The 236962-nt window shown below is 43.0% G+C and overlaps 1 protein-coding gene across 1 annotated transcript; it reads left to right on the plus strand.

Annotated features, from left to right (window-relative positions):
• Nucleotides 1-27037: 27037 nt before the first annotated feature.
• Nucleotides 27038-221391, plus strand: LOC124612778 (protein 60A-like). Its single transcript, XM_047141173.1, has 6 exons — nt 27038-27505; nt 161809-161980; nt 187209-187360; nt 208032-208217; nt 220703-220779; nt 220867-221391. Exons 1-6 carry the CDS (start codon nt 27136-27138, stop codon nt 221122-221124), a joined length of 1215 nt encoding a protein of 404 aa, XP_046997129.1. The 5' UTR covers nt 27038-27135; the 3' UTR covers nt 221125-221391.
• Nucleotides 221392-236962: the final 15571 nt, after the last annotated feature.

Raw genomic sequence — 236962 nt, forward strand, 5'->3', positions numbered from 1 at the left:
TCTCATTCTAGGGTAAGATAAGTTTATTAGAACGTAAACATTCGACAATAAAACTATAGTCATCGAAGTTGACGTTAGTATACACTTCACGCCCTATACACAAGGTGTAAACACTCACACAATACTAACTTGCACTCGTTGTTCGTATTAAGTTTAGAAAGAATCGACTTATCAGATCGCTATTCAAATATGAACTGTCCGATTTTTACGCGTGGTGCTGCTCCCATACACTCATGCTCATAAATTAAGGATAACTGCAGAATGTGGTGCCACAAAACGTGGCACTACACAAAACTGGCGCTAATAGCACACGACACAGATCTGTAAGTCCACGGTATTGGTGATAAGTTGAGAAAACCATCCCGAAACACATGTGCTACAAAACGCCACTGTTTCCTGCGCGTGTACCCTGACATCAATTTGGGATATGATCACCATGCACATGTACACAGACCGCACAACGGGTTGGCATACTCTGGATCAGGTGGTCGAGCCGCTGCTGCGGTATAGCCTCCCATTATTGCACCATTGCTTGTCGGAGCTCCTGAAGTGTCCTAGGAGTTTGAAGACGTGCAGCGATACGTCGACCGGGAGCATCTCAGACGTGCTCGATGGGGTTTAGGTATGGAGAACAGCCAGGCGACTCCATTCGCCTGATATCTTTTGTTTCAAGGTACTCCTCCACGCCGGCCGGAGTGGCCGAGCGGTTCTAGGCGCTACAGTCTGGAACCGCACGACCGCTACGGTCGCAGGTTCGAATCCTGCCTCGGGCATGGGTGTGTGTGATGTCCTTTGGTTAGGTTTAAGTAGTTTTAAGTTCTAGGGGACTGATGACCTGAGAAGTTAAGTCCCATAGTGCCCAGAGCCATTTGAACCATTTTACTCCTCCACGATGGAAGCTCGGTGGGGCCGTGCATTATCATCCATCAGGAGGAAGGTGGGACCCACTGCACCCCTGAAAAGGCGGACATACTGGTGCAAAATGACGTCCCAATACACCTGACCCTGTTACAGCTCCTCTGTCAAAGACATGCAGGGGTGTACGTGCACCAATCCAAATCCCACCCCACAACTTCAAACCATGATCTCCATACAGGTCCCTTTCAAGGACATTAAGGGGTTGGTATCTGGTTCCTGGTTCACGCCAGATGAAAACCCGGTGAGAATCACTGTTGAGACTATATCTGGACTCGTCTGTGAGCATAACCAGGGACCACTGTTCCAAAGACCATGTACTGTGTCCTTGACGTCAGGCTTTAGGGGCTCTCCTGTGACCAGGGGTCGGTGGAATGCACCTTGCAGGTCTCCGGGCGAATAAACGATGTCTGTTCAGTCGTCTGTAGACTGTGTGTCTGGAGACAACTGTTCCAGTGACTTCAGTAAGGTCCCGAGCAAGGCTACCTGGAGTACTCCGTAGCCGTCTGCGGGCACTAATGGTGAGATATTGGTCTTCTTGTGATGTTGTGCACTGTGGACATCCCGTACTGTTGCGCCCGGACACGTTTCCTGTCTGCTGGAATCGTTGCCATAATCTTGAGATCACACTTTGTAGCACACGGAGGGCCCGTGCTACGACCTGCTGTGTTTGGCCAGCCTCCAGTCGCCCTAGTATTCTACCCCTCACAACGTCATCAATATGTGTTCTTTGAGCCATTTTCAACACACAGTCACCATTAGCACGACTGAAAACGTCTGTACACTTACTCGCTGCAGCGTACCCTGACATGCACCAACACACCTCTGCGTATGTGGACTGCTGCCAGCGCCACCGTGCGACGATAGCAGCTCAGATGCACAGCATGGTCGTACCCGAGGTGATTTAAACCCACAAACCGCCCACCAGAGTGTTGTTTCATCATGTATCAGCATTATCCTTAATTTATAAGCATGAGTGTAGTTACAGCCCCATATTACCGGAGAAGCCTGGTATTTTTCATGTTTCATCGTCGATTCAGGATACACAACTTGCAACGCCGTCTCTGAGACCTTGTCAACATAAATTTATTGGCATAAATAAAACTAACTGATGTTGCACTTACTTGTTGCGCTAACAGATGCTGTTAGTTAGGTATTTGAGCCAAGCTCGTAACAGTATTTTGCAAAATCGGTACAAAATTGATGTTTGTCGGGATATCGGGACAAGAAGGTCCACAACAGTGACGGACCCGATGTATTGGGACGGACGACAACTGTAGACGTAATGCTTGTGTTCTTTACACCTTGTTTGACAACATTTACAGTTCCATAAGAACTACTGGGTTGGGTTGTGTGTGGGAAGAGACCAAACTGCGAGGTCATCGGTCTCATCGGATCAGGGAAGGACGGGGAAGTAAGTCGGCCGTGCCCTCTCAGAGGAACCATCCCGTCATTTGCCTGGAGCGATTTAGGGAAATCACGGAAAACCTAAATCAGGATGGCCGGACTCAGGGTTGAACCGTCGTCCTCCCGAATGCGAGTCCAGTGTGCTAACTTCTGCGCCGCCTCGCTCGGTAAGAACTATTGAACAAATATGTAAACATAGGATTGCCAGTGTCACGATTAATCGGGGATGGTCCCGGTTTGGAATTTGAGGTCCTGGTGTCCCCCCTACATCTTACGGGGAGTTCAAATGTCCCGATTTATCGCCTTTTTTAGACTTCATAGTGTTTGCAATGGCACACTGGTAGTACCTCTTCTACTCGGCGCACAGCACGCCCTATTCCGTACAAACGAGTTGTCACGTGTATGATAAAGATTATACGCATACCATAATTTCAGGTCCTATGTTATGTATGATCCTAAGTGAAGGATTATACAGGAAAATATGATAATTTTGGGGTTTTTGCTTAGTGAGCGAGAAACCGTTGCGAAACAAATCAACTCTACAAACACTATCAGGTTACTATCAAGCTATTATGGAGCACGTGCGCGCCAACGGACTACTAGCACATTAAGATTATTTATTTGAGTGTAAGAACGATTTACAATACACGCGCCTCGCAGGGACATTGTTGTGGCGTAAGATTCATTTTAACGTGATGTGTCCCTTACACTTCGGCTTAATATTTAAATATCTAACTACAATGTATTTTGGTTAGGTGCTTCCTGTAGTGCGTGATATTTCATTGCGCCTGGTTATACCGGCAGCTGTGCTATGAGCTGTTCAGCATCCATTCTCAGCTCTTCGTGCTCCAGTTCGGTATGTAGCATGCTTTGTCAAACAACATATGTATAACATTAATATTTTCTGTTAATTTGTGTAATTTATGAAGCGGATGTAGTGTCAAGAAGCGTCGAAGAGATGTGCGGTATTTCTACGCCAAAGAAAAAGAAGATGGAAAGAGATGAGTTGCCAAAAAGTGACAAACATCAGCACAGGCGTCAAAACTGTCGCACTGCATAGTAGGAGGTTCCGGCATTTCGTTCATGGGTGCCAAGGGACCCTAATAACTGATATAAGGCAAAATGCAAACACAGTGCTGATTCTAAACTAGCTACTCTTATTGTATTAAAGAATCAAATGCAGTCAAAAAATGGTTCAAATGGCTCTGAGCACTATGGGACTTAACATCTGAGGTCATCAGTCCCCGAGAACATAGAACTACTTAAACTTAACTAACCTAAGGACATCACACACATCCATGCCCGAGGCAGGATTCGAACTTGCTACCGTAGCAATCGCGCGGTTCCGGACTGAAGCGCCTAGAACCGTTCGGCCAGCGCGGTCGGCATGCAATCAAAAAAGCATACTAATAAAATGAGTGGTATCGTGCCCAACTTCTGCGAAGATTTTCTATGAAGGCACGACAACATCCGACATACTGCGGAAGCCGAGGTTAAAATTGCCGCATTCCTAGTAGCTCACGATATTCCTTTTAATAGAACTGACCATTTGACAGCTATGTTAAAAAGTGCTCTTCCTGATTCTCAGGTACCGCTAGCACGATATGCTGTTATGAAAAGGAACAAAAACATGGCTATTATAAGAAATGCTATTGCAACTCATAAAAATGATCTTATTTTCCAGCTTCAAAAAGTAAAATTCTCCACTCTTACAGACGATACTACCAATATTGCTTCAGTCCTTTCCGCATGGATTGTTGGGTGGTGTTCTGATGGAATGGAAGTCTAATTTTAGCATACTCTTCTGTTTGACTGAAATATTAAAACTGTCTGCAATTGGGAAAATTGGAGAAAACATGTATGAGAAACTCAAGCCTTAGTAAACATAATGTTTCACTATAAAACGTCATTGGTTTTGGCTGAGATGGGGCAAGTGCTATGGTGGGGAAGCACAATTAAGTATCCACTCGACTAAAAGAGTTTCTTCCTGGAATCGTATTAGCAAAATACATTTGTCTTTCAGTTCACTTGCGTGCTAATGATGGTATGATGACTGTAAGGCACTTCCTAGTCTTTGTGAGGAATTTATAAGAAATGTATATAATTACTATATTATTACTTAAGACCAAGCTGCAGGTGACAATGTCATTTAGCTCAGTTTCAAAAATATATGCAACTTAAAGTACACAAAATACTTCACCCAGCGCAGATTCATTGGCTTTTACTTCCTTCTGTTATCGAACGAATATTCGAATAGTGGGAGGCATTAATTTTATTTTTTATTGATCGATGGGCAATAGAAAAGATTAGTAAATCCAAAGAAATCCTAAACATGCTCCTTGATCCATTTATTAAACTGTATTTCCGAATTTCTAAAGTGGATTTTCCCCAAATTTAATACAATGAATGCTTACTTCCAATCTTCAAAAGTTGTGACTGTAAATTGAAAGAAACAAGTGGAAAATTTTTAAAGGCTTTTGTTAACCTACTTGAAACATGGTTGTGTTCACAAAAAGTCTCTGCATACTATTAGTGCGGAACCTGAGAGCCTGCAGATTAAACCAGTTTTTCGTGTATTAACAACATGTACTCTAAAAAGCCAAAGAAACTGGTACACCTGCCTAATACCGTGCAGGGCCCCCGCGGGCACGAAGAGGTACCACAACACGACGTGGCATGGACTCGACTAATCTCTGAAGTACTGCTGGAGGGAACTGACACCATGAATCCTGCAGGGCTGTTCATAAATCCGTAACAGTGCGAAGGGGTGGAGATCTCTTCTGAACAGCACGTTGCAAGGTATCTCAGATATGCGCAATAATCCAGAATGAGGTTTTCACTCTGCAGCGGAGTGTGCGCTGATATGAAACTTCCTGGCAGATAAAAACTGTGTGCCGGACCGAGACTCGAACTCGGGACCTTTACCTTTCGCGGGCAAGTGCTCTACCAACTGAGCTACCCAAGCACGACTCACGCCCCGTCCTCACAGCTTTACTTCTGCCAGTATCTCGTCTCCTACCTTCCAAACTTTACAGAAGCTGTCCTGAGAACCCTGCAGAACTAGCTCAGTTGGTAGAACACTTGCCCGCGAAAGGCAAAGGTCCCGAGTTCGAGTCTCAGTCCGACACACAGTTTTAATCTGCCAGCAAGTTTCATGCGCAATAGTGTTCATGTCTGGGGAGTTTGGGGGCCAACGGAAGTGTTAAAACTCAGAAGACTGTTCCTGGGGCCACTCTGAAGCAATTCTGGACGTGTGGGGTGTCGCATTGTCCTGCTGGAATTGCCCAAGTCGTCGGAATGCACAATGGACATAAATGGATGCAGGTGAGCAGACGGGATGCTTACATACGTGTCACCTGTCAGAGTCGTATCTAGACGCATCATGGGTCCCACATAAAACTTCACATGCCGTATACCATTACAGAGCTCCACCAGCTTGAACAGTCCCCTGCTGACATGCATGCTCCATGGGTTCACGAGGTTGTCCCCATACCCTAGACATCCATCCGCTCGATACAATCTGATACGAGACTCGTCGGACGACGCAACATGTTTCCAGTCATCAACAGTCCAATGTCTGTGTTGATGGGCCCTGGCGAGGCGTAAAGCTTTGTGTCGTGCAGTCATCAAGGGCACACGAGTGGGTCATCGGCTCCGAAAGCCCATATCGATGATGTTTCGTTGAGTGGTTTGCACACTGACACTTGTTGGTGGCCCAGCACTGAAATCTGCAGCAATTTGCGGAAGGGCTGCATTTCTGTCACGCTCAACGATTTTCTTCAGTCGTCGTGGTCCTGTTCTTGCAGGATGTTTTTCCGACCAGCGCAATGTCGGAGATTTGATGTTTTACCGGATTCCAGATATTCATGGTTGTTGTTGTTGTTGTTGTTGTCTTCAGTCCTGAGACTGGTTTTATGCAGCTCTCCATGCTAATCTATCCTGTGCAAGCTTCTTCATCTCCCCGTACTTACTGCAACCTACATCCTTCTTAATCTGCTTAGTGTATTCATCTCTTGGTCTCCCTCTACGATTTTTACCCTCCACGCTGCCCTCCAATGCTAAATTTGTGATCCCTTGATGCCTCAGAACATGTCCTACCAACTGGTCCCTTCTTCTTGTCAAGTTGTGCCACCAACTCCTCTTCTCCCTAATTCTGTTCAATACCTCCTCATTAGTTATGTGATCTACCCATCTAATCTTCAGCATTCTTCTGTAGCACCACATTTCGAAAGCTTCTATTCTCTTCTTGTCCAAACTATTTATCGCCAATGTTCCACTTCCATACGAATACTTTCAGAAACGACTTCCTGACTCTTAAATCTATACTCCATGTTAACAAATTTCTCTTCTTCAGAAACGCTTTCCTTGCCATTGCCAGTCTACATTTTATATCCTCTCTACTTCGACCATCATCAGTTATTTTGCTCCCCAAATAGCAAAACTCCTTTACTACTTTAAGTGTCTCATTTCCTAATCTAATTCCCTCAGCATCACCCGACTTAATTCGACTACATTCCACTATCCTCGTTTTGCTTTTGTTGATGTTCATCTTATACCCTCCTTTCAAGACACTGTCCATTCCGTTCAACAGCTCTTCCAAGTCCTTTGCTGTCTCTGACAGAATTACAATGTCATCGGCGAACCTCAAAGTTTTTATTTCTTCTCCGTGGACTTTAATACCTACTCCGAATATTTCTTTTGTTTCTTTTACTGCTTGCTCAATATACAGATTCAATAACATCGTGGACAGGCTACAACCCTGTCTCACTCCCTTCCCAACCACTGCTTCCCTTTCATGCCCCTCTACTCTTATAACTGCCATCTGGTTTCTGTACAAATTGTAAATAGTCTTTCGCTCCCTGTATTTTATCCCTGCCACCTTTGGAATTAGAAAGAGATTATTCCAGTCAACAATCTCAAAAGCTTTCTCTAAGTCTACAAATGCTAGAAATCTATTTTCTAAGATAAGTCGTAGAGTCAGTATTGCCTCACGTGTTCCAACATTTCTACGGAACCCAAACTGATCTTCCCCGAGGTCGGCTTCTACCAGTTTTTCCATTCGTCTGGAAAGAATTCGCGTTAGTATTTTGCAGCTGTGACTTATTTAAACTGATAGTTCGGTAATTTTCACATCTGTCAACACCTGCTTTCTTTGGGATTGGAATTATTATATTCTTCTTGAAGTCTGAGGGTATTTCGCCTGTCTCATACATCGTGCTCACCAGATGGTAGAGTTTTGTCAGAACTGGCTCTCCCAAGGCCGTCAGTAGTTCTAATGGAATATATTCCACTCCTGGAGCCTTCTTTCGACTCAGGTCTTTCAGTGCTCTCTCAAACTCTCCACGCAGTATCGTATCTCCCATTTCATCTTCATCTACATCCTCTTCCATTTCCATAATATTGTCCTCAAGTACATTGCCTCTGTATAGACCCTTTATATACTGCTCCCACCTTTCTGCTTTCCCTTCTTTGCTGAGAACTGGGTTTCCATCTGAGCTCTTGATATTCATACAAGTGGTTCTCTTTTCTCCAAAGGTCTCTTTAATTTTCCTGTAGGCAGTATCTATCTTACCCCTAGTGAGATAAGCCTCTACATCCTTACATTTGTCCTCTAGCCGTCCCTGCCTAGCCATTTTGCACTTCCTGTCGATCTCATTTATGAGACGTTTGTATTCCTTTTTGCCTGGTTCATTTACTGCATTTTTATATTTTCTCCTTTCATCAATTAAATTCAATATTTTTTCTGTTACCCAAGGCTTTCTACTAGCCCTCGTACTTTTACCTACTTGATCCTCTGCTGCCTTCACTATTTCATCCGTCAGAGCTACCCATTCTTCTTCTACTGTATTTCTTTCCCCCATTCCTGTCAATTGTTCCCTAATGCTCTCCCTGAAACTCTGTACAACCTCTGGTTCTTTCAGTTTATCTAGGTCCCACTTCCTTAAATTCCCACCTATTTGCGCTTTCCTCAGTTTTAATCTACAGTTCATAACCAATAGATTGTGGTCAGAGTCCACATCTGCCCCTGGAAATGTCTTACAATTTAAAATCTGATCCCTAAATCTCTGTCTTACCATTATATAAACTATCTGATACCTTCTAGTATCTCCAGGATTCTTCCATGTGTACAACCTTCTTTTATGATTCTTGAACCAAGTGTTAGCTATGATTAAGTTATGCTCTGTGCAAAATTCTACAAGGCGGCTTCCTCTTTAATTTCTTAGCCCCAATCCATATTCACCTACTACGTTTCCTTCTCTCCCTTTTCCTACTACCGAATTCCAGTCATCCACGACTATTAAATTTTCGTCTCCCTTCACTATCTGAATACTTTCTTTTATTTCATCATACATTTCTTCAGTTTCTTCGTCATCTGCAGTGCTAGTTGGCATATAAACCTGTACTACAGTAGTAGCATGGGCTTCGTGTCTATCTTGGCCACAATAATGCGTTCACTATGCTGTTGGTAGTAGCTTACCCGCACTCCTATTTTTTTTATTCATTATTAAACCTACTCCTGCATCACCACCATTTGATTTTGCATTTATAACCCTGTATTCACCTGACCAAAAGTCTTGTTCCTCCTGCCACCGAACTTCACTAATTCCCACTATATCTAACGTCAACCTATCCATTTCCCTTTTTAAATTTTCTAACCTACCTGCCCGATTAATGGATCTGACATTCCACGCTCCGATCCGTAGAACGCCAGTTTTCTTTCTCTTGATAACGACGTCCTCTTGAGTAGTCCCCGCCCGGAGATCCGGATGGGGGACTATTTTACCTCCGGAATATTTTACCCAAGAGGACGCCATCATCATTTAACCATACAGTAAAGTTGCATGCCCTCGGGAAAAATTAAGGCTGTAGTTTCCCCTTGCTTTCAGCCGTTTGCAGTACCAGCACAGCAAGGCCGTTTTGGTTAGTGTTGCAAGGCCAGATCAGTCAGTCATCCAGGCTGTTGCCCCTGCAACTACTGAAAAGGCTGCTGCCCCTCTTCAGGAATCACACGTTTGTCTGGCCTCTCAACAGATACCCCTCCGTTGTGGTTGCTCCTACGGTACGGCCATCTGTATTGCTGAGGGACCCAAGCCTACCCACCAACGGCAAGGTCCATGGCCATGCGTACACTCGTGAAATGGTCGTAAGTGAAAATCCGCACTTCATAGCTACCTCTGAGACGCCGTGTCCCATCGCTGGTGCGCCGATTATAACACAACGTTGAAACTTGCTTAAATCTTGATCACCTGCGATTGTAGCTGCCGTAACCGATCTAACAACTGGGCCAGACACCTGTTGTCTTATATTGGCGTTGCTGACCACAGCGCCATATTATCTGTTTACATATATCTGTATTTAAATACGCATGCGTATACTAGTTTCTTTGGTGATTCAGTGCATTTATGTGTAGAAATTCTGGAAACAATGAAGTCGAAGGATGTTTTGGCCATGCGTTATGTTATAAGGGCATTTAGGGAGAAGTGCCCCAGCTTCTTCATTCGTGGATGTAAAGGAATTCTGATGCGGTTTAAATTTAATGAACATTTACCTGTATTATCTCCAAAAAGAGCCTTGTCTCGTACAGAGAGAGAGAAGTTACACCTACTTTAACAACACTGGCAAAACTTGTATCACGGATTAAACACACTGAAATGCAGAAAGTGTATGATGAATGGCGCTGTCTGCCCTTGGATGTGCTTCCATCAGATGTTTCTTCGGAATCTGAAACTGATTTAAGTTTTCATAATATTATGCGGCGTATGACCTTTTAGAATAATTTTAGTTTGAATCAGTACACGAAGGGAGAAGCGTTATGTCATCCTTTAAATGCCCATAAATACAGGCCTTATTAGAGGACAATGTATATCCAGGTTCCGATTTCGAGTCTCGGTCCGGGACACAGTTTTAATCAGTCAGGAAGTTTCGACAATGTATATTTTTTCAGATTGGACAAATCTCATCCGACGTCAGTGTACAATTGTACTACGCTTTAGCTGACTTCGCCCTAGCACTACTATCACTTCCGTATTCCACAACAGTATACGAGCGAGTATTGAGGTAAGATAAAAATCAGTATTGTCAGATGCTCGCAAGCTGTTCGGTTGTTACTGTTACCATCCTTATCGGCAACTAGTGAGATTATTTAATGGCAAGGAAGAGTGAAAGGTGAGACAGCCCAATTTAAAAATTTTCTGTGTCATTTTTTTAAATTAATTTTTATTGAGATTTCGTTTTCAGCAAGATATTCAGATTGAAAAGCAGATTGAGAAACTGACTGTCTACATCAACAATGAATGGAACTCTCCTGACATCACAGTGCTTCAAATGGTCCGACGGCTGCTGCACTGCATTTCAGCCGATCAAGGCTACGAAAGAATGACCACAGCTCATCTTTACTCTCCTCCGGCCGTTGTGGTCGAGCAGTTCTAGGTGCTTCAGTCTGGAACCGCGCGACCGCTACGGTCCTTAGGTTAAGTTTAAGTAGTTCTAAGTTCTAGAGGACTGATGACCTCACATGTTAAGTCCCTTAGTACTGAGAGCCATTTGATCCACGTTTCATCTTTACCCATCGAGGGATGTAGATGAAGTTGATAAGTTTTCAACTATATCAGACGATTATATTGATCTCAGTGCCCCTGAACAGACTAATCCAGACAAGTGCAAACAGTTCTAGTAGTGACATTGTTTATTTTTTTTATTTTGTTAAATAATTTTAATGCTTTTTGGTAACTATGCAACATAGGTCAACTGCTACTATCCACGTAGGTCGAGATGGTAGTAGTGGGCAGAGATTTAAAAATAAAAATACATGATTTTTCAGTGGTAACAAGACATTTTTGTAGTTGGTTGTATCATCCACTCGCTATGATTCCCTAACAACACTGCCTCACAACCATGTTCTCACAACACTCAGTCGGCAATTGAAGGCGCAGCGGTTCCGACTTTTATTACAAGGGGCATTCTAATGAAACACGGTCGCTAGTGTAAAGCAACGGTAACGATTTCATTAACTCAAAAATGTAGCTATACGCAGTACACATACTCAAAACAGTCGCCAAAACTGTTGGCTCATTTATCCGTTTGCGACACTAGCCGGTCGATTTCGTCCTTGGAGAAGCTAGTAGGCTGCTGTCGGAGCGCATGTCTCCACTGCTTGCTCTGACGCTTGGTTTCCGGTTCAAAATGGTGACATCATGATTCATCACCTGTGACAATACGCGACACAAAGCCGTATTCCTCCTCATCATAACGTTGCAGATCACTCAAAGACAGCGCCATTCGATTATTTGCTGTTCGGCGGTCAGTTTTTGGGGAACCCACTGCGCACAGATTTTACGAAATTTGATGCATTATGGTGTGGGCGGTGCCCACGCTAATACCCAGTAACCGATGGATCTCGTCCACGGTGATTCTGCGGTTGTCCAAGACTAAAGCATTCACTTCCGCAACCATTTCGGGTGTGATGACAGGATGAGCCTGCCCAGGACGAACATCGTCTTCCATTGACTCGCGCCCCTCAAGGAATCATTTGCGCCCTTCCACAACACTTGAACGACTCAGACTGTACTCACTGTACACAACCTTCATCCGTCGATACATCTCACGGCCTTCAACTTCCTCCGCCGCAAAAGAAATGTTCAAATGTGCGTGAAATCTTATGGGACTTAACTGCTAAGGTCATCAGTCCCTAAGCTTACACACTACTTAACCTAAATTATCCTAAGGACAAACACACACACCCATGCCCGAGGGAGGACTCGAACCTCCGCCGGCACCTGCCACACAGTCTATATCTGCAGCGCCCTAGACCGCTCGGCTAATCCAGCCCCTCCGCCGCCAAACATCCAATCACTCCTCCTTACTCGCCTGCATATTCGGTACTGGACGATAACTTGTGTGACCACCTTCTCTTCGGCGTGAAACCACTGGCGTTATACAACATCAAACGGTGTACACGCGTCAGTCTCTCTTCAAATAGATGGCGCCACCATACCCGGAGGTACGTGGTGCCACTTTACGTATAAGACAAAGGTAGACGCACTGACCAAGTTTCATTTGAATGAACCTCATATATTCAGCTGATTAGAAGGTGTTTGACGACAAGATTTGAAAATATTTATGTAGATATCGTATATTTCTACAACTTCTGTCTAGAGCTTGCTATCGATGTAAGCAAGTTTTACTAAAGTAAGTAATTACAGTGCGACAACTTAAGCCACCCTCCGGTCAGGTAGTGTCAGTAGAAGTCCACAGATATTGTTCCTTTTCTTGTTGCTCTCAAAACTTGCGGTCTAACAGTCTCACGTGGAGTAAATACGCTAATGATGTTTAAAAGTCGGCCGCGGTGGCCGCGCGGTTCTAGGCGCTTCGGTCCGGAATCGCACGACTGCTACGGTCGCAGGTTCAAATCTTGCTTCGGGCACAGATGTGTGTCATGTCCTTAGGTTAGTTAGGTTTAAGTACTTCTAAGTTCTAGGGGACTGATGACCTCAGATGTTGAGTCCCATAGTGCTCAGAGCCATTTGAACCAATTTGATGTTAAATATGTAATTGGTGTTCTACTTATTCTACATCTACCTGCATATTTTGCAAATCACATTTAAGTGCCTGGAAGAGGGTTCATCGAACCACCTTCGCAATTCTCTGTTATTCCAATCTCGTGTAGCGCGCGGAAAGAACGAACACCTATATCTTTCCGTACGAGCTCTGATTTCCTTTATTTTATCGTGGTGATCGTTTCTCCCTATGTAGGTCGGTGTGAAAAAATATTTTCGCATTCGGAGGAGAAAGTTGGTGATTGGAATTTCGTGAGAAGATTCCGTCGCAACGAAAAACGCCTTTCTTTTAGTGATGTCCAGCCCAAATCCTGTATCATTTCAGTGACACTCTCTCCCATATTTCGCGGTAGTACAAACGTGCTGCCCTTCTTTGAACTTTTTCGATGTACTCCGTCAATCCTATCTGGTAAGGACTCCACACCGCGCAGCCATATTCTATAAGAGGACGCACAAGCGCAGTGAAGGTAGTCTCCTTAGTAGATCTGTTACATTTTCTAAGTGTCCTGCCAATAAAATGCAGTCTTTGTTAACCTTCCCCACAACAATTTCTGTGTGTTCCCTCCAATTTAAGTTGTTCGTAATTGTAATTCCTAGGTATTTAGTTGAATTTACGGCCTTTAGATTTGACTGATTTATGGTGTAGCTGAAGTTTAATGGATTCCTTTTAGCACTCATGTGGATGACCCCACACTTATCGTTATTTAGGTTCAACTGCCAATTTTCCCATCATTCAGATATCTTTTCTAAGCCGTTTTGCAATTTGTTTTGATCTTATGATGAGTTTATTAGTCAATAAACGACAGCGTCATCTCAGATTGTCTCCAAAATTGTTTATATAGATAAGGAAAATCAAAAGGCCTATAACACTACCTTGGGGAACACCAGAAATCACTTCTGTTTTACTCGATGACTTTCCGTCAGTTACTATGAACTGTGGCCTCTCTGACAGGAAATCACAAACCCAGTCACATAACTGAGAATATATTCCATAAGCATGCAATTTCACTACAAGCCGTTTGTGTGATACAGTGTCCAAAGCCTTCCGGAAATAAAGAAAAACGGAATCGATCTGAAATCTCTTGTCAATAGAACTCAGCACTTCAAGCGAATAAAGAGTTAGTTGTGTTTCACAAGAACGATGTTTTCTAAACCCATGTTGACTGTGCGTCAATCGACCGTTTTCTTGTAGGTAATTCATAATGTTCGAACACACTATATGTTCCAAAATCCTACCGCATATCGACGTTAACGATATGGGCCTGTAATTACGTGGATTACTCCTACTACCTTTCTTGAATATTGGTGTGACCTGTGCAACTTTCCACTCTTTGAGTACGGATCTTTCGTCGAGCGAACGGTTGTATATGATTGTTAAGTATGGAGCTAATGCATCAGCATACTCTGAAAGGAACCTAACTGGTATACAGTCTGGACCAGAAGACTTGCTTTTATTAAGTGACAGAAGTTGCTTCACTACTCCGAGGATATTTGCTTCTAAGTTACTCATGTTGGCATCTGTTCTTGATTCGAATTCTGGAATATTTACTTCACCTTATTTTGTGAAGGCATTTCGGAAGGCTGTGTCGCTGCCACTTGAATTTACTTTATTTAATATTTATTATTACCAATAATACCATATCTGAATGTGTGCGTCCTTACAGTGTGCAATCGCGAAACCTTGTTAATTGCGTGTGACATTTGTAGCGTAGCGGATGCTCGGGCAGAGATCACATCGCCAGCAATGCAGGAGATACTGTCAACCTGATCACCCCTGCACTGCCCCTCCCCCTTCACTCCCTTCTAAAGCGAACTTTTTAAAAAGTTGTCGTGCTATATGTGAAGTACAGTTCTTTATTAGATTAATCAGGAAGTTTCTAAGTACTGTTTTTATAGTCTTTTAGTCCTCTCCAAAATGTCAAAGAGAAAGTGCAAATTTTCCAACAAATATAGCGAGAAATATCCCTTTATTAAAAAAATCAGAACAGGATATGAAGCCTTCTGCAAACTCTGTAATACATATTTAAGTATTGGTCATGGAGATATTGCACATATAAATGACTATGTTAGAAAAGAGAAACATAAATCCAACGTATCATCCTCAAGCACACATAAAACTCTCAGAAATTATTTTGTAACGCACCATAGTTTGGAAGGAGAAAAAATTACTGCAGCTGAATTGCGTTTTGCTTATCATGTATTCTAAACACATCACTCTTTTGTTTCTGCAGGCTGCCTTAACAAGTTAATAAAACGCATATTAAGTAACTCAAAAACTGCCACTCACTACGTCTCAGATAGAACGAAAACAACATGTTTGATTAAGCAAGTTCTTGCACCTCTTTCAGTTTATCTCATTCGTAATTAAGTTCAAAGATGCTCGTTTTATAGCATTATCACCGAAGAAAGTAAACATAAAAGTCAATTTTTGATTCAGTATTTTACCAAGACAACAAATATTGAAACTGGGAAGTTTAAGAGAGATGTCAGATACGGTGATTAGTAATGCAAGTTATTTAGATTTTATTTAGTGCAAATATGTCTGATTAATTTTTGCATTAGCAACTGACTTGGTAAGTCTTCGTTATTGGGATTGGCTTATATTTAGTTTGCCCCCACCCAAAACCCCTTAATTCCTGTGCTTGTCCCTTTGGTTTGATTTTCTTTCTCCAATTAAATATTTTTTATGTTGTGATCGTTTTATACTCAAAAGCCCCATTTTCTACCCACTACAAACCGTTCTAAAAATGAAGTGTTTTCGAAAGAAGCAAATGTAATTACGTGAACAGTTAAATACAACACGTTAGCTTTGGAGAGCAAAAAAATAGCTTCGTGTCTTCCTACACTGTGTGTGTATAAATACCTGTGATTGTGTCTACCTGCATTAATGTATGACGTCAAGGTCGGCCGTATTTTAAGAGTTGACCACCATGTTGATAAAGTCACGAGTCAAATTCCAGGTTTGGTATCGCAATCTTTGGTACCCATATGTGCCCCGTATTTTTATTTGGAAATCTGGTCAGCCTACCATACGCGTGTTACAGACATCTTAACAACTGGATACTGGGAACTGAAGTTGGCTTAAAGACGTCTGTGGTAACGTGCTGACCTGTAAAAAAGCGTCTGTTCTGGTTCGCGGTTCCAGTCTCGCTGACAGTAAAGTTTTTGCTTTTTGCGGATGATGCTGTAGTATATCGAGAGGTTGTAACAATGGAAAATTGTACTGAAATGCTGGAGGATCTGCAACGAATTGACGCATGGTGCAGGGAATGGCAATTGAATCTCAATGTAGACAAGAGCAATGTGCTGCGAATACATAGAAAGAAGGATCCTTTGTCATTTAGCTACAATATAGCAGGTCAGCAACTGGAAGCAGTAAATTCCATAAATTATGTGGGAGTAGGCAGTAGGAGTGATTTAAAATGGAATGACCATATACATTTAATCGTCGGTAAAGTAGATGCCAGAGCCAGACTGAGATACATTGGAAGAATCCTAAGGAAATGCAGTCCGAAAACAAAGGAAGTAAGTTACAGTACACTTGTTCGCCCACTGCTTGAATACTGCTCACCGGTGTGGTATCCGTACCAGATAGGGTTGATAGAAGATATAGAGAAGATCCAACGGAGAGCAGCGCGATTCGTTACAGGATGCGTTACGGAGATGATAGATAAACTCCAGTGGAAGACTCTGCAAGAGAGATGCTCAGTAGCTCGGTATGGGCTATTGTTGAAGTTTCGAGAACATACCTTCACCGAGGAGTCAAGCAGTATATTGCTCCCTCCTACGTATATCTCGCGAAGAGACCATGAGGATAGAATCAGAGAGATTAGAGCCCACACAGAGGCATACCGACAATATTTCTTTCCACCAACAAAACAAGACTGGAATACCTGGAAGGGAGAACCGATAGAGTTACTCAAGGTACCCTCCGCCACACACCGTCAAATGGCTTGCGGAGTATGGATGTAGATGTATATGTAGATTGAACGGCGCTCGGGAAAAACGAACACTTTAATTTTTCTGTGCGAGCCCTGATTTCTCTTATTTTATCGCGATGATCATTTCTCCCTACGAAGGTGGGTGCCATCAGAATGTTTTCGTAATCGGTGGAGAAAACTGGTGATTGACATTTCATGAGAAGATCCCGTCGCAAAGAAAAACGCCTTTGTTTTAATGATTGCCACTCCAATTCACGTATCATGTCTGTGCCACTATCTCCCCTGTTTCGCGACAATACAAAACGAGCTGTCCTTCTTTGAATTTTTTCGATGTCATCAGTCAGTCCCCACCTGATGCGGATCCCACACCGAACAGCAATCATTGCGCAGATTCCATTTTATTTGTGTTTTTTCGGTAACAAGATAAAAAGAGACAGCTAATAATGTTTTTATGTTTCTGTTACACTTATTTATATTGTCGATTCTCTGTTCTAATTAATACGTTACAATGGCGCTGCAGACGATGCCAAAGTGTCACGAACAAAGAACGCATGTACAACTACGAAACTGTTACAGTAACTGCGGTAAGCGATTTGCACCACTGTTTGTCCATCATTATTTTCATCTTTCCTTTATTTACACTTCTACTTTTTATAGCGAAGTAAAATATCAATAACATTTTTTCTCCATCTCATCAGAAAAGTTGAACTATACATGACGTTCAAACAAATAAAAAATACAAAATCAGTGCTCGAATTCTGGAGTAAGAAAAGAAGTGACTGCCAACAATTTTTTTAGGTTTTGTATTGCACTGTTTCATATTGTCGAATTTGTTCTAATTAATTAATTGCAGTGACACTGTATAGGAGACCCGTTACATTTCTGGCTTGACAGACATCATATTCAGCTACAAGAAGCTCTTGTTACAGCGGTTGAGAAGGCAGCAGTGGCAAGATGTACGAGTAATGCGGTGTGAGGTACCGGTTGTTTATTCGGTACGTGTATCGTGAGGAAGACCGCCTAAATTGTGCTCCTTCTCCGCGATTGACTGCTGCGTTCGGAAGTTGCGGTCCAAAATGATAAACTTCTGTTATTAATACTACAGAAATTAAACAGTGATTTTAATTACATTTCATATAGCCTCTGTAGGAGGCTGTGGTTCCATTATTTCAAAAGTGCTAATTACCATCAGAATGATAAATGAGAGTAATAAATAATTAATAAAGGCAAGCGCAGCACTTCAGAGATCTTCGGATCGCGTCTGACTTGGATGGCGAGCGAGGTGGTTTGGCTGTAAGATCAGAGCTGGTTCTTCAGTCTCGGAGGAGAGACATGTTGTCTGCAGCTGTCGGTATCAGTTAAAACCTAGTTAGCAATTTCTAATTTGTAAATATAAAAGCTCAATCGCCAATCTCGGAGGGCAAACACGTTGTCTGCCGCTGTAGGTATCGATTATTAAGAACTTAAACGGTAGTCTCTGGTTTTTTGGACTTGTAATTGAGAACTAGTTTGATAATAATTACGCAAACAGGCAGTTCATTACTTTGCTCATTTTCTGTGAAAGTGTCAAGAATGGAAGTTGTTTGTGATTCGTAAAGTTGATTATAATTCTGAAGTTTTTCGTATTCTGCTAGCAAAAAAAGCCGGTGGCATCCTGTTTAAACAAACCAATTCAAAATTGAATCATTTTTACGATAGCAGTTCCTCGCTAACAGTTTATAACAAGCTCAAGATAACAGACTCACGACATAAGTGCTGTTTACTGCGAAGGGACAGCAGCTGTACAACACTGTGAACACAGTTCAGAAATTATGCATTTCTTCCAGGGTGGTGGAAGCAGCTAGGTGCCTTCCGTGTACTGCAACCTTAATACTAATGAGATAGTGACACGTATCTGTGGTAACACAGAGGACGTATGAAGGAGGAAATTTTCTAGGGATGAGATTAATCATATTTAAATCCCTATCGCTATCTCTCTCTCTCGCTCTGTCTCTCTCCCTTTCCCTCTCTCTCTTTCATTTGCCGTAGATTGTCTCATGCAAAAATAGTTCGATACATACGTGGGTTGGAGAACCTCCATGGAATGGAGAAAATGAATTAAACTCTCGTGTATAAATTCTACATCTACATCTACATTGATACTCCGCAAGCCACCCAACGGTGTGTGGCGGAGGGCACTTTACGTGCCACTGTCATTACCTCCCTTTCCTGTTCCAGTCGCGTATGGTTCGCGGGAAGAACGACTGTCTGAAAGCCTCCGTGCGCGCTCTAATCTCTCTAATTTTACATTCGTGATCTCCTCGGGAAGTATAAGTAGGGGGAAGCAATATATTCGATACCTCATCCAGAAACGCACCCTCTCGAAACCTGGCGAGCAAGCTACACCGCGATGCAGAGCGCCTCTCTTGCAGAGTCTGCCACTTGAGTTTATTAAACATCTCCGTAACGCTATCACGGTTACCAAATAACCCAGTGACGAAACGCGCCGCTCTTCTTTGGATCTTCTCTATCTCCTCCGTCAACCCGACCTGGTACGGATCCCACACTGATGAGCAATACTCAAGTATAGGTCGAACGAGTGTTTTGTAAGCCACCTCCTTTGTTGATGGACTACATTTTCTAAGCACTCTCCCAATGAATCTCAACCTGGTACCCGCCTTACCAACAATTAATTTTATATGATCATTCCACTTCAAATCGTTCCGTACGCATACTCCCAGATATTTTGCAGAAGTAACTGCTACCAGTGTTTGTTCCGCTATCATATAATCATACAATAAAGGATCCTTCTTTCTATGTATTCGCAATACATTACATTTGTCTATGTTAAGGGTCAGTTGCCACTCCCTGCACCAAGTGCCTATCCGCTGCAGATCTTCCTGTATTTCGCTACAATTTTCTAATGCAGCAACTTCTCTGTATACTACAGCATCATCCGCGAAAAGCCGCATGGAACTTCCGACACTATCTACTAAGTCATTTATATATATTGTGAAAAGCAATGGTCCCATAACACTCCCCTGTGGCACGCCAGAGGTTACTTTAACGTCTGTAGACGTCTCTCCATTGATAACAACAGGCTGTGTTCTATTTGCTAAAAACTCTTCAATCCAGCCACACAGCTGGTCTGATATTCCGTAGGCTCTTACTTTGTTTATCAGGCGACAGTGCGGAACTGTATCGAACGCCTTCCGGAAGTCAAGAAAAATAGCATCTACCTGGGAGCCTGTATCTAATATTTTCTGGGTCTCATGAACAAATAAGGCGAGTTGGGTCTCACACGATCGCTGTTTCCGGAATCCATGTTGATTCCTACATAGTAGATTCTGGGTTTCCAGAAATGACATGATACGCGAGCAAAAAACATGTTCTAAAATTCTACAAGAGATCGACGTAAGAGATATAGGTCTATAGTTTTGCGCATCTGCTCGACGACCCTTCTTGAAGACTGGGACTATCTGTGCTCTTTTCCAATCATTTGGAACCCTCCGTTCCTCTAGAGACTTGCGGTACACGGCTGTTAGAAGGGGGGCAAGTTCTTTCGCGTACTCTGTGTATAATCGAATTGGTATCACGTCAGGTCCAGTGGACTTTCCTCTATTGAGTGATTCCAGTTGCTTTTCTATTCCTTGGACACTTATTTCGATGTCAGCCATTTTTTCGTTTGTGCGAGGATTTAGAGAAGGAACTGCAGTGCGGTCTTCCTCTGTGAAACAGCTTTGGAAAAAGGTGTTTAGTATTTCAGCTTTACGCGTGTCATCCTCTGTTTCAATGCCATCATCATCCCGTAGTGTCTGGATATGCTGTTTCGAGCCACTTACTGATTTAACGTAAGACCAGAACTTCCTAGGATTTTCTGTCAAGTCGGTACATAGAATTTTACTTTCGAATTCAATGAACGCTTCACGCATAGCCCTCCTTACGCTAACTTTGACATCGTTTAGCTTCAGTTTGTCTGAGAGGTTTTGGCTGCGTTTAAACTTGGAGTGGAGCTCTCTTTGCTTTCGCAGTAGTTTCCTAACTTTGTTGTTGTACCACGGTGGGTTTTTCCCGTCCCTCACAGTTTTACTCGGCACGTACCTGTCTAAAACGCATTTTACGATTGCCTTGAACTTTTTCCATAAACACTCAACATTGTCAGTGTCGGAACAAAATTTTTCATTTTGATCTGTTAGGTAGTCTGAAATCTGCCTCCTATTACTCTTGCTAAACAGATAAACCTTCCTCCCTTTTTTTATATTCCTATTAACTTCCATATTCAGGGATGCTGCAACGGCCTTATGATCACTGATTCCCTGTTCTGTACATACAGATTCGAAAAGTTCGGGTCTGTTTGTTATCAGTAGGTCCAAGATGTTATCTCCACGAGTCGGTTCTCTGTTTAATTGCTCGAGGTAATTTTCGGATAGTGCACTCAGTTTAATGTCACTCGATGCTCTGTCCCTACCACCCGTCCTAAACATCTGAGTGTCCCAGTCTATATCTGGTAAATTGAAATCTCCACCTAAGACTATAACATGCTGAGAAAATTTATGTGAAATGTATTCCAAATTTTCTCTCAGTTGTTCTGCCACTAATGCTGCTGAGTCGGGAGGTCGGTAAAAGGAGCCAATTATTAACCTAGTTCGGTTGTTTAGTGTAACCTCCACCCATAATAATTCACAGGAACTATCCACTTCTACTTCACTACAGGATAAACTACTACTAACAGCGATGAACACTCCACCACCGGTTGCATGCAATCTATCCTTTCTAAACACCGTGTGTACCTTTGTAAAAATTTCGGCAGAATTTATCTCTGGCTTAAGCCAGCTTTCTGTACCTATAACGATTTCAGCTTCGGTGCTTTCTATCAGCGCTTGAAGTTCCGGTACTTTACCAACGCAGCTTCGACAGTTGACAATTACAATACCGATTGCTGCTTGGTCCCCGCATGTCCTGACTTTGCCCCGCACCCGTTGAGGCTGTTGCCCTTTCTGTACTTGCCCAAGGCCATCTAACCTAAAAAACCGCCCAGCCCACGCCACACAACCCCTGCTACCCGTGTAGCCGCTTGTTGCGTGTAGTGGACTCCTGACCTATCCAGCGGAACCCGAAACCCCACCACCCTATGGCGCAAGTCGAGGAATCTGCAGCCCACACGGTCGCAGAACCGTCTCAGCCTCTGATTCAGACCCTCCACTCGGCTCTGTACCAAAGGTCCGCAGTCAGTCCTGTCGACGATGCTGCAGATGGTGAGCTCTGCTTTCATCCCGCTAGCGAGACTGGCAGTCTTCACCAAATCAGATAGCCGCCGGAAGCCAGAGAGGATTTCCTCCGATCCATAGCGACACACATCATTGGTGCCGACATGAGCGACCACCTGCAGATGGGTGCACCCTGTACCCTTCATGGCATCCGGAAGGACCCTTTCCACATCTGGAATGACTCCCCCCGGTATGCACACGGAGTGCACATTGGTTTTCTTCCCCTCTCTTGCTGCCATTTCCCTAAGGGGCCCCATTACGCGCCTGACGTTGGAGCTCCCAACTACCAGTAAGCCCACCCTCTGCGACTGCCCGGATCTTGCAGACTGAGGGGCAACCTCTGGAACAGGACAAGCAGCCATGTCAGGCCGAAGATCAGTATCAGCCTGAGACAGAGCCTGAAACCGGTTCGTCAGACAAACTGGAGAGGCTTTCCGTTCAGCCCTCCGGAATGTCTTTCGCCCCCTGCCACACCTTGAAACGACCTCCCACTCTACCACAGGTGAGGGATCAGCCTCAATGCGGGCAGTATCCCGGGCAACCACAGTCGTAGTCCGATCAGGGGATGCGTGGGACGAGCTGGCCGTCCCCGACAAACCCCCATCCCGACCCCCACAGTGATGCCCATTGGCAACAGCCTCAAGCTGTGTGACCGAAGCCAACACTGCCTGAAGCTGGGAGCGAAGGGATGCCAACTCAGCCTGCATCCCAACACAGCAGTTGCAGTTCCTATCCATGCTAAAAACTGTTTTGCTAAGAACGTCTGAACTAATCTACAGAGAGCGCAAACAAATCGACAAAATTTAAACGGTTATTAAAATACAAGATTGCCTAGTAAATGCAGTAATGCTGCTACTTGCGCACTGCTGACACTGCTCGGCGGCGGAAGGAGACTAAGCGAAATTACACTATTCAGGTACTAAAACACGATGCTACAACTCTCAAATACTATAATACGCTCGAAATTTATGAATTAAACAATGCAAGTACCAAAAACACGCAAAGAAATTAAGAATTAAACTATGTAACAAATGATTGAGCTAGGAGTATACGACTTGCTGCTGCAGCTGCTTATCCAACGGCGGCAGGGAGCACACTAACTGCGACCAACCGACACTGGCCGTTCAAAACAAAACAGTAGACAAACGACTACGCGAATTTACACTATTCAGGTACTAAAATGCGATGCTACAATTCTCAAATACTATAATACGCCCGAAATTTATGAATTACACAATGCAAGTACCAAAAACACGCAAAGAAATTAAGAATTAAACTATGTAACAAATGAGTGAGCTAGGAGTATACGACTTGCTGCTGCAGCTGCTTATCCAACGGCGGCAGGGAGCACACTGACTGCGACCAACCGACACTGGCCGTTCAAAACAAAACAGTAGACAAACGACTACGCGAATTTACACTATTCAGGTACTAAAACGCGATGCTACAACTCTCAAATACTATAATACGCTCGAAATTTATGAATTAAACAATGCAAGTACCAAAAACACGCAAAGAAATTAAGAATTAAACTATGTAACAAATGAGTGAGCTAGGAGTATACGACTTGCTGCTGCAGCTGCTTATCCAACGGCGGCAGGGAGCACACTGTGTATGAAGGTAGCACCAATATGTATATACTGACTGGCGGTTTACTCACACTCGCAAATTTATCTAGCCCTTATCTCGTAAACACATGACCATAAAATCACATAAATTATCTCTATAATACAAGACTTTATAATACCGTGGCTCGATACTTTTCAACATACAAAGTGCCTCATATCAATATGACATTTACAATTATACATTGGTTGTACATACCTATCTAAAGTTACTGGTCCTCCTTTCACATATTTCTCTTTACATCCGTAGCATCGACAGTGCTTCAGCACAAATGTCACTAAACTAAAACTCAAACATGCAGAAATGTATACAAAACAAGGCGAATACGTGTAATATTTAAGTTTCGCTGTTACCGCAAATTGCAGCGTCGTCCAAAATCACGTGACTAGCACTGTTTGATGCTGAGAACATGCTCAGTAGACTATGATCACACTCTATGGTCTAGACGTATTGCTGATGCGACTCTAACGCCCCAAGCGGCGAGAAAGCAGACGTAAAATTGAAGTTTGTTTTTATTCATTTTTCTAGTTAATTAGCGAAATAATTATTAAATTTTTGCGTTCCAAGCTTTATTAAATTGTCAAAAGGCGATTGATCATGAAACATATATAAAAACAACTGAATCTACTAGATTCAATGACATAAGCTACAACTGAATGCTGAAGAAATACTTTCCAACATGTGTATTACTGCAGCGCTCTCAACTGAAAAGAAGAGAATATAAACACATATTTCAGACATGAGACGAATGTATTTCTTTTGTTACCTGTTATTATTATGACAGGCATTTTCCTTGACACAGAACTTTATAAGGGGGCTAAATTGTCGCAGACTCTTACACTTCACTCTACTTTGTTTTATTTTTGTAACTGTAGTTACTTTTGTTTCAAAAGCGAATGTCCTGAAGAAAAAAATGGCTCTGAGCACTATGGGACTTAACATCTCAGGTCATCAGTCCCCTAGAACTTAGAACTACTTAAACCTAACTAACCCAAGGACATCACACACATCCATGCCCGAGGTAGGATTCGAACCTGCGACCGTAGCGGTCGCGCGGTTCCAGACTGAAGCGCCTAGAACCACTCGGCCACAACGGCCGGCTGTTCTGAAGATTCTTGCCGGTTTTACTCAAATGCAGCAACGATTGTGGAAATGGTTTCTTCTGTGTTGGGAAACGGTTTTATTGCTTTTGTTCTTTTATTATCACGTCCGTGTGTTTTTTTCTTCAGCTACAGTTGTGGTAGCTTATCTGCTACGTTAAATAATGTAGTCATTGCATTCCATACACGCTACCTATGTCGCACATTCACTGATTTTACTGGAAGTGTAGCGAAGAAAACTTCACGTTTTTGAATAGGTATACAACGCCTTTCTGCAAATAAAATGGGTCTTTTGCTGTTTACTAGCAATTTTTTTGTTCTTGAAGGATACGAAATTCTGTAGCAAATATCCTTAGGTTACAAGAGATGCGTAAATAAACAGTCGTTTAATGTAGGAGTCCAGTCTCCTACGTTAGTTAGGAAACCTAAAAAAAGGAAAATGTGGTGCCTTTTTCTTGTTGCACCAGTTTATTGCTCTACAAACGCTCCCGTTCGCAAAAACCACTCTACAGACCAATATAAACAATAACAATTCGCTTTCACTTTCACAAGATCTCGACGAACTCAACAGTGAAACTTACTGGCCGCTTGGCGCCCTGCAGTGACGGTGGATAACGAAAAAGAGACGCAGTGTTGCGACCACAGTCTAACATAACAGTCGCGACACTTCGCCTCAGTTTTGTAACCTACCGCGCCAGCAGCGCCCCAAGCGGCCAGTAACTTAAACTGTGAGTTCGGCGCGATCGTGAAAGCGAATAGTGATTGTTTATTTTGATTTCTACGATGATTTTTTACAAGTGGGAGTGTTTGTAGCAACAACAGGGAGAAGACACCACAGCTGTCTTTTATTAGCTTTCCTAAGGATCCTGAGAGGTATATACCATCATGTTACTAAACTGTATCGTCAGGATTCACTTGCAAATTACATGTGTATTAATGATTAATGTTTCGTTTTAGGAGCAGAAAATGGCTAGTTAATAGCAGATGAGAAGACCTTATGAAAATAGACCCAGTTTACCTGTATAATATTAGGTTTTGTTCGCTGCATTTAGAATAGAACCAGTTCATGAGCGCAGACAATAATAAGCTTGTGTGGAATGCAGTACCCACACTGTTTGACACCCCAAATAAACCACCTCTACTGAATATGAAGAGGAAACTGCCACAGAGATTCGACAATCCATCCAAAGCTGTAAAACAGTCCTATGACACAGAAGCAGCCAGTTCAGCTCTCCATGTATCAGTGCCAGATCCGTGTGAATCGTCAACACAGACCTGCTTTGAGGATGGCTGGTTCAAATGGCTCTGAGCAGTGTGCAACTTAACTTCTGAGGTCATCAGTCGCCTCTTTGAGGATGAAGTGGTTAGATTAAGTGCAGTTATTCGTGTCTTACAAAATCGTAATGTTTAGTATGTATTTAATTAACTTCTGTTGCTAGTCACATAATTTTCCTTGCTTCCTTCGTGTGATGACATTATTTTGTTAGCACTTTGTTCGCTGACAGATTGTTTGAAAATTATTCAAATATTTGGTTTTGTGTGGAAGGTAATGTAATCAACTCATTATAATGTTTTCGACATATTTCACCCAGTATTTAGCAGTTGCTTGTACCACTTAGAATAATATAAAGATGAAGGTCGTACTTGTGGCAATAGGCGACAATGACAAACACAGTAGGCCTACAGAACGATAAATGAGCTGTCGATCGCTTTTGCATCTAGAGGTACATGTCTGTGCTTCTTATGTGTGAATCTCTGTGTTTCTAAACTTTTGATATCAACGAGGTAAGCTGCAATTCTATCCAACGTCACAAGTGTTTCTTCACATATGTGTTGTAGCTTGCCACTCGATCCATACTTGCACTTATTTTAGAATCATTTTTAGAAACATATATGCCTTCTGATACTACACAAACCCTTGGAGGCAAGAAAATAACTCAAATATTTCGTAAATTACGTAGGAAATGGATGCAAAACAAACATTATGCTTACGACATGTCCGATGTTCACCTTACTCGCCGTTTGGAGCGCTAGTGTCGCTCCATCTGTCAAACGGTAACAACTTTTACAGCAGTGAGTGTCGCGACCGCTATGTTAGACTGTGGTTGTGACTGTGGTACCGGTTGTTGCCATAGGCATAGGGTGTACGGAACAGCAGTGGCTCGAGCGGACCGCGCCGGCAGGTTGGCAACCCTGCGGCGGCCCGTCTGGCGCGGCGACAGCCTCCCCGCAGTCTGCAGGCGAGACGCGAGCATGACCGGTCAGTGCGTCAGCGTCCGCCAGAGAGGAAAGAGGAGTCGCGGTGCGCCGTGCTGTGCTAGTGAAGTGTCGTGCTGCTGCTGTGATGCGGTCTCGCTGCGCGCTGCTGCTGCTGGCCGCGCTGGCGGCGGCGTGCTGGCCCGGGGGCGGCGGTTCACTGTCCGGCCTGTACGCGGACAACGGCCTGGACCAGACGGTGATCCAGCGCGCCACGTCGCGCGCCGAGAAGCGGCAGGTGGAGCGCGAGATCCTCAGCCTGCTGGGGCTGCCGCGCCGGCCGCGCGCAGCGGCGCCGCAGCTGCTGCACAGCGCCGCGCCCCGCTTCATGCTCGACGTCTACCAGTCGCTGCTCGAGCCGCGCGCCACCAGGAGCTCCCGCTCAGAGTTCCGACTCAGCGGGCAGGAGCTCAGCGCCATCGACACCAGCGACGCCATCATGAGCTTCATCAGCCAGAGTGAGTTCCCTCCTATCTCGCTGTCCTACTGTAGTCCGATCGAAAGTAATTGACATTTGAGAGTTTGCGGGCTGGACTGCTGCGGCTAACAGCACACCAGTGGGAGCATGGCACTGTCTACTCCCACTGCGTTGCCTCCTCTTGTTCACAAACCATTGCGACTGCTACTTCTGAAATATGAAACATTCATGGACAAAAAAATTTCCTCTATTTCATAGCAAAAGTAATGCGAAGCCCTAATTAAAATCAAGAAAACCATTTTGACACACTTAGACACACTATGGAACTGTGTACCATATGTGAATTTCAGATTCTTTGCGTGATTTTTGTGGTAGATAAAAACTTTAAAGCGAATTTCTCTCCCTGTGAGTCCAGGATGCTGTGATGGCTGTCTGAAGACAGTACTTGTTGTGACAACATCGCAGTTTTCGACCTCAGAGTCAGATGCTAACTAATTTAAATCACACTGTAGCATTGAGACACTACTGTATCATAGACCCGGAGTCAGCTGAACGTACACCCCCCCCCCCCCTGCAATTCGCCCTGTGAAACTATCTTTCTGCACTTTTTTCTAAGCATTTTTAGTAAATTTTATAATCTTATACATATAAAAAAGGATGTATGTGTATGTAATTCGTGGTAAACCACTGGATTACCTACGATATGTTGCACTGTCTGGAAAAAAGTACTGTAGGAGAAACACCTATGTCACTTTGGAGTGGGTGTGAGGATGAAGAGGGGGTGACTAGGATGTGGACAGGGAGATGGGGAGGAGGATGTGGACAAAGAGAGATGGAGGAGATGGACAAGCGAGGGAGGAGAGGAAGAGTTGAAGATAGAGAGGAGGGCAGATGGAGAAAGAGGGGAGGAGGTGTGGAAAGAGAGAAGTTAGGAGGAGGTGGATGGAGAGAGGGTGAGGAGAAGGAGGGTGCAAGGGAGCAAGAGCAGTTGGGCACATGGGGAGATGGTATGAAATGGGCAGAGAGGAGGATGGGAGGAGATGGAAAGAGAGAAGCAGGAGAGGAACAGTTGGACAGAATGAGTGCAGGGAGGTAGAGACAGGAGAAAGAGTGCAGGGAGGAAGGTATGGTTAGAGGGAGAGGAGAGATAGAGAAAGAGGAGAAGGAGGAGGTTGAAAGAGAGGAGGGGACGTAGAGGTGGACAGAGACAGGATGGAGTGGCGATGGACAGAGAGAGAGTGAGTGAAGAGGAGAAAGGCAGAGAGGGGGTAGGAGGAGTTTGTCATATAGTGAGGGAAGGGGAGGGGGGTAGGACGAGGTCGACTGAGAGAGGATGGAATCAGAATGGACGGAAGTGAGTGAAGAGGAGAGGTGGCAGGAGTTGGATAGATAAAGGGGGGGGGGGGGGAGATGGAGGGCAGCTGGAGAGGCGAAGGAGGAGAAGAATAAGGAAGGATATTTGCAGTATGTGACATATGCATAAGTGGGTGTAGCTGCAAGTGAAAACCTGTTTTTTATATATAAAAGTGATGCACGAACCTGCAATGGTAAATCAAACCCACTAATTGATGGCACATGTAACTTGCTAGGGCTACTCCACTCGTCGTGGTTCGCTCGGATATGTGCATACGAATGACGCATCCCTATGGGCTCCATTGGCAGACTTCTAACCGCCTGTTCAGTGAGATTTGATACAAGAACTACTTCGTTTACACGGTTAGCACAGCAATTATCAAAGACACGTAAGAATTTCAATGCATTAGCATGTGCCAAAGTGTAATTCAGGCTAGATCAACAAGAAAGGAGCTAATACATAAGCAAGTACTCACTTCCAGTGAAATCACATTCTTGACTAATGCAGCCGATGACAAAGGGCAGCACATATTTGTTTACACGAAGGTTCAACAGAGTTCTGAATATATCAACAGAAAACTAGCACAACGACTAAAGCTCCCAAATGTTAATCACTCAGAGAAAGCTTATTCTTGAATTCTTTTTTATGTACATAAATTACTTATCTCCTCAAACTTTTTTGATTGCTTCCTCTACCGTCGCTTCCCTCTCCAATCGTCAGCCATCAGAAATCTGCAAAGATCAGAAGCTTGGAACAAATAGCATACGAAGCAGCAGCAGGAACTCCGTTGATAAACATGAGCGAGCGATTTAGGTGGCAGCAGTGCGAACCAACCGCACTGTTGTCACATAAATCAAGTAGCGACAGACGTCATTTCGATAGGTGGTCGTTACTGTTTGATGCTACTGGGACAAAAGAGACTGTGACAATAGCCTTCGTGTACAGTTGCACCCCGAGGAAAGGCTTCTTCTCGTAACAGGAGATAGTCACAGACACAATTTCGCACGTCAGATTAAACAGCTTCACCTAGCAGATGATACAGCGTTCAGTGGGTGTGCATACTCGTTTTTTTTTTTTTTTTTTTTTTTTTTTTATTCGTGTCAGAGGCACCATGGATACAGGAATATAAGAAAATGAATAGCACACAGAAAAAAAATTAATTACAGGCATATGAAAATATATATAAATATATATACAAATATGTGTGCACAGAAACAAAATGTTATAGGCATTTGGCCCATAAGCGGGCTACGTCGACAGCATTTGGGGTTGCCAACATCAGATCTTCTAAAGTGCAGTGTGAAGGACATTCAGGGCAGTTATACATGTGCTGGGTCGTCTGCACCTCTCCACAGTCGCAGAGATTAGATGTAGAATATCCCCACTTCAGAAGGTTATCTCTTGACCGTGCAGTGTTGGTGCGTAGCCTGTTTAGTGATCTCTAGACCACCCAGTGCTCATTGTAACCTGGTGCCAATTCTTCCTTTGGTTCCATCCAGTGCCCTTCTCCCGACCGCTTCCATCTCTCCACCCTAGATCCAGGTTGGTCGCTAAAATCTTCGGTTGCTCTGAGAAAACTGCGTCTAGATTTCAAGCGTTTGGTGGCTGGCTGAGTTTTGTGGAGGAGGTGGCTCTCTGCCATCTCAGCCCTCGCTCTTTCACTATAGGCTGCCGCTTCTCTTCGCACTGCAGGAGGTGCAATCCCAGCAAGATGGTAGAGCTTGTCTGTTGGCGTCGGTTTCAGACATCCAGTGACGAGCCTGCAGGTCTCGTTCAGAGCAATGTCGACCTGTTTAGTGTGGGTAGAGTTGTACCAGACACTGCTTGCATATTCGTCTGCTGGGAAGCAAACTGCTAGTGCTGTGGTCCTCACTACCTCCGGCTTTGCGCCCCAGGAGGAGTTCGTTATTTTCCGAAGAATATTATTTCTGCCGCTCACCTTCATTTTGGTGTTAATACAGCGCTGTTTATACGTCAGAGCCCTGTCTAGGGTTACTCCTACGTATCTGGGGTTAACGCAGTGTTCGAGGAGTGTGTCCTTCCAGAAGACACGCAGCTTACGGGATGCCTGCTTGTTACGGAGATGGAAGGGGCAAACTTGTGTTTTGCTAGGGTTCGGCTTGAGTTGATTGTTGGCGTAGTACTGACAGAGCATGTCTAGCGCATCCGTGAACTTTGTGTCAACATGCTCAAAGGAGTCACCCTGTACGGCCATAGCACGGTCATCGGCGTAGATATAGTTTTACGTACCAGCTGGCAGTGGTTGATCGTTGGTGTATATGTTAAAAAGTAAGGGTGCCAGTACGCTGCCCTGAGGGAGACCATTTTTCTGGGCCCACCACCTGCTATGCATCCCTTGGAATTCCACCGAGAACCTACGGTTCTCTAACAGACTTCTAACTGTGGATGTGAATTTAAAGTCCCTGGTAATGGCATACAGCTTCTTCATTAGCAGACGTAAGTTGACGGTATCATATGCGGCTGTCAAGTCTATAAAGGTGACACCGGTTATTTTCCGGTTCTCATAGCCGTCTTCAATCAGCTGCGTGAGGTTAATTACCTGAGATGTAGTGCTTTTCCCTGGGCGGAAACCTGCTTGTTGGGGGATTAGGTAGGGTTCTGTGGCACTGGAGAGGCGATCCTGGAGTATTTTTTCAAAGATTTTAAAGATATGGCAGAGAAGTGATACGGGTCGGAAATTTCTGGGGTCATCAGCATTTTTGCCTGGTTTTAAAATGGCAATAACTTTAGCCTTCCTCCAGATTGTGGGAATCTGACATGTTTCCATGCAATTGTGCGTACTCGTAAACAAACTATATTGTTAGTATCAAACACTGGAAAGCGTATGTCGGGTGTACAGGGTATGTTATCAGTATCACAGAACGACATTTACATGGAAACAATACAATACGTACAACAATGTCAGTGTGTAAGCTGGCAGTATTGAACGGTAATGTCAGTAGCTATCGGAAAGAGATGAATTTCGTCCGCCTTCCGGCCTCTATCGAAACTGTTACTTCCGTCAGTCACCACGTCACCTTGAGGGCTTACGCACACATCAGTTTATCGGCCGACCGACCAGAGATACATCTACAGAAATGTGGTCACGTAGAAGTATGCTACGACATTCTGTTTAGAAGTTAAAAACTTCCATTACGCGTGTAGTTGTAAGTACAGTTCTTACTCAAGGTGGGCAAAGCGAAACTAAACCTAACCTAACCTAACCTAACAACGCTTAACATGTAGTCACAGCCATATTGTCACACTTCACATGCGATTCATCAGATTTTATGGCAACTGCGAGCGATCAGCAATCGATCGGTGTGATATGTAATTTATCCCGAATATCTACATGTACATGTACATCTATGTCTATGCTCTGCAAACCACCATGAGGTGCATGGCAGAGGATATGTCACATTGTACCAATTAATAGGGTTTCTTCCTGTTCCATTCACATATGTAGTGCGGGAGGAATGCTCGTTTGAATGCCTCTATGCATGCAGTAATTATTCTAATCGTGTCCTTACGATCCCCATGTGAGTGACGGATGGGGGTTGCAGTATATTCCTAGAGCTATCATTGAAAGCCCCGTTCTTGAAACTTTGTTAATAGACGTCCTGGGGATAGTTTACATCTGTCTTCAGGAGTCTACCAATCCACTTGCTTCAGTATTTCTGTGACGCTCTCCCATGGATTAAACAAACCCGTGTCCCTTCGTGCTGCCCCTCTCTGTATACGTTAAATATCCCCTGTTAGTCCTGTCTGGTATGGGTCCCCCACACTCGAGCAATATTCTACAACCGATCGTACGAGTGATTTGTTAGCAATCTCTTTCGTAGACTGATTGCTCTTCTCCAGTATTCTACCATTAAACCACAGTCTACCATTTGCTTTACCCACGACTGAACCTATGTGATCATTCCACTTCATATCTCTGCAAAGTGTTACACCCAGGCATTTGTATGAGTTAGCCGGTTCCAGCAGTGACTCATTGGTATTATAGTCATAGGATACTACATTTTGTGAAGTGCAAAATTTTTAGTTTCTCAACATTTGAAGCAAGCTGCCAATCTCTGCACCACGTGGAATCTTATGAAGGTCTGAATATTTGTGCAGCTTCTCTCAGATAGTATACTTCATTATAGAGAACTGTATAATCTGCAAAAAGTCTGATTTTACTATTAATAGTGTCAGTAAGGTCATTAATATACAACACGAAGTGCGATCTGTGACGTTCAGAATATAGCTGACGATCTGCGACTCGTTCGTGTAGTTTATTAAGGATGGTTGTATAGTTCTGTTTGCTTGGTTCAGTAGCTGCATTTTTATATTTTCTCCTTTCGAAATTAAAATCAATACGGTTTCACGTGTGTTATCCACGGATTTCTGCCGAGCCTTATCTTTTTGCCTATTTGATCCGTTGGTGTCCTCATTATTTCATTTCTCGAAGGTACCCATTCCTCTTCTGTGTCATTTCTTTTATCCGTTTCCGTTAATCGTTGCCTAATGCTCCCCATGAAACTCTCTCAACCTCTGATTACTTCAATTTATCCAAGTTCTATCACTGAAATTTCGTAGCTTTCTGCAGCTTCTTGAGTTTTAATGTGCAGTACATTTTGCTATGAGTTTCTAGCGTTGCGGCTTCTCTACATACAAGAGCATCATTCGCTGACAATTTTATGGGTCTTCCGACGTTAAGCATGAAGTCATTTATACATACGCATACATGCTGACTCATCCGTCCCTACCGCTGCAGTTTCATGCAACCCGCAACATTATATCAGGCCTTTAAAAAAACCACGTGCGAGATTTCCATATTCTCTGGCTTGCTATGGGCGAACTAGTAGTCACAAAGAAAAAAATTTCGAGACCTTTTTGTAGGAAATTTAATGTTATTAAATTTTGTACTGGGATGCATTTTGCTGTAGACCACGGTTTCAGAGTTACTTAAGTAAAATGTACAAAAATTACCTTCAAGCGAAACTGCACCCTGACACACATTCCTCATCCCTGATACTCGATTCATTTTTTATCTCTATTGGTTGGGCTATTACGCCAGCAGCATAGTCGGCCATTTCGTTAACATTACTAATTTTGACGAGCCCTTGAGGGTAATGAAAGAAAAACGACTTTTGTAAACGTTACGCTAAAACTAAGTGCGTGGACAGTTCGATCCAAAATTAACCTTTACACAAGCACAGCAGTTTCGTAGTCAGAAGGCCTGTCGAATACATCGATGTGATTATTGATTTTATGCTGTTAAAATTCATAAAATTGTGAAGTAAAATTTTCACAAACGTCAGTTTTACAATTTGTAGGTGTGCGACCAAGCCGGCGGCGTAATAAGCCACTCAGTGAAGATTAAAAAGGTCGAATGTGTGAAATGATTCGATCAGTAGAAAATTTTTCTACAGTGCTAGGAGGGAGCAAATCAACACCATATTAGAAGTCCTGACTTATAAGGGCTGAGTGTCGGATTGTGGTGCGTTTGACGGTTACTTTTGTACATTTTTCTTGAATAACTCGAAAACTAGCGCTTCTAGGAAAACTTACCCAGTACAAAATTTAGTTGCATCAAATTTCTTACAAAAAGGTCCTGTTCATTTTTTCCTATAGGACTAATAGTTTGCGTGTAACGAGAGAGAGAATATGAAAATTCCGTTTTGGACACCAGATATTACATTGCGAGTTGCCTAAAACTACATCGTTAGGGGCAGCTGACTCACCCTGTGAACAGTAGTGGCCCTATAATTCTCCCTTGCCATGACCCGAAGTTACTGTTACGTCTGGAGATTTCTGTCGTTTAATAACCACATGCCTTGCTGATCTTTATTACAAATGCCTTTAATTTGAGTCCCCACTAATTCCGTAGATTCCCCATATCCGCAACAAGATATACTTATCTTGCAGTCTGTAGTCTAGAGTAGCAGTTCAACAGCATCATATATATGATTGAGGTGATATTTTAACTATGTAAATGACAAACAGATTTTCGAATATACTCGGTTTATTATTATTCCGTACGTAAACCATGCCTTGGGATCGAGGCACAAAAATATCTTGCTGCCTCAGTGAGTCACTGTTGTCTTCCTCACCCAAGATGCAATACTATCTTCTACATCTACAAGGATACTCTGCAAATCACATTTAAGTGCCTGGCAGAGGGTTCATCGAACCACCTTCACAATTCTCTGTTATTCCAATCTCGTATAGCACGCGGAAAGAATGAACACCTATATCTTTCCGCATGAGCTGTGATTTCCCTTATTTTATAGTGGTGATCGTTTCTCCCTATGTAGGTCAGTGTCAACAAAATATTTTCGCATTCAGAGGAGGAAGTTGGTGATTGGAATTTCGTGAGAAGATTCCGTCGCAACGAAAAACGTCTTTGGTTCAATGATGTCCAGCCCAAATCCTGTATCATTTCAGTGGCACTCTCTCCCATATTTCGCGATGATACAGACCGTGCTGCCCTTCTTTGAACTTTTTCGATCTACTCCGTCAATCCTATTTGGTAAGGATCCCACACCGCGCAGCAGTATTCTAAAAGAGGACACACAAGTGTGGTGTAGGGCAGTCTCCTTAGTAGATCTGTTACATTTTCGAAGTGACCCGCCAATATAAGGCAGTCTTTTGGTTAGCCTTTTCCACAACATTTTGGCCGGCCAGTGTGGCCGAGTGGATCTAGGCGCTTCAGTCCGGAACCGCGTTGCTGCTACGGTCGCAGGTTCGAATCCTGCCTCGGACACGGATGTGTGTGACGTCCTTAGGTTGGTTAGGTTTAAGTAGTTCTAAGTATAGGGGACTGATGACCTGAGATGTTAAGTCCTATAGTGCTTAGAGCCATTTAAACCATTTGAAGAACGTTTTGAATGTGTTCCTTTCAATTTAAGTTGTTCGTAATATTGTAATTCCTAGGTATTTACTTGAATTTACGGCCTTTAGATTTGTTTGATTTATCGTGTAGCCGAAGTTTAATGGATTCCTTTTAGCACTCATGTGGATGACCTCACACTTATCGTTATTTATGGTCAACTGCCAATTTTCGTATAATTCAGATATCATTTCTAAATTGTTTTGCAATTTGTTTTGATCTTCTGATGACTTTATTAGTCGATAAGCGACCGCGTCATCTGCAAACAACCTAAGACGGCTGCTCAGATTGTATTCCAAGTTGTTTATATACATAAGGAACAGCAAAGGGCCTATAACACTACGCCAGAAATCACTTCTGTTTTACTCGATGACTTTCCATCAGTTACTACGAACTGTGACCTCTTTGACAGAAAATCACGAATCCAGTCACATAACTGAGAAGATATTCCATACGCACGCAGTTTCACTACAAACCGCTTGTGTGGTACAGTGTCAAAAACCTTCCGGAAACATATGCAGTCTTGGAAATAAATGCAGATCGGTCGTCTGCTAACGCGTCTGCCAAGGCCGTGACCGCAACAACCGCCCACCCAAGTCCTCCTGCCAAGAAGTGCTTCCTTAAGCGGAGGCCTTTGCTTTTATTCTAGTTCCCATGGGGTCAGACAAGCATTGCTTCAGAATTATGATTCAAATTAACTATTGTGTAAATTTACGTTATGTTGACGGCTAATTAGACAAAACTGAGTATCAGAGGTGGGCATAAAATGATAACTGGATCCTACTATCGCGCACCAGACTCATCTCCTGATGTAACCGAAAGCTTTAGAGGAAACCCCAGTTCACTTGTATGTAAGTTCCTCAATCGTACTGTAATCATCGGTGGAGATTTCAATCATCCAACAATCAATTGGGAAAATTACAGTCTTGTTAGTGGAGGACGTGATAAGTTGTCATGTGAAACATTACTAAATGCCTTCTCTGAAAACTACCTAGAACACATAGTTTGGAACTCCATTCATGATGGAAGTATGTTAGATCTAGTAGCAATGAATAGACCAGACCTCTTTGAGGATGTCCACGTCGAAACTGGTATCAGTGACCATGACGCGGCTGAGGCAACAATGATTACCAAAGTAAGAGGACACTAAAAGAAGCAGATATGTATGTTCAGTTATAAAAGTAGATAAAAATATCAGGAGTGTCATATCCCAATGAGGAACTTGAAACCTTCAGCACAGAGCAGGAACACGTAGGGGAACAATGGCTCGAGTTTAAAAGAATAATTGACTGTGCGCTGGATATATATGTACGCAGTAGAACAGTTCTTAATTGGAGGGATCGTCCTTGGTACACAATCACCGTAAAGAAACTTCTAAAGAAACAGAGATTACTACATAATCGGTATAAAACAAAGCGTAAGACTATAGATAGAGAGAGATACTGAATGAACACGTTTGGTGTTCAAGAGAGCAATGCGTGATGCCTTCAATGACTACCGTAGCAAAATATTGTCAAATGGTCTTTCACAAAACCCAAAGAAATTCTGGTCCCTGGTGAATGAGACAGGAACTGAAATTGAGGGTGGCAAAGCAAAATCTGAAATGCTTAGCTCCGTTTTCTAATGTTCCTTTACAAAGGAAAAACCAGAATAATTGCCCCACTTCAGTCCTCGTACCATTGAAAAGATGAGTGGGATAACTGTTAGTGCCACTGGTGTTGAGAAACAGCAGAAATTGCTACAATAGAATTAATCCGCAAGATTCGATGGAATACATGTCATATTCTGTACTGAATTCACTGCTGTGTTAGCGCCTCTTCTATTTGTAATCTATCGTACGTGCCTGGAGCAAAAAATAGTGACCACTTTCTGCAAAGATACAACCCGTAGAAGGATAGTGGAAATGATCCTCAAACTCAAACTCATAGAAGGATAGTAAAAATGATCCTCAAAACTACCGTCCAATATCGTAGCCATCGATTTGCTGTATAATGCTAGAATATTTTTTTAGCTCAGACATAAAGAGGTGTCTCGAAAAGAATGACCTGCTACATACCAGTCAGTAAGGATTCCGAAAAAACTGATTATGTGAAACACAACTCGCATTTTTGTCTCATGACATACCAATGACTGTATAATACATTTAGGTAGATGTAGTGTTTTGTGATTTCCGAAAAGCATTTGACTCAGTACCACATCTACACTTATTGTCAAAAGTGCGATCATAATGGGGTATCAAGTGAAATTTGTGATTGGACTGAGAACTTTTTGGTAGGGAGTACACAGCATGTTATCTTGGAGAGTGGTCGTCAGATGTAGAAGTAACTTTGGGTGTGCCCCAGGGAAGTGTGTTGGGACCCATACTGTTCATGTTGTGTATTAATGACTGATTTTGCAGCCAAAATTAGAAGTAATCTCAGACCTTTTGCAGGTGATGCAGTTATCTTTAATGAAGTACTGTCTGAAAGAAGCTGCATAAATATTCAGATCTTGATAAGATTTCAAAGTGATGCAAAGATTGGCAACTTGCTTCAAATGTTCAGAAATGTAAAACTGTGCACTTCACAAAACGAAAAAAACACAGTATCCTATGACTATGACATAAATAAGCAATGAGTGCAATCGGCTAACTCGTACGAATACTTTGTAGGGATATGAAGTGTAATAATGATCACATAGGTTCAGTTGGGGGTAAAGCTCGTGGTAGACTTCGGTTTATTGGTAGGATACTGGGGAGGTGTAATCAGTCTACAAAGGAGACTGTTTACAAGTCACTCGTGCGACCAGTTCTAGAAAATAGCTCAAGTGTGTGGGACCTGTACCTGATCGGATTAACCGTGGATATTGAACGTATACAGAGAAGGGCAGCACGAATGGTCACAGGTTTGTTTGATCCATGGGAAAGTATCACCGAGATACTGAAGAAACTGAACTGACAGAGTCTTGAAGAGAGACGTAAACTATTCTGAGGAAGTCTACTAACAAAGTTTCAAGAACCAGCTTTAAATGATAACTCTAGGAATATAGTACAAAAGTCTGTGTATCGTTCACATAGGAATCTCGAGGATCAGATTAGAATAATTACAGCATGTACAGAAGCATTCACACATTCATTCTTGCCGTGCTCCATTCGTGAATGGAATAAGAAGAAATCCTAATAACTGGTACAATGGGACGAACTCTCCGCCATGCACTTCACAGTGGTCTGCAGAGAATAGATGTCCATGTAGGTGTAGATGAAAGTAGGTCATTGCGTCCAAGTGACATTGGGTGTCCCTCACAAATTGTTGGTTGTGGTCGCATGTAAATTGTGTGTGCAATATAATGACTGAACCAGGTTGGAAGGACTTTAAAAACACTAAAACAAAAATCATTAGAAATACGTTGCTGTTGTTTTGGTTTTCAGTCCGAAGACTTGTTTGGTTCAGCTCTCCGTGCTACTTTATCCCATGAGAGCCTCTTCATCCCCAAATAACGACTACAACTTGCATCTTTCTGAATCTGCTTATTGTATTTATCTCTTGGTCTCCCTCTAATATTTTTTCCCTGTACATTGCCCTCCAATACTACTACATTGGTGACCCCTCGATGTCTCATAATGTGTCCTATCAACCGATCCCATCTTTTGGTCACATTGTGACACAAATTTCTCTTCAGTACCTCCTCATTAGTTACGTAATTGACCCATCTAATCCTCAGCATTTTCTGTAGCACCATATTTCGAATGCTGCTATTCTCTTTTTGTGTACACTCTTTATCGCCCATGTTTCACTTCCATGCAGCGTTACACTCCAGACGAATACCTTCAGAAAAGACTTCCTTAAGTCTATAGCCGATGTTAACAAATTTCTCTTCTTCACAGATGCTTTTCTTGCCATTGCCTGTCTACATCTTATATCCTCTCTATTTCGGCCGTCTCAGTTATTTTGCTGCCCAAACAGCAAAACTCGTCTACTACTTTAAGTGTCTCGTTTCCTAATATAATTCCCTTAGCATCACCTGATTTAATTTGACTACATTCTGTTATACTTGTTTTGCTTTTGTTGATGTTCGTCTTATATCCTCCATTCAAGACACTGTGCAAGTTCTTTGCTGTCTCTGAGGGAATAACAATACCGTCGGCAAACCCTAAAGTTTTTTATTTCCCCTCCCTGGACTTAAATTCCAACTCCAAATTTTTATTTTGTTTCCGTTATTGCTTGCTGAATGTACAGAGTGAATGACATCCAAATGACATTGGGTGTCGCTCATAAATAGCTGGTTGTGGTCGCTTGTAAGTTGTGTATATAATTATTGATTGAACCATATTGGAAGGACTATTATCACACTAAAACAAAAGTTATTAGAAAAAATGTTGTTGTTGCGGTCTGTAGTCCAAAGACTGGTTCAATGCAGCTTTCCATGCTGCTCTATTCTGTGCGAGCCTCATCATCTCCGAATAACTACTGTGACCTATGTCCTTCTGAATCTGCTTACTTTGTTCAATCCGTGTCTCACTCCATTCTCAGTCACTGCTTCGTCTTCATACTTCTCGACCCTTATAACTGCCGTCTTGCTTCTGTAAGTTGTAAACAGCCTGTAACTCCCTGTATTTTAACTCTGCTACATTCAGAATTTCAAAGAGATCTGCCGTCAACGTTGTCAAAAGCATTCTGTAAGGCTACAAATACTATTAACACAGGTATGTCTTTCCTTAACCTGTCATCTGAGATAAGTCGTAGGGTCAGTACTGTCTCGCGTGTTCCTACATATCTCCGGAATGCAAACAGATCTTCCCTGAGGTCGGTTTCTACCAATTTTTCCACTCTCCTATAAAGAATTCGCGTCAGTATTTTGCGATTGTGATTTATTTAACTAATAGTTTCATAATATTCACACCTGTCAGCACCTGCTTTCTTTGGAATTGGAATTATTATATTATATTTCAAATCCGGGGGTATTTCGACTGTTTCTTACATCTTGCTGACCTGATGGAAGAGTTTTGTCATGGCTGGCTCTCCAAAAATTATCAATAGTTCTAACGGAATGTCGTCTATTCCTGGGGCTTTGTTTCGACTTAAGTTTTTCAGTGCTCTGTCAAATTTTGCGTTCGCTATGCTGCTCATAGTGGCTTACCCGTATACCTATTTTCTTATTCATTATTAAACTCACACCTGCATTATCCCGATTTGACTTTTATAACCCGGTCCAGAAGTCCTGTTCCTCCTGACCGCACTTCATTAATTCCCACTATATCTAACTTTAAGCTATCCATTTCCTTTTTAGATGTTCTAACCTACCTGCCCGGCATTTAAGGCATCGGACATTCGACGCTCCGATCTGTAGAAGGCCAATTTTGTTTCTCCCGATGACAACATCTTCCTGAGTAATCCCCGCCCGGAGATCCGAATGGAAGATTATTTTACCCTCGAAATATTTTGCCCGAGAGGACACCGTCATCCTGTAGCCCTACAGCAGATCTGCATGTCCTCAACAAAAACTACGGCTCTAGTTTCCCCTTACTTTCAACCGTTTGCAGTACCAGCACAGCAAAGCCGTTTTGGTTGATGTTACAAGGCCATATCAGTCAATCATCCAGACAGTTTCCCGTGCAACTAATGAAAAGACTGCTGCCCCTCTTCAGGAACCAGACGTTTGTCTGGCCTGTCAACAGATAGATACCCCTGCGTTGCGGTTGCACCTACGGTACGGCTGTGTGTATCGCTGAGGCACGCAATCCCCACCATCGACGGCATGGTGCATGGGGGAGGGGGGGGGGAGGAGGGGAATGAGAAAAATACAAAATAAAAATGAAACAATGCTATCATGTAAATAAAATTATTCCGTTTGATTAGGGTATAACAAAACTGGAATTGGATTTAATATACACTCCTGGAAATGGAAAAAAGAACACATTGACACCGGTGTGTCAGACCCACCACACTTGCTCTGGACACTGCGAGAGGGCTGTACAAGCAATGATCACACGCACGGCACAGCGGACACACCAGGAACCGCGGTGTTGGCCGTCGAATGGCGCTAGCTGCGCAGCATTTGTGCACCGCCGCCGTCAGTGTCAGCCAGTTTGCCGTGGCATACGGAGCTCCATCGCAGTCTTTTAACACTGGTAGCATGCCGCGACAGCGTGGACGTGAACCGTATGTGCAGTTGACGGACTTTGAGCGAGGGCGTATAGTGGGCATGCGGAAGGCCGGGTGGACGTACCGCCGAATTGCTCAACACGTGGGGCGTGAGGTCTCCACAGTACATCGATGTTGTCGCCAGTGGTCGGCGGAAGGTGCACGTGCCCGTCGACCTGGGACCGGACCGCAGTGACGCACGGATGCACGCCAAGACCGTAGGATCCTACGCAGTGCCGTAGGGGACCGCACCGCCACTTCCCAGCAAATTAGGGACACTGTTGCTCCTGGGGTATCGGCGAGGACCATTCGCAACTGTCTCCATGAAGCTGGGCTACGGTCCCGCACACCGTTAGGCCGTCTTCCGCTCACGCCCCAACATCGTGCAGCCCGCCTCCAGTGGTGTCGCGACAGGCGTGAATGGAGGGACGAATGGAGACGTGTCGTCTTCAGCGATGAGAGTCGCTTCTGCCTTGGTGCCAATGATGGTCGTATGCGTGTTAGGCGCCGTGCAGGTGAGCGCCACAATCAGGACTGCATACGACCGAGGCACACAGGGCCAACACCCGGCATCATGGTGTGGGGAGCGATCTCCTACACTGGCCGTACACCACTGGTGATCGTCGAGGGGACACTGAATAGTGCACGGTACATCCAAACCGTCATCGAACCCATCGTTCTACCATTCCTAGACCGGCAAGGGAACTTGCTGTTCCAACAGGACAATGCACGTCCGCATGTATCCCGTGCCACCCAACGTGCTCTAGAAGGTGTAAGTCAACTACCCTGGCCAGCAAGATCTCCGGATCTGTCCCCCATTGAGCATGTTTGGGACTGGATGAAGCGTCGTCTCACGCGGTCTGCACGTCCAGCACGAACGCTGGTCCAACTGAGGCGTCAGGTGGAAATGGCATGGCAAGCCGTTCCACAGGACTACATCCAGCATCTCTACGATCGTCTCCATGGGAGAATAGCAGCCTGCATTGCTGCGAAAGGTGGATATACACTGTACTAGTGCCGACATTGTGCATGCTCTGTTGCCTGTGTCTATGTGCCTGTGGTTCTGTCAGTGTGATCATGTGATGTATCTGACCCCAGGAATGTGTCAATAAAGTTTCCCCTTCCTGGGACAATGAATTCACGGTGTTCTTATTTCAATTTCCAGGAGTGTAGTCAAAGTACTACCAGTTATTGACACGTCTTTATCGATAGTCTAATAATAAATAGTAATCAGAACATCTTCTTTTAAGTGAAATGAGTTGTCAGAATAGAAATATTTTTGCTTCCAGCTTTTATTGGAGTACGTCAGTACTGATTCAAAAGCTATTTCTAAACAAATGCCAAAAATAAGATCAGCAGTTTTGTCGCGTCAGGCTTTGCAGGATTCGTTGATGGTAGCTGTATGCTCACTGCGAATAAGAGGTGGTTCTGAGTTACAATACTTGTTAGTAAAGCTATGGATAATTTCTAAAACAGAACTAAATACTAAATTACAAATGACTTAAGTTGGATCGATCATATGGATAACGTTGTGGGTAAAGTAAACCAAAGACTACGATTTGTTGACAGAACAATGAGAAAATGCGACAAGTCTACTGAAGTAAGGGTAGCTCGTTTTGTACTACCGCGAAATAAGGAGAGAGCGCCACGGATAAGAGACGTGAACTGGATGGCAATCATTAAAACAAAGGCATTTTTCGTTGTGACAGGATCTTCTAATTAAATTTCTATCACCAGCTTCTCAGAATGTGAAAATGTTTTGTTGTTACCCACCTACATTGAGAGGAATGATCGTCATAATAAAATAAGAGAAATCAGGGCTCGCACAAAAAGATTTAAATTTTCGTTTTTCCCGCGCACTGTTAGAGAGTAGGACGCTAAGGAAACAGCTTGAATGTGGTTCGATGTGCCGTGTGCTAGGCACTTAACTGTGAACTGCAGAGTAATCATGTAGATGTAGATGAAACTTTAACTACACACAGAAAGCTGGTAAATTAAGTGTAGGCAAAAAGATCGATATGGAAAGGGACAGAAATTTCAAGCAGTTCTGTGTATTGGCCAAAAGCGTCTGTTATATTACCGAAGAACCAGTTTTTTAGCACGCAGAATTTAGAGTATGACCATCAAGGCAGTTATCTTCTGACCCAATCCGTCGCTATCGGATTTATGTAAAGACAGGCCGGTTGAGCAGAATTATATCACAGTGTTCTGTTCGTTAGGGATTTTTGAACCCAATTGCAAAGCTGGTCTGATTTCCGTTCTGCTTTATTCATTGACGACAGTGCGGAATTGTATCGAATGCCTTCTGGAAGTCAAGGAGCACGGCATCAGCCTGGGTGTCGCTGTCTACTCTATTGTCTTACGGGTATCGTGGACGAATGGACTGATCTGGGTTGAACACTTGAGACAAAGAGAGATCGGATTAACGGTCTGTAGATGTGGAGTACGATGAAGGGGTGCGATCACAATGTTCTGCCAGTTAGCAGGCTGTTTAAAGAAGGCAGTAAACTTTTATGTAGTTTGTGTGCATTTTTCTGTTTGGTTCTTCGAGAAAAGTATGCGAGATTTTTTGAAGTATCCGTAGCGCAAGTTCCACGTTGATCCGATGGTTCCGAGTCGAAGTCCGTTGCACTCACCGTCTTACCAGCGACGAAATATTGTGCAGGGGAGCCACAGATGTTCGACCGTACGTGTGTCGCCTTATTCGCTGCTGGATTGCGTGTTTGTTGTGGACAAGGGCCCGCCGTTTTCGGTTTCAGTCTCTTACGAGGATTGTTCTCTACGAGTTCGTGCTCAGTTTTCCGCAGCTGTGGTTGTACTTTCTCGCCCTGTATACACCCTGTTGTCTTGCCTCACTCGTCGACTTCCGGAGGCATTTGGTGCAGCTGCATTCTACTTCCTAGTGAAAGAAATACGTACGAAATAACGTATTAGCTTTTACCCCGTATTCAGGACTTCCTAGGTCTTCTTCTTAAGTTGCCAATCCTAAGATTGATTTGCAGCAGCTCTCCATTCAGTGCGATTGTCGGCCAGCCTCTTCAATTCCGTGAAACTTCCGCATCCTAGGTCCTGCATTATCTGGCTTATGTACTTTCTTCTAGGTCCGCCTCTTGCCCTTTTGCCCTCCACAAGGCCTTCCGTTATAGTGTGGAGAAGACTTTCATGTCTCAGAATGTGTCCCATCCATATATCTCTCCTCTTCTTGACCGTCTTCCAAAGAACTGGAACTTCCTCCGCTCTCTGCAGGACTTCTTCATTTGTCACCCTGGCCGTCCATGGAATTTTTAACATCCTTCGCAGACACCACATTTCAAATCCTTCAATCCTTCTTCTTTCGTCCTCTCCAAGTGTCCAGGTTTCGCTGCCGTAGAGAAGCACACTCCCAACAAAGGTCTTTATTAACCGCTTCCTTAACGACAGACTTATCATATTTGATGTGAGGAGTCCTTTCCTTTTATAGAATGCAATCTTTGCCTGATTTATTCTACTTATTACATCTTTCCTACTACGACCATGTGATGTTATTCTGCTTCCCAAGTAGACAAAGTCTTGTATTTCTTTCAGCTTCCCTCCATTCAGCCTTATATTCGTAATTGCTTGATTATTTTGTTTGCTTGCAACTAAGATTTTTGTTTTTGACTTACTAATTTTCATGTTGTACCGTGTAGCGAGAGTGTTTTCCATTTCCTCCAACACTACTTGTAATTCTTCCTCATTTTCCGCTAGGACAGCAATGTCATCCGCAAAACGCAGCATATCAACTATTTTTCCCTGGATCCTGATTCCATTAGCTTGTCCTAACTTTTCTCTGACCTCGTCCATTGCTTTCTGTATGTACATATTAAAGAGGACAGGGGAGAGTGCTCATCCCTGTCTCACACCCTGTTTAATCTTTGCTTGTTGTTGGTGTTCCCCACATCTCACTATTGCCACCTCTTCTTTGTATATGTTCCATATCGTTCTCCTGTCCTTGTACTTAGCTCCAGTTTCCCTCAATATCTGGAATAGTTTTTTCCATTCAACCTTATCAAAGGCTTTTTCGAGGTCAATAAATGCTATGTAGGTGTCCTTTCCTTTTTCCATTCTTTTTTCTATTATGAGCCTTAGGGCCATAATGGCTTCTCGCGTACCTCTCCCTCTTCTAAAGCCAAACTGGTCTTCTGTGAGCATGCATTCCACGTTCCCTTCAATTCTTCCTAGGTAAAGGAAGGAAACACATCGTTGATAGCGCGGTGAAATCATTAGACGTAAAACGAACATCGGGAGTAACCGAAAGGAATCACTGTTGACCATATGTACTGTATGTAACGTGTTGCGCATAAACAGGCAGAAGGATCCGTTACTGTTCGATTACAATATTGACGATTAATCACTGGATATAAAATGTGTATGATTAATTGCCCTTAGCGACCTAAGTGCACGATCACATAAAACTAGAAACAGGAAAGTCAGACGCCAGTCTGAGGTTCGTTGGAAGAATCATGAAGAAACGTAATTCACCCGCGAAAGAGCGTCCGCAGCTCGTGGTCAAGTGGCTAGCTTTGCTGCCTCTGGATCACGGGGTTCCGGGCTCGATTCCCGGCCGGGTTGTGGATTTTCTCTGCCCGGGGACTGGGTGTTTGTGTTGTCCTCATCATTTCATCATCATCATTCGTGACAGTGGACAGACTGCACTGTGTGAAAATTGGACTGTCAAAAAATTGGGACTTTGTACGGGCGCTGATGACCGTGCAGTTGAGTGCCCCACAAACCAAACGTCATCACCCGCGAAAGAAGTCCGACTGATACCTGATTGTCAGTCTGGAACCTTCCCAGGTTGGATTAATGGCAGAAATAGAGAAAACACAGAGAAGAGCGAGACGTTTCGTCACGAGTTCGTTTAGTAAGCGCGAGAGCATTACAGAGATGCTCATCCAACTGCAGTGGCAGACGCTACAAGAGAGGTGTTGAGCATCGTGGAAAGGCTTACTGTGAAAATTCCTGTAGTGTAAGTTATAAGAAGAGTCATCTAACGTATTCCTTCCTATCACATACGTTTCGTGACATTACCACGACGGGACAATCAGAGAAATTACAGTTCAGAAAGTATCATGTTACTGATTCAAAGGTAACGGGTTCTGTCCCTGGTCAGTCACACGATTTTTTTGTCACCAAGTTTACCTCTGACAACGTTCGTTATTGTGTAAAAACCGAGTAGCACTGTTGTTCATAGTCCACATTAGATTGCAAGTTCCCCGTAACTGGCTAGTACGAAATACAGAGGAAGGCACCGTCATAGCACCTCCAGTAGGACCATACCTACTGAGGCACTATACTGAGGACAACCGTACCTGTGCGGAGGCTTACCAACACCTGTTGTTTCGGAGCACCACTCTGGAATGGTACAGGAGAGCAGGAAAAACACTTGTGACAAAAGTTGCCCCCACCACGCACCGTAAGGTGCCTTCCCGATTGTAGATGTAGAATTACGATCTTTTAAGTCTTTTTCGAATTTACAGCCTCTTGTTGTGATGTTTAAAGTTTTCCCGGCGTACTGATTGTTCCATAAAAACACGGGAGAACTGCCGGATATCAGTAGCTTCCTGCCACGATATTTCGGCGCAGAGTCTTCTGGCCATCTTCAGGTGAATGCCACTGTTGCAGTACTGGCGAGTAAGCTTCTACGTTGATTGGCTAATTAATGGTGTCTCCTTTGTGTGGTTGTTGCTTTTGTGGTCCTCAGTCCGAAGACTACTTTAATGCAACTCTCAGTGCTACTACAGCCTCTGCAAGCCCCTTCATCTCCGAATAACTCATACAATCTATATCCATCTGAACCTGCTTAAAGTTTTCATCTCTTGTTCTTCCTCTACAATTTTCATATCCCATACTTCCCTCCAGTACTAAATTGATGATTCCTTGACATTTCATAATGGGTCCTCTCAGCCTTTCTCTTCTTTTAGTCAGTCTGTGCCACAAATTTCTTTTCCCCCCAATTCGATTAACTCCTCATTAGTTACGCAATCTTTTCATCTAATCTTCACCGTTGTTCTGTAGCACCACACATTAAATACTTATTTTCTCTTTCTTGTCTCAACTGCTATCGTCATTTTTCACTTCCTTACAAGGCTACGCTACAGACAAATACCTTCAGAAAAGACTTCCTAACTGTTAAATTTCTATTAAATGTTATCGAACTCCTCTTTTTCATAAATGCTTACCTTGATAAAGCCAGCGTGCTGTTTGTATCCGCCGGCCAGTGTGGCCGAGCGTTTCTAGGCGCTTCAGTCTGGAACCGCGCGACCGCTACGGTCGCAGGTTCGAATCCTGCCTCGGGCATGGATGTGTGTGATGTCCTTAGGTTAGTTAGGAGTAAGTAGTTCTAAGTTCTAGGGGACTGATGACCTCAGATGTTAAGTCCCATAGTGCTCAGAGCCATTTTGTTTGTATCCTCTCTAATTCAGCCATCATTAATTATTCTGCAGCCCAAGTTACAAAACTCATCTACTACTTTTAGTATTTCGTTTCCTAATCAAACTTCCTCAGCATCAACTCATTTAAATCGACTAAATGTCAGTCCACATGCTTTGCTTTCGTTGATGTTTCTCTTGTATCCTCCTTCCAAGACACTATTTCGTCGCCGGCCCGTGTTGCCGAGCGGTTCTAGGCGCTTCAGTCCGGAACCGCGCTGCTGCTGCAGTCGCAAGTTTCAATCCTGTCTCGGGCATGGATGTGTGTGATGTCCTTAGGTTAATTAGGTTTAAGTAGTTTTAAGTCGAGGGATTGATGACCTAGATGTTAAGTTCCATAGTGTGTAGAGCCATTTGAAACTGTTTCGTCAAATGTCAAAGTTTCAATTTCTTCTCCCTGGACTTTTAATTCCTTCTCCAAATTTTTCTTTACTTTCTTTTGCTGTTTGTTCAATGCTCAATTGTATAACGTCGGGATAGCTTACTAATTTGTCTTACTCTCTTCTCAATTGCAGCTTCCCTTTCATCCACTTCGACCTTTATAACTACAGTCGCGCCTGTGTACAAGTTGTAAATAACCTTTCGCTTTCCGTGTTAAATCCCTGCTATTTTTCAAAGAGTGAAGCCCAGTCCACATTGTCGAAAGCTTTCTCTAAATCTGTAATGCTATAAACGTAGCTGATTTTCTTTAACTATCCTCTAAGAAAAGTCGTACGATCAGCGTTCACACTACACTTCTCTGGAACCGAAACTGATCTTCACCAGGATGAGCTTCTACCAGTTTTTTCAATTTTTCTGTAAATAATTTACGTCAATATTTTCCAACCATGACTTATTAAATCGATAGTTCTGTTGTATTCACACCTGTCTTCACCTGCTTTCTAATTGTTACCCTGTTCTTGAAGTTTGAGGATTTCTCGTTTGTCTTGTACATCTTGGACACCAGGCTGAATATGCGTTTCAAATCCGTAAAGTAGAAAATCATATATTCACATCGTGTATGTTTACTTGGTATTCGGCCGTCTTCACTGTCTGTGAGAAGCACAAACTCCCATTCTTCCTATTAACAACGAACCCAAGATGGGACGGTAATTTTCTTTTTTGCCGTGTTAGAAGTTTGAAATTGTTTCTACAGAAACTTGATCAATCAGATGCAATTTCCTCGAAACTTGCGGCGTCGCTATTACGATGTTTTTGCGTAAAAATGCTCATTTACGAGTAAAGTGTTATTGAAATCAGTGACGTTCTAATCTACCGGCGTCAGGTTCAGCAACATTTTTGTATTGGATCGTACCGACAGACTAAATGTGTCTGCAAGACATTTAACGCATCGCTGGGTGAAAGCAGTGTACTCTTTTGTCACAGGCAAGTTTAAACGCGAAATCCATTAACTATGGTACTTTTTGCTTCACAGAGATGTAACCCAACACGAAGTATGCTATGTCTCAGTCTTTGTGACTGGTAGCGGTAATTTTTTTTTTAACCTTTACATATCTCTTGAGGCAGTCATGGTCGAAAAATAGTCAACATGGCTTCAAATTCTTTTATACCAACAAGCCAAGATGTTCGAGTACTTCAGGCACATAAAAACATTAAAGTTGTTTTTATAATGCCATTTAGCCTGAAGATGAGGTTTAACTCTCGAAACATGTCGCTAAATAAATAAACAATACAATAGTTGACAAAATTTGTGACTGGTAGCGGTAATTTTTTAAAAAAACTTTACATATTTCTTGAGACAGTCACGGTCGAAAAATAGTCAAAATGGCTTCAAACTCTTTGATAGTGGCTGACGCTGGAAGTTCGAAAGTTGACAGTTAACAGGTCCCGTAGCATGTCCAGGAATTCCCCGCTATTCCCGTGGGTCCGCTTGGCTTTGTTCTCTCCGTCACCCCAGCCCTTATACAATAGATGGTCTCCCGATCCCTATACCTGCGTAACTGCCTGTCGCTGTTTCCTCGCTTACCGCTATCTTGTTGGCCTCCCCTTTTAGCGGTGCAGGTGCCTCTGAAAGCGTCCACTTAGTCCATCACCACATCGCATTTACCTGCCGCCACCGGCTGTAAGTTGTGACTCGTCTAACCGTACTGCGTAGCACGCACCGGTTTTTCCACTCAACACATCTAATGAAACTGATTTACTGCAAATAAAATAAAAGTGAGGTGATTTTACAAGATTTCCAACTGCGAGTGCGTTTTGCAAGCCACTGTACAGTACATAATGGATGCCTTTTTGTACATGTATTAGTGACTTCCTGCCTAATCCGTTCGCGCACGAAGCAAAGCAAAAACACAGTTTAGCCAATGACGTGCAGTTCCCAGTTGGCTACAAAGGGTATACCTGACAGAAGTTCGGAGATTCTTCAGGGATATTTTCACTGTATTTTCGTGAAAGCACCCGTAGTTGCAGAGTAATTGCATTTTATAAAATTTGTTACCCTTCATTTGTTTTTTTAATCTGTATTGCACTGGATGTAAACTCTAAGACAAAAATCAAAAAGAAAAAAGGAGCAAACCATGCACCACAGGAGAATTATCCAAATAGGACAGAAATCGGTATCTGTTATATACATGTACATGTACAGCCAAACAAATGATTACAGTTTTGTACGACTTGGCATTGATTGCCACAATTGTTGGACGTCCTCCTGGGGAATATCGTGCCACATTCTGTCCAGTTCAGGATGTCAAATTAAACGTCTTCCAGCTGTTTAGTTTCCAACCTTATTTTTTTTGGCTACCAGTTTCAGCGTTTTACTACGCCATCTTCAGGCCCCTGACTGACGTGTAGGAAGATTCTTCCTCAGCTGTGGTCAAAACAGGGACCAGCAATACTGGTGTCAGTACATTTTTGCTACATCGATCACTTCAACCATCTGCCGACACGTCGGTCAGGGGTCTGAAGATGGCTTCGTAGAACGCTGAAACTGGTTGCCAAATAAAATAAGGTTGGAAACTAGACGGCTGGAAGGCGTTTAGTTTAACATCCTGTATCAAACAGTCGAGTCCCGTAACCAGCACTAAAGAGATGGACAGACAGAGACTTCTGTCCAATTGGCAAGTTAGATCGACAAAACCCCGAAGTGGTTGGGAGGCCACTACCCGTAATGCTCCAAACGTACTTCAATGCGAGATGCTTTTAATAATTTCCACAACGAAATTCTGTCTCGAAATCTGACAGAAAACCCAAAGAGATTCTGGTCATACATAAAGCACACCAGTGGCAAGACGTAATCAATACCTTCACTGCGCTATAACAACGGTGAAGTCACGGATGACAGTGCCACTAAAGCAGAGTTATTAAACACGGTTTTCCGAAACTCCTTCACCAAAGAAGATGAAGTAAATATTCCTGAATTCCAATTAAGAACAACTGCCAAGATGAGAAACATAGAAGCAGATATCCTCGGTGTAACGAAGCAGCTTAAGTAACTTAATAAAGGCAAGGCCTCCGGTCCAGATTGTGTACTAGTCAGGTTCCTCTCAGGTTAAGCTGATAAAATAGCTCCATATTTAGCAATTATATACAACTACTCGCTGAAAGAAAGATCCGCACCTAAAGACTGGAAAATTGCTCAAGTCACACCAATACCCAAAAAGGGAAGTAGGAGTAATCCGCTGAATTACAGGCCTATGTCACTAACGTCGATTTGCAGTAGGGTTTTGGAATATATACTGTATTCGAACATCATGAAGTACCTCGAAGAAAACGATTTATTGACACATAGTCAGCACGGTTTCAGAAAATATCGTTCTTGTGAAACACTACTAGCTCTTTATACTCATAAAGTAATAAGTGCTATCGACGGGGGATATCAAATTGATCCCATATTTTTAGATTTCCAGAAGGTTTTCGACACCGTTCCTCACAAGCGTCTTCTAACCAAACTGCGTGCCTACGGAGTATCGCCTCACTTGTGCGACTGGATTCGTGATTTCCTGTCAGAAAGGTCACAGTTCATAGTAATAGATGGAAAGTCATCGAGTAAAACAGAATAATAACCGGCGTTCCCAAAGGAAGTGTTATAGGCCCTCTATTGTTTCTGATTTATATTAACGACATAGGAGACAATCTGAGAAGCCGTCTTAGATTGTTTGCAGTAGATGCTGTCATTTACCATCTTGTAAAGTCATCAGATGATCAAAACGACTTGCAAAATGATTTAGGTAAGATATATGTATGGTGCGAAAAGTGGCAATTGACCCTGAATAAGGAAAAGTGTGAAGTTATTCACATGAGTACTAAAAGAAATCAGGTAACTTTCGATTACGCGATAAGTCACACAAATCTGAAGGCTGTAAATTCAACTAAATACTTAGGGATTACAATTACAAATAACCGAAATTGGAACGATCACATAGATAATATTGTGGGTAGAGCAAACCAAAGACTGCGATTCATTGGCAGAACACTTAGAAGGTGCAACAGGTCTACTAAAGAGACTGCTTTCACTACGCTTGTCCGCCCTATTCTGGAGTAGTGCTGTGCGGTGTGGGATCCGCATCAGGTGGGACTGATGGATGACATCGAAAAAGTACAAAGAAGGGCAGCTTGTTTCGTATTATCGCGAAATAGGGTAGAGTGTGTCACAGACATGATACGTGAATTGGAGTGGCAATCATTAAAACAAAGGCGTTTTTGGTTGCGACGGAATCTTCTCCTGAAATTTCAATCACCAGTTTTCTCCTCCGGTTGCGAAAACATTCTGTTGGCACCCACCTACATAGGGAGAACTGATCATCACGATAAAATAATAGAAATCAGGGCTCGCACAGAAAAATTTAAGTGCTCGTTTTCCCGCATGCCGTTCGAGAGTGGAATGTTAGAGAGACAACTAGAAGGTGGCTCATTGAACCCTCTGCCAGGCTCTTAATTGTGAATAGCAGAGTAATCACGTAGATGTAGATGTACTCAAGTGGAGAGAGATCTGGCTACCTAGCTGGCCAAGTTAGGGTTTGGCAAGCATGAAGACAATCAGTAGAAACAATCGCCGTATGCGTACGGGATCTTGCTGAAATGTAAGCACGGGATGGCTTGCCACGAAGGGCAATAAAACGAAGCGGAGAATGTCTACGACCTACTGCTGTGCTATAAGGGTGCCACGGATGACAACAAAAGGGGTCCTGCCACGAAGGTACCCCATACCATCACTCTTGGTTGTCGAGCCTTTTTGGCAGGCGACATTCAGGTTGGTATCCCACCACAGCCTGGGGGGTGTTCAGACACGTCTTTAGCCTGGAGCCTTATTGACTGGAGTAGAATTCCCTTCATTGATGAGTCTCGCTTCGAAATGCGCCCCTATGAGCAGTGAAAACGTGTCTGGAGACCCCCTGGACAGGGGTGGGATACGAAGCTCACTGTCGCCCTCCACACGGCCTGACAATCAAGAGTGATGGTCAGGGGTGCCTTTTCTTTTCATAGCAGCACCCCTGTGGTTCTTATTCGCGGCACCTTTACAGCACAGCAGAACGTCGGCGATATTCTACGCCCCATTTTGTTGCCCTTCATGGCAAACCATCCTGGGCTTACGTTTCGGAAAAATAATGCCCGTCTGCATACAGCGTGAATTTCTACTGCTTCGCGCTTGTCAAACCCTGCCTTGGCCAGAAACGTCGTCGATCTCTCCCCAGTTGAGAAGTTCTGAAGCATTTTGGGCAGGACCCTCCAACCACTCGGGGATTTTGACAGTCTAGCGCGCCATTTGCACAGAACTTGGCTCTATATCCCTGAGGAGGGTATCCGACAATTCTGTGAATCAGTGCCAAGCCAACTAAGTGCCTGCATAGGGCTTTCTTGAATAAATCATCCTAGTTTTCTGAATGTTTTTACTTAGAGCGTATTTGCACAAGAATGTGTTTGCACAAGAATGTGAATGTCAATAGTTTATTTAGCGTATGGCTTACAGAATTACAGTTACAAGTATGTACGTCATACTGATACACGATGCTCCTGAAAGTCGTCAGGGGCATTTTCTTTGGTGTTTCTGCAGATGTTTGCCATTTAGTTTTACAAAAGTGTAGCTGCAAGCACATACAAATAGCACACGCCACGTCTTTCGAGCGACGCTCAGTGTCGATACAACATATCGATTTGTTTGTAGTTACAAACACAATTATTTTTGAACCGGGATTTTACGCGCCTGTTCGATGGAGGGATGCCATATTAGTACAGTGCGATACTCGTTCTATCGACAAGCATTAAATGGGGTCGTAAAACACGAAGAATAACCGGTACTCTTAACAGCGCCAGCATCGCCTTTGTCCGTGCTAACTGCTACTGTTATGCAGCAGCGCTTCTCAGCCACTGCTGGAGTACTGATTATTCTTCGTTTTTTATCGTCCCTGTTAATACGTATTGCACAGCCAAAGACTCCAGCTGCTTCAGCGACGTCTTTCCAGGTATCTACGAATTTTCGTTTTGGGCAGTCGTGCAAAATGTGGTCCAGTGCTTCTTGCGATGTTCTACAGTCGTTCGCCAGTTATGTAGTACTGCTTTGGGCATGACGTTGTCTGTTCTGACACTGTTGAGGAAGCTCCAGATATTTCTTGGTTGGATGGTTGGATCTATTTTACGTATCTTCTCATGATCGTGGAAGGCTCATGATCGTGGAAGGACGTCCGCTGAATTCTCCAATCCTCTCTTAGATTGTAGCTTTTTGGGGCGAGTTGGCCAGTGTTTATCTAGATGGGTTCTCTAGATTTTAGGAGAGTGTGCAGAAAATTGTTCAATGTTTCATGTTCTCTGGCTCTTTGTCGCTATGTTCAGTGCGTCGTTTAATTGCATATCTATTTTGTTGACATGTCATTAGTATGCGTTTTGTGTTTTGTTTGCACCGCTGACAGTACTTACCGTTGACAAAATTAATGCCCACTTTTATCCTTCACCTCAGAGCTCACATTCAGTACTGCTTGCTTCTGTCTCAGGTTTGTGTTTTCAGCTGCGTTAGTTGTACATTAACTGTAATGTAGGAAAAGGTTTGCTAACGAAGAGAGTCGCACCTCGTGTATGGGTTCAGTGACAGCAGTGGAAAAGCGGCATAACGACGCTATGGCCTGTTTTTCCCTCAGCGATGGCAACCACATCGCATTACTTCTGCATTCGTGTGACAGTTGTTAGATGATTCACTGTTTTGTGTTGTATGTCCTGTTGATTGTGTGTTACAGGCTCTTCCATTGTTCTGAAGGAGTTTTCACAGAAACGAAGGTAACTGGGGTAGAAAACCGCTTAAATCATATTTACACTATTTCTCTGTAACGGGTCCCCGAAAACGCCGGGTCCCATGTTTATAATACACTCACCAAACATCCGTGAGCAGTCACCAACATTTCGTCGGTGGATTTAGGATTCACCCTGTTCGTGTGACTGCATTAAAGTTTCCCTGCAGTGATGCGCAAAGTTCGCTGCATAATTACCACCCTGTAGTCGTTGAATGTAAAGTGCTCACCATCACTACAAATTCTCGGATTGTACGAGCGCAAAATTTGCGGAAATAAGACGCTCTTAGGTATATCCTGATCGATGGCGATATTTCTTGAGCCAGTCTGTGTCTGTGGGTGGCAGTCCTTCGTTTCTGGTGCTGTTGTTAGCAAGTCTACTCTCAGAAACGTGTTGATGATGTCCGGCGTCTGAACAAAAAAACTAGGAATTCCGTCGTGGGAAAGATAGACATTGTTGCTTATGTACGGGGAAAAATACAAGCAAGCGAGTGAAGCACGACAAAAGGAAATCTACACACTTTATTTTAGATGGTTTACGATACTATTACAGAATGGAGAACCCAACGGATCCTAGTTTCCTAACCATGAGCACAGGAGGAGAACAAATGCCACCTTTGAGCTTCTTTCTTATAACTACTTTATTTAAAGAAACGTTTTTGTTCGTGTAACTCGGCAGTGGTTTGGCCTTGAATTCTAACGCTGTTGGTATGTGTGGTGTAGTACACTCCATGCAATTTGTTTACGTGATTTAACAAAATGTAAATATTTAATATAGATTAATATTATTATACATTATTAATATACCATGACAATAAAAAATAAAATTTTATTTATTAATTATTAGTCTCATACCGGTAGTGCTTGAGGTAATCGTTTCATCTACTGTCGTCAGACACTTTCGGCCATTCTCTAAGGAGATTCACATTTTGTTTTTGATTCACTTGGCCCTTAATAAGTTCTAGAGACAACTTCTTCTAAAAACCTTCGACGTATATGTTTGGTTTTGGGATTAAAATCAAATTATTTGTACATTAATTCCTGCCACATTCATTCCCGCCACTGCCTGCTGTCAAATTATTTGTACATTAATTCCTGCCACATTCATTCCCGCCACTGCCTGCTGTTTATCGACACATCTTAGGAGGCAGAAACTTCAGCTACAACATCAGTAACACAGTTTGTGGAAAAGTTTTGTCCTCATGAAATCCGAAAATGGTGGAGTGATCTCTTCGACCTCGTGTGTTTACCAATGATGGTGGAATCACTCTCCTATTTCTCCACATTGTAGCACCCATTTTTGCAAGTTTATTTTCCTGTAGAATTTGGAGACAAAGCTGCAACTGCTGTAATATCCCTACCAGAATCCGAAAGAGGGCGTATAATTAATTTAACAAAGTCATATGTTTTATTGCTAACTCTGAAAGGGTTATCTGGCTCCTGACGTACATAGATTTCTAAATTCACGGTGTAATAGGTCCTGACGTCAACTAAGGCAAAGATCTTCAGATGTTATTTTGCCAGCTTTGTGGGCTCCTACAATCTGAAGATGCAGTTCCAACGAAGCACTTCTAATTTTGCGTCTAATGTAACGTATCCACCGACTGAGAAGTTACAGTGAGTCATTAATTGATCAGGAACATCTATAATCTAGCAATAAAACATATGACTTTACTAAATTAATTATACAACCTATTTCGGATTCTGGTAGCGATATTACAGCAGTTGCCAATTTTTCCACTTCCCTCCTGGCTGCTCGAATATCCTCGTGAAAACGAGGATATCACAAGTGTAATTGGAGTCTTTGGAGGGCTATAGTAGCCCGAATTTTTTTATCTCAGTTTCATCAGATGCCCAATGGCATTCAAAATTCAATTTACTTGACTTGTAGGTTCCTGCCAAATACAGGAGCCCATTACTATCATTTCGTGCTCCGTTGAAGACTTTAATATGTTTTCTTGTGAACTTTGTATGTATGCGCTTATTTGGAAACAGAACAGTTTGTTCAATACAAATGTAAAAAGATAGAAACACTCTAATGGTGAAGCACATTGTTGGGTCTCAGCAATGACGCCTGAGGGTCGGTAATAATATTGTGTGACCTTGTTGTAACATTGTTGTAGTTGTGGTCTTCAGTTGTGAGACTGGTTTGATGCAGCTCTCCATGCTACTTTATCCTGTGCAAGCTTCTTCATCTCCCAGTACGTACTGCAACCTACATCCTTCTGAATCTGCTTAGTGTATTCATCCCTTGGTCTCCATCTACGATTTTTACCCTCCACTCTGCCCTCCAATACTAAATTGGTGATCCCTTGATGCCTGAGAGCATGTCCTACCAACCGATCCCTTCTTCTAGTCAAGTTGTGCCACACATTAGGACGAGGAAATTCTTTTCTTCATTTAGTAGAACCATCTTTTCCCATGTAATAACTATAATTGACCTCATCTTCATCGTTTTCATCTTCTCCTGCCCTGACAGTCCGTCGTGGTCACTGACGGTAACAGTATTCTCTTGCTCTCCATCGTCGGAATCAAGTAAATCATCAATCAGTGCACGTACTTTATACCCTTCTGGCCCATAACTATCCATCTATGCAATATTTGCTATTAATTATACACTCAATTATCATATCTTACGCTCACCCCTCACTCCACTTCCGGGTTAATTGATGGTTAATGACTTGAACTGTATATGCCTTTTTTAATTTCTCAGTCCAATTACTCTTGGGGGAACCAAGTTATTTCTCCAGCTAATCAGCGACGTAACTTGCATGGGCATTGGCAGATTTTCCTGTTTGCCACAGCCGCTGGCCCCCCACAGTGATTTTCAAAAGCCCGCGGCCGCTCGCGTACCACGTGGCTCCGCTGGCTGTGACCTACCACATCCCACCAGTGCTCCAGGCGTATGTCCCATGTAAACATTCTCAAGTCGCTTGGAGAAGCTGCTTCTGCAAGTTCTTTCAAGTGGGAACAACCCCAATAAGTCGACTTCCGCAGGTTTCGCCAACTTGCAGGAATAGCTTCTGCAAGTTAGTGGAAACATTGCCTTGCATCTTGCTGGGAGGACTTGACAGAGTTGGTAGTTGCTGGAAGTTTTTTTCAGACTTGCAGAAATTTTGTGTGTTCAATACTAATACGAAGATTTCAGTGTCGGAAAGGAGAATGGCGCAAAGACAGATGGGCCGAAACAAATGTACCATTGAGCCGCGTAAGATAGATAATAGACCGCTGCGACCTGTGACTGTGTAACAACGGAGATAAAAAATCGAATTTCTCATTTAATATATTTCGGACCATTTAATACGATTTGAAAAACAAACAAATTAATTTCGGACTATTGCACCATATTTGGAAAAAAACCAGACAAGAAAAATTTGTGGGGTCACAGCAGATAAACCAGCTGGTCTCGAAATAGTGCTCGTCCGCACCTCATGGTCTAGCGGTTAGCGTTCCTGCTTATGGATCATGGGGTCCCGGGTTCGATTCCCGGCCGGGTTGGGGATTTTATCTGTCTGGGAACGGGGTGTTTGTGTTGTCCCCATTATTTCATCATCATCATCATTCGTGTCAGTGGTTAGATTGACTGTGAAGAAAAGATTGGACAGTGTAAAAATTGGGACTTTCTACGGGCACTGATGTACGCGCAGTTGAGCGCCTCACAAGCCAATCACCATCATCGAAACAGTGCTTCCTCCCCCTAGCACTTCTTGTAAGGTACTTCTGAGGCAGCTGTTCGTAAGTGAGACATACAAAGCGCGCTGCGGACTGTAACTTGTACTAATGACATACACCATCAGATAAAAATTTGTACACCATTTTAGAGGTTCCCATTTCTCTCAGGATTTATTGTTGCAACAGTGCATATGGAGTACATGAAATGATTATGGTTACGGATCAATAACACAAGCGGTTCTGAGGTACCAGGTATTGACCCGTGCTGAAACATCCGTAATATGAGGGGTATTTGGAAAATAAGATTCCCCTGTTGACTGTGGTCAGAGTTGTGTGTGAAAGGAAAAAAAAGAGAATGTGACATTAAAGATAAGACATATCTTTATTTTCCTTCATAATTTCCAAGTACATTTACACATTTGTCATACCGCTTTATAGGCTTCAAAAAGGCTTCCAGGACAAAATCAGGGCGTTGCATACGGAAGAAGCGTTGAATGGCTTGTTTGACGTTAGCATTGCTGCCGAAGCGCCTTCCGCCGAGGGTCTTCTTCAAAGCAGGAAAAAGTTGGAAGTCACTTGGTTCAAGATCCGGACTGTAAGGCGGATGGTGCAGGCGCTCCCAACCAAGAGTTGCAATATGGTTTTGCGTTGCTGTCGCCGTGTGTAGTCTCTCATTGTCAACCAACAGCAAAACGCCAGATCTGGGAAGACCAGGCCGCTTTTTCCGAATCACCTCTTTCAATTTCGACAGAGTGGCACAGTACTGCACAGCACTGATGGTTGCAACCAGCAGCAAAACTCCTTTTGCGTCCCAGAAAACGGCGAGTAGCACTTTACCTGCAGACGGAGTGCTTTTGAACTTCTTCCGGACAGGTGATGACGGGTGTTTCCACTCCATGGATGCAGCCTTCGATTCGGGCGTGTAATGGTGGACCCATGTTTCATCCCCCGTCACAATCCGAAACAGAATATCATTTCCAGATTCATGGTAATGCACGAGCTGTTCCACGCTGAACGCCATGCGTTGCTCCATGTGTGTTGGGGTCAGTTAGCAGGGCACCCATCGTGCTGACACCTTCCTGTATCGAAGAATGTCGTGGATGATCTTGTGAGCTCGGTCATATCCGATTCCAAGTTCTGCCGCTACTCCATCGATGGTGATATGCGGGTTCACTTTAATCACGTCATCCACCTTTCTGACATTTGCATCTGTAGTGGCCGTGCGCGTCCGTCCAGGTCTCGGTATATCCTGCACTTTCTGACGTCCATCACTGAATTGCTGGCACCATCTCCGCACCATTTGCCTCGACATACACCTCAACAAGGCGGTTATAAATATCTGTGCCTGATACTCCACGTGCCCATTCATAGCGGATAACAGCTCTCACTACCGCCTGTGACCACGACTCCAAAACGCACCTTCTCTCCGTAGCTCCGGAAAAAGACCGAGCGGCTGGCCTCTGCTTTGCGCAGGCACTGCGACAGCGCCATCTGCTTGATCGCGGTAGTCCTCTACCCAATGGTGCTTGCACGTGCGTGTTCACCTGCCGCGTCGTCTTTCGCCCATACCACACAGCTCTGCCCACAGTCAACAAGGGGAAACTTATTTTCCAACTCCCCCTCGTAATACGTGGTGTAGCCTCCACGGGCGGTAATGCAGACGCTGACACTGGCATCCAGTCGACTGTACAGATGATGAATACTGTCCTGGGATGTGTTATGCCACGACTGCTAGGCCTTTTCACATAGTTCTGTAAGAGTTGTTAGCTGACGAGTCGCACGAGTCACTTCTCATTCCAACATATCCAAGCGCTCGACTGAAAGCAAGTCCGGAGATCGTGCTGGCCAGGGAAGCTGCTGCACGTTTTGCAGAGCATGTTGAGTTTCACAGGCAGTGTGTGGGCGAGCACTATTCTGTTGGAACAACACAACAACTGGCCGTTGTGACCGAGTGGTTCTAGGTGCTTCAGTCCGGAACCGCGCTGCTGCTATGGTCGCAGGTTCGAATCCTGCCTCGGGCATAGATGTGTGTGATGTCCTTACGTTAGTTAGGTTTAAGTAGTTCTAGGTCTATGACCTCAGATGATAAGTCCCATAGTGCTCAGAGCCATTTGAACCATTTTTTCGCCAACACAACACCTACTTATAGCAAGAACAGAAAAAGAACGGGTCTAACTACATTCTGCACCTATCGAGCTCTGGTTAGTGTCCCCACCAGAAACACCAAAGGTAAACAAGAGCTGTAGCTTTTCGCACCCCTGACCATAAGGACAGGGGTGGGGCAGTTGTCTTGGACAAATACACAGCGCTCATCAGGTGTACGTCGTACGCATCACTTGCATACGCATAGAATCTGCTTACATCGCTGAAGACCGCGGGCGCGACATTCCAGCTCCCAGGCGATTCTCTGACCACATCAGTCGAGCCGTTCATGTCGATGTGTGAGTGTTAGACGGGCTACAGATGTGCGTGCCCATGGTCCCACAGCTGGTAACCGGTTCGCAAGAGTCTGGGCTCACAAGCCTTCTTACCTGTGCTGTGGCGCTTGTACGATCTGCCACTGCTGCCCGTTCAATACGACGATCCTGGCGGGCGTCTGTGCTGTGTGGACGTCCAGACGATGGTCGTTTTACCACTGACATCAACATCATTGCATAAATGACGCAGTACCTCCAACTTGCATGGCATTTCTCCGAAAGGACCACCTAACACTCGGAAGGCCACAATTTCATCCCCTTCAAACTCGCTCAGTTGGCTGTAGCAAGCACAAGTGCTTCTTTGTGGGATGGTTGCCATCATGCACACATCTGCACCACATTGAACTTCCTGGCTGTAAGCATTCCCTATTAAAGGGTAGAAACAAATGACGCTCGGGTAGCTGTACCATTACGTTATCTGTTGGCAGACAACGTTGAAACCATTATCAGCACATCTACTTTCCCCCAGGTGGCATATGCCGTCATCCGATCAAAATCGACGTCGGTTTTCCAGGTGTACAAATTCTTTGCCACACTTACCCCTTGCCTACAGTCGGTGCATATACGAGGGTGAGTCAAATGAAAACCTTAAATTTGTAATAACAGATCGAAATTTCGCGCCGTTATCCTGTAAGTTGGTAAGCGTGCTACAAACGGCGTGCAGAATGGCCTGTAGCTAGCAACACAGTGCAGAAGCACACATACCGTCGCAGTATCAGTATAAAGATGGCCGCTTCACTTGCGACTTGCACCAGGGAAGAACAGCGTTCTGTTATTCGGTTTTTGCGTAATGAAGGTGCGAAACCTATTGAAATTCATCGACGAATGAAGGTTCAGTACGGTGAACCATGTTTGTCACAGCAGCAAGTCTACGAATGGAGTAGCAAGTTCGCAAATGGGGTGACTTTAGTGGAAGATGCTCCTCGTCCAGGTCAGGCACAACGAGTTGTGACTCCACAGAACATTGCAGCAGTTGAAGCCATAGTGAAGGAAAACCTCCGGGCGACACTGAATGACATTGCAGCATGTTTACAGATTAGCCATGGGTCGGCACGCCACATTATGCATGATGTGCTCCAGTTTCACAAAGTGTCTGCAAGATGGATGCCACAGGAGCTGACTCCTGAAATGAGAGAACGACGTGTTGATGCCTGTGAAGAACTTCTTCGGCGCTTTGAAGGAGAAGGTGATGGCTTCCTTGCAAGAATCGTTACTGGGGACGAAACCTGGGTTCACTTCCACCAACCGGAAACGAAGAGAGGGAGCAAGGAATGGCGCCATTCCTCATCACCAAAACCAAAGAAGTTTCGAACAGAACCATCAGCAGGGAAGGTTATGCTGACTATCTTTTGGGACGAAAAAGGCGTCATTTTGAAGCATTACATGCCTATATGGACCACTGTCTCCAGTACATCACACACAGATCAAAAATACCATCTGCGGCCTGCAATCAAATCAAAGCGACGTGGATTGCTGTCAACAGGTGTCCTTTTGCAACATGACAATGCAAGGCCCCACACTGCCCGTACAACAGTTGCAACAATCACAGGCCTGCATTTTCAGTGTCTTCCTCATCCATTATATTCACCAGACCTTGCTCCAAGTGATTTGCATATGTTTGGGCTGCTCAAAGACGCAATGGAAAGAAAGAAGTTACCTTCTGATGAAGAGGTATGCATGAGTGGTTGCGCGGAGTACCAAAAGAATTTTTTTCTAAAGGAATTTATGTACTTTGTAAGCGCTGGAGGACTTGCATTGAGTGTGGGGGGGATTATGTTGAAAAGTGATACAGCTTTGTACCACTTGTGCACAATAAAAATATTTAAAAAAATATTTAAGGTTTTCATTTGACTCACCCTCGTATAACCGCATCGTTGTCGTGTAGGGTTGCAGATACGCTGCAGCATCGTCCTCAAACGGAAACTTTTTGAGCACCTCTTATATTTGTACAAAGATCAAGTGGATCTCTTCAAAAAATTTGCGGAGTACATATCTGAGGAAAAGTGTGTAATATAATGAAGGGAAGCATCGACATGCCCTCCCGCAAGTTCTGTGTTAATCTATGTGGATGGTTCTTTCCAAGTATAAGGCGGCGATTCTCTACAACCTGTTGCGACCTATTGCGAATAATGTGCTTTCTGTCTGTGATGATACAGGCTTTATCCGGGAAAACACGTTCACTGAAAAGTGCGGGTCGACCACGAGGACTAAAAAAAAGGTCGAGTAGGAAAATAATTCTTGTAACCGCAAATTTCGGTTCAGTGGAGTCCCGTGAACAACATACTAAAAACCATGACCATTGGGGGTGAATGTGGGGGTGAGGGGGCGTTTCAAGGTCACTTTTGTACGTGTTTCTTTGATAACTCGTAAACCTTGATCCTTAGCGAAAATGTATCACAGTACAAAATTAAACTACATTAAGTTTCCCACAGTAAAGGTCCTATTCATTTTTCTGTAGTACTAAAAATTTGTGCGTAGAGAGCGAGAGAATGCGAAAATCTCTCTCGAGGCGCATGCACTGTTGCGTTGTTGATTTTTGTAGGCCAATTTGAGGTAGTTTCCCTACTTGATGAAGCGCAAGTGACCGGTATAACATCGTCTCGACATCCTCAACGCCTTTGTATTGCGGTGTAAACAATAGTTTTTTCCCTGTACAGTACAGGTTTTCGTGGGCAGTGTTTATGTGCTTGTAAGTTTTTGGCCGGCCGGATTGGCAGAAAGCGGTTCTAGGCGCTACAGTCTGGAACCGCGCGACCGCCATGGTCGCAGGTTCGAATCCTGCCTCGGGTATGGATGTGTGTGATGTCCTTACGTTAGTTAGGTTTAAGTAGTTCTAAGTTCTAGAGGACTGATGACCTCAGATGTTAAGTCCCATAGTGCTCATATGATTTTTTGTAAGTTTTTGTAATAGGGGCTATAGGCCGTGTCAACTACCCTTGTCTCGGCACATTTGTGTCATCTTCTTGTAAGCTATCTCTAGTCACTGGTGTCTCCCTATGGCCTCTGAGGTACTGTATTTGTATACAACTGCTCACAAGATTAAAAAAATATGACTAATTCTATTAACAGAAAGTATAGTGCAGCTGAGACTGTGATATGATAAAATTATTTGAAAAATCTTACCGGCTGACACACGAAGAAAGACGACATACATCTCGGGAAACACTGCTTTGAACCATCTTTCACAGGTGCCTGTACAAAGTAAGATTGTCCATCAGCCCCATACGAATGTGTCCCATACAGGTTGTGCGAATTAAATCATTTCTTGTTTATTAACTGTGCTTTTCGTAACAATTTTTGTTCAATAATAATAATAATACAACAACGGTGGCGTGTTCTCTGTTTCTAACCACCACAGTGTAAACTGTCGAGACGTAACTCTAGAGGAAGCACTTCTTTGGGTACTGTACTTACCGACAGTTCCTGAAATTGCCGAAGCGACTGGCGGAAGTTAGCTTGCGAAAGTTTTTGTCCCGATGTAAGCACCTCGGCAAGTGTTTGCAGAAGTTACTTCCTAGTAGTAGCACACATTAAGTTTCGGGATTTGAGTTGTATGTTTCGAATAGAATAGACAGGAAAGTACCTATAGGCTCCGTTATTTGATAAGCAGAGGAGCGGGAGGTACGTAGATTACAGCAGTCAAGATAGGGAAAAATTAGAGACGAGTTGACAGCCTTCGAGAGGGAGGCAGTTGCATTTAGTATAAGAAAGGGCACGGAGAATTCTGCTTGTGCATTACGCAATACACTGATGTGATCTGGGGGCAAAGTCTTTGTTAGGAGTCAGCTGCGCTGCCCAAGGCCCACAATTTGCATGGCCGCGTCGCCAAGCGCTCTCTCTCTCTCACACACACACCTCATCTGCTTTTCCTTTTTTTTTTATCAGCTCAGGAATGCCGTCTGCTTCGCCACGGCCACCTGTGTGTGTGGTCGGTCGGTCGGCCCCCAAGGCGGGGTCGCTGTAACACAAGGCTAGCTGCAGAAGCGGGGGCGGATTCCGAAAGGAGCCCTCAAAATAATAAAAAAAGAAGCCGACAGGGAAAAAGGGTGTTCTGCTTCTGGTTGTTAGCAGAGACGATGACGGCCCGGTTACAGACTCGGCGAAAAGAACTGCACAGACGCTGCCTGTAGCAGTCAGCAGTCCACGCTTATGGCTAATATCTCTGGGCTGCCATTTGCCCGTACATACACAGATTTCTTTTGATGTTCCCTGACGCGCAACACAAAATGAAGTCAGCAGCATCCGGAGGCTGGCAACAAATTATGTACGAGGTGTGATCAAAAAGTAACGGGAACTATTTAATTTCACGGATTTTGTACATCCCATTTTCAGATTTTTTATCATGTTGGTACACATGTTTGCATTCTCAGCTGTTTTGAACATTTTGTTTATTATTCACAGTCGGAAAGGTTACACGTGTTTTCGAGTGCTCTGACAATTTTTGCTTCTAAAACGATGGATCAAAGGATTTGCATTAAATTTTGCTTGAAAAGTGGAATTAGGTGCGGCGCCGCATTCTAAATGGTGACTGTGGCTTTTGGCGAATCTACTATCAGTAAGACAATGCTTTACGGGTGGTACAAACGTTTCGAAGAGGGTCGAAAAGACGCTGAAAACGACGACAGCCCTGGACGCCTTAGCACATCAGTTACTGACGACATTGTGGAAGAAGTAAAGAAAATGGTTCTGGAAAATCGCCGAATCATCAACAGAGAGTTTGCTGATGATGTCAGCATATCCTTTGGTTCATGCCAAACAATTTTTTCGGTCGTTTTGTGGATGAAACTTGTAGCAGCAAAGTTTGTTACGAAGTTCTTGTATTTCGACCAAAAAAGGCGACGTGTAGACGATCTAGATTATATCAGGTGACGATACATGGATCTACGGATATAACGTCGAAACCAAGGTCCAGTCGTTCCAGTGACTGAGGAGCCAAGACCGATCTCATCGCTTTTTTCGATTATAATGGGATAATGCATCATGAGTTCCCGCACTGTGATCGTACGGTCAATAAGGAATACTGCACTACCGGGAAGTTAACGGGCCGTTTGCGTGAAGCAGTCCGAAGAATATGACCAGAATTGTGGCAAGACCACTCGTGGAAATTGCATCACGGCACTGTACTCGCCCACACTTCAATGCTTCTTCTTGCTTATTTGAAAAAAAAAAATCGACGAAACCATTATGTCGCCTCAGCTACCACATTCGCTAGACATGGTCCCCTGCGACTTCTTTCTATTCCCGAGGCTAAAGAGAACCATGGAAGGACGTCGTTTTGCCACGTTAATGAGATAAAAACAGCAGAATCGCCGAAAGAGTTAAAGACCACCGTAAAGTGAGTTCCAGAAGTGCTTCCAAGATCGGAAAAAGCGCTGACACAAATCTGTGATATCTGAGGATTACGTTGAAGGGTACAAAGTTGATTTTGAGGAATAAATAAATATTCGTTAAGAAAAACAAAAATTCCCGTTACATTTGATCACACTTCGTACGCACGTTCTCAGCACTGTTAGACCTACCTTCTTATTAGCGTTTTTTAATCCGCTAGCAGACAAATCAGGTATTGGCCAGGTAATAATTCCGCTAATTTTCATTAGAAACGAAAACAAAAAGTGAACTGTGTTTGTAGTGTAATGTTGTAGTTGTTGTTGTTGTTGTTGTTGTGGTCTTCAGTCCTGAGACCTGTTTGATGCAGCTCTCCATGCTACTCTATCCTGTGCAAGCTTCTTCATCTCCCAGTACCTACTGCAACCTACATCCTTCTTAATCTGCTTAGTCTATTCATCTCTTAGTCTCCTTCTACGATTTTTACCCTCCACACTGCCCTCCAATACTAAATTGGTGATCCCTTGATGCCTGAGAACATGTCCTACCAACCGACCCCTTCTTCTAGTCAAGTTGTGCCACAAATTTTTCTTCTCCCCAATTCTATTCAATACCTCCTCATTAGTTATATGATCTACCCATCTAATCTTCAGCATTCTTCTGTAGCACCAAATTTCGAAAGCTTCTATTCTCTTCTTGTCCAAACTATTTATCGTCCATGTTTCACTTCCATACATTGTCACACTCCATACAAATACTTTCAGAAACGACTTCCAGCCTCTTAAATCTATACTCCATGTTAACAAATTTCTCTTCTTCAGAAACGCTTTCCTTGTCATTGCCAGTCTACATTTTATATCCTCTCTACTTCGACCACATCAGTTATTTTGTACCCCAAATAGCAAAACTCCTTTACTACTCTGAGTGTCTCATTTCATAATCTAATTCCCTCAGGAGCACCCGACTTAATTCGACTACATTCCATTATCTTCGTTTTGCTTTTGTTGATGTTCATCTTATACCCTCCTTTCAAGACGCTGTCCATTCCGTTCAACTGCTCTTCCAAGTCCTTTGCTGTCTCTGACAAAATTACAATGTCATCGGCGAACCTCAAAGTTTTTATTTCTTCTACATGGATTTTAATACCTACTCCGAATTTTTCTTTTGTTTCTGTGGTGTCGCCGCCAGACACCACACTTGCTAGGTGGTAGTTTTAAATCGGCCGCGGTCTATTAGTACATGTCGGACCCGCGTGTCGCCACTGTCAGTGATTGCAGACCGAGCGCCACCACAAGCAGGTCTCGAGATACGGACTAGCACTCGCCCCAGTTGTACGGACGACTTTGCTAGCGACTACACTGACGAAGCCTTTCTCTCATTTGCCGAGAGATAGTTAGAATAGCCTTCAGCTAAATCCATGGCTACGACCTAGCAAGGTGCCATTAGCATTATATTGCATTTATCTAGAGAGAGTCTCACTTGTATCATCAAGAACGCTGTATACAAATAATGGATTAAAGTTAAGTATTCCAGCAGCTACGTACTTTTCTTTATAGCAATCATTACGTATCCTGTTTCAGACCTAACGCCCGCCTGCGTGAGTTAGCGCGTGCATCTTGGCCGCCTCTTTCAATTAGTGTGCGTAGTGTTGGCAAGTCTGCCGACACTACAGTTTCCTTTACTGCTTGCTCAACATACAGATTGAATAACATTGGGGAGAGGCTACAACCCCGTCTCACTCCCTTCCCAACCACTACTTCCCTTTAATGCCCCTCGACTCTTCTAACTGCCATCTGGTTCCTGTAAACATTGTAAATAGCCTTTCGCTCCCTGTATTTTATGCCTGCCACCCTCAGAGTTTGAAAGAGAGTATTCCAGTCAAAATTATCAAAAACTTTCTCTAAGTCTACAAATGCTAGAAACGTAGGTGTGCCTTTTCTTAATCTAGCTTCTAAGATAAGTCGTAGGGTCAATATTGCCTCACGTGTTCCAATATTTCTACGGAATCCAAACTGATCTTCCCCGAGGTCGTCTTCTACCAGTTTTTCCATTCGTCTGTAAAGAATTCGCGTTAGTATTTTGCATCCGTGACTTATTAAACTGACTGATCGGTAATTTTCACATCTGACAGTACCTGCTTTCTCTGAGTTTTGAATTATTATATTCTTCTTGAAGTCTGAGGGTATTTCGCCTGTCTCATATATCTTGCTCACCAGATGGTAGAGTTGTGTCAGGACTGCCTCTCCCAAAGCAGTCAGTAGTTATCATGGAATGTTGGCTACTCTTGGGACCTTGTTTCGACTCAGGTCTTTCAGTGCTCTATCAAACTCATCACGCAGTATCGTATCTCCCATTTCATCTTCATCTACCTCGTCCTCCATTTCCATAATATTGTCTTCAAGTACATCGCCCTTGTATAGACGCTCTATATGCTGCTTCCACCTTTCTGCTTTCCCTTCTTTCCTTAGAAGTGGGTTTCCATCTGAGCTCTTGATATTCATACAAGTGGTTCTCTTTTCTCCAAAGGTCTCTTTAATTTTCCTGTAGGCAGTATCTATCTTATCCCTAGTGAGATAAGCCTCTACATCCTTACATTTGTCGTCTAGGCATCCCTGCTTAGCCATTTTGTACTTTCTGTCTATCTAATTTTTGAGATGTTTGTATTTCTTTTTGCCTGCTTCATTTACTGCATTTTTATATTTTCTCCTTTCATCAGTTAAATTCAATATTTCTTCTGTTACCCAAGGATTTCTACTAGCCGTCGTCTTTTTACTTACTTGATCCTCTGCTGCCTTCACTATTTCGTCCCTCAAAGCTACCCATTCTTCTTCCACTGTTTTTCTTTCCCCCATTCCTGTCAATCGTTTCCTAATGCTCTCCCTGAAATTCTCTACAACCTCTGGTTCTGCCAGTTTATCCAGGTCCCATCTCCTTAAATTTTTGCAGTTTCTTCAGTTTTAATCTACAGTTTATAACCAATAGATTGTGGTCAGAGTCCACATCTGCCACTCGAAATGTCTTACAATTTAAAACCTGGTTCCTAAATCTCTGTCTTACCATTATATAATCTATCTGATACCTTCTAGTATCTCCAGGCTTCTTCCATGTATACAACCTTCTTTCATGATTCTTGAACCAAGTGTTAGCTATGATTAAGTTATGCTCTGTGCAAAAATTCTACCAGGCGGCTTCCTCTTTCATTTCTTAGCTCCATTCCATATTCACCTACTATGTTTCCTTCTCTCCCTTTTCCTACTATCGAATTCCAGTCACCCATGACTATTAAATTTTCGTCTCCTTTCACTACCTGAATGATTTCTTTTTTCTCATCATACATTCCATCAGTTTCTTCGTCATCTGCAGAGCTAGTTGGCATATAAACTTGTACTACTGTAGTAGATGCGGGCTTCGTGCCTATCTTGGCCACAATAATGCGTTCGCTATGCTGTTTGTAGTAGCTTACCCGCACTCCTATTTTTTATTCATTATGAAACCTACTCCTGCGTTACCCCTATTTGATTTTGTAATTATAGCCTTGTATTCACCTGACCAAAAGTCTTGTTCCTCCTGCTACCGAACTTCACTATATCTAACTTTAACCTATCCATTTCCCTTTTTAAATTTTCTAACCTATCTGCCCGATTAAGGGATCTGACATTCCACGCTCTGATCCGTAGAACGCCAGTTTTCTTTCTCCTTGTAGTCTAATATCGAAAACAAATTTATTTCCATGTATTCGTGAAAACATCTTCGAACTTATGAAACAGTCGTACAAAGAAATATGCATAACGAACATACGTGTAAGTACAGTACCCCGGACAATTTCTCCACGCATGGCGCAGTTGCTTCGCGTGCCTACAACGTAAGTTTGTAAACTACTCTACGCCACCGCCTCCTTATAGCTCTATATAGATGGCTGTTGTTTTCGCCTACAGCCGTTTGCACTTCTCAATTGAAAGCTGTCAAAAGCGCCGCCAGGTGTCAGGGATTTTCTTACGTTGACTCGACTGCAGTAGTGTCTTAGTAGTAAAGAATAAATTTACGAGGGTTGAATGAAAAGTAATGCCTCCACCTTCGTTAATTGGGTTTGGATGGGAATATTTTAATAAATCAAACGCAGAAATAAACCTTAGAATGTGATCTTTAATTACCAATATTCACTTTTCCACATAATCACCCACCAATTGGATCATTTCTGCCAACGATGAACAAATTTTCTGAAGCCGTCACGGCAGAAGTCAACACTCTGTTTCCGCAACCACAGTCTCACAGTTTTCTCAGTGTCTTGATAAGAAGCATAATGATGTCCCAGCATATCGTCTTTCATTATCGGGAACAGATGGAAGTCAGACGGTGCTAAATCTGGACTCTATGGAGGATGCCGTACTGTGGTGAGATTTAGTGTCTGAAGTTCCGCTGTGGTGGGACGTGAAGTGTGTGGTTTGGCATTGTCGTGCTACAGGAAAACATTTCCCTTTTTATTTCCGACCCTTGTTAGCTGTCGTTTCAGAGTTCGCAGCGTTGTGATGTAAAGCTCTGAATTTATTGTTCTGCCACGATCAAGGAAATCAACATGGATAACACCATCTGCATTCCAGAACACTGTGGCCATGATTTTTCCAGCTGAGGGCTGCGTCTCGAATTTCCTTTTCTGGGGCGAGTCTTTGTGTCGATATTCAGTAGACTGATGTTTCGTCTCCGAGTCGTAATGGTGACCCACGTTACGTCTCCTTTCACAGTTGAATCGAGTAAGGGCGTCGCTTTCATTCTCTTAACGCGAGAGGAGTTCCTGGCAGATTTCAAGTCTGTGTGATGTCATTTCAGGAGTCAGCATCCGGGGTACCCATCGTCCACAGGTCTTCCGACAGCCAAGCAAAGCAATAATGTGACCCACGCGTTCTCGTGAAATGCCGATTGCGCTTGCAGTTTCTCTATGAATGATACGACGACCGTCCTGAATCAGTCTGTCAACATTTTGCTTGTGATACTCGGTGGTTGCTGTCACAAGACGTCCAGCTGGTTGTCTGTCACGCAGGTCAGATGTTCTCGCCTCAACATCTTTAAACTTACTCGCCCAACAGTACTCACATCAACACAATCATCATAGACTGCTTTCATTCTTTGATGAATCTCCTTTGGGGTGATACCTTCTGCTGTCAAGAATTCAATGACTGCACTTAGATCGCATTGACGGACCGTCTGCGTAGGGTTCCATACTTTACACTGTAACAACACGACCGTTGAATACTAAGGCTTCCCGCCAGCTGGAGCTGTAGAGAAGAGGCTACGGAGCAAGCCAGTACCTGCCGCATACCAATACGCAGAGTTACGAAGGTATTTCAGTCAAACCTCGTATTAAAACTTTATGGACGATGCGGCTATTTTTCACGCATCTCAGTCTTTATGGCGTCGTATCTCTTGAACTTTGTGTCGTACAATGATATATATGTGGATACTGTCTGCAAAATGTGTTGCGAATAGAGTTAGTAGCAAACAAATAATCAACTTAAACCTCACACGCAATGCAGCAGTTTTTCACGCATCTCAATTTTACGACTTCATATCCCCTTAAAAAAAGTGAAGGGAAATTCAAGAATACAGAAATACAAGTCGCTGATGAATGAAATAAATACGATGTGCAGGGAAGCTATGACGAAGTGGCTGCATGAAAAATGTGAAGAAATCGAAAAAGAAATGATTGTCGGAAGGACTGACTCAGCATATAGGAAAGCCAAACCAACCTTCCGTGACATTAAAAGCAGGGGTGTTAGCATAACGAGTGTAACGGGAATTCCACTGTCAAATTCAGAGGAGAGGGCGGATAGTTGGAAAGAGTACATTGAAGGCCTCTATGAGTTGGAAGATTTGTCTGATGTGATAGAAAAAGAAACAGGAGTAGATTTAGAAGAGATAGGGGATCCGGTATTAGAATCAGAATTTAAGAGAGCTTTGGAGGACTTAAGATCAAATTAGGCTAGAGGGGTAAATAACATTCCATCAGAATTCTAAAATCATTGGGGGAAGTGGTAACAAGACGACTATTCTCATTGGTGTGTAGAATATATGAATTTGGTGACATACCATCTGACTCTCGGAAAAATATGATCTTGACAATTCAGAAGACTGCAAGAGCTTACAAGTGGGCGCACAATCAGCTTAACAGTTCATGTACCCAAGTTGCTAACAAGGATAATATATAGAAGAATGGAGAAAAACTGAGGATGTGCTAAATGACGATCAGTTTGGCTTTAGAAAAGGTAAAGGTATTCAAGAGGCAATTCTGACGTTGTGGTTGATAATGGAAGCAAGACTTTAAAAAAACATGAAGAAACGTTCATTGGATTCGTCGACCTGGAAACAGCTTTCGACGCTGTAAAATGGTGCAAGATGTTCGGAATTCTGAAAAAAATAGGAGTAAGCTATACGGAGAGACGGGTAAACTAATAGTATAACACATGCAAGAGCCAAGAGAGAATAATAAGAATGGACGACGAAGAACGAAGCGCTCGGATTAAAAAGAGTGTAAGACAAGGATGTAGTCTTTCGCTCTCACTGTTCAATCTGTAGATCGAAGAAGCGATGATGTAAATAAAAGAAAAGTTCAGGAGCGGAATTAACATTCAGGATGAAAGCATATCAATGATACGATTCGCTGATGACATTGCTATCGTGAGTGAAAGTGAAGAAGAATTACATGATTTGCTGAATGGAATGAACAGCCTAATGAGTACAGAATATCGACTGAGAGTACATCGAAGAAAGACTAAAGTAATGAGAAGTACCAAAAATGAGAACAGCGAGAAACGTAGCATCAGGATTGATGGTCACGGAGTTGATGAAGTTAAGGAATACTGTTATGTAGGCATCAAAATAACGAAAGACGGGCGGAGCAAGGAGGAAATGAAAAGCAGACTAGCACTGGCAAAAAAGGCATTCCTGGCCAAGAGAAGTCTACTAGTATCAAACATAGGCCTTAATTTGAGGAAGAAATTTCTGAAAATGTGCGTTTGGAGCTCAGCATTGTATGGTAGTGGAACATGGACTGTGGGAAAGTCGGAACAGGAGAGAATCGAAGCATTTGAGATGTTGTGCTACAGGCGAATGTAGAAAATTAGGTGGACTGATAAGGTACGGAATGAGGAGGTTCTGTACAGAATCGGAGAGGAAAGGAATATGTGGAAAACACTGACAAGGCGAAGGCACAGGATGATAGGACATCTGTTAAGACATGACGGAGTGACTTTCATGGTACAAGAGGGAGCTGTAGAGTGCAAAAACTGTAGAGGAAGACAGAGATTGGAATATATCCAGTAAATAATTGAGGACCTAGGTTGCGAATGTTACTCTGAGATGAAGCGGTTGGCACAGGAGAGGAATCCGTGGCGGGCCGCATCAAACCAGACTGATGACCACCCTCCCCCCCCCCCCCCCTCCCAAAAAAAAAATCTCCTTAACTAAGTGTGGTAGCGTGATATAATTTTGTAGCTGCATGTAGCGGCATATGCGAATAGTGTCTGGGCAGTTTTCACTCATTTCATTGTTTGTGACGTCGTATCTACTGAAATGTGGTTGGTAGGTGGTTCTTATCCACTCAGCGACTGTTGCCTGATTGTAAAGGACATGAGTACCAATTTTGGTCGAAATCGGCCCATTGGCATAGGAGAAGACGTGGAACATACACAAATACGTAAATACATCCATTTTTATAATATTTATGGTCTTTACTGATGTATTTACTATTTTGCTTTGGGTCATCAGTTTTCTAACTGGTTTGATACAACCCACAAAAATTTCCCCCTTGAGCCAATACCTTCGTCTCAGAGTAGCATATTCAAGAAACGTCCACAAATATTTTTTGTACGAAGAGACTTCACATTCCGAAATTGTTTCACCGTGGAAGATTGTAACATGGTCCGTCCTTTCAACTGTCGTACGAACGTCGAAATGGCAGATATTGAAATAACTGATTGCGGAATAGGAAAAAAAATCTACAATCAGTTATTAGTGTAAAGGCCTCAGGACCAGATGAGATATTCGTATGATATTCTAGAAGGATTGTGCGAAAGAACTTGCTCCGCTTCTAGCGGTAATTTATCGTAGGTCGCTTGAGCAACAAAGGGCACCTAGCGACTGGAAGGGCTCAAAAATGGCTCTGAGCACTATGGGACTCAACTGCTGAGGTCATTAGTCCCCTAGAACTTAGAACTAGTTAAACCTAACTAACCTAAGGACATCACAAACATCCATGCCCGAGGCAGGATTCGAACCTGCGACCGTAGCGGTCTTGCGGTTCCAGACTGCAGCGCCTTTAACCGCACGGCCACTTCGGCCGGCCAACTGGAAGGGCCGTAGAAAAGATGCACACAATTATAGACCTGTACCGTTGACTTCAATCGTTGTACAATTGTGGAACATGTTTTATTGTCAAGAATTATGACGTTCCTGGAGGAGGTTGGTTGGTTGATAAGCGGGGAAGGGACCAAACGGCGAAGGTCATTGGTCGCATTGGATTAGGGAACGACAGGGAAGGAAGTCGGCCGTGCCCTTTCAAAGGAACCATTTGCCTGAAGCAAATCACCTGAAGGGTAATCACGGAAAACCTAAATCTGGATGGCCGGACGCGGGTTTGAACCTTCTTGGAGAAGGAAAATCTCCTCTATAAAAATCAATATTGATTCCGCAAACAGAGATCCTGCGAAACTTACTTCGCTCTGTTCCTCCATGAGATTATGACATCTCCCTTACATTATGAATGCATATGATTTATTTACCGGTGCGTTAATATAATTACTTATATATTTGCACCTGGCGTGGAAGTAAGTATGGGCGATACATAACAATGTATTTTTGTTGTAGTTATCTTGTAAGTTGCCAGAGTCGGGTAGCTGCTGATTCCTTCTAATTAAAACTCCATGTCATACAATTTGCGAAGGTTTATTTGTTGATGATAACATTTTTCCAAAGTCATTGCAGAATACATCAAACTTCACATACAGTCTCTTTGACAATCCAACAGCTGACAGGCTGATTTGCTGACCGAAAAGACTTGACTACAAAGTGAACCCCTAGGCGAACTGACGTTGCATTGCCGCGTTTGCTTATATACATTCCAAACAATGAGTGTTCATTACTTCAATTATTACACCATCGTGAAATTAATAGTTACAATTAAAAGTTACAAATATACAAAAGGTTGACAATCAGATTACTTACAGCATAAAATATTAGTTCATTACAGATGAGTTTTAGGTTAGAAATTGTACAATTTAAGATTGAAAATTAAATATGACTTATTTACAATAATGCGTTTCACTAATTTAATAAATACAAATCAATTATCGATCGGAAAATATTGCTAACATTTACGCAATATATACACAAGTTGTTTAACCTCTTTAATGGCTCATAACTTTGAAATATGCATGCAAACGTAAGTAATGGAGTTAATTACATGTGCTAACAATGATCAATTAATTATTTTAGTAATGGTATTAATTCTGGCTTACAAATTTGAGTTTGAAATTACATATCACTTGAAATTACGTGAATTTAAATTTGGTTCTTGCTTTTTGATCGATTTACAATAACGTTTTCCAAACTGAACTTTCGAGATCTAATTGCAGTTAATTAACGAAAGTAATAACAAAGCTAACATTTATAACTACTTCTAATCAAATGCATTACATACTGATTATTATAGTTCTGAGTAAATGTTGATGGGTCATAGTGATTATTATGTTACATATTTACATATTATTTAATAAATTATTCGTAAATTTTGTTTAAATATCATTCATAGTATTATATAGTACAATTACATAACAGGAAAAGGTGTCATTGTGGCATGATTTTTATTCTTTGTTTAACAGAAAGTACCGATACCCGGCTACAAATTCCGGGTATCGAATATTATAGTAATGCCGGGGGGGGGGGGGGTGGTATGTTACAAGATCCAGAGCGCTGTAGACTTTGGCGCTCAGGTGTTTGATTTCAGGACACCGTCCTGCACTGCCATTTAGTAAAAAAAAAAAAAAGATCTTATCGAGTATCGGGGCAGATTTGCGACCTGATTCGAGACTTCCTTACAGACAGAATACGTCGCTCTTAACGGAACTGAATCAACAGATGTAAATGTACCCCAGGGAAGCGTGATAGGATCGTTACTATTTACAATATTACAAATGATGTAGTAGAAAGCGTCGGAAGCACTCTTACGGCCGTTTGCAGATGACGCGGTTGTCTATAGCAAAGTGGCAACGCCGGAAGATAGTAACGATTTGCAGGATGACCTCCAGAGAACTGATGAATGGTGCAGACTCTGGCAGTTGACCCTGAACGTAAGTAAATGTATCATATAACGTAAGTAAATGTAGCATATTGTGCGTACATAGGAAAAGAAATCCACTACTTTACAGCTACACTGTTGATGACAAAGTGCTGGAGATAGTGTCTGGCGTAAAATATCTAGGATTAACTATCCAGAGCGACCTTAAGTGGAATGACTACATAAAACAAATAGTGGGAAAAGCACATGCCAAACTTAGATTCACAGGAAGGCTCTTAAGAAAATGTAACTTATCGACGAAGGAAGTGGCTTATTAAGGCACCTGTTCGACCGATTCTTAAGTATTGTTCATCTGTCTGTGATCCTTACCAGGTAGGACTGATAGAAGAGCTAGAGGAGATCCAACGAAGAGCGGCGCATTTCGGCACGGGATCTTTTAGTCGGCACGGGAGCGTTAAAGGAGATGCTCAACAAACTCCCTTGGCAGACGTCACAAGAGAGGCTTGTGCATCACGGAGGGATTTAACATTGAAATTTCGAGAGAGCACTTTCCGGGAAGAGTCGGACAACATATTACTTCCCGCACATAAGTCTCACGTAATCATCATGAGGCGAAAATTCGAGAAATTAGAGCCAATCTAGAGGATTGTAGAGACAATAAAGAGGGTTGGCGACAATCATTGTTCCACGCGCTATTCGCGAGTGGAACAGGGTGGGAGGGCTCAGTTAGTGATAAAAAAGTACCCTCCACCACACACTATTAGGTGGCGTCACGTAAATGTAGATTATGACAGTCCAAATAAGTTCTGTTCAATGCTGTACTACACTTCAGAGTGATACAGACGCGCAACACTATGTTTCAAATAGTCTCCAAGTCTCTGCAAACAACGGTCGGAATGTTATACGAATCGTTCAATTCCTCGACATTGGAAATGTGATCCTTCGTCACGGACCCATTTGAGAACCGCCGTGTGAACATCCTCATAGGTGGAAAATCTCTCTCTTTCCAGCCGTTCTCTCAGCTTGTCGAAAAGACAGAATTCGCATGTTCCAAGATCTGGACTCATAGAGGATGCTTCCAAATGACACGTCAAAAATGTTGAAGCAAAGCTGTTGTTGGGCGCGCTATATGAGGTGTTGCATTGTCGTGCTTAATTTTCAAAAATGGTTCAAATGGCTCTGAGCACTATGGGACTTAACATCTGAGGTCATCAGTCCCGTAGAACTTAGAACTACTTAAACATAACTAACCTAAGGAGATCACACACATCCATGCCCGAGGCAGGATTCGAACCTGCCACCGTAGAGGTCGCGCGGTTCCAGACTGAAGCACCTAGAATCGCTCGGTCATACCGGCCGGCGGCTTGCTTTGTGTTGTGAACAATTTCGTCTTCATTACAGTGATCACTGTTGTGGATCCACGCACGAACAATGCTTCGACGTCATCTTCTAGGTTAAAGGTACTACAGCAAGCGAAGTGAGAAGTATACAGTGGTGAAATTTGATCAAAGCTAGGCCCACGCTCTACCTTTAATCAAGGATATTTGACAAAAGCTTCCCTCGTTCACTGTCATGTGTTTGACTAAAGTGCTTTGATCAGAGATACTTGTGGAAGATCTTTTACAGTGTAATACTCACGGGGGTGAAACTCATATATAGGAACGCCCAGTAACACGACCTTGTTTTGCTGCCAGGCCACTGAGAGCGCTGCAAGTTTATGAGTCTATAGTCTCGATTCCTTATTGGTTGATAAAAAGTCTTCCATATTGGTTTTGGTTTCGTTCAGCACATGAGGACAGAAGCTAGCTTAATAGCAGTGTGTACCTAATCACGACTTCGTGCGAGTGTGTTGCACTCTTTGCTTTGCGTTGTATGTTGCTCGTAACCTGCCTGATTTTTGTTTTCTTCCTTGATATTGTGTAGAGACAACACGATTAAACCAGTTTCTGTGGCATGCCGTAGCACTGATCTGTAAGTTACAATGTGTGCTAAGACGCTGTTATTTCCACTTCATCTACATCTACATACTGTACATTCTCCCCAAGCCACCGTACGGTGCGTGGCGGACGGTACCCTATACCCTACTTGCTTTTCCTTTCCTGTTCCACTCGCAAATAGAGCGAAGGAAGAACGACTGTATGCCTCCGTATGAGTCCTAATCTCTCGTATCTTATCTTCGTGGTCCATACGCGCAATGTATGTTGGTGACAGTAGAATCGCTCAGCGGTCAGCTTCAAATGCCGGTACTCTCAATGTTCTCAATAGTGTTTCTCGAAAAGAACGTGGACTTCCCTCCAGGGATTCCGATTTGACTTCCCGAAGCATCTCCGTAACACTTATGTGTTGTTCGAACATACCGGTAACAAATCTAGCAGCCCGCCTCTGAATTGCTTCGATGTCTTCCTTCAAGTCGACCTGGTACGGATCCCAAACACTCGAGCAGTACTCAAGAATAGGTCGTACCATAGTCCTATATGCGGTCTCCTTTACAGGTGAACCACTCTTTCCTAAATTTCTCCGAAGAAACCGAAGTCGACCATTCGCCTTCCCTGCCATATTTCTCACATGCTCGTTGCATCTCATATCGCTTTGCAACGTTATTCCTACATATTTAAACGACATCACTGTGTCATCGAGGACGCTAGTAATACTGTGCCGAACAGTACAGGTTTGTTCTTCCTACTCATCCTCATTAACTTACATTTTTCCACATTGGGCTATCTGCCATTCATCACACCAACTGGAAAGTCATCTGGTATCTTCCTGCAGTCACTCAATTTCGATGCCTTGCCGTACACCACGGCATAATCAGCAAACAACCGGAGATTGTTGCCCACCCTGCCCGCCAAAACATTTATGTTTATAGAGAACAAAGCGATCTTATCATACTTGCCTAGGGCACTCCTCATGATTCTCTTGTCTCTGATGAACACTCGCCGTCGAGGACAACATACTGCGTTCTATTATTTAAGAAATCTTTGAGCCACTCACATATTTGTGAACTTATTTCATATGCTGATACCTTCGTTAACGGCCTGCAATGGGGCACAGTGTCAAATGCTTTCTGTAAATCTAGAAATATGGAATCTGGCTGTTGCCCTTCATCCTTAGTTCTCAGTATACCATCTGACAAAAGGGCAAGCTGAGTTTCGCACGAGCGATGCTTTCTAAAACCGTGCTAATTCCTGCACATAAGTTTCTCAGTCTCAAGAAAACTTAATATTCGAACTGAGAATATGGTCAAGCATTCTGCAGCAAACAGAAGTTAGAGATATTGGTCTGTAATTTTGCTGGAGTCACCTGCGGGTTTTTCCAGTCGCTTGGGACTTTGCGCTGGGCGACAGATTCACGATACATGCAAGTTAGGTAAGAGGCCAATGCCATAGAGACGTAAAATCGAACTGGGAATCCATCCGGCCCTGGCGATTGTTTCCTTTCACTTCTTTCAGTTGGTTCTCTACGCCAGGTATGCTTATTACTATGTCGTCCATACAGGAATCTGTCCGATGGTCAAATGACGGTATTTTTGTACTATTTTTTTGTGTGAACGATTTCTTGAACGAGAAATTTAAAACTTCAGTTTTCGTTTTGCTATCTTCAACTGCCACACCAGACTGGCCAACAATGGAGTGAATGGAAGCCTTAGACCCGCTTAGCGATTTTACATACGACCAGATCCGTTACTAAGGTGTTACGGTGGTATTTGTAGTTGTTGTATGCTTCACGCACTGATCTTTTAACAGAGGCACAAATCTCTACTTACCTTCGCTTGTCGTCATTTATGCGTTCCCTTTTGAACCGAAAGTGCAATAGCCTCTGCTTCCTCACATCCTCCGAATTTCGTTATTAAACCATGCTGGGTCTTTTCCATCCTTTATCCACTTACTAGGCACATAACTCTCCAGACCATGATTTGCAATCTGCTTAAACTTTGCCCATAATTCCTCTACATCCATCTAAGTGATGCCAATTCATTGTCTAAATTAGATGTTAATAACTGCTTATCTGCTCTATCCAGCAGAAACATCTTCCTAGCCTTCTTGACTGATTTATTAACTGTCTTAATCATAGTTGCTATAATTACATCATGATGGCCACACGATCGAAATTGCAACATCGGGTTTTACAGATAAACACTTTTACACTCTAAGGGCGACCACGGTATCATTTACAAATTTTTACATGACCGAACCGCATGTACGAGAAGTTAAGGTTTCTCGAATATATTACTCTGCAAGGCCACAAAAACGTTTCGGTTTCCCGGCACGCACTTTATTACTATACTACGAGGCCCATTCGTAACGTATAAATTAAAATTTTGTCATCTACGTCGCGTAATTCGAATTTAAAATATGGATTTTTCACTTAATATTTTCTCGTATTCGTCGTTCACTGCCAGGCCACTAGAAGCGCTGCTGTCGATCTGTTTCCGTGTCGTAACACGGGTTTCGTATCTTATATTTTGGTGTTCTGCAGTAATACGATCGTTACGGCTGATACAACCTTGAGACAAATCATTTTTAAGAAATCCTCTTACATGTAGTTGCCAATGAAGTGACGCTCTGCCCTCCTGAAAAATGAAATTTGCTGCATGACCTCGCAGTTGTGGAAGAAGCCAGGTCTCCGACATACCCATATACGATTCCTGTAACATCCTCTTCCACAGAAATAAACAGGCCCCATATGCTCCCTACGTAATGGTGCAAAACACATGAAGCTTTGGAGAGTCTCTCTTGTGCTCAACTATGCTATACGGATGCTGTGTTCTCCATATTCTTACGTTGTGGTGGTTCACTAATCCAAAGTGGAATACTAGGAGACAGTTCACACAACTCTACTCATCGCCGTTCTTCGCCATTATAAAGGACTTATAGTAACTTAACCCTTTGTGATTTGAAACACTTACATTGAGGAATAGCTAACTGTCGTGTGGCAAGGCTAGTAGAATTTTGCAACTACGTGCAAAAAACTGTTGAATGCGCTCTGTGTACTGGACGAGCACACGCGGGGCGACATGTGGATTTCCCCTTTCATAAACAACCAGCGTCTTGAAACTGCTGTCACCATCGTTGAATGCTTCGAGAGGTAGAAAGAGCAGTGTTGCTTTTTGGACAAAAATATCGGCATACAGCTCTAACTGAAGTGCACCTGTTGAAACGGAAAACGCAAAATACCATTTGTTGTTGTTTTATAGTCACCGGGACTCGACGCACATTGGGTAATGAAAGAGCGAGTGAGTGAGCTGCGCCAGGGAGACATCTACCGGCATATCTTCATTCACGAAGAAGACATCGGCTTGCGAAATCGGATGAATCTTTTTGAAAAAAATTCTGTATTGCAGTCTCTTCGTTCGCCTACAATTTTTGAGCTCTGTTGCTCCCTCTAGTAACATCGCAGTTGCTCCTCAACACATTTCATATCATCATGTCCCCCCTTCCCTTGTAATTCATTTACTTATTTACCCGCATACCTTATTTTTATCAGGCCATTTAATTTTCGACCACCTTCTGTAGCACCACATTTCAAACGCTTTAGTTCTCGCGTACATTCTCAGAAATTTCTTTCTCAAATTAAGACATACATTCAACACTAGTACACTTATTTTGGCGTGGCACGCTCTCTTCGTCTCTGCTACTCTTGCTTCTTATATCGTCTCTCCTGTATCCCTCATGGATTAACTTGCTTCCAAAGTAAGAGAACTCATTCACTACTGCGTCTGCTACAACTCATTCTCTGCATCTACTACATGTCCACAATACTGGTGTTGTTTTGTCACTACTCTTTCTTTCTGTCGCTCCTCAATTCTTTTCTGCCCTTTTCTTCTGCCACTCCTCAATTCTTTCGGCTTTCCTTAGTTTACTTGCAATCAGTATTACCTGTTCACAAGGGGGCCACAAGACAGTCGGATTTTTAAGTTTTGATATTTATGTCATCGTAAGTTCAAAATTCAAATATCACTCACCCGAAGCAGTTTGATGCCAGTTCTCAAAAATTCTTCAGAAAATCGACTTCGAAAATTTTCATGTGTCTTTCCTACCTAAAATAGGATCTAATTTTTGACAACCGGTGTGGGTATCAGGTAAGTTGCTTCTACGCCACGTAGGGGTCACTGGTTCAATTCCCAATTGATATCAAATAAAGTGCGTGTTGTACAAGCATTCCCGTGAAGCACAAAGCACATAAAAATGGAAAAAATCAGTGCACTTGAGACTGATACTCGCAGGATCAGTGGTTCGAGTCTTGTTTCGGTCATTATTTTTTTCGATTCAACCGCAATACCTACGACATTTAAATATAAAATTCATCATATATATGCGAATTAACACATATCTAATTCATGAAATGTGTTCGCAGTTGCGAATAGGAACAACCGTTGGTTGTGTAAGCGAACGACGATAGTGAAAATTTGTGTCGGGCAGGGATTCGAAAACGGATTTACCACTTTACGCCATCTGTCGCCTTAATCGATTCGGCTATCCGTGCACGACTCATGGTCACATCCAAAGTTTAATATGTCGTCGTTCCAGCCTCACAACCTGTACTCGTACACATAGCCTTTGTAATTCCCCTACAGGAGAGACATTTTAATTAGAAATCGTTGCTTAATATCGGTGGGTAAATACGATATTGCCGTTGCAGTTCAGAAGTAGGACGCAGTATTCGTTCTGGCATGTAAGCAAGTTTGAAGGAACATTGTATCGTTCTTCTTAACAACACAGGCATTCCAATACTGTACATATCTAATTGTTATTACTATGAAACACGCACGTCGTCTTATTTCCAATTACATATCCCACACAAAAATACAGGTATCATTGTAAATATATATTCTTTATTATATATCTTTTATAAAAATTGTTAACATATTATTTTAATTAAAAAAAATAACTAATTAAATTTGTTATCATTTTGTGTATTGTACACTTCATCGAAATATTCATGCAACATGCATCTTTTTTCTAAAGACTTACCATGGAGGAACCGAACCTGGGCTGCACAAGTGGAAAGCAAGTATTCCACAACACAGCCCACGGGCCACCGAAAAAAGACAATGCTTGTGGAAAACTAGAGTTGCGTGGAACTGATTGATCCAAATATATACTCTGAAGCGCCAAAGAAACTGGTATAGGCATGCGTATTCAAATACATAAGTATGTAAACAGGCAGAATACGGCGCTGCGGTCGTCAACGTCTATATAAGACAAGTGTCAGGCGCAATTGTTGGCTCGGTTACTACAGTTACAGTGGCAGATTATCGAGATTTAAGTGAGTTTGAACGTGGTGTTACAGTCGGCGCACGAGGGATGGTACACATCTCGAGGTAGCGATGAAGTTGGGATTTTCCCGTTCGACCATTTCACGAGTGTACGGTGAATATCAGGAATCCGGTAAAACATCAAATCTCCGACATCGCTGCGGCCGGAAGAGATCCTGCAAGAACGGGACCAACGACGACTGAAGAGAATCGTTCAGAGTGACACAAGTGCAACCCTTCCGCAAATTGGTGCAGATTTCAATGCTGGGCCATCAACAAGTGTCAGCGTGGGAACCATTCAACGAAACATCATCGATATGGGCTTTCGGAGCCGAAGGCCCACTCGCGTACCCTTGATTACTGCACGACACAAAGCTTTACGCCTCGCCTGAGCCCGTCGATACCGACTTTGGACTGTTGATTACTGGAAACATGTTGCCTGGTTTGACGAATCTCGTTTCAAATTGTATCGAGCGGATGGACGTGTGCGGTTATGGAGACGACCTCATGAATCTATGGAGCCTGCAAGTCAGCAGGAGACTGTTCAAGCAGATGAAGGCTGTGTAATGGCGTGGGTCGTGTGCAGTTGGAGTGATATGGGACCCCTGATACATCTAGATACGCCTCTGACAGGTGACACGTATGTAAGCATACTGTCTGATCATCTGGATCCATTCATGTCCATTGTGCATTCCGGCAATTCCAGGCGGACAATGCGACACCTCACTATAACTGCTACAGAGTGGTTCCAGGAACAATCTACTGAGTTTAAACACTTCTGCTGATAACCAAATTCCCCAGATATGAACATTATTGAGCATATCTTGGATGCCTTACAACGTGCTGTTCAGAAGAGGTCTCCACCGCCTCGTACTTACGGACACCCCTGCAGGATTCATGGTGTCAGTTCCCTCCAGCACTACTTCAGACATTAGTCGAGTCCATGCCACGTCGTGTTGCGGCACTTCTGCGTGCTCGCGGGGCCCTACACGATATATTAGGCAGGTCTACCAGTTTCTTTGGCTCTTCAGGTGTGTATATACAGGGTGGTAGTATAGGGTGGTAGTATAGGCGAACTGCAATAAAAATGCCATATAATAAGTGTCCAATTTTTACTGGGTACAGAGATACAGCTGGGTTCAATGCGTTTTCGTTCCGCGTGTGACGTTTAAATTGTGAAGTTGTGCTTTAAAATGGTTCAAATGGCTCTAAGCACTATGGGACTTAACAAATGAGGTCATCAGTCCCCGAGACTTAGAACTACTTAAACCTGACTAACCTAAGGTCGTCACACACATCCATGCCCGAGGCAGGATTCGAACCTGCGACTGTAGCAGCAGCGCGATTCCGGACTGAAGCGCCTAGAACAGCTCGGCCACAGCGGCCGGCGAAGCTGTGCTTTGTTTTATAATGAAGTTTTCATTGCAATTTGTCGGCCAAGTCTGCTGTACTGTAGCGTGTGAACATACCGCACGTATTTACACATGCTGAGTATGCCGAGATGGTATTTGCGTATGGGCTTTGTAATGGAAACGCTGCTGCTGCTTGTTTAGAATACGGTATACGATTTCCTAACCGCAGACTACCAGTTTCAAGAGTGTTTACTCGTGTGTTCAATACGCTGCGTGACACTGGTACAGTGCCCAGAATTAAATTCACATCTAAACGTGCATGAAGTAGAAGACGTTATTCAGTCGGTCTTTCAACAAACAGACGTAGAAATTCTGCTCGTATAGGTGTTCCCTTGCCGCGGAGTCCGGCAGTTATGTGTGTGGTCCTGGACACTGGTGTTCCTTTTGTGCGTCACAGAGCAGGGCTGTCGCTACCTGCGGCAGCCAGACTGCTCCTTCCAGAGTGTATCTACTGCTCGCAAGGTATGTGTGAAAGAAGCAAGTTTTGTTTCACACCAGTGCTGTTTCCTAAATTCGTACCGATTCTGTAAGAAAAATATCTTTTCTACACAGAACGTCAGAACGTTGGAGCTGTAATCTACCACCCCACTTTGCTGGCAAAATAATGCTGATGAGAACGGCTTCTACCATCGGTAGCCGGCCGGGGTGGCCAAGCAGTTCTAGGCGCTACAGTCTGGAACCGCACGACCGCTACGGTCGCAGGTTCGAATCCTGCCTCGGGCATGGATGTGTGTGATGTCCTTAGGTTAGTTAGGTTTAAGTAGTTCTAAGTTTTAGGGCACTGATGACCTCAGCAGTTAAGTCCCATAGTGCTCAGAGCCATTTGAACCAACCATTTCTACCATCGGTACCTGGTAACCAGGTACATTCTGTCTTCCTACACATTCTAAAGGTTTTCAACACTGCAACAGGGTGTTGACTAATAACGATCATGCGGAGTGTCTCCACAAATTTGCGATTGACTTGATGACTTGTTTGACTAATAGAACGCAGTGCTTTATACTCGACGGCAGATGTTCAGCAGAAATGAAAATATCATCCAGTGTGCCCCATGGAAGCGGAAAAGGTTCTCAAATGTTCTCAGTAATACATCAAGAATTCAGGAAACGGGGCAGAAAGCAATATCGGATTGTTTAAAGGCGATGCTGTTTTGTACGGGAGTGTGTTACTGGAATACCATAAGGAAACTCAGTGAAACTTGTGCAAAATTTCAGTTTGGTACAGTGAATTGCCAGTGACTGTTTTCGCTTCACTATTTGTGCCTTTCATTTGTAGTTGATAGAGGTTTCGAAGCCCTGAAAGTCTACAAGTTGGATTATCGAGATAAGGGTCCTCTTAAGAGGACTCCGCCACTATAGACCTGTGGGCAGCTCCTGGCCACAAGTAGCGGGGCTAGCCTTATCTTTTCCCCACCTCGCTATCGGGGTTACGGAACGCACATTCCTCTGTCGAAGGAAATGTGGAATTCTTCGCAAAAATCTTTTAGCCAGGTAAGAGATCTCTAGGCAAGTGTGGCTTCCCCAAGGGTGTGTCAATGCACACTACGATGCTTCGGAGTAGCATTCGTTTTAAACTTTTACAATACAACCATCGGATCGGGTCATGCTGTCATATTAGGGAGAGCACGCATTCTCGCGCTGCATCTATGTGCAGAGTCTTTCATTCGTCAATTCCAGTCATGTCATGGAGTGGGAAAAGTCTTCTGGCTCCGGCAGCCTGCGTCTAAGCGATTGGTTGAAGTTTGATGAGATAGAAAGGAGTAGGAGATTGGGTAACGCCGATTGCATTTTTTATTCGTCGGTACTCGGAACTCCACAACCATGAGGCGACGACTGCCATCCCTGGCAGCATCACAGCCGAGTTTCAGGCGGCTCTTGGAGAACATACTTCTTTTGAGGCTGTTGTAAACACTTTGTGTTAGTCCCCACGCCTTAGATGAGATGACTAATGAGACACACCGAGCGAGGTGGCGCAGTGGTTAGCACACTGGACTCGCATTCGGGAGGACGACGGTTCAATCCCGTCTCCGGCCATCCTGATTTAGGTTTTCCGTGATTTCCCTAAATCGCTTCAGGCAAATGCCGGGATGGTTCCTTTGAAAGGGCACGGCCGATTTCCTTCCCCATCCTTCCCTAACCCGAGCTTGCGCTCCGTCTCTAATGACCTCGTTGTCGACGGGACGTTAAACACTAATCTCCTCCTCCTCCTAATGAGACAAGCCTTGTTGCCGTTGGAAGTTTGTTTGTACATAAGCACTAGGTACGAGAGGAGGACTGAAATCACATCTTCCAGCCGCTGTCGCCGCCAGCCTGCTTACTTACGCACTGGCGAATTGGTAAGGAGGAACATCGTCGCGGCCGCCGAAGCAGTTTAGAAGCGACTCTTTCTCTTCAGGAGCTAAATATCCATTGTTAAAGTCGCGTATCCAAGTTGCTCTCAGTGCCCATGTGGGAAATTCTGTGGCGTTCGCTCCTATCTTTCCGTGTACTTTCTACATCTAATTAACATCCTCAGTCTCTGTTCGTGACGTAAATTACTAACGTAACTGTGCATAAATTTAAAATATACACCTGGATAAACTGAAAGAACCAGAGGTTGTACAGAGTTTCAGGGAGAGCATAAGGGAACGATTGACAGGAATGGGGGAAATAAATACAGTAGAAGAAGAATGGGTAGCTTTGAGGGATGAAATAGTGAAGGCAGCAGAGGATCAAATAGGTAAAAAGACGAGGGCTGGTAGAAAGCATTGGGTAACAGAAGAAATATTGAGTTTAATTGATGAAAGGAGAAAATATAAAAATGCAGTAAATGAAGCAGGCAAAAAGGAATACAAACGTCTCAAAATGAGATCGACAGGAAATGCAAAATGTCTAAGCAGGGATGGCTAGAGGACAAATGTAAGGATGTAGAGGCTTATCTCACTAGGGGTAAGATACATACTGGCTACAGAAAAATTAAAGAGACCTTTGGAGAAAGGAGAACCACTTGCATGAATATCAAGAGCTTTAATGGAAACCCAGTTCTAAGCAGAGAAGGGAAATCAGAAAGGTGGAAGGAGTATATAGAGGGTCTATACAAGGGCGATGTACTTGAGGACAATATTATGGAAATGGAAGAGGATGTAGATGAAGATGAAATGGGAGATATGATACAGCGTGAAGAGTTTGACAGAGCACTGAAGGACCTGAGTCGAAACAAGGCCCCCGGAGTAGACAACATTCCATTAGAACTACTGACAGCCTTGGAAGAGCCAGTCCTGACAAAACTCTACCATCTGGTGAGCAAGATTTATGAGACAGGCGAAATACCCTCAGACTACAAGAAGAATATAATAATTCCAATCCCAAAGAAAGAAAGTGTTGACAGATGTGAAAATTACCGAACTATCAGTTTAATAAGTCACAGCTGCAAAATACTAACGCGAATTCTTTACAGACGAATGGAAAAACTAATAGAAGCCGACCTCGGGGAAGATCAGTTTGGATTCCGTAGAAACATTGGAACACGTGAGGCAATACTAACCCAACGACTTATCTTAGAAGACAGATTAAGGAAAGGCAAACCTACATTTCTAGCATTTGTAGACTTAGAGAATGCTTTTGACAATGTTGACTGGAATACACTCTTTCAAATTCTGAAGGTGGCAGGGGTAAAATACAGGGAGCGAAAGGCTATTTACAATTTGTACAGACACCAGATGGCAGTTATAAGAGTTGAGGGACATGAAAGGGAAGCAGTGGTTGGGAATGGAGTGAGACAGCGTTGTAGCCTCTCCCCGATGTTATTCAATCTGTATATTGAGCAAGCAATAAAGGAAACAAAAGAAAAATTCGGAGTAGGTATTAAAATCCATGGAGAAGAAATAAAAACTTTGAGGTTCGCCAGTGACATTGTAATTCTGTGAGACAGCAAAGGACTTGGAAGAGCAAAAGTGAGTTTGAACGTGGTGTTATAGTCGTACACGAGCGATGGGACACAGCATTCCGAAGTACCAATGGAGTGGAGATTTTCCCGTACGACCGTTTCACGAGTGTACCGTGAATATCAGGAATCCGGTAAAACATTAAATCTCCGACGTCGCTGGGCCGGAAAGAGATCCCGTGCAACGACGGGACCAACGACGACTGAAAATCGTTCAACGTGGCAGAAGTGCAACCCTTCCGCGAAGTGTAATGTACTTTTTCTTGACCAGCCAATATTCTCCATCGCGTCGAGGTATGTGAAAGTGTGGCGACTCATCACAATATGTTATGCACTCAATGTTTGTTGATTATGTCGGTTCTTTGCACTAATTTCAGTCAGACTCTTCCGTTAATGCGTTTAGATTCAATTTATTACTGTCACCTACCTCTGTTGTTAGCGGTTGTCGCCAAAGATACTTTTAACAGTTACTAGGCGGCCGATCCGCGTTTCAAAATGTAGTGATATCTTTGATTTACGTAGCACGTGTACACGGAATTAATTCCTTCAAAAGACACAGGGTTCATTTAACAAAGCACGATGTTTTGTTGTTGAAAATTTAATATTAATGTGGAATAAATTATTATTATCATTATTGTCCAGCGATAATCTAATACATTGTTCACTTCTCGTGATACTCTGTTCGAAATCGTTGGACACTGTAGTTTTTCTTTAACTCGGTTTTTATTGACACAGTTTCTTTGATATGATTCTCTACTACGAATGGTCACACTTTAGCCCGATAATAAATGTCCAAACTAGGTATATAATCGAATCTCAAGTTGCGACGCGGTTTTTGAAAAGAAGCTTCGGCAACAACTGAAGTTCTTAACTTGGAGTTAATGATATCGGTCTTTTATCGATTGGGATATTAGCTGGATGTTAGCGTTATCTCAGTTCTGTCAGTTCACGTACTTTTGACAATAAATTAAACGAACAGAAATTTACTTTTAATGAGCCTGGCTTCCACTGACGTTAACCATTTCACGCAGTGGCGCATGAACTTACGAGACGCGAATACTCAGGACTCAAATGCTAAAAGCTCGAAGACTAAAATCTCGAACACAAAGACTCCGAGATACTAAAAGTCCCAGGCGCTAAAGACGTTAACAGTACGTGCATTGGGCCTATATAGTTGTTATGAAACAGAAGGGACGTTCGTTAGAAACTCTTTGAATAAAGCCCCTTGCTTCTTTGCATATAGTACTCTATCCCATTGGGCGTTATTATTCTTTTATTTAATTTTCTCTACTTTAAAACGGGAATTCGTGATTGTATATGAAACATAGGAATTGTTCATGGCAAGTTCGAATAAAATTTAGTTACAAAAAGACGAAATGTGTAAGGAGGGGATACAATAGAACGCACACAAACTGAGAAGAGGGCGCCGTCGCTCGTCCTTGTTGTAACTGTGACATCACACATCAGCCGGCCGGTGTGGACGTGCGGTTCTAAGCGCGTCAGTTTGGAACCGCGTGACCGCTACGGTCGCAGGTTCGAATCCTGCCTCGGGCATGGATGTGTGTGATTTCCTTCGGTTAGTTAGGTTTAAGTAGTTCTAAATTCTAGGGGACTGATGACCTCAGTAGTTAAGTCCCATAGTGCTCAGAGCCATTTTTGAACGTCACACATCATTTTCGTGCGACTACAGTAGCGGTTGCGAAAATGTGTTACGTTCGCAACTTGCAGAGTTGACTGCGGTGCTCTACGGCCGCGCCTCATGCGCGCTTTTGAAGAGGACGGCCTCCGTCACGCAGAAGAGAGTTTGACGACGAGTACTCGAAACATTGCCATGGCCTCTTGGAGACCACATAAAAGCTAGCTCATTATCTTCGCTGTGCGCGTACCTTGAAGCGGGAGATTTGAAAGTGACGCGGTCGTCATAATTATTTTACGAGGGACGTTTGAAAAGTCCGAGAGATGGCACCACCTGCGCCTATCGAGGTCATGTTTAGTTAGTAGCATCTCTGGAAAGAACGCACACCAAGTTTCAGCCATATTGGTCTATTTCTGTGTGTTTGGCATTCGTGTGAATCAAGGAAGTCGAGTGGTTGTCAAAAAATGGACGAAAAAGAATTTCGTGTGGTGATTAAACTTTACTTTATGAAAGGCAAAACGCCTCAGGAGACAAAAGAGAAGCATGATAAACATTACGGTGACTCTGCACCTTCGATTAGAACAGTTTATAAGTGGTTTCAAAATTTTCGGAGCGGCCATATGGGCACAAGAGATGCTGAACGTTCTGGACGCCCTGCGGTGGTTACGACTCCAGAAATCATCGATAGAATCCATGATATGGTGATGGATGACAGAAGAGATAAGGTGCGTGAGATTGCTAGTGCTGTGGGCATCTCGAATGAACCGGTACATAATATTTTGCATAAACATTTGGACATGAGAAAGCTATCTGCAAGATGGGTTCCGCGATTGCTCACGCTTGACCAAAAACGGAATCGTGTGAAGTGTTGCAAGGGTGGTTTGCAGCTGTTCTGGAAGAATCCGCAGGACTGTAAGCGTCGTTTCGTCACTGTGGATGAAACATGGATACATTACTATACCCATGAGACCAAAAAACAATCTATACAATGGGTTATCAAGGGAGAATCTGCACCAAAAAAGGCGAAGACCATTCCTTCAGCCGGAAAGTTATGGCGTCTGTCTTTTGGGATTCGCAAGGGATAATCCTCATCGGCTATATGGAAAAGGGTAAAACTATTACAAGTGAATATTATTCATCGTTATTGGACTGTTTGAAAACCGAGCTGCAAGAAAAACGCCGGCGATTGGACCGCAAAAAAATCCTTTTCCATCACGACAATGCACCAGCACACACCTCAGCAATTGTGGTCGCAAAATTGATGGAAATAGGATTCCAGGTCGTTTCACATCGCCTCTGTTCTCCAGACTTGGCTCCCTCGAACTACTATTTGTTCCCCAATTTGAACAAATGGCTGGCAGGACAAAAATGTTATTCAGACGAGGAGGTGATCGCAGCAACTATTTTGCAGACTTGGACAATTCCTATTATTCGCAAGGGATCAACAAATTAGAACAGCGTTGGACGAAGTGTATAAGTCTAAAAGGAGACAATGTCGAAAAATAAGAAAGGTTTACCCCAAACACATAAGTAATTTTTATTCTTGCACGAACTTTTCTAACGCCCCTCGTACATCCAAACGGTGCATTTCTGGACGAGGGTTGCGTACCAAAGCATTATATAGCAAATCCCCCCCCCCCCAGCAAACCCTAAAAGCATGTAACTAACAGGAATCCTGAAACACCGTGCATGTCTCGGCAAAGAGAAGCAGATTACACTGAGATGCCAAAAGTTATGGGATACCTCCTAATACCGTGTCGTATCTCGGCGTAGTGCTCGATTGGCATGGACTCAACAAGACGTTAGAAATTACCTGCAGAAAATATTGAGCCACAGTGCCTCTAGAGAGGTCCATAATTGCCGGTGCAGGATTTTGTGCACGAACTGACCTCGCGGTTATTTCCCATAAATGTACGATGGGATTCAGGTCGGGCGATCTGGGTAGCCAAACCATTCTCCCGAATTGTCCAGGATGTTCTTCAAAGCAGTCGTGAACACTTGTGGCCTGCTGACACGTCGCACTGTCATCCATAAAAATTCCATCGTTGTTTGGGAAATGTCTATGAATGCTCTCCAAGTAGCTGGACATAATGGTTTACAGTCAAGGGTCAGTCCATCCCATGTAAACACAGCCCACACCATTGTGGAACCACCACCAGCTTGTACATTGCCTTGTTGACAACTTGGCTGTATGGCTGGGGGGGAGGGGGGGGGGTTTCAAATGGTTCAAATGGCTCTGTGCACTATGGGACTTAATTTCTGAGGTCATCAGTCCCCTAGAACTTAGAACTGCTTAAGCCTAACTAACTTAAGGACATCACACACATCCATTCCCCAGGCAGGATTCGAACCTGCGACCGTAGCGGTCGCGCGGTTCCAGACTGTAGCGCCTAGAACCGCCCACAGTCTAATCCTATCATCAGCTCTCATCAAGTAAAATCCGGACCAGTCTGACCAGGCCATTGTTTTCCAGTAGTGTAGGGTCCGACCAATATGGTCCCGAGCCCAGAAGAGGCGCTGCAGGCGATGCCGTGCTGTAAGCAAAGGCACTCGCTTCGGTCGTCCGCTGCCATAGCCCATTTACACCACCTTTGGCCGCAATGTCCTAACGGATACGTACGTCGTACGTTACACGTTGATTTCGGTGGTGAATTCAAACATTTTGCTTGTCTGTCAGTCCTGACTACGCAGACGCCACTGGTAAGAGGTGATGCTCTGAAATTTGATATTCTCGGCACACTCTTGACACCGTCGATCTCATAATACTGAATTCCCTCACGATTTCCGAAATGGAATGTCCCATGCGTCTAGCTCCAACTACAATACCGCGTTGAAAGTCTGTTAATTCCCTTTGTCCGACCATAATCACGTCGGGCACTTTTTCATATGAATCAGCTGAGTGCGAATGAGAGCTCCGCCAATCCACTGCCCGATAATAACTTGTATGAGTGCATATACCAGGTGTACCGGTATGAAATGAGCGTTTTTTTGTGAAAATGAAACACTAATTTTGAATTGAAAAGTAAAAACATTTTATTCAAAGTACTGACCATTGCTTTCTATACATTTTGACCACCTTTCTGGCAATTTGTGGACACCACGCCAATAGAAATGTTCGTCTTTTGAAGCAAACCAATCAGACACCCAATTTTCGACTTCTTCGTAGGAACCAATTTTCGACTTCTTCGTAGGAATCGAATTGTTCCTCAGCCATTGCGTGTCCCAGTGATGAAAACAAATGGTAGTCGGAAGGAGTCAAGTCTGGTGAATACGGCGGGTGGGGTAGCAGCTCCCAGCCAAGTGTTTTGATTGTATCCTGAACCTGTTTTGCTTTGTGTGCAAGTGCATTGTCGTGTAAAAACATTACTTTGCCATGTCTTCTGGCCCATTCTGGTCTTTTTTCGATCAATGCATAGTTCAAATTGATCATTTGTTGGTTCAAATGGTTCAAATGGCTCTGAGCACTATGGGACTCAACTGCTGAGGTCATTAGTCCCCTAGAACTTAGAACTAGTTAAACCTAACTAACCTAAGGACATCACAAACATCCATGCCCGAGGCAGGATTCGAACCTGCGACCGTAGCGGTCTTGCGGTTCCAGACTGCAGCGCCTTTAACCGCACGGCCACTTCGGCCGGCGATCATTTGTTGTCTGTAGCGATTAGTATTCACAGTTTCACCGGGTTTTAGAAGCTCATGATACACCACACCTTTCTGATCACAGCAAACACAGAGCATTGTCTTCTTGCCGAATCGATCTGGTTTTGCAGTCGATTTTGATGGTCGTCCCGGATTAACCCATGATTTTTCCCGTTTAGGATTCTTAAAATAAATCAATTTTTCATCACCAATAACAATTCGATGCAAAACTGATTTTCTTTCATGTCTTTGAAGCAAAATTTGACAAACGGTTTTTCGGTTTTCCATCTGTCTTTCATTCAATTCATTTGGTACCCATTTTCCACACTTTTGGATCTTTCCCATAGCTTTCAAACGGTCTGAAATTGTTTGTGGTGCAACATTTTGCATTGCTGCCATTTGCTTCGGACTCAAAGTATCATCTTCATCGAATATTGCTTGCAATTCGGTGTCTTCGAACTTTTTTGGTGGTTTTCCACGTTCTTCATTTCTTACATCAAAATCATTATTTCTGGACCATTGAAACCATTTTTTGTATGTTGCTTCTGATAGAGCATGATCGCCATATGCCTCGTCAAGCATTCGATGCAACTCTGCAGCACTTTTTTTGAAATGAAAACAATAAATTAATGCTTTCCGCAAATCATCACTTTCTGGTACAAAATTCGACATTGTTAACACGATGAAAACATATGATGTTGTTTGTTCCATGACTTGATGTATACTAAATATCTTTGACAGATGCCATACAAACCTAACAAAAAAAAAAGTTAAGGCTCGTTCACAACAAATGTTCGCTATCGACACATTTGTATCTTAACGCTCATTTCATACCGGTACACCTGGTAACTATTGCATGACGTTTGTCACCTCATTGTATGCGTTAGTGTATTAACTTAGATTCCAGGTCTCCCCACAGTGTCTCACAGAGTGAAGCCATTTGACACTGCCGGTGGTGGTGCTATTCCAGGGGAGCAAGCTGTGTACCGGCATCGGCCTCACCTTCCCCCTCTGCTTCATTCCCTTCAGCGCCCACACAGTAATCGCGTCCAGTACCCATTCACGCAGTGTCCATACTCACAGCGAGAAGGCCCTCACTTGGTATTTCCAGATTGTTCCTCTGCACAACTTCCAGATTAGAAGAAATACTGAGGTAGGCATCTCGTATGTTGTCTCCCGCACAATGTTGTTAAAAACCTCTCATGGCGCAGCTGCAAGCATCCACCCTTAATGCGAGTAGCTATCAACGTTGATCATTCGCAGGCAGATGACGACGACAATAAACGAAGCGTGTGTAGCAAGTGTGGCCCCCGCTGCCCTGGCTGGAGCGGACTCCTCTGAAGTAAGCGAGATACGGCGAGGCGAGCCGACGCAGGGGTCGGAGAGTTTATCTGCAGCCGCGCACATCTGGTTGATTTGCGCCCGGCACTGCTCTCTCTGCCTGCCACGACGCCGTCTCTGGGCTGCGCTCAGCCGGCCGGCCGGCTCGTGTCTGTCTTAAGTAGCAGCGGAGTGTGCGCCGCCGTCAGCCAGCTCACGAAAGAGCTGAATAATGAGGGCAAGGCTAAACTCTTCTGTTTGGCAGATGATGTCCATATACACTGAAGCGCCAAAGAAACTGATATATGTAGGTGTATTCAAATACAGAGATATGTAAAAAGGCAGAATGCGGCGCTGCGGTCGGCAACGCCTATATAAGAAGTGTCTGGCGCAGTTGTTAGATCGGTTACTGCTGCTACACTGGTACGATATCAAGATTTAAGTGAATTTGACCGTGGTGCTAAATCGGCCCACAAGCGGTGGGACACAGCATCTCCGAGGTAGCGATGAAGTGGGGACTTTCCTGTACGACCATTTCACGATTGTACTGTGAATATCAGGAGTCCGGTAAAACATCAAACTCCGACGTCGGTGGACCGGAAAGAGATATTGCAAGGACAGGACCAACGACGACTGAAGAGAATCGTTCATCGTGACAGAAGTACAACCCTTCCGCAAATTGCTGCAGATTTCAATGCCGAGACATCAGCAAGTGTCAGCGTGTGAACCTTTCAACGAAATATCATCGATATGGGCTTTCGCAGCCGAAGGCCCGGTCGTGTGCCCTTGATGACTGCACGACACAAAAGCTTTACGGCTCACCTGGGCCCCTCAACACCGACATTGAACTGTTAATGACTGGAAGCATCTTACCTGGTCGGACGAACCTCGTTTCAAATTGTATTGAGTGCATGGACGTGTACTAGTATGAAGACAACCTCATGAATCCATGGACCCTGCATGTCAGCAGGGGACTGTTAAAGCTGGTGGAGGTTCTGCAATGGTGTGGGGTGCGTGCAGTTTGAGTGATGTGGGATCATGATACGTCTAGATGCGACTCTGACATGCGACACTTACGTAAGCATCCTGTCTGATCACCTGCATGCGTTCGTGTCCATTGTGCATTCCGACAGACTTAGGCAATTCCAGCAGGACAATGCGACACCCCACAAGTCGAGAATTGCTACGGAGTGGCACCAGGAACGCTCTTATAAGTTTAAGCACTTCCGCTGGTCACCAAACTCCCCAGACATGAACAAAGCTAAGCATATCTGGGATGCCTTGCAACGTGCTGTTCAGAAGAGCTCTCCAACGCCTCCTACTCTTACGGATTTATGGACAGACCTGCAGGATTCATGGTGTCAGTTCCCTCCATCACTACTTCAGACATTAGTCGAGTCCATGCCACGTCGTGTTGCGGCACTTCTGCGTGCTCGCGGGGTCCTACACGATATTAGGCAGGTGTTGGAAGCTTTCCATAACTCGGCGTAACGTATTCCCTGGGATATTGCCGACGGTAGTTCTGATGAGATCCGTCAACTCAGGAATGGTGGCACGTGTTCGGAACACTTCTTGCTTCAAGTAGCCCCAAAAGAAAAAGTCTGCACATGAAAGGTCAGGTGAGCGAGGCGGCCAGGAAATGTCACCAAAACGGGAAATTATGCTATCGGGAAATGTCTGTCGCAAGAAATCCATGCAAATTCTGGTCACCATTCCTGAGTTGAAGGATACCATCAGAACTGCCATCGGCAATGTCCCAGGGAATACGTTACACCAAGCTGTGGGAAGCTTCCATAGCCGCCTACATGAATATGTTGTGCAGAGGCGGCATCATTTGAAAGGAGTCATATCCAAAAAGTAATCCACGCAATGGACAATGACTTACACATTAGTAAATGGCATACCTTTAACTATTAATTGACATAAGAGGTAATAAATAAATTACAGCTACTGCTTGATGGCGTGTTTTTAATATCCTACTATGAACGCTGCCGCACCCTGTATAATAAGGATCAGCTGGCTGGTACATAAGGGAAGTGACCAAGGGGCGGAAGTATGTTTGATTGACAGTTTCTTAAATGGTATTTGACCATACTACAATCTTCTGCGAACACATTTACATAAAATACACACTAAGAGTAGTAAGTGTAATTAAGGTACTAAACAGGTCAAGTAATAGCGAAGAGCATTTAAAAGCAAGTGTTAAGCTGAAGAGAATAATTATAGCTGTTGTAAGATATACGTCACAAACACTTCAGAAATTCTACAAAGTTATGATTCATTGTCTATGTATTGTTATCAGTGTATATCTTCATACAGGTGTCATCAACGTGCGCTGTGTGTATAAACTGCTGTTGTTGAAATATTTTGTCAGAATTTCAGTGATGGCAAATACTTCTCATCCCAATAAACTAATGCTGTACATAGGGAGAGGTGCATGTCATTCATTAAGTCCTTCGTTGGCTCTTCTTGCTGAATTACGAGCAGGGCGCTAGCAAAATGGAGATGATTGACAACGCTAGCTGTTTCATTAGCACCTCACCAGCTGTTTCGTTACCACAACCACCCATTATCTTTCCAAAGAAGTTTCGTGTAGTACACAATGATGTTATAAGATTCCTTAATGGGTTATTTTATATTTGAAGATGTCCCTGGAAGTGCAGCTTACTTCGCAACTACACGTACCCCTGCGTTGTGTCTGATCCCCGCAGTGTACTTTCGCTCACGTCATTTCAATCCGTTTCTCTTTCCTGTTACGTTATATGTACTGCTTTGTTGTGTTTATGGTAAAATTATTCGCAAATATTCTCCAGTTTCGACGTTGACATTGTCTTAAATGGAGACAGAGTCTGCGGTTGGCTACCAGTATTTTATTTGGAATTGTGTATCACAATGCTTCAAGCGTAGGAACTTATTAAGTAGCAAAAATTTAGATCTCAGGTAAGGTAACCATAACTCCTCTGACAAGAGTGGGATTTTCATACCTTTTCCTGCTCAAGACCCGGGTTCCCGGGTTCGATTCCCGGCGGGGTCAGGGATTTTCTCTGCCTCGTGATGACTGGGTGTTGTGTGATGTCCTTAGGTTAGTTAGCTTTAAGTAGTTCTAAGTTCTAGGGGACTGATGACCATAGATGTTAAGTCCCATAGTGCTCAGAGCCATTTGAACCAACCTGCTCAAGAACTGGGTCACTTTTTGATCCCTCATTAAATGTCGCTTTTAATTTTAACATTTCCTCTCCCTTTGGAATTGTAGCCTTTACTGAAATGAGTAATGGTAATCTGGTGTATGTGTGTATATAAGCAGTGGAAAAACTGTAAAAAGAACATTTCAGGATTTCAGAAATTTACTTATTAAGAAATGTAACATTCATAATACAGAATGTGCGGTAACAGACATCACAGAGAAAAAGTTTTGAATGAGCACTAGGAGTTTACGTTCATGTGAACTCCATACAGCAGTCATATTTCTTTAAAGATGAAATTTCATTGAGCAGCTCAGGTTTGCCTAATACGTGTGAATAGAAATGGTTCAAATGGCTCTGAACAGTACGAGACTTTCATCTGAGATCATCTGTCCCCTAGAACTTAGAATTACTTAAACCTAACTAACCTAAGGACATCACACACATCCATGCCCGAGGCAGGATTCGAACCTGCGACCGTAGCAGTCGCACGGTTCCGGACTGCGTGCCTAGAACCGCGAGACCACCGCGGCCCGCACTGGCGGCTACCCGAAATTTTTTTTGTGGCGGTGAATCTGTGTGCTTCCATTGAGCTGACTGGCGCTTTGTTTCTGGATTGAAAACTGGCATCCACGTCTCACCCATTGTCACAACCGACGAAAAGAAAGTCCCATTCATGCTGTCATTGCGCGTCAACATTGCTTGGCAACATGCCACACGGGCAGCCATGTGGTCGTCCGTCAGCATTCGTGGCACCCACTTGGATGACACTTTTCGCGTTTTCAGGTCGTCATGCAGGATTGTGTGCACAGAACCCACAGAAATGCCAACTCTGGAGGCGATCTGTTCAACAGTCATTCGGCGATCCCCCAAAACAATTCTCTCCACTTTCTCGATCATGTCGTCAGACCGGCTTGTGCGAGCCTGAGGTTGTTTCGGTTTGTTGTCACACGATGTTCTGCGTTCATTAAACTGTCGCACCCACGAACGCACTTTCGACACATCCATAACTCCATCACCACATGTCTCCTTCAACTGTCGATGAATTTCAATTGGTTTCACACCACGCAAACTCAGAAAACGAATGATTGCACACTGTTCAAGTAAGGAAAACGTCGCTATTTTAAGTATTTAAAACAGTTCTCATTCTCGCCGCTGGCGGTAAAATTCCATCTACCGTACGGTGCTGCTATCTCTGGGACGTATTGACAATGAACGCGGCCTCATTTTAAAACAATGCGCATGTTTCTATCTCTTTCCAGTCCAGAGAAAAAAAATCGGAGGCCTTAGAACTTGAATGCACCTCGTAGATGTCGGATTGGTTACGGTCAGTTATTGCGCTTAGTTCACGCTGCCGACCTAAGACGAAAATGAATCGCAGAGTGCAGAGGAAATACTGGGTAGCCAGCAGACAGTTCGTCGTAAGTACTAACACAGTTATCTTGCTTATGTAGCTACATTTTAATAACGCAATGCGATAGTAACCCTTGCCCCGGCCTACCTCCTCCCCCCCCCCCCCCCCTCATTTTCATACACCCCAAGTTCGTCTTTCGGGGAGGGGGGGGGGACAATTTGAAAACCCGTGGCCTAATGTGTACGCACTCTAACGACAAAGGCGGACCACTGTTACGGAAAATTCTGCGTGGATAATTGCGTCCTACATGTCTTCAATGCTGTCAAAAGTAAATATAGGTAATCATTTGCATGTACCAGCGTGACATAAAACGAACACTTTAGTCCATGATTCTGAATAATCATAACCTAATTTCGTACTAGCTGCACAAGGTAACAACGAGTGCTTAATAAATACGAACCTAGACCTCCCAGAAGTTTCAATATGAGTAATTAGCAGCGTTACAAAAATATCAACTTTCGCATTCAAAGACGAAAACACCGTAAACAAGCCTGAGAGACCGAATATGTACCCTTGTGGCGCTGGTGCAGACTTATACGTTGTGCGTATCGTGCAATAGGCATAACGGAAAAGTTGGCAGTTCCAGACTTGTACGCTTGGGGCACTGGTATAGACTAGAGTACGGTAGGTGTGTCTTGTATTATCGACCGAGAGCACAGCTGGCCCCCCCATGAACCATGGACCTTGCCGTTGGTAGGGAGGCTTGCATGCCTCAGCGATACAGATGGCCGTACCGTAGGTGCAACCACAAAGGAGGGGTATCTGTTGAGAGGCCAGACAAACATGTGGTTCCTGAAGAGGGGCAGCAGCCTTTTCGGTAGTTGCAGGGGCAACAGTCTGGATGATTGACTGATCTGGCCTTGTAACATTAACCAAAACGGCCTTGCTGTGCTGGTACTGCGAACGGCTGAAAGCAAGGGGAAACTAAAGCCGTAATTTTTCCCAAGGACATGCAGCTTTACTGTATGATTAAATGATGATGGCGTCCTCTTGGGTAAAATATTCCGGAGGTAAAATAGTCCCCCATTCGGATCTCTGGGCGGGGACTACTCAAGAGGACGTCGTTATCAGGAGAAAGAAAACTGGCGTTCTACGGATCGGAGCGTGGAATGTCAGATCCCTTAATCGGGCAGGTAGGTTAGAAAATTTAAAAAGGGAAATAGATAGGTTAAAGTTAGATATAGTGGGAATTGGTGAAGTTCGGTGGCAGGAGGAACAAGACTTTTGGTCAGGTGATTACAGGGTTATAAATACAAAATCAAATAGGGCTAATGCAGGAGTAGGTTTAATAATGAATAAAAAAATAGGTGTACGGGTAAGCTACTACAAACAGCATAGTGAACGCATTATTGTAGCCAAGATAGACACGAAGCCCATGCCTACTACAGTAGTACAAGTTTATATGCCAACTAGCTCAGCAGATGATGAAGAAATTGATGAAATGTATGATGAGATAAAAGAAATTATTCAGGTAGTGAAGGGAGATGAAAATTTAATAGTCATGGGTGACTGGAATTCGAGAGTAGGAAAAGGGAGAGAAGGAAACATAGGGGGTGAATATGGATTGGGGGACAGAAATGAAAGAGGAAGCCGTCTGGTAGAATTTTGCACAGAGCATAACTTAATCATAGCTAACACTTGGTTCAAGAATCATAAAAAAGGTTGTACACATGGAAGAATCCTGGAGATACTAGAAGGTATCAGATATATAATGGTAAGACAGAGATTTAGGGATCAGGTTTTAAATTGTAAGGCATTTCCAGGGGCAGATGTGGACTCTGACCACAATCTATTGGTTATGAACTGTAGATTAACACTGAAGAAACCGCAAAAAGGTGGGAATTTAAGGAAATGGGACCTAGATAAACTGAAAGAACCAGAGGTTGTACAGAGTTTCAGTGAGAGCATAAGGGAACAATTGACAGGAATGGGCGAAAGAAATACAGTAGAAGAAGAATGAGTAGCTCTGAGGGACGAAATAGTGAAGGCAGCAGAGGATCTAGTAGGTAAAAATACGAGGGCTAGTAGAAAGCCTTGGGTAACAGAAGAAATATTGAATTTAATTCATAAAAGGAGAAATTATAAAAACGCAGTAAATGAACCAGGCAAAAGGGAGTACAAACGTCTCATAAATGAGATCGACAGGAAGTGCAAAATAGCTAAGCAGGGACGGCTAGAGGACAAATGCAAGGATGTAGAGGCTTATCTCACTAGGGCTAAGATAGATACTGCCTACAGGAAAATTAAAGAGACCTCTGGAGAAAAGAGAACCACTTGTATGAATATCAAGAGCTTAGATGGAAACCCAGTTCTAAGCAAAGAAGGGAAAGCAGAAAGGTGGGAGCAGTATATAGAGGGTCTATACAGAGGCGATGTGCTTGAGGACAATATTATGGAAATGGAAGAGGATGTAGATGAAGATGAAATGGGAGATACGATACTGCGTGGAGAGTTTGACAGAGCACTGAAAGACCTGAGTCGAAACAAGGCCCCGGGAGTAGACAATATTCCATTAGAACTACTGACGGCCTTGGGAGAGCCAGTTCTGACAAAACTCTACCATCTGGTGAGCACGATGTATGAGACAGGCGAAATACCCTCAGACTTCAAGAAGAATATAATAATTCCCATCCCAAAGAAAGCAGGTGTTGGCAGACGTGAAAATTACCGAACTATCAGTTTAATAAGTCACAGCTGCAAAATACTAACGCGAATTCTTTACAGACGAATGGAAAAACTGGTAGAAGCCGACCTCGGGGAGGATGTTTCGGTTCCGTAGAAATGTTGGAACACGTGAGGCAACACTGACTCTACGACTTATCTTAGAAAATAGATTAAGGAAAGGCAAACCTACATTTCTAGCATTTGTAGACTTAGAGAAAGCTTTTGACAATGTTGACTGGAATACTCTCTTTCTAATTCCAAAGGTGGCAGGGATAAAATACAGGGAGCGAAAGAATATTTACAATTTGTACAGAAACCAGATGGCAGTTATAAGAGTCAAGGGGCATGAAAGGGAAGCAGTGGTTGGGAAGGGAGTGAGACAGGGTTGTAGCCTGTCCACGATGTTATTCAATCTGTATATTGAGCAAGCAGTAAAGGAAACAAAAGAAAAATTCGGAGTAGGTATTAAAGTCCACGGAGAAGAAATAAAAACTTTGAGGTTTGCCGATGACGTTGTAATTCTGTCAGAGACAGCAAAGGACTTGGAAGAGCAGTTGAACGGAATGGACAGTGTCTTGAAAGGAGGATATAAGATGAACATCAACAAAAGCAAAACGAGGATAATGGATGTAGTCAAATTAAATCTGGTGATGCTGAGGATTAGATTAGGAAATGAGACACTTAAAGTAGTAAAGGAGTTTTACTATTTAGGGAGTAAAATAACTGATGGTCGAAGTAGAGAGGATATGAAATGTAGACTGGCAATGGCAAGGAAATCGTTTCTGAAGAAGAGAAATTTGTTAACATCGAGTATAGATTTAAGTGTCAGGAAGTCGTTTCTGAAAGTATTTGTATGGAGTGCAGCCATGTATGGAAGTGAAACATGGACGATAACTAGTTTGGACAAGAAGAGAAAAGAAGTTTTCGAAATGTGATGCTACAGAAGAATGCTGAAGATAAGTTGGGTAGATCACGTAACTAATGAGGAAGTATTGAATAGGATTGGGGAGAAGAGAAGTTTGTGGCACAAATTGACTAGAAGAAGGGATCGTTTGGTAGGACATGTTTTGAGGCTTCAAGGGATCACAAATTTAGCATTGGAGGGCAGCGTGGATGGTAAAAATCGTAGAGGGAGACCAAGAGATGAATACACTAAGCAGATTCAGAAGGATGTAGGTTGCAGTAGGTACTGGGAGATGAAGAAGCTTGCACATGATAGAGTAGCATGGAGAGCTGCATCAAACCAGTCTCAGGACTGAAGACCACAACAACAACAGCAGCACAGCTGGCCTAGTCAACCAGTGAGGACGGTGTTTACGTCTTCCACTCAGCTTACCTACTTGCGGCATTTCAGTTCCTGTACGTGAATAGTATAATGAGAGTGAAACAGTTTCTGTAAATAAATCAAGAACTTCGGCGACAAGGTGTCCGCTTCCTTCCGAACTTTTAACTGTATACAGTACACTTCGGAGGTAATGCAGAAAATTGACGAAAACAAGAAACGATACTAGTACTACCAACCTTATAACTTTCCTGTTAGTTGATGATAAGATCATTGCAGAGAACACTGAACATGAAGTTCCGTAGCTAACTGCAGCCAGCCAGGTTTCTGCCAAATGCAGAATGACAATTTCGAGAAACATAGAAAGCAAAATTATACAAATTAACAGTGAAGTCGCAGAACCCGTTGTACAGTTTTTGTATTAGAGGCAGTTGAAGAAGACAACTTGGTGAACAGGAAAAAAAGAATAATCAGTGCTTTAACAGTTTCTTAAGTGCTTTTAGTAAAATTAAGAACGGTTTTGAAAACAACCCTAAATTTAGATGGAAAGGAACGTTTGCAACCAATGTGAAAATTAATTGAAAAACCGGTGTTTTTCGGTGTGCAATGGTGAGATTCGTATTTGGAATTACCATGAGTGACAAGAAAGCAAACTAATAGGCGAACAGAGTTATGTATAAGAAATAAGTATTACCATGATGAAAATGAAAAGAAGGTCAGCGAGACACGTAGGCAGCCAGCCACACAGTGGTAGATGGGCAGAGGCAGTTCTCTGCTGCGTTTCAAGAAACAAAAAAAAAAAGAACGAGACAGCGACCTGATGGAAAGTGTGGTGAGTTTAAAATGCCTGGCTGTGTGTAGCAGAAGATGTGACGCAAGCGGAAGTCTGGAGGTGACCATTTTCTGGCAGCGGATATAAAATGGTTGACATCTGGATATGCCGAGAGGAAACTCACGCCAATGATAACGGATAAAGCTTTAATTTCATCTTGAAAGCAGGATGATTTTTGTATAAGGCGCAGGTTAGAGGGTAGTTAATTACAGAACCATATAGATGAAACAAGAAGGTAAATGGATAAAGATCTAGTGTAGTGCAAAGATAAAGCCAAGCTGCTGGACGTATCCGATCTGGTCCTGAAGTTATGGAACAATGAATAACGAATGAGAAGAAAAATTATCGATGAGAGTTCTAATTTCACCGATTTACTCATCGTGGCCGTTTCGCGAGATATAAGTGGGATTAAGTGATGTGTCGTGTGCCTCCTTTTGTTATGTAAACTCTCGAATTTCAACAGACCTCTCCGTGACGACGCACAAATGTCCCCTTGCAGCGACTACCACAGCAATTTGTTGAGCATCTCCGTAGCTCTCGCGCGTACTAAACGATCCTGTGACGAAATGCGGCGTTCTTTGTTCATTCGATCTTCTCTGTCTCTTCAGGCAATACAACCTTGTAAGGCATGGACTCGCTCTACAGTCTGCAAACACTGACATCAGTTGGTAAAGATAAAAGGAGTAGCTATTTACTATTCCAGATAGCTGCTTCTGTATCAGAGCTACAAAGAAAGGGCACAGAAGTATCATTCGTAAGTAAAGGTTTTCAGACACTGCTACCAGTCACAGAATTTGTTGACTACTAAATTATTTATTTAGCGACATGTTTCGAGGTGATATCTCATCATCAGCTTATATTGGCATTACAAAAACATAAGTGTATAGAGATATTAAAGTTTCTTTACAAGCTGATGTGGTCATCCTGCGGAGAGAGAGACAAGGATAACCTAGTATGAGACGATGTCACTTCGTATATTGGTCTGTTGCTCACATGAAACTTTTTATAAAACACTCACATTGTTCTTACGTCCTGGCTTTCTTCTTGTGATGTGTTGAGGTATGGCTATTTCCATAACTCTTCTAAACATTCTGCGTGGTGTCTGTTTGTTCTACACTCCTGGAAATGGAAAAAAGAACACATTGACACCGGTGTGTCAGACCCACCATACTTGCTCCGGACACTGCTAGAGGGCTGTACAAGCAATGATCACACGCACGGCACAGCGGACACACCAGGAACCGCGGTGTTGGCCGTCGAATGGCGCTAGTTGCGCAGCATTTGTGCACCGCCGCCGTCAGTGTCAGCCAGTTTGCCGTGGCATACGGAGCTCCATCGCAGTCTTTAACACTGGTAGCATGCCGCGACAGCGTGGACGTGAACCGTATGTGCAGTTGACGGACTTTGAGCGAGGGCGTATAGTGGGCATGCGGGAGGCCGGGTGGACGTACCGCCGAATTGCTCAACACGTGGGGCGTGAGGTCTCCACAGTACATCGATTTTGTCGCCAGTGGTCGGCGGAAGGTGCACGTGCCCGTCGACCTGGGACCGGACCGCAGCGACGCACGGATGCACGCCAAGACCGTAGGATCCTACGCAGTGCCGTAGGGGACCGCACCGCCACTTCCCAGCAAATTAGGGACACTGTTGCTCCTGGGGTATCGGCGAGGACCATTCGCAACCGTCTCCATGAAGCTGGGCTAAGGTCCCGCACACCGTTAGGCCATCTTCCGCTCACGCCCCAACATCGTGCAGCCCGCCTCCAGTGGTGTCGCGACAGGCGTGTATGGAGGGACGAATGGAGACGTGTCGTCTTCAGCGATGAGAGTCGCTTCTACCTTGGTGCCAATGATGGTCGTATGCGTGTTTGGCGCCGTGCAGGTGAGCGCCACAATCAGGACTGCATACGACCGAGGCACACAGGGCCAACACCCGGCATCATGGTGTGGGGAGCGATCTCCTACACTGGCCGTACACCACTGGTGATCGTCGAGGGGACACTGAATAGTGCACGGTACATCCAAACCGTCATCGAACCCATCGTTCTACCATTCCTAGACTGGCAAGGGAACTTGCTGTTCCAACAGGACAATGCACGTCCGCATGTATCCCGTGCCACCCAACGTGCTCTAGAAGGTGTAAGTCAACTACCCTGGCCAGCAAGATCTCCGGATCTGTCCCCCATTGAGCATGTTTGGGACTGGATGAAGCGTCGTCTCACGCGGTCTGCACGTCCAGCACGAACGCTGGTCCAACTGAGGCGCCAGGTGGAAATGGCATGGCAAGCCGTTCCACAGGACTACATCCAGCATCTCTACGATCGTCTCCATGGGAGAATAGCAGCCTGCATTGCTGCGAAAGGTGGATATACACTGTACTAGTGCCGACATTGTGCATGCTCTGTTGCCTGTGTCTATGTGCCTGTGGTTCTGTCAGTGTGATCATGTGATGTATCTGACCCCAGGAATTTGTCAATAAAGTTTCCCCTTCCTGGGACAATGAATTCACGGTGTTCTTATTTCAATTTCCAGGAGTGTATATCGTGTCTCCCTACCACTTTCGCGCAACGAAATTTGTGTGCTAGCGTCCAGTGTTCTGGTAATCCTACTCGGAATTGGTCAATAAAAGTTCGTGGATGTAATGAGTTTCCTTCTCGAAAGTGTTGAAATTTTCTGACTGTGAGGAAATGATCGTTGTCGTACTTCGTCATAGTTCCATATGAAATTCGCGATTCTTCGCCACTTTTGTTTCTGATCATTTCTCCCGTCGTTCTTTCCGGTTGTGGTAGATCCATTGGATATTGCCCACTGTAACTTTCGCCTACCCTTGCGTAGTATCGTTGGAGTGGTACGCAATAATTTTCTTCCATCGGTTGTAAACGTGTAGCTGAATGCATTGCACTGTACTCTTCGCGACCTGGCTTTCCATTGTCACGTATTGGTTGGGTATCTTGTCTGGCTAACCTTGCTGCTTCATTGCACGATCCAAACTGTGGTTCCGCATGTGTTTGTGATGACGTTTGTTCATCAAGAATTTCGAAACGTGTTTGTTGTTGTGCAGGCTGTCTGATTTCACGTATGTAACTTTCCGCCTGTGATTGGAATCGCAAATGTGCAATATCTTCGTTAATTGTTCGTTTTTCCGGTGCTGTTACAGATACGGATGTGGTTGCAGACTCTGTGCTTGTTCGATTCTGTTCACTACGCTCTTAAATGGTTTGCAACAACTCTGTTCGCAATTTCTGAAATTGTCGCTTCGTTTGCGCTTCTATTTTGACTATGCGGTTATCATACCTTTTCAGCGCTGCTTTTGTGATGGTTTGTGTAACACACTGTTTTCAACAATTACACGCGCTGTACCTGCTGCTTGTCTAGTAATTACGTTTATCTGTTTCTCTAGTTTCTTGACTTCTCCGTGGGTGTTGTTACGTAATGTTTTGATCTCATCCTGAATGTCATTACGCAATGTTTGTACGTCCTCTTGCACCTTGTCAATGTCTGTTCTCACTTCTCGAGATTCTATCACTTTTCGAGATTCTTTTGCCTCGGCATCAATATGACTTAGGTGTACCTGAATTTTTTTGTTTTGTTCTTTAATCTCACGCATTTGTCTCGTGGTTTCTGCATTCTGAATTTTAATTTGGTTCGCAATTTCTTTATTTTGTCTTGTCATGGTTTCCGTAATTAAGTGTAATAATTCTGTCAGATTGGTGGGTACTATTGCGTTTTCTTCCGACGTCCTACGCTCTGTGTTTTCGCCCAAGTGTTGGGTCGCAACCGATTGCATTGAACTGTGCTGTGACACGTTTCTGCTCGCATTCCTTGTACTCTGTGGTGAGGGAGCTCTGATTACTTGTACTATCGGTTCTACGTATTCAAGACGCAAGTTAGAATCCTCATCGACTGTCCCTCTACTTTCCTGCTCCTCTGTCGTATGCTGACTTACGTTTTCTGTGCCTTGACGTACATTATCCTCGTTATGGTGCGTTATATATCCTATTTCTCGCGATACTGCATCGTCTGTTGTACTGTCCTCTATTCTCTGTCCATTTTCATGCTGGGTCTCTACCTCAATTCGGTCAAGGTCTCGATCTGCCATTGCTAATCTTTCCGAATACCTTATTATCTGTTTTAAAAGCAATTCACGCGCCCTAATTCGCGTCAACATGCGCTCATACGATCTCACGCGTTTCATAAACTTTTTGTTCACACGACTTGACACTACCAAGACTGACAATACATTCACTTACTTGTTGGGTCAGAACCAACTTGTCAACGATGTATCCGCCACCTGTGCGCTTGCATTGGAGAGAAAACTTAATTCTAACAATATTAACATTCATAACCTAATTATGCTATTCTCTGACAGAATCACTTCTTCTTGAATACCTTTACTATCTATCGCTGCAGCTACTGTTTTCGACTATGTATAGCTTTAAGAAAAAAAATTTTTTTACTGCGAAAATTTTTCAACAGGATATTTTTCTGACCTAGTTAGGCACGTGGTCGACATTCAATATGGTATTGTACCATCCTGGCAGGGTCCCCATTTTCTAAACATTCTGCGTGGTGTCTGTTTGTTCTATATCGTGTCTCCCTACCACTTTCGCGCAACGACGCTCTGAGCGTGTTTTTTAGGGAATTGACTAGGTTGATCCTGGGACCTGTTGCTGGTAAGGAGACTCCAGACCACACATGACATGTAGAATTCAGAAGAGTTCAGTGAGACTAGCGATGATATAACCAAATACTTAGTGATTTCAGCGTCAGCTCCACTGAACTCCCTGTAAAAGAATCTTACTACTAACTAAATTTAGTGGAAGGGGTTCAATGCTTTCCTATTTTTAGTTAGCTGGTAAAATAACGTCGAAAAAGCAGTTAAGTTTACCACTGGAAATTTTATTCTACTCACAAAACATTGTTTATAAATTGCACTATTGATAAAAGGAAATGTTTTAATACAGGATGGTAAAAACCAACTGCGTTCAACAAAAATGTGAACGAATATTCCCTGAATGGGTTTCCAAGTTCTACAATGGATCGAAGGATGACCTATGCCATATCACATCTATAATCTAGGTTTAAATTAAGTTTCACAAAAGAGAAAACTATCAAAATGGTCTACAGTGACCCTCAATTATCTTTAATTACTTATCTAACTTGTCGTAAATTACAGTGGCTGATGTGGCTTCTCAATAACTATATAACAGAAAAATCATCGCGTTTCAGATTTTTACTTCAAGTGGCAAATGTGAACACCATGAGCTTTAATTGACGATCGACACTAGTATTACGCAAAAAGGGGATGTAACAGATGAGACTTCTGCAGTTCTGAGTGAAGCCTTATGCGCTCAAAAATGCGGCATCGCGTGCGTTCATTACCTTGTCGGTGTTCGTCAGGGAGCGGCGGCCAGCGCAGCTCCGTCCAGCTCGCCCTCTCGGAAGCAACTCTCTTCTAACTTCTCCTTACTACAATTTAACAAAGTTGGTTTAAAAAAAATTATCTGGCTGTGTATTCATCTGACCAATCAGGGTCTCAATGTTAACCTTAAGCTCCGCCTACAAAAATTCTGTCTATCCAATGAGAAACGTTATACTTTTCGTGATACGGCAATGTTTTTAAAGTTTGCAACGTAACAGAGACGCGAAAAAGTCTCACGCTAAAACTTGCAGCTGGTGTGGTCCTTTTAGCGTTATCGTAAGATCTATACTGTTCTTCTGGAGGGCTCGATCTTTTAACATGGGCTGGGGGGTGGTCCTAACGTAACAGAGACGCGAAAAAGTCTCACGCTAAAACTTGCGGGTGGTGTGGTCCTAGCAGTTAGCTGGCGACGTGGGTGTCCGTCCGTCCCTTATCGTAGGGCCTTCCAGCTTAACACGGTTCTGCTCTCGGCTTCTGTTCTCGTTTCTCCCCTCGGAACTGCGTCTGTCCCACGGTGGGAAGGTATGACATGCATTTAGGCATTCTTGTGTTAGTCTGTGGTATTCCATTTGCTCACTCGTTACTCGTATTACTTTGGTTAATTTAATGTCTCGATTTATTCAGAGCTATGTGACATACTACTGGATTTGCTTATCATGTCAGGGTTTTCATCGAAGGTGTTGGATTTGCCTGACACCTTACACTCTCTAGGAGCTCTTCACCATTGTTCACAAACTTTACAAGGGTGCCTTTATAATACGACACCACAAAACATATCAGCGGCGTAGAAAACAAGATGGCGATCAAAGCAAGGCTAATTTCAATTTGACTATCGATATGTCGATCCTGGTGTTGTCAGTAGCATATCTTGCTATCGTATTACTGATATTAGGCGTAATGTAATACAAAATGAGCGACTGTGGCAATTTTATAATACAAATGAAAGCATAAAAACTTTTTATTTTAAGAATTACAAAGATTTTTCGTATATAACCTTAATGTCATGTACGTACTGTTTTAAGAGTACTGAATTAATGTTCGCATAGAAGCGCGAATTTTTGAACTCTTGTCATTTCATTTGGGACGTCGTTTTTAGACTTCTGGCCATGGATGAACATTTATATTTCTTCCAAGATGGCAGTGTAGCCTGTTGCAAGCAGTAAAGGAAACCAAAGAAAAATTTGGAGTAGGAATTACAATCCATAGAGAAGAAATAAAAACTTTGAGGTTTGCCGATGACATTTTAATTCTGTCAGAGACAGCAAAGGACCTCGAAGAGCAGTTGAACGGAATGGACAGTGTCTTCAAAGGAGAATATAAGCTGAACATCAACAAAAGCAAAACGAGGATAATGGTATGTAGTCGAATTAAATCAGGTGATGCTGAGGGAATTAGATTAAGGAGTGAGACACTCAAAGCAGTAGATGAGGTTTGCATTTGGAGATCAAAATAACTGATGATGGTCGAAGTAGAGAGAATATAAAATGTAGACTGGCTATGGCAAGGAAAGCATTTCTGAAGCAGAGAAATTTGTTAACATCGAGTATAGATTTAAGTGTCAGGAAGTCTTTTCTGAAAGTATTTGTAGGGAGTGTAACCATGTATGGAAGCGAAACATGGACAATAAATAGTTTAGACAAGAAGAGAATAGAAGCTTTTGAGATGTGGTGCAACAAAAGAATTCTCAAGATTAGATGGGTAGATCACGTAACTAATGAGGAAGTACTGAACAGAACTGGGGACAAGAGGAATTTGTGGCACTACTTGACTAGAAAATCGGTTAGTAGGACGTGTTCTGAGGCATCAAGGGATCACCAATTTAGTATTGGAGGGCAGAGCGGAGGGTAAAAATCGTAGAGGGAGACCAAGAGAAGAATACAATAAACAGATTCAGATGGATGTAGGGTGCAGTAGTTACTTGGAGATGAAGAGGCTTGCACAGGATAGAGTAGCATGGAGAGCTGCATCAAACCAGTCTGTGGACTGAAGACCACAACAACGAGGTAACACCTCGAAACATGTCGCTAAATAAATAATTTAGTAGTCAACAAATTTTGTGACTGGTAGCGGTATCTGATAACCTTTTCATATGTTTGAGATAGTCACGGTCGATTAATGGTCAGTATGGCTTCAAATTATCATTTGTATTGATCAAAGGACATGCCTGAATTGTGGGAATGAGAAAGCTGATTAGTTAGCGAAGAATGGAACAAAGAATGGAATACAAGAGCGATACATTCCAGCTGAAGATTGGATTGCTGTAGTCAGAGACAGGGCCAAAAGAGAAAGGGACAGGCAAAGGTGCCTTGTGCAGACAAGAGCATCCATATTTACCGTAGGCCCAATAGCACAGTGAAAAATGGGATATGAAATGAAACTCAACTGACATAGGGAACAACATGCAGTTCGTAAGGACTATTGCCAGGTTGGCATCCATCCAAGGCTGCAACCATCAACACCTCTATAGAATCGACGTCTTACCGTCGCCATACTGCGACTATGAGGAGATCCAGGACGTTAACCGTGTCTGCTTTGGTTACTCCAGATTCAGAAAAGAATCAGACTTGCTACTTACGGATCTGAGTGTTAACACACTTGATTAGAGTGAATACAGACATGGAATTCGTGTTAAAACATGGGATTAAACTGTAACATTTCTACATGTTTATTTCAGTTGGTAGAGCACTTGCCCGCGAAAGGCAAAGGTCCCGAGTTCGAGTCTCGGTCGGGCACACAGTTTTAATCTGCCAGGAAGTTTCATATCAGCGCACACTCCGCTGCAGAGTGAAAATCTCATTCTGGAAACATCCCCCAGGCTGTGGCTAAGCCATGTCTCCGCAATATCCTTTCTTTCAGGAGTGCTAGTTCTGCAAGGTTCGCAGGAGAGCTTCTGTAAAGTTTGGAAGGTAGGAGACGAGGTACTGGCAGAAGTAAAGCTGTGAGTACCGGACGTGAGTCGTGCTTCGGTAGCTCAGTTGGTAGAGCACTTGCCCGCGAAAGGCAAAGGTCCCGAGTTCGAGTCTCGGTCGGGCACACAGTTTTAATCTGCCAGGAAGTTTCATGTTTATTTCAGTTTATTAAGACCCTGTCGGTAAACCTAGGAGGCCACTGTATTTAATTATGTGCCATTAACCACGTAAGTGAAACTTGTGTTTTAAATTCGTCAAAGAGTAATGCCTTCCAGGGATAGCACAGCACTTTGTAATGCGGGCAGCCTCATCCATTAAACTTCATAAAGAATGGAAGTAAAATGAACACCAAGACATCTGTAATAGGTGATTTCCTTATTGTTGCAACAGGTTTCGCTGAGACCATCGGTCCCGAGGCTTACACACTACTTAATGTAACTTAAACTAACTTACGCTAAGGACAACACGCACACGCTCATGCCCGAGGGAGGACTCGAACCTCCGACGGGGGGAGCCGCTTGAACCGTGGCAAGGCGCCCAAGACCCCGAGGCTATCCCGCGCGGCTCTGAATTAAAACAGCATCCTCAGATGAACTGCATAAGAAGGAAAAGATCCCATGTAATATATATGTTCAAAGGAGTATAAGAATTTTTGTAAAATAATTTAAAAAGTTTTAAGTTTTTCCGACAATTAAAAACAAAAAAAAATTTTATAGATCTTATGAACAGTATTTAAATAGGCAGAAAAAATCAAAATTAAAATGTACTTGCAACAGAGTCACATTAGCACACCAAGACGTCCCCAACGTTTGTAATCTAAAAATCAAACCTCTGAAGAGGGGAAGTCTTCAAAATAAATAAAATAGGACATCGGAGCGAATAGTGCGGTGGCGCACTATGAGGAAAAAAAAATCATGTATAGGTACTGTTGTGACTTGGCAAGACAGCCAAGTCACTATGAGAGGACGCCGAAAGGCACGCGTTAAGCTCACGCAGACTGGAGTGAGGTCTGGAACAGTTAAGGGAATTTATAGTAGCAAATAAAGTACGTAGTTGATATAATACTTAACTTTAATCCATAACTGGAGAACATCGCTCTTGTTGATACATTAATAACAATCTCAATATAAACTGGTAATGGCGCCTTGCTAGGTCGTAGCAAATGACGTAGCTGAAGGCTATGCTAACTATCGTCTCGGCAAATGAGAGCGTATTTTTCAGTATATCATCTCTAGCAAAGTCTGCTGTACAACTGGGGCGAGTGCTAGGACATCTCTCTAGACCTGCCGTGTGGTGGCGCTCGGTCTGCAATCACTGACAGTGGCGACACGCGGGTCCGATGATACTAATGGACCGCGGCCGATTTAAAGGCTACCACCTAGCAAGTGTGGTGTCTGGCGGTGACACCACAGGTACAATGAGTGAAAACGAAAAACATAAATAAAGAAAGATCAAAATCGGGCCTCTAGCGACTAAATAGCCAAAACACGTGGGGGGCTGTTGGTTATTTAGCTCGCTGGAGGCCCCAGCTTTGCTTTCCTTTTTATGTTTTTCATTTTAGTTTATTGTATTTACACATGATTTTTCTCTCGTAGTGCGCCACCGCACTATTCACGCCGATGTCTTATTTTATTTGTTTTGAGGACTTCCCTTCTTCAGGTGTTTGATCTTTTGACTATGAACGTTGGGTTCGTCTTGGTGCGCTAATGTGACACTGTTGCAAGTACGTTTTAATTTTGATTTTTTTCTGCCTAAATAAATACTGTACATAAGATCTATAAAAATATTTTTTTAAAAATTATTAAAAATCGTCGGAAACATTTAAAATTTAAAAGATTCTAATAGTATTTTCATCATATGTATTACATGGGGTGCTTTCTTTCTTATATAGTACACGTGAGGGTGCAGTTTTAACGCAGTGAACCTGGTTCTGACAGTAAAGAAAGCACCAGTTACCGTTGTCTTGCGGTTCATTTTACTTCCATTCATTCAAAGGATAGGCAGCACTGTGAATTTTTGACTGGCCATATTGGTGTACTCAAAGATCACTAAATAATTTTAAAAAAAGAAAAAGAAAACGCTGTAAGAGTCCCAGACTGATGAGGAATACTCCAGAATCTGTGGAATAAGTCGACTTGTTTCGTGGATAAATAATATTTCTTTGTTATTCGTTTAGAGAATCTCAACCCGGCTTTTCCCGTGGTCATTCCAGTCCATGTCGCTCTTGATGATTGCTTCTAGGTATTCTATTTTGATACGGTCTCAGATTTATTGCCAGTAGTGTAATCGAACAGTAATAAATATCTTCATCTGTTTATGTTCAGTATGTTACATTTATTTACGTTCAGGGTGAACTGCCATTCCCTGCACCAGTCGCCGGGCCCCTGCAGGTTTCCCTGTAGCCTCCTGGCATTGCAGCCTCCGTATAGACTGGGAAGAGCCTGCACCAAGCTCTCGACACATCAGCATATTTCATCCCGTTAAGAATAATGTGTTGAGTCCCATCTTCTAGACACGTCTTGAATCCAGTGACAAATCTGGGTCGATACTCGGTGAGCTTGTGTTTTGCTGATTAAACGGCAGTGCAGAACTGTATCAAGTGCGTTACGGAGCACGGCATCAACCTGGGTACCGGTAGCTACTGCCTTCTGGAACTGCTCTTTTTTGCGAAATTCATGCTGATTTCTATCGAAGAGATTTTGGTTCTGCAAGAAGAAACCGTATTACGGTCTTCTGCAGTGAATAACAGGCCGAATACATGTTTTCGGTAGTCTCTGTATCGCCTCCCATTTCGTTGGCAGTATGGCCATTGAGCGGCAAAATAAACGATTTCGACTTGTTTGCTGACTTCACGTTAAGACCAAAACACCTTGGGATTTTTAGTGAGGTCGGTTGGCAGAACATTACTTTCCAATTCATGGAACGCTTCTCGTATTGCTGTTCTTACGCTCATTCGGTTTCTTTCGGCATTTTTTTATCAACTTGACATTGACGTAGCTTAAATCTGTGGTAAAGCTGTTTTTTTCTTTCGTAGGAAACACGACTGTTCATCGACGGTGTGTCATCCCCATCCGTAACAACGTTGCTCGGTACACGCTGATCACGCTGATGTAAAGCCGACGGCGCACGGGACGAGTTAGCTAAGGTTTTCTTCCTGCTATTTCACGCTGAATAGCCGTTTCGTCATGCGAAACACAAAATAGGTTCTGCGATATTTCGGCGACGTGTTACGTGAAGTAGAACCTATAGAAAGTGAGAACATACCCTACGTCACAAGCAGAAAGCTTGAAACGCGCACAAATCAAGACGCCGTATTGTATTCGTCGTGTTGAATAGAGTCCCATATTACACCTTAGACCGCATGAATGTATACTGTTGCCTAAGCACCAGCATACTGAATGTCTCTAGAACGAATTGTTCTTCGTACGGTTAGTTGTAATAAAACGACGGGAAACGTCATGTTGATGGTTAAAGAATTTTAATATTTAGTTATTAACGCGTTATAACTCGCATGTTATGAGAGTAAGTTGTTTTAAGGCAACATGACAGTGAATATTCATGTTATAATTAAATGTAAGTTAATAACATTTCGGCGATTAAAGCCCGTAAAAGACTTGAATATAAAATATAAGTCTTTTATGACAGAGCTGCGGATGTAAGATAAAAAATTCGTAGCTGTTTGATGCTCGACATGTGGAACTCTGGTTAGGTCGACAGAGGTTTCGGATCCTGCTATCAGTTTTTTGTTTCATCACTGTCGTTTTTCCAAAAAGTTATGGGCCTTTCATAGTAAATTAATAGAAATAAAATGTGTAATACTTGATCTTTGTTTTCCAAAAAGTTATTGGCCTTTCTTACGAAATTAATAAAAATAATTTCTGTAATACTTGATCTTACGTAAATATAAGTAGGTTCTCTCTATGAGGAGTGACTTTGTTCGATTTTGTGAACTTTTATGAAATGATGTCATTGTTGACTGGACGTGTATCTTTTCTTTTTGTTGTACTACATGTTCACAGATATTGAAGTTTTTATTTATGTGTACCACGGACAGATCAACATGAATAGCATATGGACAACAGAGGAAATGTGCATTTTAATACAGCTGTCGTAGCACTTTTACGCTCCTCCATTTTCATCAACAAACGGTAACCGTTTGCGGGCGAAATAAAGCCGACAACTGCGTATGGAGAGTGCTGACGGCGCTGTGTCTCGAGACGATGGATATCCCATCTGCGTGCACATCAACGTTAGGTGCCTTGTCTTATGTGCCAACGACTTAAGGCAGATTGTACAACAATTTTGAATTCTGTCTACTTTTGCTCTACATCTTGATCCACATAGCTAAACAACTGGTGTTGACCGAGCGAGATGGCGTAGTGGTTGACACATTGGACTCGCATTCGGAAGGTCGACGGTTTGAACACGCGTCCGGCCATCCTGATTTAGGTTTTCCGTGATTTCCCTAAATCGCTCCAGGCAAATGCCGGGATGGCTCCTTTGAAAGGGCACGGCCGACTTTCTTCCCCGTCCTTCGCTAATCCGATGTCACCGATGACCTCGCTGTTTGGTCTCTTCCCCCAAACAACTCAACCCAACCTAAACAGCAAGCAAGCAAACGATGGCATAACCAGCAGGACAATGCAACGTGTCACACAGCTCGCAGTGTACGTGCGTGGTTCCAAAGCACCAGTATGAGTATACCGTACTACTCTAGCCACCAAACTCCCCAGTTTCAAACCCAATCGCGAACCTGTGGGACCATCTCGATTGGACTGTTAGTCGTCAGGATCCTCAACTCTGAAACCTAGCGCAGCTGGCCACGACATTGGAGTCATGGATCCACATTCCTAATGGTACCTTCCAGAACCTCACTGACACTCTTCCTCAAGCTTTTTCCACATGGCCACATTAATTTGACTGGACCTTGTAAAAGTGGCAACGGCCTTGCCTCAGTGGATACAGCGGTTCCCGTGAGATCACCGAAGTTAAGCTCTATCGGGCGTGGCCGGCACTTGTGTGGGTGACCATCCAGGCCGCCATGCGCTTTTGCCATTTCTCGGGGTGCACTCAGCCTAGTGATGCCAAATGAGGAGCTACTCGACCGAATAGTAGCGGCTCCGGTCAAAGAAAACCATCATAACGACCGGGAGAGCAGTGTGCCGACCACATGCCCCTCCTATCCGCATCCTCAACTGGGGATGACACGGCGGTCGGATGGTCCCGGTGGACCACTTGTGGCCTGAAGACGGAGTGCTTGCTTTTTAGTGCTTTGTTAAAGTAGTATCAGCTCACAGAGCTCTGCACAAATCATACTGAGAACTGAAACTTTCCCTTTGAATGTACAGAAAGACTGCGCTGGTAAATTTCTACGTTATTTGATGCAGAAACAGCTGAGTAAAACTGACCGTGCTCAGATAGTTTTCTCTTTACGTATTCTGATCATTTCAAAACTGACACAAATAATTTAGCGCAACGAAATCTGACTGTTAATAATCCCTACAAAAGAATAGCCCTGACTAATAATAACCTATACCCTTCATGAATCACTTACCTAACAAAAATCTTCCTTACTCGAACTACTGCAATACAGCGAGCGCCAATACTGTCAGCTAAATAAAGATAACTACTGAAGGCACTAACTACTCATAGGCATATAGTTAGCAAATGAAAGATTTTGATAGAGAACAAACGATGTATTTACCTTAATAGTGTTCAAAAGTCATAATACGTATATAAATTCTTGACATCTATTTTGACAAATTTCCTTTTTCTGACAGAAACACGTCCAGATCATCCACTCATATTAATATCTCAAAACTCTGGCATCTCTCTCTCCACAACGACAACTGCTGGCGGCTCACCTCCAACAGCCCAACGTTACGCGCTGTTCACATCCAACAGCCCAACACTACACTAGCAAATATTCCAACAATGAGTACAGCCAGCCACAGACTGCACACAGCGCAGTCAGCGATTTTCATACAGAGCGCTACGTGGCGTCACCAACATAAAAACCTAAACAGCCTACTTACAGAACTTACAAAGTGGTGGCAGTGCATCGAGCCGTGTGGAGTTGCCGCATGGTTTAAGGCGCCATGTCACGGATTGCGCGGGCCCTCCCGCCAGAGTTTCGAGTCGTCCTTCGGGCATGGGTGTGTGTGTTGTTCTTAGCATAAGTTAGTTTAAGTAGTGTATAAGTTTACAGATCGATGAGCTCAGCAGTTTGTTCCCTTAGGAATGCACACACACACACACACACATTTTAGTGCATCGATCGATAAATTCCGATACTGTTGCTGAATGTCAGTACTGAAACTGACTATAGTAGCCTGTGCGTGATGAGAAGTTGATTCTGAAATGTTCGTTTTTTTTCTGATTAAGCATGGCTGCATTTAAGGGGGAACGTGACATCGTAGAGCAGCTGATGTTTGAATTCTGAGAAATCGTCATTATTTACATCAAGAGTCTCTGCATGACGTCCTGGCGAAAGTGTCGTACTCAATTAGTTCATCACGAATTATTGGAAGGATTCATTTTGACGAAGGATAAGGTCGGTATTACACTACCAAATCTTCTTTGACAAAGCTTCTTTCTCAAATAAAATTTGATAGTGTAATAAGAAACTTTTTCACAGTTAGACGTCGGTCAAATTTTCTTTGATATAATCTTGGGCCTCGCTTTGAGTTTGATGATTTGCTAAAAAAAAACGAAGCGTTCGTCGTCTGTTCACTGTGTGGAGAAATGTAACCGCTTGGAGCGCTAGCATCGCGGCAACTATCTGATATCTAATGTTTATCAACATGGCTTCGTGATCACATGTTGTGTCGCATCTACAATGAAATTGTACCCCTGAGGATATAAAGGAGAAATTCTAAAAGTTTTATAGTAATAAAAATATTTCTTAATGGCTATAATATATACTAAACATTTATTTGCCTTCAGACATTCCCCCTCCAGTGCTTCATAAATTGCTTCACACGATTCTGATACTATTTTCGTCAGTGTGGACTGCAGTATTTCAGGGCTAAGCTGTAAACAAGAGTAGCTGGCTCCTATTGCAATAAATCGCAATGTTACGCTAAGCCTGCCTGTTGCGGATATAGCATTTCTGAGGTTAGTGTTCTGCTTCGTAATATGAGGCGCCACTTTCTCGAAAGTGTACTGAAATGTTCTCTCGTCCATTCCAAAGTATGACTTTACGTCCTTAACTTGCAGCTCTTCGCAACAGATGATGTTGGATGCATTTAGCGTCTCACCGTGAAACCCACGACTTCAACCAACTACGTTTTCATTTTATTTTTCTTCTGCTCCTCTACCAAATGTAAATACATTGTGTAATACCCCTATTAGCGCCAAGTCAAAAATCTTTATCAAAGAAAATATGATGTATGTTTGGTCACATTTCCTTGTCAAACTAAATTTGATAGTGTAACACCGGTCTAAATTCTGATAAGCGCGTGAATAAGACAGCAACCTTTTTTTTTTTTTCGCAGAACTGACACCTAACGAAAATAACGTACAGCTATTTCGAGCGGAAAAATGCAAGAAAGAGCGAACACTGTCGATGGGACGACAGTCTTGCCTGGTGACTTTGATGAGAGGAACTGCCATATCTCAAATGGTCGGTCTATGCGCTACCGTTTCTTTGTAAGGTTGCTCTCAGTGTGTACTTTGTAAGCAGACACTACTACGACACCGTGTGTGAAGTGGCGAAGGCGCTACGATTTGCCCGACGTCTTTCCACGGCTGCTCGTATATACTTCGATAAATATAACTTTGTGATTGATTAGGGGCCGAGCATCAGCCATTCGCAGTTGTTTTCTGGACTCCAGGTGTTCGCAGTCTTGCTTGTACTGTAGGCACAAGCAGCAAAGCTTTGCCGGGTGAAATCTTCCGGGATTTCACGTATTACAGGAATTACCTTTTAATCTTCCCGTTTCTCTTGTTGACCATCGGTCTCTCCCACATATTTCGTCAGCGTTCTTTGTTATAAATATTAATACCACGAAGTACTGTCGGCAGTTCAAATTTCCTGACCGACGGATCTCGAAAAGTTTTCATATGATAGTCGACACCATTGTCGGCACATAATTTGTTTTCTGCTCGTGCTTCTGGGGAAAGAAGACGTTTTGGCTCAAAGGAATGCGATGAGCGGGGAAAGAATGACATGGCCTACGCGTCTAAGGTTCAAATGGTTCAAAGGGCTCTGAGCACTATGGGACTTAACATCTAAGATCATCCGTCGCCTAGACTTAGAACTACTTAAACCTAACTAACCTAAGGACATCACACACATCCATGTCCGAGGCAGGATTCAAGCCTGCGACCGTAGCAGTCGCGCGGTTCCGGATTGAGCGCCTACAACCGCTCGGCCATCGTCGACCGGCTACGCGTCTAGGGGGATCGTGAAGGGGGGAATGTTTACTTGTTTTACGGTCAGTACTGACAACCCACGGCTGCGCTTGCCTCCTACCGATCAGCAGCTATAGCATAAATAACACACGGAAGTAACAAGGACTCGCAAAAGCGGCTTATAGAGACATTCACGTTTAAACACACGCTACATTATTTATTTCTCAGTTGACAGACACAACACAACATTTCATAACGCTTCGAAAGAGAGATAAAACACTTCAATTTGGCCGCAATCGAAAACAGAGGATGGTCATCGCAAAGTGTTCCGATTTCTGTAGCCTTCTTTCCGCAATCGTACCCGCTACATTGTTAAGCCTTCATTTGTTTCATTAGCTTTTAAAGTGAATAAAATTTTCCCATTGTGCTCTCGCAATGAGACTGGATATATCAAGACGAATTATGTCAGTCTTTTTATTTTTATATCGAGGTTGTTATCGATTCCATGAAAAGGTGATGTATTTTGCAACTTGAAATTTACTGCGAATAAATCTCCCCTAAACCTGTCTTAAAATCATGATCAGATTTTGGTCATCTCCCTTAAAACCAAGATCAAATATTGGTCGACGCAGGTGGTGGGCGGGGTGGGCTGGGGGGGGGGGGGGGGGGGCAGAGAAAGCGAGCCGCAATGGGTACTTCTTCCTTTTTATTGGTGCGTGCAACAGCCGATCGCACGAGCACGTGTCATGTTGCGTGTCAGCCGGCAACTCCATAGACTTACTAATGGCAACTCCGCTCCCCGCAATGAAATGGAAATGAAGTCCCCTGCTTCTTTACAGAGCGTAGGGGAACGATGCGGGAGACCCGCACCGCCTTACTAGGCAAGGTCCTAATGGAGGTGGTTTGCCGTTGCCTTCCTCCGACCGTAATGGGGATGAATGCAAAAGACATCACGAAATTATTTTAATCAAAGTATAGTAGAGTCAGTGAGGATAGATCCCTAACAGTTGCGGTGGGTCTGGCGCGTCTGCTTCGCGCGTCTACATTAACCGTTTACGTAGTGCAATTTTGTATACATACTACAAGGAGATAGGACCTGGACAAACTGACTAAACCAGAGGTTGTACAGAGTTTCAGGGAGAGCATAAGGGAACAATTGACAGGAATGGGGGAAAGAAATACAGTAGAAGACGAATGGGTAGCTCTGAGGGATGAAGTGGTGAAGGCAGCAGAGGGTCAAGTAGGTAAAAAGACGAGGGCTAATAGAAATCCTTGGGTAACAGAAGAAAAATTGAATTTAATTGACGAAAGGAGAAAATATAAAAATGCAGTAAATGAAGCAGGCAAAAAGGAATACAAATGTCTCAAAAATGAGATCGACAGGAAGTGCAAAATGGCTAAGCAGGCATGGCTAGAGGACAAATGTAAAGATGTGGAGGCTTATCTCACTAGGGGTAAGATAGATACAGCCGACACGAAAATTAAAGAGACCTTTGGAGAAAAGAGAGCCACTTGTATGACTATCAAGAGCTCAGATGGAAACCCAGTTCTAAGCAAAGAGGGGAAAGCAGAAAGGTGGAAGGAGTATATAGAGGGTCTATACAAGGGCGATGTACTTGAGGACAATATTATGGAAATGGAAGAGGATGTAGATGAAGATGAAATGGGAGATACGATGCTGCGTGAAGAGTTTGACAGAGCACTGAAAGACCTGAGTCGAAACAAGGCCCCAGGAGTAGACAACATGCCATTAGAACTACTGACAGCCTTGGGAGAGTCAGTCCTGACAAAACTCTACCATCTGCTGAGCAAGATGTATGAGACAGGCGAAATACCCTCAGACTTCAAGAAGAATATAATAATTTCAGTCCCAAAGAAAGCAGGTTTTGACAGATGAGAAAATTACCGAACTATCGGTTCAATTAGTCATAGCTGCAAAATACTAACGCGAATTCTTTACAGACGAATGGAAAAACTGGTAGAAGCCAACCTTGGGGAAGATCAGTTTGGATTCCGTAGAAATATTGGAACACGTGAGGCAATACTGACCCTACGACTTATCTTAGAAGATAGATGAAGGAAAGGCAAACCTACGTTTCTAGCATTTGTAGACCTAGAGAAAGCTTTTGACACTGTGGACTGGAATACTCTCTTTCAAATTCTGATGGTGGCAGGGGTAAAGTACAGGGAGCGAAAGGCTATTTACAATTTGTGCAGTATCCAGATGGCAGTTATAAGAGTCGAGGGACATGAAAGGGAAGCAGTGGTTGGGAAGGGAGTGAGACAGGGTTGTAGCCTCTCCCCGATGTTATTCAATCTGTATATTGAGCAAGCAGTAAAGGAAACAAAAGAAAAATTCGGAGTAGGTATTAAAATCGAGGGAGAAGAAATAAAAACTTTGAGGTTCGCCGATGACATTGTAATTCTGTCAGAGACAGCAAAGGACTTGGAAGAGCAGTTGAACGGAGTGGACAGTGTCTTGAAAGGAGGATATAAGATGAACATCTACAAAAGCAAAACACGGATAAAGGAATGTAGTCGAATTAAGTCGGGTGATGCTGAGGGAATTAGATTAGGAAATGAGACACTTAAAGTAGTAAAGGAGTTCTGCTATTTGGAGAGCAAAATAACTGATGACGGTCGAAGTAGAGAGGATATAAAACGTAGACTGGCAAAAGCAAGGAAAGCGTTTCTGAACAAGAGAAATTTGTTAACATCGAGTATTGATTTAAGTGTCAGGAAGTCATTTCTGCAAGTATTTTTATGGAGTGTAGCCATGTATGGAAGTGAAACATGGACAATAAATTGTTTGGACAAGAAGAGAATAGAAGCTTTCGAAATGTGGTGCTACAGAAGAATGTTGAAGATTAGGTCGGTAGATCACGTAACTAATGAGGAGGTATTGAATAGGATTGGGGAGAAGAGAAGTTTGTGGCACAACTTGTCTAGAAGAAGGGATCTGTTGGTAGGACACATGTTCTGAGGCATCAAGGTATCACAAATTTAGCATTGGAGGGCAGCGTGGAGGGTAAAAATCGTAGAGGGAGACCAAGAGATGAATACACTAAGCAGATTCAGAAGGATGTAGGTTGCAGTAGGTACTGGGAGATGAAGGAGCTTGCACGGTAGATTGGCATGGAGAGCTGCATCTAACCAGTCTCAGGACTGAAGACCACAACAACAACAACAACTTGTGTTCTCGCAGCTTTGCAGAAGACTAAGGTTTTCGCTAACAGCACTGTCAGCTACCGGGGATTGTCCCTCAAGCCACTGCTCTTTAACTCGTTTGATTCGGACAAAACCGGCAGTCTACTGATCACAGTCCGAGGAACGTTCCAGAATGTATTGCGGGGATGGCAACTTGCCTCCCACGTATTGTTTCCAGCATAGCGACGGACTCAGTGCGTTGTGCTTGGAACACCCTGTACTCAGAACAATTAGAAAGTAAAATTACGAGGGAGTGAGATGGAAGTAACGAGCACAATCATTTTAGTAACGATAGTACACCCATACAGTAAAAGATATGTTTGTTTTCGTGGCCATCTTTTGCAGCAGCTGTTATAATCATTCTCAGGCCAGTCTGCTGGGGGCAATACTCACATCCATCACAGAGAACAAATGAATAAACGTAAACACTGCTGAGCCGGAACACGTAAATTACAATACAATTTCTCTTGTGAAATTTGAAACAAACGAGGTGAAGTGGTAATAACACCAATACAACGTAAGAAAACGTAGGTTAAAATAAGGCGAAATATTGCCAAGGATGAATATGTAACCAAGTTTCTTTCGACTTCAACCTCCGCTAACAACGAAGAAAACAGCAATAGTTTGCAGAATATGCAAACAAGAGGCAAAAACACCGTAAACTCCAGTTGTATAAGGAAGTGCCAAAATGCCGAGGCGTATTATGCATCCATGTGTCCAGAATGACCGCAGAAGATGTTTCATAAGTAAAAGTAAAACGCATCTGATGAAAAATGATCTTCATTTGTAGTAAGCTACAGACGAAGAAACCACTATTAATTAATAACAGATTAAATATGCGCATACTACTGGGCGGATAGACATTATATTGATCAGTGTCTTCTTTACATTGTGGACTCTGAAAACACTGGAAAGCATTTAAAAAGTGGTGCATTGTGAATTGCTGTTCGGCTATCTACTGAAGTTACATAGAACTTACCTGTCGCTTTGCAGAATTCTTTATTCATTTATAAGAATTGTCTCTTTATTATTTAACTGAATGACAATCTCAGGTCTTAGTCGTACAGTTACTGGTTCCAACTGTAATCTATAGCTTACCTTCAGCTTTGATGATGACTGCCGATTACAGTTGAACTTCACCGATAAATAGTGTAATAATGCATGCACCTGGTAGTGTGTAACTGTATAATAAGCTAACGCTATTTTCAGATCTGAAGATAACTGCCTTACAGCTGAAACCAATAATTTTACTGATAAAGCCAGTTCTTGTTGTCCGATTTAATAAATAAGAATGAATAATGAAAAGTACTCAGGGATGGAAATAGATGCCCTCGGACAACCACTCGAATCGCTTGGCGACAAATATCACTTTCTCCGGCTCCGTGTGAGAGGAAAACTCAATGATAAACGGAGCTTAGATCGATAGGTCGATGGGTGGTACTGGACTGGCAGTATTCCGACTGCGGAGGAATAAGTTCTTTCTTGCCGGAAGACACATTTCCAACCGATCGCTAAGTGTTCGGAAGACCAGGCAAGGTACACTAAAGAAAAGAATTAAAAAAGGAAATATTTTAGCTTTGAGTTGAGCCGGTATTAGACTGGTACTTTTTATTTTTTTATTGGCCTTTTTATATTTACAATGTAGAAACCAGCGTGTTGTTGTGGTCTTCAGTCCAGAGACTGATTTGACGGAGCTCTCCATCCTGCTCTATGCTGTTCAAGCCATTTCATCTCCGAATAACAAGTGCAACATATGTCCTTCTGAATCTACTTAGTGTATTCCTCTCTTGGCTTCCTTCTACGATTTTTACCCTCGACGCTTCCCTCCAATACTAAATTGATGATCCCTTGATGCCGCAGAACGTGTCTTACCAACCGACCCTGTCTTCTAGTCAAGTTGTGCCACAAATTCCTCTTCTCTCCAATTCTATTCAGAACCTCCTCATCATTTCCCATCTAATCTTCAGCATTCTTCCGTAGCACCAAATTTCGAAAGCTTCTATTCTCTTTTTATCCACACCGTTTATCGTTCATGCTTCACTTCCATACATGGCTAATGCTCTCAGAAAGGATTGTTCAAATGTGTGTGAAATCGTATGGGGCCTAACTGCTAAGGTCATCAGTCCCTAAGCCTACACACTACTTAACCTAAATTATCCTAAGGACAAACAGACGCACCCATGCCCAAGGGAGGACTCGAACCTCCTCCGGGACCAGCTGCACAGTCCACGACCGCAGCGACCCAGACCGCTCAGCTAATCCCGCGCGGCTCAGAAAGGACTACCTGACGCTTAAATCTGTACTGGTTGTTAACAAATTTCTCTTAATCAGAAACGCTTTTCTTGCCATTGCCAGTCTACGTTTTATATCCTCAAAAACTTCGATCGTTGTTGTTTTGTGGTCTTCAGTCCTGAGACTGGTTTGATGCAGCTCTCCACGCTACTCTATCCTGTGCAAGCTTCTTCGTCCCCAGTACGTACTGCAGCCTACATCCCTCTGAATCTGCTTAGTGTATTCATCTCTTGGTCTCCCTCTGCGAATTTTACCCTCCACGCTGCCCTCCAATACTAAATTGGTGATCCCTTGATGCCTCAGAACATGTTCTACCAAACGATCCCTTCTTCTAGTCAAGTTGTGCCACAAACTCCTCTTCTCCCCAATCCTATTCAGTACCTCCTCATCAGTTATGTGATCTACCCATCTAATCTTCAGCATTCTTCTGTAGCACCACATTTCGAAAGCTTCTATTCTCTTCTTGTCCAAACTAGTTATCGTCCATGTTTCACTTCCATACATGGCTACACTCCATATAAATACTTTCAGAAACGACCCTGACATTTAAATCTATATTCGATGTTAACAAATTTTTCTTCTTCAGAAACGCTTTCTTTGCCATTGCCAGTCTGCATTTTATATCCTCTCTACTTCGACCATCATCAGTTATTTTGCTCCCCAAATAGCAAAACTCCTTTACTAATTTAAGTGTCTCATTTCCTAATCTAATTCCCTCAGCATCACCCGACTTAATTCGACTTTTGTTGATGTTCATCTTATATCCTCCTTTCAAGACACTGCCCATTCCGTTCAACTGCTCTTCCAAGTCCTTTGCTGTCTCTGACAGAATTACAATGTCATCGGCGAACCTCAAAGTTTATATTTCTTCTCCCTGGATTTTAATACCTGCTTCAAATTTTTCTTTTGTTTCCATTGCTGCTTGCTCAATATACAGATTGAACAACATCGGGGAGAGGCTACAACGTTGTCTCACTCATTTCACAACCACTGCTTCCCTTTCATGTCCCTCGACTCTTATAACTGCCATCTGGTTTCTGTACAAATTGTAAACAGCCTTTTGCTCCCTGTATTTTACGCCTGCCACCTTCAGAATTTGAAAGAGAGTATTCCATTCAACATTGTCAAAAGTTTTCTCTAAATCTACAAATGCTAGAAACGTAGATTTGCCTTTTCTTAATCTAGCTTCTAAAATAAGTCGTAGGGTCAGTATTGCCTCACGTGTTTTCACATTTCTACGGAATCCAAACAGATCTTCCCCAAGGTCGGCTTGTACCGGTTTTGCCATCAGTCTGTAAAGAATTCGCGTTAGTATTTTGTAGCTGTGACTTATTAAACTGATAGTTCGGTAATTTTCACATCTGTCAACGCCTGCTTTCTTTGGGATTGGAATTATTATATATATAAATTATTATATATATAAATGCATTTCGCCTATCTCATACATTTTTCTCACCAGATGGTAGAGTTTTGTCAGGACTGGCTCTCCCGAGACTGTCAGTAGTTCTGATGGAATGTTGTCTACTCCCGGGGCCTTGTTTCGACTTAGGTCCATCAGTGCTCTATCAAACTCTTCACGCAGTATCATATCTCCCATTTCATCTTCATCTACATCCTCTTCCATTTCTATAACATTGCCCTCAAGTACATTGCCCTTGTACAGACCCTCTATATACTTCTTCCACCTTTCTGCTTTCCCTTCTTTGCTTAGAACTGGGTTCCCATCCGAGCTCTTGATATTCATACAAGTCGTTCTGGTTTCTCCAAAGGTCTCATTAATTTTCCTGTAGGCAGTATTTGTGTTACCCCTCGTGAGATAAGCCTCTACATCCTTACATTTGTCCTCTAGCCATGCCTGCTTAGTCATTTTGCACTTCCTGTCGATCTCATTTTTGAGACGTTTGTATTGCTTTTCGCATGCTTCATATACTGCATTTTTATATTTGCTCCTTTCGTCAATTAAATTCAATATTTCTTCAGTCACCCAAGGATTTCTACTAGCCTTCGTCTTTTTACCTACTTGACCCTTGCTGCCTTCACTACTTCATCCCTCAAAGCTACCCATTCTTCTTCTACTTTATTTCTTTCCCCCATTCTTGTCAATTGTTCCCTTATGCTCTCCCTGAAACTCTGTACCACCTCTGGTTTAGTCAGTTTATCTAGGTCCCATCTCCTTAAATTCCCACCTTTTTGCAGTTTATTCAGTTTTAATCTGCAGTTCATAACCAATAGATTGTGGTCAGAGTCCACATCTGCCCCAGGAAATGTCTTACAATTTAAAACTTGGTTCCTAAATCTCTGTCTTACCATTATATAATCTATCTGATACCTTTTAGTATCTCCAGGCTTCTTCCATGTATACAACTTTCTATTATGATTCTTCTACCATCATCAATTATTTTGCTTGCCAAATGGTAAAACGCATTTACTAGTTTAAGTGTCCCATTTCCTAATCTAATTCCCCTAGTATCACCTGATTTCATTCGACTACATTCCATTAGCCATGTTTTGCTTTTGTTGATGTGCATCTTGTATCCTCCTTTAAAGACACTGTCCATTCCGCTCAACTGCTCTTCCAGGTCCTGTGTTGTCTCTGACAGAATTACAGTGTCGTCGCCAAACCTCAAAGTTTTCATTTCTTCTCCATGGATTTTGATTCCTACTCCAAATTTTTCTTTTGTTTCCTTTACTGCTTGCTCAGTACACAGATTGAATAACATCGGGGATAGGCTACAACTCTGTCTCACTCCCTTCTTTATCAATGCTTCCCTTTCATGCACCTCGACTCTTATAATTGCCATCTCGTTTCTATACAAATTGTAAACAGCCCTTCGCTCCCTGTGTTTTACCCCTGCCATCTTCAGAATTTGAAAGACAGTATTCCTGTCAACATTGTAAAAAGTCTACAAATGCTAGACGTAGGTTTGCCTTTCCTTAACCTATCTTCTAAGATAAGCGGTAGGGTCAGTATTGCCCCGCGTGTTCCAGCTTACATTACATTAAAACAATCCAGGCAAACAACATTTTATAGAAAGTCATTGTTAAAATTTTACACATCGTACTAGAGTACAATTATGAGGTCTTCGATAAAAGCTGTGAGTGACAGTTTTTTCGAGTTCGGACAAAAGTCTTTTACAGTATAATACGAGTCTCAGTGGTGTTCCGAGCTACACGTAAAAGAAAGTTCACAGTTGAAATCAACAACTTGATTGCCGACATGTGTCGGCAAATGACGGATCCGCTCGTACGCACTCTGGTACTAAGTATGAGAAGCTACACTACTAGCCATTAAAATTGCTACACCAAGAAGAAATCCAGATGATAAACGGATATTCATTGGACAATAACAGCGTTGATATGCCTGGGCATTGAGTCAAACAGAGCCTGGATGGCGTGTACAGGTACAGCTGCTCATGCAGCTTCAACACGATACCACAGTTCATCAAGAGTAGTGACTGGCGTATTGTGACGAGCCAGTCGCTCGGCCACCATCGACCAGACGTTTTCAATTGGTGACAGATCTGGAGAATGTGCTGGCCAGGGCAGCAGTCGAACATTTTCTGTATCCAGAAAGGCCCGTACAGGACCTGCAACATGCGGTCGTGCATTATCCTGCTGAAATGTAGGGTTTCGCACGGATCGAATGAAGGGTAGAGCCATGAGTCGTAACACATCTGAAATGTAACGTCCACTGTTCAAAGTGCCGTCAATGCGAACAAGAGGTGACCGAGACGTGTAACCAATAGCACCCCATACCATCACGCCGGGTGATACGCCAGTATGGCGATGACGAATACACGCTTCCAATGTGCGTTCACCGCGATGTCGCCAAACACGGATGCGACCATCATGATGCAGTAAACAGAACCTGAATTCATCCGAAAAAATGACGTTTTGCCATTCGTGCACCCAGGTTCGTCGTTGAGCACACCATCGCAGGCGCTCCTGTCTGTGATGCAGCGTAAAGGGTAACCGCAGCCATGGTCTCCGAGCTGATAGTCCATGCTGCTGCAAACGACGTCGAACTGTTCGTGCAGATGGTTGTTGTCTTGCAAACGTCCCCATATGTTGACCCAGGGATCGAGAAGTGACTGCACGATCCGTTACAGCCATGCGGATAAGATGCCTGTCGTCTCGACTGCTAGTGATACGAGGCCGTTGGGATCGAGCACGGCGTTCCGTATTACCCTCCTGAAACCACCTGTTCCATATTCTGCCGAGAGTCATTGGATCTCGACCAACACGAACAGCAATGTCGCGATATGATAAACCGCAATCGCTATAGGCTACAATCCGACGTTTGTCAAAGTCGGAAACGTGATGGTACGCATTTCTCCTCCTTACACGAGGTATCACAACAACGTTTCACCAGGCAACGCTGGTCAACTGCTGTTTGTGTGTGAGAAATCGGTTGGAATCTTTCCTCATGTCAGTACGTTGTAGGTGTCGGCACCGGCGCCAACGTTGTGTGAGTGCTCTGAAAAGTTAACCATTTGCATATCACAGCATCCTCTTCCTGTCGGTTAAATTTCGCGTCTGTTGCACGTCATCTTTGTGGTGTAATAATTTTAATGGCCAGTAGTGTATGAGCGTCGAGCCATGTGAAGAGACGAGCAACGGGAGAGCGTAGTTAGAGGGGCAGTGTGTGTGTGTGTGAGAGAGAGAGAGAGCCCACATCTCGTGGCCGCTCACCAGCACCCAGCTCTGCATCTGTGCGCCCTGAGGAGCACATTTAGTGCTCGAAACGTTCCACCGAATAAAAACCAATCAGTGGTGGCTGCTGTGTAAGAGCACAACAGCACGTGGACACCCTAACTTTTGACACCTTGCGGATTTATTGGCTATTTTTCTTTGAATGTTGTTTAATGTAGTTGCAGTAATTTGAAATACACGCCACTAAATCAACCGCAATGTGCTACTGTTCCTCTAGACTCGGTAGAACTTACCATCTACATCTACATCATTACTCTGCAACTCCCATTTAAGTGCTTGGCAGAGGGTTCATCGAACCACAATCATACTATCTCTCTACCATTCCACTCCCGAACAGCGCGCGGGTAAAACGAACACCTAAACCTTTCTGTTCGAGGTCTGATTTCTCTTATTTTATTTTGATGATCATTCCTACCTATGTAGGTTGGGCTCAACAATATATTTTCGCATCCGGAGGGGAAAGTTGGTGACTGAAATTTCGTAAATAGATCTCGCTCGCCTAGACGAAAAACGTCTTTGCTTTAATGACTTTCATCCCAACTCGCGTATCATATCTGCCACATTCTCTCCCCTATTATGTGATAATACAAAACGAGCTGCGCTTTTTTGCAACCTTTCGATGTCCTCCGGCAATCCCACCTGGTAAGGATCCCACTCCGCGCAGCAATATCCTAACAGAGGTCGAACGAGTGTAGTGTAGGCTGTCTCTTTAGTGGACTTATTGCATCTTCTAAGTGTCCTGCCAATGAAACGCAACCTTTGGCTCGCCTTCCCCACAATATTATCTATGTGGTCTTTCCAACTGAAGTTGTTCGTAATTTTAACACCCAGGTACTTAATTGAATTGACAGCCTTGAGTATTGTACTATTTATCGAGTAATAGAATTCCAACGGATTTCTTTTGGAACTCATGTGGCTCACCTCACACTTTTCGTTATTTAGCGTCAACTGCCACCTGCCACACCATACAGCAATCTTTTCTAAATCGGTTTGCAACTGATACTGGTCTTCGGATGACCTTACTAGACGGTAAATTACAGCATCATCTGCGAACAACCTAAGAGAACTGCTCAGATTGTCACCCAGGTCATTTATATAGATCAGGAACAGCAGAGGTCCCAGGACGCTTCCCTGGGGGACACCTGATATCACTTCAGTTTTACTCGATGATTTGCCGTCTATTACTACGAACTGCGACCTTCCTGACAGGAAATCACGAATCCAGTCGCACAACTGAGACGATACCCCGTAGGCCCACAGCTTGATTAGAAGTCGCTTGTGAGGAACGGTGTCAAAAGCTTTCCGGAAATCTAGAAATACGTAATCAACTTGAGATCCCCTGTCGATAGCGGCCATTACTTCGTGCGAATAAAGAGCTAGCTGCGTTGCACAAGAACGATGTTTTCTGAAACCATGCTGATTACGTATCAATAGATCGTTCCCTTCGAGGTTATTCAAAATGTTTGAAAACAGTATATGCTCCAAAACCCTACAGCAAACCGACGTCAATGATATAGGTCTGTAGTTCGATGGATTACTCCTACTGCCCTTCTTAAACACTGGTGCGACCTGCGCAATTTTCCAATCTTTAGGTACAGATCTATCGGTGAGCGAGCGGTTGTATATGATTGCTAAGTAGGGAGCTATTGTATCAGCGTAATCTGGACCTGAAGACTAGCCCGTATCAAGCGATTTGAGTTGCTTCGCAACCCCTAAGGTATCTACTTCTAAGAAACTCATGCTAGCAGCTGTTCGTGTTTCAAATTCTGGAATATTCCATTCGTCCTCCCTGGTGAAGGAATTTCGGAAAACTGCGTTCAATAACTCCGCTTTAGCGGCACAGTCGTCGGTAACAGTACCATCGGCACTGCGCAGCGAAGGTATTGACTGCGTCTTGCCGCTTGTGTACTTTACATACGACCAGAATTTCTTCGGATTTTCTGCCAAATTTCGAGACAATGTTTCGTTGTGGAACCTATTAAAGGCATATCGCATTGAAGTCCGTGCCAAATTTCGCGCGTCTGTACCATCAGAGTCGTGAGCACCCCTTCACTTACGCACGTTTAAGGAGCTTCTGCACATGCGCAGCTGGCGTGATGTAATTGCCTTCGGGCCAAATACGTACGTATTTGATAAACAGCGTGCACGATTCGTGGAGTGACGTGCCGTGCTAGCCCTTACCACTCAACTGCTAGTTTACGCATTGCCACAAGGTGGTAGTACACTGCAGCAGAATTTTGTCTACGGTCGCCATAAATCCCGCTAGGTGGTAACACACTCCATCGATGTACCGAAATTAGATCGGACATCAGTATATGTTACAGTTACACTGACAAAAAAATCCATTTTGTGAGATTCTGAATGAGATACGTTGCGTAAAGTTTTGGTTTTTTTCATAGAGTAATCCATTTGAGGCACTGAGAACCGTAAAGTACATCCTCATCGATTGAGACTTCAGCATTTATACGTGCTTCTGACATATGTTGCTCTTATGGTTTACTGAACTGTAGGTCCAGATTCTACTTATATTTGAGCTTTCACGAAAAGCTGTCTCGCTGGTTTCTCTGATAATCACTTAAATAGAGAGGGGCCGGGAGCGAGGGGAGCGAAGACGGGGTGCTTTTGGCCCTTATGGCTCTCAGCGCCTCATTTGTATTTTGCACTGCTGGCCATTAAAATTGCTACACCACGAAGATAACATGCTACAGACGCGAAATTTAACCGACAGAAAGAAGTTGCTGTGATATGCAAATGATTAGCTTTTCAGATGATTCACACAAGGTTGGCGCCGGTGGCGACACCTACAACGTGCTGACACGAGGAAAGTTTCCAACCGATTTCTCATACACAAACAGCAGTTGACCGGCGTTGCCTGGTGAAACGTTGTTGTGATGCCTCGTGTATGGAGGAGAAATGCGTACCATCACGTTTTCGACTTTGATAAAGGTCGGATTGTAACCTATCGCGATTGCGGTTAATCGTATCGCGACATTGCTGCTCGCGTTGGTCGAGATCCAATGACTGTTAGCAGATTATGCAATCGGTGGGTTCAGGAGGGTAATACAGAACGCAGTGCTGGATCCCAAGGCAGCATTCGAGGGTTGGATTCCCTCTCTTCTTCATCGAAGAATTTCACTGCCTGGGCTACTCTCAGGGTGCGCCTTCGACGTGGAAGATCCTTGCCGTGTCGTCTGTTTGCCGCCGCCGCCGCCGCCGCCGCCGCCGCCGCCGCCGCTTGGTCGCCGCCTTCCGGTCCTTGCCGCCGCCGCCGCCGCCGCCGCCGCCGCCGCCGCCTGCCGGGGCTCGTCGCCCGTCGCCCCCGCCTGGTCGCCGCCTGCCGGTCCTTGCCGCCGCCGCCGCCTGCCGGGGCTCGTCGCCCCCGCCTGGTCGCCGCCTGCCGGTGCCCGCCGCCGCCGCCGCCGCCGGTGCCCGCCGCCTGCCGGTGCTCGCCGCCGCCGCCGCCGCCGCCGCCGCCGCCGGTGCCCGCCGCCGCCGCCGCCGCCATCCGGTGCCGCCTGGTCGCCACCATCGCCGCCGTCCTGACCCTGGTCTACGGCCGTCTTCGTCTTCATCCGTCTTCGTCTTTGTCTGTCCCCGGTTTCTGTCCTCTCCTCTTCGTTCTGTTCGTTCTTGTTTCTCTCTCCCGTCATGTCCGCCCCCACCACCACTGTCACTACTACCACCACCGCCATTGTCTATACCTCCCCTTCCGCCGCCTCCACCACTATAACTTGGTGTGCCCAGTCCCACCTCCCTCCTTCCATTCCACCTCTCCTCACTGTCCCTTCACCCTCTATCTCTGTCGCCCCCTCTCCCGCTTCTTCCTCCCGCTCCTCTCGTTCTGATCCCTTCCCCCCACTCCCCCAGCCTGTCACTGCAGCTCCAGCTCGGGTGGTGGCCCGTCGGGCCACTGCCCACGCCCAGCTCTCCCCGTCACCTTCGCCATCACCGCCGCCTCTGCCGCCGTCATCGTCATCGTCGCCTTCACCGTCACCGTCACCATCTCCGGCGCCGACTCCGGCCCCGGGACCTGCCCCTCCCCGCCACATTCCCGTTGTTCCCATCCCCCACACCTCCTCCACCGCCGTCAAGCGCCCCGGTGGCACCCCTGCTTCCTCTGCTTCCAAAAAGGCTGCACCTCGTCCTCCTTCCCCCACCCCTGATGCCATGGAAGTCTCCCCGCCTGTCCCTGTCCCCTCATCCTCCTCCTCTCTCCCTTCCTCCTACCGCTACCTCCTCTCCCGTCCTGATCCCTCTCTCCTTGAAGCCCGGAACCTCACCCTCTTCCTTCGCCAGCATTGTCCTGGTGCCCCCATCTCCCTCCTCACTCCTCGCCGAGATTCTGTTCTCATCTCCTCCCCCAGCCCAACCCTCCATACTGACATCCTCTCCCGTCTCCCCATCACCCGTTTTGGTCCCAACGCCTCCCTTACCCCTGCTCCTTCTCCATCTCCTACCCGCCAACCCCAACCCCCGCGTCGCCCGCCGACCCTCACCGCCGTGATCACGCGGCTCAGTCCGTCGATCACGGAGGAGGAGGTGTTGGCGGAGCTCCAGGCCCATCCCACGCTGGAGGTGCGGGCGGTCCGCCGCATTTTCAACTCGGCCGGCCCCACCCGCCTTATGCGGGTTTTCTCTGAGGACGCCCCCTCCATTGACCGTCTCCTGAAGGAGGGTGCCCTCCTCTTCCACCAGCGGTACAAGGTCGACCCTTCCCGTTCCCCTCCTCAATCCCTGCGCTGCCAGAGGTGTCTGCGCTATAATGCGCACCCCACAGCTGAGTGCCGCGAGGCCCCCACCTGCCCGCATTGTCGGCAGGCGCACTTCCTCCGGCAGTGCCCTAACCTCCAATCCCCTCCCTCCTGTAATACCTGCAATCTCCCTCATCCCACCTACTCCCAAAAGTGTAAAGCCCGACCCCCTCCTACCACTCCTGAACTCACCGTACCTGTCCGTCCTCTGGACGCCCCCACCCCTCCTGGCAATTCCCTTCGTCCCCCACCCACCGCTGAGGACATCATCAGGTTCCTCACCATCGTCCTCCAGAATGTTCATCCCTTTCAGCGCCCTCACACCCTCCAGCAGATCTCCCTTGCTGCCCGTTCCATCTTCCAACTCAAGATGTACGCCACCTACTCCAACAACCAGGCCCATTTCACCTTCTCCCGTCTTGACACCCTCGTTTAAATCCCAGTCATGGCGCGACAGCAACGTATCCTTTTCAACAACATACGCTCCCTTCCCGCCAACAAAAACCTGTTCCTGCACACCCTTGCCACCCACCGCGTGGATGCCTTCCTCCTCAATGAAACCTTCCTGCAACCCCACCACACAGTCCACACTTCGCCCTACCTCCTCCACCGCTCCGATAATCCCCTCCCGATTGCGCGTGGCGGAGTTGCCATTGGTCACCACCGCCAGATCCCCGTTCGGCTCCAACCTCTCCTTCCCGACCCCACCGAACACCTGATCCTTAGTCTCTTCTTCCCTGGCCTTACCGTTACCTGCACCACCATCTATGTCCGCCCCAACGCTCCTATTCCCTTCGACTTCCTCTCCCACGTCGATCGTACCTTTTCCTCCTACGTGATCGCCGCCGACCTCAACATCCATAGTCGTTCCGCTGCCCAGTTACGGCGATGGCATCGGTTCCTCTCCACCCTTCAAGGTGACCTCGTCCCCATCCCCCGGCATACCCGTCCTGAATCCAACTCCACTCCTGATGTTATCCTCTCCTCCCCCAACCTCCTTGGCCGCATCACGGTGGATGTCCTGGAGCCTATTGGTAGCGACCATCTCCCTGTCCTCCTCACCGTTTCAGACGGTCGTCGCCCTCGCCCCGACCCTCGTACTGACCCTCCCCCTAAGTATGTCCACGACTATTCCCGAGCCGACTGGAATGCCTACCGGGATACCCTTTCCACCCAGGTCGATAGCCACCCTCTCACCTACCACCACCCTGACGATGTCACCCATGCCGCCTCCTTTCTCCAGCGGACCTTGTCTGAGGCCGTGGAGGCCCACGTTCCTACTGTCGCCATCCACCCCCACCGTCCTACCTTACCCCCACAGGCCGTTCTCCTCCTCCGTGAATCCCGTCGTCTCTACCGTGCCTTCCTCCGCACGCGTGACCCGGACACACTACGACGCCACCGGCAACTCCAGCGACACGTTCGTAATTTGCTCGCGGCTAAGAAACGCCGGGACTGGCGACAGACATGCACCCGTTTAAATGCAACCCTACCAATCAACTCGTCCAAGTTCTGGTCGGCCTTCCGTCGCCTTACCGGAACTAAACCCTCCCCCTATTATCCTCTTCTCCATGATGATCACCCTTTCCCTGACTCCCTTAGTAAGGCCAATCACTTTGCCTCCTACCTCTCCGATGTATTTTCCGTCCCCGATGATCCCCAGTTCGATTACTCCCTCTTCCCAGATATCCGCGATCGAACTGACACCTCTTCCCCTCCCCTCGCTCCTGGCTTCCAGTACTTGGACAACATTACACACACGGAACTCAATGCCCCTATCACTACACAGGATCTCATTGCTACACTCCGCACAAAACGCAACACCGCTCCTGGTCACGATCGTGCCACCTACCGTCACCTTCGTGAAGCTCCTGTCTCTTTCCTCTCCACCCTGGCCAGGCTCTACAATGTAGTCCTGTCCACCGGTTACTACCCCGACCTGTGGAAAACCTCCCGTATCCTCATGTTCCTTAAACCTGGCAAACCGCCGTCCGCCGTCTCCTCCTACCGTCCCATCAGCCTTACCTCGGTCTTCAGCAAGGTCCTAGAATCTATCCTCACCCGCCGCATCCACCAGCATCTCCGCCAGCACCGCCTCCTTCCCGTCACCCAGTGTGGCTTTCGGCCATCCTACTCTTCCGACGATCTTCTCCTTCACCTCACTCATCTCCTTTCCGAACAGCTTAATTCCCGTCGCTCCGCCATCTTCCTCTCACTTGACCTCGAACGCGCTTGTGACCGCGTCTGGCATTCCGGTCTCCTCTTCAAGCTCCAAACCTTTGCCCTTCCCATTAACTACGTCCGTCTGATCGGTTCCTTTCTCTCCCGCCGTCCTTCCTATGTCACCATCCATAACACCGATTCCTACACCTTTTTCCCCTCCGCCGGTGTGCCCCAAGGCTCCGTCCTCTCCCCCCTTCTGTACCTTTTGTACACGGCGGACATGCCGCCGCCGTCGCCCCCCGTCCACCTTCTCCAGTTTGCCGATGACACCGCCTTCCTCGCCCTTGCCCCCACCCTGCAACGCTCCCAACGCCTTCTCCAATCCCATCTTGACCGGTTCACCGCTTGGTGCAACCAGTGGTTGCTCAAGGTCAATCCCTCCAAAACCCAGGCGATCATTGTAGGCAAAACCACCCCTTCCTTCCGCCTCCTTGATTTCTATCTCACCGTCTATGGCCGTCCTATCGCCCTCACTCCCACCCTTAAGTACCTTGGCGTCACCCTCGACCGTCGCCTCTCCTGGACTCCCCATCTCCAGACAATCCAAGCCAAGGCACGTTCCCGACTCCGTCTCCTCAAGCTCCTTTCCGGCCGCACGTGGGGTCTGGACCCCTCCACAATCCTCCACACCTATAAATCCATCATCCGCCCTATCCTTTGTTACGCCCATCCAGCCTGGATCTCCGCCCCCTCTACCTTCTATAAATCCCTCCAAATCCTTGAACGCCATGCTCTCCGCCTTGCCTATCGCATCCGTCTCCCCTCCCCCACACGGATCCTGTATGATCTCATCCCCTTCCCCCACCTCCTCCTTTTCCTTGAAAGGATACGTATCCTGTACACCTCACGTAAACTTGATCCTCCTCACCCGCTCGTTTCCTCGCTCCTCTCCCACCCCCGCCCGCTGCCGCGCCTGTATTCGCACGTCCCACCCGGTCTCCATCTCTCCACCCTCCATACCCTCTCCCAAGGTGGCTTCCGCCAGCTCCCTCTCCCTGATGATGTCCTCGTCCCCTCCATCTACCCCTCCTATCAACTTTGACCCTGCCCCACCCCCCCCTTCCCGTGTCCTTTCCTTTCGGCACCCTCCCTCCCTTCTCTTCTCTTCCCTTCTTTTTCCATCTCCCTGTCCCCTCCCTTCCCCCTCTTCCCCCGGGCTTCCTCTCCCCCTTCCTCCCTCCCCCCTATCTCCCCTGCCCGTGGCATCTCTGCTCTCCCCTCTCGCTCTCCCACTCCCCTTCCTCCTCCTCCTCTCTTGGCAGGTCCCCAGACTCGCACACGTATAGTGAACATTCGCGCGCCGGAGATCGTCGCCTTTTGTGCTTCGTGTGTGTGACGTCATATAGTGTTTTTGGTGTCCGCCATCCCACTCCTACGTTCACTTGTGCCGTCGGACTCACCAGTGTTTTGTGCGCCGTGCCGACGTGTTTTCCGTGTTGTTATCGTCACATGTGAACGACTCCGTGTTTTTTTTTTTTTTTATGTCTCTGTGACCTCTCTCTTTTGCCCGTCACTTTGTTTATTGTTATTCACCATGTTTTATACTCTTGTAAAACGCTATGGCTGAAGAGCGGCGTAGTGTGCCGCTGCCAGCCTACCTGAATTGTACAGGTTTTAAAATAACAATAAAGTAAAAAAAAAAAAAAAAAAACTGGATCCCAACGGCTTCGAATCAGTAGCAGTCGAGGTCACAGGCATCTTATCCGCATGGCTGTAACGGATCGTGCAGCCACGTCTCGATCCCTGAGTCAACAGATGGGGACGTTTGCAAGACAACAACCATCTACGCGAACAGTTCGACGGCGTTTGGAGCAGCATGGACTATCAGCTCGGAGACAATGGCTGCGATTACCCTTGACGCTGCACCACAGACAGGAACGCCTGCGATGGTGTACTCAACGACGAACCTGGGTGCACGAATGGCAGAAACTCATTTTTTCGGATGAATTCAGGTTCTGTTTACAGCATCATGATGGTCGCATTCGTGTTTGGCGACCCCGCGGTGAACGCACATTGGAAGCGTGTATTCGTCTTCGCCATATTGGCGTATCACTCGGCGTGATGGTACGAGGCGCCATTGGTTACACGTCTCGGTCACGTCTTGTTCGCACTGACGGCACTTTGATCACTGGACGTTACATTTAGATGTGTCACGACCCGTGGCTCTACCGTTCATTCGATCCCAGCAAATCCGTATATTTCAGCAGGATAATGCACCATCGCATGTTGCAGGTCCTGTACGGACCTTTCTGGATACAGTAAACGTTCCACTGCTGTCCTGGCCAGCACATTCTCCAGATGTCACCAATTGAAAACGTCTGGTCAATGGTGGCCGAGCAACTGGCTCGTCACAATACGCCAGTCACTACTCTTGATGAACTGTGGTACTGTGTTGAAGCTGCATGGGCAGCTGTACCTGTATACGCCATCCGAGCTCTGTTTGACTCTATGCCCAGGCTTATCAAGGCCGTTTTTACGGCCAGAGGTGGTTGTTCTGGTTACTGGTTTCTCAGCATGTATGCACCAAATTGCGTGAAAATGTAATCACATGTCAGTTCTAGTATAATGTATTTGTCCAATGAATGCCCGTTTATCATCTGCATTTCTTCTTGGTGTAGCAATTTTAATGGCCAGTAGTGTAGTATAGTGACCTTGTTGGAAGATAGTACTGCTTGAATTTGATCATTTCCTCAAACGGCAGTTGTTGTACAGTAGCTGGTTGCCTACTGTGCGGGAATCGGCTTTCCTATGGCGTGTCAGCATGAACTCTGTTGAACCTGTATTAAGCGCTAACAGAAACGGAAATTACTAGGAAAAGTTAGCCACAAAGAAACTAGGGCATTCCAGACCAGATTCGTTGTCTTAGAAAGTGACAAAATCTAGTAAGCGTGACTACAAGCGAACATTTAACGAAGAAGTGTATAATAGAGTAAGTCGTTATGTGAGTGCAACGTAAGCCATATTTTCAGCCCAGAAGTTAATTCGTTAACTAATACATGAACTAGGGATCTTGTACATATTTATAAAAAGCACGAAAACTCCCACTTACATAAAAATGCGAAACGGAGAGTGGCGAGGGCTTAAACATTATTCCGTTCTCGCCATAAACTGTACTTAATTATGTACAAAACAACAAAATTCCTTTTTCAGACGAGTTTTATTATTATTCTTGACAGCTGCTGAAGTTGTATAAATATGCTGATAAGCATAACAGTTACACAGCAGATGCTGTGTCCATCTCTTACTCTCCCCTCTCTCTGCCCATCCCCTCCTCCTCCCTTTCTCTGTCCATTTCCTCCTCTCCCCCTGCCTGTTCTTCTCCTCCTCCCCTGTCTCTCTGCCTATCGCTTCCTCTCCCAGTGTCTCTTCAACTCCTCCTCTTTCCTTTGTCTGTTCGTCTCCCCCTCTGCCCGTCCATTTCCCCCTTGCCTATCTCTCTCCATCTCCTTCTCCCCCTCCTATCTGTGCCTGTCTCCCATTTCTCCGTCGCTATCTGACCATCTCCTGCTCCCCCTCACCTCTCCACATTAGCAGGCTCACTGCAATATAAGACTGGCGGGTTTTGTCCTTACAGTATTTCTTTACAGATTGCAACTAGTTTGTGTACCAATTTTGATTCAAATCTTTCCGGGGTTTAAGGATGAGCATTTTACCTGTGGCCTTGCTCGCATACTCACAAATCAAATTTATTTCACATATATTTCTCATGTATTTGTTCACTCATTTCACCTATATGCCTTGAGAATTTCACCCTACAGTTTCATTTTCACGCACCTCTATGTATATAACGACGTATCTACTGAACTGTGTGCTGTACAATAACATAATTGTGCAGGTACATCCAGTATTATATGTGGCTAGTGTCTGCGAAATATGTTGTGAATAGAGTTTCTAACAACCCTACCACAACAAAGGACAAAAATTAATTATGATTGTAGTGTTGCTCACGCTACTAAATATTGCATTTTCGGGCAACAACAACGTTATATTATGTGGCAGGTGTCATTAGGGCACAGTTAATAAAGTCATTTCATGAAATAATGGATAAACTATGCACTCATCTTTTCGTGTTTCCCACGCTGGTCTCGTTGTGAACTCGTGGCTCAATCGTCGAAAATCTAGGTGGTGATGATTCCAAGCTCGGATGCTAAGAGGCCTAGGTGTTATTCTGCGATATTCAAAAGTTTTATAGATATGTTTCATAAACCTTTCTTGAAGATTAAACTTTTGCAAGTTAGCACAATGGTGATGTAAAAAAGTAATCAGCACTCCGTAACTCACAAACATCATTTCACAATATAAAACATACTTGAAAATATCTTCCTGACTGTTAAAGTCAACATTTTATAAACTGACTTCAATTTGCGTCTTTTCAACATGACGACCAAGACTTGACTCTCTAATAACCGCTTACGCGCCCAAAAATCAGAGTTACAAGTACGACAAAGATCATAGTGACAAAAGAAAGAATACACATAAGAATAATACCATTGCAACATAAACATATCGATGTATGAAAGTACCTCGACATTAATGAAATCAAATCTGAATGTTGTCTCAGAAATATGTTAACTACTTTACAGAAACACAGTAGAATATTGCTGGTATCGAGAGGTTGAGGTGAGGTGCCGTAATGGTCACGTAATTCAAGACCCATTACAAGTTACTAGTAAAGAAGTAATAAATTAAAACCTCATTCATGATGGCGCAGTTTTTAACGCATCTAAGTTTATGATAGATATCCTAAACTAAGTGACGTAATATGATATATTATTCTTGGTACATTCAGTAGCACACGTGGATAGTCTGCGAAAAATGTTGCGAATAAAGTGCGTAGCAACGAAGTAATAAATTAAAACGTCTTGCATGATTAGGTAGTTTTTCACAAATCTCAGTGTTTATGAGGTATCTCCTGAACTAAGTAGTGTAATTTTTCTGGTACATTCAGTGGCATATGCGAATACTATTTGCAAATTCTATCACGAATACAGTTAGTAGTAAAGAAGTTGTAAATTAAAACGTCTTGCTTCATCCGGCAATTTTACAGCATAAACAGCGAGATTGTCGTAAGTGAAGAACTGTTTCCTTTCATCATTTTACGGGGATCGTGAACAAGAAAAAGTTTCTTAAAGGTTTGAAATTATGTGTGACGTTTGTTACAAGTCCCCAAGTGCTCTCGGTCCTCTCAAATACTGGATGACATAAGTACGAGTTTTCGCGCGTCGTGGAGCTACACCGCTTTTACACCCCCACCCGACCCCACCCTTTTGATAGGGGGGGAGTTTCTTATCACCACCGTGATTCTTTCCAGATGAAGAGTGATATGTGTGCCGGGTTTCGTTGAAATCGATTCAGTGGTTTAGGAGATGTGAAACATGCATATATATATTTACACACATACTAGTATACACATAAGAGACTGTCGGGAAAAAAATCGCAACACAAAAAATAGTTAATGTATGGTAATAATATTTGGGGAATGCATTTGTCTAGGTAAAATGTCTTAAGAGACTAACAAAGGAAAAATGTTGGATGGAAGTGTGCAAACGTGCATGCATTGTATTGTACAGGTGCCGGATATCAGTTTGTGGAATGTAGTTCCATGCCTGTTGCAGTTTTATCAGTCAACACAGGGACGGTTTAATGTTGTTTCTGGATGACACTGGAGTTATCGCTCGATGATGTCCCAAATGTGCTCGACTGGGGACAGATTTGGTGAACGAGCAGGCCAAGTTAACGTGTCGGCACTCTGTAGAGCATGGATTACAACAGCGGTTGTGGGCGACCGTTAACCTGTTGTAAAACTCGCCCTGGAATGATGTTCATGAATGGCAACACATATCGATTCACCCGATTGATGCACAAATTTGCAGTCAGGGTGCGTGGTATACCACGAGAGTGCTCCTACTGTCATACAAACCATAACTCCAGGTGTAGGTTCATGTACCTAGCACTCAGACAGACTGGTTGCAGGCGCTAAAGTGGTCTCCTCCTATCCGACACACGCCATCACTGCACCGAGGCAGAACGAGCTTTCATCAGAAAACACAACGCACCTCCAACCTGCCCTCCAATGAGCTTTCGCTTGACATCACTGAAGTCGCAAATAGGGGTGGTCTGCGCGTCTGGCACGGAGGTGTCCTTGAAGTAAGCGATATGTAACACGTCTTTTTGTGTCATTGTGGTGCGAACTGCTGGTCAAATTGCCGTTGCAGACGTAGTACAATGCGCCAGAGCTATATGCTGAACACAACTGCCACGTGGCCGGCTGGAGACCTGTTTTCCCGCGTCCGTACATTCTCGTGACCACCGCTGCCTGCGGTCACGTACAGTGGCTACATTCCTGCCAAGTATTTCTACAATACCGCAGAAGGGACATTCAACTTCTCGCAGCCCTATTATACGATCTCGTTCAATATCACAGAGGTGCGGATAATGGTGCCTTTGTAGCCTTAAATGTATTTCTTACTAACATCAACTCACTACGCTCAATCGCAAGGCAAACAATGTTCACGATCGTTACAGCGTGTATATAAAGCAAACCTGATTTGCATCCTCACAGTGGCACTACTAGCGTGTGAAACTTGAACAGACATCTTTCAGATGTAAAAACACGCTTATACTTTTGTTTACGTCGCACACCTTCTTAGCGTTGCGACTTTTTTCCGTCAGTATACATACGTACGGAAAACGGTTTTTACAATTTGTATGGATTCGATTTCTTCTCCCCTGCTCTGACGTTACAATACTCCCAGATTTTCCATTCTGCACCCTGTGTAGCAGCTATTTACGAACGACGTGAGGCGTGTGATTACTTACTGTAGCTTTGGCCTGCAGTCGTGGCCATCTCGGGGCCCCTGTTGCTGCCCCACCAACCAGCGCGCTCTAAATATTTACGGTCCGCGAGCTGTGCTTTCAGCGGCTTCACTTGGCTGCATCGCGTTGTTTCCCATCCGCTGCTCTCGTATCACTATGGCTCATGAGACGAAATGCAGTACCATTTACTTATTTTCTGACTGACGGTGCTAGTGAGTTTAATATAATGCACTGGCTCACAGAGGCAAACACGGCGCAGGCACTCCCACACACGGCCTTTCAGGTTCTAAGAAGAGGGTTTGGCAAGGCATGTGCCAGAAAAAAAACCACAGATCTCACGGATAATTTGCGTTCACGTGCAAAACGTCTGACCTCCATTTTAAAACTACTTCCGACTTAACCGAGAGGAAGTTCGTACAATCAAAAACTGAGACACTGTTACAAAAGAAGACTGTATATGGAGTGTAGAGCCATTGCAACATATGGGAAACTAGCAGTGTGTCTCAGGTAATAATTTTTATCTCAGTTTGAAACACAAATGGTGGATGGTTACCTGACACTGTCAGCGGGAGAGCGTTTTCTGAATTTGAAAAATGCAGTTCTGTTACTAGATAAGTTTTATTAGCCCAGCCGGCCGAAGTGGCCGTGCGGTTAAAGGCGCTGCAGCCTGGAACCGCAAGACCGCTACGGTCGCAGGTTCGAATCCTGCCTCGGGCATGGACGTTTGTGATGTCCTTAGGTTAGTTAGGTTTAAGTAGTTCTAAGTTCTAGGGGACTAATGACCTCAGCAGTTGAGTCCCATAGTGCTCAGAGCCATTTTTTATTAGCCCAGATAGCTATAAATACATTTACGGACAACTAGTTTCCACAATTTTTTCATCTACACACTTCAACCATTATGCCACTTCATGTAGTGCACTGTCGTCTACTCCTAAACATATTTGGGAGCAAGAAGATGCACCAGTCTGAAGTCATATGAAATCATACGTTTCTGGTAGAATACATTTCTTTCACAGGGTATTGTTGCTGTGTCTATATTGACAGCTGACGGCACACTGGCGCGTCTTCTTCAACAACTGGCTCCCAGATATGTTTGTGACTAGCTGACAGTGCACTACATGGAGTGGCACAATAGTTGACGTATTTAGATGATCTGAAGAACACAATTTAACAATTTAAATTAGTTGTCTGTATATGTATTTATTGGGATCTTGGAAATAAAACCTGTCTACTACGAAGATTACATTTTTCATAAATAATGGAATTTCTAAATATTGCACACTGCAGCAGACATCGACCTTATACAAGGGAAGGTGGTACAAATGGTTGCAGCCTTATTCGAGGTAGTGTAAAACAAATGGTTCAAATGGCTCTGAGCACTATGGGACTTAACTACTGTGGTCATCAGTCCCCTAGAACTTAGAACTACTTAAACCTAACTAACCTAAGGACATCACACACACCCAAGCCCGAGGCAGGATTCGAACCTGCGACCGTAGCAGTCGCGCGGTTCCGGACTGCGCGCCTAGAACCGCTAGACCACCGCGGCCGGCAGTGTAAAACAGAAATGTTGAACAAACTTATGTGGGAGGAATTCTAAGAACCACCCCATAGAGATGAAAAGCGTCGAACCATTAGGCCTCGTCATTTTTTATTCCGCAATACTTATTAAGCGAACTAGCGACATTTCATATGCAGATTGGGTCAGTCTGACGTGCAGATCAATTATGTTTAAAATTTAATCAAGGAGACTGCGGAAACGTCCATTTTCAATTAGCATATAACAACAGTAATTGTGTAGGTGATTTGTTTCTTTTCTTCCATCTCGACACTTGTAGATATTCCGCTGCCTGTTCTGGGTACAGGCTACGACGATTTCTGCGTGTTGTGCCAGCTACAAAGCAACAAGGGAATGTCAACAGATGAACCATCCCAAACACCCCCCCCCCCCCCCCCCCCCCAGTGCATGGCTCATTGTCAGGTAGGGGAGGACGGGTGTTGGAGGTGCCGATCACTGTGTTGCATCTATTTCCTGGAGAGACTATGTCAGTCCGTCGCAATGTGCAACGTTTTACTGCTAAGGACAATCAGCGGAACGTTTCCATGGTGAAAAGAGGATGCGGTAAACAACACGGCCAGTTTTTTGAGCCGTTCTTAAGAAAAAGAAGGCCTGCTAGGGTAGATACGGATCTTGAAAGGTTTCTAAAAGACGCAGACAGTCCCTGGGAAAGACGGTCACACGCTTTGGCCGCCCGTTCGGCATTTAGCCCAACATTTTCCCTTTTTTTTTTCTTTTATGTTCTGACGATAGAAAACAGCGCGAAATGCGCCCAGGATTGGCAAGAGTATCGTGACATAAAATTTTTAGACCCAAGTTTCTGGAGGAAAGGTATGAGTACACTTGATTGGTAGGGCTGTATCTTCATATGGTGGTGGGAGTACACACGGCTTCTGCTTAATCTATTCATTGACGGAACAAAAATGGTAATTTCTGTTTGAGAGGCGGGAAGCGTCCACAGAATTGATGTTCTCGGCGCTTTTAATTTCTCTTCGGATTCTGCCCTGAGTGGAGTGACTTCAGGCTCTGCTCGCAGAGAGGATACTTCGGGTTCCACATGCAGCTGGAACACGTTCCAGTCAGGATGCTCCAGGCGGAGACTTCGCCCAGCGGACTTCTGGTTGACTTCGCCCAGAGGACGACGATGCAGGAGTAGGGATGGGAAAATCTGGCGGGTTAAAACCGATACCGGTATTTTAGTTGAGTAATCAGCATTTTACGGTATTTGTTCCGTCTCGGTTCTAACAAGTATTTTTATTTTTTTACTGATAACCAGATGTAAAACTGAAATATCAGTTTTCAATAGCAGTGGTGGTAAAATTTTGGATTTTTAAATAAAACTCTCGATTACAACGTGATTTTTGAGCAGATATTAAAAAACAAATAGAATGAGTGGGACAATACTGGCGAATTTTTTGTCGTATTCAGACCCTCAATTTTCGGTAGAAGGAGCGAAAGGGGATGGACTAAGTTTTCTTTTATTTACGTATTTTATTTAACTATTTTATTCGATATTTTTATTTGATCTATCTTGGAACGTATAATGCAAAAGTTTGAGCGAATCTTAGAATTTTTAAGTCTTTTTTCAATGTCTGCGTTTATTGCTCGAAATAACAGCAATAGAAAACCTCTTGGTTCAAATGGCTCTGAGCACTATGGGACTTAACTGCTGTGGTCATCAGTCCCCTAGAAGTTAGAACTACTTGAACCTAACTAACCTAAGGACTTCACACACATCCATGCCCGAGGCAGGATTCGAACCTGCGACCGTAGCAGTCGCACGGTTCCGGACTGAGCGCCTAGAACCGCAAGACCACCGCGGCGGGCGAGATTCTTTCCGCAGTATAGTTTTGTCATTTCTTTCGGCATAGTATCAGCTAGCTAGAGAGCGGATTCCAGTATGCCGCGCTGGCGACGTGGAACTAAACTGTGTCACCACACTTAGCAGCCAGACGGCAGGAATTACACGGAGGCGACAACAGTTATGGGATAGCGATTTGCAAATTTACAGGTGGCGGTAGTATCGTGTATAGAGAGTATGAAAGGCCAGTGCATTGGCGAGTTGTCATTCATACTCAGGTGATTCGTGTGAAAATGTGTTCGACGTGATTGTGTCCGCACATGCTTTGAACGCGAAATGGCAGATGGAGCTAAATGCATGTGACAGTCCATTTCGGAATCGTTAGAGAATTCAGTATTCTGAGTTCAACAATGTCACGAGTGTGTAAGCAGCAATATCTTTGGTTTACTTAATCTAGGATTGAAGACAACTGTGTAAGTTGAAATGACATGTTTAATGTCGCGATATTGGCACAAAAATACACGCTTTTACACAGTTTTCAATATGACAACAAAAAGCAGTTGTCAGGATATCGCATCTCATCAGCATCAAAAAGTGAAATAATCCTAAACACAATATTTTATATTAACTCTCAGAAGGTTAAACTTTCCTAAACATGACAATGTTAAAGTTTAACTAGAAGTTTCTCTACAAAATTGTTCCTACACTTACGTTATGATGTTGGTCAGTATTACAAAAATCGTCGGATTCCGGTTCAAAGTTCGGTACTTTTTTTAGGATGACAATAAAGTCTACAGTGGATGGTTAGTTATGTGACAAATTGAGTAAAAGATTGCCGAAGGTCACTCAAGTTTACAGTGGTCGCAACCCTGTGAACCAACAAGTTTAAGCCTGGGCACACGGTATTTACCTCAAGCTGCGATGAGCTGTCGTCTGCTAGGCCGCTCTCTTCCGCTGAAATTCCTATAAAACTTATTAACCTTTGCTGAATTTTGCAGCAGAAACTTACCCTATGTCTCTCGTTATGTGAGAGAACATGTACTCGTCCCTAGTCTTATAATGTGGCGATATACACACGCATGGTTGGAGCAGTGTGTATATTATAACGCCCTCTCAGTTCTCACAAGAACAATTAACTAATTGGCTGGTTCAGTTCTCCACAGTTGGAGCTAAACGACGCTACAGCTAATTTCTAGCTGGATATCAGCCGTTGTGAACGCAGTGTTCACACAAATTACTCCTCTGCGCCGTACTGAGCGTTATGCACTCCGTTCTGCACTTGACGCCAGTTCAGAGAAGAGTCCCCGAAAATTTCCGTCTTGTCTTACTCGTAGCCGAACTGTCTCCCCACCTGGGTTCTTTCGTTCTTCACGTCACGGCTTTTTTCCACCAATAGGAGCGTTCCTCTTATTTTGTGGAAACTCTCTGTACCAATCGCAAGGTCCCTACCATTAAGTTGCGTCGAAACTTTGGCTCTTTTCTCCTTCCCAGCGCGTTTCCGCCAATCGGACGTTTTGTGCCCATTCCAGACGCCTAAATGCGTACATTGACTTTCTCACGCGTGTACCACTCGCTGGAAGTGTGATCCAAAATGCGTCACTGGTCTTGTTACGTATCCATTTGGAATTCCGAAATGAAGTTTTCTAAAAGATTTCTTTCCTGTCCTCCCTCAGACGGGTCGTTAAACTCGCTCTCCCCATTTGAGTCACTTGGTCAGTCGTTGACTTTCCACCTGGGACACCCCTTTAAGTGGTTTCTGTAGCACCCCCTGTAGTGTGGCCTTGCCAACGTGTCGTCCCTCTGAATTCCAAACCAAAACTCCTCTCGCTGCTTGTTTCACATTCCGCTCAAACATGCATTATAGGAACGATGTGTTAATTACCGCGGTTTGAATGTCACCCTTTTTGCATTACATACTGCTAGACAAATTTGCTCATTACCGCAGAATTAAGTTAGATGCCATATTCACCTTCCTGTTGCGAAGTATAAAGCTCTCATGTAACGTGCGAGTCTGACCTTCATTTATTCTGCCACCTTACAAGTGTGCCGAGAATACGATATTTCAGGTATTATATGTCACCGCCGACAGCGCAATGGCTGACAGCCTTCACTTGACGACCGACAACAGCGGCGTTTGCGTAGAGTTGTCAGGGCTAACAGACAAGCAACACTTCGTGAAATAACCACCGAAGTCAATGTGGGACGCACGACGAACGTATCCGTTAGGGCAGAGCGCCGAAATCCGGCGTTAATATGCTATGGCAGCAGACGACTTACGCGAGTGCCTTTGCGAACAGCATGACTTCGCCTGCAGCGCCTCTCCTGGGCTCGTGGCCATTTTGGTTGGACCTTAGACGACAAGAAAACCGTGGCCTGGTCGAGCGTGCTTCGATTTCAGTTGGTAAGAGCTGGTGGTAGGGTTGGCGTGTGTCGCAGATCCCACGAAGCCATGGACCAAGTTGTCAATGAGGCATTGTGTAAGCTGATGGTGGCTTCATAATGGTGTGGGCTGTGTTTACATAGAATGGACTGAGTTCTCTCACTCAACTGAACCGATCATTGACTGGGAATGGTTACGTTCGGCTGTTTGGAGACCGTTTGTGGCCTTTCGTGGACTTCATGTTCCCAAACCATCCGCCAGGCCACAGTTGTTCGTAACAGGTTTGAAGAACAGTCTGAACACTTCGAGCGAATGATTAGGTCACCCAGATCACCCGACATGAATCCTATCGAATATTTATGGGACATAATCGAGAGGTCAGTTCGTGCACGAAGAGTTGCAGCACTACGCCTCGCGAAAGGAGGTCAGATACGATATTGGGGGGTTATCACATGACTTGCCACCTCATTGTGTAGTCGAGACTACGTTTACATGTACACGAGTTCCGCAAACCTATTTTCTCTGTTGTGTTTACTTGTTACGCCTGAATCGCTTTTTAACAGCCCTTTCAACTGTTGGTATCCAAGAGCGCCATTTGTTTTACACGATTGGCGTCTTCAACTCAAATCTTCGATTTCGTCATAAAGATGAAGTGACTTTATAGTACCTTCGCAGTGTTCTTAATAAAGAGTCAAAACTTTTTCCGTGACCGATATTTGTGAACTGGTAAGAACTGTATTATTGCATTAGATACGTTTCAAAATCGTATCCACCCCATTTAATACTTGCGAAACTGTTTTATTGCACGCACCTAGATCATACGCTTTATGGCAAAAATGCGAAACAGTTACTGATGGAACTTTATTTTATTCGAATGTTTTGGAGACTCGCAGTGGCTAGAAAACTTCCGAATCAGGAAGACACATTTCTGTTCTTGTGCACAGAAATAGCAATTAATACTTCTTCACCAGCTGTTGATAGCGTGTGAGAACCTTTGCCAATAAGAGCGAGTGGCTATAGCAGTTTACAATTTGCCGGCTAGGCAGGACATAGCTTTGTTGCAAAGCAGTTCTATTCTGCTACTTCAATGAATACATCAACATGTAAATATCTCTTTCCTGCTAATAAAGATAAAATATGCTACTCTTCATTTAACCTGATAGCTCAGTCACGAGCTAGCTACGGTAGACCGTTTACAGTGTAAACTTTTATATCGAGGGAACGCTCGTTTGTGGAAGCTCAAACCCATCAGTCAAATCGAGGTCACCCTATTCGATGGTAGGCCTAACTGTGTTGCCTTATACTGCATGGATGATGTTCATTTCTTTCGTTTACGAAATAAACACATAAGGGATCAACTGAAACTGTGTGCCGGGAAGTTTCAAATCAGCGCACATGCTGTACTCTGCTGCAGAGTTAAAATTCATTCTGGGAACATATTAGGTTGACTATCATTCTTAAAATCATTGTTTTCGGAGACCGAAGAAATCCTATGAAGAAATTGGAATTGTTTCCGTTATTGGAGATCCTGTGTAATCCAGCTTCCTAGAATCATTCGGAGTGTAGGGTCTCCCAGAAAGCCTTCCACATTGTTTCACTTAATCGTTTAGCAAAAAAAAAAAAAAAAAAAAAGCGTGATTATTGTAAAGATATACTGAAGTTCCTTGCACACAGTATGTCTGTCTTCATGGAGCGTCATTGGAGGAATGACACCAACGTCGTTTATGCTTCAGGGCAGTGTCATCTGTAAATGACCTGGCGGATAACGTCTGTACCCCATGAGTATGATCGCAGACGATTCAGTTTAGAACGATCGTGGTTTAATTTCAATGTACAATGTATTTTAAGCCACGGAGGCTCATCTTCAGATGCTTTTAGAGTCTACATCAATCACTTTTCAAATGTAGGTTAATTCTGATGCTGGTAATATTACGTTTGTATATTACAAATTGGCACATTCTGAGTATAAGTTTACAAATCTAGGACAAATCGAAAAATATACTGTCGGAAAAAAATTAGTACACTCTTTTAGAAGTTTCTAATTCACCTAAGATTTATTGTTGCTTCAGTGCATATGGAGCACATGAAATGATTACATCTACAGATCAATAGCACAAGTGCTTCTGAGGTACCAGTCATCCATCGATGCTGAAACACACAACTAGTACGTGGCGTAGCCACCATGGGCGACAATGCAGATGGTGAATGGCATCCAGTCGATCGTACAGATGTTGAATACTCTCCTAGGATATGTTGTGCCACGCCTCCTCGACCTGTTCACGTAGTTCTGTAAGAGTTGTTTGTTGATGATTTGTACGAGTCACTTCTCGTCCCATCGTATTCACACATGTTCGATTGGAGACAAGTTCAGAGATTGCGCTGTCCAGGGAAGTTGCTGCACGTCTTGTTGGGCACGTTGAGCTTCACGGGTAATGTATGGGCAGCATTATTCTGTTGGAACAACACATCACCCCGCTGTTACAAGAACGACAAAATAACGGCTGTAACAACTTTCTGCACGTACTGAGCGCTGGTTAGCGTCCTCTCCAGAAACATCAAAGGTGAACGACAGTTGTAGTTTAACGCACCCCAGACCATAAGGCCTGGGATGGGTCCAGTTTGTCTTGGGTGACTGCACTCTACATGGCAGCACTCGTACGCCCAAACGACCATCACTTTCGTCGCTGAAGACAATGGCGTCCCATTCCATTTTCCAAGTGATTCTCTAATGGCACCAATTGAGGCGTGCATGTCGATGCTGTTGAGTGGGTGGAAGACGGGCTACAGATGTGCGTGCGTGTAGTCCCACTACTAATAAACGATTCGTAACAGTTTGTGTTGACGTGTCTGGGCTCACAAGCCCAGTTATCTGTGCTGTGGTAGCTGTACGGTCTGGCACTGCTGTCCTTACAATACGACGATCCTGGCGGGCGTCTGTGCCGTGTGGACGTCCAGAACTTCGTCTATGGGTTTGAGAATGTTTACGTAACTACTGATACCAGCATCGTTGCATAACTGATGCAGCACCTCCAACTTGTATGGTAGTTCTCTGAAAGGACCATCCCGCCACTCGGAAGGCCACAAATTGACGCCTTTCAGACTACCTGAGTAGGCTGTAGGAAGCACTAGTGAGTCCCCGTTTCGTGATTTCCTGCTTGCTTCACACGTTCGCACCACACTGAGTCTTCTGGCTGAGAGCATTCCCTATTAACTGGTAGACTCAAATGGCGCTGTGGTGGCTATGTCACTACGCTATCTGTAGGCGGACAACGTCGAACCATTATCAGAACACCTACTATCCAGGAGGTGGCATATGCCGAATCCCGAGCTGGTTGTAGAGCCCCGCCCGAATTGCTCCAAACATTTTCGACTAGAGAGAGATTCAGCGATCCAGCTGGCCATGATAGTGTTTGGCAAGCACGAAGACAAGCACTGGAAACTTTCGCTGTTTGCGGGCGGACATTATCGTACTGAAATGTAAGACCAGTATGGCTTGCCATGAAGGGTAACAAAACGGACCGTTGAATGGAGTCGACGTACCGCCGTGCTGTATTGGCGTCGCGGATGACAACCAATGGGGTACTGCTATGAAAAGAAATGGTAGCTCAAACGTTCGATTCTGGTTGTCGGGCGATATGGCAGGCGGAAGTTTGGAATCCTATCGCCCTCCGGGACGTCTCCAGACACGTCTTCTCTGGTCATCGGGACTCAGTTCGATGCAGGACTCATCAGTAAAGACAGTTTTACTCCAGTCAGTGAGATTCCAGGTGGAGGACGTGTGTGGAGACACCCGAGACAGTCGACCGCCATACGGCCCGACAAACAGAAGTGATGGTCGGGGCTGCCACTTCTTATCATTTCAGGAGCTATTTGGTTGTCTTTCGCGGCACCCTTACGCCACAATGTGTAATATTTCTCTTTACAGCAATCATATTCAGCTACAAGAAGCTCTTCTCAGAGCAGTTGAGAAGGCAGCAGTGGGAAGATGACACAATATGGTGTGAGGTACCGGTGACCGACGTTTTTTTCGGTACGGATATCGTGAGAAAGACCGCCTAAACTGTGGTCCTCCTCCGCGATTGGCTGCTGCTTTCGGAAGTAGTGCGCCAAAATGATGAACTTCTGTTACTAATTTTAGAAAAACTAAACAGTGAATTTACTTGCTTTTCATATGAAAACATCTCTCAATAGCAGGCTATCGTTCCATTATTTGAAAAGTGTTAATTACCAGCGGAATAGTAAACATAGCAGGCTATCGTTCCATTATTTGAAAAGTGTTAATTACCAGCAGAATAATGAACAATAGCTGAACGAAAAGGCAGACGAAGCACTTCGGAGATCTTCGGATGGTGGGCGAAGTAGTTCGGCTGTAAGATCAGAGCTGATTCGTCAGTCTCGGAGGAGAGACATGTTGCCTGCCGCTGTCGGTGTCCGTTAATAACTTAGTTAGCAATCTCTGTTTATTTGGACATGTAATTGAGAACAGTTTGAAAGTAATTACACTAGTAAAGAGTTCATTACTTTATTTTCTATGAAACTATGAAGAATGGAAATTATTTGTGATTCACAAAGTGGAATATAATTGTACATTTTCTCCTCTTCTGCTAATAAAAAGCGAGTGGCATCCCGTATAAACAAACCAACTGAAAATTTAATTATTCGTATAATAACAGTTCCTCGTTAAGAGTTTATTACGGCTTCGAGATAATCGATTCACGAGCTACGTGCTGTTTTCTGCGCAGGGGACAACTACTACAGAAGACTGCAGGTTGGTGAACGTTATTCAGAACTTATGCATTCCACTCTAAGAGGTGGAAGCAATTGGCCACCTCGCGTGTTATGCAGTCTTAGTACAAATGAGTTCGGTGACACATCATCTGTGGTAACATGGAAGAGGTATGGAGGAGGGAAATTTTCGGGGGAAGGGATTTAGCATATATACGTAAACCTCTCTTACTATCTATATGGTGCGCTGTCTCTCTTCTACTTGCCATAAGCGGTCTGTCAACGACATTCTACACGCCGTTCATGCCGAGCCACCCTGGGTTTACATTTCAGCAAGATAATGCGCGCCCGTACACGGTGACAGTTTCTTTCCACTGCTTGTGTCCGTGCTTGCAAAACCCTACCTTGGACAGCAAGGTCTCCGTGTTTCTCCCTAATTGACAACGCCTGGACCATTATGGGTAGCGGGGTTTTGGCGATCTAATGCGCCAGTTGGACAGAATTTGGCACGAATCCCTCAGGATGATATCCAGCAACTCTCATCAATCAACACCAAGCTGAGTAACTGCTTGCATAAGGGACAAAGGTAAACCAACGCGTTATTGGCTTGCTTCATTTGTGAAGCTCTTTCTCTTGTATAAATCACCCAGTAGTTTTTTTCTGAAATTGTAGTCATTTGTTTGTCAATAGATCACATAAACGATTTCCGTCCCAATCGGATAATTCCTTTCAGCGCGTCGTTTTTTTTTTCTCCCTTAGAGTATACAGGGTGGTCCACTGATAGAGACCGGGCCAAATATCTCACGAAATAAGCATCAAACGAAAAAACTACGAAGAACGAAACTCATCTAGCTTGAAGGGGAAAACCAGATGGTGCTATGGTTGGCCCGCTAGATGGCGCTGCAATAGGTCAAACGGATATCAACTGCGTTTTTTTAAAATAGGAACCCCCATTTTTATCACATATTCGTGTAGTACGTAAAGAAATATGAATGGACCACTTTTTTCGATCTGTGATAGATGGCGCTGTAATAGTCACAAACGTATAAGTACGTGGTATCACGTAACATTCCGCCAGTGCGGGCGGTATTTGCTTCGTGATACAGTACCCGTGTTAAAATGGACCGTTTATCAATTGCGGAACAGGTCGATATCGTGTTGATGTGTTGCTATTGTGATCAAACTGGCCAACGGTCGTGTACTGTGTATGCTGCTCGGTATCCTGGACGACATCATCCAAGAGTCCGGACCGTTCGCCGGATAGTTACGTTATTTAAGGGAACAGGAGGTGCTCAGCCGCATGTGAAACGTCAACCACGACCTGCAACAAATGATGATGCCCAAGTAGGTGTTTTAGCTGCTGTCGCGGCTAATCCGCACATCAGTAGCAGACAAACTGCGCGAGAATCGGGAATCTCAAAAACGTCGGTGTTGAAAATGCTACATCAACATCGATTGCACCCGTACCATATTTGTATGCACCAGAAATTGGATGGCGACGACTTTGAACGTCGTGTACAGTTCTGCCACTGGGCACAAGAGAATTTACGGGACGATGACAGATTTTTTGCACGCGTTCTATCTAGCGACGAAGTGTCATTCACCTACTGCGGTAACGTAAAGCGGCATAATATGCACTATTGGGCAACGGAAAATGCACGATGGCTGCGACAAGTGGAATATCAGCGACCTCGGCGGGTTAATGTATGGTGCGGCATTATGGGAGGAAGGATAATTGGCCCCCATTTTATCGATGGCAATCTAAATGGTGCAATGTATGCTAATTTCTTACTTAATGTTCTACCGATGTTACTACAAGATGTTTCACTGCATGAGAGAATGGCGATGTACTTCCAACATGATGGATGTCCGGCACATAGCTCGCGTGCGGTTGAAGCGGTATTGAATAGCATATTTGATGACAGGTGGATTGGTCGTCGAAGCACCATACCATGACCCGCACGTTCACCGGATCTGACGTCCCCGGATTTCTTTCTGTGGGGAAAGTTAAAGGATATTTGCTATCGTGGTCCACCGACAACGTCTGACAACATGCGTCAGTGCATTGTCAATGCATGTGCGAACATTACGGAAGGCGAACTACTCGCTGTTGAGAGGAATGTCGTTACACGTATTGCCAAATGCATTGAGGTTGACGGACATCATTTTGAGCATTTATTGCATTAATGTGGTATTTACAGGAAATCACGCTGTAACAGCATGCGTTCTCAGAAATGATAAGTCCACAAAGATACATGTATCGCATTGGAACAGCCGAAATAAAATGTTCAAAAGTACCTACATTCTGTATTTTAATTTAAAAAACCTACCTGTTACCAACTGTTCGTCTAAAATTGTGAGCCATATATTTGTGACTATTACAGCACCATGTATCACAAAGCGAAAAAAGTGGTCCAACTAAAACATTCATATTTCATTACGTACTACGCGAATATGCAATAAAAATGGGGGTTCCTATTTTGAAAAACGGAGTTGATATCCGTTTGAGCTATGGCAGCGCCATCTAGCGGGCCAACCATAGCGCCATCTGGTTTCCCCCTTCAAGCTAGACAAGTTTCGTTCTTTGTAGCTTTTTCGTTTGACGCTTATTTCGTGAGATATTTGGCCCGGTCACGATCAATGGACCACCCTGTATACGTAAACCCTCTCACTATCTGTATGGTGCGCTCTCTCTCTTCCACTCGCCATAAGCGGTCTGTCGACGACATTCTACACGCCGTTCATGCCGAGCCACCCTGGGTTTACATTTCAGCAAGATAATGCGCGCCCGTACACGGTGACAGTTTCTTTCCACTGCTTGTGTCCCTGCTTGCAAAACCCTACATGGGCCAGCAAGGTCGCCGGGTTTCTCCCTAATTGACACCGTCTGGACCATTACGGGCAGCGGGATTTTGACGATCTAATGCGCCAGTTGGACAGAAGTTGGCACGCTATCCCTCAGGATGATATCCAGCAACTCTTATCAATCAACACCAAGCCGAGTAACTGCTTGCATAAGGGCCAAAGGTAATCCAACGCAATATGGGCTTGCTTAATTTGTGAAGCTCTTTCTCTTGAATAAATCGCCCAGTTTTTTTTCTGAAATTGTAATCATTTGTTTTTTCAATAGATCACATAAACGATTTCCGTCCCAATCGGATAATTCCTTTCAGTGCGTCCTTTTTTTTTCCTTCCTTAGAGTATATACGAGGTTAGCTCCAAAAGAAATGCACACTATTTTTGTAAAAATACAGTTTTCATTCTGCAAATGAGAAAGTTTTACAGTGTGTAGATACATCCTTGCCGCTTGTTTTTAAACTTAATTCAACCTTTTCCCGTGAGTTGCGCCGTCATAGCATGTCTTCAACATGGCTGCTACGCTTGACGTTAGTCAGAAGCAAAGTGCTGTCATGGAATTTTTGTGCTGTGAAGACGAGTCAGTTGGAAACATCCACAACAGGTTGAAAAAGGTGTATGCTGCTGTCTATCGCAGTACAGTTAGTCGGTGGGCAAGCAGGTTACGTGATGAAAGCGGGCACGGCAATATTGAGGATTGTCCTCGCAGCGGCAGGCCTCGTACTGCATACACTCCAGACAATGTGCAGAGAGTTAACGAATTGGTGACTGCTGACAAATGCATCACAGTGAACGAATTGTCACGCTACGTTGGGATAGGGGAAGGAAGTGTTTGCAGAATACTGAAAGTGTTGGCGTTAAAAAAGGTTTGTGCCAGGTGGGTTCCCAGGATGTTGACAGTGGCTCACAAAGAAACAAGAAAAACGGTATGCAGCGACCTTTTGGAGCAGTACGAGAATGGTGGAGATGAATTTCTTGGAAGAATTGTGACAGGTGATGAAACATGGCTCCATCATTTTTCACCAGAGACGAAGAGGCAATCAATGGAGTGGCATCATGCAAATTCACCCAAAAAAAAAAAAAATAATTCAAAACCACACCTTCTGCTGGAAAAGTTATGGCTACGGTGTATTTCGATTCCGAAGGACTCTTGCTTGTGGACATCATGCCAAGTGGAACCACCATAAATTCTAATGCATATGTGACGACACTGAAGAAATTTCAAGATCGGTGTTCGACCACACCGGCAAAAGCAGGATGTTTTGCTGTTGCACGACAACGCACGGCCACATGTCAGTCAAAAAACCATGGAACTGATCACAAAAAAAAAACGCGCGGGATCAGCCGAGCGGTCTAAGGCGCTGCACTCATGGACTGTGCGGCTGATCCCGGCGGAGTTTCGAGTCTTCCCTCGGATAATTTAGGTTAACTAGAGTGTAAGCTTAGGGACTGATGACCTTAGCAGTTAAGTCCCATAAGATTTCACACATATTTTTTTTATCACAAAACTCGGATGGACAACGCTGAAACACCCGCCTTGCTGGCTCCATGTGACTATCATCTCTTTGGGAAACTGAAAGACTCTCTTCGTGGAACAAGGTTTGAAGGTGATGACTCCCTTACGCACGCTGTCAAACATTGGCTGCAAGAGGTTGGTCCAGAATTTTACTGTGCGGGTATACAGGCGCTGGTTCCAAGATGACGTAAGGCAGTTGAGAGGGATGGAAATTATATGGAGAAATGAAAATATTGCTCCTAAATGATGTATCTACACACTGTAAATCTTTCAAACATGTAGAATAAAAGATGGATGAAAAAAAATAGTGTGCATTTCTTTTGGAGTGACCCTCGTATAATGAACAAGATCGGGCCCTATATCGGTCCCTGTGGTATACCTACAGTGCTTATTGTTCCTTTTGGTTGCGCGCCCATTAGCTGTAGTGGTTGATGCTAGAAACGGCCGCAGCAGCGCCGCTCGGTGTGAGAGAGTGTCGGGTGTGTGTGCAGGACACCACGGGATGCGGCACGAGCGCGACCGGCTGCTGTCGTTCGACGTGTCGGAGGTGCCGCTGCAGGAGCGCATCCTGGGGGCGGAGCTGCGGGTGTTCCAGCAGGCGCGCGCCGCGCCCGCCGCCTCCTTCAGCCTCACCGCCTACCAGCTGGTCGGCGACGACAAGATGTGAGTAGCCCGGCCGCGCCGCTCTGCTGCCTACTGCCACGTCAGTACGTTGACGACCTGCTACTCAGGAGTGGCGTTAGTATCATTTTAAACATTGGCATTTGTTACTATTAAAGCAATGGCAACACAGACGTTTTTATTTATTTATTGCTTGTTCACTTTTGCCAGATAAGGACCTAAGGGACTTGAAAGTCTCTTCGGTTTTGCTGCCGGATCCTAAAATGAACTTGACTCGATATTTCGGCGGTCCAACTGGTCGCCATCTTCATGGAGAATGCTGCTTCTGCTGATGAGTCCCGCTGAGAACTGTCGATAGGCTGCAAATCGACGTCCTATATAGGCCACCATTCAGTACACGGCGCATGCGCCGCCCATCACGGTTGCTGCCCTCCAAGACAGGGAGGTGGCGCCGCCCTTAGTGGAACACTGGCGGCAACGATATACCGCACTCAGGACCGCACCGAAGAGCGTTCAGTTTTGATACGAGATAGTACAGGATTCCACGTCCTGCTAAGAGGAAACCCATTGTCCCTGTTGATTAAATTATCCGCCAACCTTGATCGCCTCTTTATAGACACTGTTCCAAAAACAGTATATATTGGCAACTGCCACAGTATCATCAAATTTCATACTGTCTCCCTCATTTAAGCAGTGTTCTGCTACACCGATTTTTCCGCCTGTTGTAGCTTCGTATGACGGCAATGTTCCACACACCTATCATGAACTGTGCGAATCGAACGGCCAATGTAAGCCTTCACACATTGACACGGAATTTTGTATACACCAGGTTTCCTAAGCCCCAAATCATCTCATAGAGCCGAGTAGTGCCCTAATATTAGAAGGTGGACGGAACACACTCTTAATGTTAAAGTTCCTCAAAATTCGTCCAGTCTTAAAAGATGTGCCTCCAGCATAAGGAATAAAGGCCACCGATTTATGTTCCTCTTCATGCACCTGTAGAGATGGTCCAAACTCGATAATACGACGAATCTGCTTCTCTGAGTATCCATTTTCCTTAAAAACAGCCAAAGAAAATCGTCAGTTCTCAGTGGGAGTCATCAGCAGAAGCAGCATTCTCCATGAAGATGGCGACCAGTTGGTCGCCGAAATATCGAGTCAAGTTGACTTTAGGATCCGACAGCAAACCCGAAGAGACTTTCAAGACTTATTACGCTGGGAAAGACTACGAACGCACACCTAAGGGACTTTCTTACATCTGACCAGGAACAACACATACAAAAACATTACATAATAATAATAATAACAACAACGATTTACACTATTAATGAATATAATAATTGGTAATAATACTAATGGTAACACTAATAATGATGATAAAATAATGGAGGAATTAAGAATTATATTAATTAGTTATTACATTACAAACTCAATAAATAATGTGCATTATTAGTAAAAAGTAATAATTTCCAGTAATAATAATAATAATAATAATAATAAACAACTTCGAGAATACAAGGAGCTTCCGGAAAGGCCGCTCCTGTGCTAAACAAATTTTTAATTTGAAATCAATAATCCGACACACAATACTAAATGGCAAAAATATAGTGGTTTCTTTCATTGACTTTAAAAAAGCCTTTGACTCCGTGAATAGAGAGACCCTAGATGGCATCGTCAGAGAATTTGTGGTCAACAACAGGCTAGCAAACATTATCAGAGAAACTTTAACAGGCACGACTTCCGAAGTGAAGTGTATGGGAGAATTGTCCCAACCATTTGGAATCAAGACATGCGTGCGACAGGGCGATGGATTATCACCAATACTATTTAACTGTGTTCTGGAGAAGATTGTGAGAATTTGGAATTCCGAACTTGAAAATCAAGGGATTAGCCCAGTCTAGGAAGAAAATCGGGAGGAATCGAAGTCAATTGCATGGCTTTTGCTGTTGATTTTGCAATGCTTTCAGAGAATTTAGAAGAAGCGCTCATACAGATCATCCTACTATAAAGGATCGCTGGCAAGGCAGGAGTTAGGATCTCGAAAGAGAACACCAGATTCATGACAAGTGACAAACATGGACGACAGTTCATCGAAATAGAGATTGGACGGATTGAGAGAGTAAAAAATTTCAAATACCTCGGTGAAGCCATACAAGAGAACGGACTGGAGAAAGCTGCTGTGGGGGCCGGATCTCAAAAATGGAGAGACCTTACGGATTAACTAAAAACATTTACAACAAAAAGTGCATCTCTTGTAATGCCAAAATAAAGCACACCAGTGCTGTGGTAAAAACAGTCTCTGTATGCCAGCGAATGCCTCTCAGTGAATTACAAGTTGGAAAAGCTGGAGATACTACAAAGAAGAATATTACGGAAAATCATGGGTCCAACACAGGTTGAAACTGGCTGAAAAATTCGAAGCAATAATGGAATCTATAAAAAGGTGGAGAAAATCTCGGAGACAGTGAAGAAGAGGAGGTTATCATGTCTAGGACACCTGTACAGAATGAACAAAACTAGGCCAACCAAAAGGATATTCGGCTATCTCTGGAAAAAGGAAAAAACAGCGACATGGATTAAGCATGCTCGTAAAGCTCTGGAAAGGTTCAACATTCAGGAAGTTCAGATATTAAATAGGGATATATTTCGGACCATGATTCAAAATTTGGAAGGATTTCAAGTGGAAAGAACTAAGAAGACTGGAAGAGCCTGGACGGATGAACAGAAGCAACAGCACAGCGTCCATATGAAGGAATACTGTAGAAAGAGGAATCTTCAGACAAAGGAGAAATAAAATTGTAGAGTGATCCTAAGTGGTCAATTCGTAAATAAAAAAATAATAATGGCAACACTAATAATAATAACAAAATAACGGAGGCGTTAAGAATTATACTGATTAGTTTAGCACTTTTGAAACCTTGTTTGGTATTAGAATAAGTGAAAAGGTTAATGAAAGAGGAGAGAATTGAATTACACTGAGGTGACAAAATTCTTGGGGTAGCGATATGCACATACACAGACCGTGGAAGCATCGCGTTCACAAGTTATAAAAGGGCAGTGAATTGGTGGAGCTGTCTTTTGTACTCAGGTGATCATTTGAAACAGTTTCCGACGTGATTGTGGCCGCACGACGGGTATTCATGGCTTCCAGAACACTGCTCAATATTTACAGCAGGGCTAGTCGCCCTCTTTCAGGCCGGATAGTACATCCGGTGACACGGGCTTTTTAATTGTGTCATCTATTCCGATTCTCTCATTGCCCTTCAGAGCCTCTGTGTGCTGTACACAGTCAATGCCCTAGCGCAACTTGTGCTAGAAAGCTTCCACTTGCTCGCTGTTGAGGGAGCTACTGTGATGTTCATGTGGGTTCCTAGCCACGTCGGTCTGACAGGAAATGAGGCTGCTGGCGCTGGGACCAAGGCTGCAGCCCTCCTAACTCTGTCTGTTAGCTCTTCCATCGCTTCGGATGATCTCAGTGTTACCACCTTTCGGCAGGTGGTGTTACTTTATCGTCACCATTGGTCTTCTGTTCACGGGAGTAAACCCTGGGGAATTAAAACTCTTCCCTGGCTTGGCCGATCTCATCCCGACCCACTAGCCGCGAGATCATTTTAGCTAGGTTGAGCATTGGGCATTATCGTTTTAGTCGTCGCCATTTGTTAAGTGGTGATCCCCTGCCACTTACTGCTCATTGTCTTCATCTTTTGACGGTTCGCCATTTCCTGACCGCATGCTCTTTTTTTAACAACTTACGTTCTAATGTATGTTTGCCGTCTTGAGTTAACGGTTGTTTTAGCGAACGATGCGCAGACTGTCGACCTCGTTTTTACTTTTTATCCGTCCTAGCAATATGCCAAAGGAATTTAATCTTTGGTTCGGCATCTCTGCTGTCTCTACAGTGTATTTTTTGGGCCTTTCTCCTCTGAGAAGTCTTTATTCTTAACTCGCTTTCTTTCCGTCGATTGGGCTTTACGCATCGTCGTTTTTAAGTTCTTTTACTTCTTGATGAAGTCAGGTTACGACTTGAGCACGTATGATCTCAATTGTTTTTGCGCCCTAAAGCGAACCAGAAAAAAGAATAAAGCGAACGACGGACGCGAGTGCCATTGCTAATAACACGACATCGCCTACAGCGCCGTTCTGTGGCTCGTGACCCTATCTACATCTATACTCCGCAAGCCACCTGACGGTGTGTGGCGGAGGGTACCTCGAGTACCTGTATCGGTTCTCCCTTCTAGTCCAGTCTCGTATTGTTCGTGGAAAGAAGGATTGTCGGTATGCTTCTGTGTGGGCTCTAATCTCTCTGATTTTATCCTCATGGTCTCTTCGCGAGATATACGTAGGAGGGAGCAATATACTGCTTGACTCTTCGGGCCGGCCGAAGTGGCCGTGCGGTTAAAGGCGCTGCAGTCTGGAACCGCGAGACCGCTACGGTCGCAGGTTCGAATCCTGCCTCGGGCATGGATGTTTGTGATGTCCTTAGGTTAGTTAGGTTTAACTAGTTCTAAGTTCTAGGGGACTAATGACCTCAGCAGTTGAGTCCCATAGTGCTCAGAGCCATTTGAACCATTTTTTGACTCTTCGGTGAAGGTATGTTCTCGAAACTTCAACAAAAGCCCGTACCGAGCTACTGAGCGTCTCTCCTGCAGAGTCTTCCACTGGAGTTTATCTATCATCTCCGTAACGCTTTCGCGATTACTAAATGGTCCTGTAACGAAGCGCGCTGCTCTGCGTTGGATCTTCTCCATCTCTTCTATCAATCCTATCTGGTACGGATCCCACACTGCTGAGCAGTATTCGAGCAGTGGGCGAACAAGCGTACTGTAACCTTCTTCCTTAGTTTTCGGATTGCATTTCCTTAGGATTCTTCCAATGAATCTCAGTCTGGCATCTGCTTTACCTGTCGGTTGAACGAATGGAAAACCGTGGTTTGTCACATGACTCCTGATTTCATTTGGTAAGAGCTGATGGGAGGGTTCTATTAATGCCCAGATCCGGTGAAGCCATGGACCCAAGTTGTCAACAAGGCACTGTCCAAGATGGTGGTCACTCCCTGAAGGCGTGGGCTATGTTTACGTGGAATGGTCTGGGTCCTCTGGTCCAACTTAACCAACTTGGAGACCGTCTGCAGCCATACATGGACTTCATGTTCCCAAACAACGATGGAATTTTCTCGTTGTCACATGCCGCAATTGTTCGCGATTGGTTTGAAGAACATTTTGAACAATTCGAGCGAATGATCTGTCGACCCAGATCACCCGACGTGAATCCCATCTAACATTTATGGTTCATAATCGAGAAGTTAGGTCTTGCACAAAATCCTGCACTGACAACACTCGCAGTTAGGGCGGCTACAGAGGCTTCGGCTCAATATTTCCTCAGGGGACCAACGACTTGTTGAGTGCATGCCACGTCGACTTGCTATACTAAGCTAGGCAATAGGAGGCCTAACACAATATTAGGTGGTATCCCGTGACTTTTGTCGCATCATTGTACAACAAGCGTTTAAAGGAACAGTGCTCTGAAAAAGTGTACATTTCTCGTATTGGCTATCGTTGGATATTCTTTATGGCATTGGTAAATGCTTAACACTGCAACAATGCCTCGAATCGCTTCCTACAATTTCGGTAACGAATCACCTTCGGGAAAGACTGTTTGCAATTGGTTCGCAGAATTTTCTGTCGGAAAAATGGTTCAAGTGGCTCTGAGCACTAAGGGACTTAACACCTAAGGTCATCAGTCCCCTAGAACTTAGAACTACTTAAACCTAACTAACCTAAGGACATCACACAGATCCACGCCCGAGGCAGGATTCGAACCTGCGACAGTAGCAGTCGCGCGGTTCCGGACTGAAGCGCCTAGAACCACTCGGCCACCGTCGGCGCTTCTGTCGGGATGAATTTCATGAATGTTGATGAAAATCGGTTACTGTCCCAAAAATCATTCATGCTGCGCACATGACTGAAGAGGATTGGCATCTGACTTACTGTAAGACAGACCCATTCTTACAAGGGAAATCCAATCGGGTATGTCGAAACCTGCCATGAAATTTTTTATAGAGAAAAAATTTATCGAAAGAAAAATTATGTCAAAATTTTAGCTGCTAAAGTGCACTCCAAGCACGTGTATTTTAAAAACAAATGTTGAAAATTGCCAAATTCGTAGTTCGCCATTTGGCTGTAAAAATGTATCATGCACATATCATTGGTTGACGACACCTTGGTAAACAGGAAACGCGGCACGACGTAATCGTAATTTATAAAGCGAACTTCAGTTTCCGTTGATAGTGTAAGTAGGCTGTTTAAGTTTTCTTATTGGCAACGTTACGTAGCGCTCTGTATGAAAATCACTGGCTGTGCTGTGTGCAGTCTGTGGCTAGTTTGCATTGTTGTCTGCCATTGTAGTGTTGGGCAGCGGCAGCTGGATGTTAACAGCGCGTAGCGTTGCGCAGTTGGAGGTGAGCCGCCAGCAGTGATGGATGTGGGGAGAGAGATGGCGGAGTTTTGAAATTTGTAAGACTGTCATGAACTGCTATATATAATATGACTAGATTTATTTTTCTTGTTTGCTGCACATTGCCTTATATTAGTTGTAATATTGCAATTGCTTTGCTAATCTCTATAATGCTGCTTCCTTTGCAAATCTGCATTTTTTTGTCATTGGTGTTTGTGTTAATTGTTTTGTGCTGCTGCATTGCCTCGCCCCTTAGTTTAGCATCTGAGCTCAGTAGATTTAAGTTAGCTTAAGACAGGGTAGACTATATAAGAGAATGAGTTGCGATGAATTGGAAGAAACGCACTGAGAGGTTATACGAAAAAAGTACAGAAAGCAGGTATAGATAGGACCTTTTGGGAATAATGAAGAACGAAGGGAGATCTCCGAGAAGAAAAGAAAGTGTTTGTGGACCCTTGTGTATTTATGTTCTTCCTGTCTTAATATGTTTATCTGATAAGACTTATGTTGCAGAATGTTTCTAATACTCAGCTACATGAACTATGATGAATAATACTGTTATCCTCAAATATAATTTGCATTAATAATATGTTATTTACTTTGTAAAGATGTTAGACATTATTAATTCTGTTCTGTTTTAATGCTCATGTGTGAAGTCGATGTTTCAATAATTATTCTGATCTTTTATGTATGTACTCATGTCATAATTCCTGTAACACTGATGTATATGTTATTTCGATTCTTTTGTAAAGCCCATATTACTACAAATGTTATCTGTACTATTATGTTCTTTAATGATGTATTTTGTACCTTTGTAATTGTATTTTCATGTTGTAAATTTATAATTGTATAGACACCAGTTCTTCAAATTAAGTTACATTTCACTGCACACGTTTCTGTTGGTCATAGTATATGGACAATATGTGAGAAGTAGGGACTGATAGTGTTTGCACGTGTGTTAATGATTCAGCAAGGGACTGGATAACAGCATTGCTGGTTCTAAGGACAATTCCAGAAACTTTGTGAGTGCACAAGTGGTGGTTTATGGACTTGCTATATTGTCCGCAAGACTCTTCGATGGTGATTGTGCACCTGCACATTTGCAACAGATGGCTGCCGGCCGTCTCTACAAGGACTACAGTGGGTCTGCGTCTTTGCTGACTCACCAGTACCATTATTTCTACAAGGACTGCAGTGGGTCTGCGCCTCTGGTGGCCCACCAATATCGTAATCTCTACCAGGACTACAGTGGGTCTGCTCTGTAATGACCTACCAATACTCTTCAAAACTTCGATTGACTCTGCTGTGGGTTTGCTCTGTTGTGGCCCATTACTTGTCTGCATGTCAAGAGTCAGCACTGTCTTTCCATTGGAAGGACAACACTACTCCTTCAAGACAACATGGAAATCCACTACTTCTGTGTGCATTTTCTTTTACTGCTCAGACTTTGAGAAAAAACACTGCTATTTTACTGTGATGAACGATCAGGACTGTCTTTATGGACTGTGAGAAAATTTTAGCTTTTGACCAACAGTGTATCAATAAGTGTGTGCATTTGATATCTTTGTTATTGTAATTATGAAAAATTTTATCAAATCATTATTGGCCACTGCCCAAAACAATTTGTAAAATTTTTTGTGGGGAGCATAGGGGCTATGTAAGTAGGCTGTTTATGTTTTCTTATTGGCAACGTTATGTAGCGCTCTGTATGAAAATCACTGGCTGTGCTGTGTGCAGTCTGTGGCTAGTTTGCATTGTTGTCTGCCATTGCAGAGTTGGGCAGCGGCAGCTGGATGTTAATAGCGCGTAGCGTTGCGCAGTTGGAGGTGAGCCGCCAGCAGTGATGAATGTGGGGAGAGAGATGGCGGAGTTTTGAAATTTGTAAGACTGTCATGAACTGCTATATATAATATGACTATTAAGGTAAATACAGTGTTTGTTCTCTATTAAAATCTTTCATTTGCTAACTATGCCTATCAGTAGTTAGTGCCTTCCTTGGTTTGAATCTTTTATTTAGCTGGCAGTAGTGGCGCTCGCTGTATTGCAGTAGTTAGAGTAACGAAGATTTTTGTGAGGTAAGTGATTTGTGAAACGTATAGGTTAATATTAGACAGGGCCATTCTTTTGTAGGGATTATTGAAAGTCAGATTGCGTTGCGCTAAAAAATATTGTGTGTCAGTTAAAGCACAGTCTTGTATAATTCTTCAAAAAGGGGACGTTTCAATAATTACTTTGACACAACTATTCAGTTACTATTTGGTCTGATCTGCAGGTCACTTAATATCCATAATAATTACCAGTTGCCTTTCTGGTGTCACTAGGTGTTAGCAATGGAGATGAAAATGAATTAATTTTCTTTGTGTTTTCTTCATATATGCCTCATTATAGCTTCTGTATTTCTGCAGAGTTTCATAGTAACGTGGAATCCAACTAATTTTTCAACCTTGTAAAGATGAAATATAGAGAACGTGGTCTGCAGTCGAAATCACGTACTTCTCGTGAACACCTACATATATGTGACATTCGTTTGAAATATGTCTACATTTCGCTAGGAATTGTGAAAACTTAGGAGAAACGAAATAACTCTGACGAGTCTGTGAACTGTGTTCGAACAATGATTGGTCTGCTAATTAAATTCCAGAACAAAAATACATACCTTCCTAGCCCGAAGAAAACATGCATCCGCATCTACACTATTACTCTGCAATTAACATTTAAGTGCCTAGCAGAGGGTTCATCTAACCGCCTTCAAGCTACTTCCCTACCGTTGCACTCTCGAACAGCACGCGGGGAAAAGAACACTTAAATCTTTCTGTGCGAGCTCGTGAGTTCTCTTATTTTATTATGACGAATATTTCTCCCCATGTAGGTGGGCGCAAAAAAAAAAAGAAAAAAATTCGCACACAGACCTGAGAAAGCTGATGGTTGAAATTTCATGGAAAGGTCTTGTCACTGCGAAAAACGCCTTTGTTTGTATGTATCATATCCGTGGCACTTTCTCCCTTATTTCGCGATAATACAGAACGAACTGTCCTTCGGTGAACTTTTTCGATGTCGTCCGCCAGTCTAACTGATGCGGATTTCACACCACAGAGCAGCACTGCAGAAGAAAGAGGACAAGTCTAGTGTAAGCATTCTCTTTAGCAGACCTGTTACATTTTCTCATTGTTGTACCAGTCTCTGGTTTGCTTTCCCCACAACATTGTCTTTGTGATCGTTTCAATTTCGCTTACTCTAATTGTAATCCCTATGTGTTTAGTTGAGATAATGATCTTTAGATTTGTGTGATTTATCGTGTAACTGAAATTTAGCGGATTCCGTTTAGTACTCATATCGATGAATTCACTCTTTTCTTTATTTGGAGTCAATTATCGCTTTTTTACACCATATAATATCTTGTCTAAATCATTTTGCAATTCGTTGCATTTTATGGAAAAGAATGTCGGTAAATTACTATGTTCACTTCAAGTAACCATGAATAGGAGATGTTAATAGGTAAAACTATAGAGAAATTCGCAGCTGACATGAAGATGATGCTTCTTGTTACCACCTCAAATGGCGTTTAAAAAGCAAATCAGTCAGGTTCTGTGCAACAACTGCCTGCAAATCACACATTATCGATTCGAGCGAAAAAAAGGGAGTCGCTTGTGCAGACTATGAATGCTATACAACAAAGCCAATGAAAAAAAGAAATGTTTACTTGCAAAAATCCTTTAACTGACGTGGTGAAATCTGGAACGTTGGAGAGAATAATTTTCAATATTACATCCGAAACTTCTTCTTATCAGTTGTAGAAATTAATTAATTGGTTTTGTTGGACTCTTGCGGTGCACATAATGATACCTCTTTTTTGTCTTTAGGAGGACAACGAAAAGATTGTTAATATAATTCGGATTGCACCTGGAACTAATAGTGCGATTCAGCCTCCCGATAAAAGAAATTTTTCGACAATGTTAAGCGCTCTTCAGAAAGTTCTCGGTCAGTATGATTTCCGATAGCTCTTCGTCATTTTAGGTTTATCAGTGGAGCAGTGTTGATAAAGCTCAGTCATTTGTGCATTGTCAGTTTGCGTCAGCAAGTTTTACGAATCTGATAAGGTACGCCTGATGCAAAGCACAATATGCGGGACAACGGTCACTGCCATTTCCCGTAATTCTGCCTAAATGTAACAAGTAATTACTGTGAAGTGCCTGAATGCATTAATTTTTCTCTTATCAGATATGTCAGAAAAATGTTTGTTTTCGTCATCCTATAGAACACTTTGCATTTTTGTGGCTGCTGCAGGAAATAAACAAGGAACTGTTTCATTGTTAGTAACACATACATGATTAAAAAATTATCGCAAGAACTATGCTACAGGACTTGTTGTAAAATACAGGGTGTACATAAAGTTCGGGAACACTTTCAATTATTTATTGCATAAGGAGGGTGCGCGATCGTGAATGAACATTATCGTGCTAAACTACATTAAAACGTTAAAATTAAAATTGTGACATTAAAAACTAGATCTTATTTAGCCGTGGACATATTAAATTAATAAAATTGCCATTTTTTTAAATTTTAATTGTAAAATTATGACATTAGAAATCAGTTCGTGTTTAGCTGTATACACATTAGAATTAATAAAATGGGCATTTTATTAATTTTAATATATGCAAGGCTAAATACGTCATAATTTTAGTTGGTTCAAATGGCTCTGAGCACTATGGGACTTAACATCTGAGGTCATCAGTCCCCTAGAACTTTAAACCTAACTAACCTAAGGACATCACACACATCCATGCCCAAGGCAAGATTCGAACCTGCGACCGTAGCGGTCGCGCGGTTTCAGACTGAAGCGCCTAGAACCGCTCGGCCACACCGGCCGGACCATAATTTTACTTTTAATCATTGTATATATAACTTTATACAAAAATTTGTAGACACAATAATGTGCTCTTTTGTTTTCTTCCTCGCAGTCTGTTTCAACAGAAAACTTGAATATTAGGAAAATTATATTTATTGTTTCTGGGCTTATAATTAGAATACTTCTACGCAGTCTGAAACGTCCAAAACATTGTGATACTACTTGTTCGCAGATTAAAAGTAAGCGAGATAATTTAAGTGAAGCTACTAACCTGGGTGGAAAGTCTCTATCATTTCATTTCATTTCATTTCAAGCAACTTCAATTCCATTCGACATCAAGTTTCGTTGTAATGTAATAAAAACAAACAAGCCTCATGGGCAAACATTCAAATAATTTGGAACTTGCTTACGATCAAGGTGTTTCTCGCGTAGTCAGTTGTATTTTGCCTTTTCAAGAACTGGTAGTTCAGAAAGCTAGTTCATGCTGTTAACACAAAAGTACCCAAAAAACGAAAAATGTTTATCAACATTAAAAACAAAAAACGATAGCAAAAGTTTTTTTCATTCATATTCTGTAGGATTTGCGAGGCCGGGATTCGAACGTGGTCTCCTGTTCACTAGTCAGATGCGGTAACTACTACGCCACCCTGGCTGGCACTGCAGCTAACACAACTGCACGGAATACGCTAGCATGTCTCCCTCGCTAATACAAACTCCAGTTCAGCATCAGCCCATCTTGATGTTTCCCTTCTTACCTCACAGATAAAGTTGAGACTTAATATGTCTCTGAAACATATAATTTATCTGATCTATATGGTTTATTATAATTTTGAGTTCCATATCTACAAAGCGGGCGAATTCGCGACGTGGTGCCAAAATTTGCGTCCTGACACAATTCCTGTGAATACCCCAGCTTAGGACGTACATATAGTTTCCGTACATATAAGGAGCGATCAAAAAGTTTCCATTTGAGGGCATTGCTGCACGGTATATGCAACGTAGCACACGACACGACACCGATGCAGGTATGTTGTTGTTGGTGTTGTTGTGGTCTTCAGTCCTGAGACTGGTTTGATGCACCTCTCCATGCTACTCTATCCTGTGCAAGCTTCTTCATCTCCCAGTACCTACTGCAGCCTACATCCTTCTGAATCTGCTTAGTGTATTCATCTCTTGGTCTCCCTCTACGATTTTTACCCTCCACTCTGCCCTCCAGTACTAAATTGGTGGTCCCTTGATGCCTCAGATTATGTCCTACCAACCGATCCCTTCTTCTAGTCAAGTTGTGCCACAAACTCCTCTTCTCCCCAATTCTATTCAATACCTCCTCATTATTTATGTGATCCACCCATCTAATCTTCAGCATTCTTCTGTAGCACCACATTCCAAAAGCTTCTATTCTCTTCTTGTCCAAACTATTTATCGTCCATGTTTCACTTCCATACATGGCTACACTCCATACAAATACTTTCAGAAACGACTTCCTGACACTTAAATCAATACTCGATGTTAACAAATTTCTCTTCCTCAGAAACGCTTTCCTTGCCATTGCCAGTCTACATTTTATATCCTCTCTACTTCGACCTTCATCAGTTATTTTGCTTCCCAAATAGCAAAACTCCTTTACTACTTTAAGTGTCTCATTTCCTAATTTAATTCCCTCAGCATCACCCGACTTAATTCGAATACATTCCATTATCCTCGTTTTGCATTTGTCGATGTTCAACGTATACCCTCCTTTCATGATACTGTCCATTCCGTTCAACTGCTCTTCCAAGTCCTTTGCTGTCTCTGACAAAATTACAATGTCATGGGCGAACCTCAAAGTTTTTATTTCTTCTCCACGGATTTTAATACCTACTCCGAACTTTTCTTTTGTTTCCTTTACTGCTTGGCTCAATATACAGATTGAATAGCATCGGGGAGAGGCTGCAGCCCTGTCTCCCTCCCTTCCCAACCACTGTTTCCCTTTCATGTCCCTCGACTCTTATAACTGCCATCTGCTTTCTGTACAAATTGTAAATAGCTTTTCGCTCCCTATATTTTACCCCTGCCACCTTCAGTAAGATAAGTCGTAGGGTCAGTATTGCCTCACGTGTTCCAACATTTCTACGGAATCCAAACTGATCTTCCCTGAGGTCGGCTTCTACCAGTTTTTCCATTCGTCTGTAAAGAATTCGCGTTAGTATTTTGCAGCTATGACTTATTAAACTGATAGTTCGGTAATTTTCACATCTGTCAAAACCTGCTTTCTTTGGGATTGGAATTATTATATTCTTCTTGAAGTCTGAGGGTATTTCGCCTGTCTCATACATCTTGCTCAGCAGATGGTAGAGTTTTGTCAGGACTGGCTCTCCCAAGGCTGTCAGTAGTTCTAATGGAATGTTGTCTACTCCTGGGGCCCTGTTTCGACTCAGGTCATTCAGTGCTCTGTCAAACTCTTCACGCAGTATCATAACTCCCATTTCATCTTCATCTACATCCTCTTCCATTTCCATAATATTGTCCTCAAGCACATCGCTCCTGTATTGACCCTCTATATACTCCTTCCACCTTTCTGCTTTCCCTTCTTTGCTTAGAACTGGGTTTCCATCTGAGCTCTTGATATTCATGCTAGTGTTTCTCTTTTCTCCAAATGTCTCTTTAATTTTGCTGTAGGTAGTATCTATCTTACCCCTCGTGAGATAAGTCTCTACATCCTTACATTTGTCCTCTAGCCATCCCTGCTTAACCATCTTGCATTTTCTGTCGATCTCATTTTGAGACATTTGTATTCCTTTTTGCCCGATTCACTTACTGGAATTTTTGTATTTTCTCCTTTCATCAATTAAATTCAGTATCTCTTCTGTTACCCAAGGATTTCTACTAGCTCTCGTCTATTCACCTACTAGACCTTCTGCTGCCTTCACTATTTCATTCCTCAAAGCTACCCATTCTTCTTCTACTGTATTTCTTTCTCCCATTCCTGTCAATTGTTCCCTTATTCTCTCCTTGATGCAGGTGTATAAGCACCGAATCTATAGGCAAGCGATTAGAGTGGCATTCGTGTCTTTCCGACGTGTGTGCGGTAAACGCAGAAACGTGTACTCTGCCAACGTTATTACCAAATGCGTCCAAACAGGACGAACGTGCTGTTACTCTTTTCTTGGCTGTTGAAGGATAAATATTGGTAGACATACGTCGTGTAATGAAGAATGTGTATGGGGCAGCTCGTGGAATGGTGCACCAAGGAGTGTTCCTGGTTCATGATACCGCATGTGCCCATACCGCGAATGTCGTAACCCATGTCACTCCAACTCAGGTGGGAGATCTCTACCCATTCGATTCTTACGCCTTAGATCTCGCGTAATAGACGAGACGTCGAAATTGGGAAAATTTTCCACTGGACTTCGGGATACGGACAGTGCTTCTTCTCTCGCTACATCCGCGATTGGTATAGGAAAAGGAGGGAGGGGGGGGGGGGGTTGAGGAGATGATATAAGTCCACTGTGTACCCCCCTCGCTAAGAGCCATACGATGGTTTGCGGAGTGTAGGTGTTGGTGTTTTTTGCGAAAAAATGGTTAAACAGCTCTGAGCACTACGCGACTTAACTTCTGAGGTCATCAGTCGCCTAGAACTTAGAACTAATTAAACCTAACTAACCTAAGGACATCACACACATCCATGCCCGAGGCTGGATTCGAACCTGCGATCGTAGCGGTCGCTCGGCTCCAGACTGTAGCGCCTAGAACCGCACGGCCACTCCGGCCGGCTCTCTGCGAAAACTGCAACAGTGAGTGTATAGGAAGCGTGCTAAACAGAGACCTGGAAAGGGGTAAAGATACTTTGCCGGTTCTCTAGTACACGTGTCCCACTGTCATGGACTTGCGCCATTAGGTACGCGATGTAGAAGTCGAGAAAATGTGACAAGATGGCATGAGCGTGGATTTACTCACCGAGAACAGTGGTGCCGGCTAGACGCGCTGGAATTGTACTCAGATCCCCGTCCGACCATTCAAATTTGCATTTTCTGTGACGAAAATTCCGGGATGGTTCATTTGAAATGGACCCGTTCGATTGCCTTCTGCATCCACCAGTTCGCGGTCTCTAATGATGTCATCGTCGAATACACATTATTCTCCTTTCGCCCCTCTCTTGAATTTTGTCTACCGTTGGCGGTGTTGCTCTTAGCGACGCCTCTGCCGCTAACTAACCTTTTGTCATGTGAGAACAGCTGTAAATATTGGTCAACAGAAGCGAAAGGGGCCGGCCGCCAAATGAAATCTGTTGTGTCGCTTGTTGCTGAGAGTTTGATCTCTCCTAGACTTTTCAGTCGTGTTTGCCAGGCAGCGGCGCTTCTGAGCTGTAGGAAGCGACGCCCAATTGAAGGCTGACGTCACGCTAGGCACTTGTTCCACGGAATGCGACAAGCGCACCCTACGCCGAGATTCACACGCGCACATCTTCCTCTGCCTCACGTTATTCCCCAAATTGTTGAGGCTCCGTGTAACTGTGCAGTTCTTTGCGAAAACTGTGATTTATTACATCCGCATGTTTTGCATTCTACCGTATTTTTGGATGGTGATAGTTTCCTCTTGGCTAAGAGATTCCGAGCGCGAAGGTGCTATTGGGATCTCTCGACGGGGATGTCGTCAGAACAAAAAGCATGTTCTTCTCTTAATTTTCTTTCTTTTCTTTTCCTTTTGTGTGAGGATTTTTTTTCTTTTTACAGCCCGGTACAGAGTTATAATGGGACGAGGAAGCATGACACACCAATATACAGTGCATACTTCGAGCTTAACCTCGCCCACGAAGGATGTCTTTATCATCTTTGAGGCTCTGTCTTGCTCAGTGGCGCAGCTAAAGGGGCGGGAAAGGGGCGGGAGGGATGCGGTTCGCACCGGGTACCAGCTCTGTGAGATTGGTGAATCTTGTTAGGTTTTCTGGCACAAGTTGTAAAAATATTTATTTTTTTCGCCATTTCATCCCTGACACCTACGGAATTGGACGGGCAACTAGAGAGCTTATTGTCTTGGGCCTGGTGCTTTTGCACACATACGAAATTGGATACTGACAGGTTTCAGATAGATTATATAATGGTAAGACAGAGATTTAGGAACCAGGTTTTAAATTGTAAGACATTTCCAGGGGCAAATGTGGACTCTGACCACAATCTATTGGTTATGAACTGTAGATTAAAACTGAAGAAACTGCAAAAAGGTGGGAATTTGAGGAGATGGGACCTGGATCAACTGAAAGAATCAGAGGTTGTACAGAGTTTCAAGGAGAGCATAAGGGAACAATTGGCAGGAATGGGGGAAAGAAATACAGTAGAAGAAGAATGGGTAGCTTTGAGGGATGAAGTAGTGAAGGCAGCAGACGATAAAGTAGGTAAAAAGACGAGGGCTGCTAGAAATCCTTGGGTAACAGAAGAGATACTGAATTAATTGATGAAAGGAGAAAATACATAAATGCAGTAAATGAAGCAGGCAAAAAAGAATACAAACGTCTCAAAAATGAGATCGTCAGGAAGTGCGAAATGGTTATGCAGGGATGGCTAGAGGACAAATGTAAGGATGTAGAGACTTATGTCACGAGGGGTAAGATAGATACTGCCTACAGGAAAATTAAAGATATCTTTGGAGAAAAGAGAACCACTTGTATGACTATCAAGAACAAAGATGGAAACCCAGTTCTAAGCAAAGAAGGGAAAGCAGAAAGGTGGAAGGAGTATATAGAGGGTCTATACAAGGGCGATGTACTTGAGGACAATATTATGGAAATGGAAGAGGATGTAGATGAAGATAAAATGGGAGATATGATACTGTGTGAAGAGTTTGACAGAGCACTGAAAGACCTGAGTCGAAACAGGGCCCCGGGAGTAGACAACATTCCATTAGAACTACTGACAGCCTTGGGAGAGCCAGTCCTGACAAAACTCTATCATCTGCTGAGCAAGATATATGAGACAGGCGAAATACCCTCAGACTTCAAGAAGAATGTAGTAATTCCAATCCCAAAGAAAGCAGGTGTTGACAGATGTGAAAATGACCGAACTATCAGTTTAATAAGTCACGGCTGCAAAATATTAACGCGAATTCTTTACAGACGAATGGAAAAACTAGTAGCAGCCGATCTCGGGGAAGATCAGTTTGGATTCCGTAGAAATGTTGGAACACGTGAGGCAATACTGACCCTACGACTTATCTTAGAAGCTAGATGAAGGAAAGTCAAACCTACGTTTCTAGCATTTGTAGACTTAGAGAAAGCTTTTGACAATGTTGATTGGAATACTCTCTTTCAAATTCTGAAGGTGGCAGGGATAAAATATAGGGAGCGAAAGGCTATTTACAATTTGTACAGAAACCAGATGGCAGTTATAAGAGTCGAGGGACATGAAAGGGAAGCAGTAGTTGGGAAGGGAGGGAGACAGGGCTGCAGCCTCTCCCCGATGCTATTCAATCTGTATATTGAGCCAAGCAGTAAAGGAAACAAAGGAGACATTCGGAGTAGGTATTAAATCCATGGAGAAGAAACAAAAACTTTGAGGTTCGCCGATGACATTGTAACTCTGTCAGAGACAGCAAAGGACTTGGAAGAGCAGTTGAACGGAATGGATAGTTTCTTGAAAGGAGGATATAAGATGAACATCAACAAAAGCAAAACGAGGACCATGGAATGTAATCGAATTAAATCGGGCAATGCTGAGGGAATTAGATTAGGAAATGAGACACTTAAAGTAGTAAAGGAGTTTTGCTATTTGGGGAGCAAAATAACTGATGTGGTCGGAGTAGAGAGGATATAAAATGTAGACTGGCAATGGCAATGAAAGCGTTTCTGAAGAAGATAAATTTGTTAACATCGAGTATAGATTTAAGTGTCAGGAAGTCATTTATGAAAGTATTTGTATGGAGTGTAGCCATGTATGGAAGTGAAACATGGACGATAAGTAGTTTGGACAAGAAGAGAATAGAAGCTTTTGAAATGTGGTGCTACAGAAGAATGCTGAAGATTAGATGGGTAGATCACATAACTAATGAGGATGTATTGAATAGAATTGGGGGAAGAGGAGTTTGTGGCACAACTTGACTAGAAGAAGGGATCGGTTGGTAGGACATGTTCTGAGGCATCAAGGGATCACTAATTAGGTATTGGACGGCAGCGTGGAGGGTAAAAATCATAGAGGGAGGCCAAGAGATCAATACACTAAGCAGATTCAGAAGGATGTAGGTTGCAGTAGTTACTAGGAGATGAAGAAGCTTGCACAGGATAGAGTAGCATGGAGAGGTGCATCAAACCAGTCTCAGGTCTGAAGACAAGAACAACAACAACGAAATTGTACCGCTAAAATAGCCTGTAAACAAAAGTTATTCTCACAGCGTATATGAGACAGTGATGTCAATTATCTTACACTGTCCAGTCACATTAATGTGACAACCTACAGGGATGTGGAGCCACGCCGACTGCAGTGGCGCGGCCAGCTGCAATAGGTTTCTCGTTTGAGGATCCATGCCGCTAACAGCCCGATAGAGATGGTCCCACAGAGACTTGATTGGATTTAATGGCTCAAATGGCTCTGAGCACTATGGGACTTAACTTCTGAGGTCATCAGTCTACTAGAACTTTGAACTACTTAAGCCTAACTAACCTAAGGACATCACACACATTCATGTCCGAGGCAGGATTCGAACCTGTGATCGTAGCGGTCACGCGGTTCCAGACTGTAGCGCCATTTGAACCATTTTTGAACAATCATAGCTCCGTAGGTAACCGCAAACGTTTTTCCATGAAGGCAGTGGCCATTACTTTGAAATAGTAAACAATTTTATTAATTGTGCTCATAATGGCTGCGTTTCGGAACCGTGACTGTGTGAAATAATTGTTTATTTGTATTTTCTGCTACCAGTTACTTTTATTTCTTCTGTGTTTAATTCAACATATTGCAACTCGTTTGGAGCCTGTTCTGCCCGTTATCAGGCGTTTATGCATACAGAAATTGTTACTTAATAATAAATTGCCCCGTTTTGACATAAACGTTTTGTTCGCTTTACGCTGCTTGAGTGGTAGCCGATTTTTTTTTTCGAGGGTAGGGGTGGGGTGGGAGGGGGGGACAGTTGTTGATCAGAAATTGATGTACAGTGATGCCTTCTTCTAGTGTGGATCTGTGTCTCACTATTTATTGTGACTGATGCCACAGCCTTTGCGGGATGCAGATAGTTTTGCATTAGTTATGGTGCGATAATCGTATGATACATTTTTTATACGGCAGTTGTTCACTCACGATTCTGGCATCCCAAAGCGTCGTTTGCATTATTGGTACACTGGCAGAGCTGTTGTGTAACATTACACAAGTGCACTCTTTGTTTGGGCACTGTTTCTTGACCTAATTCATTGCACATATTTCTCTCTATACACGTAAACAATATACACTTAATACAATATGGAGGTCTTGCAGTATGTGGATGTGTACCGACTATCGAATTTGTAGCGATATTCGCGATAATGAGAGTCTTGAGGTCGTTTGTTTCACATTGGCACATCTTAAATCTGTTGCGTTAGAACTAGCTGAAGGCTGCTGAAGAGTTTTGAGTTTTTGAATTCGGTTAACTCATTAAGAATATTATCTCCCTTTTTTGTATTGAGAAAGAAAATTTTCAATTCGTCTACGATATCCATTCTTTTACTTTTTTCTTTTTTGTGCAAAATTTCAAAGTTGTGTTCGATTTTTAAAGGGTGATCTTGGTCTTTAACGTGTGTTTCTATTGCAGATTGTTACTTTTATCTAGCAGTCTGTAGCAGTCTATACGTTCTTTAAATAGAGTTCTGAAATTTCTGCCTGTTTGGCCTATGTAATATTTGTTGCATTGGCTGCAGGTAGTTTTGTAAATGCCAGATGCATCAAGATCTGTATCTGGCGATTTTATTGAAGTTGTTGCTGGTGCCGAAGCTGATTTTTACATCTATGTTTTTGAATAGCCAGCTAATTTGTGAGATATTATACCAAGATATGGAAATTTTACCTATTTAACTGCTGGGGTGCTGTCAGTTTTGAGTGTAGTTTGATGTTGTTTTTCAGTTTTTTTATCTGTTGTGACATTTTATTAAAGAGTAAAGGATCGCGTGCATTGTTTATTGCGGTTCATTTTATGGTTTCTATTTATTTTTCGAGTTCTGTATGATGAACTCGGAATTCGTGGGCTTTGTATAGTTGTGCCTGTACCAGTAGGTTTTCTGTAAAGACTGAAGCCAAATTTCGATTTGGTTTTGATATTTTCATATCAAGAAAAAGCATGGTGGTGTTCTCTTAAGGCTCAAGAAAGGGATCCCATTAATGAAGGACCAGAGTGGGGGAACGATGCTTTACAATAGCAGATGAGACCAAATTCAAAGACTTTGGGACAGACAGAAGAACTGTGATACAGCGAAATCCAAATGCGCTACAGGCTAAAGATTTGCAACCGATTGTAAATCTTGGCTGGGGAAAGTTTTTTGGTAAGAAGGTGGATTGGTCATCAGATGCGACGGAATTTATTTATGACCGACAGCAAGCAATATCTCAACATCCAAAAGTATTTACAGACAATCGTGAAGAAATTGTGAATTAGATTTACTCCCAAAATGTTCCTCTTCATACCTTGCTAAAGAATAGTCTCTTTATTTAGACACCATCTCAGTTATCAGAACTTAATCCATACAGGAGTACTACAGCCAACTCGAATAAGATATGAAAAAGGAGCTGGAGAAAGAATGGGAACTAATTAGGCCTGAGTGCACCGTAAAAAACAGTAACATGCAAGAAGTTTTGGAAGCGGTTATAATGTCAAAGGGATATACTACGAAGTATTGAGTTCCAGTATTATTCCTGTTTTCAAGAGCAGTTACGTTGCGACTCACAGACAGGCCCGTGGACGATATACGCAGATGTCAGCATTTGAGGGAGGAGGTGTAGCTGGACTCAAAGAGAGCTGTTTAAGTAATCTGCGAATCCCTCGACATTTGAATAGGAGCGATGCACTATTCAACAATGTTGCCAGAAAGGGGTGAACCATGGCCGAACACAGCGTCAAGAAGGAAGCGATCGGCCTAGAGAGCAGATACAACGCGAGGACGGAGCAATCGTTAGAGAGGCTCTCAGAGCCCCGGATTCATCCGACGTGCAACTGGTGCTTCAGTGATCAAAAGGACCGTTAACAGGCGGCTAACAGAAAAGGGACTGAACGCTTTTACAGTGGTGTCAAGCACATTCGACCTGAAGTATTATTGCCTGGAGTAGAATTGTTTTCGATGACGAGATCAGCTTCGAACTGAGTACCGGTGCCAGCAAAGACATGTCTGGAGACGCCCTGGATGGCGATGGGATACAAACCTGACTATGGCCTGCCATACAGCCCGACAAACATGAGTGATGGTCTGCGGTACCATTTCATTTCATAGCAGAACCCCTTTGGTTGTTATCCGCGGTACCCTTACGTCCACGATATTTTACTCGTTTTGTTGCCCACCATGGCAAGCCATACTGGAATTACATTTGAGCAAGATAATGCCCGTCCGCATACGGCGAGTGTTCCTACCGCTTGTCTTTGTACTAGCCAAAGCCTACCTTCACCAGCAAAGTGGTCGGATCTCTCTCCAAATGACAACGTTTGGAGTAGGGCACTCCAACCACCTTGGGATTCTGACGATCTAACTCGCCAAATGGACATACTTTGGCACGATATCCCTTGAATGTCATCCAATGACTATAGCAATCAATGCCAAGCCGAGTAAATGCTTGCATAAGGGCCAGAGGTGGACCAACGCATAACTGACTTGCTCAATTTGTGAAACTCTCCTTCTTGAATACGTCATCCACAATCATTTGTTTGTCTCTATATGTACGTCACATCTATCGATTTTCGTCCCGTTCGGTTAACTTTTGCGTAGTGCCTGGTTTTTTTTTTTTTTTTAATCTCGGAGGGTATTATTTAAAAATTGTCTTATTGTCTTACTTAAGAAATCGTTTTCCATAGCATAAATTTATTAAGAGAATAGTTTTTCGTTTCGCGAATTTCACTCCTTTTACAAGTTTCCAATTCACTCAGGATTTCTTAATGCAACGTGCCTATGGAGTGCATGAAATGATTACTTTTACAAATCAATAGCAGAAGCGCTTCTGAGGTATTAGGTATCGACCCATGCTGAAACTCCCATATTAATAAATGGTGTAGCCTCCATGAGCGGCAATGCAGGGGCAGACTCTGACATCCAGTCGGTCGTACAGAAGGCGAATGCTGTCCTGGGATACGTTACGCACTGCCTGCTCGACCTGTTCATGTAGTTCTGTAAGGGAGTTGTTGGTTGACGAGTCGCGCGAGCCACTTATTCTTCCATCATATACCACACGTGCTCGATTACAGACAAGACCAGGGAAGTAGCTGCACGTCATGCAGACCATGTTGAGTTTCACAGGCAATGTGTGGACGAGCATTATCTGGCTGGAGCAACACATCACCTTCCTGTTGCAAGAACGGCAAAAGAACCAATCTGACAACATTCTGCACATTCCGAGCGCTAATTAGCGTTCCCTCCAAAAAACACCAAAGGTGAACGAGAGTTGTAGCTTATCGCATCCCAGCGGTGACGCCAGTGTGTCTTCGAAGAATGCATTCTGTGTGACAGCACTCACCAGGTCTAGGTCTACAAGCAAACGACCATCGCTTGTGTGCAGGCAGAATCTGCTTTCATCACTAAAGACTACAGCGCGCCATTCCTTCTTCCAAGTGATCTCTGACGGCAACAGCCGGTCCTGCACGGTGACGCTGTGGCGTGACTGGAAGATGGGCAGAGGCATGCTTGCCCGTAGTCCCACTGCTAATAACCAGTCCGCAACAGTCTGTGTTGACATGTCTGAGCTCACAAGCCGTGTTACCCGTGCTGTACTAGCTGTACGTCTGCCTCTCCTGCCCTTAAAATACGACGATCCTGGCGAGAATCTGTGCTGCGTGGACGTCCAGAATTCGTCTACAGGTGTGAGAATGTTCACGTGAATACTGATACCAGCGTTGTTGCACAACTGACGCAGCACGTCCAACTTGTGTGGCAATTCTCCGAAAGGACCATCCCGCCACTGGAAGGTCACAATTTGACCCCTTCCATGCTCGCTCACTTGACTGTAGGAAGCACGACTGCATCTCTGTGGCATGGTTGCCTGCTTGCTTCACACGTTTGCACCACACTGAGCCTTCTGACTGTGAACATTTCCTATTAAAGGACTGATATACACTCATGCTCATAAATGAAGGATAATTGCAGAATGTGTTGTCACACAACGTGGCTGTACACAAAACTGGCGCTAATAGCATAGGCACATAGGGAACACACACCACACAGATCTGTAAGTCCACGGTATTGGTCATAAGTTGAGAAAACCGCCCCGAAACACGTGTGCTACAAAACGCCACTGTTTCCTGCGCATGTACCCCGACATCAATATGGGATATAATCACCATGCACACGTACACAAGCCGCACAACGGGTTGGCATACTCTGGAGCAGGTGGTCGAACAGCTCCTGGGGTATAGCCTCCCATTCTTGCACCAGTGCCTGTCGGAGCTCCTGAAGTGTCCTAGGGGTTTGGATATGTGCAGCGATACGTCGGCCGAGAGCATCCCAGACATACTCAATGGGGTTTACGTCTGAAGAACAGGCAGGCCACTCCATTCGTCTGATATCTTCTGTTTCAAGGTACTCGGTGGAGCCGTGCCTTATCATCCATCAGGAGGAAGGTGGGACCGACTGCGCCCCTGAAAAGGCGGATATTCAGGTGCAAAATGACGTCTCTATACACCTGACTTGTTACAGTTCCTCTGTCAAAGACCTGCAGGGATGTAGTGCACCAGTCATACTCTCACCCCACACCATCAAACCACGACCTTCATACAGGTCCCTTTCAAGGACATTAAGGGGTTGCTATCTGGTTCCTGGTTCACGCCAGATGAAAACCCGTCGAGAATCACTGTTCAAACTATACCTGGACTTGTCCGTGAACATAACCTGGGACCATTGTTCTAATGACCATGCACTGTGTTCTTGACACCAGGGTTTACGGGTTCTCCTGTGACCAGGGGTCAGTGGAATGCACCTTGCAGATCTCTGGGCGAATAAACCATGTCTGTTCAGTCGTGTGTAGACTGTGTGTCTGGAGACAACTGTTCCAGTGGCTGCGGTAAGGTCCCGAGCAAGGCTACCTGCAGTACGCCATGGCCGTCTGCGGGCACTGATGGTGAGATATCGGTCTTCTTGTGGTGTTATACACTGTGGACGTTCCGTACTGTAGCGCCTGAACACGTTTCCTGTCTGCTGGAATCGTTGCCATAATCTTGAGATCACACTTTGTGGCACACGGAGGGCCCATGCTACGACCTGCTGTGTTTGACCAGCCTCCAGTCGCCCTAGTATTCTACCCCCCATAACGTCATCAATATGTGTTCTATGAGCCATTTCCAACACACAGTCACCAATAGCACGTCTGAAACATCTGCACACTTATTCGCTGCAGCGTACTCTGACATGCACCAACACACCTCTGCGCATATGGACTGCTGCCAGGGCCACTTTGCGACGACCACAGGTCAAATTCACCGCATGGTCATACCCCAAGGTGATTAAACCCGCAAACCGCCCACCAGAGCGCTGTTTCACCATGTATCAGCATTGTTCTTAATTTATGAGCATGAGTGTAGATGGCTCTCTGGTAACTGTGCCACTACGGTATCTGTTGACGAACGACATGGAAACCATTATCAGTATATCTGCTGTCCCCCAGGTGCGTACGACGTCATCAGATCAAAATCGACTTCTTTTTGCCAGGTGTACTAATTTTTTCTGCCAGTGTATATGCTAAAATAAAAGGCGTAAATAGTGAGGTGGCCAGGTAGGAATGACAGACTATATGTAGCTGAGGATAACGGGACCGACTTTGACGAATTGTGCTTGTGGTCTGATCGTTCTAGGGAGCACCTGTCGTACCTGGACAGCGTCAACTCGACCACCACGACGGAGGGCTGGCTGTCGCTGAACGTGACCTCGGCCTTCATCGACTGGGTCGTCTTCCCAGACACCAACAAGGGGCTCTACCTGTCGCCGCAGCTAGACTCGCGACCAGGTGAGTGCCTGCTCTCGGCACAGTGCTAACTGCACTGCACACCTCTGAGAAAAGACCTGACCTACAGCATCAATGCTTCTTCCATACTTGTTGCATTTTGTTTCATTTGTTGTTGTAGCTTGACAGTTGCGTCCCAATTCTGGATCAGTCGAGAAGGAAAATTGCACACTCTCTCAAAAATAAAAGCTCATCTGGTTTTGATGGTGTTTCCAATAGAGTGCTGAAGATTTGTCCCCATTTAATAAGCCAAGTCTTACCTGAAATACGTAATGCGTCTCTAACTCAAGGCATTTTGCCAGAATGAATTATGCATTGGTAAACGCCTCTTTTGGAGAATGAATTGTTAAACGCCTCTTTAGGAGAATGATAAGACAGAAGTCAATAACTACCGACCTGTAACTTCCTGGCAGATTAAAACTGCGTGTCTGACCGAGACTCGAACTCGGGACCTTTGCCTTTCGCGGGCAAGCGCTCTACCATCTGAGCTACCGAAGCACGACTCACACCCGGTACTCACAGCCTTACTTCTGCCAGTATCTCGTCTCCTACCTTCCAAACTTTACAGAAGCTCTTCTGCGAAGAGCAGAGATGTATTTTGGAATAGTATCTCACCTTAGTAGCAATAATATCCACAGCAAATTGCAGTTTTGGGTTTCAGAAGTGTTGCTCTATTGAGAATGCCATTTACATGTTCACTCACCAAATTTTAGAAGCAATAAATAATAAAATAATGCCGGATAGTATTTTCTGCGCCCTATATAAGGTATTTGACCATGTGAATCACAGTATTCTCCTAGACAAATTGAACTTTAATGGAATAAATGGTGTAGTCAACCAATAGATAATGTCGAATCTAACCAAAAGAATGCAGAAAGTTGTACTTACTAATTCGACCAATATAATCTGGGGACATAGTACTGATGAGGAAGAAAAGACGCAAGGGGTTCCTCAAGGCTCCGTTTTAGGTCCACTATTATTCCTCATGTATGTAGACGATCTTTCACCTAACATACAACGAGCAGAATTAGTTCTTTTGCAGATGATACTAGTATTGTACTCGGTGCAAAGGATGTATATGAAAACAGAAGAAATGGTAAAAGTTGTTCTCATGGTGTCACTCTTAGTTTTAAAAAGATACAGCATATTCAGTTCTGCACATCTAGGAGTATAGTTCACGAAAAGGGGGTGAAACTCATATAGGGGATTCCGTTAACACGACCTTCGTTTGCTGCCAGGCCACTTGGAGCGCTGCAAGTTTATCAAAACCATAATTCGCTTTCTTATTGGCTGGTTTCTAGTTTTCCATGTTTCTTTTTGTCTCGTAGTGGTTGCACCACATTGTGCTTCTGAATCCGACTTCTCGTGTGTATCGCACTCTTCAAAGTGCATTGTAAATATGTTGCTCGTATTTTGATTGAGTTCTGCTCGCATCGGTAATACTAAGTGCGATAAATGATCACATATTTGCATTTGTTACCTACAAAACAGACGCTGGTTCGTCACATAATTTTCTGTGAACTTACGTATATTTTTTATTGCTTACGAATATGTGTGGGGACTGCTCGGTTTAGATGTCGGGGGTGAGAAAGGGGCACTCTGCATGCTATTAATTGTGTGTCGATGGGCAGGTGGAATATGCTGCAGGCGACTTCATGTCCACCATCACAGCTACAGCCATCCACCTCTTCATCTTGAAATATCCAGTCAGCTTTTCAGCACGCCAGAAAAGAGGTGGCCAACTCGAAAATAAAAAAACATTCTTTCTTAGCTCTCCATTCTACTTTGTCCATTTTTGAACTCTGGATGCCACAAGTTAAAAGGCGCTTCATCTGTTTTGTACTTTTATTAATTCCATAATTGTTGGAACACTTATTCCATTAATTAAATTACTGAAAAATGAAAACAATTCTTATTGTCCATATAGTGTACTGAACATTTATTTACCTTCATATATTCCACCTTCAGTGATTCATAAGTCGCTTCACACGTTTCTGGAATTATGGTTAATGTGCAATGTCATATTCGAGTGCCGTGTTGTAAACAAGAATAGCTGTCCCCTGTATCAAGAAATCGCACTGTCACAGTTTGCCTGTCTTCTGTACATATAGCATTTCTCTAGAGAGTATTCTGTTTTGTGAAATGAGAAGCCACTTTACTTAGCAAATACTCTCATCCATTCGTAAGCAATTTTTATATTAAAACTTGACTTCCTCCACTTGCAGCTCTCGAAACAAGTTTTGCTGAATGCATTTACTATCTTGACGTAATACCTTTGGCTTATTCCAGGTATGTTTCCTTTTTTGCCGTCGCTTTTCTTTAAAATACACACACAATGCAAGTGTGGTACTAACAACTGTAGCCCATAATAACAAGTTGTTGTTCGCCACCTTGATATTTGACGAAAAATATGATGACAGTGCAATACCCCGTTTTAGCGCCACGTCAAACATCTTTGTCAAAGAAATTTGACGAGTATTTGATCGTATTTCTTTGCGAAAGAAATATGATAGAGTCTTACCGGCATATATTCAACATAAGCAAGCGAGACACAATGTGCAGGATAAACGTTTTTTTTTTTTCAAGTGCAAAGCACGTGCATGAGCTTACCCAAACTGTTGCTGGCAACCGGCAACAATGCGAATTCGTTGCCCGTGTCTGGACCGGCGCTCTAACCATCGTCCATGACTCGGACAGTAGTGCCACTGAATTACGCGGCATACTGTGAAACATTTCTTAAACTAACTCGTGCGCTACCCCTTTGGCGCCGCTGTTCCCTGCGGCGAGTGACCTGGTTAAGTCTACAAAGAGCGCCAACTGTCTTGTAAGTATTCCCCACCTCCCACAAGCTCGCAGCTTCCGAGGCGACGCGCCTCCTGGCCAAAGTGTTACAGCCTCACCTCCTGCTGTCGTCATGCAGCCTTGCAAAATGCGAAACGAATAAAACGAGCGGCCTGCCGGGCAAGGCTTTCGCTCCTGTAAACAAGTCGTCCCCCCTCTTCGCGCGCGTGTGTGTGTGTGTGTGTGTGTGTGTGTGTGTGTGTACCACGCAGTTGCCTCGCGCATGGCTCGCTAAGACATGAATCCAGTTGCCTTGTTCCGTTTTCCTTGAAATACGCAAAGAATGTACCGAGAAGCTGCAAATAAATAATTCCAGCTGAAGAAAATAAAAGAATGTACCGAGAAGCTGCAAATAAATAATTCCATTTTACAGCTGAAGAAAATAAAGTGGATAGAGTCAGTATGAATTAAACCAATGAATACTAAATGATGCAGGTCAGAAATTCGTATATCAGCTTATAGAATGTGTGTTGTGGTCCTCAGTCCGAAGACTGGTTTGATGCAGCTCTCCACACTAGGCTATCGTGGGCAAGTTTATTCACCTCAGCGATCTTCATGCACTTCAACCTACTTACTGTGTCAAACCTCTTTCCTCCCTTACAATCACCCCTCCCCACCCCCGAAACGCCTCACCACACCCCCAAAACACCCCTCCACATACACAAACTTTCCTTTATTATCTAATTAACTATTTCCTGATGCAGGAGGATAAATTTCATCACTGGAGCCCTTCTTTTACTCAATAGATGCCATAACTTTCCTTTCTCTTCAGTGAGATTCAGTACTTTCTAAGGTACTCCACCCACTTATCTAATCTTCAGCATTCTACTGTAGTTTCACATGTCAAAATCTTCTATTCTCTTCTTGTCTCTTCTGATTATTGTCCACATATCACACCTGTGAAAGTGGGCACTCTTTCAAACACTTCCAGAAAAGGATTCCCAACACTTAAATTTATGTTAGATGTTAAAATATCTTTTTTCGTAAAAGTGTTCCTTGCTGTCGCTAATCTGCATTTTATGTGCTCTCTACTTCAGCCATTGTCAATTATTTTGCTGCCAAAATAATAATGCCATTTGGCATCAATATTCTGGAAGAAACTTGTCTGATCGGGGTGGACACACACACGCACACACACACAAACTGTAGGATATTGTGGTAACGAGGGGCGTTTGAAAAGTCCGCGCAAAGTCCGAGAGATGGCACCACCGACGTGTATCGAGGTGATGTTTAGTTAGTAGCATCTTTGGAAAGAACGCACACCAAGATTCAGCCATATTGGTCTATTTCCTTGTGTCTGGCATTCGTGTGAATCAAGGAAGTCGAATGATTGTCAAAAAATAGACGAAAAAGAATTTCGTATGGTGATTAAACATAACTTTATGGCCGGCCGCGGTGGCCGTGCGGTTCTGGCGCTGCAGTCCGGAACCACGGGACTGCTACGGTCGCAGGTTCGAATCTTGCCTCGGGCATGGGTGTGTGTGATGTCCTTAGGTTAGTTAGGTTTAAGTAGTTCTAAGTTCTAGGGGACTTATGACCTAAGATGTTGAGTCCCATAGTGCTCAGAGCCATTTGAACCATAACTTTATGAAAGGCAAAATGCCTCAGGAGACTAAAGAGAAGCTTGATAAACATTACGGTGACTGCACATTCGACTAGAACAGTTCATAAGTGGTTCCAAAATTTTTTAAGTGGCCATATGGGCACAAGTGATACTGAAAGTTCTGGACGCCCTATGGAGGTTACGAGTCCAGAAATCATTGATAAAATCCATGATATGGTGATGGATGACAGAAGAGTTAAGGAGCGTGAGATTGCTAGTGCTGTGGGCATCTCAAATGAATGGGTACATAATATTTTGCATAAACATTTGGACATGAGAAAGCTATCCGCAAGATGGGTTCCGCACTTGCTCACGCTTGACCAAAAATGGAATTGTGTGAAGTGTTGCAAAGATGGTTTGCAGCTGTTCAGGAAAAATCCGCATGACTTTAAGCGTTGTTTCGTCACTGTGGATGAAACATTGTTACATTACTATAGTCCTGAGACCTAACAACAGTCTAAACAATGGGTTACCAAGGGAGAATCTGCACCATTCCTTCGGCCAGAGAGGTTGTGGCGACTGTCTTTTGGGATTCGCAAGGGATAATCCTCATCGACTATCTGGAAAAGGGAAAATTATTACAGGTGCATATTATTCACCGTTATTGGACCGTTTGAAAACCGACTGCAAAAAAGTCCTTTTCCATCACGACAATGCACGAGCACACACTTAGCAGTTGTGGTCGCAAAATTAATGGAAATAGGATTCCAACTCGTTTCACATCCCCCCTGTTTTCCCGACTTGGCTCCGACAGATAACTATTTGTTCCCTAATTTGAAGAAATGGCTGGTGGGACAAAGATTTTATTCAAACGAGGAGGTGATTGCAGCAACTAATAACTATTTTGCAGACTTGGACAATTATTATTATTTGGAAGGGATCAACAAATTAGAACAGCATTGGACGAAGTGTATAAGTCTAACAGGAGACTGTCGAAAAATAAAAAAAAGGTTTACCCCAAACACGTAAGTAGTTTTTATTTTTGCACGGACATTTCAAACGCCCCTCGTACACTTTGAGTGTGGGCAATCAGTTCCTCCATGAGCGTCGTTGGTGCATGTGAACGTGCTGCTATGTGTCTCCCTACCGCCTCCCACACGTGCTCGATAGTATTTCAGTTTGGGGAATCAGCAGGCCTGTCCATTCACCAATATGCTCTCTTACTAAGAGCTCTTCCATTTGCGCGGTTCGATGCATTCGCGCATTGTAATCCATAAAAACTAAGTCAGGACCGAATGCTCCCTGGAAAATATGTTTATGGATAGGAGAAAAAGTTTGGAAATTTGAGATAAGTTCCTACCAAACTGCTGAGGTCATGGGTCCCTAGGCCTACACACTACTTAATCTAACGTCAACTAACTTGCGCTATAGACAACACACACACACACACACACGCACACACACGCGCGCGCGCGCGTGGCCGAGGGCGGACTAGAACCTCTGAAGGGTGGAGCCGCGCGATCCGTGGTAAGGCGCCTCAAACCGCGCGGCTATACCGCGCGGCCACACGGGTAGGGAAGGAGCAGAGTGTCAAAATAAGGCTCAGCAGTGAGTGTACGGTGTTCAAAGATATGGAGCTCTGCACGCCCATGCAGCATTATCCTTCCTCACGCCGTAACACCTGCACCACGAAAATGATTATCTTCGACAATGTTCCTGGCCATATTACATGTACCAACCTTTCGCTAGGTGAAGGTACGTCCAGGACTGTGGAACATGATCATTTTGGTGGCCCAGGTGTGGGGAGGTATACAAACCTCACTTCCCAGTGTGCTTGTGACGCTCTATTCCTTGGCCATGTGTGTCTTTTCAGGGGGTGAATTCGGCCCTGATTTCAGTTTCATTGTTATGGTGAAAATGCACGACCGCATCAAACACCGCAGCTAGAGGAGCTCGTAGGACGAAAGAATATTCGGCGAACTGACTGCCCTGGCCATTCCGATGATTTAAATTCCACCGACCATACCGACCATGTGTGGGTTGCGAGGCGTGATAAAAAAATAACAGGATTTTTTTTTAATTTCGCGGGCTTTATACATGAGATTTTAATTTTTTTCGTGCTTCTGATGTATCTTAAATCACTTAATAAAGGCAAGGCCTCCGGTCCAGATTGTATACCAGTCAGGTTTCTCTCAGAGTATGCTGATAAAATAGCTCCATATTTAGCAGTTATATACAACCACTCGCTCACAGAAAGATCCTTACCTAATGACTGGAAAATGTTCAAGTCACACCAATACCCAAAAAAGGGAAGTAGGAGTAATCCGCATAATTACAGGCCTTATCACTAACGTCGATTTGCAGTAGGGTTTTTGAAACATATACTGTATTCGAACAGTATGAAGTACCTCGAAGAAAACGATTTATTGACATATAGTCAGCACGGATTCAGAAAATATCGTTCTTGTGAAACACAACTAGCTCTTTATACTGATGAAGTAATAACTGCTATCGACAGGGGATGTCAAATTGATTCCATGTTTTTAGATTTCCAGAAGGCTTTCGACACCATTCCTCACAAGCGTCTTCTAACCAGACTGCGTGCCTTCGGAGTATCGCCTCAGATGTGCGACTGGATGCGTGATTTCCTGTCGGAAATGTCACAGTTCATAGTAATAGACGGAAAGTCATCGAGTAAAGCAGAATAATATCCGGCGTTCCCCAAGGAAGTGTTATAGGCCCTCTATTGTTCCTGATCTATATTAACGACATCGTCTTAGATTGTTTGCAGATGATGCTGTCATTTACCGTCTTGTAAAGTTATCAGATGATCAAAACGACATGCGAAATGATTTAGATGAGATATCTGTATGGTGCGAAAAGTGGCAATTGATCCTGAATAAGGAAAAGTGTGAAGTTATTCACATGAGTACTAAAAGAAATCAGCTAAATTTCGATTACGCGATAAGTAACACAAATCTGAAGGCTGTAAATTCAACTAAATACTAAGGGATTACAGTTACAAATAAACTAAATTGGAACAATCACATAGATAATATTGTGGGTAGGGCAAACCAAAGACTACGATTCATTGGCAGTATACTTAGAAGGTGCAACAGGTCTTCTAAAGAGACTGCTTCCACCACGCTTGTCCGCCCTGTTCTGGAGTATTGCTGTGCGGTGTGGGATCTGCGTCAGGTGGGACTGACGGATGACATCGAAAAAGTACAAAGAAGGGCAGCTCGTTTTGTACTATCGCGAAATAAGGGAGATAGTGTCACAGACATAATACGTGAATTGGAGTGGCAATCACACACACACACACACACACACACACACACACACACTAATGGCTGAGGGAGGACTCGAACCTCGTTGCGACGGGATCTTCTCATGAAATTTCAATCACCAATTTTCTCCTCCGATTGCGAAAACATTCTGTTGGCACCCACCTACATAGGGAGAAATTATCATCACGATAAAATAAAAGAAATTAGGGCTCGCACAGAAAAATTTAAGTGCTCGTTTTTTCCCGTGTGCCGTTCGAGAGTGGACTGGTAGAGAGACAGCTTGAAGGTGGTTCATTGAACCCTCTGCTAGGCAGTTAATAGTGAATAGTAGAATAATCAAATAATCACGTAGATGTAGATGTATGTATGTATTTCCAGCTGTTCTGAATATTTAGTTTATTGTTGACAGTCGAAAAGGTGATACGTGTTTTCGAGTGCTCGGCGAATTTTAATTTCGAAAAAGATGGAGCAAAGAATTTGCATTAGATTTTGCTTGAAACATGGAATGAACTGCAACACCACGTTCGAAATGATGACTGCGGCTTTTGACGAATCAACTACGAGTAAGACCAGTGTTTACGAACGGTGTAAACGTTTCAAAGAGGGAGAAGACACAGAAGACGTCGATCGCCCTAGACGCCCTACCACGTAAAGTACTGACGTCAATGTGGAAGAAGTAAGGAAAATAGTTCTGGAAAATTGCCGTGTCATCATTAGAGAGTTTGCTGATGGTGTCGGCATAACCTTTGGCTTATGCCAAGCATTTTTTGGATGTTTTTGATATTAAACGTGTAGCAGCAAAGTTTGTTCCGAAACTGTTGAATTTCGACCAAAAACGACATCGTGTAGACGTGGCCCAGAAATTGCTGGATGAAGTCGACACGATCCAGAACTTCTAAGCAGTGATATAACAGGTGGCGAAACATAGGTACACGGGTATGACGTCAAAACTAAGGCACAATCGTCCCGATGGAAACTGCCTGAAGAGCCAAGACCGAAAAAATTCTGTAAGTTCGATTACATTCGAAGGTTCTCCTCACTGTTTTCTTCGATTACAATGAGTGTGGATCATGAGTTCATGCCTAACGTTCGTTCTATCAATAAGAAATACTTCGTGGAAGTTATATTCCGTTTGTGTGGAACAATCCGAAAAAAAACCGACTAGAATTGTGGCAAAACTGCTCATGATAAAGCTCCCGCTCACATGTCAATGATTGTTAGTGATTCTTTGGCAAAATACGAAACTGTTATGCTATTGCAGCCACCGTATTCACGGCGTATGCCCCCCTGTAAACTTCTTTCTATTGCCGAGGCTGAAGAGAATCATAAAAGATCATAAAAGGACGTCGTTTTGATACCATTCGTGAGATAAAAACGGAATCGCTGAAGGAGCTGAACGCCATAACGAAAAGTGAGTTCCAGAAGTGCTTCCAAGAGTTGAAGAAGTGCTGGCACAAGTGTATTATACGCGAGCGGGACTACTTTGAAGAGGACAAGCTGATGTTGGTGGATAAGTAAACATTCTTTGAGAAAAACGAAAATTCCCGTTGCTCTTTTATCATACCTCGTATGTCACGGAAATGCGTCCAGCATATCCATAAGCACCAATTACCATCCAGCAGTTGTCAACCGCAGTCATGGAGGAATGCGACGCCCTCTTACAGGAATTCTTTACCACCCTTTTGGCCAGCATGAGAGAACGTTGCAAAAAGCATTCATTGCAATTCGTGGTGATCAGACACCCTATTAGGAACCGTATTCTGCTTTATGCAATGTCCAGGGGACCATCATGAATCGCAGTGACTTTAGTGTAATTATTGTATTTCAACAAAGTGTCATTTCTTTCCGTCTCGTTGTTTATTTCTTTCAGTTACCTACTGCGCTATACTGTAGCAGTTCTTTCTATGTCTGGTCCAAGTATCGTCAAGCTGTGTTACTTGGCAGTTACACATCATACGAAAGTTATTTTCATTCTTAATTTTTGTACAGCATTGTATATTCATTGACCATTTTCTAAATCATTGATCGTTAAACTTCTTTGCGGGACAGCACCGCTGGCCTCATATGTACCGATCCTATTATCAGTTGGTAACCTACATAAATTAGTATGTTGCGAGTCCCAAAAGACTAGGCACACTAAAGGCACGTTAAGTTGGCCGTCGTCCTCCACCTATTGATCGTTACAAGTCGACACTGTTTGGAACACTTCATGTTGACTGTTTTTGACTGCTGCCACCCTCAGCGACCTCAAAGTTGTGACACTGTGATTGCCTGACGACGTGTTATTGTGTTGTTTTTGTGAGCAGATATTAAATGATAACAGTAACTGTGTTTGCATTTAAATGCATTGTGCAGCATGAGATACCATCACAAATGTTTATCAAATGTTTAGAATATAATTTTTCTTCTACTCGTTGCACTGTATTACAACATCATCAATTTAATTCATATTCCTTACTACAGATACGTAGCTCATTTGAAGATAACCGTCTCCACAACATCCATTCACGAATGACTACAGGGCAAATGTTTTTAAGAGTAGTTTGCAAGAAACAACCTGAGATGAAATTTATAAAGAACAAAATGTCAATATAATATTTAATCTGTTCCATGATAAATTCTTATCAGTATGAAAATAGCTTTCCACATAACCTAATCAGCAGGGACGATAAGCAGGGATGTAGACAACCATGGATCACTGAGAGTATTAAAGTATCTTGTGAAAAGAAAAGGGAATGTATCTTTTGGCAAGAACAAGTAGAGACCTTGCAGTCGTTGCACACTACAAAAACTAAGAAAGGTTATTAAAAATCAAGAAACATGCACATAATGTCAGAAATTAGTACGTCTGACAACAGAATTAAGGCAATGTGGAATATAGTGAAGCAAGAGACGGACAACCAACCACAGAAGAGAATAACATTACTATTGAATTGAATGGAAGGATTATGAATGACAAGTCACAGGTAGCAAATGTATTTAATAATCTTTTCTTAAACATAATAGAAAGCATAGGAACCAACAGTTCAAGAGAAAGGTCACAGCAATATGTTGAGGAAGTTACTCTCATAAAATTACATCATATGAACTTTCTACTTCTGAAATTAAGAGGTCTACTTCTGAAATTAAAGAGGGTCATACATTCTCATAAGAATAAAAGCTATTCTAATTTTGATGGTGTTTCCAACAGAGTGTCAAAGATTTGTTCCCATATAAATAAGTTTGGTATTGTCCAAAATGTGTAAAGCTTCACTAACTCAAGGCATTTTTCCAGAGTGACTAAAATATGCCATTGTTAAACCCCTCTTTAAGAAAGGTGATAAGAGAGACATCAGTAACTACCGACCTATTTCACTGCTGGCATCTTTTTCCAAAATTTTTGATAGGTGATTTATTCTAGAATAGTATCTCACCTTGGCAACAATAATATCCTCAGCAAATCACAGTTTGGGTTTCAAAAGGGTTGCTTTCCTGTAAATGCCATTTACATGTTTACACACCAGATATTACAAACATTAAATAACAAAATAGCACCAGTAGGTATTTTCTGTGACCTATCCAAGGCATTTGATTGTGTGAATCTTAGTATACTCCTAGATAAATTGAAATATTATAGGATTGGTGGTATAGCCAACCAATGGATCATGTCATATCTAACCAAAAGAATGCAGAAAGTTGTAGTTAGTAGTAATTTAACCAACAGAATCCAGGGACATAATTCTAACTGGGGAGGAATCACGTATGGGGTTCCCCAAGGCTCAGTCTTAGGTCCATTACTGTTTCTCATATATGTAAATGAACTACTGTCTAATGTACAACAAGCAGAATTAGTTCTTTTTGCAAATGACACCAGTATTGTAAGCACTCCCAGTATACATACAGAGCCCGCCCGGTTGGCTGTGCGGTCTAACGCACGGCTTTCTGGGCGGGAAGGAGCGCCTGGTCCCCGGCACGAATCCGCCCAGCGGATTTGTGTTGCGGTCCGCTGAACCGGCCAGTCTGTGGATGGTTTTTAGGCGGTTTTCCACCTGCCTCGGCGAATGCGGTCTGGTTCCATCGTACAATATGCGTTAGATGAGTATGTGCCAAGCAAGATCGTAAGAGATGGAAAAGAGCCACTGTGGTACAACAACCGAGTTAGAAAACTGCTGCGGAAGCAAGGGGAACTTCACAGCAAACATAAACATAGCCAAAGCCTTGCAGACCAACAAAAATTACGCGAAGCGAAATGTAGTGTGAGGAGGGCTGTGCGAGAGGCGTTCAATGAATTCGAAAGTAAAGTTCTATGTACTGACTTGGCAGAAAATCCTAAGAAATTTTGGTGTTATGTCAAAGCGGTAGGTGGATCGAAACAAAATGTCCAGACACTCTGTGACCAAAATGGTATTGAAACAGAGGATGACAGACTAAAGGCCGAAATACTAAGTGGCTTTTTCCAAAGCTGTTTCACAGAGGAAGACTGCACTGTAGTTCCTTCTCTAGATTGTCGCACAGATGACAAAATGGTAGATATCGAAATAGACGACAGAGGGATAGAGAAACAATTAAAATCGCTCAAAAGAGGAAAGGCCGCTGTACATGATGGGATGCCAGTTCGATTTTACGCAGAGTATGCGAAGGAACTTGCCCCCCTTCTTGCAGCAGTGTACCATAGGTACCTAGAAGAGCGTAGCGTTCCAAAGGATTGGAAAAGAGCACAGGTCATCCCCGTTTTCAAGAAGGGACGTCGAACAGATGTGCAGAACTAAAGACCAACGTCGATCAGTTGTAGAATTTTGGAACACGTATTATGTTCGAGTATAATGACTTTTCTGGAGACTAGAAATCTACTCTGTAGGAATCAGCATGGGTTTCGAAAAAGACGATCGTGTGAAACCCAGCTCGTGCTATTCGTCCACGAGACTCAGAGGGCCATAGACACGGGTTCCCAGGTAGATACCCCGTTTCTTGACTTCCGCGAGGCGTTCGATACAGTTCCCCACAGTCGTTTAATGAACAAAGTAAGAGCATATGGACTATCAGACCAATTATGTGATTGGATTGAAGAGTTCCTAGATAAAGGAACGCAGCATGTCATTCTCAATGGAGAGAAGTCTTCCGAAGTAAGAGTGATTTCAGGTGTGCCGCGGGGGAGTGTCGTAGGACCGTTGCTATTCACAATATTCATAAATGACCTTGCGGATGACATCGGAAGTTCACTGGGGCTTTTTGCGGATGATGCTGTGGTATATCGAGAGGTTGTAACAATGGAAAATTGTACTGAAATGCAGGAGGATCTGCAGTGAATTGACGCATGGTGCAAGGAATCGCAATTGAATCTTAATGTAGAAAAGTGAAATGTGCTGCGAATACATAGAAAGATAGATCCCTTATCATTTAGCTACAGAATAGCAGGTCAGTAATTGGCAGCAGTTAATTCCATAAATTATCTGGGAGTAGGCATTAGGAGTGATTTAAAATGGAATGATCATATAAAGTTAATCGTTGGTAAAGCAGATGCCAGACTGAGATTCATTGGAAGAATCCTAAGGAAATGCAATCCTAAAACAAAGGAAGTAGGTTACAGTACGATTGTTCGCCCATTGCTTGAATACTGCTCAGCAGTGTGGGATCCATACCAGATAGGGTTGATAGAAGAGATAGAGAAGATCCAACGGAGAGCAGCGCGCTTCGATACAGGATCATTTAGTAATCACGAAAGCATTACGGAGATGATAGATAAACTCCAGTGGAAAACTCTGCAGGAGAGACGCTCAGTAGCTCGGTATGGGCTTTTGTTAAAGTTTCGAGAACATACCTTCACCGAAGAGTCAAGCAGTATATTGCTCCCTCCTACGTATATCTCGCGAAGAGACCATGAGGATAAATCATGGAGATTAGAGCCCACACAGAAGCATACCGACAATCCTTCTTTCCACGAACAATACGAGACTGGAATAGAAGGGAGAACCGATAGAGGTACTCAAGGTACCCTCCGCCACACACCGTCAGGTGGCTTGCGGAGTATGAATGTAGATGTAGAGATGTAGATTCCACCTCAGTTACACTGTGTCGGTGATTGCTGCGCAAACAAGTTCTCCACGTACGCGTACACCACCATTACTCTACCACGCAAACATAGGGGTTACACTCGTCTGGTGTGAGACGTTCCCTGGGGGGGGTCCACCGGGGGCCGAACCGCACAATAACCCCGGGTTCGGTGTGGGGCGGCGGAGGGGGAAGTGGACTGCGGTAGTCGTCGTGGGGTTGTTGACCACTGCAGCTGCGGCGGGGATGGAGCCTCTCCGTCATTTCTAGGTCCCCGGTTAACATAACATACATACCATACCATACATACAGAAATGGAAGAGATGGTGAACAAAGTTCTCAAAAGTATCATTGACTGGTTTTCTGCAATGGAAAAATACATTTTGGAACTCCTAAAACAACTTAGTTCAACCACATTTGCACTTATAATCTTAGCAAATTTTGGGGAGAGAAATCACTAAGTTGACATATTTTGCTTATTTCCATTCAGTAATGTCATATGGAATAAAGTTCTGGGGTAACTCATCTTAAAGAAAGGTCTTCATTGCCCAAAAACGTGCTGTAAGAATAATATGTGGTGCTCCGCCACGATCGTCTTGTAAACATCTGTTTAAGAATTCGGGCATTCTGACTACTGCTTCACAGGATATTTATTCACTCATGAAGTTTGTTGTAAATTATCCACTGCATTTCAAAAGGAACAATGAGGTACATAATTACAATACTAGAAGAAAAAAAATGACATTCATTACTCAACATTAAGGTTGTCTTTAGCACAGAAAGGGGTGCACAAGGCTGCAACAAAAATTTTTGACCACTTATCCAGTGATATAAAATGTCTAACAGGCAGCTAGGTAACATTTGAAAATAAACTGAAAAAGTTTCTCCTTGACAACTACTTCTATTCCGTAGAGGAAATTCTATGTTTGTAATGTGTAAAAGGTGGTGGGTAGGAATTGCTAACTCTATCTGTACATCTTGATCTTGTTTTCATTTCGGGGGGGTGGGGCGGGAATGGTGATGTTTAGAGCCCAAACAGATGTAAAAATTAATTTGCAATATGAATGTAAAATGACTAGTTCCACATCATGACAATTTATCATGCAAAATGATCCATGGAACATGAAAGTAACTACCTAACCCACATTACTTCTGTGCCAAAATTTACCCCGTACCAGCTGACCGGTACAAGACTAGCACGCCTGTGAAGTGTCAGTACTGGAAGACAAACAATGAAATATTCTCCCTTTGCTCACATACTGTAATCCCCAATGGCGGTGCTACTCACACACTGTCGCTGAGATAAGCAGCCGAATTCACCAGTGTCAATTAAAATTAAGCATATATTAAAATAGTGCTACCTCTGTAACTACTGTTGTTTCTTATTGAGCAAGAAAACTACATTGTTTGGAAGCTCTTAACGTTAGTTGACGTTTTTGGATTCAGCTGTTAGTTACTGGCAGCAAATGATTTTGAAATACGGCTGAGAACCGCGGGCCGCACGAATGCTTGATTAGGTCCATATGGGGCCCAGGGCCGCAGTTTGATGAACACTGTTTGAAATGAACTGCGATTTGAACAACTGCTGGTTCCCAATCATGTATTGGGAAATCCAGTGTTCGGCAAGACACGTCATTATAATTTATATGTTTGCCCATTTGATACTGAAGTATTTCACCTTTTGGATCTTGTGCTTTCTTTCCTCTGCTTATTGTTAATACAGCTGTGCCATTACCTTTGTTAACATATTTACACACATAGTTCATTGATTTCATGGAGTTGGAGTACGTTCATGTGTGCATGAAACATTTTTGAGACAAGCAGATTACATGGCACCATCCATTGATTATCTCGCATTCTTGTTTTGACAGTGAAACCACCATTTTCTGGATATCGTTTTCTGCATTTATCTTCTTCTGTTTATGTGTTTTGTAAGTGTGGTCCTTATAATTTTCTCTCTTGTCTACAGTGGTCTTTATCCATACATGAGAAATTCATATTTAATCATCCACATGGACCAGGAACAATGTTCTTTGCTATTATGTTGTATAATTCTGCATCCTCTTCTGGATTAGGAAATTTATCTGTAATTACTTGATCAATTAATTTGGACATTTATTTTCATGTAACCAAATCAAATTGTGTGAATGTGGCAATCCTCATTTCTGGCATTCAATTGTATGTATACAGTACTTAAAGACTCAAAAAATATATTTTTGATGAAATTCATGAATCTATTTTGTTTCTGTCAAAAGACTAGCTGTTATATCATGACCTTCGATGGGAGCTTGTCCGTAAATTATATATTAACCTTCGGCATTAACAAAGTTTACGTGAATGTTAAGAGTAAATAGGATTATACTAGATTAGATTCAGTTTTCGTCCCATAGACCCAAAAATGAGATGATTATCGTGAATCTTTTGAATATAATTTTTTGAATATAATACTCACTACCCTGATCATTTGTCAGGAGATTGTCGAAATAGGAGAATACTTAGAGTAAACAGGAACTTCTAATATTTACAGAATTAATATGCTGTCAGAGTGAAACATAGTTACGCCCTTTTAATAAATTTATCATACACAAAGTACCTAATGTTGACTGCTGTGATCAAGTGCTTTCAAATTGAAATCTAACAGACATTTTTGCTTAAGCTGGTCTAACAGCTCCTATTAAGATCTGGGCAGCCATATTTTCTTATGTAGGTCATAGCATTTTGTGTGTACTCATGCATGTGTTGAGTTCCTAAGTAAGCTGATGGTAAATTGCCAGTCTTCCAATACCATCATCTTTGCCATCATTTCTTACCATTTCTCAAATGAATATGCTCTTTTGAACAGTTTATTTTTGTTCTGTCACATACAGGGTGTGGCACTTAAATACAGATAAATGAAACTGTTTTTTCCTTTTTTTTACGCAAATTTATTAAAACAAAATACAAATGAAAATGAAAATCCTTTTACACATAAGTAGTAGTATCTTTCAAGAGTAACATTAATTGACATAGCCCTACCTTAAATCACAATGACTGCCTCCAATCATGTCCATCTCACTCTCTTTAAAACAGCGCTGTCCCTATTCGCAAATGCAGTTTCGATAGCAGTGCGTAGAGATGCAACACTAGGGTCCCTCATCTTCGACTATGCTCCAAACATGGTAGACGAGGGAGTTCAAATCCAGGCTATTTTATGCCCAGCACTGCTTTGATCAGAACATTTCAACGTTATCGAGAGCCAGTTTTGGACTACATGGTTCGTATGAGCCAATGCACCGTTCTGCTGAAAGACATATTGTCTCTCAGAGGCCACAGTTATAATCCACAGTTTCACAGAACTTGCAGATAAACTTCTTTTGTGACAGTTTGTCCCTTTTCAAAGAAATGTGGCGGACTGATATGACCCACACTGGACACAACACCAAGGACATGAACCCCAGACTTCTCCAAAGCATTATACTTGGCCGCAATATCATCAACAGTTTATCGCGGGTACCCGGAGAATCGAACTATTTCAGTGGGCAAACGCCCAGCGCAGACTTTTGATAATCGCAGCTCTTCGGTTGTATTCCACACTTGTCCATAACATCTTGGCCATTTTGAGTTTCTAACTGTTTACTAGATGCCTATGGCTATCAAGAACATTAGTCATGACTTCCAGCAGAAATATGATATGACGTGAAATTAAAGTTGAAATTTGTCCGGATTTAAGTGCTGCCCTCTGTAAATACCATTCGTTCTGCCTCTACTTTTGCATATATCAACTAAACACTGCTGAAGTATAGGGGTTGGACAAAAAACAAAAAAACACGATGCATTATCATGACTAATGCATTGTAGGAAACCCGTTGATATTCAAAACAGCTTCCAGTTGTCTTACAATGGATACATACAGTCCTGTATCCATGGGCGACCACAGAAACTTTTCCAAGAGGCGGCGACATTTTGAAATTGCCGTTTATACAATTGATTCGGCGAGTTTGCAAATATGTTGTGCCCAGGAACTAAATTTAACATGAAGTACACGAAATTTATTGGGCCTCAGATGATTGATAGTGAAAATCTTTCGTGCCACAGGAATTGAATTTGACAAGAAGTGCACAAAATTTATTGTACCTCAAACGATTGATAGTTATCCAGTTAGTATTTTTACTTTGTTATCTAACGATAAGCATATTCTTTTGTGCATACGAATTACATTTATTTGTGTTAAGAGTTCAGTGATCCAAAATTTCATGTTCATATGATTAAATCCAATGAGTTATGAAATGAAGCTAAAAATATTTACAAAAAAATTATTTTTAGCTCCATAATACAATATGTAACAAAAATTAAAAATCCGAAACAAAAAGTCCATAACTAAAATGACACGATCCTTGGCTCTCCAGTTTGTCACATTATTGTGCAGTTGTACCACCTTGGCTGCTGAATTCATAGATCTATGACTGCACATGGCACTGTGTTCTACTACATTGAGCTGACAAGATTCCAATTCCTGGAAAGGGCAACTTTTTCACTTTGAAATGTCACTCTTTTTTCCTCTTCTAGTACATAAAAGTGAGATTCTTTTTTTTTTTTTGACTGGAGCATTTTGACTACTATATTAAATACAGATGGCAGTTTCTTCATGGGTGTCTACTACAGTAGCTCTCCTGTACATGGAATTTGCAAGCCATTACGGGTCTTCTTTGTCCACCGACAAATCGTAAAGTACTATTGAGATTAAATTGTGCTGCAAGAGGAGGGGGTGTTTGTTAGGAAGTTGGGGATGGATGAATTCATGTATACTGGTGCCAAGCTTGTGTTGTAATGAGATCCATACTTCAGAGTTTTGGATCGGTTGCCTTTCAGTTTGAAGAGGTCTGTGTGAGGAAGAGACAGAGAAAAAATTGGCAGCACTATTTCAGGACTGTTCGTTAAAAGTTTGCATCTATCTTGACTACGGAGTAGTGTCAAAACTGCCACAGCACCAAAGAATTGACATAATTTCTTGTGAATGGAGAGGGGGTAGGAGGGGTGGGGGGTCAAGACAGGTAGCTGTTGTTAAAGCCACAGTATGTCCCATGGCACCAGGCAGTGTTAATCTGCAGTTCAGTAGTGTTGCTGGTATTAATTTCTAGAAATTTAAGGGAACTATATAATGAATAAAAAGCCTGTACTCAAATCCAAAGAGATTCAAAGGGACAAGTGCCCCTCTTGCACTTAACCCACCTGTATGATTTTCAAGGGAATCTTGCTGCAAAGTGCAAGAGTCCTGACTTTGTCTCGGTGCGGCACATGGTTTTAATCTGGCAGGAAGTTTCACATCAGGGCACATTCCACTGCAAAGTGAAAATTTCATTCTGGAAACATCCCCCAGGCTATGGCTATATCCTTTCTTCCAAGAGTGCTAGCCCTGCAAGTTTTGTAAGGGAACTTCTGTGAAGTGTGGAAGATAGGCAATAAGGTACTGGGAGAAGTGAAGGTGGGAGTACAGGTCATGAGTCATGCATGGGTAGCTCAGTTGGTAGAGCACTTGCTCGCAAAGGACAGAGGTCCTGAGTTATGGAAGCATCCACGATATAAGCACCGACAAATGGTCCACATTCGAATTCACTTAGCTTCAACATAATGCACTCACAACTACACATAAGTCTGTTCTGACCATGACTGACACTATTGAGGACATTGCACAGGTGCCTTTCTTGGTTCATTAGAACAATGCAACATACAGCATGACTAGTATCTGCATTTATGTTCAAGCATGCATTTCTAGACGTGTTTCCATATTTTTGTCCAACCCTCGTATGTGACAGGATTTGGTAACCCACATTGTCTCTGATCATTATGCTGTATTCATAAAATTGTTTGAATTTATTTTACTCTTTGTCTCTCCACCTGCATTTGGCACCACTTTTTCAAATTATAATGCTGACATTAGAAAATTCTAGAATGCTCAGGAACATTCTCAAACCTTCCATAACATTTTAAAAACTGTGACATTTTCAAACATTCTGGAATATTCTACAACATTCTTGAAAACTCAAGAAGAAACATTCTTCTAACCAGTCTTGTTGCTATAGCACTCTATTCTGAAATGCTTCGCCTACATCCCATAATAAGTCCATCGGTGTGCTGCACTCTTTTGACATCCAAGTCTTCTAATCCATTCCCTGCAGTTCCAGCTAAAACCTTTTTGATGGATGAGAGATGAAGGACTACTAAACCATGTAACTCCCATGGGTGTGTGGGAGTAGGTTGCATAGTTACAGTGGCATTCATGGATGAACGATGCTTACACTTATTATGTATTGATAAATTTGGCATGCTTAGTGTCATTATAAAATGATCTGTATATACCTAAAAACCTAAGTAAATATGCCAGAATATAAGAACATGTAAGATGCAGCTTTGATTTAATGTTTATTGTTTATTGTGCCTATTTCCTGTCTCGAGATGACTGGGTGTTGTTGTGTCGTCATCATCATCATCATTCATCCCCATTACGGTCAGAGGAAGGCAATGGCAAACCACCTCCACTAGGACCTTGCCTAGTAAGGCGGCGCGGGTCTCCCGTGTCGCTCTCCTATGCTCTGTAAAGAAGTATGGGACTCATCATCATCATCATCATCATTATTGTGCCTAAGACCTATTAGTTGCCTTTTGTAGCATCACCCAGAATTTAAGTTTTTTTGTGTGTATTAGCATGTACTTTAAACAATTAAAATACATCAAATTAACTAAAAATTCTCAAACTGAATGAATTACATCTTTAATGAATACTACCTAACTCGTCAACTACAAAGTGCTACAGTTTTTAACACAGAATTCATTTGAAAGTGTAACCTATTTTGTGACACTCTTAGTGGAACACCAGCAACATTCAGCTGTACAGCTTATCAAGAATTTTTCTCTCTGTATAACGTCCTATAGAAAAGTTTACCCCACACAGATCTGGATTTTAATTAATTACATTTACTTTCTATCCATTTTTCAGGTCATGAGGTTCATCTGGAAGACATTGGAATAATAAGCTCTGACAGTGAAGAAGACAAGTTACCATTCATGGTAGCCTTCCTGAAAGCATCGGGCAATCGAGATGTGCACACACGTTCTGCTCGACAGGCCCTGGGTCGAAAGCGGAAGTCGGAGAACAGCCATGTACAGAGCAATCCATTTACAGGTGCGGAAGTTACTATCTGACTGCCTCTGGCTTCTAAAAGTAGACTAATAATTATACACCCTCTGACAGAAAAATTAAGCACCTAGAAAAAGAGAGTATGTAGTAAAATTAAACCTCATGAAGATGTTACATGGTTTTAGTTAACTGATTACAGAATTATGTTTGATGAACAGTGAAATTTTCAGTGCACACACGCACTGCTGTTCTCCCACCAGTAGGATATTGCACATAGACTTGGATATATTCACTGATTTTTTGTCATATAGCCATTATGTCCGTTACTGAGGTAAGTTTGTCTGCAACCGCTATTAAGAACAATATACACAAATTTGAATTAATAGGAAGAGCCAACTCTTCAACTCATTATTTTTGACCATATTCAGGACTTTTCAAAACAGTGCACAACAATTCAGGACATGGGAGAATTACCATCAATATAGGATTAATAATAATTTATCTTCGCATAATCTACATCGGTGGTGAGAGGTTAACAGCAGTATTGCATATACAGTTTTAATGTAAATATAAACACAGATTTCATTCATTTTGCATTGGAGATAATGGTACAGACTCACTGGTACTTGTGTAATACTTTTTAGTGGTGAAGGTTTACTCAAGAAGCTTGTTTTTGTTAAACATCAAACTGCAGATGCCCATAAAGTGGAGGTTTACTGTTCCTAGTTCTTTTTCCACAAAGCTTTAATTAATGAAAACACTCTTTCAATAGATGCATTAAAACCTGGAATAGCTAGTGAAAATTCAACAAAGCATTTAATATGTTTTGGATACATTCACTCATTATGAAAATGAGTGAAAATTTTCTGTCATTATTCACTGACACTTAATATTTGGCAAACCAGTCTTACAGTTTACTTTCACAATATTTGCTTACACAACAGAACTCATCAAACAGTTCTCCCTCATATACCATGAAGCTTGTGTTTCTAGGTTTTACAAAACTATACAGTTCTTGAATGCTACTGCAGGTAATGGTTTTATTTCAATGATCCACTCCATTGGCTGAAGAGGTTCCTAAAATGGTTCTCACCCTTCACAAATGTACCCAATGTAGGTAGCACGGAAAGCTGTTGTGATATTGTTAAACTGATCCGAATGTCACTAGCTACTCACTTTCCAACTTGTGTAACTGCGGTTTTACTACAGATCTCAAAAATCTTTCCTTTTCAGTGCACAAAGTGCTGACTTGAAAGGAACTGAAGGGTAAAGAAAGAGAGAAAATTTTCAAAGGAAGATCTTGAAGTTTATAGGACACTTCTCAAGAGACAGGAAGTAGGACTGTGACATCTGGAAAACATCAGTGATTCTTTTAGACAATTGGCAGAAGAGAGAACTATGTAGTGCTCCTACAACATAAAAGTTTTTTATAGTGTGGTAAAACAGCCATTAGTATTTTATAAAATGCATTTTATCCATCAGCTGTTTGTTTGTCCCGTTAATCATCTACTAGTTTCAGTTATTAACCATCATCCAGGATGTAGAGTAAAACAGATATGTTAAAAGCACTCCATATACCAATGAAGCTGAACAACAACGAAATTATCCAATGAAATTGCACAAACATCTGACATCATTTGTCTTAGAATACTACTGTCATTTCTCATATTGATTTGACATAAGATATGACTACCAGTATTCTAAGACAAATTATGTCAGATGTTTGTAAAATTTCCCTGGATAACTTTGATATTGTTTAGCATCAGAGGAATGTGGGATGCTTTTAACTAATCTGTTGTACCCTACGTCCTGGTTGATTGTTCATAACCAAAACTTGTAGATGACTAATAGGACAAATAAACAGCTAATTGTTAAAATGCATTTTTAACTGATCTGTTGCACCCTACATCCTGGGTTAGTGTTCAAAACCAATACTGGTAGATGACTCCATAGTAGGTGTTTGTATTTTCAGTTGAAATTGCTACAACGTGTGTCTTAGGCAGTAGCTTTTCCAAAAGCTGTAAGACATACGAAGTCAAATGCTCTACCCTTTTAACACCAATGTTAACCAACTGCAACACTTTAACTATGGCGCCTTTATCTGGACTGTGAAACCTAACCACTAAAGGAACCACTTTGATGTGGCAGGAAGAATCTGTCATTACTGAAATGAACTATGCTTCTTTCCATTCCTTCATTATTTGTTCCATAGCAAATCGTACCATCACATTCTTGGTAACTCATATTATTTACATCTGTGAGCATGAGAACTTGTTGAACTGTGATTTAATTACATCAGTGGTACAGTCTATGGACTTGAAATTCTGGTTGTGCATGACTGTGTGGTATGCAAATGTGGCTTCTTGTGCCAAAAGTTACTTAACCCTGTGTGAAACTACCTTCACCAATAAATACATATCAGTTGCTGATCTTGAAGGATTAGCCAGAATCACAGCTATGTTTGTTACCAAATGCTAATTTTACACCACAAACTGTACACTCACCACTCTTACCATGTTCTTTAATGAACAGGAATCCTTGCAGGGTCTTAGTGTTTAATTTGCACTTGCATTTTTCAGGAAATACTGTATTAAGAGAAAGTTTATCGAAGTCACTGTCACAAGCATTGGAAATGTTAAACTACAATAAAACACACCAGCCAGTGGCTGAAGGAGCCACAAGCTGCTGGTTGCAGGGCTTTGCCATCATGATATTTACCTGAAACTGATTCAAATAAGTCCTTGCAATCATCAAAACCCTCTAAGGAGAGGAAAGACAAGAAAACGTCCTCCAAGAAGAAGAACATTTCAGTGGCCCCCACACCACCAGATAGTGCCTCTTCCACTCCTGTGTCCAAGGTGGAGATTCTGGCAGCCTGAGGCCCTGGTTCGCACCACATAATGGAGCCCTGAATGTACGTGTATTGATGCCATAACCCCTCAGCCAGTGGCAGCAGGTGACACTAGGGCATAACCTGCCTCCTTGGTCACTTCATGGCCTCACAATACATCAACAACATTAATCTCCAGTGGAAGTGTAGTGGTTTTTTCCACCACCTGGCTGAGCTACAACATCTTTTAAACACTTCCTCTGCCTTTTGCATTGGTCTTCAGGAGACTTGGTTTCCATCAACAAGGAGCCAAGTCTTCGTGGATACCAGGGATATTTAAGAATCATGCTACCTGTGACAGGATGTTGGGCAGAGTTTGCACTTATGTTTGGACACTCTATATAGTGAACTTGTGCCTCTTAATACACCTTTGGAGGTGGTAGCTATCTGGGTAAGGGCATTTCAGGATATTACCATCTGCAGCGTTTACCTCCCTCCCAATGGTGACATGTCTCAGATCATATTGTTTGCATTGGTTTCTCAGCTTACCCTCCCCCTCTCCTCCCACCTCCCCTAATCTTGGATGATTTCAGCACCCATTACCCATTGTGGGATGGAATCACAGTAACGACCTTGAAAACTTTTTGGCACAAATTGAACTTTGCATCTTGGATACTGGTACCCCCATGCACTTTAGTGTGGCGCATGGAACTTTCTCGGCCATTGATCTTTGGTTTCTCAACATTGCTGAATGAGGTGCTTTCTCCTCTGCTGCCACCTTTAGCTCCCCAGCACATGGAGATGTTGATGAGGTGGTCCAGAATACATCTACTGCAATTCTTTTGGCAGCTGATTTAGCAACCCCCTGTTCCTTGGGCTGCCCCTACGGAAGACAGTACCTTGATGGTCGTGAGAAATGGCAGAGGCCATTAGAGATGGCACCTCATTGCCTTTAAGCGGCTGCATGCCTAGGTCTGTCACCTAATAAAACAATGGAAGTGAGAATGCTGGGAACGGCAAGTTTCAACCATCGAACCACGTTCCTCTGCTTTGCAGGTTTGCGCCAAGATCAGATGTCTCTATGGGTACCAGACATCTGCAGTTGTACTGATAGTACCTGAAATGGTGTGAGCCAGATGCTGTCACTGAACATTTTACTCTGCTTTACACTCGAGCCTCAGCATCTGAGAATTATCAACCTGCCTTTGGAGGCATATAATAATTCATTCAGTGAGTGGGAATTTGTCTGCGTCCTAGCCCACTGCCCTGATACAACCCATGGCTGGATCACATCCACAACCAAATGATCAAACATGTACTTCTGAACTGTCAGTGGCATATCTTTGCCATCTTTAACCGTATCTGGAATAATGGTGAGTTCCTGTAGCAATGGTGAAAAAGCATCATTGTTCCAATGCTGAAACTGGGTAAGCACCATCTACAGATGGACAGTTACTGCCGATTAAGCCTCGCCAATGTTCTCTGTAAGTCACTTGAACGTATGGTGAGCTTGCAGTTTTGTTGGCTCCTTGAGTCCTGGGGTCTTCTGGCTCCATTCTGGGGTGGTTTTCGCCAAGGCCATTACTCTATTGATAATCTGATTTACCTGGAGTTTGCCATCTGACCTGCAAGAGGCTTGTGACACAACATGGCGAAACCACATCCTTGCTATCTTACATGAGTGTGGTTTCTGGGGTCCGTTTCCAAATTTTATGCAGAACTTCTTGTTGCGACACACTTGCTGGGTTAGAGTTGGTGCTTTCCACAATAGCCCCATAACCAAGAGAATGGAGTCTTGCAGGGCTCTGTATTGACTGTCCCTCTCTTTCTAGTAGCTATCAATGGCCTAGCAGCAGCTATGTGGTCCTCAGTATCACCCTCCTTGTATACTTACAACTTTTGCTTCTACTATTGCTCCTCTACTGTGGGTGTTGCTGAGTGCCAACTGCAAGGTGCCATACGAAAGATTCAGGCTTGTGCACTTACCCATGGCTTTCAGTTTTCAGCCACCAAGACTTACATTGTGCACTTCTGTCGATGTCATACCATTCACCCACAACCAGAACATTATGTTGATGATGAGCTACTCAATTTGGTGGAGACTTAACACTTTATAGGAGTGGTCTTCGATTCTCATTTGATGTGAACTCCCCATCTTCACCAGCGTAAGCAAAAGCACTGGCTGCACCTTAATACACTTTGCTGCCTGAGTAACACCAGCTGGGGTGCAGATTGCACTACTCTTCTGCAGTTTTACAAAGCACTGATACCATCCCATCTTGATTATGTGAGTCTGGGATTCGGTTCAGCATTTCCCTCAGCACTGTGGATATTGGATCTGATACATCACTGTGGGATTCGACTTGCAACAGGAGCCTTTCAAACTAGGCCTGTGAACAGCGGATTCGTGGAGTCCGGAGTCCCTCCATTGTGGATCAGGCGCCAACAATGCCTTGTCAATTATGCTAGCTATGTTCACAGCTTGCTGAAGCAACTGAACTGCCATCTTCTCTTTTCAAACACGAAAATCCATCTCCCACGGTCTTCAATCTCCCTGACTCACTAACCCTGGTGTTAGGCGACTATGCCTAAGTGGCTGACTTAGTTTTACATTTTATTCATGAAGCGGGCTAACCTGATTGGCCCATTGAACAGTTGGCAGAACACATTGTTGCCTCCTCTGCCCAGACTGAGCTGTGGCTGTCTGGATGTCCAGCCCAATCCTCACCCTTTCTGCTCTTCCTCTCCTCCTCTTGCATGATCTGTTAGACTTGTTCATCTTTTGTCTCTGTGTGTTTCTCTTGCCCTGTCCATGTTCCTAGTCTTTCTTAGGCAATTTCTGAGTAGAGTATCTCTGTTAAGTGGTGGTGGTGGCAGGGGGGGGGGGGGGGTTGCATGTCCCCTCATTGCACTCTGCTTTCTGGGGCTTCTGGCTGCTCCCTAGATGGGACAGCTTGCCTCAGTTTCTTCCTGTGTCTTCCTTTCTTTTTCTTGTCCTTTATCTCAAATTCATTGACCTTTGGTAAACTTCGGGTTTTCTTCCCCTGAGTTATGTGAGGTAGGCTATCTCTGATCTACAGTCATATATACATTTTTGTTTGAGGAAAAAGGGACTGATGATGTAGTAGTTTGGTCTGTTTAATCATCCAACCAACCAACCTAAAATTAACTGCAGTACACATGCAGGTTATCTGAATCTGTGGGCACTTCCATTTAGGGCTGCTTTCACTATTTAATGGCATATTCTTGGTGATTAGCATGTGACCCATGTATGTATACTTTGATTATATTAAGTCAAAGAGGGGGGGCTCATAATCAATCAATTCACTGATAGAGCACATAGTGAACTACCTGATATGTGACTGAATCTTGTGATAGAGCATATATCCATTTTGTAAGTTCATATGCTCTTTGAAGATTCTAAATAGCAATGGTGTTAAACGTTTTTCTTAATGGCTTCATAACATGTGTTGTTTGTAAATTTTACATTTTAACAATGTATGTAACTACAGATGTTCATCTTTATTCTGATCCCTGTTTGTTGTGCAGGTAACTTTTGAGAATGAGAGATGACCTACTGAAAATAGTTGTGCTCTAAATAAATGGTACTTTGTGACTACTTGAGATAATTTTGTAACAAGTTTCTAAACAACAATAGTCCACATAATTTATATTCACAGCACAGATAAACTCTACATGCAAAGAAAGTATCTTGCACAACAAAACATTTTTTGATATTATGTAACAAAATTCCATTTCATGTTTATTTGCCCCTGTGACAACCTATGTATTAACAGTCAGGCTCCAGCTCTCAGCTGATACTGTATATGCCTACACAGTGGCCAGTTAAGTTTTTATCTCTTTCCTTGTACTATAGTTATTAAATTTCGTGGATAAATTCATTCACTTCATACTGCAGTAGCTGCTCACTGAACAGGCAGCTATGTAGCTCATTAACACATCAGCATCCATTGGTGATATGTCAGGAGGGTAGCAAATTGCATATCTAGGATTGTGTCTGCTTTCATAGTTTACTTCTTCAGTTTGTCTTGTTAGGATGGGTAGGATGTGTGCATGCTGTGTGCAGATGCAGGAGGAGCTAACCGCAGTTCGCAAACAGCTGAAAGCACTTTTAGCTATGGTCAGCCACCTTCAGGCTGCTGCCTCTGTGTTTCTATTGTCCTGGAGCTCTGCTTCCTAGGCACCTCCTAGTGCATCCAATGCAGTGGATCTGCCCTCACAACAGGGTGAGGGGCAGGCAGTAATATGTTCGCACTGCTTGTGGCGCAGGGCCAATGTGGAGAGTGGCTGCCTGGCCTCACCCTGTGAGGAGACAGGTGGCCGCTCCTTCAGCAGGGTCCGAGCAGGCATACAGGGGGAGGGGTTTACTAATTATCAGGAGCTCCAGCGTTAGGTGTGTTACGGAGACCCTAAGGCAGATAGCATTCAGGTCTGGAAAGAAAGACAAAGTGCACTCGGTTTATCTGCCGGAGGGCATCATCTGAGATGTGGAAGCGGCCTTGCCTGATGATATCAAACATGCTGGATACAGTTGTGTGCAAGTTGTGGCTCACATTGGTTTCAATGATGCATGTCACTCAGGTTCTGAGGCCATCCTCATTGATACAGGTGGCTGGCAGAGATGGTGAAGACTGCCGGTATTGTGTGTGTATGGAAGCGGAGCTCACAATTTGTTCTCAGAACTGATCTGGGTCCTTAGATTTGGAGACTTGTGGAGGGTCTCAACCAAAGGCTTTGTTGACTCCGTGAAGTCTCGGTTCCAGATTTCTAGACCTGCTTATATTAAATGGGGATTTGTAAGACTCCCCTTGGTAGGTCAGGGGTGCACTACACAAAGGAAGCAGTAACTTGAGTAGCAGAGTGCACATGAGAGTTTTTTAGGCCAGATGGTAGTCAGAGGTGTTCTGATGAACAATTGCCAGTTGATATGCAGTGAGGGAAGTCAGCCAGCATTAAGAATAAAGACACTTTGACTGTCAAAATTTTATCAGTAAACTGTCAAAGTATTCCTAATAAAGTATCTGAATTTACTGGCCTCCAGGAAAGTTCACACACTCAGATTATTTTTGGGACCAAGACCTGCTGAAACCTGGAGTGGAAACTTCTGAAATATTTAGCGAGTCATGGAACATATATCGGAAAGACAGATTAGAGGCCATAAGAGGGTGAGTGTTCATTGCAGTTGACAAAAGTATTGCTTCTATTGAGATCAAAGTTGAGTGTGACAGTGAAGTTATGTGGTCATGTATAACAGCTGTAGATGAAATCAAGTTAATTGTTGGATATTTTTACCAGCCATCTGATTCTGCTGTAACAGTCGTAGAGTCAATCAAAGAAAGACTATGGTGAGTAGTGCATAAATATCCAGATCATGCAATTCTACTTTGAGGCAACTTTACCGTACTGGGTGTAGACTGGGATGACTGTGGATACATTTCAGGGGTACAGACAGGCAGTCATGCAAAAAACAGGGTGTGCATAAAGTCTGGGGACACTTTCAATTATTTATTGCACAAGAACCAAACATTGTACCGATATCATACATATTTCATTTTGAAGAGAAAACCTGAAAGTTTTTTTCATGGATACCATGACAGCATAGTTTGGTAATCTGCTGATAGACAGCGGTAGTTGCAAACATGGGGAGTTCAGGCGCACAGCGAGCTTTATGTGTGTTGGAGTTGGACAAAAACAAGTGTGCTGCAGCTGTTCAATGGATATTTACAACCAAGTATGGTAAGAAGCCACCAACAAGGTAGGCCATTTACCACTGGTACAACAAATTCATTACATTGGGTTGCTTGTGCCCAGCAACACACAGGAAGCTCACTCCGTGCCTGAACTCTCCATGTTTGGGACTAGCGCTGACTATCGGCAAATTACCAAACTATGCTGTGGCAGTGTACGTGCAAAAAACTTTCAGAGTTTCTCTTCAAAATGACATATGTGTGATATCTGTACAATGTTTGATTCTTGTGCAATAAATAATTGAAAGTGTTCCTGGACTTTATGTACACCCTGTACTTTTGAATATGTTTTCTGTAGATGGCCTTGAGCAGCTAGCTCGGCAACCCACACGCTACAAATTGGCGGATCTCATCAACAATTTCATTATAGAAACAGGGATTAATGTTCATGATGTCAGTGCAGTTGTTAGCATCTCTTACACAGTGAATTGACATCACTTAGTCCATTAAGATGGATGTAAAGGAATTGTGGACAAAGTTTGAGCAGATTGTAAACTGTGGTCTGGAGTGTTATGTGCCTAGTAAATGGATAAAGGATGAAAAAGATCCTTCGTGATTTAATAACAAAATTCGGAACATGCTAAGGAAACAGAGGCTGTTGCTCTCTGGTTCAAAAGAGAATGCGTAAATGACAACAAGCAAAGGTTAGTAGAGATTGCTGTATCTGTGAAAAGATCTATGCACAAAGCATATGACAACCAGCACTATCGCACCTTAGTGAAAGATCTGGCAAAGAACCTGAGAAAATTCTGGTCTTACGTAAAATCGCTAAGCGGGTTTAAGGCTTCCATGCAGTTCCTTGATGACCAGTTTGGTGTGGCAACTGAAGATAGCGAAATGAAAGCTGAAGTTTTAAATTTCATGTCCAGGAAATCATTCAGACAGCAGAATTGTGCAAACATACTATCATTTGACCATCGGTCAGACTCCCTTATGGATGACATAGTAATAAGCTTCTCTGGTCTAGAGAAACAAGTGAAAGATTTGAAAGCAAATAAATCATCAGGTCTGGATGGGATCCCAGTTCAGTTTTACAAAGAGTACTTATCTAGTCTGCATTTATCATGAATCTCTTTCCCAGCACAAAGTCCCAAGTGACAGGAAGAAAGTGGAGGTGACTCCAGTATATAAGAAGGGTAAAAGAACGGACCCACAAAATTGCAGGCCGATATCCCTAACTTCGATTTGCTGCAGAATCCTTGAACATATTCTCAGTTCAGATGTAGTAAATTTTGTTGAGACTTACGTCCACGAATCAGCGTGGTTGTAGGAAGCATTGCTCGTGCAAAACTCAGCTTGCCCTTTTCTCACATGATATAGTGTAAACTATGGATGAAAGGCAACAGGTTGATTCCATATTTCTAGGTTTCTGCAAAGCTTTTGATACGGTGTCCCATTACAGGCTGCTTAAGAAGATACGAGCATATGGAATAAATTCACAACTATGTGAGTGGCTCGAAGACTTCTTAAGTAATAAACCTTGATGACGAGTGTTCTTCAGAGACTAGGGTATCAGAAGGAGTGCCCAGGGAGGTGTGATAGGACCACTGTTGCTCTTCATATACATGAATGATTTGTCAGACAGGGTGGGCGGCAATCTTTGGTTGTTTCCTGATGATGCTGTGGTGTACAGTAATATGTCGAAGTTGGGTGACTGTAGGAAGAAACAAGATGGCTTAGACAAAATTTCTAGTTGGAGTGATGATGGCAGTTAGCTCTAATTGTGGAAAAATGTAGGTTAATGCAGATGATTGGGAAAAACTAACCTATAATGTTCAGATACAGTATTACTAGCGTCCTGCTTGACACAGTCAAGTTGCTTAAATATTTGGGTGTAACACTGTGAAGCAGTATAAAATGGAACAAGCATATGAGGACTGTAATAGGGAAGGTGAATGGTCAACTTTGGTTTACTGGGAGAATTTTAGGAAAGAGTGGTATGCGTGTAAAGGAGACAACATATAGGACTCTGGTGCGACCTATTCTTGAACACTGCTCAGGAGTATGATTGAAGGAAGACTCTGAAGCACTTCACAGATGGGCTGCTGGATTTATTACCAGTAGGATCAAACAACACATAAGTGTTGCGGAGATGCTTCAGGAAGTCAAATAGGAATCCCTGGAAGGAAGGCAACATTCTTTTTGAGGAACACTAATGAGAACATTTAGAGAACTGGAATTTGGAGCTGACTGCCAAACAATTCTACTGCCGCCAACATACATTGCATGTATGGATGATGAAGATAAGATTCGAGAAATTAAGGCTCATATGGAGACACGTAGACAGTCATTTTTCCTTCATTCTGTTTGTGAGTGGAACAGTAAAGGAAATGACTAGTAGGGGTACAGGGTACCCTCTGCCATGTACTGTACATTGGCTTGCAGAGTATGTATGTAGATGTAGTTTTATTGTCCTAATAGGAGATAATTTCTTGCATGCTGATCCTGGTCACTTCTGTTTCAAATCACTGAGCACCTGACTCAGTAACATTACATGTTAAGAGCCAGTAACTATAACACATTTTTCTGAAAGTCATGATGACACCCTGTGAGTCCCAAAGAAACAGGTGCCATCTCTTCTACCATCAACAAAACGTTCTGGTTTTTCAGTGCCGTATCTTCTTTGCCAGTCTTAGTGCAGAGGTACTGGGCTCTTATTGTAGACAATGGAGGTTCATTTCCCCATCTGGCCTATGGATTTAGGTTGCTTGGATTCTCTAAAGCGCTAAAAGCTAATGCCAGGATGGTCCTGCATTATGTCAATGGAGTGTTAAGCCCTAATCTTTCCTTCTTCCTCTTTTGCCAACCTGTAGGTTGTTTGGCTACAGAAGATTAGTGACAGTTAATGCAGACTTTGCTCAGCTGCTTTGCATGTCTTCCATGACAAGTCTCATAACATGATTTTATTTACATTCCTGAGACAATGTCTCAGTATTGCTGAATTTCTAGCTGACTAATTTTAGTCATTACGAATCAGATACTTCTGCATTGTAACAGTGATGTTCGCACTGTTGAGAGTTATCTGTCACCAAATGAAGTATAACATTTTGTCTCCACTCTGTTATAAGAGCACAAACCTTTACTGTCCATGAGTAGCGCTTTTACCAAGTAAGCCATCTGCTGTGGTATAACTGTGATTTTTTTTTAGTACCTGTGCTTCACTCTTTTAGTTTAGCTCACCTTCATACTTTGCTGGCCTAGCACACCTACTATAAAAACGTGCCAAACAGTAACTAAATCACTGCCTTTGAGTCGAGGTATTACAAATTATGCCATTCGCTAAGCAGAGTGTGTGCCATACATTAAGCTGCCTGACAGGTTAAAACTGTGTGGTAAATCAGTATTTAAATTCAGACTGGAAGATGATGCTGTCAGAAAGTAGGCATACTCTCACTGTTTTCCCCTCTCTAACATCTTACAGCAACACATGCTAGGTCAACACTTCATTGAGGAAGAAAGTGTTCGTTGCTCAGAATGGTGTAATAAGGCTAACAACAGCTGCACAGTACATTCACTGTCCTATGTAGTTTGTTGTTAATAATTGACTGCAGTGTGAAAACATTCATACAGACAATACCAGATGGAGGAATGACTTACGCTAACCTTCACTAAACCTTAATGTGGCAACGAAAGGATTGAAGTATTCAGCCACAAAAATCATTGAATACTTTCTCAGGGAAGGATCTTCATGTAAAAGACAATCCTGTAAATGGTCAGCACGTTGCCATATTTTTCTCTGTGAAAGTGTATCTCGTTGTAAACTAACTGACACATTCCACATTATAATGATAAAGTCATGTTATTGTCCATAAAACATACAAATAAGTGACTAAGTAAATAATTGTAATGAAATGAAATATATTTTCATGAATTTAATTCTTTAAGTGCTGTATAGATTTTTAATTTTAAAGCCTTTTATTTTTTATTTTTAGATACAATTCCTCACTGGACATCAAGGAACTGCCAGATGCGAACGCTTTATGTGAACTTTCAGGATCTTGACTGGAAGGTGTGTAAGACATCTACAGGTTGAAGTACTGAATTGCCAACATATGATGATGATGATGTGAACTTACACCAATCAAACTTGTTGCAGGATTGGATAATTGCCCCAAATGGTTACCATGCCTGGTATTGCAGTGGTGAATGTAACTTTCCTCTGAATGCACACATGAATGCCACAAACCATGCAATTGTGCAGACCTTGGTTCACCTGATGTACCCAACACATGTTCCAAAGCCGTGCTGTGCCCCTGTGAAGCTTGGTCCAGTGCACTTGCTGTATTATCTTGACAAATTAGTCACACTCAAAAAATTCAAGAACATGGTTGTGAAGAGCTGTGGCTGTCACTAACTGTGTGTGTACTCTATTCATGATCACTGTGTTGCACTTTCTTTCATTGTAAATATACCATCGTTCATGAATGTGTACTTGTGAACTTCATGGTGAAATATATTGTGCAGTGTTTTTTAAGCTAGTTTTGATAAGTAATTATATAACCAAAATTTTTTTAACTTCACAGACAATAAGAAGTGATAATTAGCAATTTTTATCAGCCATAACTCTATGTAAATATCTGGAACATATTTAGAAAATATACATTACTGTTTTAGGAACTTTTACCATAGTTTATCTTTTTTTTTTTACGCACTGATGAGACAAAACATTATGACCACCTGCTTAATAGCATGTTAGTCCACCTTTGGAATGAAATACAGCACTGATCCTGTGTGGCAAAGGTTTAACAAATCCTTGATGGATTTCCAGAGGTAGGTGGCACCAGACGTCTATGCACAGATCATGCAGTTCCCATAAATTACAGACGTTGGTTTGCAGATAAGGAACTGGTGCCCAATAGCATCCCACAAGTTCCACTGGGTTTAGGTCAGGAAATTCTGTAGCCAATACACCAATGTGAGTTCACTGTCGTGCTTCTCAAACCACTGTGGCACAATTACAGCCTTGCGATGGGCTGTTATTGTGCTGGAAGATGTCATCAGTGTTGAAAAGACATGAAGCATGAAGGTTCTCAACAATAATGTTCATGTATTCTGCAGCTTTCATGGTGCCTTCGAATACCATCACAGCTTCAATGGAAGCCCAGTTGAACATCCCCCATAGCGTAATACTGCCTCCACTGGTCTGCATCAGTGATGCTGGGCATGTTTCGAGCAGCCTCTCATCTGTATTACCATGTATTGAGTTATAACCACCTACCTGGTGAACAAATTTCATGAATCCATGGTCCAGTCTCAGTGATCCCATGGTGACTACAGTCTTAATTGACAATATTGGTTTAACAATACAGGAATGCACATTTGTCTGTTGTGGATCCCTAATTCAACAATGTGCACTTTATGGTGTGCTCTGAAACTCTTGTGCCTGCACCAGCATTGTACTCTCTCATCAGATTTGCCACAGATCACTGCGTATTCTGCTTTACAGTGCAGGCAAGCCTTCGGCCTCCATGTTCCATGATGAGGCATTAAATATCTCGTTACGTACTCGCGGCTTCCCCATCCTTCAACCACTTTGCATAGATGCTCATGACAGCAGCAAGCAAAGACAGTTTGCTGCGGAATCCTTGGACATATTCTTAGTTCAAATATAACAAATTTTCTTGAGACTGAGAAGCTCACATCTACAAATTAGCGCAGTTTTAGAAAGTGTAGCTCATGTGAAACTTAGCTTGCCCTTCCTGCAGTTGATATACTGTGAACTGTGTGTGAAGGGTAACAGGCAGATTACATATTTATAGGTTTCCAGAAAACATTTGACACCATGCCCCACTGTAGACTGTTGACAAAGGTACAAGCATATGGAATAAGTTCATTGATATATAAGTGGCTCGAAGACTTCTTCAACAGAAACCACTATGTTGTCCTCAGAGGCGAGTGTTCATCAGAGACAAGGTTGGTTGGTTGATTTGGGGGAGGGGACCAAACAGCGAGGTCATCTGTCCCATCCTATTATGGAAGGAAGTCAACTGTGCCCTTTCAAGTGAACCATCCCAGCATTTGCCTTAAGTGATTTAGGGAAACCATAGAAAACCTAAGTCAGGATGGCCAGGCACAAGTTTGAGCCATTGTCCTCTCGACTGCGAGTCCAGTGTGCTGTTCACTGTACTACCTTTCTCAGTCAGAGACAAGGGTATCACAAGAGTGCACCAGGGAAGTTGATAGCACCTCTTTTAATTTCTATATGTATGCAAATGATCTGGCAGCAGGGGGGGGGGGGGGGGGGCAGAAAACTGTGGTTTTTGGTGATGATGCTGTGGTCTATGAAGGTGTTGAAAGTTGGGTGGCTATAGGAAGATACAAAATGACTTAGACAAAATTTCTAGCTGGTGCGATGAATGGTAGCTAGCTTTAAATGTGGAAGAATGTAAGTTAATGTCGATGAGTAGGAAGAACAAACCTGTAATGTTCAAAAAAGTATTACTAGTGTTCTAATCAACACAGTCAATTCATTTAAATATCTGGGCACAATGTTGTAAAGCAATATGAAATGGAACAAGCATGTACAAAATGTGGTAGGGAAAGCAAATGGTCAACTTTGGTTTATTGGGAGAATTTTAGGCAAGAGTGGTTCACCTGTAAAGGAGATCATATAAAGGACACTAATGCAATATATTCTTGACCACTTTTAGAGTGTTTACGATCTGTACCAGGTTGGATTGAAGGAAGACATTGAAGTATTTCTGAGGTGGGCTGCTGGATAAATGAGAATCCATGGAGGGAAAAGGACATTCTTTTTGAAGAGCACTATTCCAAAAATTTTTAGAACTTGCATTTGAGCCTGACTGAAGAGCAATTCTGCTACCTCCAACATACACTTAGTATAATGACAACAAAGATAAGGTATGAGACAGACAGTTGTTTTTCCCTCATTCTGTTTGTGAGTGGAACAGGAAAGGAAATGAATAGTAGTTGTACAGGGTACCCCCCCCACCAGGCACTGTATGGTGGCTTGTAGATTGTGTCTGTAGAAGTAGATGTAATACGGCCAACCAAGTTTCCTGTTCCAAGACCCTTGTTCTCAGGTGCCAAGCAATAACAAACTGCCCATGTCAGTTGGTTATGTCAGTGGATTTCACCATTTAATGCCCCATCATCAGTGAAATGATTCCCCATTTATCTCTGCTCTGCTTATAAACTTCCCTTACTGCATTAGTACCTGCAACATCCCCAGCATGTAGTCTTGTGGTGGGCAGTGCTCATAATGTTTTGTCTTACCAGTGTAAATTCTTTTGAAAAGGTTAAAAGCAACAGTATTAAGATGAGTAAAGATAATCAGGAAGAGCAGAGTGACAAAGCATGACTGCAGGACTTGTATACTGTAACTATAGGAAAGACAGATGCTGCTGGTTATTCAAGAATTTAAAGATTCCTTTGAAGAAAACATGGCAGCTGTATGAAAATCCTCTGATGACAAAATGGTACCAGTCACAGGAGAAAAGGCAGAAAGGTGAAAGGAATATGCAGAGTGGGTGTATGAAGGAAAGAAAGAGAAAGTAGCTGATGATGAGTTAAGTGATTTGATACTGAGAAAAGCATTTCATGGCAGTAAAAGATGTAAATTGTTATAAGATACTTGGAGTACAGGACATTCCTTCAAAATTTTTGACACTTTGGTGAATCAACCATTGCAAAATTCTTCCATGTGGTATGCAAAATATATGAGGTAGGCAAAATAATATGTGACATTCAAGCAAAATGTAACCCTGTACCAAAGAAGGGAGCTGTTGACATGTATGAGCATTACTGAACATCAGTTTAATAAGCCATGGTTCCAAAATACTAATATGGATTAACTATGGAAGAATGAAACGATTAGCAGAAGCTGTTTTTTGTTTGAAGAGATTAGTTTGGGTAACACAGGCTCTATGACCGAGGGTGTCTGCAGAAATTTTCCAGGGAGGATGGGGCCAAGGCTCTAAAATTGTCATTTTTTATATCAATATCGGGAAAACCAGGGAGATTATTATTGCAGGGGATTTTAACAGTAGAACTGGAAGTAAAATTGGAAATAAAATTATAGGACCATTTGGAGAAAATGTTATAAATGATAATGGTAATAGACTTATTGATATCTGTGAACAAAATTCATTGAAAATATTAAATGGCTTTTATCAACATAAAGAAATACATAAATACACATGGCATAAAGATACATTGAATCAAAAATCAATAATAGACTATATTATAATTAAACAGCAAACGAGGATAAAAATACATGACATAAGAGTATATAGAGGGGTAACTCTTAGCGATCATTATTTGGTAAATTCCAAATTTTTATTCCCCTTCAGAGGAAAAAGCACTGAAGAAAATCGAAATTGCCCTATAGAAAATATACAAACAGAAATAAAAATTCCTAAATATAATTTGAATAGTTTTGAGAATGAAAGCACTATATTTTTATATCAAAAGAGATTAGATGAAAAACTGGTAGAAACAGAGTTTGATAATACAGAAGATCAATATCATTATATTGTAAATAAACTACATGTAGCCGCCAAGGAAGCTTTAGGAGAAACAGAAGAAACACGTACAAACCATTCATTATACTACTGGAATGAAGAAATTAAAAAGGAAGTGAAATTAAAGAAAGAAAAATATTTAAAATGGTTAAATACCAGAAATCTTCAAGATAAAATAGAGCTTAATGCACAACAAGCGAAAATCCGGAAAAAGGTTGCAGAAGCAAAAAACAAAGTTTGGGAACAGTCATGTCAAAAAATTGAATCCTATATTGGTGGTGAAAGAAACACAGAAGCATGGAAAACTATAAAAAATTTAAGAAGGAATTCCAAAGAAACAACACATATTAAATATATTACTCATGACTCTTGGGAAAAATATTTTAAAAGTTTATTAACAGAAAACAGGAAAGAATACTTGGGAAACCCTGAATATAATGAAATGATAGATCTACAAGCAGAGAATTACATCCGTTTGGAAATAGAGACAGTAAAAACTGCAATAAAATCTTTAAAGAATGGAAGGGCTACAGGCATTGGAGGTATTCCTGCAGAATTATTAAAATTAGGAACAAAGAAATTAATGGAATTGTTAAGAAACCTTTTCGAAAGATGTTTAAATGGGGAAGATGTCCCAAATGATTTGAAAGTAGGATATATTTCAGTGATACATAAAAAAGGAGCGAAAGATGAGTGTAAAAATTATAGGGGAATAACAGTGACCAATACCTTCAGTAGACTATATGGAAGAATTATTAAATATTTGTTAGAACAAGAATACAAAGAAAAGGAGGGTGAAGAACAAGCAGGTTTTAGAGCTGGAAGATCAACAATTGATCAAATCTTTTGTCTACAACAAATTATTGAAAAAAAAAATGGTTCGGGCACAACCTATACATTTAGTATTCATAGATATAGAAAAAGCCTATGATAGTGTGCCTTTATCCAGTTTATGGAAAGCTTTAATATCAATAGGAATAAATCGAAGAATAATTAAAGCAATTCAAAATTTATATAAAAATTCTATTTCAAAAATAAAAATTGGTAAATATCTATCACATGGATTCCAAGTCACAAAAGGATTACGTCAAGGATGTAGCATCTCACATACATTGTATAAAATATATACAGAAGTAACTTTACAGAATTGGAAGAAAAAATGTCACGCTATGGGAATACCAGTAAATGATAGAACAATATACTCGTTACAATTTGCAGATGACCAACTGATTATAGCCCAAGACTATGAGGACATAGAGTATATGACCAGAAAATTGATTCTAGAATATAAAAAATCAGGTCTAAATGTAAACATGAGTAAAACAAAGTACATGGTAATTGGTGGAGTGAATGGAGACTTAATATTAGAAGAAGGGATGGGAATAATAACAGCTACTGAGGAATATAAATATTTAGGTGTGAAAATTACAAATGATGGGAAACAACACAAAGAAATTAGATCAAGAATAAATTCTGGAAAGACGACAATCTCTTTATTGAATGGAATTCTCTGGGACAAACACATAACAACTGATAACAAAATAAGGATTTTTAAAACAATAGTTAGGAGCATTATTACATATGGTTCAGAAGTGTGGACAACAAAATGGCAATTGAAATCAAAATTATTAGCCACAGAAATGGATTTCTGGAGGCGTTCAGCAAGAATATCAAGACGAGAAAGAATAAGAAATGAAGTAATCAGAGACAAGATGAAATGTAAAAATTCAATTATTGATTTCATCGAGCACAAACAACTTAAATGGTATGGACACATCAGACGAATGGAACAGGAAAGGATACCAAAATGCATAATCGACTGGGTACCAATTGGAAGAAGAAAAAGGGGACGACCATCTGATACATGGATACAGGGAGTTCAGTCAGCAATGAGGAAGAACAACATTCCTGAAGATTTATGGACAAATAGAGAAGAGTGGAGAACAATAATTAGTGACTTACTGTAATCTAGAATAGGTGCTGGAAAAATGTACTCACATTGTAAATCCAGAATAATAATAAAAATATATCAATGACTTGGTCACTTTCAAGACCTGTTATGCCATAAGAACTACATTTTATAGGGGACACTTAAAAACTTATATCACAGAAAACTTATGATTGTTCATTAAATATATGAGTAAAGACTCTGTACTTCAGGTTCTGGAGGGAGGGGGGAGAAGGGGGGGGGGGGGGGAGAGCAAGTGCCCCCTCTTGTAGATGTGCATGCCTATGACATACCTTGGAAGATAGGTTGAAGAAAGATAAACCCACATCATAGATTTGCAGATGTAGGACAAACTTTTGACAATTTTGACTGGAGCACACTCTTTGAGATTATGAAGTTATGAAGTATAAATACAGGGAACAAAAAAGTTCTCTAAAATTTGCACAAAAATCGAATTGGCAGAGCTGCAGAACATGAAAATGAGTAATTAAACGGTTATAGCTTGTCCATCATATTGCTACATTTGTGGACGTAGCAATCAGTTAAGGAAACCAAGGAAAAATATGGTAAGAGATGTGAAGTTCAGGAAAAAAAAAGAAGGAAAAATCTTTGAGATTTGCCTTTAATGCTGTAATTCTGTCAGAGACAGCAAAAGACTAGGAAAATCAGTTGAACAGGATTGATAGTGCCTTGAAAAACAGGTTATAAAATGAACTGATGATAATGAAGAAAGAATAATGGAGGACAGTCAAATTATGCCAGGAAATGCTGTAGGAATATGTTTAGGAAACGAGATGCCAAACTGAGTAGGCAAATTTACCTATTTGGGCAGAAAAACAGTGACAGTGCCAGAAGTACAGTGTGTTTCAGAAGTGTATGGGCAAAGCAGGGAAAAACTTTTTTGAAAATGAAAAATATGTTAAAATTCAAGTGTTAGGTATTTTAGGGTATTTTTGTCTGGAGCATAGCATTACATGTTGTGGTCTTCAGTCAAAAGACTGGTTTGATGCAGGTCTCTAAGCTAATCTGCCTGTGCAATCCCCTTCCTCTCTGCATAACTATGGCAATCTGCTTATGGAAATGAAACATGGATGATGAACAGTAGAAACATGAAGATAACAAAATTTTTTGATGTGGCGCCACAGAAGAATGCTGAAAATTAGTAGAGATACTCTATGTAAATGGGAAGAAATGAGGTTTTATGGGATAAGTAGAGGAAAAGAAGGGACAGATTAGTAGGACATGTCCTGAAGCATCCAGAGTTAGGTAATTTGATAGCAGAGCAAAGTGTGGTGGGTAACAATAGTAAACAGATAATAGAACGTAAATACCATAAGCAGGTTCGAGTGGATGTAGGGCACTGTAGCTTTTCGGGGATGAAGATGCTTAAACTAAATAGACTACTGTAGAGAGCGGTATCAAAGCAACGATTGACTGAAGACTACAAAACCACCACCTCTAAGTAATGCTGAACAGATTAGTAAGTTATAATTTCTTGGGTGAGTTGCAAAACTATACATTTGTAGAAACATTTATTTTTAGATACTTTCATTGCAACCAGAATTACTCTCTTTGAAAATAGTGAAATTGGGACAAGTAAACATATTTGTCTTCTTTTTATTAATTTTTGTCCTGCATAATAAATTTGGGGTAACTTCTCACATATACAAAGAGGCACTCAGGCCACAAAATGGTAATTGGAATAATGTATGTAGTCACACAAATACATCTCTTGCAGACTTCTATTTGAGCAGTTGGGAATGCTAACAACTATCTCTTGGCATATTTATTCGCTGATTAAATTTGTTGTCAACAATCAGTTTCAGTGTGAGAATAACAGAGATATTGGAAAGTCATGAATATGTTCAGGTTTGTTTGATGTACAGAAGAGAATTACAGAAGGTCAGAAAAACAGCTAGCAGACACTTGAAGATAGGCACCAGCCACCCCGTGGTTGCCAATTTACAAAGTTTCAGAAACCAGTATTAAATGAAGAATGTAGGAATGTAGTACAAACCCCAATATTCTGCTTTTGCAGAGTTTGCATAGACAAGATTGGATTAATTACAATGAACACAGAGGCTTTATGCAGTAGGCTCGTGCGGTCCATGTGTAAATCGAATGGGGAGTGCTCCTAATATGTGGTACAATGGAAACTATTCTTTGCATTGCAGCTCATAGTGATTTGCAAAGTATAGATACAGTTGTAGAATAGAAGGAATTGCCCAGAAGAAATGATTTCAGATTAGACTTACATTTGCTTTGCTACTTTTCAGACATTGTGGGCTATCAGGCAAATGCTCAGAGAATTTTGTGGCTGCATTGTGAACTCCTTTAGAAGCCACTGACATCTGTAGTAATGAGTAATGATGGTAACATTATTTTCCAGTAAGTAGATGATGATAACATTATTTTCCAGTAAGTAGATGATGATGATGGTCGGTTTCTTGGGCACTCAACTGCACCTGTACAAAGTCCCAATTTTTACACAGTCCAATTTTTACACAATCCACTCTAGCCATTGTCACAAATGACGATGATGATGATGATGAAATAATGAGGACAACACAAACACCCAGTCCCCGGGCAGAGAAAATCCCCAACCCGGCCGAGAATTGAACCCAGGACCCCGTGGTCCAGAGACAGCAACGCTATCCACTAGGCCACGAGCTGTGGACCAATAAGTTGATGGAAATAAAATGTGTGACTGACAAAGTGTTTTCAAATGTGCATTAAAACTGTTTCTCATCTACAACTCCTTCCATAACCTAGAGGAATCGTAGAGCAGAAATAAGTAGTCAATGCAGACTTCTAAAGCAATATGATAGTGTCTGTGGAACATTTGACTAGTCCCTAATAACTCCCCCGGCAATCCTCAAATGTGAACAAATGATCCCTACAGTTTTTCTTGTGCCAGAGTCGGGAGTATTGCAGGTAAGTACTATAATTTACAGTCTTCCAACAGAACTGTATTCTTACTCATTTCATCTATTTCCCTTGGCAGTCTTGACCACTTCCTTGCATTTAATGAGCCAAGATTATTCATCCAACAGTTCTAAAATATTCATAATACCAGTGCCAGTGTTTTACCTGGCCATGACATCAAATGTTGACAATAAAATGTACTGATAACTTAAGTACAGACCATAGCAAAAAAGTATTGTACGACATAATCATAAGTAATGGCTCAATCAGTGTGTTTAGAGAGAAATTATGGGAAGAATGCTGGGGAGAAGTTTGTAAAGCATTGAGTGTTGATGGTAAATTTAGCTCTTTGTTAAACATATTTCTGCAGCATGTTGAGTCTTATCTTCATGTAAAACAAATATGGGTACAGTTTAATAGAAGTAAGGGTGGATGGATAACCTGAGATTAAAGTATCTTTTGTCAGGAAGAGAGAGCTCTAACTAATTCAGAGCTTAAGCTCCATTAGCATAAGTATTGTCAAATACTCAAATCTGCTGTTTAAAAAAGCAAAAGTCATGCACTATGCTCAAACGACCAAGTGGAGTCTGAAACCTGTTTGGTCAAATTGAAACAGCTAATAGTGGGTCTACACCAGTTATATTGAGGTAGGCAACCAATTGTTGGAAATGTGTTATGGATTACATAGCGTACACCACATAACAAGAGTGCATCTCTTGTTCAAAGTGACAACCACCAGTCTCAATGTATGCCTGGCAACAGCACATGGAGTTATGCCACACTCTACCAAAGATCCCTGTTGCCTGTTATAATAGGAGACAGGCAGGTTGAATCCTAGCAAGCAGGTCTTCATCTGTTTCTAGGGGGATTTCATACACCAACATCTTGATGAAACCCAGAGGGAAAAGTCCAGAGGCATGAGATCTGGCAATCATACTAGCCATGGGACAGGACTTCCTCTTTCAATACAATGATGTGATGGGGTTATGTGGACACTCAGGTGCTCTTGGTCATTAACACTGAAGTGGTCTGGTGCACCATCATGTTGAAATCACATCCGAGGGGTACAATCGTCAAAAACTGTGGCAGCTCCTCTCACAGGAATGCCAGATAACGTGGACCAGTTAAATGGGAAGGCAGCAAATAAGGCCCTATTAGGTGATCTTGGACAATGTTTGCCTCTATGTTGACCGAGAATCATTTCTGGTGACCACTGATGTGGATGGCATGGGGATTGTTCTCATTCCAGACATTACTGTTGTGGCTGCTGAAAACATCAGGAGTGAATGAGGCCTCATCTGTAAACTATAAAGACTGTATGAAGTTTGGTGCTACAGTACTGTGGGGGATAATCCATTGAGAGAAGTGAACATGGGTCAAAACCCAATTGTCTCACTGCTCACACAGGTTTCACCAGTAGTCTCCACACTACACCCTTCAAAGTGTGCGTTTTACAGGCAAGCTGACAGTTGGTTATTGCTGCATTGTCAGACATGTAATCCAACACCATCTCCTCAAAGACTGGTGTTCGTACATGTCTTTGGCGGGAACCTTGGCCAGCTCTCTGTGGCATGAACAAACCTGACTCTCATAAGGTGGCATCCACAGAGGTAAAATTCTTTCAGTTAGGATGATGCCAGTTGGGAATGCATCCTCTGTACATTCATGTTGCTTTAAGGGCACTACATCATGCTGCACTGTACATTAAATGCATGTCCATTTTTGACTATGCATTATGCTCTGTACACAGTAACACCCATCACCAAGGACACATCACATCACAAGCTGTCTTGTGCAATGGACACTGTGGATGGTAGTGTGTGTGTGGCACAGGCTAATTTGTTGGTGTGATGCATGTGATCATTACATGATACTTGCACTATGAGTAAGTGGGAACAGTATATCTGGTGGTCAGGGTTGTACGCTGTTTATTACCTGCTGGCTGTTCCAACATACAACACACACCCGGGATGTTTGTGACAGTGTGGCAGAACTCCATGAGCCATTGTGATAACATGCATTAAGACTGGCAGCCATCACTTTGAATGATTATTATGAGCTACACTGTTGTTATGCAGTGTACGCTGTGTATGTCTATAGCACAATAAATATACATTTCTGACCATTGCTTCGCTATCTCAATATAATCAGATGTAATCTCACTGCCACCTATTTCAATTTGACCTGAAAGGTTTGAGACACCCTGTATTATACTCCAAGAATAAGGCAAAAGCTATTTGAAAAAGTTCTTGCAGAATGCTGACACTTTTAAATTATTTTCCTGACAGTGGCAGCAAATATTGCACTCATTACAGATGACCAAATACAGATGCATTAGATTTGCTTGTACGCATGGCATGTGCTGCTAACAAAAATTAGTTTTGAAAGCATAGTCCCCAAGACAATTAGAAAATTAATCAGGTCACAAAAAAGTAGTAATTCTGCTGGTCATGATGATGTTTCAAGTAGAATATTGAAATATTGTCCTGACTTTATAGGGTTACCTGTAAGTTAATATTTGTAATGATTAGGTGACTAAGCATATTGTCTGACAGTCTTAAATATTATGTAGTAGCATACATCTACAAAACTGTACATATGAAACCACCTCTGATTACAGACATCTCACTCTTTCCAGAATTGTCTGAATTAGTGATCTATGATATAATGACAACTTTCTTGCATGGGCGGAGTCTTACCTTCATAACAGAGAGCTGAGGGTCTAATTAATAGACTGTTTCACAGACATGAAACTAACCTCAGAATGAGGGTACGTAAACAGTAGGTGCAGTGACTTTAAAAAGAATTTAAAAAAATGCAGTGTTTGCTGACAATTTATATTGAACAGAAATTGCCTACAATGAAGAAACTACGAAAGAAAATTTGCAAGGAAGACAGGTGAGGGAGGTGGTTTGGTATGCTGCATTAATAATACTAATAATAATAATAATAATTACAACATTAGCTGAAGATTAAGAGATAGACGCAGGACAGCAGAGAGTGAAGAGCTTCCTATTTATATCTGTTCTGATACACTTACACCAAAGAGGAAGATGTATTTGGCAAAAATAAAGACACAAAAGAGTTCACAGCCAAGATATTTTTATCCTAATTTAGTCATTTCCTGGTTTTTTCATTGTCGGAATTCTTCTCATCCTGCCCTACACGTTCTCTTCACACCTCTTCATTTGGTTCTGAAAACTAGTGTTTCTGTCACCTTTTATCTATCTGTATGTCTGCTGCAGTACAGTCAGTAGAAGTCTCTTATTGTGTACACAGGAGTATTGTTTCACGATAAATGTTAATGTGCTCATGGTGATACTAAGCTTAGCAACAGTCTAATAGAAGAAGAACAGCAGCTATTTAAAATAACTTAAGAAGCATAAAGTTCTTTTTCAGAGTTGTGTCTTTCCTGTTAATTTTGTTATGATAAATTAGCTTGAGTAAGCACAAACATTTTAGGTGGTAAATTATTAATGCTGTTTTTAACAGGTGCTTCATGTTGTTGATGTATTTATGACTTGTCTGATATTCCTAAAGGTTCTTGTTAACTGTGGAACCTACAAAACATGATGAGTGAATTAATACAGTGTTTTATGTATTTGTTACATAACTGTGAGAGTAACTGTATACTATTCTGTCTTGTTATGATTTCAAAGTGGTACAAAGATTGCCAATTTGCTTTAAATTTTCAGAAATATAAAACGGTATAGTTCACAAAACTAAAACACCTAGAATCCAATGATTAAAATATAAGAGAGAACTGATATCTGTTCACTCTTATAAAAAACCTGAGAGTAGCAATTTATAGGGATATGAAATGGAACAATCACATATGCTTAGTCATAGATAAAACAGATGGCAGACTTCAATTCATTGGTAAAATACTAAGGAAATGCATCAGGTTGCAAAGCAGATTGCTTACAAAACACTTGTGCGGTGCATCCTAGAATATTGCTCAAGTGTGTGGGACCTGTGCCAAATAAGATTAATGAGGGATACTGAATGTATACAGTGATGGACAGCATAAATGACCACAGATTTGTTTGACCCACTGGGCAGTGTCACAGAGATGCTGAAGAAACTGAAATGGCAGACACTTAAAGATAGACACAAAGTACCCCAGTAAAGCCTGGTGAAAGTTTCAAGAACCAGCTTTAAGTAATGAACATAGGAATGTCCTACAATCCCCTATGTACTGCTGTCATAGGGACTAGAAGGACAAGGTTAGATTAACCACAGCACAAGCAGAGACATTTAAGCAATTGTTCTTCCCTCACTCCATACATGAATGGAATGGGAAGAAGACCTAGTAGCTCATACAATGTGAAGTAACCTCTGCCAAATCATTTCACAGTGGTTTGCAGAATATGGATGTAGATATAATAGAAACAACCATATGGGGACATATAAGATGTAACAAAAAAGTACTGTCAGCCTGGCAGGACACATTTTTGACACGAAGAAGAACAATATGTATTATGGGCATGCATCTGGAGACACTTTTTTTCCATGTTGGAACTCATTTTTTACTACTCTCTATAGTGCATTAATTATGGCAGACACACCAGAGCAGAGCAAATCAGGTATTAAGTTTATTTCCAACAATACTCACATGCATTTTTAATGGCTGTATGATTTTGACTGACTAGTCATTACCAATAGCCCATAAACATTTCTTGACCAATGGCCACACCAAAGCATGCTTGGAGTTGACATTTCTGTGAGGCTCCTATTAGAGGATACTCACTGATGCAGTCTGTTAATAACATGGCAAGTATAAAGAACAAACCAGTATAGGGTCTACCACATTAAACTCTTTCTTACATGTTCAAAATGGACTCTCTTAGGATTGATGTATGGCTCAACCCATCATCACATTGAACGCCATCTCCACTGATGTATCCCAGGAGTATTGTGCATGGTTTCACAGCTTTCAACAATATGGGCATGAAGACATACCTGTTCTGATGCATTAGAGCTTTCAAGTACACTGACAAATAAAAGTCTATGGATTTAGGCCCAAGGGATATCGAGGTAAGGTAATCGGTTCACCGCTTTCTAGCCCTCTATCACAGAATTGGATATTCAGAAAGTAATGAGTATTAACACTGAAACAAGGAGCAGATCCATTTTGCATGAAGTACATACCTGTAGCACTCCTGCTAGCAGAAACAGACTATTCCTTAATGGAGCAGTGCAACTTCATGGCTGGAAGAATATGGGACCGTAAAATACAGACACCAACAATGATGGGCCAAACATTGACAGAGAGTCTTCATTGATGACTTGATTTAACAGCTGCAAGGGGATTCACATCAGCCCTTGCATGGTGAGTGACACAGTTTGTAATCTGACCACATTTAACAAAAATCTCATCTATAAACAGCACAGCTGCACAAAATAAGGGTTGACACATTTCTGAATAAACCATTCCTCACACTGTACCTGTGGAGAAAAATCAGTTGCTGATATTGCCTGTACACCCTGTAAATGGTATGGATGTATTAAGCTACCATGTAACACTCACCATATAGTCCTGTAGTAACATTACTTGCTGTCACATTTACCTTACACTGACATTGTTATAGGGTTGTCATCAGTTGCACGAGGAATTGCCTCCTCCATTTGTGGTGTCCTCCCCGTAGACCCGTCTATTTCCAAGTAACAGATTTAACTATTCCACACTTCTTAAACTGACAATCAATTGTTTCAAACATTCTCTCTGGAGTACCTTGTTTCCAAGATTCTCTTTGTTAATGTAAACACTGTGTGGCACAGCAAGGAGCACATGATAATCCATACACCAAGTGGTCATTGCTAACTCTGCATTTGTGTACACTTTCACCGCAAGAAACCAAGTCTATGATGCATACCAGTAAACTGTTATGTGTTTGCAAGGTTTGTAATGATCTTTTCAAAAGTCAGTGCTAATGTATGTTGTCTACAGATCCAATGAAAATAAATAAATGAATACATGTAACTAAGGCAAATATTACAGTTACATGCTGACCAGATCCATGAAGATCACTTAAAAAGTCATTGCTACACATAAGTAAGGTAATGGCATGTGTTTCATGACAGTATTAGATTTCATCAAATGGAAGACAAAGCACTGGCAGTGAATCTAAGAGTTACAATTTAACCATGTGTAACCAGGATGACATTTTGAACATTTCATGTAAGAATGTGCTGTGAAAAACTGTAGGAAATGAGTTCCAAAATAGTAATTAAGTGTTTCTGGACCCATTTGCCCATGAACATATTTTATTTTTCTATATCTGTTGGGAAGGCAGTGAGACAGGGTTGTAGCCTATCCCCGATGTTATTCGATCTGTATGTTGAGCAAGCAGTAAAGGAAACAAAAGAAAAATTCAGAGTAGGTATTAAAATCCATGGAGAAGAAATAAAAACTTTGAGGTTAGCCGATGACATTGTAATTCTGTCAGAGACAGCAAAGGACCTGGAAGAGCAGTTGAATGGAATGGACAGTGTCTTGAAAGGAGGATATAAGATGAACATCAACAAAAGCAAAACGAGGATAATGGAATGTTGTTGAATTAAATCGGACAATGCTGAGGGAATTAGATTAGGATATGAGACACTTAAAGCAGTAAAGGAGTTTTGCTATTTGGGGAGAAAAATAACTGATGATGGTCGAAGTAGAGAGGATATAAAATGTAGACTGGCAATTGCAAGGGAAGCGTTTCTGAAGAAGAGAAATTTGTTAACATCGAGTGTAGATTTAAGTGGCAGGAAGTAGTTTCTGAAAGTATTTTTATAGAGTGTAGCCATGTATGGAAGTGAAACATGGACGATAAATAGTTTGGACAAGA

This window comes from Schistocerca americana, chromosome 4 (assembly GCF_021461395.2).
Source record: "Schistocerca americana isolate TAMUIC-IGC-003095 chromosome 4, iqSchAmer2.1, whole genome shotgun sequence".
NCBI classification, from domain to species: domain Eukaryota; kingdom Metazoa; phylum Arthropoda; class Insecta; order Orthoptera; family Acrididae; genus Schistocerca; species Schistocerca americana.

Bases quoted from the DNA above. Each gene is read 5' to 3' on its own strand.
- LOC124612778 (XM_047141173.1), top strand. From the start codon at position 27,136: ATGCGGTCTCGCTGCGCGCTGCTGCTGCTGGCCGCGCTGGCGGCGGCG. The intron at 27,506-161,808 runs GTGAGTTCCCTC...GTGTGTGTGCAG, and splicing joins CATGAGCTTCATCAGCCAGA to GACACCACGGGATGCGGCAC. The intron at 187,361-208,031 runs GTGAGTGCCTGC...TCCATTTTTCAG, and splicing joins GCAGCTAGACTCGCGACCAG to GTCATGAGGTTCATCTGGAA.